Here is a 255,312-nt window from a genome sequence, read left to right as displayed (position 1 = left end):
CAGTTGGGCTCATTGAATCCACAGGAGTCTCAGCTTTCCAGTCAGACCCAATTAAGCAACTGCTAAATCAGTTTATTATCCCACGTATGCAGAAATATTCAAACACAACATTTTATAATAAGCAAAAATAATATATTTTTGCCCAAATGTGCATGAAATTATCCTAAAGTTGACGTGCCTGTAAAGAGGAGACCTGTGGTAACACACAGAACACACTTTCATTCAGATATCTTGAGGTCAGAGGTCAAAAGACCCCTGTAAAAAGGTTCTAGCAAGTCGTAAACAGTCTTGTTACATGTTAATTATGTATTATATAACTACAATTATATGATATTATGGGGAGGGGGGGGGTCTTGCCTAGACTGGCAGCAATTTTCAGTCTTTTTTCCAAAGTTGTGGCATCAGAGGAGTCGTATTAATAAAAGCAGCAGTAGTAGTAAATGCATTTGCAATAGTTAGACGGAGCTGCAACATAATACTTTTTATTCCTGTACCTGTTGGACCTGTATTACCAGTAAGTTGTAATAACTTTAGTGGTTACTCAGTAGAGCGTTTGAATGCAGATTTTGACCCAATAAACTATTTCAAAACAAAGTAGCAGAAGGAAAGGCAGACAGACGTGCACATGAACTCAGACTGACACTCACACGAGGTCACGGGCGGCGACGTCTCCACCTCCGTTCACACGTCACAGGTGAGCGGTGATGTGACACACACTTTGGAGTCGACGGCGGACAGCGGAGGACAAAGCAGGCAGCATTCCTCACATCAGCTAATGAACACAGGACTTTGACATCCAGCGTCTCTATATTACAGACTTTGTTCTCCAGTCAGTTAACGTCTGCGGGGTTTCCCCTGTAGTGCTGATGACGTATTGATGATTTGTTGTTGTGTGTTGCTGGAGGTGAATACTGAACCACTCACAAAGTTTAAGTGATAAAGAAGAAGAATTTCCTACTGTGTGGAATCAATAACATTTTAATTAACACTGCTATCACTGCTGTTCCATTTATTATCACCATTATTTTAACCAAAGCTACAACTACTGCAGCAACTATTACTGTTATTAAAGCTAGACCATCAGCACTACTGTCCCCTCTAATTTAATTAGAACTAATGCTGCTTCTGGTAGTGAAAAGTATACTAGCAGCGCACATTCAAACTAGGGCTGGATTAGCCGAGGGTTTCTAAGGGCGCACGCACACTGTCTTTCCGCACCGGGCCAAAACAGGATTTTCGGGTAAAGCCTAGTGCGTTTGACCAGTGTGAGTGCAACCGCTCCGCGTCTAGCTGCGGCCAGTTGGCCATCCACAGCCCGTTTGGGAGAGGTGGGGTTTTGTAGAGCGGTTTGCACATGTACGAGCATGAGCGTACGCACGAGTACGAACGCGGTGCGGAAGGACAGTGTGAGTGCACCCTTAGATGCCATTCGGATCCCAGCAAATGAGTTCGATCAGGCTAGTTCAACCTTGTGTTTAAGTGTAATTCCAGCACAAAATAATCTTTATTCAATCATTTTCGGCACTTACATACATCAAATGAGCCATCGAGACAGCACCAATGGGCTCCTTCCTTTGGGACTGACTTTGGTAATCGACTTGAATGGACTTTACTATGAGAGGAGCTGGTACAGGGGCCAGTAGGTAAGTCTTTAAAACACTCTTTTACTAAACTCTGGGTTCACTAACTACGTTGTTGGTGCTTTGTTTTCTGTGTTGGGACTCTTCTCATGCTGCTGCAGAGGTTTGCTGTTATTTTCAGCAGTATTAGTGGTTAAAAAAGACCTTTGAATGTCTTCACCGTACTGCCCCGAGCTAATCACTGTTAGCCACGTCCGGCTGTTAGCCACTCTCCATGATTTCTCCGTTAATAGTTCATACACCAAAAAAACTGTCTCGATGGCTTATTTGATTTTGCAAGTGCTGAAAAAGACCACGGGATGATTTTGCCCCAGAATTACACTTTAAACTGCAAACACAAAGACAATTTCCAAAGAAACTAAATAAAATAAGTGTATTTCCCCACAAAGAAAACAAATCTTTTACCATTTCTTCATTGCCTGAAGTGTGAAGTGTCTGCAGCGCTGAACACAAAATGCAAACTGCTTTTGAGAACATTATGAAGCGTTAGACCCTTGCCGTGTAAATTACATCTTACATGGGATGGACTCATATCAGCGTACAGTAGCATGTGTGTACGATATGCTGCACCCAGGCCAGTGCAGCAGCTCTGTATAGTGAAGCTAAAGGTGTAGCCTTATTGCTGTGCAGACCTTTCATTTCTCTATCTGTGCAGCTAATGCTCCGCGCTCTCCATCCTCTCTCTCTCTCTCTCTCTCTTATTTTCTCTCATTAACGCTGAGAGGAGAGTCTCTTATCTTTCCCCTCTTGCACCTCATGGTCCGGGGTAGAAAAAAAAAAGAAATCTCATTTTGCCACTCAAACCCCAAAACTACAAGTCCCAACAAAAATACAGATAGATAACACTGGGTGCCATGGAAACGCTGGGGCTAGCATGGCATGGCAGCGACGGCGTAACGAGTTTACTGACATAAGAGGATTCTTTTATCCTTTCCTAACCAGCTTTTTTTTTTTTTCAGCCCTTTTGGAGGAGAAAACCTCATTTCAGCCAGCTTTCATTTATTTAATGCCGGTCTGGCCGAGCTAAAAGTTCTTGAGACCTTGTTCTGTGCAGCTGTCGGGGTCTCAGGGAATTTACCACAGAGTAGAAGAGACAAGGGGGGCTGACACAGATACAGAAAATATGGGTGCAAACGGTTGAGTGTGTGTTGGACTGAGGCATGTGAGTCGATGCACCCTGAGGCCACATATGTATCAGGGCAGGCGACACACAGAGAGAGAGAGAGAAGGTGAGACATCAACAAAGGACAGAGAGACGGTTTGTTCAGGATGAGGTCAGTCCACCTACACATCAGCATGTTTGTCTAATGACTTCCCACTCCGGTCTCTTCGCACGCAAAGCTAAATATATCCCTCCAGTATTTGTATCAACTTCCCTGTTAATAAAGAATTAACCTCTTGGTTTGTCTCCCCAGTACATATCTTAAGCGTTCTGTCCGACTACAGTCCAATCCAGCCCCGTCGACAGAAAAGATGGAGGCACTGCACATTTCTGCAAACCACAGAAACGTTGTTTTGGGCACATTTTTACATCTGTATGCGACGTATGGGTCTTTCAAATGACTCCAATGTAAAATAACGTTAATATGACACGTTCAAAGCACCTGCTCCAGAAGTCACTTACAGAGGAGGGTGGCGTGGATGGTTGGGTCAAACACACACCGTACTTGTGTCCCGTTCATGTCCCATCCCATGTCTAGGGGAACCTTAATTACATAATAACAGATATTTTAACCCAAGCTACGATCTTTTCCTAAACTAAACTATGGACTTTTTATGCCTGAAGCCTAAAATTGATTTCACACCACCGTGCGGTAATTTCAATAAGAGGCAGGTGGTTTGGATCAAGGCAGCAGAGGTTATGAGACGGTTGCTGCCCAGAGTTCACCAGCAAACTGGGAGCAGTAGTCACTTTGTTTTTGTTTTTTTGTAATTACTGTTGAAGATAGGATGTTGACAGGGCGGTTGTCATAGGGTGGTGTGAAAACAGCCTAAGTAATGAGTAATAAGTAATAATTTGAATTGACATGATTAATTAGGTGTTTAAAACTGCGACCGCAGAGCATCAAAAGGTGTCAGTACGTGACGAGTGGGGAATGAAAAGGCGTTCAGAAACGTTGATGTACAACATTTTTGTCGGTTTTCAGAAACGTACACTGCCAACATTTTATTCTAGCGAGCGGGACGTCCAATCAGACCTCTCAGAATAACATGTGGGTGGTGTCTTCACTGCACCTAGATTGAAAGCCAGTTTGGGCGAGGCGGCTTTAGTTACTTTGGCGCCATTCTCCGAAACAAACTGGAGCCTGGTGCCTGGAAATCTGTCACAACCTTTTCTTAGGCTTATGATTGGTTACTGTTTGTGGTTTGAGGTTTGTGTGTGAGGTGGTGGAGAGTTCTTCAGTTGGCTTTTGTGAGCGGATGTTTTTTTGTTGTAGCATTTTTTTGGATTTCATTGCACAAATTGCATTTTTTCGTGTATGAATTTAATGTAAAGCACATCAAGTTAACTGGGCGATGAGTATCCTTTATAAATTAACCGACACATATAGACGGGTTACAAACCTATAAACAAACACATAACCATAACCTCAGTCTGATCCTCCTCCATCAAAACTTGCAAAACCAGAAGTAATACCCAGACCTGCGAGAGTCTCACCTCAACAATTTGCTTTTTAAAGAATGAAGACGAACCCATAACTTGCACTTCATGTTCATATGGAAGCGTGCACGTTTGCACACCGTCCAGACTAAGTTACCATAGAATAGTACTTACTAGAGTGAGCAGCAGGATGCAATACAGTAATATTCCTGTGAACAGGAAACACTGATTCTAAAATGTTGATGATTTTTTAAATGTGCATCACATTTATTTGAAAGCTACAACAGCGGTACAGTGACTGCACTCAAAGTTCCACATGCACACACACGCAGCATGCTGCACAGGTCCTGGACAGCTGCCACACTCATTCTGATTTCTGGCTGGGGCTGCTGCAGGTTACCTGTTCCCCTGCAGAGCTTTGTGGGGGTGTGCGGTCAGTGTACAGAGGGTTGTGTGAGGGGGTCTAGGTTATTGTACTGTCTTTACACTGGTAAAGAGGCTGCTTTAACATCAAAGGAGGGGAGGGAAAACATATGACTCCTCTTTCAAAGACAGTCCACGGGAACTACGACCTTGTCTGCTCTCTGCATCTCTTACTCTGCTCTTCTTTCACTGTGCCCTCTGGGTGGTTACGGAGTGTGTGTGTGTGTGTGTGTGTGTGTGTGTGTGTGTGTGTGTGTGTGTGTGTGTGTGTGTGTGTGTGTGTGCGTGCGTGCGTGCGTGCGTGCGTGCGTGCGTGCGTGCGTGCGTGCGTGTGTGTGTGTGCCAGAGATAGAAAGAGAAAGTCAGAGACAGAACTTTAAGTAAATATTGATTTGAGGCTGGTTCCTTCAGAGTGGAAGAGAGAAACAATGTAAGCCTTTCAGAGATATCTGGATTGCAGTCCGGTCCCATCTCTCACTCTTTCTTGCTCGCAACAGCCACAACTCAAACAGACTTTTATTTAAGCTAACACAATCTAAACACAGAGCGATTGTTCTGAGTGCATACACGGGGAGAGTGTGTCCGGCTACAGTGGGTGTCCAGGTGGAGAAACGAAACAAACATGCAAATGCACTGGGTTTGACTCTGACTGACTTTCCACATCCTGTCCCTGGTGGAGCAAAGACATGTCCTGACCTTTCTACCCTACTGTCTATGTCATAATAACACCATGTGACTCATTATACAAGAAAGCACCACATTTTGACTTCCTAAAATAAAAAAAAAGACAAACAAATGACACCAAAAACATAGAAGAAGAAGAAAACACCTAAACAGATCATAAAGGAATATGGACATTTTCAGGGAAATATTTTGAAGGGACCTTTAGGGCGCACTCACATTGTTCATCCATACCGTGTCCCGTGCTTTAGGGTCCTTGTCCCCCCTCCCTCTCCCCGGCATGTTGTACTCACACTACCTGGGCCCGTGCGAATGCTTCTTGCTGCCTATACGTCATCACGCCGTAACACGTCACACGCATTGATTGACGTCATGGCGATGCGTTGCTTTGTTTCCAAATCTTTCCATAGACCTCAGAGTTTTTGTGTGTCTTGTCGACTGTTTTTGAATCTTTTCATCGACCAAATCTGCAGTAAACACTCCACCTCCGCATGACACCAACGTGAACCTTTCACCGCCATTGTTTGAAATGTCCGCGCATGGTCCCTCCTTCTTTTTTCTATGTCCCAACAGGCGCACGTAAAGTGATGTCAGAACCGCAGTAGGCCTCGTGCTCGTACACGTGAGCACGCTCGTGCACGTACATGTGCAAACGTGCTTCACAAAAGCCCACCTCTCCCAAACGGGCCGTGGGGAGAGGTGGTCAAACGAACTAGACTTTAGCCGTGAAACGTCCTTGGGCACAGTACGGATGGACAGTGTGAGTGCGCCCTTTGAGTAAATCTATATACTGACTTGTACAGCCCTAAGGCTATCAAGAGGTTTTGGGATGGCAGGTTGGACGGGTGGTTTGAGAGGCAGCTGGAGCTGATGAGTGCATCCTAATACTGATAAATACATGAGAACTGAGGGCATCATAAGTGTGCTACCCGCCTTTTCTGTATATTTCATTGTGAATGAAAGGGTAATTACAGCAGTGTAGTTAACGTTGCAACAGATGTGAGGTCATAAACAAAAGAGTGGTCTAGTAGGGCCTTGGTTCAGATCTGGAGCTCCACTGCAACAAGAGAAAGAGAAGGAGAGAAAGAGAAAGGCCTGAAATGAAGGCAGGTTCACAGACATTTAGTTTGACATCTCAAGAATCCTTTCTTGCAGGTATGCACTCTCTCTCCCTCTCGTCCACATCTTTCTCTCTCTTTCTCACACACACATGCGCACACACACACACACACACACACACACACACACACGCCAGAGGCAGTGCTGTCAGCTGATGCAGTGGTCCCATCACTGTGAGAAGAGTGATGTGGTAAATTACAGGGTTAAAGAGCTGCCATAGGGTGAGTGACACAAGGACATTACAGCCTTGCCTCATCCCCCCCCGCCCCCAACACACACACCCACACGCACGCACGCACACACACACACACACGCGCGCGCACACGCACACACACGCACTCTCTCTCCTCACCTGTAAGTTTTTGTAAGTCAGTTTTTCCTTCCCTTTTCCTTCTCTTATTTTTCCTCGTGTACCTTCACTTATCATCCCTTTTCCTACTTGTCCCACGCCTTTTATCTTTCTCTCCCCTCTTTCTTGTCTCCCATGTTTTTCTGAGGCACCTTCTATTAGAAATGCATTAAGTTTTCTGACCCTGTCTGCGAGCGTTCACTCTCTCTTTCCCACTTATTCTCTTTGTCTCGTCTCTGTCAAAGGACCGTTTTTCAGTGCTTCTGATTTCCTCTTTTTCTCTTGCAGTTTTTTGCTCTACTCTTTATTGTCTCATCTTTTTTTTTTTTAAGAGGACAGTGTTTCAAATTTTCTGACTCCCCCCCTCAAACAACCTTTATCTCTTTCAGACACTCTCTCTGTTTCTCTTTCTCTCTCTCTGCCTGGTCTTATTTTGGCTCTGAGAGAAACTTGGCAGACATGAAGAACATACAAAGAGCGACCAGAGAGTATATCTACATAGAGAGAGATAGGTAGGTGAGTGCATATTTTCCAATCTGCGGAGTTGCTGCCAATTCTCAGTCACAGACTACATGAACACACACATACGTTCATGTATTCAGTAAACACATTCAGGTACTCAAGTCAGTCCTGCGTCCAATCTCCCAAACTTCTGATACGTGAACTCATACAGCAAACAGCCCCATACGTATGCATGGAAAGGCACATACAGTATGATGCGTACTCCCCCTATCTTTTAACTGTGTGATACCTGAGGAAATGTACACATGCACACATTTACATACATATGAACCCATGCACACGGACTCGCACAGGCTCTTATCTTCAGCGTGTCCTTGAGGGAGAAGTCCTCGAGCTTCCAGTGTCATATCAGAGCAAAGAAAGGCGGACAAACTCTGAGGACGACGTGCGTCTGAGGGAACGAGCGAGATAATGAGTGAAAACACGGGTAAAACAAAGAATACGATCCCTAAAAGGAGTCTAATGTATTTCACGGGAGAGCAGCGGCAGATACGATGTGTGTCTGTGTGCAGAGAAGAGACTTGTGCACACTCAGGGAAAGAAATGGGTATACTGCAAACATAATAATAAGTCACTCACTCATGCAAGTCGCCTAAATAATGTAAAAAAAATGTGTCACTCCTCATCATTACCCTTTGTCTTACTTCCAGACTTTCCCAGACTCTAATTTTCCAGACTTCTCTGAGGATTTTTTAGTCAGTTTTAAATTATTATTAGATGCTTATTGTGTAAATAAATGGTTTTAAAATCCAACTTTTATCACGTACGTATGTTAAATTCTGACATTATGTTGCCAAGACATTTTTACCTACGTATTGAAGCTCATATAAGTGAATGAACTCCAAACTGAGACATTTTTAACGCACAGCATTTTATTTTAAGAGTGAAATTAAAAACTGTGAACCTGTAACGCTACAGACGGTAACATCAAGGACGGACAATTAACCCGAGAACCACAAAAGGAAAAACGAGTCTGTGCTTCATTGGCTTTAAATGGAGTAAACACCACGTAAATAAATAAAAATAAATCTTAAATAAAGTGACACGTATGGAAGAAATTCAATAAATGAGAATCGCAGTCGCACGGCGAATGGTAACCATGGTAACTCAACACCATTCTACGGCCAGCTTAATTAGTTTGAGATCATCTACAGGTCGGCTATGGTGCGTTAGTAAACTTGTTTTGATTTGTATATATATTTATATATCTTATTTTAGAAGGTGAGATAATACTCTTGAAACGATACAAACTCTTTTCCCTTTTTTCCAAACTTATCCAGACCTGGAAATTACTCAAATTAAATTCCATACTGCGTAGGAACCCTGACTACAACTTGACTTTGCTTTTGTTTATTATTTTAGCTTATTTTTGTTTTGGCAAAGTGTCACTATTAACAACGTGCAGATTTAGCAGTTAGCGTCCTGTTTGCAGTGTATCCATGGATGCAGAAATAATCACGGTCTGCAACTAGCGATATTTTCATATCTGTCGGTTATTTTCTCGATTAATCAATTCGTTTTTTGTCCATTAAAAGAAAAAGAAACGGTGAAAGATGTGGGTCAGTGTTTCCCAAAGACCAAGATGACGTCCTCAAATGGTGAAATAAACAGTATTGCCTCTAGGGGTCACTAGTGAGGCTTAGTCATGTTCGTGTCAAGTTTTTCTTCTCCACTCTCTCTCACTCTCTCTCTGTCTGACTGCCTGTCAGTGATTCTGCGGAGGACCTGAGGCGTTTCTGAACTCGACCTGCTGAGAAGAGAAAAAGACGAAGTGAATTTTCTTCAGAGGTAAAGTGCTGTGAGGCCTGGCGGCACACACACACAAGTACGTTGTATCTTCTCAACTGTCCCATTACAAGACAGAGGACAGTGGAGGTGGGGCAAAGTGGCGCCAGGCAGCACGCACACACACACACACACACACACACACACACACACACACACACACACACACACACACACACACACACACACACACACACACACACACACACACACACACACACACACACACACACACACACACACACACACACACACACACACACACACACACACACACACACACACACACACACACACACACACACACACACACACACACACACACACCTAACAGAGTCCCACAGGAGCCCATTCAACTGTCTGCGGAAGAAGAATAGAGGTGATTGACAGGCAGAACAAAATGAGGTAAAGGTAATACCATTCAACAGAGGTGACAGGTACAGTCACTCTGTATGCATGTGTGTGTGTGTGTGTGTGTGTGTGTGTGTGTGTGAGTGTGTGTGCTTTACAGGACATGTCAGTCAGCATGAAAATGGAGCTCGAGTGACATGACCGTTGGGCAAGTCTCTTTATGGAGTGATGCTTGTGTGTGTGCGTCAGAATATGAGCGTTTGTTTGTGTGTGCTGCTACATGCAAATGTGTGTGTGTGTGTGTGTGTGTGTGTGTGTGCGTGTGTGTGTGCGTGTGTAGTGTGACACTTAAGGCACCGTTCCGGATTCGGAGGGCACGTGGAGGTGAAGAGTTGAAAAGTTCAAGTGTCCAGAGGAAGACAGAGAAAGAGACTTTTGTCCCGTAACGAAACAAAAAAGAAAGAACAGTAAACTAAATAAACTGCGTTGATTGAACAAGGTAACACGGTGTGTGAGGGTCGAGACTGTTACCAAACACGCAATATACTTTTCTAGAACAAACCCATGTGTAGCAACAAATCATTACTTTTGTTAATGATTCTCAACAAATCAACTAATCGCTGTGTTTACAAAATGTCCTAAACATAACTTCCTACAGCCTGAGGAGCGTCTACCTTGTTTTATCCACCTCACAGTTCAAAACCAACAAAATATTCACTTTACTTTCATTAATGGCAAAGAGAAGCATCAAATCTTCACATTTGAGAAGCTGAATTGCTCGATTGAATGAATGAATATTGGCAGATTAATTCCCTCTTTGTGATGGTCTTATTATTTATGATTTATTTCCCTCATAAAAGGTAAAATCATTACTGTGATTTCTCCGTAACAGCCACAATAAAGCCGTTATTATAAGTGGAAGTACTTGTTCTCCTTTACGTCCTTTCATTAATCTTCCTCTCGTAGTTGTTCGTCTCTGTGGATATCTTTGTTTTAAGTGAATTAAGTTCTGCTTTTTGTTAGATTATGTGCTTCTGACTTGTTCTACTTTGTTGAAATTAGGATATCTCTTCAGTAGCCAAATAACAGAGAATGTAATAATCTTGCAGCCTCGGTGTGCAACAAAGGGAGGGAGAGAAAGACGGACACAGAGTGACAGAGAGATGAGAGGAGGCTCTTCTAAGCAGATGTGTAAACGTCATTAGAGGAGGTAATGGAGGGAGGAAAGTGGGAAGTAGGGGTAAAGAAAAAACCCTACTCTAGCAGAGGTATTTACCCAGCGCCTGGAGCAGAAACACAAACACAGCACCAGTAATGACTGAGACAGAGGAGAGACGGGGGGGAGAAAGACGTTTAGTGGAGAATCGGGTCTAAAATGAGTTGAAAACGACGAGCAACAAGAGAGAGGCAGACTTAATCGGGTCTACCAAATGTTTTAACCGTCCAAAAATATCCACATTCACACCGGATTCCACTAAACCAGAGATTTCTTTCACCCCTGTTCAGCTAATAGGCCTAATCCTGGTAAGTGTTTCCCTAAAAGCCGAGTGCATCTGCCCTGCAGCAACGCCCAAGGGCAGGGAAGACAATGCGTCCAAACCAGCGGCACAATTGCTGGCTGACTTCAAAGAGATTCTCGGGGACTGTGCGCCTCTCCGGTGTCTGTCCCCCGTCACAGCGAAGGTGACGCGTGTCACACTGACCGCGGTTTTGTTTGTGTTGTTGGATTTTCTTCTTTTTAAAGCTGTTTGGTGCCCTGTTGTTCGCCCCTCACCTCCTGACCACAAACACACGCGGAAACGGTAAACACACACGCACAGGGACTCACAAACAAACACAACTGAAGGAATGTGTATTGGTGTTAGGGTTTGTTAGAAACTTTCCATCGGTATTAACGAGGATATATGGGAATAAACTGGACAGTTTGGGGTCATTTCTACTGACTGTATTTACCTAAAATATGTGTAATACAAATGTTCTAAATTACATTTTGACTCCATCTATCTGTGAGAAGAACTTTAATTGATTCTTTTATTGAACAACAACTATATAAACATATTTTGAATTGGAATATGCTATTTAAATATCCCTGATCGAATGTATTAAACCCATTGATATCATCAAAACATGTGTGTCCTCTAGGTCAAATACAATAATGTGGCCTGAAAAGCCCTGCTGTCCTGTGCAAGATGATAATTATCTGTGCAGTTAGAATAAATGACCCCAAAATGCCCAGTTCATTCATGTTAATTCCCATTAATTCCCATGAGAAGCTGGAAGTCCTAAACTTCTGTACAATACTAGCATAGAAAACAAAACTCAATATCTCTTTTGATACCACGACAAAAAGAAAAAAAGTCACATTTTTGAATTTTGAACACCTCTCACACAATGCTGGTACAGGAAAAGTCCCTTTTTTAAAATAACTCTTATACTTTTGATACTATTGACGTTAACACCGGCTCAAACAGACAAAAACAAACATACAGAATTGTATATTCATACAGTTTCTATACACGTGCGTACCGACCGGACACCTCAATCGGTACAATACCTCAAATTAACAAATCAACTGTACTAGTTTAGGATAAGTTGATAAAATTATCTCAGATACTACTTTTTTCCCTTCAAAATAAATGCATCTGGGGCGCATTACGTGTCTGCATCTCTGCAAAAAGTTTATTTTAGGACAAAAACATCCTCTCGATCCATTTTTGAGTGTTCACACACACACACACACACACACACACAGACACTCACACACACATACAGAAACATAAAGCTTAGTTAAAGCTTTCCACAACTGATGTACACAACCTCATGTACACACAAACACCTGTCAAGGGCTTTAGGAAGGAAGCCGGGGTCCTTTAAAGTTGTTGTCAGATGCACAGAGCGAGATGGACCCTGGCAAAACGAAAGGTCACGATGAACGTCCCCTAGACTTCTCAGCGGTCTTATTTCCCCGTCACACACTCACACACACGCTGTCCGTCACCTCTCAGACGAGGCCATGACACCTTGGACACCTCTCAGCAGGCAGTGCCTCCCTCTGCCTCTGACAGGTTGATGTGGCACAAAGTGGTCAGACGTCGATGGCACTCGGACCAAGAAGTTTGTCCCCTTTGCTGTGACCTCAGAGATGGATGCCGGTGTCATATCTCCCTTCTCCCCCTTGCTGCAGTACGCGCCTGTCTAGAAGTAGAAATAAAATCCTCTCTAGCGTCTACTCCCGGCTCTTCTTTCCTTTACCTGGCAGTTGTCTATCACACTTAATCATGATCTTGAGTCTGGGCGGTGGGGTTTTTCAAACTTCTATTTGGGGTTCAGTACGACCTTAAGAGAGATTTAAACTAATCCCATGACAGCAGCTCACACTTAATTTCATTATTGATTTACCATGATGCAATCCTCATCTGATATTTTCATTGTAATCTGCAAATATTTGTAATTTTTCTTGATAAATAACATCTTTGCAGTGATGGGTTACTCAAGACATTTGTACCCTCAGCATAGAGCTTCAATAATATTTCCTGTGTGTTTGTGATCAATAGTAGTTTCCGTGACGCCACCTAAAGGTTTTCTGAAGAGCGGCGGTGTGGGCAGCTCTGGTTGTCACCATCTTGGCAGCGCCTGACTTCAACTAACTCCCGCTAAAAATGGACGAGGTGGAGGTGGAGCGTTGATGGAGCTGAGGCGTGCTGAATGAAGCGTTACCATGTAGAACTATAAAGTGAAATTTGGGCGTAAAATCATCCCATGGTCTTTTTCGATATCAAATAAGCCGTTGTTTTTGTGGTGTAACAACTATTAACGGAGAAATCCGGTTGAGTCACTAACAGCCGATATGGCTAACACTGATTAGATCGGGCAGTATGGTGAAGGCATTAAAACGTCTTTTTTAACCACTAATGCTGCTCAAAATAACAGCAGTAGCATGATAAGCACTCTCAAAACACTCTTTTAATAAAGCCTGGTTCACTAACTACGTTGTTGGTGCTTTGTTTTCTGTGTAGGGACTCTTCTCATGCTACTTCGGAGGTTATTTTGAGCGGTATTAGTGGTTAAAAAAGCCCTTTAAATGTCTTTACCGTACCGCCCAAGCTAATCGGTGTTAGCAACTGTTAGCAACTATCTCAGTTAATAGTTTATACGCAAAAAAACGGTCTTGATGGCTTATTTGATGTGTGCAAGTGTTGACGATTTTACGCCAGAATATTACTTTACGCTTTAATATAATTTAAAACAGGTAAGTTGTATTAAAAAAAAAAAATCACCCCCCCACCCCCGTACAGTTTTCATGAACAGCAAAATCAGCTTTGTATCAGACAGTAAACATGTTTATTTCTGCATTTTAACATGGAGGTCTATGGGGATTGACTCGCTTTTGGAGCCAGTCTCAAGAAGACGTTCAAGGAGGTTTTGTCAGTTCCACGGTGGCTTATGTGATTATACAACAGCAGAATCACATGGTACTGTGTTTTATGGACAGTGCTCTTGCTGCTGTTAGCTAGCTGGTTAGTTTGAGCCTCACAAGAATTATTTCTACGATAAAAAAGGTAGTAGTTTAAATAAATACTGTTCACATGAAGATCTGAGGATTATCCAGAGTGTTTGGTGCATTGTTTCTGGAAGTACATGTCAGGGTTGAGTCTTTTTATGTAGTTTTTAAGTGCTGTGAGAACTTCTGTCTCATCTTCACGTCCATTTAAGGTTTTTATATTTGTAGTCCACAGTCAGTCACAATAAGAGACCAAGTAAAGAATGTGGATGGACATATTGGCTGTTGTGAGGACTAAACTGGAGACCTTTCTGCACAGTTTTCCTCATCATTCTCTTCTCTCTGAACCCAATGCTAAATGCAAAACAGCAACACTGTAAACAGAAAACAAGGATGATTGATTTAACAAAGTACAGACACGTTAGGAGAAAAGTCTGGTTATTTGTCGGGTGTGGTAAAGGGTCAGTCAAGCTGCTGCTGAGGTTTGAAATCAGCAGAATGGAAGCTGGAAATAAGACAAGTGTGCACACGCACATGGCTGTACACACACACACACACACACCTGGCTTTTCTCCATCTGTCAGAAAGCCCAAACACCCAGCCGTGCGTGAAAACAGCCCAGTCCTGCCCAATACTCCTCCTTAGAGAGTACAGTCATTGTGGACACACTGCTTCTGTCAGTGTTGTGCTCTGTTTGCCCTCAAGAAGTTCCTTGTTCCCTTCACTTTGTCAGACACACACGCACACACACACACACACACACACACACACACATACATACAAACACACACATACACACACACTGAAGGAGGAAAAAATTCTCCAACACTGATTTCTGCTGTTTATTCAGGACAAAAGCGAAGCTCTGCCTCTACCGCTGGGTCAAGTCATGTCTTGTCAGACCCTGTATCCTCTTTCCATTGAGCCTGACGGGTACAAGTACCACAGGGGCCTGCACCGGGCCCCCGTGTTAAACACATTCACCCTGCAGTTAGACCTGTCTGACGTAAAAAAGAACAGGCTCCGCTTTCACATCAAACGGCCGTACAACCTCACCCCAAGCATACGATTCAAACAGAGTTCACTGCGTTCAGGTAAATGTTACAGTTGATTGTAGGAAGTACAGAACATCGACTATACTGTAAATTACCATTAGAAATGCATTGTATCCAACTCCTCTCATGTGTTTAGACTCTCACCCATCATTGTACATCAGTATTAACATAATCACAATCTTTATATCCACTGTCCAGCTGCTGCGATCAGATTTCCTACCATTTCTTGTATAGCTGCCCAAAGTTAAATCAATACATTAAACAGAATCGCCCCCAAAGACGTAATTGACATAAATGTCCTGTGATTTTTCTGTCACCCATCTGCGCAGTAAGTAATCTTCATTAGGGGCTCTGTGTGACAAGCACTTGAGAGCTTAGCAGTTAAAATAACACATCCCATTAAAACATCATCTGGGGGGAGGAAGTGACTTTGACAGATGACGTACAACTGTTGGTTTAAAAGCCAACATGTTGCTTTTGTTAAATTCACACCTCACACAGACAGCACCGAAGCGGATCCGACCACAAGAGTATATGGAACCTGGACGAGGCTTATCGGAAAGAATAACCACCACGCATACGCACGCATATACTAAAGGGGTCTCACGCACTTCCTGTCCTGATGTCACATGTCAAACTCCCTCCACGTGTACCTGTGTGTGTGTGTGATGACGATCAGAGACAGTGTAGATGAATTAATGCGAGACCACTGTGACAAATTTCCCACCAAACGTGTGACGGTTCCCTTCGCCGGCCCACACATCCCCCTCTCTACTCTCCCATACATGTACATAGGCTTAACGCCGTCTGGGCGGGCCAATCCCGCCGGCTCACTGTCGGCACGGCAACGAGCACTATCCTGGCTAACATCTGCCGCACGACCCGGGGCCACTCAGAATGGGCCTTAATCCCCACACAGCCATGTTGTGGGGGAAAACATTCTTTCCTTTTAGTGAGTGCAGACAAACAGGCACAAGCGGTGTTGCTGGTAACTTGCAGGCAAACCGGCCTCTTGGAAGGACTGGGAATGTTGTTGGTTACGTGGCCCCCTCAATTGTGCCATGGCCCATTATGGCTGTGCAGAGGGGTGTGACCGCCAGCATCGGCAGCAAGTTGCCTACACTGGTCCAGTTGGATGGATTTGCATTTTGAGGTTAATGAAAGGTGGTGCGTGTGGGCTAGGTGGGGTGGGTCAGAGAGGGGTTGTCAGCCAGCCTTGTTATGCTAAAACAACAGTTGCATTGATTAAAAAAAAAAAAAAACGTGAACCACCTTTCACCCTCTCTGATGTGAGTTTGCTGCCACATCATCTGGCAACCGGTTGTGGATCCAGGACGCTGTTGCTGATGCATTGTTGGTCATCCTTCAGTGCGTTTTTAAAAAGTGTGTTTGTTGCTGTCAACAGCGGAGGGAATGGCGAACGAGCGTTCAGTTAGAACAGACGCAGGACATCAACATGTGGCGGTTTGGTGCCCCCTTGTGGCTACTATCAAGATAACAGGCGCTTTGGGAGCACACACGGCACTCCTATTGACACGTAAAGAGAATCATTCAAAGTCAAACACGACAGGTGAACAACTCCTCTCCTCCCTGAAACAAGTCGAGCCATGATCCTTCATATTACTGCGTCTGATAAAGATCTTCTTTAGAGGAGGAAATGAAGACACAGCCCCATCAATCAGTCCATCAACTGCTATGAAATATGTATTTGTCTTAATATGGAGTTTGATTCCATCAAACCCATTTCACAGACCATTTCCCTATGCAAACACTTCTGGAGGACAGGAGGAGAGAGAGAGAGTGGTTGAGGATCACTCAGAGGAGGAAACACAGCTCTGAAGACGGTTGGGTGTGTGTGTAGTGTGAGATTTAATTGAATAGTTCTGCATCAGTGGCAGGACGTTAAGTTGGTGTGTTTGCAGAGGTCTGTGTTCTTCCTGATTGAAGGCATGCTTCCCTCCCTAACAGCAAGCCAATACTTGGCTGAAAACAAAGTCCTTCTTAGGTTTCAATCACAGACAATCAGTGAGAGAGAGGTAGTAGGTGCATCAAGGCAGATTGGAAAGATTCGCACGCCTCCGGGCCTTGTCCTAAAAGTGCCAGAGCTGCACAAAAACAACAGCTCAAATGGATCTGCAGGCCGTTTCTGGAAGAAACCAATTCATAACACAGGGTTCCTACACTTTTTCATTTCAAAATCCCAGACTTTTTTCAGACTCACATGTGCAGACTTAGAGGTTTTTCAGGTCAATATTAAACATCTGAATACCAATTGTTAGATGTTTATTATGTAAATAAATGTTTTTAAAATCCAACTTTTCGGACATTTTTACATACATATAAGTGAATGAACTCCAAACCAAGACGAGATGTATATCATCTACTCCTATCATCTACAGGTCCGCTGTTTATCGTTAGTAAACTTGTTTTGATTTGTATATATTCATTCATTCATTTTCCACTGCTTGTCCAAGTCGGGGTCGCAGAGGGCTGGAGCCGATTCCAGCTGACAACGGGCGTGAGGCGGGGTACACCCTGGACAGGACGCCAGTCTATCACAGGACACATAGAGACGAACAGAGACAGACAACCATTCACACATACGGGCAATTTTAGAGTCATCAATGAACCTAACACCTGCACGCCGGAGAACCCGGAGAAAACCCACGCAGACACAATATATTTTATTATAGAAAGTGAGATAATAGTCTGGAAACAATACAATAACATTTTTGCACACCTGGAAATTACTCAAATTAAATCCCATACCCTGATAATATCTCAGCTCATCAAAGGGATATTTTGGGAGATGTGCTCTGTCCCAGATAAAATAAAAATGAGGCTCTGAATAATGCATCTCAATAGACAACGTGTAAAATCAAAAGGTCATATATGTTGAGTGATTAGATGGTGAAACGGGCATTAAAGCCCACGGTAAGTATTTGGTTGACACACACAGAAGGTCTGCTACGGATACACATTGTTGTTTCCACATGACATGACGGTTTCAGATAGATTAGGCTGTTTTTTGATCACAATAAGTGGTGCCACGCAAACTCTCACAAAAGCTGCGTTAATAATGGGCTCAAAGGTAGATGAACTCTTTGAAAGAGGAACATCTTCAAAAAGGGAGACACAAAAGGTTCACATGGCACAAATAAGCCTTTGATTTTCAAATCACAAACACGCTCCATTGTTACACTTGTTCTTTTTTTTAGATATCGTCTTCTTGTCTCCCGTGGAGCACTTAGTTACTTTTAAAAAGTGCTGTTTAAAACATACTTCTCTTTCGTGCTTAGATGCTTACACCACACAAATCTGAGGAAACGATGATTCAGGGTTTAAGACAGTTATCGCAGAGTAACTCACGATAGTATCACGATATGGTGACCGTGACAATATTACCATGATTCAGCAATTCTGCGATACACTGCAAGACAATCATCGACGATACATCAAAATATCTGTGTAATTGAAGAAGATAAATACCCCTAAAAAATGGGTAAAAAGCAGAAAAATTGTATTTAATCACTGAGATGAAACGACGTAAAACAAAGCACACATACAACTTGTCCATGTGTGACATCGTTCCAATGTAAAATTACTAAAATATATATATAATTTACAGAAAACTATTAAATGAATGCAGAAAATACATTGATACATGGCGCCAGTGCATCGATTATGTATTGCAAGAGTAAGTAATACCTGTCTATTTTAGTTTGCCCCTGTGAAAAGCTTATTAATATTTTTCTTAGAGATGTTTGGATAAAATGTTTTACTTCCTGATCGGATACCAGTGCATTAGAAGAATATACATTATTATTTTGTGTTCTTCTAACCCTGTATGGTTGTGACATGATTGTGTATGATCTGGCTCAGGTGTGTGAAATATGAATAAATAGATACAAAGAACAAACTTTCTTTTAATATCTAGTTTGAACGACAGTCATGACAGAAAGAGAACACAAGTAAACTACTTTAAAGGTACTACTTTGCAAACTATATATGTTTTGTTTGCAAAAATCTTAATTTCTAAAGTAACTAAAGCTGTCAGATAAATGTAGTGGTGCAGAAACAGAAAGTGGCAGGAAAAGAAAGGACACAAGTAAAGTTTAAACACCTCAAATACAGTAAATTTACTTAGTTTCATGTCACCGCTGAAGTCGATAAGTAGTTGATTTTTGTTTCTGGGCTAAATTACGCGGTACCTGATCTGTGCCTAGACTTGTTTACTCGCCGATACCAACATTTTAAGCAGTATTGGAAGCAGAACAACTCCTTTTACTGTCAAACACAGCAAAATCAATCCATTTCACATTACATTTAATTTTCTAATTTAGCTGATGCTTTAATCCAAAGTGACTTAAAATAAATGCATTCAACTGTGAAGATACTACCCAAAAAGTGCACGCAAGTACATAAAAAATGAATGTTTATATATCATCTGAACGGACAAGCCCAGTACTTCTGAAGCAACAAGTGTTTGTGACGACAAATCCAACCCGTTTCCAAGTGCTATGTGGAGTGACATCCAAGAATGACTGTGGTGAACTGCAGCCTTACACTGACATCTAGTGCATTATTACGGTTACTGCGTCATACGACAGCAAACAACAGGACAGGGCCAGATTATTTTAAACACAGCTACTGTCTGCATTACAGTGTAGGGAACAAAAATAATCTTCTACATCTGGACTAAGGGTTCAGCAACTTATCTAAGACAGGAACATGACACTGCTAAGACTAGGTGATGGAACAGGGATACAGATGCTGAATATAACCGGAGATAGTCGCGACGATGACGTAATTATCTGTTGTGTTTGTGTGTTTTTTTTAATGTATTTATGTGGTTGTGTGAATGCAGCCTGCTATCTCGCCGTGTCCGCCTGTACACTGTGAGGGCTATTTGGTCTAGCAAGGCAAGATAAGAGGGCGATATTGAGGCCGGTGGGTGTGCTGGCTATCTGCCTCCCAGCTTCCATCGTAACAGGGTCACTCAGGTGCACTCTGCGGGGACAAGTGGAGGAGCAGAATAGGGAGAAGATAAAGTAGGAGAGGACAGAAAAGGGTGGAGGTGAAGGAGGTGAAATGGCGAGGGGAACAAAAGAGGAGGGAGGAGATAGACAAGGGACAGAGAGAGGAGACAGACGCTGCACAAAGAGAGATGTGGTGCCGTTCATGCTGTCATGAATTTTCACAGCTCAGACTCTGTGTGTGTGTAAAAGCCAGGCGTTGCTGAGCTCTATGTGTATAAGTGCATGCATGTGTGTGTGCGGCGTAGGATTTGTGCATGTTTGAACTTTGCCCACACCACCTCGCTTCTGTGGGGCTCCAGGTTTCGCCCGGTGGGTGGGACAAAACACCCACAATGCCGATTGTTTTCACAGCAGACACAGAGGATCAGGCCGACATGGCAAACTGGCACCAGATATTATCGCGTGTGCCGCCGCTGCTTTTGGTTTCATTGCGATTTCCTTTTTTTAACAAAGACGAGGTATGCCTAATCCCCTCAAGTCAACCTGACCGCAGAGACCGCCAAAGAAACTAAACATCAAAGTCTGACTTGTCAAACAACTGTCACAACAACAACAGGCGCTTTCAGAAATGTGCGCTTATTAAAGTTGAGACTGTCACGGTGAATGAAAACTTTAGGGGATTTTAGGTGATGCAGAGCAGCTGACAGGCTAATACATATTTCCAAGGCAAACAATATACTGACAGAGGAAAGATTTGCCCTAAATTAGCAGATCTAATCCCAAATTTAAAGTCCAGTTTGGGCTCTCAAAGATAAGGAATAGCCCAAAATGAATGGAAGGTTAAACATACATCAACACGGCTATATGTTAATAAAATAAGACAAGATTTGGGGGATGAGTGTTGCAACTTTCATGAAATATATAGAAGGTTTTGAGAGAATCACAACATGCAACAACCACAACTCAAGCTAAAAAGGTCCGGGAACCCCTGATTTAGATTGCTTACGTTTTAAAACAACAACACAAAGATGGAGCTGTTTCTAAGTTGCCAGAAGCACAAACTCTGTAACAAGTTGGTCAACTGACAACTTAATTTGAACTCCAACATTTGAAGAATGACGCCACAAAAATAGAAGTACAATGGGTCCTGCATAAACATAAATATATAGGTTCAGAGCCCTGTAGTTGTCGGTCTTGTAAGGCTGTAGCAGCTGTAGAGAGAAGTACCAAGAGTGATCAATACTGGTTCCTGCACATCGAGAAGCAAGAAAGTAAAACTGAATAAGATGTAATCCAATTAAATAAAATGGCTTTGACAAAAGATTAACCTCACTGTCACTGTGTTCTTTAATCTCCCCTTCCATGTTTCTATTCCCCGTTATCTCACTTGTGACAGGTGGCGTCGGAAACTTTTACTCCTCTGGACCGACCTTTATGGGGCGTCCCTTGATTTAGTTTAGAACTTAATCATTTTTACACTTTTAACCATAACTTCAAACTTGAGATTAAAATGTAAGCATGGCATAATGCATCACATAAAAAAAAAAACCCACCCCAGTTAGAGCTGGTTAATGTGGCCCGGGAAAGGGAAGTATGGGGTCCCCTGCTAAAGCTGCTGCCCCCGTGACCCGACCCCTGTACGCATTGATTCTCTCCAACATGTTTGTGGTCACCGGACGAAGGTAAGACCAATATTCACTCATCTTTGGGTTCTGCATTGGTCTCCAGCAACTCCTGAGGGGAAAAACCTGGCTACTTAGATGCTTAATGCTCCACTATGTTCACCAGCTGGTAGTGCTGGGGACTGAACTTTGATACTTTTAGGCACCGACCTAATTGCCTCCTTATTAACGCAAAGTCTGCTCATTAGATCCCTCTATTTTACATGTACAACACGTAAATATACACGTTTAGCGTATCTCATACAGTGTGAGCTTGGGCTTTACATCACATACTTGTACAGCATGAGTAGGAATTAAATAAAAAGGAACTGGTATCTAAGTCAAGGTATCAAATACCGGTATTGATTTTTCCTTCTTCCATTCACATGATGGGTATCAAACACAGTAGGAAAAATAGATATCAAATGAAGTGCTGTATTGGCATCTGTATCACTTTAAAAGGGACTGGCATGGTCATTTTCAAACCATACCCAGAGTTAACGGCAACTTCGACTGTGTAACTTAGTTAAACACAGTAAAACACAGGTAACTTAACTGATATAAGTGAGATCACCACTTTACTGGCTATAACTGCCAGAACATATGGATACAACGTGGATAGAAAGTTACCAAATTACTAAAACATTGAAAGAAGTAGACCAAAGTATATTTCAAAGCCCTTCAATTCAATATAATATACCCAGAGTGTGATCACACAGCACTACGCCAGCCAACAGCACCTGTTTGTCCCACACTGACACCCATGACAACATGGCACACCGAGGGGTGAAAATGTAACTGGAGCTGAGAGGAACACTGCCAGGCTGAGGCAGCTGCTTCACACACACACACACACACACACACACACATGCGCACGCACGCACGCACGCACGCACGCACACACACATGCACGCGTCGGCCCCTGAAGACTAGAGATGCAACGATTACTAGCTTTGTTGTCAACTATTCAATTAATCGATTAACTGTTTCAAGTAATTTTTGTAAAAGAAACAAAAGTCTCTGTTTCCAGCTTCTCACATGTGAATATTTTCTGGTTTCTTCCCGTGTCATGACAGTAAATTGAAAATCTTTGAGTTGTGGACAAAACAAGACATTTTAGTACGTCATATTGGTCTTTGAGAAAAACTGATCCACATTTTTTGCCACATTTTCTGACACTTTAAGGACCAAACAACTAATCGATTAATCAACAATGAAAATAATCCTTAGTTGACCAAGCCAGTTTTGGATGCAGTCTCCAACCACAGCCCAAAAACAATGACATTTTTCTGTTTCAGCATTTGAAATGTTGCATTTGGTCTATTTTCAATTACGTACAGGGTTTCAATGACTTGCAAATCATTGTATTCAGTTTTTATTTATATTTTACACAGCGTCCCAACGTAAAATATATAATTAAAGTTAAGAAAATTACAGTAAAGTCAGTCAGGATGGCAAAATTAGAGATTGCAAATCTATATGAAGAATGATCAACCAGCAGAAAATGATAATCATGCAAGAAAACATCAGTACTTTAGAAGAATCTGTTTCCACCATAAAATGATTTGACAGTGTCTTAAATATGGCTGCAACTAAAGAGTATTTTCATTATTAATTAATCTGGTGATCATTTTCTCAATCAGTCGTTGTTTGGTTCATAAATGTCAGAAAATGTATCTTGTATGTAAAGAAACCAGAAAATATTCATATATGAGAAGATGAGATCACATTAGTTTAATAGTCTTATTGATTAATTGACTTATCGTTGCCACTTTTGCCGAGGTAGCCCACAGAGAGACCGCACTCTGGTGTAACCCACCTCCTCCTCTACTTTTTGTTCAAGACATGTAATGAGGCTGTAATGAGGTCATGAATCATTGATAACCACACTCACCTGACGCTGGGCCGCTAAAGGGGTCCACTCAACTGTAAACAAGACAAAAGAAAGAAGCACTTTACGCCAAGAGGCAAAAACATTAGATACATCATTTCAATGCACACATATTCAGTGCTAGAAATTCAATGGCTTTTTAATTTTAAAATCCGAGGACACAGATTTACCTCCATGAATACAGAATGTCTGTCTTGATTTCACTTTAATGCTTCTTGTTAGAACTTTTTTATGTTTCGGTTTAACATATCAAGGAATATCAATTCAGTTACACAGAAGCATAAAGGATGACTTAACAAAGCCATTTATAATACAGCCTAAAAATGTGAACGACTACAATATTAATCACTTTTTTCATCACTGTGAAGTTGTGCTTTTACCCAGAATATGTAGTTAACATTTTGAGATATGGCTTGACATCAGTCACCACAATATGTGACACACAGGTGCAAAGACTGGTTAGTATCATCAACTTACCTGGATTACTTTAACTGCAAAAGTCGCTTCCCTTGGTTGCTCAACGTGTTTCTAACTTAACGTTAACAACAAAACTTAAAACATACCTTTAACTGCAAACATAAACAACAACACTAACTATTTACGCCGGATGAAGACGACACGTGAACGCCACACGCCTGTTTGCTCTTTGGAGTTAGCGTAATCCAAACTTTAACGACCTACTTTTGCACTGAAAACGTTACATTTAACCGCTTTCATGTCATGTGGACACCGCATATGAACGCTCGTATGAGTCGCTGTTTGACCCATCTACCTGCACATGTTGGTCTGTCTTCCTAACAAGTGGCTAAGCTAACAAACAGACTGTCCTCTCGATGCTAGGCTGAGTCTCTGCTGCCGCTGCGCTGGATACAGGTTGCTAAGCAACAGCAGGCGTTACTCTAAGGGGCTATGCTAACCAGCTAGCTAATGCAACGGTGATAAACATGTACAAGCCTGTTTAAACAACCTAAGAATAGCACTTTGATGGATTAAGGCGTTTTATATTAACTATAAACGGGATGTATTGTTCTTTTTTTAAGACTTGGCTACACTAACTATCAAAAAGTACAAACAAGGCAAATTCAAGGAGGCTGGGACACTGTCTGAGCATCGGGGTGTGACACATGCGCAGAAACATCTGGGCTAAAAATATGGACATACAAAATTCATTCATTAGGGATTTATTTTTCTTTTTTAAATATATCAACTTGGTATTTAAATATATCAACTTGGTATTTATCATAAATATGAGGGAAAAAAACGATGGTTCATTTCAGACATTTGTTTTTACCATTTAGTTTTATTTATTTATTTAGTCAGTTTGATATTAAACATTCATTTGATATTCTGAATAAAAAAATATTACGCATTTAAACCATTTCACTGAATTGTTGTTAAAGCCCTTTTATAACGTAAAGACTAATATTCATCATGTATCGCAAGGTTTGTTCTTGAATACTGCTTTATTTTAATTGTGGGTGTGTCCCAGCCTCCTGACATTTGCCTTGACAACAACCCGGATATTCAACCTGCCGTCAGCCGGTTGCAAGTGTCGTGATCCTCTGAAGATAAATAGGTGTGACCTCCGGGTTTGGAGAGAAGTGGGAGAGAGAGCAGCTCCAGCTACCGTGTGAAACATGGTGAGTAAATCGCTTATACTTGTTTCAATGACTCATTTGTTGCACAGATTAAAATAAACGCAGTTGATCCAGTTGATTCAATGAGAAATCTGTGCAAAAACTTATGCAAAGTTTGGTCAAAATTGGTTTTAACGACACTTGTAGTGTGGCTCGCAACATGGCGTAATTAAAGTACTGATACGTTTATAATAATGTAGTAATAACTTCATCAAATAACATAAAAAAGCCAATAAAACTGTCATTGTGTTCCCTATTTAATGTTTTTTAATTATTTATTTATTTTCTATTCTTCAATGACCCCAGGCATGTGTTATGTTATTTATTTTATTTACTTTTTTATATATATAATTGTATATTCTACTTAAAGGTAATTGATGCATTATTTTCCTCATACTTGCAATGAATACCAAGTTTAAATAAAATGTTAAAAATCATAATAATAGTATAATAGACTAGAATAGAATAGAAATACTTTAACTTGTACTTATAATTGAGTCAGTCATGGTACCATAATCTTGTTACACAGCTTGTTTGGTGGATTGAATGAGCGAATGCCGCAGGGTGAATGGGAAAGATGGCGGTGAACTTGATAACCTAAGTATATCCTGGGTTTGTTATGTAACAGTGAGTCCTGTATGGAAAGCACAGGGTCTATTTTTGAAGTGACCCTCCTCTGCTTTAGTAAATCCTGTCGACAAGAATAGACACCCGAGCAGCCACGTGTGCCTGACCATTGAAACTGTCACTTTCATACCTGTCCTGTCACTGAACTCAACGCTAACAGCAGCTGTTCTTGTGTCTTGCAGTCTGAGCCTATTAGAGTTCTGGTGACCGGCGCTGCTGGGCAGATCGCCTATTCCCTGCTGTTCAGCATCGCCAAGGGAGATGTCTTTGGCAAAGATCAGGTAAAGAAGGGCTTTGTCTTGCACACGCACGCAACATTCAATTCCCTTATCTCATTAGGCGGGGTGAGGGTAGAATCAAAAGAGGAGCGACCGCCTCTAGGAAACAGCTGATTTCCAGATCGTATCCGGGGGCTGAACAGATGTTGCACCTGTCAGAAGTGATCAGATTGCGCCGGCTCGTCCCCGAGTCCTCGGACGAGCCACGGTTGTCCTTGAAGTCAGTGAAATGGATCCCGTAGCAAGACTCTAAGAGCCAACTTTAAAATCACTTGATCCATTAGCCACATGCCAGTGTCACTGAGCCACATGGCTTAGGCCTTCACAGAGACGACTAAGTCCCCCGCTGACACGTCATTATACATGAGAATAATGGGCGATGATTAGATAGGATCATTTATCATCTTTAAGTGGAATTGTATCATGATTTTCCCATCTAACTTGGTAATAACAAGCACATATAACTCTTTTTTGCACATTAAATCCACACGAGTGTACAAACAAAGGCGTTACCATGTGATTATTTCATATAGACTATTTATTTATTGAGATATAAAAGGACCTACAGTATATCAAGATGGAAAATTTTGGCCCTACATGAGAATTACGATTTTTAAGTACATCTTAAATGAACATTTAAAAAAAAAAATACATTTCATACCCTTCAACTCTCTGTCTGCTTCCCTCCCTCCTTCCTTCTGTCAGCCGGTCGTCTTGCTCCTTTTGGACATCACGCCCATGTTGCCAGTCCTGGAAGGTGTCGTCATGGAGCTGCAGGACTGCGCCCTCCCACTTCTGAAAGGTAACAAATTCAGGGTGGGACACTGTTAAAATAACATGTATTTAGGGCCCATCCACACGAGAACGCGTTTTCCTATCAACGCACATTTTTAATACCGGTTAGGCCGACCATCCACACGCAGCCGGCGTTATCGGAGCCTGAAAACGGTCTTTTCTGTAACCAGGTCCCACAGTGGGAATATTTGAGAACGCCCACCGTGGCGTTGTCGTCTGGACGGCTAAGACGCATACTTTTCCTTTCAAGAACGGAGGGAAAAAGGGTCATTTTTTATGTGTGGACGTACCCTAGTCTTACGGGCATCAAATATCCCAGTTTAACTTTAACATGTAGGCTATGGACTTTTCTTTACATAGGGCTGATTGTTGTAGATTCTCATTAGAAGAGAAATTTAATTATTATAGATTGAATATTTGTTTTTTTTATATATTTGAAAACAAGATATGATGCTCTACCACGCCTCTGCAGTAGTTTGTTTGTTTTATTGTGAAATGGGACCATATCTTCTCTTATTCTACAATAATGCTCCAGCACTAATGGTGGTCCACTCATGATCTCCAGGGGCAGCTGAGCATCCTATCACACCCAGGCTCTTAAGCATTAAAGAATAAACACGGAGAACATTCATTTAATGACTGAATATGAACAGTACTGGACGGACAAACACGTGCTAAGGTGTAGCTCTTCTGTATCTCCTTGTTTTCAATGTAAATTTGACTCCACTTTATATATTTCTACACCACCTCATGCTGTGACTGCTATACATTTTCCTGTAAATGAGATAAAGTGCTTTTTAGTCAGAAGCAAATGTGTGTCACTGTAAGAAGACAGTTAGGCCTATTGTCTGGTTTCCATCGGGACTTTCGGTGTCATCACTGTAACCTCTGTCATCACATCAGTCGTGAGGCGCCATTATGTGCCATCTCCATTGTGACCTGGAATTTTTCCTTTGAATTGGTGCCGTCCTTTGCTTTGTTTGGACAGGGGCTGCGAGAGGCCCCTGCATTAACCGGCTGTGCTGCAAAGACAACGCTCCGTGCACTGAGATGGACCCCGCCGTAGGCCGGTCACACAGGGATACGGACAGAATAAACTTCTCAAACTCGTATGCATGTGTGATTCAGAAAAGGATGGCAAACTTTTGAAAATGTTGGGTTTCAAACTATGTAAGAAGAGGATTGCCCTAGTGATGAATTGTCAGACTGAAGCTGTATAGTTTGTGTACTCTTGTATAAAGGTTTTAGGGAGTGTACGGTTTGTTGTTCTCTTTCATAAGAGAACCTGTTTCTACATAATGGTTGAGATCCAGCCAAAACTAAGCTACCTACTATAGCTTAAAAAAACTCCCCACTGGAAGGGTTCGGGACAAGTACGACGGATACAACACTTTACAAACTTTCATTGCGCTCACATAAGCATCCACACACTCAGTAGCTTGACTGCTACCGCTACACTGGCCTGTCAGCTTTGAAATGTGTGACGTTAAGGAGTTGGATTACTACGTTGGCTAGGTTGGAAACCTGCAGCAAACGCAAAACCCAGAATTAACCAATGAAATTATACAATCATGTGATATTATTTCTTGATTTGAATTACTAGTCATGCTAGTTTATAGTCACTCACCCGCAAGGCGTACCAGTCCTGATAATCAATTGACAATGAAACCTAAAGGCAAGACACATACTGTGACAAACTAAGCACACAGACACACAATCTGGAGACCAGGAATGATCATAAAACAACCCGTAACCTGGTATGATTATAACATGTATGAGATATAACAGAAAATATGCCTGCGTTCGGTATAAGGTGGTAAGATGTACACATTTGTTTCCTCAAATACCCCAGAACATAATCATAACATCCACCATATATATATATATAGATATAAACAACAGTCTTGCCTGCTGGAAAGTTCCACAAACGGCACCATACGAGTTAGGTTTGTTACAAACATGCAATGCAAACTTGGTTCTAGTCAAATGGGAGTCTGCCCAAAAATGTGTGTGATGGATTTGAGATGTTTGAGTCATTGTCAGTGTTATTGTATTCGTCATTTAACTTGTAGCGATAAATTAAACACACACAAAAGAACAAAAATCATCCGTTTTAGGGAAAGTCATTAAATCATTCACAGACAAAACTTGTCATCCTCTTTTCTTTCTTTTTTTTTGACTTGTTAATCTGTTGAGTCACGCAAAGCACTTTATTTTTAGATTTAAAATGTGCTGTAACCATATAAAGGGTATAAACATCCAACCAGAACCAGCAGTGATTTCACTTTCTCTTCTCCACAGACATTGTCCCCACTGACAAGGAGGACGTGGCCTTCAAGGACCTGGACGCAGCCATCTTGGTGGGCTCCATGCCCAGGAAGGAGGGCATGGAGAGAAAGGACCTGCTCAAAGCCAACGTGGCCATCTTCAAGAGCCAGGGCGCCGCCCTCGAGAAGTACGCCAAGAAGACTGTCAAGGTACACGCTCAGGACCTGGTTCATAGACACGCGCTGACATGTACTCAGTCAGCCACGCGCTTTTTTTTGCATTCTGTGGAAGTCAGCTGAGTGAAACTATTTTGCTTCTGGCTAAAGGTGCTAAGGTACTCTTTTTACATGGTTTTCAAGGGTGCAGAGTGGTTTGGTTACTTGTGTTGGCTTGATTCCCATTGAGCCCTCATTGCAAACACTGATTGCAACATACTGCAGAGGAACATGTTAATTTCTGATGCTTAAACATGTTATTTTGCCCAATTTTATTACATAGAAGTCTCACTCCAGACAAAGTATGTAAAAATACTTGGAATATTCTGTTTAACTCACCCACACAAAAGTGAAAATTATAAAAAAAAAAAAAAACTCAGAAGGGGATGGAAGTACATAAACTCTTTCTCCTTCACTGAGAATTTCTGGATCTGAGGAGGTGAGAAGTCTGGCACAGACGTCCCCTCCATCAGTAGAGGAATGTGAAAACACGTCAGTATAGTCAGCGTCGGACATTTGAGGAGACTTAAACATAAGAAAAACACATTTAAAAAGTTTTATTGTAAAGTAGCTAAACTCTAACCTGACTCTAGCCAGATTAAATTTTTTTTTGCCTTGCACCACTCTGGGACCGCTCCACAGGAGAGGGGTTTGAGGGGGCTGGGTCAAAAATCCTTGCACATGATTGGATAAACCACTTGTCCGCAGGGAAAAGCCAAACGGAAGATCCAACATCTCGGATATAGCAGCAGTGCAATCAGCGCAATGTCGGTAAAGGATCAATGTCGTCTGTGCACGAAAAAGTAAATAAATAACACAGCAAACATCCTCCATGCCAGCCGTGGTGGTGTCACTTCTCCGCTACGCCACATCCATAAAAATCCCGCCCAGAGCTCCTGATTGGCTCGACCATTTTTCACTGTTCCCCAAATCCCTCTCCTATGGAGCGACCCCAGATGGATGAGTGGAGCTAGGCAGGATGAAATTCATCTGTCGAGAGTCAGATTAGCCAAACTCTGGTGAGAATAAGATATAAACCATCAAGAAAATCTATTCCAAGAAAGAACGTAGGACTTATAGTGTGCGTTGCTTACGTTGAGTTGGATCAGATGAGTCACTGGACTTGTTTGACGTGTGTTTTCAGGTGCTGGTTGTAGGAAACCCTGCCAACACCAACTGTCTGATTGCAGCCAAGTCTGCGCCCTCCATCCCCAAAGAGAACTTCTCCTGCCTCACTCGTCTGGACCACAACAGGGCTCGCTCTCAGGTGCGCTCCTTCAGGCTCCTGTTTGTTCTATTCACTCTTTTCCTCACAAATTATACTTTGTCATTTCTTTCTCTGCATTGATCCTGAAACATGAATTTGCTCTCCGCTCCTGCAGGTGGCGATGCGCTGTGGCGTTCCTGCCACCCAAGTGAAGAATGTGATCATCTGGGGCAACCACTCGTCCACCCAGTACCCAGACGTGCACCACTGCTTGGTCAACATGTCTGGCAGCGAGCTCGCCTGCTTTGAGGCGGTTAAGGACGATGACTGGCTTAGAGGAGAGTTTATCGCTGTGAGTATTTACTGTCATCAGATACATTTTGGTTCCTGTCAGCCACTCAAAAATGCACGATAGGCAGAAATTATTCTTTCCAGTGTGGCTGTGAGAGCATTCAAACGTCTTTTTTAACCACTAATGCTGCTCAAAATAACACCAAACCTCTGCAGCAGCATGAGAAGAAGAAAAACCTTGACGAGTAAAACCATAACTATGCTCCGTTCTTCTGCTCACACATTCCCGTTGACGGACACTTTACATGTAACGCTCCGTGCTCTTGTTTCGCAGACAGTGCAGCAGAGAGGTGCCGCTGTCATTAAGGCCAGGAAGCTGTCCAGCGCCATGTCTGCGGCCAAGGCCATCTGTGACCACATGAGAGACATCTGGTCAGGCACCCCCGAGGTAAACACCATATTTATTTATACTGTAGTTGTGAAGTGGGAATGTGCGCCTGTTGCCACATTATGTCATGAACTGGCTGCTACTTTGTGAACAACAAAGTTGATTCGAGCACCTTCTGAAGTTTCTATCTCTTCACGGAGCTGAGATTAACTTAACGGTCAGTCAAACTCTTCAGAAACAACATAAAACTCACCAAACCGTCGTAGTAAGTCTTCCCACTGTTCCAGCAATCACCAACTCTGGTTTGTTCTTTTAAAAAAACAACTTAATTCACAGTTTTACACGTGAAAATATGCCGGCTTTAACCACTGTTTTTCTCAGGTTCTCCAGAAGCGAAATGAAATTACAAAGCTGCAACAATTAGTCAAGTAATTCATAATCACCAACTATTTAGATGATATATCAATCATTCAATAATTTAACATGCAAAAAATGCTGTTTTCAGCCTCTCAAATATGGAGATTCCCTGTTTTCTGCAGTTTTCTATCATATTAAACTGAATATCTTTTGGGATTTTCACTGAAAAAAAACAAGACGTTTAAAGACGTCACCTTGGACATTTTTCCCTATTTTCAGATTAATAGAGAAAACAAATCAGAAGATTAATCAATAATGAAAATAAAAGTTTGTTGCAGCCGCAGCGATGTATTCAAAAAATCACAAATAGCCAAAATATTCAGATTTAGTCATTCATTTCCTCAGGTCTGTGGCTAACAACGAGTGAGATACAGTTAACTTTTGTCTTACTTCTGATGTTATTAACAGTTATTTCTGACAAATTATATACGATTACGTGAAATTTAGTTTTAACTGCTGTATGAAATACACATTTTAACTTTGGTGATGATGAAATGCTACATCTGGAAACAACAACACTGTATTAGAAATGCATTTTTAACCATTTTTTAACCATTTGAAATGCGTTGTTTTGTTTGTTTTTGTCAGGGTGAGTTCATCTCCATGGGTGTTTACTCCTCTGGAAACGGCTACAAGGTCCCAGAAGACCTCATCTACTCATTCCCTGTCCAGATCAAGGTGAGACTGATACAAACGGCCTACAGTATGTTTTTAAATTCAGCTTGAAACGGTGAACATAACGCTGTGGATGCACACGTTCCAAAAAAATACAAAACTTCTGAAAGTATTGTGTTTCCTCAGGACAAGAGCTGGAAAATTGTGGGTGGCCTGTCCATCAATGACTTCTCCCAAACGAAGATGAACGCCACAGCGGCGGAGCTCTTGGAGGAGAGAGACACAGCTATGAGTTTTCTGGGGGTATGACTAGACCCCGCAGGGCTACCGAACCCACAGTTAGACAGCCCCAAAACTCCAGACGCACGCCTGTGATAAAGCACTCCAACAATACTGTCTGTGTGTGTGAGAGAAAGAACGAGTGAGTCAGTGTTTATGAGTGTAACGTTGGATTTATACTTGTGCGTCGGGAGGCTACGGTTTTGAACTAAACCCATGCACATAGCTGCTGTAGCTTTAGACGTATACCTTTTCAAAATGTACAGCATCTACGCTGATTGGCTAGCGTGGGTTGCTTATGGTTTCGTTCACATGTTTTCGATGCTGTTGCAGAGATGTTTGCCTCCTTTTTCAGGCGTACGCCAAAGCCGGGACACTGTGACGCAGAAGTATAACTCCACCTTAAGAATAGAGTTTATACTGAAAGTCCCCCACATTTGTTATAAGCTACTTTCCAATTCTTTTTTCTCTGGGTTTAAGTGAAACATGGATAGCTGTTACATCATAGTCAATGATAAAGTCCTCAAACACTGGAATGGATAACTTTTCAGCTAAACAATAAATAATTTCAACAGTGTAGTCGTGTTTTCTGACAGTTTTTCATTTGATAGTCACAGTGGAGTTTCTATGTCTTTAAGTTGCGATGCCGACTGTAGACTGATTGTTTAGCACTGTTACCTCATAGCAGGAAGGATATAATTAGCAGTCCTTCGCTGCCAGTACATTTTATACCACATTTTGTGCTGTGGTTATAGAAAATAATTTGTTTAAAGTTGTTTGGTTGATGCTTATAACACAAGACTGCATGGTAAGAAGATGTAACAGGGATTCTTGAGTATTTAAGACGGCATTTTGGGGAAATATTTTAAATTAAACCCTTGATTTGATAACATGGTATTATATCTGATGGAAAAAATATTACCTGTTTAATTGTCCAACCCTGATAAATCTATACAAACAAATAATATCTGCACATCAAAAGCTGAGTATCACAGTTTCACCAGGCAGGGGCAGTATTTCATAGTTTTTCCTCCCTCCCAGCAGCATGGGGAACGATTACGTAACATCTGTAATTAATTAATTAAATTCACAATGTGTCATTGTTGATGGAAAAAAAGGTCAATCATTAAAAGGGGCACATCTAACAAAAACATTCACTATTGTAGCATTATGTGCTGAATGTAGTAGCATGCTGAATGCTGCCCAGTCATTGTGTTATTACTTATTATAATATATTGATGTGCTTTAAAGCTACTATACAAATACAACTATCAGTACGAATATATGAGCTTTTGTTTTTTTTTACTGTATTTGTCATTTATCAATGAACAATACAATCTTATATTATGTCATAACAAGTCAATTTAAGAGGGGTGTACTTAAATGCACAATATGAATTAAAAACCTTAAAATAAGAAATACAATTTAAATAAATAAATATAAAAAATGAACTGAAAGGTAGGCTTTATAGTCACATTTCCATAAAAAAATAATAATTTAGATAGACTCAAATGGTTCCGAAATTATATTACTATTATTATTATTATTATTATTAACAGTTGGCCGAGATCTTGAAAGTTGAGCTTTATTTTTGGGGTATTTTATCAGAAACCTTGTCGCACGTTGCAGAACTCTATTGGTTGCCAGGATCTACGTCACGGGGGAAGCAGCTTTTTCATTGGCTGCCATCTTTCCTGCACCGCCCCTTCCTGGAACGTCACTGCTGTTTTGTGAAATACCTTCAAAAAACCGTCACCTTTTTAAGTTGGTGTTTAAAAGGTAAAAAAAACAAAAAAACCTAAATTAAAAACTAAAAAATATATATTTGTGTAGCACCGCTGCATTGCTGTGGTCCTTCAGACCCGCGGGACCAGGCCCAACCCCACCGACCGTTTCTTCCGGCAGCACCCGAAGGTCCAAACAGTAAGAAAACGGCTTTAAATATAATAACTGAAATGATCATAACCTCCTGACGTCATCAACGGTTTTCTCAAAGCGAGTTCTGTTGCTATTGGTAACGTTAGCTCAACGGTTGCTGTGTTCTAAACGGTCGTTTCTCCCTCCGTGTGGCGTTCACGGTACAGCCGTAGACCTGAGTTGCAACGCCGGACGCTCGTGTATGGGCGGACATTGAAGGCAGCAGCGTTAATATGAATTGTTTCATGAGTACACCCCGTCCCATCATCCATCATTCACGCGTGTCCTTCGGCCCTCTGAAGCCTCTGAAGTCCCCCCCACCCCCGGGCAGGCGGCAAGTGCGCATCTCACCGGTTAATTATTGACGTTTTGTCGGCTGTAAAATGGGAAAATCGCCTACTCTGTGGCAATAAGGTAATAAATGAAAGCAAAGGGGGGGCGAGGCTGGGAGTCACAGGCAGGACTTGTGACGTGGTCGACGGTATTTGAGGCTGGAAAATGAGGGGCAGGCACCGCAAACGGTAAAAGATCCTCCTTAGACCAGATCCAGCGTCATGTTCAGGGACATTTTGGCTGCAGTCCAGCTCCAGAGAGAGAGAGAGAGAGAGAGAGATAAGTGTGACTGCATGAATGTGTCCTTGTTGTCTTTTTATTAGACAGACTGGACACCTCATCCTCTCCAGAGCTCCGCTCGTGAATGGACTTATTGTTATTATTCTCATTATAAGGGTTATTCACATGTGAATGGCTTTTTAAAAAGGACACCTCCGGGAAACTTTTATTTATTTTTTTATTATTCATTTGCAATGACACTTTGGCTTTCACTGTGACTGCTCTCTGGACTACTGCGCGTCTTGGATTTATCTTTATTATCTTTGTTATTGAACTGTGTGTTTTGCTGAGCTGGGGTCTTTACTTGGCAGCTGAAAAATGGCACTTTATGTAGAAGGTAAGCAGCTTTGTTGTGAAGTATTCAAGTCTTAACCTTACATGTACAGGTGATTTACATACCTATGCAGCTTTACGTGTTTTTAAAGGACAATAACTGTTCTTCATTGACTGAATCATCATAGGAATGCTTCAGAAAGACGCCCTGCAGGAGGAGAGAAAGTCTTTTTGAACTGATTTTCCCAGTCAACCACATTTTCTGAACAGTTTTCCTTCCTTCTAGGCATCCAAACGCATTCTTCCTGCTTTCCAAACAGAGCACGGGGTTTTCATTTATGTCTGCACAGTGTTAAAGTCTTGAAGTATGCCGCACTGATCCATCACATGTGACCTGCACCACGCTCACAGTATCATCTCTGTCAAAGTTTACGCCGCTCGATTGATGCCTTGACGTAGAGGATGAAAAGCTCTGATACCTTGGCGGTGATTGAGCGCACATTTTCCTATATTCTGTCTATCCCAGGGGAGGACACACATTCAATTCAAATATTTGTATGAGACCTTTTAAAATAAAAATGCATGAAACGGCTTTCAGGAGGAGTTCTGGTCAAAGTGTATCAGTTTATCCACTGGTTTTATTTCACTACTTTCGGGCAATAATTCATCAGCTACTCTTCTGTTTTAATATGACCCGTCTTTACTGTTTAATAAGCAACCAAGCAGCCAGTAATTTACGCGTTTGCTGCCATAAATACGGCATTCAGCCCCTCCAGGCAAACATAATGTGCCCAATCGTGATTTTGGGTCACAGCTGCAGATTATTAAACTAAATTCAGAAACCACGATTGCGTTAGAAGAGACCCGGACCCCTAAATGTTTGTGACTAAACGCAGAAAGATGCGGTGAGCCGATTTCCCCCACTCAATCGACTGTGACTTTTGAAAATCAGTAAATAATTTAAATGGATTATGAGGCAAAAACAGCAGACGTGGAGCTTTTACGCTCTAGGAAACTGAGAGGGCATTAGTTGTTGTGGACGTGTTATAGACTAAACAATTTACTGACTACTTGAAGTAATGGATTAATGGATACAGCTTCTAAAATGCCATCTTTAATCTAAAAAGTGAAAGTGAACCCAGAACTTTACCAGATTGTGAAACACTGGTTAATCCCTCCTGTTACTCTTTTCTTATTTTAGCAGAACGGGTAGTTTAGTTTCCTGTCTGTGTGCCAGAAGTGGCGTTACTCCGGCTTATTAACTGTAATAGTCTGCTAGTATGAGGACCAGATAGACCACGCCATCCTGAGTCATGTGGGGACTCAAGGTTTCTCACTCTCCTATTCACACAATCTCTAAGATACTAATATTTAAAATACTGCCCGTAAATGTTCCTATAAAGCTACTTGAATGGTATGTAAGGTATGTTTTTGTTGATATCATCCAGCTCTGCCGCCACAAACCTGCATGCTGTAACTGTTTTATAAGCTTTTATTTGTTTTTGTTTTCAACTTTTAATTTGTATTTTTGAGAATATTCATATTAGAGATGTACTGACACCAGCACCAGAACATAATTAATTAAAAAATAAACCAAAAACTTTGCAGGTTGCATCAAAACAATAATCACACACTACCGAAAAACAAACAGGCTCAACAGGATAAGTATCATTCTATTATCTCATCCAACTCGACCTTCTTCTTATGTCATGTTGGCACAGCTGTGGTAACCACATAGCTGTTACGGGTTTGTCTTTAGCTCGCTTTAATCGTTACCATAGCCTGAATAATATCTATAATTTTAATATGTATAAACTATGCTCTGTGCCTGAGATGCACGTCCATAATCAGTGTCACAAAAAACAGCTATTTGGTGTCAGTATTCCCCGTTTGCTCCAGTTTTTTATCTTATCTGTGTGTAAAACTCGCAGACTAATGAGGTATTTCCGTGTCAAACAAAGTCATAATAATCTTGAGGCCGTTGTTTTTCTGATAACTGGGAAAATGATGAGTAAATGATGGTTAGATTTCATGCAAACTTAGACCGAGCAATGAAAGATGATGCCCAACTGCTCCGCCGTTGTCTTGTTTTGTTCAAAACCCCAAAAATATTAAATCTGAAATAATGTAAGACCGAGAAAAGCAGCAAATATTCCCATTTAAGAGTCCGGGACCATCAAATGTTTAGTATTTTTGCTGAAAAATGACTTAAAGGATTAATGGATTATCAAAAAAAGTTGCCAGTTTTTGATCCACTGATGAATCTTTAGGCTCTAGATTCAGTTTTCTGTTCTACTGAGGATTAGGACTTTAGTTTTCCAGCCTCTGTGACGTCAAATCAGTCTAATGTTACGTCCCAAGAGGTTAAAGAAAGCAAGTTGAGTTAATAAGAATGAGTAAAGCATGATTTTGAGCATCCAGAATATGTTAAAGTCAAGTATGCTGCAGCAGTGTAAAACCTTGTCCCCCCCATCCTCCATTATCTCCCCCAGGTCTGAGTAAAGGCGTGGCCAACGGAGGGATGGCTCAGTTCCAGGAAATGATGCGGCAGCAGCTGGAGAGCTCCATGCACACGGAGCTGGAGAAACTGCTGGACACCACCACAGGCGCAGAGAGAGAGGTACGGTTACACACACTCTCTGTCTCTCTCCGACCATCTGGTTGTGATTTAGAGGGCGGTTGGGTCACAAACACTGGAAAAACACAAAAGTGACACATACCGGAGCACCGTGCCAATGAGGGTCCCACCTACGCGCTTACATACGCGAAGCATATGTCAGAAAATTACAGTAAGTGAGGTTTTTAAGTAAACATTCATCGATTTTATCAGCCTAAATCATAATAGTATGTGTCATTAGAGACGTCCAGCCCAACTGAGACCCTCTTAATGTACAGTATCCTGTTAGCCCTAAATTAAGTTATAAATTAAGTTCTCCTCGGAGGTAAACATCAGCCAGAGGGACGTATCTCCCTCCCCCCCAACGTCACATACATGCCCTTTTTTGGTCAGAGAAAATCAGGCTGGCGACGGAGACGATACGTCCGTTTTTTATACAGTCTATGATTATGACTTTGAGACTAAAATCAAAACTGTCTCTCGAAATAGCATCAAGACTGAGCATCATTTTACCTGACTTTTATAAAACACTCTGACCTTTAGGCAAAGCTGTCACTGAAAAATGCGTGTCTCACACACACACACACACGCACACAGGGTTTGGCTCTTTCAGATATTAACCAGGCCTTCTCAAACTGCCAGCAATCACAAAAGTTGGACTGATACACAGAAGAAAGAAAGAGTCAGAGTCAGTCATTCACAGTACTTCACACACACTTCCTCTCAAGTGTGTAACAGTAAAAGCTTTTGTATTTGCAGTAAGTGCAAGCAGTTATGCAAGCCAATAAGTCATGGGTACATACACAGCTGTAGAGTACGTATACACACACACAGAAACACAGAGACACACACACACACACACGGTGGTTGAACAGGACAGGTCTCCTGTGTAAACAGTTACCAGTGACATAGTGCTTACATGATAATTATTTTTCTTACCCTCCAGGAACAAATTCATGCTTGTTCTCATGTCTCTGTGCCGGCGACAGCACAGAGAGGCATTGTCTTTCTGTTTGTCCGTCCCATTCTCGTGAACGCCTTCGAGGGAATTTCTTCAGATCTGGCACAAATATGGACATTATAACGTTCTGCAGGAATGCTTTTCTGGCCATTATTCAAACCATAAGTCAGGAACAGAAGGGGAGATTGTAACCGTATTTCACATTTGGTGAGTTTACCCCACAAAGGCTGTTGGGCCCCGTGGCAAGTGTGTTTCATGACAGCGGCCCAGAGACAGACGGATGCCAGCATTAATGTAGGGCCGCATAGTTTATGTGATAACAAAATCATGGACGAAATCTCAATATTGAGGATCTAAAGCTATAACGCAGGGCCCTCCGTTCAACATCGGCGCTAAAAGCTGAGTGGAGGTTTGAAAATACGACTACGTCTACGTTAACAAACATATTTGAAGCCGCCGGTCTTGCGGTGCACTGGGGGAAACCCTGCACGTCATAATGTTCTGCAAAACCTCATTTCTGGCCATTATTCAAAACCATAACTCAGGAACAGAAGGGGAGATCGTAGACTGAATTAATGACACTAATCTCGGGTGCCCACCCATGAAACTGTGGTGATTGTAAAGATCTTCTATGCTGCCGGGTTAAAGACATTTGTCATGATTTCAACCAAGAAATACTTAAGACCTTTGATAAAATCCCTTCAAAGTATTCACTACATGTATTGTATTTTAACATTCGCATGTTCCTACTGTACAACACCTCCTGATGATGGTTTATCCCTTATTTGTATTGTTCACTTGCGTTACAATCTTGTTAAAAACACAAGTTCCAGCGCTGGAAATCCTTTAAACACTTGTCTGGTGTTTTTAAGGTTTGCAAAGTGCTTGGACTTTGTATAAAGTGCTTGAAATTTATGTTAAATAGGACAACATATGATATAAACCAGAGAAAAGAAGAAACATAATTTTCTGACATTTTCTAAAAAATAAATGACTTTTGACAATTAACAGATGATCAAAGTTAGTGATTTTATTTCTGTCGATCTAATAGTCGACTCATTGTCGCAGCTCTGACGGCAAGTCTATTTACAAACGTTCGTTTCCTTTAATTTGTCGTCCTGCAGAAAGATAAACATCAATTTGGTTGTTTATAGCACAATAACATCTAATTTAATGTGATGAACAAGTGCAATGATAAGTTTACTGAATACTGAGTATTGTGCTGTATACAAATATGTATTTTTCAACAGCTGTAAGGTGCTGGAGAAGCGTGAAAATGTACCTTTAAATACTTAAAGTGCTTGAATTTGACTTTGGAAAAGCTGTAGGAACCCTGAATACATACACAAACAGAATAGGTATCAATATACCTCTGACACCGTAGAGATAAAATAAGGGTTGTGTCATAACGGGAAAAACAAGCTCCACGTGATCATTTGCAGAGATGAACAAAGGAAGCGCTCCTTTCATCATCCGGGACAGTCCTCAACATATTGATGACAAATATGCCAGATGACATATTAAAGAGCCGGTTCAGCAACTTCACACATTACTTAGTGCGTACATTTCTGAGCGCACATGTGTCACTGCTTCAGGTTAAACCTCATGTGTCACTGTGTAATTACAGATAATTGAACCCACATTTGACTTCTGTTGATTGTTTTATCCTTTACGACGTTTCATGAGTGCAGCAAAAACAAGTCCAGCTCCTTTTTAATAAACTTTGGGTGAGGAATAATTAAGTACGGTAAAAGGAACATAAAAGAAGAACCAAGGAGGAGTCAGACACAATAACAACAGGGTTTGTGCACCTTTCCCAAAGTCAAAATCAAGCACTTTCAAGGTCCATGTTCAAGCTTTTTGTGGTAAATTACATCTACATCAATTACATCAACACAATTACATCTCTACTACATATACATATGGATATTTAAAATCATTATTTCACTTTCTTCATCAAAATCACGTTAAAAGAATTATGCTTCAAACAACTAAAATCGTTGAAATTATATTTTTATTCTATAGCTATTTGTTATGAAAGAAAGGCGGATACAATTTCAAGCACTTTATCCTAAATTCAAGCACTTCTCAAACCTTGAAAACACAACATTAAAACAAGCACAACAAGCATTTTCAAGGATTTCAAGCACCTGTACGAACGCTGTACCAACTTTGCCTAAATATGAAAAAGATCCCCAGAGGACAAATGCTGTAAATTGTACAAATAACCCTCTAATAATTTAGAAGCGACCCCAAAGTAGTTACATTAATGTACTTTTATCTAACATGAACACACTAAGGCGGTCAACATGCGCTGTTTAATGCAGGCGGTAGGGTGTGGTGCAGAGACACCGCGTATACCTAAACCATACATCCAGTTTTCACCAACGGATTCCTTCGATTATCTAGTTTCACACGATATCTCGGTATCTCTGAAAAAACAACCACATTTTGTAGGCTGCGCTTTTTTTTCTAGCAGAGAAACCTGGTAGATAATTGGCGCTCTTTGACGAGCAATTTTTCATCTCTCCGCACAGATGAATAAGTCCATAATTGGGCTGAACTGACAGTCTTTTTTATGATGAATAAAGGTTCAAATGAAATCCTTGTGTTTTTTCAGGTGTCCAGGAAAGACTTTGAGGGCTTCAAGAATCTTTTCCACAGATTTCTGCAGGTGAAGGGGCCGTCAATAGAGTGGATCAAGATCCAAAGACCTCCAGAGGACTCGGTAAGTCCTGTTTTCTGTGTGTTTCTGTGTGTATGTACTTGTATCTGGGAGAATGAGAGCATTATGCGTTGATGGTGAAAGAGAATACGCATATATCATATAAGAATTAGTAACAGATGTTACATAAGTTTAAATCAAGTGTGTCACCAGAGCACACAATCACAAATTCAACCTTTTATTTAAAAATATTCACCATTATGAGTGACACCTCTGGTCTTGTCTGAGGTGCACCAAGCAGGTTAAAAATGTGAAAATGAAAGCAAAGGAACGCTGCTTCTCACCTTGCAGTCAGTCGTGTGTTTTTAGTCGCAGGCTCAGATGTTCAAACTCCCGTCCCCAGCACCTGTCACTCATCGTGATGAGAACTGCCATGAAACAAGATGACGCCAAACGCTCTGTTCAGTTAAAAAAAAAGAATAAGAAATGATGCTCACCCATTCTTTTACCTGCTCTTTAACTTGTCGTCTGCCACATTTTATATTTTATACCACTGTTCTTCATTTTCCATCCATTGCGGATGCCGCTCGACTTATTTAGCTGATTTTAATCCAGCTCTGTGTCGTGACCTCAGTGGAGGAAATCCCAAAGGAACTAAGGGTCGGAGGTCCTTTTGGGATGGTGTGACGTGTCAGAGGAGATCCAAACACCATCCATATCTCGATACACACATTTCCATGATACACACATACCCACATTTCCATGATACAGTATTTTAGAATAGAAATACATAGAAGTACATATTAAAATCCCTTTAATATGTAAAACTGGGCTTGCATCTGGCTTTACCCACGCGGTTTTTATATAGTTTGACTGAAAAATATCCTGGACGACACAGATTAAAAGCAAACATGGGATTTGAGTTTGGTCAAGATTTAAAACATATAAAACCTATTTATCTAACAATGTTTCAATCAGAAATAGATGTTTGTAACACTCCATCATCAGAAACGGTTTTATTGCAGAGTAGATTTCACCATACAAGGGATTTGCCTTAGTGTTTTGGTGCAATAGGTGCAGTGCAATGAAATATGAATGAAAATATATCTGGAAACATGCAGAAGTTCACATCGTACCAACTGTAAAAAACATTTAAAACAGGACTGGATATCACAGAAGCAAGTATGTGCCAACTATAAACTTTATGACGTATTTCCATGAATTGTGGCATGACCTTGCTGTTAGGAGCATCAGTATTCACAGTCCACGGTAACAGAGTCCTGAAGGTTCATGAATGGCGGTGACCCAGTTTGATCTCTGTGGATAATCAGAGTTTTAACAGCAGAAACTCCCGGCTGGAGTCCAGTTGGAGTTATTATTACAAGCAGTTATCTGGAATTGTAATTGTTTTATGAGTGTAAGGACTTAAAGTGTAGCCATAGAGAGGCTAACAGTGATTAGCTCGGGGCAGCACGGTGAAGGCATTCAAAGGTCTTTTTTAACCACTAATACTGCTGAAAATAACACCAAACCTCTGCAGCAGCATGAGAAGAGTCCCTACACACAAAACAAAGCACCAACAACGTAGTTAGTGAGCCCAGAGTTTATTAAAAAAGTGTTTTAAAGACTTACCTACTGGCCCCTGTACCAGCTCCTCTCATAGTAAAGTCCATTCAAGTGGATTACCAAAGTCAATCCCAAAGGAAGGAGCCCATTGGTGCTTTGTTTTCTGTGTAGGGACTCTTCTCATGCTGCTGCAGAGGTTTGCTGTTATTTTCAGCAGCATTAGTGGTTAAAAAAGACCTTTGAATGCCTTCAACGTACTGCCCCGAGCTCATCAGTGTTAGCCACGTCCGGCTGTTAGCATCCCTCCTGGATTTCTCTGTTAATAGTTCATACATGAAAAAAAACTATCTCGATGGCTTGTTTTATGAACGTAAGTGCAGAAAAATCCTATGGGGTGATGGGACACTTTAACTCACCTTCCTGCATTTTTTAAGTATTACATAAATTAGTGACGTGTTGTAGGAGTCAGTTTTTTTAAATGATGGCTGTTCACTTTCCACTTTAAGTCCTTTCTGTTCTCATCAGGTCAAATACATGACTCAAAAACAAAAGTGTTAATCATTCATGTGTTCTATTGAAGTCCTATAAATGAGTGTTAGTGGGGATAGTGTAAGCCAACGTCTGCGATAACATAGACGGAAGAGTTTGAAGGTTTTACTATCTTACATATTAAGGTGTAACAGTTTAATTTTAGCACAGTTAGGCAGATAAACAAGTGGTATCAATGTGACACTTGGAATTATTTGATGTGTCCTATTTTTAAACTTCTATAATCTCAGTTATGTGAAAGAACAACACATGAGAAAAAAGATATCAGACATGTATTAAACATTATTTGCAGATCTAGAGTTATAGATTTGTTATATTAGAACGTAATCTAAAAACTATTTATGATGAACTCTGAAGTCTTGTGTAAACAAACAAAATGAATGTTTATCTTGATAATTTAAATGAATCAGAAAGCGTTTCCCCGACCCTTCTGGGAACGTGTCCATCGTCCCCAGTGTCCTATTTGTTCCATCCCACTGCCGTGTGAATATTGCGGCAGCGGACAAAGTGTTAGCGAGTCATAAAGACATACTGTCTGATGGTGAGAACACAGCAGTAACACTGTCAAGAGGGGTTTGAGTCCCACCGGAGACGTCAATGATGAAATTAAATGCTCCGTGCATTTTAGGAGTCGCCAGCGGACTGTTAGTGACGCGAATGTGCACATTAAGAGCAAATTCAGGTTAATCAGGTTAAAAGGTAGATAATTAAGGCTGAAGACATTTGACGCATTAGATGTGTAACAGCTGCTGTGAGCTTCATGCAGACAGACTCATTTATTGTTTGTTTACCAAGTGTCTTCATGGTTTCACAGAGTTTTTAAGTTGAAGTGAGTCAGCCGTAAATAGACAACAAGAACTGTGATTGGTCGGCCTGGGCTGTTTTTCCTGATGCCTGTGAAGACATTCTTAAAGAAGCAGACTCTCTGCCCCACCATGACGCAGCTGGAATAACATTTATTCATTAAGGTGATTTTATTGTGATGGTGTGAACAGGGGGTCGTCTAAATTGAGAGATCAGATTGGGTCTTGCAGGACTGTAGTACTTGAGTCCTGTCACTGCCCACTTAAACTAAAGAGTCCAAGCATTTAGTTGACGCGTGTTTCAATAAAACTACATAATCCATGTTCTTTGTTTTTACCCTTTACTGACGGGTTTTTAACAAAGAAACAATACATCACCAAAGTGTTCACATGGTAAAATGTCTGAGCAGACAATGGTCAAACTAGTGTGCTTTTCAGGCTCCATAGCTTCTGCTAACAATCAAACATGCACATTTAGCCTGATCCACTTATCAACCAATCAGAAACCAGGGCTGATTAATGCCATTTTGAGATAATCAGCATTGGCAGACGCCTGCAATCACGATGCCGATTAATCCAACTTTATTTGTTACGTCCTTTTAAAAAAAACAATGTTGGCCAAAGTGCTGCACAGAAGAATAAATAAGACATGGTAAATAAAAGACGTAACAGCTCACACAAGGCCCAAAATTAAATATAAAATACAACAATAACTTTAAAGACATAAAACGTAAGTACAAAGTTACAGGTTACAGGGGTCGAAAATAAGTAAGTACTGAAGAAGTAATGAAAACGACCTTTGTTGCTTTTTCAAAACTATGCCACAAGTTAAAGCCTACAACAAAACACTGAAAATTTTTCATTCATCTTCAACCGCTTGTCCCTGTCGGGGTCGTGGGGGGATGGAGCCGATCCCAGCTGACAGCGGGCGTGAGGTGGTGATGAACCGAACACCTGCATGTTTTTGGACTGTGGGAGGAAACCGGAGAACCCGGAGAAAACCCACGCAGACACAGGGAGAACATACAAGCTCCACACAGAAGGGCCCCAGCCGGAATGGGAACCTGGAACCTTCTCGCTGTGAGGCGACAGTGCTAACCACTTTACCACCGTGTTGTCCTCACTGAAAATTTAAACATTTCAATTTTACCGTATATTTAAATTCAGGTATTTTGTTACCCATTTGCTATTATTATTATTATTAAAATAACAAACATGATATCGGCATTATAGGTGAGAAGTTCAGCCATCCGTTAGGAACTTGGAGTAGAGCCGCTGCTCCTTTGCGTTGAAAGGAGCCAGTTGAGGTGGTTCGGGCATCTAGTAAGGATGAACCCTGGGCGCCTCCCTAGGGAGGGGTTCCAGGCACGTCCAGCTGGGAGGAGGCCTCGGAGAAGACCCAGGACCAGGTGGAGAGATTAGATCTCCACACTGGCCTGGGAACGCCTCAGGATCCCCCAGTTAGAGCTGGTTAATGTGGCCCGGGAAAGGGAAGTTTAGGGTCCCCTGATAAAGCTGCTGCCCCCGCGACCCGACCCCGGATAAGAGGATGAAGATGAGATGAGATGAGATGAGATATCAGCATTATCGGTCGACCACTAGTCATGTATGTTTCCAACACTGAACAAAAAAAACTGACTGTAAAACACCCACTCACTTAAATGCTCCGGCCGTCTTTACTGTACACTCGACCTCTGTAGACTTTCCTCCTGGCGTTACACCAGACAAACCACAGGAGTCTCATTCTGAAAGTGCTGTGTGTCGGACACTTAAAAAATTCAGTCAAAGCGCCAAGTCCTGGGTGTTTCTTTGAGTCTGATTGTGCAGGATTTCCTTGTTCTCTTCCTCAGCTCTCAGTCACAGGGGACGCTTCAGTTTCCTGGACACTGAGTTTCCATGTTACGTGTGAACTTCAAAGTACAAGACTAAGAAAGTGTTAAAAACTTTTCTAATTCAGTTTGACCTAAAAGGAGGATCTGTGATGTCTGAACGCAGCGTTGTGCGTCAGTCAGATTGTTGAGCCATCGACAGGCAGCGGGAAATGGAGCAGAAGAAGTACACGAGTGATGGTTTCCAGGCTGCATTCCCTTTTTAGTCCTGAGGAAGTTCTTGCTAATGAGAAGTACTTGAGAAAGAGGAAGTGGTTATGATGAAAAGTCTTATACGCGTACCCAGATATGCTCCTTCATTTAAAATTCACTTTCAGCCCGTCCTGCTTGTTTACTGTCTCACCTACAATGTTCTGTTTTCAAAGTAAGAATGGCTTTATCCTGTCATTTTTCATTTGTACAAGTATGACTCACAACATGATTGCAAATAGCGCATCTGTACATTATTTAAAAACCTTTCATTTATTCAAGGATGTTTCACTTTTGCAGAGAACATCCCTGATCACGCTGAAAGGGAAAAGCATGAGCGTGATATTTTAAAGCATTAAAACAAACATTTGATGTGTTTCCACTTCCTGTTTACAGGAATCTCACAATCTGTGGTCAGAATATTCTTTTCCGATGAAATCTTCGGCCGGTTTCATGCCAGAGACGTTTGCCGCCTGGCATTTGTTGGCCATGTTTGGTTCTGTCTCACTGAACATTTACAAAACTTCCTCAGTTGCTCGTCTGGCACTGGACTCCGCAACCAAACACGCAAACACAAAGCCTGATCTGTCTTTTCCTGCTCAGTCTGTAAATGCATCACCCCCCAATTCTGAGCCGCCTTATTTATTTTTACAAACTCAGAAGCCTGGGAGAAAGAGAGAGAGAGATGGAGAAGATTAAAGATGGAGAGAGGAGCAGGAAAAGATGCGTGAAGTGGTAGAAGAGGAGGTTTTGTGAAAGTGAAATGGAGAGAGGCAGAGGGAAGATTAGAGGAAAGTGGCGAGACAAGTATCGAAACAGGGGACATTAAGTGAAATAGAAAATGACAGTGACACATGGTAATGAGACGGGGGAACAGGCTGAGAGGGAGTGTGTGAGATGAGGGGAAGAGGGCGACGCGGCATCATTTGCCAGCGTCCTGTTTCAGCGAGCGAGAGGAAAAGGAAATGGCAGAAAGAAAAGTAAAAACATTTTTAACAAGACAGCCGCAAGATACAAAATCCTCCCCCCAACCAAATTAATAATTCAGGAGTTTTTTAGTCTATAAAGCCAATTTTGACATAGATTGCCTGGCTCACTACTGCAGCGAGTGGAGATGACAGGTTGACCTGCCCTAGAAATAATTAATTGATTTATTTTTGGCATCTTAAGGCGTTTTTTAAAGTTTTGCACGTGAATGAAATGGAAGAAGAAGAGTGGTGAAGAAGGAGACGGAGCTCTCCCTATGGGCGCTTCTTCCACAGTCACAGGGTAATATCAAAATAATTGAGCAAAAATCAAGTTTTAAGGGAGGGAGTCACATGTTCGAACATGCTACGACAAAGACCGGCTCATGTTACGACACACACAGAGGGAGAGGGACTTCTTTCTCTGCTCAGGACGCCATTCCGTCAATATATCTTTACTAATCTCTAATATTTGTTTGCTTTCTGCTATTTAGATAGATAGATTACATGTCAAACTATAATAAATAAACATAACTTACTATTTACATTAGACAGGTAATGAGGTAGAGTGGTGGAAGTTTAAGTATGTACAACAATAAAGCAACATTAGACTCAAAATTACAATAAAGCACATTAATAACATGTGAAAAATCAATAAATAAAAAGTAAACAATAAAATAAATTGTCACCAGGGGTAAGAAATAATGTAGCAAACAATGCTATAACAAACAGGCTATAACATGACTCCCAAATAAAAGCCAGATTAAAGAGATGGGTCTTTAATTTTGGTTTAAGAGCATAAAAACAGCAGCTTCTCAATCAAAGTATAAGCAGTAGACGGCACTTTGCACCAAAGCTGATGTTCAAAATAAGTAGTTTTATCCGGCAGAATGGTGAATGAGGTGTGTTTGATTAAATGTTTCTTAAAAAATGTAGATTAGTGTTTCCCAAAGCCCAAAATGTCAACGATATTCAATTTACTGTTGCAGAGGATCAGCAAATATTCACATTTTAGAAGCTATAATGAGAATTTAGACCTTAGTTTTCTTTCTTTTTTTAAATGACTCAAACCAATTAATTAATCTTTGCAGCTGTGTTAAGTTGGTTGAAGTACAGGAGCTCACACACAGACACACACACGCACACGCACACACACACACACACACACACACACACCCCATCTGTATTGGGGTAGGAAATGAACATCTGGGAATGGTAGCAGTTTAACTCCGGGGGTACAGGGGTAGGATGGGGATCCCAGCTGAAAAGCATTTGCACTTTGAGTGGTGTTGCTCAATACAACACCACTCAAAGTGCCTCCCTCCTCCCTCACACTGAATCTTCCTGAATACCCGCAAGGATTCACATCAGCCGCTGCTGTAATGTACGATAACAGTGAGTGTTGATCATCCATCTGTGTTCACTTAACATATTTCACAACCGTCGACCGCGCAACACCTTTTGTCGACCGCGATGATCACCCCCTGCCTCTGTGAAGGACAGAGAAAGAGAGACAGAGGGAGAGCGTCTGTTGTATTTGTAGCCTTGGCAACCCATGTGGCGTGAGGTGGAGGGGGTGAGGAGTCGGCGTAGAGAAGAGGGGGAGGTAAACACCAGCGGAGAGACCGTCTGTTTGCATCAGCAGGTCTGCTGTGTCCGCTATCACTGATCGGTGACTCTGTGCTTTTAGCAGGAAAGGACTCAGGATGACCTCCTGGCCTTCAACAGACACACACACACACACACACACACACACACACACACACACACACACACGCACACACACACTCTCACAGGCAAATTTATTGTTCTTCTAAGAATGCGGGCACACAGAGCGACACTTAATCGCTGACACGCTCACTCACTTCCTAACAACAAAAAGCTGTGGAAAGAATTTGCCATCCCTGGATGCTTCTGCACGTCGCTCGCAGTTTTCAACCTTCTCTGTGAGATTATAAGAACTCTATACATAATGTGGGAATACGCTGATAGTGCTGTATTATTGATCCCATTAAGTGACTGCACACACACACACACACACACACACACACACACACACACACACACACACACACACACACACACACACACACACACACACACACACACACACACACACACACACACACACACACACACACACACACACACACACACACACACACACACACACACACACACACACACACCATACTCCAATGGCTTTTGCTGCCCTGCCAACAGAAGTGCTGAAGACTACTTTGAAACAGCTGTGTTGTGCATTAATACAGCGTAATTACTATTATCTGCACCATTCACACTACAGCGAGCCAGAAAATGTGTAATGCGCCTTCATGGTAGAAAGCTTTGTTTGCAATCAGCATTAAAAGGGTCGGTATTTTCAAGAAATATAGACACTAAATGACTGCAAACACTGTTGACTCAGTAATAAAACACTGTTTCTCACAAAGACAAATTAGAGTAGAACTGATAAGAACAGTTGAAGCTGTAAAAGCACTTTAAACACCTGCTGTATCCCTGACCCCTCTCTCTCTCTCTCCCTCTGCTCCAGATCCAGCCCTACGATAAGATCGCTGGCCGAGGCCTGCCGAACAATGTGGCCGACTGCCTCAACAAGCTGGTGGTGGTGAAGCTGAACGGAGGCCTGGGCACCAGCATGGGATGCAAAGGCCCCAAGAGCCTGATCAGTGTCCGCAACGAGAACACCTTCCTGGACCTCACTGTGCAGCAGATAGAGGTACAGAAACGTGTGCATACCTGTCTTTAAGGCCTCATAGAATTTAAAAGTTTTAAAAGATCATGTTACCATGAATTAAGGGCTGATATTGGTATGAAATTAAATCAAATCAACTTTATTTATATGGTGCTTTTCATACTTGTCGGTAGCACAAAGAGCCTCACAGAGAATAAAAACAAAACATGAACATCCCCATGAAAACCAAAATCTCCCACCCCCACAAATATACACACCCACACACACACAAACACACATACACAAGCTGTTGCTGAGTAGAAGTTATAATCTGTTACCTGCATGATCGGTGTGTGAAAGCTGCCTCGCTGCAGTGTCCACGCCAACGCTACCTGCCCGTCTGCGTGAAACTGTCCATAAATAATAGAATGTCTCATTTAATTTCATTTTAAATGCCATTTATATTTGTTTAAGACAGAATTATTACTATTTCAGGGTCAAAGCCACTGTCGCGGAGTGGGGAGGTGGAGTGATAACCCACGGAGCATGCACAAAACTGGATAGTAACCTGGGAAGGCTGTTTACGAATAATATGCAAGAAAAATCGGGGTACTGAAGGAGTTATCTAAGTCTGTTAACCAGGGTACTAGAACTCAGATTTTACTGGAGAGTTGTTTGCAGCTTGTTTCTCTCACAGACACAGCTGAGAAACTTCGTTTAAAGATCACATTCTCTCTGTGGCCCCAGGATCGACAGTTAGGTGTGGCGGTTAGTTGGTAGTGCTGAAGCAGGAAGTGAAGTACCGTCTGATGTAATACTCATTTGTTTCGGTACGTTTCTGGAGTACTGTTTGCTCTGCTGTAGAGATGTTTGAATAGGGTGCGTCTCTCATTCCGCTTTCAGATTCAGTTTCTGACAATCGCACGAGAGCTTAGGCTTTTTTTTTTAAGCTAGAAAAGTGCTCGGAAAATATGTTTAAGGAGAAAAACAACAGTCTGTTTTTCCGAAAGAGAAAATTACAAGCATATGTCCTCTGCCTTTCTCTCTCCATGATGCAGCTGCATGTGAATCATCCTCCAGACACACGTTGCTTTTGCTTTATGTATCTGAGGCGCCGGGGGGAGAGGCATGCGTTTAATGGAGTGAAAAAAAATAGCTGAAGGTCTTTTGAAAGGAGTTCAGTGTGATACCTGGGGTGAGCTGTAGTGAAAGAGGATCTGTTGTGCAGGGCGGCAGGTCTGTGGGATTGGCAGGGACATGGAGAAAGCTGTGAGCTGGAGGAAAGGAGTGTGTGTGTGTTTGTTTGTGTGTGTGTATGGAGAGAGTTTGTGGTTATTTGTGCCTGATTATACATCAAGCCATGACATAAATCAACGTTTCGCATTCATCTACGGTGGTTCAAAGTTAAGATAAACAACAATCGCAGCATCACATATTCATGTAGCTCCATATAGAGTAAAGTGACAAAGATGCCAGAGCTTTGCTGTGTACCGCATTGTGTAATTGGGTTTATATAGGGTGTGTGGCTGCGTGTTATTGGTGTGTGTTTCATAACGGCCTCCCGGGACGCCTCTCTCCCCCCGACACACTGTTCTCTGTGTCCAAGTCACCGCTCTCCATTTTCTGCTCAGGTCTGGTCAGATTACCTCCTGACTGAATCAGCCTATTTAGAAAAGAGAGGAAAATGGATCCCCCCCCCACACACACACACACACACACACACACACACACACACACACACACACACACACACACACACACACACACACACACACACACACACACACACACACACACACACACACACACACACACACACACACACACACACACACACACACACACACACACACCAGACCCTTACCGGGTCTCCTGTGTGAGAACGGCCCTCATGCATATTTATTTTGGACCTGTACACTCGCACTTAAAAAGATTGGACAAAGCTCAGGCTGTCTGGGGCGCGCGCAACCTGGCTGCTGAAGATTTACTGCTTTCACCTGAGTGACTGTCCCGTTCATACATCTGGTAAATGAAGCGAGTTGAGTTACGGGAGTTTAAAAGAGTGCAGCTCAAAGTTACAGAAGCAATTTAACTCAGAAACACTTTACACTGGGAAACAGGGCTGTAGCTTCCACTCAGGACACTAAAGGATAGGTTTTTTTTCAGGGAACGTGGGACCTGAGGGTCTTTGTAATTGACACATGATGGGTATTTTAAAGGCATTTCAAAAGCTGAAACAATTAGATGATTGATGGAGAATAAATCAGTTGGAATTTTGATAACTTATCAACTGTTTTAGTCATTTATTTAGGGTCCCATGTGTAGAAAGTGAGATTTCTACCTCTTTTTTTATTATAAAGCAGCCCGTATTCAGAAACTGTGCCTTTTAAACACACCTTCTGTATGTTTGTGATGTCACAACTTTATCATAAATAAGTAGAAAGTGCTGCTACAGCGCTGTTACAGTTGTTGCCCGGCTGCAATGAGTGTAAAGACCTGGAAACGCTGAGCAAATGGGGCAGACTTTTTCAGGAGGAGTTTTTAAAGAGACAGGCGCTAAAACGGAGCGTTACAGACAGAAGGTGAATAAAGGTTTATTCAGACAGAAAAATTAAGAAAAATCAACATAAAAACATGTAAACATGTTCTCTCAAATAACCAAAATACAAGTATGAACCTGAAATTAGCAAAATATCACTTTGCATTTCTTCACAAATGCAAATGTTTGCTCTGTTTTTGTCTTTTATATAAATAAACTATACTATACTTTACTGTAAGTCAGAAACAAAACAAGACAACCGATGAATTTCACTATTTAAAAGACCAAAAAATAAATGTATGAATCGAAATAATACTTCACAGGTTAATAGATAATGACAATAATGTTAGTTTCTGTCATATTTCAATGTTTAAGCCAACAGAACAAATCAAATTGTATTACTGGCAGTGTGGAAAAGGCTTTGAAATAGTTTTTAGACCTTTCATGTAGGGAGATAAAACGTTCAGATAATGTAGTCAAACTGTTACAGAAACGGTGACACTTCTACAAATATATCTTCACTACCACTGTCACACAAACCCCATAAAATAATGCTCTCATTTCTAACATTTTTCTACAAACAAAACTGTAAGAAAAGCTTAAAAAGATGCAATAATAACATCATTTCCACACATGTAGGGCTTCCATCCAGTAGATTCACGGTGCTTCCCAAAAGCACAATGTTAAAGGCGGTTTGCTCAAACTAAAGGTCTGTCATCCCTACTGCCTCACCTTTCCACCCACAGTCAACATACGAGAAGAGCAATTTCATTAAAGTGTGTTTGCATTGTGATGTGTTCACATTTACAGAGCTCTTTAAAGTATCATGGCGGGTCCACAGAAAGGTGTGGGGAAGGTTTATACTGTCGCGCACAGTTTGCACACTCGTTTAACTCTTTGAAAGTGAGAAATTAGTGTTGGTTTATAAAGCAGATGGCCGGGTGACACACACCCTTTATTAAAGGAAAAACGACGCTCTCACATGAGTTTACGAAAGTCGGATCAGTCCTTTCTCACGTTAGACCCCCACTGATTCATCCTCCCTTTCTCGTCATCCTCTTCTGTTCACTTTCTCTTATCATGCTTTTAATTTATATTCCATTTCCCTGTTTTTGTTTTCATTCTAATCACACCGTCAAGTTACAGAAACGTCGTCTCTTGTTCTTAATATTTATTACGTTATATTGATGCAGGAGTTCCTTTTACAAAGACCATCTGATAGATACCAACGTCACTTACATCTGAATTTAAAGACGACTCAAACGGAAAGTTATTTTTACATCATTATTTTATGTGCACCAAGGGATTCATACTAATTTGAATTTCATTTATCTCCATATAATCTATACAAAATCCTATTTGTCTCATGTTGCCATCATTAGCATTAGCATTAATGCACCACCCCATCTGGTCATATAAAATCTAAATCTGACAAATCAAAGAACCTTTTCCAACCATTATAAGGATTTTTTGTTTGTTTTGTTTGTCCCACAGCATCTGAACAAGACCTACAACACAGACGTGCCGCTGGTCCTCATGAACTCCTTCAACACGGACGAAGACACAAAGAAGATCCTGCAGAAGTACACACACCACCGCGTCAAGATACACACCTTCAACCAGAGCAGGTGAGAAAAGGTGAAAACGTAGCCGCTTGGAAACCATGACGGAGACACCCCCGTCTTATCTGTTAGGTGTGTCGGCGCTTCGTTCCCTTTTTCACGGCTTCGTCCAGAGATACAATGACTCCCAATCTGTGTTTTCCACCGCCGTTTCTGCCTTACACTCATACTACAGTCACGCGGTCCAAGCAAATAAATCTCTGTTGTTACGTTTAACTATTGTTGTTCTTCCTCTGACGCATTTCCAAAAAAGATATTACTTTATTAGATACAAAAAGGGGAAATTTCTTTTCACAGCAGCAAAGTAGTTGCGCGCACACAGAAGAAGCATCAATAGTAACAATAAATTGTAGAAATGTAGAAAAAATATGAACACACAGCGAAATAAACATGATTTTTTGGGGGGAGTTTTAAGAGGCGGCGAGTCGAGCTGGATGCCGTAGCTTTGAGCTCAACCTTATGCAAATGAGGAGCGGGCAACGCGACGCTCAATCACTTAAAAAACATACAGACTAGAATGGGTTTTTTTTTTGTACCAGACCTTAAACAGGTTTAATGATGCTGTGAAAACGGCCTGTTTAACATGGGGGTCAATGAGAAACTGCTCTGTAATGAAACCTGCCCCTAGTGGACACTCAGAGAACTGACGTTTTTGAATCGTATTGGATCAAACAGGAAGTCGCTGTGGTTGGGGCTTTGTTTTAACAGATAGCGGTTAGTTATTGAGCCCTAACGCACTGAATGAAGTGTAATAATTGAGTGTTTTTTATTCAGTAACTGAGTATGCAGTGGACTCTGCTGTGTGCTGCTGATCTATCCGGACAGGAAATGTCATGTATGTAGTGAGCCGTTAATATTTAATGCCTTGGTGTCTCCGCTTTGTCAATCAAGTGGAAGTTATTTTTTACCGTTTCCCTCTGAATTATTTAGAGCGCTTGTATGTTGCGTAGAAGAAGAGTGTAGTACAAAGCGGTTTTGGACAAAGTGGCAGTGGCGGAAAGTGGCAGAACAGATAAAATGTCAATCAATACGAGAACAAAGAGAAGTCCGTGGTCAAGTTTGTGAGAGTAATTCATCAAAGGCCGATTTAATCCACTGTTCATCATCTTTCAGTTGATGAGGGGGAAAACGATTTGCTTCATCCACCCGACAAATCCAAAAGTTGTGCAAACACTTTTATTACTTTTACACCAAATTAAACTCCCTGGTTTCCAAAGAAGTGATGAGAATGAATAAACAGACTTAACTGTTATTTTCAGCCCAATTCCCCAAACATCCTGTAAATCCAATTCATTTTATATGCAAATCCAACTTAATATAGCAACTAAAGCATGCTGTAATAGTTCAGATCTTTCTTATATATCTATTTATCTGTTTATGTAGCAGGAACAAAGGGCAGTCTCAGAGTTACGGTAGGCAATCTTTAAAGTTTTATTCATAACATACGAATGCTAGCTTTTTATTTTGCATGTCCGTTCCCTTTAAACCCGGTATTTCTGCATAGTTGCATATAAATATGCGGCTACACTAATTATTAGCATTTCATTTTTACTGCTTTTTACCATTTACTACTTTTTTTTCTCAGTGTTTTTGTATCTCTTATAATATCTTGCTTTTTCACTGATGCACATTCACCTTTTCTGACGTCAAATTTCAAGTTTTTCCAGCACCTTACATTTGTGGTAATTTAACATATTTCTACGAATAGATTATTATACATTACATTATTATTTCACCTTTATTTTTTCCATTTAAATCACATTAAAAGAGATGGTGTTACGCTATAAACAAAAATGTTTCATAATACCAGAAGGATAAGAAATTCAATAATATTTCTATTCTACAGGTATTTGTTGTGAAAGAAATGTTGATTCAATTTTAAGCATTTTCAAGCACTTTATCCACAATTCAAGCACTTTTCAAACCTTGGAAACAACATTAAAATTCAAGCACCTGTACAAACCTTACCTTAGGTACAGTAACACTTTAAATGTCCCTGCTGTGGGTCTAATAAAGGATTATCTTATCTTGTTATACTATTTGTAAATTAGATTGGAGCGGTGGCCGTAGGATTGTTTCCGACTTGTGTTGTTTCTGTTGTCGCATAATGTTGTAACGAGCCTGAGGGTGGGATTATCATTTCATCTTTATTTTATGCCTTTATTGGATTAGCCTGCTGCCTTCATGTTTTTATGTGAACAGAAATTAGCAGTTATATTCATTAAAGAATGTTGATTTAATCAAAAAAGACTAACTCGTTTAATCCGATAAATCACTTTAAACAAATTGAGGATTTTGTTTGATTCATTTTTTTAATAAAAAACCTCAACAGAAGCTCCAAATGTAAAGGAAAAAGACATTTGAAAAAGCCCGAGCATGAAGTAGTCAATGAAATAGCTAGAAAAGGTGTCTTTTTTAGGAAAGGTGTGATGAAATGAAAATGATTGACTAAAAAACACTCACTCTCGTACTGTGACTTTAAAAAAAACAGCTAATTCACTGCTGAGATCAGTTAACAACTCAACAAGGACGCATGTTCATTTCCCCGTGTACCCTGGAGAGAGTAACTGTTCCTTCTGAGGCCGTAATAACGGATCCAAGGCAGGAAAAAAACATTTGTGGATGTAACGAAACGTTCTTGAGAGGACATAAAAACCCTTTGAAGTCTCTGAGCTCGTATCAAAACCACTCATCTGAATCACCCCCCCAGAACGGTCAGCTGGACTTAAACCTCCATTAAACTCTGTGCCGCTACCTGACCAGCTCGTCTGAATTATCCCCAAAACACGGCCAGCAGCCTGCGCAGCGCTGTTCCTCGTGATGAGGTTTGTGAACTCAACCTGACGCGGATCCTTCTTAGAAACCCTTTGATCACTTTAATGCACACCGCGACGGTGGCGCGGACTCTTTGGCTTGTTGCCTCATCGGCCTTCTTTGAAAAAACTTTGCCCCATGACGGTGTTGTTTGAAGTCCCGCAGTCGGTAATATGAAAAGATGAAGCTCACATGACACTCGGCGTGCTACTTAGTCGCAAAGTTTCCATGGATTAACCTCAGAGGACGATTTCACACCGTCTGTTTTCTGTTTGTGCCGTTTATCTCCAAAGTGTGTGCGGACTTATTCACAGCTCTGCAGATAAATGATCTTTATTTACAACAACGTATTTATTGGTCAGATATTAGAGATCGTAAAATAGAAGAAAACTGTTCATAAAGGGACATAAAAAACAAAACAACACTTGAATGTTAAAGAATATAAGATTTAATGACACCTCATGGTCTTTGAGACATGTAGAGTGGGTTGTTACCAGGATTGACTTCAAATTGGGATTAAATTATATGTCATCTCACAATTATTTTGCAACAAACTTTGAAGTTTAATTCTTTATTATTTTTTTTAAAGTTAGCGAGTAGCTGGTGAACATTTTGCAGATATGGAAGATATTTTAGTGAAGACCAAAAACAGCTAAAAATAGAGTAAATATTGGATTTATCAGGAAACTTAACTATTATTCATAACTTCTTCTGTTAAACATTTTCCATTTAAAGTTTGTAGAAGACTTAGATGCACATATTTGGTGGAAGGTTAGGTAAAAAAAATTACATTTTTCAATAAAAAAATCTGAGATGAACTGGCACCTCTCCGGCCACCAGTCCACACTCCATTTATGGGCCACACAGGGACTCGAACCTAGGTTCCCAGCCGATTCACCTATGGACTATTTATACAATAAATCGACTATCAAAATAGTTGGCTTGTGTTTACTTATTAAATTTCCCCCAAATGGCCAAATAAAATGAATGCACGTTTAAGTTTGGGTTTAGTTTAGTGATGCCCCGATTGATCTGCCAAACTATTTGTCGATATCGCCTTGTTGACTCGTTATTGTTTCCATCCAGGTACCCTCGCGTCAACAAGGAGTCGCTCCTCCCAGTGTCCACAAACTTGAGCATGACCGGGCAGAGCGCCGAAGGCTGGTACCCTCCGGGCCACGGCGACATTTACGCCAGCTTCTACAACTCGGGCTTGCTGGACCAGTTGATTGCGCAGGGCAAGGAGTACATCTTTGTGTCCAACATCGATAACCTGGGCGCCACCGTCGACCTCCACATCCTGCACCACCTGGTCAGCCAGCCCAACGGCAAACGCTGCGAGTTCATCATGGAGGTGACGGATAAGACGCGCGCCGATGTCAAGGTATGGGGAGGAGGAGGTTTAGGTTAATATTTGTCCAGTGATAACATACGGCATTGTTTGTTTTATTGTACACATAAGACATAATTATCATCGATGTAACCGTAGACACACAGTGTAGCATCAGCAGCATATTTTTTTTATCTAGTAAACACAGAGATCTTAAGTTTGATCGCTGTTTGTTTGTTATTTTCAGATTTGCGTCACTCTCGTATTTTAATACCGAGCCATTCAGAGGATTTTGGTTTTGAGATATCTGTTTCTTGAGTTTTCTACCTTCACTCCAACACAATATAATCTATTTGTGGCGTCAAACCATTGAAAAAATGACATTTGGAAGATCCAACGGCAACTTTCCAGTCGCGTTTACCTCACGGCTAGCGGACGCCACTCGCCAAATGTGACTAAAATATTACCCTGGCAACTTAATGTTAAATGTTCTTCCCGATGGTCGTGCTCGAGTGCGGACTAGAGATGCAGACTAGATCGGATCGGTCCCATCTGTAGTTCTGATTTTGCAATGTTCGGAAAATTCAATAAATAATATTAGAATCTATTTCCAAATAATACTTTGGCCTCTTTTCTAAGCATGTATTGCTATATAATTATGTTATCTCAATGAAAAGTACTCAAACAGATGTACTAAATGCAGCAAAAAGAGGCATTTATTATTTGGCCGATAAAAAATGTACTTGGCCGGTAGATTCTTTCATCTACCGATCCCCTCGGCAGGTGAGCCAAAAAGTTAGTTTGTCCTCATTACTCAGGATAATCTACAGACTCAGCAGTGTTTTGGGCTACTATTACAGAAGAAATTGTGACAAACTGAAACTATCTGTGTGGCCGCTGCGATTGAAAACAGCCCTGTGTTAAGAAAAGTACGGTGATAATGAAATAAGGTAAAATTAGATCCAGGATGTCCGGTTTGAGCAACACATCCTTATATTTGAAGCCTTATTGCGTCCTAAAAAGCTGCACGGTGGTTTTAGAGCACGATGAGGAGGGATTTTACTGCTCTGGAACGTTATCAGTATTTATCTTTCGTCACAACGATTGTGAGTTAACCACAGAAATGCAGTCCCGTTGTTACAAAGTCCTTTCACAGGTTCAGGTTGGGATGTTGCGATCAGGACGTTTTAGTTGATGATTAAGTGTCATAAAAAGTAATCTCTCGCTCTGCTGCACGGATTTATGTTAAATAGCTCGTTCTTAAACTGTTGTCCAGGCCGAACCTCATGGAGCAAAAACTTTACTAGAATTTAGTTAAGATGCTTCATTTTTTCACTGAAAGCAAACCTGAGGTAAAATAGCAGAGGTGCAGTAATACCAGTCTCATAGTGATCAATTTACAGTGTGATGACTCGCTCTGGATGTATTTTATTGAATGGCACATTGTTTATTCCTAAATACTATTACCTGCTCTGCGTTTGGCTGAAGCAGGGGGGAAATTACTGTAAAGACTCTGTTTTGGCATTCATAAAATGCAGTGGCATTATAAAAAGCTAGATTTCTCAGGGTAAACAAGGAGAGTTTCTGTTGCACCTTGGAGTCCGTCCACCACATGTTGTAAAAAAGCTGACTCTGATTTTCAGGGTGGCACTCTGATCCAGTACGAAGGAAAACTACGTCTGCTGGAGATCGCCCAGGTGCCCAAGGCCCACGTGGACGAATTCAAATCTGTGTCCAAGTTCAAGATCTTCAACACCAACAACCTGTGGATCTCTTTGGCTGCCATCAAGAGGCTGCAGGAGCAGAAGGCAATGGACCTAGAGATTATAGTCAACCCAAAGGTGAGTGGAACACAACAACAAGGGGGGACTTCATAGACGGGCCACACCAGGAGGACTTGACCCTGCAGCAGTTCACTTTCAATAACCAGCCACCAGAACAATATAGCCCGTCCCGTTTAAAAACACAGCTGTGAATAGCACAGTCAGATCTGCACACTCTCCTCTACAGAGACCACCGCTCCTGAATAAATCATATCTTGCGAAAAGGAAATTCAAGCGTGCCGAGGAAACCCTTATTCTAAAGCCTCTCAGTGTTTCTGCCGTCCTGCGCGGATCGACTCTCTGAGCCGTTTGTTGTCGTCGTGAGAGGTTTTTGCATACGAAGGAGAGAAAAAGGAGCTTCAAACCAATCCGGTTTTCTGGTCTCCTCTCTGGTGGCTCATCTGCCCCACTTGGACTCCAGTTTAAGCTGTGTGTGTGTGTGTGTGTATATGTGTGTGTGTGTGTGTGTGTGTGTGTGTGTGTGTGTGTGATGGCATGGGAGAGACGAAGATGAATATTAGGGCATGATTTCCCTCACAAAAATGCTACTTCAAAAGGCCGCTTCTGCTAGTTTCAAATTTACATTTCTGACTGAGCTTGTTTATTCCAGCTCGAGTTAATTGTCACACTCGTCTTTTGTTGTCGAGTTGTTCAAATAAATTAAACGAAGAGTGAGGCAGCGACAACGTAGCCGCTTAAATTAACATGAAGGAATGATTTGGTTTGGCCTCCGTGTCTGTCCTTCATCGCCCTCCACAGCAAACAAATGTGACGTGATGTGACTTGATGTTATTTTGGTTGTGCTCACTCAGAGGCGACGCGCTGTGCCTCTGCTCAGTGGAGAAGCACCGCCTCAGGGTATGCAAATCTGCAACCAGCGCAATAAATTCACCGCTGAACCCCAGCCCCGTGCTGATTATTGCTTTCTCTGCATATAGCTGCAATTTTCTGCTGCAGGATCACACACACCGTGACATAGCAAGTGTTATGTAACTGCTCATAACCGTGTCGAGCTGTAGGGATTCACATGAGAGTGTGCGGTCCCATCTAGAGTGCAATGCTAAAGTGCGGAGTTAGAGGGGAGTGTTCCTGTTATACGGCACTGTGGCCCTGTACATGTTCTGTACCTGTGTTCTCTCGCCGTACCAAGAGGCACTTAAGATAAGTGTCCATGAAGTGGTGGATGTTACCTAAATCCTTCTGTTAGTTTATACCTATGATCCAGATCATCATTATATCATCTCACAGTAGTCCTGTGAAACCTTTCAGTCTAATTTCTGTTCATCATATTCAACTCTGTGGCTCCGGGAATCATTTCCACCTCTTTAACTTTAAACTCTGTGAGGCTGCACTTACACACAGCAGCGCTTTGAGCTAAATGCTAACAGGCAATAGTTAGACGCACTCCAACCGCTTCAGAAGATGTTCGTATCCCTGTCTGGTGCTCTCACGACAAAGCATTATAGTGACATGAGACACTCCTGAAAACCAAAGTAGAGGAGCGTGCTAGAATGCAGGTACAATGTTTACCATAGTAGTTTCGGGGTCATCCCGTGTTCCCGGGTCGCATAAGCCTATAGCCGTTTCTCAATACCAAGTACATCAAGTTCAGACTTGTGGACTTGGTTCGGACTTGGAAAGTTCGACTAGGGAGTCCAGACTCCGGAGTCCGGACGTTCTGCAATTGGAACGGCAGCGAAATTGATGACGTCTCCATCTCAGCTCGTCTTGGTTGTCAGGGTTACCCCAGGACCTCACATCTCCAAAAAACGCTAAAGCAAACTTTAGAAGAGGCTTTAACTTGATTTTGACAAAGGTGAACCAGAAAAAAAGCTGTATTCAGTCCAGATGTATGTTGGAGGAGCGCCACCTACTGTACCGGAGGAGGAGTTACCCCCTTTCACGTATAGAAGGGGAACGCCAATAAACCGATCATTGCCTTAACTGGGTAGAGGCCATTTATGGGTTCCTGATGTGACTGTAAACATCAGTGAATCACAGATGTTTTACATAAAGAAGCTTCAGTGACTCTGGAGTAAATCAAACTGCAGCCACACAAGGTTATTTACGCAAGAATGTCTAATAATTTAGATTTCTTTTTTCTTAAGGAATAGAACATGAGCTACAACAACATGATTGAGCTTTTGATGTGAAATTATTTCAATATTAAATTTTTGAATCGACCTAAATATTCTGTTGACGTTTTGTAGATTGGTGTTTTGAGTTGTTTCGGTTCCCTGAGGTTCATTTGAGTTACTTTTTCTACAACGACCTTTTCTTCTGTTTGTCATCAGACGCTTGACGGCGGGCAGAACGTCATCCAGCTGGAGACGGCAGTCGGCGCCGCCATTAAATGCTTCGACAACGCCCTGGGCATTAACGTGCCTCGCAGCCGCTTCCTGCCCGTCAAGACCACGTCGGACCTGCTGCTGGTCATGTCAAACCTGTACAGCCTGGACGCCGGCTCTCTCACCATGAGCCCCAAGAGAGAGTTCCCGACAACGCCACACGTCAAACTGGGCAGCTCCTTCACCAAGGTGATTATGATAAAACACACGTGACAAGAAAACCAGCGAGTTTTCACGTTTCACACACACAGACACACACCACACACACACAGAAAGTTGTTCACAAATGTCCTCGTTTGTGCGTCCGTGCTCAGGTTCAGGAGTACTTGACCCGCTTCGAGAGCATCCCCGACATGCTGGAGCTCGACCACCTGACAGTGTCTGGAGACGTCACCCTCGGGAAAAACGTTTCACTCAAGGTACGAACATCTTTAATGGAAATAAGAAGCACAGTAAGACTTGCCGTTTCTATCACTTGAATCTAATAAATTCAACAATATACAGGGTTCGTACAGGTGCTTCAAATCCTTGAAAATGCTTAAATTTTAATGTTATGTTTTCAAGGTTTGAAAAGTGTTTGAATTTTGGATAAAGCGCTTGGAAATGCTTGAGATTGTATCCACATTTCTTTCACAACAAATAGCTAAAGAATAGAAATATAATTTAATTTCTTATCCTTCTGGTGATACACCCTCACCTGTGGTCATGAAAGCTGGGTCAGGACCCAAAGAACGAGGTCGCGGGTACAAGCGGCCGAAATGTGTTTTCTCAGGAGGGGGGCTGGAGTCTCCCTTAGAGAGAGGGGGAGAAGTTCAGCATCCGTGAGGAACTCGGAGTAGAGCCGCTGCTCCTTTGCGTTGAAAGGAGCCAGTTGAGGTGGTTCAGGATCATCTAGTAAGGATGAACCCTGGGCGCCTCCCTAGGGAGGTGTTCCCGGCACCTCCAGCTGGGAGGAGGCCTCGGGGAAGACCCAGGACCAGGTGGAGAGATTAGATCTCCACACTGGCCTGGGAACGCCTCAGGATCCCCCAGTTAGAGCTGGTTAATGTGGCCCCGGAAAGGGAAGTTTAGGGTCCCCTGCTAAAGCTGCTGCCCCCGCGACCAGACCCCGGATAAGAGGCTGAAGATGAGATGAGATGAGATTAAAGCTCTGCCTCCAATAATGTCTGCTTCAAATTACGACCTGTTACCTTCTGTAGTTGGGGTAAATAAAGGCCCCTACCTCACTGTTGGAGGAAATACTGTAGGACAAAATTAAAGTTGTATTACAGAGAGGCGGTCACATTATATCTTCTGGTGCCCACGCTGAGATACACTGTGGTTATTAAAAAGGCCAGAAAACCAGCGGTGATGCTTTTGTTTCCATATTCATGTGGTATAGATGAAATGCAAAGAGACACTCGGGCACGCTCAAGGTGCCAAATTAGAGGATAAACCTATAAAAAATACTGACCTTTCTCTGTAATCCTGAGGGGTTATAATCTCAGGTCATGTACATTTTTAACAAAGATACAACAGAAGCTTGTGGTGTTGAAGTCTTTGAAAGTAACTCGCCCCGCTGGCAGGTTGCTGTCACTTGATTTATGGCTTTAATTAAATCCCGCCTCTCTTTTCTACCTCTGACAAACAACAACTAAACTCATCGCTCTTCCTCCTACGCAGGGCACCGTCATCATCATCGCCAACCACGGAGATCGGATTGATATTCCGGCTGGCTCCATGCTGGAAAACAAAATCGTGTCCGGCAACCTCCGCATCATGGACCACTGACGCCTTTTCCACACACACACACACACACACACACACATAAAAACGCACCCTCATCATGTGACCTATAGTTGTCCGTATCCCAGTCATGTGACCTGTTTGTCATTTTTCAACACATTGTGACAGGAAGTGTGTGTTCCTCTGAAGGGTGTGTGTGATTGTATGAGCAGTGCTACTCTGCAGTTTCAACATTAGGAAGTAGTTTATTGGCCGATGCTTGTAGCTGGGTTATACCGCCCCCTGCAGGCTGTTTATTATCAAATATAAACCTTAAATAGTGTTAATAATGCGCTAATTCTTGACTTATATCCACTTTAGAGAGAAAAAAAATGCCTTTGATTTTATGGGTTTTAAAATGTAGTGTCTTCCTGCAGAAACAGACTATAGTAATAATGATAATAATAATAATATTAATGGGACTACGCATCAAAGAAGAAACCTGATGATTATATCTTCATCTTGACAGCACTGCTAATACAATCAGCTACTGTATTTACACAGAGAGTTGAAGTCATGAAAGAGTTTAAACCGTTTATTTCAAGCACAAAGATTCACTTTGGGTAAAATAAAGGTATATTTTGTTTTATTCTGTTCATACAACACATACAAACAAGCAACCGTTTACACTCACAGGAAGTTTAGTTTCTAATTTATCGTCCTTGCGGAGGAAACCTTCACTGATCACAAAGTTTAAGTGGTAAAATTAGACATGTTATCTATTCTAACGAGTATATGAAGCGTGTAACTTCATTCAAGCTTTTACTGAAGAGGCGAAAACATCAGGGATGTGTTCACAAAACAACTTAAGGCTTAAAAGTAGCTTCAAACTCCCTGATTTAAGAGTAAGTGTTTTAAAAAATGGTCGTTTCTGTCCTAATTTTGGGAGTTTTAGCGATAAAAGCAGCTCCTAAATCTGTGAAAAGAGGAATCCACAGTCACTGAGAGAAAATCACAAACGATCCTAAAGTGTCAACATTTCAGAAACCTTTAGTGATGCTGAGAAAGCTGCATTTATTTCCACAAATAATCTTTCCAATGCTTCTTTATTTTTTTTGCAGTTATCCCGACTCTGAATTTTCTTTTAATGACGTCTTTGGTTTCATGCTCAAACTGGACAAGTAGAAAAACCTGTTGTTTTTTATATTAAGAGGTCTCTTACATGGATACCTGCTAATTGTTACAGTGCTGTTGCAGTATTTCTATCAAAAATCCACTGTCTGAGACCCAAGAAATACCCTTAAGACCCTTAAGTTACCAATTCCTCAGTTAAAGTTCATCCTGGCAGTTCAGTGAGGACGTTTTAATGCTATTTAGGAGTTTGTCGTAGTATTAAGATCAAATGTTTTGTGAAAACCAGCTCAAATCTACGTGTAGTGATGTAACGTTTCCTCAAATTAATCCATGGAGCAAACATAAAGGCCTCATTTCCATATTTGACAGGCACTGTTTTCATTATGTAATCTCGTTGTGGCCTCTTCTGTGAAGTTTAATGTAAACTCTAGTGAAGAATAAGTGCCAGAAGCTGATAGAAACAAGTATTCATTTGCATTTTGTTTGCAAAACTTGACTTCTGTCTGTGGTGAGACAGGTGGATCCAGTTAATGTTAGTATTTTAATTAAAGCAACTATAAATCTAGCTAGAGCGCAGTCACTCAGAAATCACTAATAACATGATTTCTGCACAATATTGGGCCTGAAAGTGTGGATGTTAGGATTGATTTGGTAAAAAAAATATTCAGTAGAAAATTACTAAACCATAATGTGTCATAGATGTGCCAACTATTCATTTATTGGCACAGTAAACAAACTTTAAAGTCTCTCATAGTTACTGCACTTACATATGTTATGAATTTGTGGAACCATCCGGAAATAAAGTCCGAAGTGAAGTTTGTGCTAAGAAATAAATCGTGAACTTTCTTCCTAGAGCGCAGAACAGACGTTCACTGGATGTGTCTACACCTGCAGCGTCGCCTTGACTGAAAAGTGTGTGCCGTGGAGGAGAAACTTCCTTATTCCAGACTCCAGGCACGATCGCAATGCCGTGAAATTATATGTAATATCTGATATATCATGTTAAAGTGAATGCCTTTATTTGTACAGTCCCTGTGTGACGTAGATGAGCGTTATATTTGTTTTTATGCAGTTACGTTTGCTCACGTTATGACCTTAATGTTGAATGAAACCTCATTCCTCCACCACGGTGTCAAATCTCTCCTGTCGCCTCCGTCCATCCCATCGTCGGCGTTGACTCTCCACATAAAAGCAAAGACAGGAGGTGCAATACTCTCCGCAGTGTTGGTTTACTCACACACACACACACACACACACACATTCAGTAGACATTTTTAAAACGCAAAGTTTCAGTGTGAGAATACGTGAGATGTATCTGAAATGTGCGGGCTGGAAGCCTGAAAGCAATAAGTGTTGATCTGTGACAGTGACGAGGTCTCGCCTCAGTTCTGCCTCCTCAGAGCTGAATAAAGTGCAATATGAAATAAACAGCGTGCGTCATCTGTTGTGTCTGCACACACACGATCACTACATTCATCAATAACCTCATCCACAACAGGAAGTGCACACATGACGCTCTACACTACATTCTTTTCTCCAACCACAAGACGAAAAGTACAATTACAAGTTTATTTGACATCATGTGTTTGGAAACACTTTTCATCTGTGATGAGAAATAACAAAATACCGTGAAACTTATAGAGTAATTATTATTCAGCATCATTTAAGGTGTAATATTGTATGAGTCAGTGCATCAATACTTCTTACTGGTACTTAAATGTAGAATCAGCGGAACAAGGGAGTAACAATTGTGAATTTTAGTGTAAATGAGAACTTACTTTTATTGAAAGTATCTTAGTATTTGTTAGATAAATACAGGGTATTTAGAAGACAATACATTTCTTTTGTTGCAAATATTTTAGTATTTACTAGATCATGGGTCTGCAACCTTTACTATCAAAAGTGCCATTTCCCCCCCTGTTCCACCAAATAAAATGTGTCCTGGACCGCACAGCCTATAAAGTTTTATATATAGTTACATGATATATATAAAAAAAACTATAGTTTTTATACTTTTTGCATTTTAATGAAATCATAGAACGACAATAAAGAAAAGATCAGCAACTCTAAATCTGAGGCCATGGCTCTCAGCAGGAAACCAGTGGATTGCTTACTCCAGGTAGGGAATGAGTCCTTACCCCAAGTGAAGGAGTTCAAGTACCTCGGGATCATGTTCACGAGTGTGGGGACGATGGAGCGTGAGTTTGGCCAGAGAACCGAAGCAGCGGGTGCGGTGTTGCAGTCGCTCTACCGCACCATTGTGACGAAAAGAGAGCTGAGGAAGGCAAAGCTCTCGATCTACCGGTCAATCTTCGCTCCTACCCTCACCTGTGGTCATGAAAGCTGGGTCAGGACCCAAAGAACGAGGTCGTGGGTACAAGCGGCCGAAATGTGTTTCCTCAGGAGGGGGGCTGGAGTGTCCCTTAGAGAGAGGGGGAGAAGTTCAGCCATCCGTGAGGAACTCGGAGTAGAGCCGCTGCTCCTTTGTGTTGAAAGGAGCCAGTTGAGGTGGTTCAGGATCATCTGGTAAGGATGAACCCTGGGCGCCTCCCTAGGGAGGTGTTCCAGGCACGTCCAGCTGGGAGGAGGCCTCGGGGAAGACCCAGGACTAGGTGGAGAGATTATATCTCCACACTGGCCTGGGAACGCCTCAGGATCCCCCAGTTAGAGCTGGTTAATGTGGCCCGGGAAAGGGAAGTTTGGGGTCCCCTGCTAAAGCTGCTGCCCCCGCAACCAAACCCCGGATAAGAGGCTGAAGATGAGATGAGATGAGATGAATAAAGAAAAGTGTTAACATTTTTCTTCCTATTATTTCCTATATGAAAATGTAGTTGTTAGATCATTTCTCACCACATATCAGGCATACAGGTAAGCCATCATCGTTGGCAACACTTTTTTGGTGGGATTTATGCACGGTTAGCATACTGACAGTGTGGAACCTCATCATTTACTTTGAAATGTGGAACAGGTGTTTTATGTTTTAGTCACGAAGGTGTGGTTCAGGTTAGGTAGATAGGCACAAAAGCACGGGGAAGAGGTAGGAAGAGGAGACACCTAACTTTGCAGTCGGAAAGGGGTTCATGTGAGGCGTGTGTGTGTTGTGGTTGTGTACTATCTGATGGATGAACAAAATCTAGGGTCACCCATTCATTTCCTAATGACCGGGAACAACACAAGTGTTACAAAGTTGACCAAACCACTCAAAATTCAATGAAAGTGGTGATCAGCTATATGTTCAAATGCCTAGTGTGGAGGATCTTATAAGGCCTTGAGCCAATCACATGTAAAAAAAAAAAAAACTATATTTGTGATTGATAAAAGTAGGAAATGGGTCAGATTTGATACATACACCACAGAAAGGTTAAACTTCAGCTAATATGTATAAGACAAATATATCAAAATTACATTTCATAGACTGCACTTCACTTCACTTCACTGTAGATTGACATTATTGACCGAGCTGTGTAAAATTAAAGGTAGAAATCTCCTTTTGTATTAAGTTATTGCCATATTGCGAGGGTTCATTAGCAACGGTCGTCACAGAAACGTCCAGCTCCGCACTTTCGCGTGCGCTAGCCGTTGTGGTTGTTTGGCGCTAGCTTGTTTTAACCCTAACCCAGCACGTGGTTTTAATGGCTAAAAGTTTCAAAAAAGTCAAAAATAAGACGTTAAATTAAAAAATAAAATAATATATTGACTTACCCTGCTGTTATAGGACATTGTTGTTCCTTCACGTGGACGTCAACACGTAGTGGGCGTCTGACGGTTGACTTGGGTCCTCAGTTTTAACGGTTTTAATGTCCTTTTCTTTCACAAATTAGCCGAAAAATTAATCTTATATTGTGAATTTAGTTCTAAAATGCATATTGTAGTAGTTTTGGTCAACCTCTCTTCGATATTTCACAACTATTAATCCAGAAAATAGCTGTTATTTCCTTTTGGACCGCGTCTCTGGTGTAATTGAAAGCGCCATCTTGACACGAGAACTTCACATGCCTAGCAACCGTAACCAAGGGAGGACGGACTTTGAAAAGATATCATATATATATTTTTGTCCGTTATTGTTTTAAATGAAAAGATTGAATAAATAATACTTTTCTTACATGTTCCAGAGTTATAAACAATACCGTAAATGTTTTTCGAAATGTAGAAATATTAATACCATTAATTAAAAACGTACAAAGACAGTAAAACATAAGTTTGAGTTTTAAGTTTTCCGTTGTGGTCAAATATGATTTAAAATCCAAATCTTTAAAACTGTAAAAAGGTAGTTTGATGAAAAAGAAAAGATATTATTGTCTTTTTAGATTAAAATCCTTATTTCCTAAAATAGACAATATTTGAAAAGTACCTTTCCTTTTTTTTTTTTAACATTAAAGCATAAAAGCTCTAGTAAAAAAAAAAAGCAAGTATGAGCCTGAAAAAAGCAAAATATGGGACCTTAAGGTTTTCGTATAGGGTTTCTGGGAGGAGGCCTCGGGAAAGACCCAGGACCAGGTGGAGATATTATATCTCCACGCTGGCCTGGGAACGCCTCAGGATCCCCCAGTTAGAGCTGGTTAATGTGGCCCGGGAAAGGGAAGTTTGGGGACCACTGCTAAAGCTGCTGCCCCCAAGACCCGACCCCCGATAAGCGGCTGAAAATGAGATGAGATGTTTCCCATGTGTCACCTTGTTGACTGCTTTTCTATCCTCATAAAACACAACAAAGCACTAAAACCTATTATTAACGTACATATCTATTCCTGCGCTGCAAAAAAAGAAGGTTTTGTTAGTTTTAATAATCAGCACACAGTGAAAAACGTCACTTTTACACTTTATTTGTTTAAAGTTGTTACAAAAAAAAGTGTTTGCTGGAAACATTCTTTGCTTTTTTGCCTTTACAAGCACAAGGAGCCTCCGGAGAGGAGAAGAGCGGAGTGGAGAGGGAGGTCTGACACGTGTTGGTGTAAAAACAGGGTTGAGTTAACAGAACAGAGACACGGTGAAGCAAGTACTCACACACTTTATCCACAGAGAGACACACGACGCAGAGAGTCAGTGAGATGAAAGAAAAACTGGGTAAAAGAGACAAAACTTTAAATCCAGGATAGACTTTTGTACTTATGAGGTATCCCCAGAAGACCTTAGAGGTGTGTGTGTGTGTGTGTGTGTGTGTGTGTGTGTGTGTGTGTGTGTGTGTGTGTGTGTGTGTGTGTGTGTGTGTGTGTGTGCAGTCACTTAATGGGATCAATAATACAGCACTATCAGCGTATTCCCACATTATGTATAGAGTTCTTATAATCTCACAGAGAAGGTTGAAAACTGCGAGCGACGTGCAGAAGCATCCAGAGATGGCAAATTCTTTCCACAGCTTTTTGTTGTTAGGAAGTGAGTGAGCGTGTCAGCGATTAAGTGTCGCTCTGTGTGCCCGCATTCTTAGAAGAACAATAAATTTGCCTGTGAGAGTGTGTGTGTGTGTGTGTGTGTGTGTGTGTGTGTGTGTGTGTGTGTGTGTGTGTGTGTGTGTGTGTGTGTGTGTGTGTGTGTGTGTGTGTGTGTGTGTGTGTGTGTGTGTGTGTGTGTGTGTGTGTGTGTGTGTGTGTGTGTGTGTGTGTGTGTGTGTGTGTGTGTGTGTCTGTTGAAGGCCAGGAGGTCATCCTGAGTCCGTGTGACACAGGTCATTGTTTTTTCTCCCTGAGGTGAGTTAGTGTGTTGCAGTCCGAGCCCTGGGGTGATGGAAATGTCAACTGTGTAGACAGGTGAACGCACACAAACACACACACACACACACACACACACACACACACACACACACACACACACACACACACACACAGACACACACAGACACACACACAGCGTGTATAGTGATGGAAGTGCTGTGGACAGTTTGGAAGCTGCTTCACCGTTGGGAAGTTTCTACAGTACTAGTGTGTGTCTCTTGTCTCGTATCGTTGTGTGTGTGTGTGTGTGTGTGTGTGTGTGTGTGTGTGTGTGTGTGTGTGTGTGCAGCAGCAGAGGATTTGTGTTTCCAATTAAAGTGTAATTGCGTCGCGATATCATTCCAGGGTCTTTTTCCGCACTAACATTCATCAAATAAGCCATCGTAACAGTTTTTTTTGTGTATGAACTATTAAATCCAGGAGAGTCGCTAACAGCCGGACGTGGCTAACAGTGATTAGCTTGGGGCAGCACGGTGAAGGCATTCAAAGGTCTTTTTTAACCACTAATTCTGCTCAAAATAACAACAAACCTCTGCAGTAGCATGAGAAGAGTCCCTACATACAAAACAAAGCACCAATGGGCTCCTTACTTTTGGATTGACTTTGCTAATCCACTTGAATGGACTTTACTATGAGAGGAGCTGGTACAGGGGCCAGTAGGTAAGTCTTTAAAACACTCTTTTAATAAACTTAATAAACTAATTAGTGGTTAAAAAAAGACCTTTGAATGCCTCACCGTACTGCCCCGAGCTAATCACTGTTAGCAACGTTAGCGACTCTACCGGATTTCTCTGTTAATAATTCATACACAAAAAAACTGTCTCGATGTTTATTTGATGTAAGTTACTGCAGAAAAAGACCCATGGGAGGATTTTGTGCTGGAATTACACTTTAACGTGCAAAATATCAGGACTGTCTCTTCTAGGGCTGACAATTATTTTCAGTGTCTAATAATCTGTGAATTATTTTCTCTAAAATGTCAGAAAATATTCACATTTAAGAAACTGGAATTAGAGAATTTGAACGGATTAGTCAATTAATCGCCAAGTTGAGAAGAAACATTTGATTCATATTTTTGATTCTTTTAACTTGTCAAATCAAATATTATTCGTGCGTGAAGTTACCTTTGAATTAAACTGATTAGACAATAATTTGTTGTACTATTTTTTAATATGCAAGTGTGATTATCTGAGAAGTGTATTGTACTTTAATTTGATTATTATTTTTTCTAAATTTTATTAATTTTTCCATTTGTATCTTGTATGTATTTAATTTCTCCTTTTAGTCCTTTGACCTTAGATGGTTTTGTGTCTCTGTGTTGTCTGAAACAGCCGATGTGCACTTCTGTGAGTTTGTAACAGCACACTGTGTTTGTGTCCTGTGTTTTGAGTAAAACGTCAATAAACATATTGTTCCTTAAAATATTATTTGTGCATTAAAGGCTGTATTATTTACACTATTATGATTTGAAGATCTTGAGGCGAACATTAGGAGCGTTTGGTCTTTTTGTAAATCAATACATTAATACAATTAATCACAAAACTATGTATATTTCATTGTTTGTTTGTTTGTTTATGTTTGTTTGTTTATGTTTGTTTAATCGACTGTTCTCCAAAGAGCTGAACGATTTGTGGAAAATAGCTAGTCAGACATTTTCTGATAAATACTGTGATTCAAATTGTTATCATTATTATTATTATTATTATTATTATTATTGAGACGTTAAAATCGAGGCTTTTATCTGTTGTATGTGTAGTTTTAAACCAGATATGTTGTACATCTTGTTTGTACGTAAGTGTAATAAGTTAAAGTAATGCAGCTTTTTGTTATTTAGGTCCTGAAACATTAATTAACCACAGCTGAGGAAACTCTGTGGGTGTCATTACAGCTGTTTAAATCTTTACAAAAAGAATAAAAAATAAATAATAGAATAATATATTAACTCTAAACAATAACTGTGAATAAAATACTGCGTTGTGATTTTGGTATAAAAATGTGATGAATGTGGTGTTAAGTGTTTAAAACTATTCAGACCACAAATATAAGTTTAATTAGACATGGATTATGTGAGTGTGGTCGAACAACAGGAGGAAACTCTTGTCAGTTCCTCGTTAAGCCCGAGTGACCGTTAATAAAAAGCTATCAGAATATAAAACAATATAAACTATAAAAGCTACAGAACAAATAAACAAAACAGTCAATAATAGTCTAAACAATATAAATAAAAGAACAGGCAGTCCTGATGTTTGTACTCACATTGTTAAGAGCTCGTCACCTCTACAACGCTGCGCGGGGAATCGCTTCAACACACTGTTTGGAAAGCACAGATTAATATAAAGCCCTGATGAGAGTACACACACACACACACACATACACATACACATACACACACACACACACACACACACACACACACACACACACACACACACACACACACACACACACACACACACACACACACACACACACACACACACACACACACACACACACACACACACACACACACACACACACACACACACACACACACACACACACACACACACACACACACACACACACACACACACATCCATAAAGAGAAGTGTGTCGCTCGTAGCCATGCATGCGTTTGCGGGTCAAACCTGAGTCAAACAGCTACAGTTAAACGTGTGCAGACGGATGGGACTTCCTGCTACTGGTCGAGAGAGACAGAAGCACGCTGAAATTACCTCGAGTCTCAAAAATCACGGCTAGTATTTCAATAAAATTACTTAAAATGGTGCTTTAAATCAGCATTTTTCAAAATAAAACACCTCATTATGAGCCTTTTAAAGACATCTAACAATACAATACGTTTTCATTTCTTTTAAATGTCACGTTAGAAACAGGAAGTTGTCAGATGCAGCTCAATAATAAAGCATAAAAAATGAATACTAATCAGAATACTGTAGAATAATCATTCATGCTGCAACTGTGCAGGTGAGCCCCAAACGTCCCAGCAGAATAAGGAATAAGCAGCACTTTTTATACCATCTGAATTCGTATTTGTGTGCAAGTTCCTTTCCACTTGTAATGTTATAAAAAGTATTTGACCAGGTCTGCTGTGTGAGTGTGTGTGTGTGTGTGTGTGTGTGTGTGTGTGTGTGTGTGTGTGTGTGTGTGTGTGAGTGCGTGTGTGCGTGTGTGTGCGTGCTACATAGCTGCGGTATCATGGCGAACACCTGTGATCAGAAAAGATTCACTCACCCACAGGAATGTGTCAGTCGGACGTTAAAGGGAGGGAGCAGTCCACTCCGGGCTGTCTGTGAGCGCTACACAGACGCCTCGAAGACTCAGTTTCCCATAATGCTTTAGGAGGTTTCTGTTCCAAATCTATTGCTTTGAACGTGAAAAGGCGAGACGTTTTTAACTGAGGAGTTAACACACAGAGTGAGAGCACGCCAGAGGACGGGGGGGTGTATAAATACGACAAACATCTGAGGGGCGAACATGGGGGGAAAGACACAGAACGAAACCCTCAGAACACACCTAGAACTTTGTATCTGATTAATAATATACTGTATTTTCAAATTAAAATGCTAAATAGTATTGAAGTTAGGCATATCTGACAGATAAAGGATGAAGCAATGGGCCATAAATAAACATCTTTGTTTAAATTAGCTCTAAGAGATGTACACGGATGTATATTGCAACAATAAACATGAATAAAAACCGTACGTTTGCTCTACGGTTTGTTAGTAATTTAGAAAAATACTGTTGTTGAAAGTTCTTTTTCCGAGAAACAAACAAAAAGGTTTACCCAGCAGTGTTCTCTGTTTGGTTTTTGTGTCTCTGGTTTCACGTGAAAATATAGAAATCTTTGTTGTCATTCATGAAAAAGCAATACAAAGGTCACTTAAAAATGAGAAAGAGACAAAAAGTCCAGAAAAAAGTTTATAACCGCAGAGGAAAGAAAAACAAATCTGTGTAGCTCCCCGCGTTCATCGCAGGGACAGCGTCTTAACAAAAAAAAAAAAAACTCCCCGCTCTGCTTCACCCAAAGGATGCTGGGAAGTGTCCCCTGCTAATCGAGCGGCCCCTGGAAGATGAGTCTGACGAAGCCCTGCTCACCCGTCAGCTGTTGGGCACAGAAGGGGCAGGCGGCGTGGAAGGTGTGTGTGCCGTGGGGCAGCGGGATCTGACTCCAGAAGGCTGCCGTCTTATCTGAGCAAACATGGCCGCAGGGGTTAAAGGCGTGAGTGGGCGGGGCGGCGTCCACGTAAAACCCCGCCTCGCAGCCCAGCCAGAGCGGCACGTAGGGCCCTTTAGCTCGGCACATGGGACACTCCCTCTGCCGGCCCTCCCGGCCCTCCCTCTCCTCGCGGTGGTTGCCCCAGTTGTGGTAGCCGTGCACGTGGCCACACTGGAGGTACACCCAGGGCTGCTTCTCATCCGGCGTGTCCTTGCGACGCATGGAGGGGAAGGCCAGCGTGTTGAAGCCCACGGGACACTGCGGGCGGGCCGCGTTGATCTCTTGCCTCAGCGCCTCCAGGTGTTTGAGGGTGGGAGTGCGCGACAGGCCTTCGGCAGTGCGCCACAGCAGGGTGGCGCCGCAAAGGTCGATGAGGGAGCCGTCGACCAGCTCCTGACTCTCAGTCTCCACCTGGAACAGAGACGTTATAGAGATGAGCTTCTACAGACGACACACAACAAAGCAGGTCAAACTCTCTGATCTATAAATACCAAAGAAGACTAAACGCTACGATCGGGGCCGTAACCATGGCGTTAGAAATACTGAGGTCAAACAGCACATCCACCTCAGATAGCAAGTAGTTCAACACATAAACAATATAAACATTCACTTCCCTTATGATTGCTGCCCAAACCAAACCTATTATTGACAGCTCAACTGGACAAACGCATGAAACAATTAACAATTCCCACTTTTATATAATAAATCGTGTTATGGTTGGGAACTGCTGGTTTAAAGGGTGGATGGACGGACCCATGACTGCTGACTGAGCTTTGTTGTATTCATCTGAGCCCACTAGGTGGCAGTGTAACACAGGCTTCTCTCCCTCACACAGCTGTTTGATTCAGGGAGGAGGCAGGGGGGCTGACAGCTGGAGGCAAGATGACATGAGGAAATTGACAGAACAACGCCGTTGGGCGGTGGGACGGGACAGAAAGCTGCTGGAAAATTAGTTTTGGTGAAGCGCAGATCAGACGCAGAACTGGGGAAAGAAATCCCTGTTTAGATATCCAGAGAGGGACAAAAATGAGAGGATGACGAGAGAAAGACTGAGCAGAGAAGGAGGGGAAGAGACGTTTAAAAAGAAAAAGAGGAGGGGAGGAGCAGCTCCCGGGGTTTTGGGTGAGATCACTCACTAACGCTGATGTCGAGGTCACCGCGTTGCTCGGGGCAGAGACGTTTGTGTGCCACAGGTTGATGCGCCCCTCCTGTTGACAGTTTTTCAACCTTCGCATGTGCTCTTTAAGTCACACACTGACGCAGTAGAACACATTCACATCCACCCAGTAAAACCACATTTTTTTCTACTGTTGTCCAACGAGTCGCTCGACTTGAACGGGTAAAGAGTTCAGTGTCTCGCTCAAGAGAAACAGTTGTTGTTTCTGCCCCCCCGGCTCAGATTTTCACAGCTGTTTTGTGGATTTCGTTGAAATTTCCTGATCGCATGACTGCTCCTCTAATCAATAACCTGCCGCCACGTCAACAACAAGATGACAGCAAGAAAAACAGTCCCGTGTGATCAATAAATAACACCTCCATATATAAGAAACACCGCACTAAAGTTTAATGAAGTGAGCGCGAGCGGATCCTTTCAATAACACGTCCACACACACTCTCACCCTCGACACACAGTTATAATTTAATTACACAGAAGCGAATCATTTATCAGCACACGCTTTATTAAACGCCGCAGGAGCTCAGACACTGTACTCATTTATTATACTTCAAAAACAGCCCCCACAGCAGGCTCACTGAAAACCACTGTGTGTGTGTGTGTGTGTGTGTGTGTGTGTGTGTGTGTGTGTGTGTGTGTGTGTGTGTGTGTGTGTGTGTGTGTGTGTGTGTGTGTGTGTGTGTGTGTGTGTGTGTGTGTGTGTGTGTGTGTGTGTGTGTGTGTGTGTGTGTACTGTAAGATATTCCTAATTAAACTGGCTTCAACCTTGTGTCCAACTGCAGAAGGGCAGGCAGCCGCCCTGTTGGAAAGGCTGAGTGAGTCTGTCCACAAACTGAAAACAAACCTGCTGCACACGATTCATTTTTACCTCACAGTCACTAAAATCAGTCGCTACAAAATTACCACCTGGTGTTTACGCCTTTAGAAAGGAGTAAAAACATCATTTTTGAAGCCTAAATCCTTTTTCTCTCAGTCGTTGTCATGTTTTTCTAATGTTTTGTTAAAGAATGTAAAAACAGGCGAGATTACAAACACCCTTAATTCACTCAACAGCACAACTCAGGAACCTATTAACGCACACACACATGTACACACACGAGTGAGCGCAGATAGCTTTTGGGCAAACTTGCTGAGACGACTTTTTTTCCCTCCATTCAATCAGAAAGTCCTTCAGCTATTCACCTTCACTAGCGCAAGGCAGTTATCCCAGTCAGAGAGCTGTGTGCAATGCACTACACTACACAGCAGACAGGGGTTTGTCTCAAAATATATTATTATAAGACCAACTGAAATCACATTTAATCATCGGCGTTTCAACGTCAATGTTGGTGTATTGGATTGTTAACAAACCGAATCACAGTGATGTCGCGCTAACAACAATGGGTACGTGAAAATTGCCATTTTGTTCATTTGTGTCGTCATTTTCAGCCGTAACTGTAACATTTATAGATTTAAGTTATACAGATAAACCAAATCTAGCTTTACTGTCATCTACTAGCTAACTAGTAGTCTTGGGAGGTAAATTAGGTGTCCAACGTTAGCAAAAGTTTTCTTATTAAGGTTCAGGTTAAGGTTATTTGATTGATACCCAAGGGTAAACTAGTTTCACAGTCGGGAATCGAAACATCCATCACAATATGAACAATAAAAACAAGTCACAAAACAGGTTTTCTATCTGGATGTTTTTGTAAACAAACATTGTGATTGGTTTTTATTATTAAAAAGAACAAATATAGGTGTTTGGAGAAATGCTGCTTTTCCTCTTAGCCGCCTGGAGGGATCTGCGCTTGATTGACAGAAGCTCTGGCGGGGAATGAGAGACGAATAAAACAAACCTGCGCTGTAGCTTACGATCCACAGGCAGAGGCAGGCACAGTGTGTTGTTAGTGGTATTGAAAAATAAGGACCACCAGCATCTAAACAAACCAAAGTGGTATGTTAACATGCTGTGGCTAATTAGCCTGCACGCTGACATTAGCAATGAGCTTTTCCCCGGTGAATGTTTGTTTGGTGGCCAAGATTAAGGAAAAGACACGTGTTCATGTTTGAATGTTAGATAAGAAGAAGCTAATGGTGGCTGCTGTTCAGAGTCTGTGGCTGCTGAGATCGTCTGCCTCTGATAGAAGACGGACATTTGATTGACAGAGCAGATATGTGTGCTGAAGCAGCTTCATTTCTGCATAACAGCATCTGCAATAAACTAACATAATCCCTTAAAATGTATTTAAAATGTAGCCCTGAAACAGAACAACCTCACACACGACTCTCCACTCCTCTGACGATTAAACCTCATCATGTTCTGTCACCGTACATAATGGAAAAATAGGTGCTCTCCCACAGCCGACTATCTAAATTGTCAATCCAGTGTGAAATAGTGAGTGGGTTATATAGTGGTGGATAATGCACACGCAGTTAACTCTCTGGATGGTAAAGGGCAGGTGGAGATAAGAGAGCTGTTCATTTGTGCTGCGCTGGAGACGCTTGGAAACAGGTGGGACGCCAGATAAAGAGACGGATTAACGTTGGAACTGCTGACTGTGTTCGTGGTCGATGGTGTGTACGTTGTGGGTGGCGAGATGGAGAGAAAAAAAACCCTAATCAAACACACCACCAGCAACCTCAGTGCAGTCAGACAAATGCCACAGGTGGCCCCGCTGAAGAGGCAGCGTGAGCGTCGTGATTGGCTGAGAGGCGCCCGACGTCAGCTGGAGGATCCCCTTACACGGTCCTGTTACACACAGCTTTGACAGCCCAACCTGTTGCCAAGGGGACGGCATCCTGATAACCTCCCAGTGGTGTTAAGCTTTGACTGACCTCCTGCTGCCTCGGGGACAGAGCCGGTACGAGAGTGTGAGAGAGTTTAAACGAGGGAATGAATGGAAGAAAGACAGACAGACAGACAGACAGAGAGAAATTAAAAAAGACAGACCGTCTGTCTTTTTTAATTTCTGCCAGTAAGAAAGACAGAGACAGACACACAGAAAGAAAAAATACAGACAGACAGAAAGAAATTAAGAAAGACAGACTGCCTTTCTTCATGTCTGACAGAAAGAAAGAAAGACAGAAAGAAAGACAGTCAGGCAGAAAGACAGACATGAAGAAAGAAAGAAAGACAGTCAGGTAGAAAGACAGACAGGAAGAAATACAGACAGAGAGAAAGAAATTAAGAAAGACAGACTGTCTTTCTTAATTTCTGACAGAAAGAATAAAAGAAAGTCAGACAAAAAGGTTTTTTGCAGACTGTTTTGTTCAGTTTAAAGCAGCTTTCATCAATATTTTCATAATAATGTGACACCGTGGGGCGGGGTCGCTCACTGTGATGTCACCTGAACCTGCAGCTTCCCTGGACTTCACACTCCGTCCGGCTGGTGATATTACACACGCAGTGCAGCATCTAGCAGCTAAAGACACCGGTATTATTAACATCTAAATTCACTATGATCAACCAGAGCGTGGAAGCTCGTCTGAGCACCGTGTTCGGGGAATGTGGCGCGACACGTTTTGCATCTTGCACGTTTTTCTCACCATCTTTCCCCGCTGTTGCGCCGAGCGGGTCTCCCGCAGGGTGAAGACGTTGCCGCAGACGGATATCTCCCTCCAGACACCTGGTTTGGAGTCCTGTATGAAGCCGCTTCGCGGGTGCATCACCAGCACGCCGTTGGTGGTCAGACCGTCCATTTGACCATCAGACGTCTTCCACTTAGCAGCCTTCTCCTGGGGAAAACGAAAGACATGGGAGGGTGTGATCAGGATGGGAACAATTCAAATGTTCATTATGCCGTCCCAGCACTCAGCACCACACAACTGAACTCAACAGGGGTGAACGGGGGAATTGTTGGGTCTATCTCATCTCATCTCATCTTCATCCGCTTATCTGGGGTCGGGTCGCGGGGGCAGCAGCTCTAGCAGGGGACCCCAAACTTCCCTTTCCCGGGCCACATTAACCAGCTCTAACTGGGGGATCCCGAGGCGTTCACAGGCCAGTGTGGAGATATAATCTCTCCACCTAGTCCTGGGTCTTCCTCGAGGCCTCCTCCCAGCTGGACGTGCCTGGAACACCTCCCTAGCACCTCCGCCCAGGGTTCATCCTTACTAGATGCCCAAACCACCTAAGTCATAGAGTGTGGTCTTTACCTAGTCTGTAAAGTCTCCTGAGATAACTTTTGTTACGATTTGGCACTGTAAATAAAATTGAATTGAATTGAATTGAATTGAATTGAAGAGGGGGCAAAGTCCTACATAGGAGGGAGAGGGAGTCGTGGGAAGTTCATTCTTGACGTGTCTGGCACATGCTGGATCTTGAAGAAAAAAAAAAAACCAGAAAGCAAAGTTGATCGGAAAATGAAAACAGGTTAAAGGTTTCCTCTTTTTTATATTACCACAAGCTCAATGACTCTCTGATTTTCCCCTGTTTTTCCGTCACATTTCACTGTGGTTTCTTTGGCGCTTCCTCCCTTCATCTTTCTGCCTTTAACTCTCTCACACTCGCACCGCACGTGTCCGAGGCACCAGACGAAAAACAGCTCACCCCGAGGAAGATGTTCTTGGAGGAGTCGAAGCCTGCGGCGTAGATGCGTGCGGTGTAAGGCGGCGTGCGCTGGCACATGATGCGGCAGGCGAAGCGGGAGATGGTGCTTTGGACCGACTGGGTGTCTGCGTTACTCTGGCTGCCCGCCACCGTGTCCGTCACTACGAAGTCTATGGGACTCTCCGTCGATCGACCGATCTGGTGAAAAGAGAGATGGAGATGTGTTCAGATGAGATGGCAAGAAAACGAAGCATTCAGCTATGAGATAATACAATAATCTTTATAATGCTTTAAACGAAATGCTTAAGAATTAAAAACGGACATTCCCATCTAACCAAAAAACACCCTCTTAATTTTGGGACCACAATTTGGGGGATGTTAACAGGAAGTACAGTGTTGCCATGGAGTCAATGGTTCATATTGATTACATTTTGACAAATTGACACCATTAAAACTTTGCCGAATTACCAATTGGGAGTTCCTGTTGGATATGTACCCCTGAATGTACTGACAACTATCACTGGATCACTTTGATACTGAGAAAAAACTTAACAACATGATGTTATAAAATCTTTTTCCTATGATTTCTACGTGGATTTTTGTTTATTTGCGATGGACGTTTGAGGGAAGGCAGTGTAGGTCAGGCTGAATCTAAAAAATATGAGTATCACGTCTGTGTGTTCGGATTTGACATAGTTATGACTCAGAGGGGTACACATTTTGACGTCAATGCATCCCTGCAACATTATTCCACTTCAGAAATCCAAGACGGGATTAAATTGTCGAGATTTCTAAGTCGAGTAAATCCTGTCAGAGGAAGTGAAGTAGGGGGGGAAAAAGGGTTGTAACTGGTTGTAAAAGCTGCGGCTTGTTACCTGGAACATGTCTGTATTGCTGTCATGGGTGTACTCCACCACCACCGTCTGGGCTCGAGACAGAGTGTAAGAGATGCTGTGCTGGTCTTTGTTGCTTATGGCCTGACGGGACAGAAGGGAGAACAGGACGGATGAATACAGAGAAGGTAAAGAGGTCAAAGCAAAGCACTCTAATCAAGCCCTTCAACCTGAGCATGCAAAAAAAAGAAAACGCCTGCACACTAATCCTCGCAGAGAACAATAGATACAAATAGGAAGGGTGGAGCGGGTGAAGAGTTCAGTTATGTGGTCATAAGCTGGACTTAACGCAGTCTCAACATCTTTTCAGTAAGCTAGGACCACCCAAACGACAAATGAGGACAATCACTCTTAAAAATCACTGCCGTTAAAAACCCAGGACTGCGTGTGAGAAAGAGAGTGCAAAAGTGTGCCCGGCCCCATTGTTCATTTAACAGATTTCTGGGCGGCTGTATAAATTGACGATGGAAACACACGGACATGTGTTTCCCAGGTTTTTTTGCGGGAAAACGGTCAGTTACCTTCCACTGGACCGCTCACATTTGTTTCCCTTATAAACCTTTAGCGTGTTCCAGTTAAACGCTGTGTAATAACCATTGTTCTGACACCTTTTAAACTCCGACAGAGCCGTGTACCTGCTCGTTTTCACTTCACGTCTCTGCTAAGTCAGGGAAACTTTGCAGAGCTCTTTTCCTGTCTTGTTGACAGGGTGTGTGTGCGTGCGTGTGCATGTAATACTTTAATGTCACAGAACAAAAAGAGAATTTAAATAAAGCCTTTGGCGGAGCAGCAGGTCAATTCAATGAACTGGGTGTGTTTTATTTGCTGATGACAGACAAACCCTTTTTTTTTTAAGAGCAAGATTAGATATGCAAATGTATATATAAATATATATATATATTTATATATATTATTTATCACTGTATATGTTTGTAAAATGTTTTGTGAACACTATAGCCATAAAACTCCCCCATGAAACTTAAATCATCACGTACACTTCAAGGAGAAAAGGACTGAAACTGCTGATGTGTCGGGTTTCTAAAGACTGCGGTTTTGTTGTCCCTGGGATGACTACTGTATTGTGTGTGTGTGTGTGTGTGTGTGTGTGTGTGTGTGTGTGTGTGTGTGTGTGTGTGTGTGTGTGTGTGTGTGTGTGTGTGTGTGTGTGTGTGTGTGTGTGTGTGTGTGTGTGTGTGTCTGTGTGTGTGTGTGTGTTTACCTTGGCTGCCTGTGGAGAGCAGGCGATGTGAACTGTGCTGGGTTTCACCCCGTTTGCCTTCGGTCGCTTACAAAGTGCAAAGCGGCTCTTACGTCGGCCTCGGTCCCCGTTGGGCAGAGAGCCATTGTACCTGCACACAAACACAAACATAAACATAAACATAAACACACACATACATACATACACAAAACAATAGGGCATTATTGTCTGAGCAGCCGTATAATACACTGGGAAAACAGTCATTGTAGAAAATGCTTTGAGGCATTCTGGTGCACTCCCTCCATGCCCCTAAGATGTTCACAGACACACACATACACAATTTATAGCCTATACTTTTCATACATACTTTTTTTTCTTACAAAGGAACATCATGTCCTCATAAACAACAAAGCCCTCCAAACATAACCCCAGAAAGGCTGAGAAAATAAACACACAAAGAGCCTCATTTAGCCTGATGCATGGCTGAGGAAAGGAGAATAAACAGAGGCGTTCCCTGCAACAGAATGGAGTCTCTGTGACTCCCGACAGCACCGTGACTGTGCTGTTTTGTCTCCGTGTGCGTGTGTGTGTGTGTGTGTGTGTGTCTCACTGAATATCCTAAAGTAAGAAAACATACAGAAAACATTCATCAGCTCCGGCTACCTTTCAGTGTACATCATCAGTGTGTGTTCCTGCCCTCGTCTGTAGCTGATGCAGTGTAGTAGACAAGGGGTTCATCCCTAAAAAAAGTAGCTTTCATTAAAACCTTTTCAGCGATGATCTAGCCGCCATGACAGGCGCTAACGTGTTCCTCTCTTAGTGTGTCTATGGCTTTAACTTATCGATGCAATAACCTCTTACATGCTTAGAAGTTATGACACATTTCACTTCAGTAATATAAGTATACAATGATTTTCCACTAAGCTTTCGTCTCTCTCTGTCTATTAAAAAAAAACCTGGCACCTGCTTTACTAACATGTTTGTTGTGCTGGATCGTTTGTGAGTCTCTGCACCGATGTCACGTCTTTAAGCCTGGAATAAAAATCCACTTTAAAGTAGTTTCACTCGGATAAAGTGACACGAAAATCAGTTCTTCTTCGCGGCTCTAAAACAACCGCTTACACAGCAAGTTTCTACAGAATAACAGCCGGTTCAAAATGCTCTGTACATAAATACATTTTCTATTTCAACCCTCAAAGCAATTTCAGTCAGAAGCAACTGGACTTGGTTATTTGTCTAGGAAGACGTTTCACTGCTCATCCAAGAGGCTTCATCAGTTCATGTATGCATCTGACCAGGCTGGGTCTGGACCAGGACCAGGACCAGGACCAGGACCAGGCTGGGACTGGACCAGGACCAGGACTAGGCTGGGACTGGTTCAACTAACTAGTGTGAGATCCAGGTATTTAACCTCTCACAAGGCCGATGATGTCACTTGCGTGATCACACTGTCCTCCCGGACCGAGACCCGGACTTTAGGGTACTTGTCCCCCCTCCCTCTCCCCCCCGCGCCCCAGCCCCGTTTGTACTCACACTACCTGGGCCTCGGCCAATGCTTCTTGCTGTCCATACGCCATCACGCCGTAACACGTCACACGCATTGATCGCGTGTGTGTGGCTTTGTTTACAAATCTTTCCACAGACCTCGGAGTTTTTGTGCGTCTTGTCGACTGTTTTTGAATATTTTCATCCGACCAAATCTGCAGTAAACACTCCACCTCCGCATCACACCAACGTGAACCTTTCACCACCATTGTTGTTGTTGTTAAATGTCCGCGCATGGTCCGTCCTTCTATTTACATGTCCGAACAGGCGGACATAACGCTACTGCCGTAGGGCTCGTGCGCGTGCACGTGCGCACGCTCGTGCTCGTACATGTGCAAACGGCTCCGCTAAAGCCCACCTATTTCAAGCGGGCCGTGGAGGGCCAGCTGGCCCCAGTTGTGCGCGGAGCGGGTGCGCTCACACTACTTATAAAGGTACTAGACTTTAGCTGAAAAACCGGTTTTGGCCGCGGCCAAAAGCACAGCGTGATCACGCTGTGCTTTTGGACATGTTCGGACATGTAAATAGGAGGACGGACCATGCGCGGACATTTAACAACAACAACAATGGTGGTTAAAGGTTCACGTTGGTGTGATGCGGAGGTGGAGTGTTTACTGCAGATTTGGTCGGATGAAAATATTCAAAAACAGTCGACAAGACGCACAAAAACTCCGAGGTCTGTGGAAAGATTTGTAAACAAAGCCACACACACGCGATCAATGCGTGTGACGTGTTACGGCGTGATGTCGTATGGACAGCAAGAAGCATTGGCCGAGGCCCAGGTAGTGTGAGTACAAACGGGGCTGGGACGCGGGGGGAGAGGGAGGGGGGACAAGTACCCTAAAGTCCGGGTCTCGGTCCGGGAGGACAGTGTGATCACGCCCTTAGTTGAACCAGTCCCAGTCTGGTCCTTGTCCTGGTCCTGGTCCAGTCCCAGCCTGGTCAGATGTGTACATGAACTGACGAAGCCTCTTGGATGAGAGGTGAAACGTCTTCCTAGACAAATAACCAAGTCCAGTTGCTTTTGACTGAAATTGCTTTGAGGGTAACGACGACCTGGACACATGAGAACATTCACAGGCTTTCTATTTCAACATTAACGTGATCCTGAACATGACTCTGATAGTCTAGTAGTTCATTCTCAGCTAAAGGAAAAGCTAAAGAAAGTTTAAATACATTTCCAGAATAAAATAAGATTTTCCAGAACAGGTTTCCCAGGAAGCATTAGAACCTAACTGATGCATGAAAGCAAAATTAGTGGATAGAAATACGCAATGAAATAAAAATGCTGGAGTGAGAAATAAAGCAGCCAATGATTTAAACACTGGAGTTGTACTTTGGGTTTCCAGGTATACATGTAAACACGTTGGTTGCTGTCAAACAGCGAGCACGCCCAGGTTACACGAGGTTTGACTCTTTATTGGGCACATGTGTTTGAGATAAGTGTGAAGTGATATTTGTAACAGAACCACGGTTTTATAAACATTACCACATGCATAAACACCGCTCAATACTTTAATACTGTTATGACATCTAGAAGCAGCAGAAGTTATGGACTCCTCTGGCTTCACTGATGTACTGTAACTATATCAGCTGCAGTTAATGTAATCTGATAACTCAGGAAAATCACAAAGATTACCGTATTTTCCGCACTATAACCGCACCTAAAAACCTTCAGATTTCTCAAAAGCCGGCAGTGCGCCTTATAATCCGGTGCTCCTTATATATGGACCAATATTGAGCTACAACAGGTCTCGCAACTACGGTAAGCAGCCGCCGACTCTATTTTCCCACATAGAAGAAGTAACGCGCGGTGCATGAGGGGAGATGTTAACATTCGATAATCTGTTCAATAGATAAATATTAGAGCCTAATAACAATGTAAACGCTTTATCTGGTTGTTACTTCCTGGTGGGAATAATTGCGTATATTCTTTGTGTGTGTATTTTTACATTGGTGAAGTTGCTTCTGGGAGAGACAGAAACAAACATGGGGCTAGCAAAACAAAACTGGTCTGTGGCTGATGAAACTTTTCTGCTGGAGAAAGATTGAACCACTTCTTCTTTACTCTGTGTACTGAATTCTTATAATTTTCTCAGCAAGTGGCACTGTTTTGCACGAGTCAACAAAGTTTTATTCTGACTAAATGCTTTGGGGCATGTAAACACACAGCTGATCGGATCACTGTGTAAACAGCTGAGTTGTAATCTCTTATCAGAATGATTTTAATCAGGTTGAAGAAATATTGTTCATTAAACAACGACTGCAGACACACAAACAATGTCAGAAAAGGTTCTGAATAAGGAAAAACAAGAGAAGCACACATATGACCTCAGCACAGCTGAAAGGTGTCTTTGACCAATCAGACTCTTGAAATACAACCACCCGTTGTCCTGAGGCCAGTGCAGACGACATAGAAAGGTTGTGAGGACGCCCAGCCTGCAGAGAAAATGTTTCTCTGAGGGAGCAGATCTGCTGGGATCAAACGCTGGGAGGGTTTATGAGTAACCATGGTGAGAGGGCAGAGTCACAGCAACGTTTGGGAAGAGTAACCATGGCAAGAGCGTAACCATGGTGAAGTTTAGGCCGTATCCGGAGAGAGGGCAGGGCAGTCTGCTGGAGAGAGCTCAAAGTGCTGCTGGCAGTTCAAACCCAGGCTCCCTTGGGCGGCAGTAAAGTGTGAGTGCATGTATCCAAATATTCTCAAAACAATGGCCAACGTTTGGTTAGTGTGTGTTAATGAGCGCATGCATACATAGGCTGTTCCTACAGTGAGGCAGGAAGGACCAGAGTTAGGAAAAAGTTAGTCTGTCTGTGTGTGTGTGTGTGTGTGTGTGTGTGTGTGTGTGTGTGTGTGTGTGTGTGTGTGTGTGTGTGTGTGTGTGTGTGTGTGTGTGTGTGTGTGTGTGTGTGTGTGTGTGTGTGTGTGTGTGTGTGTGTGTGTGTGTGTGTGTGTGTGTGTGTGTGTGTGTGTGTGTGTGTGTGTGTGTGTGTGTGTGTGTTTCCTCCAAACACTAGTAAACTATACCTCAGTGTGCAGCAGCAGCAAGCAACCACTTAAACCATAAACATATAAAAACAGGTTTTGAGTAATTACTGCTCATGGCTGAGTACATATACAATATGCTAACATTACAAAGGTCATATCAGACTAACGTTTAAGAGGCTGACTAACATCTAAAAGTTTATTTTTTTAAATCGTAGAGTACTTGAAGATGTTACAAAGCTACAATGCAGATATGAAATCACAAAATCCATGTTGAAATTTGTCTCATGGCGGTTTTCTATTAGCAAAAGTTGTGGGTAGTAACTGGTACCTGTTACTTTTTTAGTACTACGTCCGTCGAGGTTCCAAGCGAGCTGAGCCGTTACTAAAGTGGAGTTTAGCGTGTGAGATTTAACTCACGTCCGTGCAGGAGATGAAAAAGACGTTTTAAAACTGTCTGGTTACTGCTGATTAAACCAAACATTTTCATCTTCGTATTAAGAAGGATTCAAAAAGCAAAACAACGGGAGATTTTTATTAATTTGCTTTTTTGCAGTCGCTCCTGAGGCTTGATGGCTTCTTCCATCGCTACAGCAGACGGTGCAATGTCAAAACTTGAATGGCTGAATTAATATCTAACATATGCGTGAGTTCAGGTGCATTTTATGAAACTAAAAATAAGGTTATTTTCTAGACCACTACCTTTTTCCAGACAACAGCGGCACACAGCACTCCGGCGATAGAGCCGGCGATAAGAGCAAAAGCACCGGAACAAAAACACCACTGACAGAATGACATTCACAACATTCAAGATTCACTCTCTGTGGTTTCTCTGGCATCTGGCAAATACTTTTATGTATAAAACACAAAACGGCAAAGATACAGAGCTAGCGCAGAGCCGTGGCCCTGAAAAGCCACAAAGCAAGCAAAAGCAAATCCCTGCCTGAGTCGAGTTTAGTCACGTCAGGAACATGCAGTGGAAAAACAGCATTAGTACCAAATATCCCTTCCCAGGAGATTCAACAATCTAACCTCAAAGAACAACTGTTCACAAATGGCCTCCTGTGACTCCAACGACTGTCGTCAAGACTCAACAGAGCACTGACAAAGCCGAAACCAACTTCCCACCAACGACTGCCACTCTCACGACGGTCGTTGGCACTTGGAGCACAAAGGGTTCCAGTGACATCATCGGCCTTGTGAGAGGTTAAATACCTGGATCTCACACCAGTTAGTTGGACCAGTCCCAGCCTGGTCCTGGTCCTGGACCTGGTCCAGTCCCAGCCTGGTCCTGGTCCTGGTCCAGTCCCAGCCTGGTCAGATACGTACATGAACTGATGAAGCCTCTTGGATAAAAGGTGAAACGTCTTCCTAGACAAATAACCAAGTCCAGTTGCTTTTGACTTAAATTGCTTTGAGGATAACGACGACCTGGACAAATGACAACATTCACAGGCCTTACAGCATTAGTACCAAACTACATGTGCGCAGTGTGGAAGGGAGAGAACGTTTCTTTCAGTGCTCTTCAACTCCATGTATGGACATATAAAGACACGTCTTAAACGATGAACAATATTGTGCCAGTGCAACACAGCTGCACTGTTATAAAGCATTTACAGTGTACAAGAAAAAGGCATTTGCATAAACATGGACGCATATGTACGAATCACACGCGTATACAGAGGGACAGAGATGGATACTGAGGGACTAAAGTGTATCCTGTGACGTCACGGTTGTTTAAAAAGCCACATGGATGTCCCGTACGCCTCTCCTCTAAACACATCGTCCCCAGAGACACTGCAGCATTCCTCCAGATTAGGCCATTAGCATCACTGGGCTTCAAACAGGGTAATGTTGGACCTTGGGGGTTAGCGAGGAGGCCAGACGCAACACTGCGCTATGTGTTGATGGGGTTCTCCGTTAGCATTTGCGTGTGCATTCCTGTTCTTGGTCACACGGGGATTCTCAATTTAATCCGTGCACTTGTTTCAGCCTGACGGGGGAGACGGGTGGAGCTCACTACAGCTGAGTCGTATCACAGTTATGAAAACAAGTCATTTACCACAACTGTCTTTCATCTGGGAAACCAAAACCAACCAAGCAAGTAGGGCTGCCCCCTCTCAGTCTATGTGGTCTCAGTCGACTAAGATGTATTTAGTCATTTTTTTTTTTTTTTTCATGCTGAATGTCTTATTTTCAAGAAACATATGAGCATGTGACACCCACATTTGTGTTGTTTTGTTTTGGTCTAATGAATAATAAGCATGGACATTTTCGCCATTGTTTTAATGTTTAATTTATTTTAATTCTTTTTTGGTAATGAGATTATATATTATTATTTTTTATAGTGTGAAACGAGAGCAGTCCACTTGTATAAGGGACTGCAGGGACTGATAATAGAGCGTGACATATTAACATGACTGTTTTTATACGTTTAAAGAGGTTGAACATTGTGTAAAGACGGAGATTTAGACGGTCCGACATAGTAAAGTTTCCCCGCATGAAGTGCTGCTGGCGGCTCGTGCACATTAAATATTCCCATTGTTTGTTTGCGAAGGGTTTGATATGAAAATGCACTTTGTTAAAACCGAGTGACTGAAATTAGTTAATTGTATGTCAGTTTCAGTAACGCCTTAGTCTGTTTTATTGTTATATAGATGGTTAAATATTTAAAATATTTATCATTTTTAGCATTTATATCATTCCTTCCAGCGACCTGCAGTCATTGCAGGAGGTTGGTGTCAGCTTTGATGTATTAAAAGGGGCATTACAGCCTATTTTGGGACACTATGAAATATGAAATATGAGGTTTAACTTAAGTATTTAGATAAGAAATGTGAAATGTTTAGAATTGAACTGAAATATTCAGAAAGAAAAGGTGAAATGTCTGAGATTTAACTGAAATGCTTAAAAGAAATGTTTTGCATGGTTAAAGAAAAGAAACAAGTATGTTTATATGATTTTGAGATGTTTAATAAACATACAGAGTAGAAATCTGGAATAACACCAAAAGCCGCATCTTCGTTGCTTTTCCTTTTAAACAGGCAAATTCAGATCTGTTCACTGGGTGTTAGTCGGTGCCCGTAACAAGCACATCTCTGCTTTTCCATGAGACTAAGTTTATTTAACTTGTGTAATCTCATCGGGACTTGCCAGGTGTAATAAAGGTTTAATAATAAAATGTTTTTAAAAAGTCATGACTCTACAGGAAGGATGCTGGCAGCGCTTCAAGCCAAATCATATGTTCAGTACAGACAAGTGTAAATCTAGGATGTGACGGAGAAGAAAGTATTTCTGTCGGGAGATTGTCACTGTGAGGGATTCACCTCCCTGGATAGAGCATGGTAATAATATCAGGGAGTAAAGCGTTTTAAAGTGTTCACTACACATGGAGCAGCCTAACTTGAAGCACAATTCGTAACTTTCCATGTCATCCGGCAGTGAGTGCCTCTGTTGACCTTCTTAAAAGCGTGGCCTGACCTAGAATAATGAAAATAGGAGCGGAAAAAGCAGCAAGAAACGGAAAACTGGGGTTCTCCCTTGTAAAGGCATGGAGCTGCGTTTACGGCTCGGCGCTGCGTTTTTCCACTAGGGAAAATTTCCACAGTCATCTCCCTGACAGTACCGCTTCCAGCAACAACCCAGAACAACAAACTGTGAGTCAGCTGTGAAACCAACTGTGTGTGTGTCTATGTGAGACATGAAATATGTGTGTACATGTGTGTGTGTGTGTCTAAAGAGTCTTTCCGACATCTGCATTCCTCTGTGGAGTGGGCTGGGACGGGGAGTGGAGTGGAATAGCCCTTTGGGGAATAAACAGGAGACAGACAGATAAAGGAAGTCCTTCACTGTCAGATGTTATTGGAGAAAGTGAGAGAGTGTGTGTGTGTGTGTGTGTGTGTGTGTGTGTGTGTGTGTGTGTGTGTGTGTGTGTGTGTGTGTGTGTGTGTGTGTGTGTGTGTGTGTGTGTGTGTGTGTGTGTGTGTGTGTGTGCGTGCGTGCGTGTGTGTGTGTGCTGTTGCAGGGTTGGGTGGAAGGATTTTCCTACAGCTGAATATGTGGACTTGAGTCAAAACAAAAAAGAATCTCTGGAGGAAGAGATTTTAACTCGGTGTAAACGATGAGTATCCGGCGCTGCTCGTGGCCAAAATCTTACAATACGTGGTTAATCTCAAAAAAATTATAAATTCCAACTCTTTGACAATCCTATCCGTGTGTACTCTCAGTGCATGACCCTGTGCGGCTGGACAGAAATGTCACGATTGTTTATGTTGTTTCCTGGTAAAGCCTTTCTGGTTTATCTCCTGGATCACGGCGTTTGTTCACATCTTGAGTTGAAATTGTTAGACGACACGTTTATTATCCTTACTGTATGTTCCCTCAGGACACTTGGTCTTACGCCACTACAACACTTATTTCTCTTTGCCACCACTATTTCCGGAGCTGTGATTATCTCTTTAATTAGTGTTCAGACTGTAATTTACACTTTATATCACCTTAAAGGAGCTGTTTTCTTGTCAACACATATAAATTATGTTCTTGTATCTTGTGCATACTTGGGCTCTAACAAACCAAATCCATTTCCTTCCTCATAAACAATTTCAAAGGCATTTTTTTTTTAAATACATTGACTTATAAGCAGTCTTCCTTCCTGCTTTGTTGGCACATTACGACCCTTCTTTGTGTGTTATCTCCACTGTCAATCAGCCTAATATCGTGAGGAATTACATTGTGTCTTGAGTGTGTGATCCTTGATTTTTACGCGTAGATTAAGCGTGTTTTCACATTAGGTACCATTGATGCCTACTGTATTGCCCTGTTACTCACCTACCGCTCACCTCCATATTAATAATGTTGTTCCGTACTCATGTAAAATCATCTACGTGACATTTGTCCGTGCAAGAAGAGCGCTGCCAGCTGTGGAGCTCTCCACCTCCCGCCAGAACTCTGGCTGAAGGTCAAAGGCTGATCTGGGCCTGTCGGCGGCGGGCTGCAATTTCCATGTTTTAGGTTTTCACACATGAAGGGAACCCTACTCGAGCCATCTTTTTAAGTGGACTTGGGCACAGAATGACCAACCATGTGAGTACAGTTCACAGTGCTCACATTAATAAAACAAACTGGGCTCTTGGGTCAAGTGTACTCGGATATGCGCCTTGGTGCCTTATGTGAAAGCTCTCTAGGAGGTTGATAACGTATGGCTAGGAGGTGATTTTTATTTCTTTTTGAATGCATGTTTCAGTATTTGCACACCACAAGAACTTTAACCACAAAACACACATGGGCAGGTCACATTTTCTGGTCCATGTGCAGAGCGACACATCCAACCACCATCAGGCATGACTCATAGATCCAACAATGACCAACACAGACCATCACAGCCAACGCACACAGGTGAAGTTCAAGCTTCACAAAAGTTCTGACCCTTGCACTTCTTACCTTGAACCATTTTTCATCAAATACACACATTCAGGATGGAGCATTCGGATGCATTCATGGGCGTGTAGGATGCAAAGATGAATATCTGTATTGTAACTGATGCTTACCCCAGCACAATGAGCTCTCCGTACTTCACTGGCACTTTGGTGGAGGCGGTGGTGGAAATGTTTTCCTGCTCCGGGGAGTACATTGGGCACGGCTGATTGAGGCTCGGAGGAGGAGGGGAGGCAAGACGGGTGAGATCCAACAGGGTGAGGGACACAGGAACGGGAAGGGAGGGGAAGGGAGGGGGGGAGGGAGGTGCTGATCGAATGGAGCACTGGGGGAAAGGAGGAGAAGGAAGGGAAAGGGTCAGCTGAGCCTCAGCTCCGCCCTCTCATGCTTCATGTGTCCGTCTCTCACAGCACCACTCGTCCTGCCCTGCAGAGTGACAAAGAAAGAATTAACACAAAGATTAGAGTGTTTACTCAAGTTGGCAGTAAGTGTAAGAAGCAGGATTCAAATCTAGTTTTACAGATTAGTGATGTCACACTATGATACAGACACAGAAGCATAAACATGTCCGCTTGCTTTATATTGAAATAGATGGTTCAACACATACTCGTAGAACTGGAGTTACATCCAGGTAACTACTACATATCGATACAAGATCCATAAAGTAAACATAAACATGTTGTGAGCTCCTTCATCCCAGTTTAAATAGATTGTAGATGTTGGATCATATTCACAGTGTTGGAACCTTTGCAGTCACTTTTCAATATCCATCTTCTACAACAACTCCCTGCTCATTTTGTAGGTATCCAAAGTGCCCCCACGCTGAAGATTTAAGGCGATTTTTCTCATTTTTGCAGCTCTGCTTCAGGTGAGTGGCAGGACAACTCTCACACACACAAAACGAACCAGCGTTCACACACACACACACACCTGTTATGTGACTCATGAGAGGAGATTTCACAGGGCAACAAATCAGGAATCAGGACACCGTAGATATCGTAGCTTCGATCATTTCTACGGTCATGAACCCTGATGTTACGTAACCGCGGTTAGGGCAAAACCAGTTAATTCCAACATCCCTATTAAAGATTTTAGTTGATAATATCATGCATGTGGATAGCACTCACTATTCAAAGCAAAAAGAATCATCTCTTGCATTTTTTCAACTGACGGTTGTTTGGGTTAACCTGACCCCGCTAGACGGATTGATTCGCATGATTCTCATTTGCTCAGCATATCATCTGGGAACTCTCCTTTGGAGATCGGTTGCTGATTGGATAACCCATCTATGTTATGTCTATCACCACCTATGTTATTATGACGGGCCAAATCAACCAATCAGATCAACGTATGATGTATGAACAGAGCATCGAGGCAAAGCTCAGAAGGCAAACAACATGTCGGTAAAGGATAATTGCATCTTTTCCTGCGAGAAAAGCCTCCAGTTCTATTATTTGCTCTTCTTTCAGAGAAGGAATGCTCTCCGGTTCTGATTAAACTTGCTTCATAGCTGCGCTCATGTCATCCACGGAAGCCGCCATGTTGTTTACACTGAGCGGTCGCTTCTTGTTGCTTCCTACTTCCACCTCAAAACCAATGCTGACTGGACGGTCGCTTGGTTACCAGACTGATCTGTGAGTGAAATACAATGGAGCTTACGAGATCAGGATGGTCTCACAAGGCTGTGTTTGGGTGGGGAGTACTTGTTACAACTACTGGTTGCCCAGAGGACCTGGATGAGCGGGAGGATGGGACCACAATGACATCATGAACCCCCCCTGACACTCTGCACTGACAACTAAAAAGAAGCAGGACACTTAGGTCTTTAATACGTCTTCCCCAGGTCATCTGTGGAGCCTGCAGTTACAATGACCCCAGCACAGGGCGGAGACGGCGGCAGTAGCTCAGCCCATAGGTGACTGGGCTGGTCGCCTGTTCGAGTCCCTGTGTGGACCATGAATGTGTGGACTGGCGGCTGGAGAGGTGCCAGTTCATCTCCTGGGTACTGGTGAGGTGCTGTTTAGCAAGGCACTGAACCCCCAACTGCTCGGGGGGCCGATCCTTTGGCAGCCCCCTCGCTCTGACATCTCTCCATTAATTGCATGCATATAGGTCCTGTTTGTGCATGTGTGTGTATTTCGGGCCTGTGTGTGTATAACATGAATAATAATAATAACAGAGTGAAAATATTGAATTTCCCCTTGCGGTATTAATAAAGGAATTCTTCTTCTTCTTCTTGAAAAGGGTAAGGGGTGTTTCGAACAGTGAGAATAGAAACTAAGGAAAACAAACTGTCCCTTTAAGCCCTGTGCAGCCTAATTTTAGAACCACTATAAATGGCTGAAAATGCTCAGTAGGTAAAAATGCAAAATACAATCCCACACACACTTCACACCTCCAAAGATTTTATTGCAAAGTTTGAATAAAAAAGGCCTTGATCAGAGCGTCGGGGACATGACTACGGTTGGGAGAACATGTGGCTTATTCTTCTTCCTGAGCGAGGTGGGTGTCTGTAAATGCTGACTTCAGAGAGTGACTCAAAAACAAAATACACACACGGCTTTCTAAATACACAGGAAATCACAGCGAGGAGCAGAGGAAGAAAACAAGTGTGAGAAAAGAAGGCATGAGAAAAAAGGAGAGGATGGACTTCCTGTCACAACAAGCTAAGGACACCATGGGTTTAAGTTAAACTCGTGACCTCTTTTGTATGTCTTCCCGTCTCTTTCACTCACTTAATAAGAAAAAAAGAAGCTTAATATAAATATGCTGCACTTTCTTCCAAAACAAGAACAGAAACACTAACGTCATCTAGTCACTTCCAGGCAGTCCCTCTCATATGAGGCAGATTATTCCTCCTACAATTCCCAGAGTGCCTCGCTGCTAAGAGAATGCAAAGCCACACATGAATAAAGCATAGAGTAGGAAGTAAAGTGGTTTGATGATGAGTGGGGATGTGGGGCTTTAAACCACATTCACTGAAGAGCAGGAAGTTCTGATAGAGTCCCATTAGACCGAGCGGGAGAAGTTCATACAGAGGCTTTCCAAGGAAATATCTCAGACGCAATGTCAGACAAAAGCAACTTCCCTGACATGAATTCAGATGTTCATGTTCAGCGGCGCATTTCAAAACTTCCCAAGATATCTGACTGGCCTGTTTCAATGAATGATTGCTCTACCAGCTCATGATGGGACTGTATATCGACACTTGAAGGCACGATTTTTCTAGATTTTAAACAACTGTGTCCGACCTCTGCTTGGCCTTTTAAATGAACGACAGAATAGCTGAGAACGACAATAATTGCAGCCCTGACAATATGGAAATAGAAGGGATCGTCCGACCGTACTGCTCGTGCATCCTCCTCCAATCATACCAAGTGCTTCACTGCCTCCGACTTGAAGAACTAACACTTTGAATTATAACTCCCATATCTCGCTCCATAAGTGTTAACATTGTGTTAACAATACATCTATATTCAGTGTGTCACACCACCGCATCAGTATTGTTATAAACAGCTTCATCACACACACACAGTCAGAAGGAGAAAAGAGGGTGGAGGTGAAACAGCGGTGGAAAATACAGAAATCACACCAGGGTTCAACACATTTAAGTTAAGCACTTCTTGTAGTTCACAGAGCAACTTCTTAGTGGATTTTATTTTAGATAGTAACAGATAGTAAGGATGGTTGTGATTCTTTTTTATCTTAATTTGAGGTTGGGCTGGAGGAGGGATGTTTTATTCTGGATGTAGGCAATAAAAAGCAAAATGAAGGACGTGGAAGAGTGTGCAGGAAGAAGGGGGAGGTGGAGACGGGTGTGTTCGAACTGCAAAACTGGATGTAAGCCTCAGCCCCACCTGCTCCCCTGACAGAAGGGGTTAATCCCTCACACACACATGCGGCGTTGTCAGTGCATACTAAAACACTGAGCTCTCAACTGTGTGCACGTAAAATCCTCCGTGTGTGCACTCACATGTGCACAGAGCGTCGAGGGAGCTGTTAGCTGACATGCCAGGAATTGATTTTTTTTTTACCTATGGATCCAGACACTCGAGACCAAACGAAAAATAGGTGTGACTGCGGTGGGTTATTGAACACGTCAGAGTCCGGAGAACTGAATTATCTTTCCGTCTCAACTCTACCGTTATCTTGAACTCAACAAGAGCAGCAGCAACCTCTCCAGAAACCAAGTCCCCTTCATTCCTCGAGCACAAACAGTTGTACGGCTCAAGGACATCTACTCACCCAGCCCAGTCTCCCTGGAAATAACTTTCATACCGGGCCATTATTCTGTACAGCATCGTGTATGCAAAGCAGCCAAAAGTATGGAGAACATTAGACTTCAACATCAGAAACTGGGATTTCCACCGAACGCATAGTGAACAATGTCTGTTTTACATTTAAAGCTTCACGAACCGGCATTGTATATTGACAATAATGAGTGGTGGAGTGGGAGGAAGCAGCAACAATTTCGAGTGACGGATTTATTTTCTTTAATTTGACCTTTGCTTTCTCTACTTACTTCACATATGCTGAGAAACGATCCATGTCAAATGTTTTAATGAGGCTTTCGTTGAGGAAAAACATGCACTTTGTACTTCAAATTATTGATCATTAAAGCGGCTGAGGAATTTGCTTAAAATTGGTATTCCTAGTACACATGTTTTATGTACGGGCGTGTATATAATTCTTTAAGTGTGTGCGCGTCTGACTAAGCTCCCGGCCTCTGCAACTCTGCATGACACAGAGCTCGGTGTGGCTGCGTGCCAACTGCTGCTTAGCTACCGAGACACACAGTCCTACAACAATAGATCTAGAGCTCAGTGAGACTGACTTTGCAGGCCGAGGTCAGGGATTGTAACAGTGTGCTGCTGACAGCGGGAACAGCAACCTCACACTTACAAAAGCCCTCGTAAAACTTGACTGGAAGAAGGCAAGGATGACACCTGCCAATCCCACAGGCTGCCAACGAAGCACAACACATGACAAATGTGCACAGGCAGGAGCGAACGCATAAATATGTCTTCATGTTAACACGGTAGCGGGGCAACAGCTGCACTTTTCCTTTTGAATCCATTGTCAGCTGAGCGGCAGCGCAACATGTCAAACTGTCCTGTTTAGCATAAGGGCAACACATAGCCACGCCGAGGGAAGCAGCCCCTGTATCAATCAACCAGGTCACGCCTAAAGTTACCCGTCGCAGGATTTGAGTCCTGCACAAAGCACTCATGTTGAATGAAAAGGTGTCTAATGCTTGATGCCATGGTGAGTCCCACTGACTGACACAGTTTCAGCATCACACAGCACGGCGCTTTGGAAACAAACAGCTTAACCAGAGGCAGTGTTTCTCAACGTGCTCAGAAAATGGGTCAAAAGATACTCTAACAGAGTTGTGGACAAAGAGGAACTCAAGAAAAGAGGGAACCACGGTATGGTGTTAAGTAATCTGCTAAGTCTACATAACGGCCAAGGTAAAGGTCACCATTCATAACCAGCCAAGAACCACGGGTACTAAGGCCTTAAGGCTTAAGCTGTTCCCTCATGTGACCACACTCACCTTACCTGACACTAGGGCGGAAACACTTACTCGAGTTAATGGAGTTATTTGATTACAAAAGGCAAAATCTCTGCCTCGATGATTCGTTTAATTTCATTCTCACGCGTACTGCGGCCTGTTCAGCGCAGGGATCATTGTTCCACGCGGAGCGCTTTTGCGGATGCACACGACTACAGCCCGGAAAAGGCAGAGAAGAAGTTTGGGATCATTTCACACTTAAAAAATAAGTCAAAAAGGTGCAATGTGTCCACTGCAAACTAGAACTGGCGTACCACAACAGCACGGCATCGCTGTTAGCGGTTTAAGGAGGGCAGTTGCCGCAGTTACGGAGAAACAGGAATAGTTTTTCATGAATGTTAAACATAACGTCACCTCCCTGATTAGTCTTTATAGTTTTGTTTGAGTAAACAAAACTATAAAGAAACACACCCCTGTTAGGTTACTACACCAAATAGTCCTACCCCAGACATAATTGTTTTTTTATCAGATTACTCGATTAATCAATGGAATAATCGGTAAAATACTTGATTACTCGATATTTTCTGAGGCCAGTGTAGTTTTTAAGTCTTTACAATGGGAGCACCGAGTATTTACGCTCTGCTGCAAACACCAGCACCGTGATGAGGACCTCACGGAGAAGTGAATACTGCTGGTCTGCGATTATCCGTGTATGAATCCACATAGACCAGCGGGTCTGTCCTCTCGCCCCCCATGCTTCAGCATTCCCGTCATCCATGGCGAGGGCAGACATGTTTACTTCCGCAAATATTTCGTATCATAGCAACCTGACAAAACCAGCGTCTCAGCGGAAAAGACGCTGTCGAGCAATGCTTTGGTAGACAAACGACCTTGCTGCAATTAAAATCATCTATTTTCCAACACGGAAATGGTTTCATTCAACTTCATTAAATGATTCATAACGTAAAAATAAACATATAAAATTAAACTCGCTTATAAGTAATTAAGGGCAAAAAGAAGTATGTGTTATTTTATTGATTTAATCTTTTTGATGTCAAATATGTCCATTATACTTTCCCAGAAAAAAAGCCTAAAATGGCTTATTCCACTTGCATGCTAGGGTAATTTATGCCTGAGAATGTACTGAAAAAGTGAGCTTTTTTTATTAACGGATAAAAAAAATGCTGAGTCAAAAATTGTTGCAAAGAAGAAAGCCAGCACGAGGCGACGGAGTCAGAGAGGAAAAGAAAGCCGGGACCTCCAGCACAGAGTGACATCTTCATTACTGGAAAGTGGTAATGATATCCTCCTGGTAAAGTGGGTCAGCGGATCAATAAATAATAACAGACGCCTGGCACAGACTCAGGGAGAATGACATGTTTCTGGCCTTCTGGAAATGTGGAGCTACTCAACATGAAGCACAACTGCTGCTGCGTGAAAACTTCGTATTCCTGCAATACCCAATATATCGGCAGATTACAGACGGTATCGGCGTTACCGTTTTCCACTTTGTGCTGTGACATATAATGCAGAAAACGATTCTTGGGGTGATTTTAAAATGGTCATAAAGATTTTTTTATTTTATAACACGGCGGTGTGGGCGTCGCCTCACAGCGAGAGGGTTCCTGGTTTGAATCCCGGCTGGGGCCCTTCTGTGTGGAGTTTGCATGTTCTCCCCAGGTCTGCGTGGGTTTTCTCCGGGTTCTCCGGTTTCCTCCCACAGTCCAAAGACGTGCAGGTGTTAGGTTCATTGAAGACTCTAAAATTGCCCGTAGGTGTGAATGGTTGTCTGTCTCTGTTCGTCTCTATGTGTCCTGCGATAGACCTGTCCAGGGTGGACCCCGCCTCACGCCCAAAGTCAGCTGGGATCGGCTCTAGCCCCCCGCAACCCCGACAGGGACAAGCGGTTGAAGATGAATTAATAAATTAATTAATTAAAATGTTAAGTGATTGACTGATAGTGAACATACAGTACTACTGAGCTATTTGTTTAATTTTTTATTTATTCTTTATTTAAATGGTCAGTAGTTGACTGCTACTGAACACAATGTTTATTTTATTTTTTTATTAGTAGTATTTATTTTCTCAGTGTTCATTTAAAATTGGTTGACATATAATAATGAATACATATTCTTTAATCAAATTATTAAAAGAAAACATAAGTTTTTATAAAGTTATACAGAGAAAATGTCTATTTTCATACCAGCTGCCATATCGGTAAACGGTGAATCACTTCCCTCTAAAAGGGTTATCTGTCATAAAAATCCCGTAATGGTCGGGTACTAATTCATATTAATGTAAAATGGTATACAATAATGCTTAAACAGATTTGTTTTTTTATATTTAATTGAATAATATCTGTTCCTTCATATGTATTCTAGTGCCACAACTTGCCACAAACAAATAACTTGCTAAAAACAAATCCATCTTGCTTTGGTTTTCTATTAATTTTCCTGCAGATCGATAGAACGTGTCGGTTATATTCACTTTTTCTGTGTTTTGTTACGACTCTCCGTGAGCTGCTGATATTCTGCCCGTGGGCTCAAACCCCGGTATCCACGTAGGCTGAACGTGAACGACAGTTGCTGTGTTAGAGCGTGTACGGGTGTGTAAAAATGAGAAATCTACAAAGGGGAAACTTTGGGTTCATCTCCTTAATTGTGGCCGCTGTGATCTTTGTCACAGCCCTTCATCTAAAAAGGTCATCAGGGAGCCGACGGTCTTACCAGCTCTCACCACATCCTCCAACACTCTGAGGCTTTTCTGGCGTTTCTCACCTTTCATGTTCCCTGCGAGCGAGCGAGAGGCTTTGCGCTCCACAGCTGTTCCACACTGAGCAGCAGAATCACGTCTTATTCACACGCTCACAGAGGCGAATTTTCCAAAAACAAGAAGTCTCTCTTCGCCTTTCCCTCCTCTTCAGTCTTCTTTGCATCTCCCATGAATAGATCGGGGGCTTGCCTTAACTTCTTGGTGTTATCTGTGCACTAAACCAATACCTCTGTTTTTGCACAACGTCATTTTCTCGTCTCTTGACAACAGCTCACTTTACAGAGAGGTGCTCGGTTCTAGGTAACAGTCCCAGATACAGTTACTACAGGTGCCAAAGCCAAGTCTGCAACCAAAGAGACAACATTTTCAAAGAGCACCGAGTAAAGTCTGCTGTCAAATGGACGGAGCGGGACTTAAAATAGACGACTGACAGTCAACGGGCACAGCAGGATGCCACCTGTGAGATAAACGAGAACAGAAGTTGTCAAACTGTAAGGAGCTTCTCTGAACACTGGCACATTTCTAAATTCAGTGTGACTTACAAAAGATTAATAAGATGATGAATGGAAAATAATAATGTTGGATTTTACTATGGCTTTATTTTCTTTATGCGGTCGGGTTTAACTTAACTTAAAAACATGATGTTTCTCAGGCAGGTTCTGGAGTTATGAGTCATTTTTTTCTATCACGTCTCATCTTTTATTGTCTGCAGATGTGTCTTGTGTTTTTTTAAATCCCTCAAAATTAGTTTTTCATTTCACCTGCACAAGCAATCTTCGACTGAGATTTATGGCCAGGGCACTTATTTTAATATAACCTGCCTAGGAATAGTAAATTGACAATAATGAGAAAAGCAATGTTTCTGGACAGGAGCCTGAATCCCCGCTGAACCGTCTGAAGAAAAGCAAATGGTTGTGCCGATGATAAAGAGGTTAAATGTGAGCTCCAGAGTAAACAGGACTTGGGGGGAGCGAGCATGCTCAGCTGATCTACCTCACAAGCTTTCTTTGTCATATTCCCACTCCAGGAAGAACTCCAACCCACTTAACCCGTGTCCTGTTTGGAAAAGCGGTCTAAGTATTCAGGCTCAGTGGAAGAGAAAAGGGGCTTAAACTCGTGGCCCGGAGGAAAAGAGGCAATCGCTGCTACAGTCAAACGCCAATAGAGCGGCAGCGAAAACGTCTCTAGGGGGACATAATAACTGCAAACTTAGCCAAAGCACATTTCCATTCAAGCAACTTACAATCCACTGAAAAACAAACATTTATATTCAATTTAAACTCCAATCACACACCGTTATGTGCATCCCAGTAAGAAACATTCATTACTCAGTTAATCTAGAAAAACATACAGGTCAGACACACTTCTCTCCCATTTCAACATATCAGGTCTTCTCTTCGCCTTTGATTTTCAATTTAAAATGAAAAATGTTTTTAATAATAACATACCAGTGAGTTGTAACGATAATAGTGTCTTAAGTTTAAGGCTTAAGTTTCCAAATAATGAGAAAAATCGCAGTATAAAATAAATCTAACAGCCATGAACTCCACCTTTTAGGACCTTCTAATCAGTGAGGGATGAGGGTATAACAGCCCTCTACGAGCTGGTTGTTTAACCATCATAAAAAAGGCTCCAGACTACACAACAACCTCATTTTCAGGCTCCACCATTAACTTAAAGGGTAGACTTAAACATCTACAATTATCCTACTATTTCTCTAATCATTAGCACATAGGGCAGAAGTAAAGGGTTAGCATTTAGTCTCTGAGGTGGCTAAATGCTAACCCTTTACCTCAGAGAACTCTGAATAAATTGTTAATTCTGCAATAAAACATATTTTGTTAAAATCGACATGAATGGGTCCTGAAAATGTTCCAAATGAACTGGCCACAGGTTTAATCTCTGCAGCATCGACAGATAAGAATGTGATTTAAACCAAACGTAAGGTTAGGTTGATGCAGACGGCAGGGTATAAAAAAGGAAAAGAAACATTACAGAGTAAAAAAGCCTAATGTATCTGGACATCAGTCATTCGTTTATGGGCTTGAGATGAAAGGCTTCCTACAGTTTCTCGTAATGTCTTTCATTGCTTTTCCAAATGGTGACTAAACCGGAGCTTTATGCAGCACATCATGCAGGAAGTTCTGCAGTCGTAGGAAAAGGAAGGACTGCTCGGTCTGACCATAAACCTCATCCTCGTACTGTAAGTGGTGCTTGTCTAAAAAACCTGTTTAATCTTAACAACACCCAATAACAAGTCAAAAGCATGTTTTAAACCCTAATTAAGTATTTTTGAGATTTCCGTTTGAGTGTGGAAGGCTGTGTGTGTACATTTTATGTGTTGCTCGAGTGAAACGCATTTGTGCGCGCATATGTGAGCGCTTGTGTGGGCGCGAGCTCGTTTCCAGACGTCCTGGGTCTGGTCTCCAGTGTGTAGAGTTGCACGGTCGGGTCAGTGGAGAGGGATTGGGTTTGCACACTGTGAAGATTAGACGCTCGATGACTCGGAAACTGATCTGTGGGCTGGAGGGGGGAGCTGGCAAACCTGACGCCAGATTCTCTTCTAGCTTCTATTCTGTCTCTTATCCTTGGTCGAACTTGTGTGATCGATTAACGCGAACAGATGGCATCGGCTCTGCAGAACATGAAAAGAAAGCGGAGCCACGGGAAGCATTTTTTCCCAGTATTTTTGCCGAATGTATTGAAGTGTGTCAGCATATGTGCATTCGTCCTGAACAGAGGGGTTCCACTCAGCTCACGCCTTCTGTATTGACAAACGTCTTGATTATCACAGTGGCAATCGGGGCCTCCACATCCCTACTATAATCACACTATGTATTATTTATTCTGCATAATACATCAACACAGTGCACACAACTAGCTGCTAACAAACTATCCAATTAAAAAGGAAAAGGTTTGACACCTGCGCCGCATTAAGTAAATATAGTTCAATGCAGATTTCTGCAGAAGCTTGGTGCACCTGCAAAATGTTGCTGAAATATAGGGAAAGTGTTTTAAACCCATCAATTGCTGACCCACAGTGTTAAAGTGGATTCCAGTAATTCCAACAGCTGGACTTTATTGTATATTTATTTTGCCACTCTACAGATTAGATGCTTTCAACACTGTGCAAAGTTAATGTTTGAAGACGGGCTGAAACAATTCCTCTACTACTAAAGATCACTGAGAAGAAGAGAGAGAAAACTGTGAGGGGCTTAGAGAAAAGACAGAAAGTGTCCAAAGTTCGGGATCATTTCAAGCTGAAACTAAAAGAAAACTCTGTACAGTCTGTCTACTGTAAAACCCATCTAGACAATAACACACTGTCCGTGCTCCGGCGTCTCAGCAGAACGTATCCAGGCTCCACAGGGAGACCTGACACAAGGTAACATTAACCACATTTCGAGGAAACGACACTTTGCAGACTTTTTAAGCGGCTCCGCCTCACTGCAGCTTGGAAGCACATGCAGATGATTCAGCACATGTGGGGCTCTGTCCACTCAAAGTCTGACGCGGTGGACTTATATGACACTTATTGTATGCAATTTAAGCAAAAAAAATTATGATTTTTCCAGGAAAAAAAGGAAACCAATCAGTTTTAAGAGGTTCTATATTTACTATTGCTCTTTAATTAAGCACAAGTATTATCCGATTACTTGATTACTACTAATAATAACTAATAATACTAGTAACCAATGGCTGCAGCCCCAGTTTTGTTAAGCTAATGAAATCAATTCAAAAATTGACTTACTGGCTCCTATCCTGAACTTGCAGAAATATCTAGATAGCTATTGCTCATGGTAATATTAGTTTTATGATTAGTTAAATACACAACTGCAATAACTGAATGACTGACAAAAACGAGGAAACTGCACAACTCGGCCTCATGATGACTGGGAACAAATGTATTTCACCGCAGCAGCCAACAGATTTACAGAACAGAGAGATGTCCCAGAGCGCTGTTACCTGCCAAACTAAATGGCAACACGCTGAGACAAAATCTACAATTGATTTAATTTTCCAGCCTGCTCACACTCTTCTTTCAGTGGTGTGGATTGGGTTTCAGAGGGGGGGCTCTAAAACACTGTTTCCATTTTTTACTTAATCTAAAGATCGTGAGTTTGATTGGACGTGTTCTGCGGTGCAACTAGCTCATCATCTCCCCATCTCTCTGTGGCTGGCGACGGTTCTTCCTGACTCCAATGGGAAACGATCACATTTCCATTTCCATTCGCACAAAAACTCCAATGTACCGTCTCAAAATAAACCCTCAATGTGTACTGGCACTCGTGAAGCATTTCCATCCAGAGGAACTATAAAACCGACAGGGAAAATCAGTGCTGATGCGATGTTATAGAAAATTAATGTGGCGTGAATTAAATCTCCCGAAGCTCAGCTGGGCGTACGCAGACGATAAGACTGCATTATCAATACAAACCAGAGTGTGAACTCCTGACATGAGTTACTGAGCGGAAGCTTAGACAGTACATAAATAAGAATTCAGTGTTTCATGTGTGTGCAAGTGCATGGTTTGAATATATTCATTTGGATATTTGAGTGACTGCTCTGAAACTCATACCGGAGCAGAGACACAGGAACATTTCTAGCCATGGCCACGCCTGTAGCCGGTCTCCTCAAAGAGTGATTTAGAGTCAGCGTGTCGATGCACACAAGTCCCAATTCCCTGCCCACTCACAGGCAGTAGCACACTTCTCATGTTCAATGGTCCCTGGAGGTGTTCTCCAGAGTGTGTGTGTGTGTGTGTGTGGTCCAATATTTACACCAAGATAGATGGAAACATACTAGAATCACATGAGCCCCAGGTCACGGTTCTTGAGAGGAAGGTGGAAATAGAAAACAGTGGGCACACACAACAGATGGACAGCCAGGTTACGTCAGGGACACACCAAGCCGACAGTCGGCCGTCAGTCGAAGTCGGGACAATGGTGAGCGCCCGCCGCTCTAGTTTTTGCAGTGTATCCTGCACCGTTAGCACTAGTCAGCACTAGTCTGCCCTTGTCTAGTGTTCAACCGATTCAGCATGTTGAAGCTGAGCTGTCGGAGCCCATCAGCCCTACTCTGATTGGCTGTTACTCAGTGCATGAGCATGTATTAACTGTCTGTTGTCTAACTAATCGATGAATCAACTAATTGTTTCAGCTGTGATGCAAAATAACAAGCACCCCACAAAAGCTTCTAGTGAACTAATCCATTAAGAATGACTTAGATGGTAAATCTAGTCATCAGTAGTTACTTCCTGCTGCACCTTATGGCCACATAATCACTAGGATTATTTGACTGCCTCCAAATGTATATCCGTCTTCTTCACTTGGTCTGTGTTGTTTTGTTTGTCTGCATCGTGAAAGTTGAGAAGCAGCACTAGACTTCCTGTGTGATGAACCTGCTTATTCAGGATGGTGCACACATGCTTTCTAACGTGGCAAATAAAAATATTAATTAGCTTCAGACCATCTGTCCTTTTTTTAATTTAAAATCACCCTTTTGGACCTTTATTTAACATCTATATGCTCCCACTAGGACAAATCATGCAAAATAATAACATTGACCACCATTGCTATGCCGATGACACCCAAATCTATGTAGCGCTATCACCAAATGACTATCGCCCCATAGATCTACTGTGCCAGTGCATTGAGCAAGTCAAACACTGGATGTGCCAAAATTTCCTTCAACTAAATGAGGATAAAACTGAGATAATTGTTTTTGGTGCTAAGAAAGAAAGGTTTAAAGTCATCCAACACCTTCATTCACTGTCCCTGAAAACCTCAAATAAAGCCAGAAATCTTGGGGTTATTATGGATTCTGATTTACATTACGACAGTCACATCAAATCAGTAACAAAATCGGCCTACTATCACCTTAAAAATGTAACAAGACTTAGAGGGCTCATGTCAGCTCAAGACTTAGAAAAACTTGTCCATGCCTTTATAACCAGTAGGCTAGACTACTGTAACGGTCTCCTTGCAGGTCTTCCCAAAAAAACTGTCAGACAGCTACAGCTTGTTCAGAACGCTGCTGCTAGAGTTCTAACAAAGACCAAAAAATGTGAGCACATTACACCAATTCTTAAATCATTACACTGGCTTCCTGTACGTCAGAGAATTGATTTCAAAATCCTCCTGCTCACATATAAATCACTACATGGTCAAGGGCCGAGGTATATCACTGATATGCTCCCACTACATAAGCCTTCTAGATCACTAAGATCCTCTGAGACCAATCTGTTAGTGGTTCGCAGAGTAAACTCAAATCAAGGGAAAGCATCTTTCAGTCATTATGCAACAAACAGCTGGAATCAACTTCCTGAAGATTTGAGACTTTCACCCACTCTGACCACTTTTAAAACTAGACTGAAAACTTATATGTTCACCTTAGCTTTCTGCTAAATCTTCGCACTTTTAACGTCCGCACTGTTTTGATTATTGTCTATGTTTTTATTCTCTTTGTCTTTCTGTAATGCATTGGAATTCATGACATGTTGTGCTGTGAAGCACTTTGAGTCTGCCTTGTGTATGAAAAGTGCTATACAAATAAAGCTGCCTTGCCTTGCCTTGCCTTTTTACAGAAACGTACTGTAAGACATTGGAGTGGTCAATAGCCACGCTGAGTTACTTTTAGGAGGATCCTCCGTAGCTTTAACTATGACTGAAAAAAAAGGAGAAGTTGGTAACAAAGCAGATTAGAATAATCCATTTGGGCTCGCTGCCAAACACTTGACCTGAGGAAGCGTTGCCACAACAATACTCACACTCATCAGCTATAAACAGCGAGGCATGAAATATGTGCCGCGGGTCAGGAAAAGGACTTGAACATTAGAAACAAGGTGAGGAATGTAAACCTGAGCTGTGTTGAAAGCTGAAGCGAACATAGTGAAGATGGCACCGAAAGCCATTGGGCCCTCGTGCTCTACGAAACCAACACATGCTGAAATGTCCTGTAACTTGTGGACACTACTGTTAAAGTTGACACACATCGCACCTTCCTGGCCAATTTCAACCGGGAACATTACACGTCAACCAGGGCACCATCCCCTTAAGAAAAATACACACTTCTTCAACAGATGAGAGAGCGAGAGAGAGAGAGAGAGAGAGAGAGAGAGAGAGAGAGAGAGAGAGAGAGTGAATCAAGAATGGCACTACACCACTGGATAAAACGTGTCTACCCTCTGCTGCGTCTTGTTGCAGCGCCAAGTACTACCTACGTTACATCCAGTTTAGAGTCATATCCAATCAGCAACCAGGCTTTTTTCAGGGTTAAAAGGCCTTTAGGTGCGTTTCACATTCAAATTAAGGGCGTTTCGGCGCGGGAGAACCGCCTTCTACGAGGTATTTGACTGCAGTGGAAACGCCACTAATGACTGGAATAGAAAGATCCAAAGGTTAATAAATGTGTGGACATCATGGCATGGTGGGCAGCGAGTAATCGCTTCTTTCATTAAAGTTGGATGTGCTGTGTGTGCTAAAACACAACTATTTGTTTCTGTGGTGCTTTGTTCATTTTGTTGGTTCTTTTCTTTCCAGTTTCCAGGACAGAGCGGCTGCCTGTGCTTTGTCAGAGCAGCGTACTGTTTTTTCCTGTAAGCAGCTCCGAAAGGAAGCCAACTGATGACAGAAAAGCAGTGGAAGAAATAGGAGGGCTACAACTCGAATTACAGCCTCATCAATGATTCATTGGGAAGAACACAGATCGGCGTATGCCCACAGACAACAAACAGCCCTGTTGGTGGACGTGCAACAAGACACAAACCCTTGCAGTGTCTCGCACACACAAAGACGTACAAGTATGTGAAAGCCCGCAATCAAAAAAAGTGAAACACATGCAGTCATGCGCACAAGGATGTACTAAGCACACGTGGGTGTATGGTCATATATGGACAAGCAATTAAACACACACACGACATCTGCAGCCGCGCTCCGTCTCCTGATTGTACAAAACATACAATGTGACCTTCCCAGAAGCATGTTGGAGCGGAATAGAGTGTGTAGCGTAGTGTTTCAGTGTGTGAGTGTGTGTGAGTCACAATGATTCATACAGATTCAGTGAAGTAGGGAAAATTACACTCCCTATTTAAGTTGCTGTTGCTCACTTGAATACATATTTAGGAAACATGTTTGCAGCGCTGTATAATTTAAATGATCGACAGCGAAACTTCATTACAGAGAGTTGTAATTGAGGTCAGCATGTGTCATTCTTTCGGCACACAATACAGCCACGTCAGGGCTGTTCAATACACCACTACGGAGGGATGGGATACGCGTTTCTTGACAGCAGATATTCTCTCCGAGCTGCTCTGCTTTCTGTCACTTCAGGCTTTTGTCAGTTTATGTCTGTTTGACTAATGAATAAGGGCCCGTGTGTGCTCAAACAAAAGCTCGAGCACACGGTTTAATCTAAACTGTCTGTTAAACTATGTCAAAATAAAAGCGCTTTATAATGCTATGTTGGATTCCAGCTTTTTGATGAATTATTTTTGCCTTTCAGGGGGGCTTTTTTTTTTACTCTTCAGTGCGAGTGATCACGATGTTTGACAGTCAGTGTTCTTTGTAATTCATTTACATAGACAAAATGCTGTGATGCGTAATGTGAGGGAGTTTAATTCCACTGCTTGTTTATTGCTTTCAGTGCTGAGAAAGGAGATTGCACCAATTTAGCATTGGTTAACAGGTTTTATAGTGTTGATTGATTTAGCTCCCATAATTACTCATTTGTAGAATTTGGCAGGACTGAAATATTTAGGCTACATCATTTCACACAGAGGTTAGCTGTAGCTCGAAACAGTCAAGATGGAAGTATGCAATGCCAAGACTGGTATTTGATGATTTTGTTCCCTTAACTAAAAGATGTTATTTCAGTACCTAAAACATTAGGGGCAAAGGGTTTTCTACAGCAGCGTGTTTGAGACTATTTCAAGTTTGTTCATGTTTGGGTCTGAGCAGTGTTGGTGGAGGTTACATTTCCCTGGGGACTGAAAAGGGAGCGGTCTATGTAGGTCTGATTGTGCTGCACCTGGTCATAGTTTGCAATCATTAGCTTCTTGTCCAGCTGAATGAGACAAGCTAGTACTTAGTGCTGCTAGCACTGGAGGCGTCAGCGGCGTTAGTTTGGGTTTTGGCATTGCTTCCACCTCAGACTTCTGGCTCTATCTCCTGGACTTTTTAAAATAAAACAGACTGAACTTCCATCTCAAAATTTATGGGACTGTCTAAACAACAGTTTCACGTGTTACGTAATCAATTTTCCTTTCAGAATTACCGATTCTGCTTGTGTTTCACATCTCGGCAACTGTCTTCTGTTGCTGTGTTGAGCACAAGGACCCTCAGACTTTAATTATTTAATGGATTTTCAGCAACTACTGCCCAGTCTTTTACTGCATTCGCAGAAACAGCACTGTTCCCTGGAGAAGCCTCAACGGGTTTCAAACTCAAACGCTTGTGTGTGTGTGTGTGTGTGTGTGTGTGTGTGTGTGTGTGTGTGTGTGTGTGTGTGTGTGTGTGTGTGTGTGAGGATGAACACAAGAGCTGGAGCTTTGAGACAGGAAGGTTGGAAAGTATAGCAGGAAATGGCAATCATGCATGATCAGAGGGGAGTTGATAATTACAGGTCTGTGTGCACATATGAATATGTGTCTGCAAGCGTGTGCATGTGGAAAAGAGAACAATATCGGTACCTTCAGACGCAGTCGCATCACAACAAGGAAACCATAGAGATGGTATCTTGAGAATCATGAGAACGCACTCCCACAACACTTTCTTACTTTCACATTTCATGCATAACCTCAACAGGGCTTTCAGTTCCTGCTTGTAAAAGTGAAAAATTCTGCTGATATAAAGAGAAATAAAGGGGAAACAGGCTGTGGTTTCCATCTGGGCGGAGGTGTTGAACACACCCGAAGCGGAGAGGCTAAAAAAAAAATACGAAGAAAGCAGTTTCTCAGGTGACGAAAAGCCATCATTCATAAGTAGGAAATGAACAGCATCTACCCGTTGATAGCTTTTGTCTACGTCTGGGGCCTTTTGGCGCTCTACCTTAAGTAGTAAAGGAAGTAGGTTGAATTTCGGACTTTATTTGCCCTAAATTGTGTCTTGTTTTGGTTTTATGGCCAAAAAAAATCATAATCACAATTGTTCTCAGACCTGATTAATCTAGCATGCATAGAAAAATACATTTAAGAACACAGACATGCTTAACAAGAAGAACATTTGCATCAAACTAATAATCGTTTTAATTATCTAAATCTGTGGATTAGTTTTTCAATTTACAGTTAATCTAGTCCAGGGGTCTGCAACCCACGGCTCTTGGGCCGCATGCGCCTCTTCAGCCCCCTTTTCAGTGGCTCTCTGTAGCTTTGCCAGAAAATAACGTGGAAATAAATAACGTGTTTTTTGCACAGGGGAAAATCTTTTAACTTGGAGTTCAAAAAAATATTACGTGAAACCTAAATATGGGTTACATTCTACGTCTACGGCCCAGCGCCTTTCCCTGCAGGTGGCTAATCTTGTATTTCTGACCTGCTCTGTCAGTATGCTAACCATGGACAATTACGCCCAAAACACAGGTAATAATAGGAATACAGTGTTTTCTTTATTGTCGTTCTATAACTTAATAAATGCAACAAACTATAGTTTTTGTACATATTATATAACTATAGATAAAACTTTATAAGCTGCGACATCATATATGTTTTGTGGCTCCAGACAAATTATATTTGCTGGAATAAGGCGCAAAATGGCTCTTTAGGTAGTAAAGGTTGCAGACTCCTGATCTAGATCCACAAGTTTTCAAAGGTAAAGTCTCCCGGTCAACAGTCCAAAATCTAAATATATTCAGTTTACAATCTTATAAAAACAGAGAAGAGCAACAAATCATCAACCAAAGCATTGGAATTGTTGCTTATGGATTAATTTTCTGACTATCGACGAGTCATTTTAACTCTAAAGATGAAAACCGGGATCAAAAACAAGCTTTGTTATGAGAAAGGCTGATATCTGGAAGTGTTATTTTGGTTTCCTTGTCTTCCCAGAGGCGCTACAGAGGTTAAGAGCCGTACATATATGGGGAAATTATTCCATTTGTTTCATCTCAAAATGTTTAGTGTAAAAAGTTGATTGAAAAAATATTGCAATGGTATTAGTTTCCCCCGCCAACCGCTCCTCTCATCCCAAACAACTCTTATAACAGAACTGCACCAACATTTATAAATAAGGTTTCTATTAATGAATGCAGCTGCTTTACGGTTAAAGTCATAAAGTCAAAGGCAAATAGGACTGCGAACAGTCCCCAACAGCTTGTTTTTGAAGGAGCTGAACAGCCTCATTGTATATGTTTCAGCCCCCCCGACTCATCTAACTCAGGTTTTGGCAGCAGAAGAGAAGCGTTTGTGTTACTTTCAATGACTGAGACGCAAAAGGGAGGATAGACCTACACGCTTGACAAGTGTGTAGGATAAATACGAGGCAATGAGAGAAGTTAGAAATGTGTTCTTCATTTTTATGGAATAAAATGCATGACCACACTCACAACTATGCTTAAATATACTACAAAAATAGCTCCTTAAATAAAGAGTGAATTGCCCCCTCAGAGGAGCGAGATTAAGACAGATGGTGTGATGAAAAAGGTACAAACTCACAGAAAGAGAAAGAACAATACAACCTGCATTCAGCCGTGTGTGCAGGTGTACTTTCTCCGCCCGTGTGCTTTGTTCTCCATTATGCATGGCTTACATTACATGTTATTACTCAGAGGAGACCAGATTTAAATCATTTATAGGGTTTACAGTAAACTGTTTTCTCCACAATCTGAATTTACATAATTCATATGATAATGTGGATGTGAAGTGACCTGTAGGACCATTTTATTATTACCAGAAAACAACAACAGGAGGAAAACGGAAGAACTTCACGCAGCACTTTTACACTGCAGTGTTAGTTATGATATCTATTTCACTGTCAATCCAAAAAATGTTATTGTTAAAAAATACATGAATGAGTGTAAAAAGAGGCGGCCGATTCCTAAATAAATCATCAATGGGCTCGTTCCTTTTGGATTGCAACTTGAATGGACTTTACTATGAAAGGAGCTGGTACAGGGGCCTGTTAGTAAGTCTTTAAAAACACTCTTTTATTAAACTCTGGGTTCACTAACTACGTTGTTAGTGCTTCATTTTATGTGTAGGGATTCTTCTCATGATTTTGCGCCAGAATTGCACTTAAAGAACAACTTCCTGTCTCTTTGCCATTTATCAAATCTACGGATAATATAATCGGGGGGAAAAGAGCCTCTATGGAGCTGCCACCAAAAAGGATATGCTAAAAAGGTTCTACCTAGCTAGCCTTTTTAGCAAAACAGACATGTGTCACTGACAATGCACACAACACCGTTGCTGCACGACCTGTACAAGTCCGCAGTTTGAAAGTATGTACGAGCCTCCTGGATGGATGAACTAGGACTAGTTGTTAATGATCGGTTAACGGTCAAGAAGTCAGAATAATCCCTAATCTAGAGTTAATGAAGAGATGCAGTGGGAGGTGGGGACAAAGAAGTGTCAGAGCTAGTGGAAAGGAATAAGGAGTGAGAGACTGGAGGAGGATAACAGAAAGAAGTGAAGTTCCTGGTAAGATCAATCAGATTCTGAGTATACACACACACACACACACACACACACACACACACACACACACACACACACACACACACACACGCACACACACACAAACACACACTCGCTATCTAACCAGTGCTAACATCCGTACAGTTGGTACATCGGCTGTTTAGGCAAATAAATGCACTCCTGCAAAAAAACAGTCCTGTGGTCAAATTCATGCGGGTCATATTTACAGATCACTTCGTGCTCTACCTGAACGCACCTGAATTTATGCACTTCAGCACACCATCAACACATAATCACTAAAGCTGCTTGCAGTATGAATGCCTTGTTAGCACAGAACTGATTGATAATGATTCTGACAAGAGGGAGAGTAGAGAATTACCGAGCACGGGCGGCCTCAAGCAACACTATGGAAAAAGGCTGGTGGTTTAATGCCGCCCTCCTCTTTCCTTCCATACCTTGCAGAAAAAAGGCCATAAAAACGTGCCCACTGTCTGACCCACTTTCCATGACAGACGTAATCTCTCTCCACAAACTTTAGCCTGGTTACCAGCCCAGCACAGAGTAAGCCGGACCGGGAGGAAAATGCCAAGCCCTTCTCACACAACGGGGGGGGGGGGGGAGCTGCCGCTCATCTGTGCTGAAGATTACGGCCGCAGATCCCCGCTGAGCTGAGAAGTCCTCCCTGATGTAACAACACAATACAGGCACGCGAAAGGATACATGCAAACAATCACCAAAATAAAAGTCTCTTCTCACAGTGAGCATGCTCCTCATGTCAAGGTTTTAAAGGGTGCAAACACACACGGAGGCGTTTGGCATGTTGATAATTTGTTGGTTCGAATCTCAAACACACTCAAACAAGTTCACACGCTCAGTCTCAAGAGCACAGCAGGTACAATATCAAGGGTAAAATGTTTCTTTTGACTACAAATAAGTCATTTGTCCCCTCAAATTGCTTAAAGGCTTGTTTTGTATACAATTTTAGGGTTCGAGATGCACCGATCCCATACCCAGATTGGATATCGGCTCCGATATTGACTAATTAGCTCGAATCAGGCCTATCTAGAATGCCGATCCAGTCATTTCTTTTTTTATTAATATCATACACAGTAATACAGTTACACCTATCTAGTCACTTAACTTCTATGTTCCTAACACCGGTTATATCATCAAGCAGAACACGCACAGCAGCTAGTGATGAGCAAACACAGAGCAACATGGAGCTAGCACCGGACCGAGCCAAGTCTGCTATTTGGAAACACTTTAAACTTGATACGCCAACAAGTCTGACTGCATCATGCAATATCTGCAACATGGAAGAGAAAAATCCACTCAATTCATCAGTACAAACTTAAAAAAGCACTTCCAAAAGCACCGTGCTAAAGAGCACACGGAGCATGATGCCTTCACTCACATGGTAAGTAAGTGGTATACAGTTCATTCTTTCAACAGTAGTATTGGATCGGCATCGGGCCAGGTATTGTATCGGATTGGATCGGAAAAACTGGATTGTGCATCTCTAACTAGGTTGGGAATAGGTGGTGAGGGGGTTATGTGGTAAGCTGTCGGTGTCTTTTTATCTAACAACTGCAACTAACTGCAAGTTGCAACCACTGCACGTAGATTTAGCAGTTTTTCTATCCTGAAAATGCATATAAACTGTAATTATAATGCTGCTCAAATCTTTAAACAGTGATATTTATCCATATTTATATGACTGATAGGATGCATTTTGTAATCCTGTTTCACACTCCTACTGGATCTCAAAACTTGCTGAGACTTTTTACGTTTTTTTAACTGAAAAATAAAAAATAAATGGATGAAATTGGGGTTGTGAGGTTTTTTTGGTTCCCGGACAAAAGCGGTAGAGCATCCGGCCCCGGTCGAGACTGGGAGGCCTCTGTGTGTCCCCACAGACCGGGTTACTACGGATACAGGCAGCACTGAGCCTCCATTAAGACATCAGAGCTCTATCTGCGCTCCCGTCTGACACCAACGGCTCCGGTTTCCACCCTGAAATTGAGACTCTAAACCGTGTTGGAGGACGCATACACACAAACACACGCGCACACACACACACACACACACACAATCAGGCCTGCAGGCAACACACCCGATGCAAATGTGCACAAGCGTGTATGTGCAACACTGTGTCCCAGGCACTTCACACTGGAAGTTATCACCATTTATAGGACTGTGAGAATGCGGACTTGAAATAGTGTGCACAGAAATATAATAAAGATTCTTCAGCCTTCTTTACAGCAGGGCAGCGCTGTTTTAGTACGTATCTATGTTGCAACTTGACTCAGCTCACCATTTTAGATCTGATATGGACCCTAAATATTCAGCATAGCCTGCTACACTAGTTATGTTTGCAGGAAGTTGATGAATCTCAAACAGACCTGGGGTTGCAACAGAGCGGTTAACATATACACAAGGCGTCTACTGTGTGTTTGCTGCAATCTTTACACACAAATACTTACTAATAATGATAATAATTTCCTTTATCCACACTTTAAGGATCTATTTCTGCCTGTGTTTAACTTTGAGAATTTACACCAAAGAGGTAAAAAAAAGTTGTTGCACTTTCTTCATCTCACTCTCAACCAGCTGCTTTCTTAGTGGCGTGCATGTAGATTAGGGCTGCGCAATAAATCATTTTTATAGTCATTGCCATATCAACTTACGCAATAAACACATCGCGAAGGACATACAGATTTCTGTAGTTAGTTGAAAAGAATCAGTAGAAAACTGCGCTTTAAAATGTAACTATCATTATTCCTGCCTTTTGTGTTCTGGAGTTGCAAAAATGTATAATCCAAATGTGTTTCTTCCTCCTCTGTGGCAGTAAACTGAATGTGTTGTTGACGAAACAAGACATTTGAGGACGTAATCTTTGGCTTTGGGAAACACTGACCAGTGTTTTCTGTCATTTTATAAACCAAACATGGAATCTATTAATCAAGAAAACAGTTCAATGTTCAATTTGTTCCATAAAACATTCATTTTTGTAACTCAAGTACAGCAGAACTTTGTGCACTTTAATATCCTGTTTATTTAGCCTGTAACAGGTAATATCGCTGTATTCAACATTAACGCATATTTTCCTCATATTACATGTATTAAATGTAGCTCTCCTGCTTGCACTGATATATATTATTGATACTACTGTTAATCTATCAATTAAAAGTCATACAAGGCCTCTTGTTGGTTCCATGGGTACACTGACTGTACACTGGGTCACTGCAAGTTTTCTGATTAATCATCACACTGACAAGCAGACAATAGAAATAAGACCTGGGGCATCCTGGTGGAGCCGATGGAGTTAATGCACGTCTGTCTGTACTGTGACATTTCCAACACGGGGGAAGGGAAGTCAGCAACAACCCTTATCGCATCGTCTGTTCCCAGTACAGAGCAAAAAGACATAGAGAGAGAGAGAGAGAGAGAGAGAGGCTAGGGTGGGAGAAAGAAAGCAAGGAGGGGAGGGAAGTCATTAACTGGCAATCAAGCTTTTAGTAACGGCAAGAGTCTGTGCATTTGCTTGATTCCTTATCAGGCAATGTAACCTTTCTCCTCTCCTTGTGACAGGTCAGCATCAGGGGCGTGCACACTTTTTGAAGGGCAGAGGCGAAAAGGGCAAAAAAAGGGACATATAGTGTGTCCTCGCCACTGAAGAGAGCACTTTAGCACACGTTTTGGCTCCTAGAGGGAAATTAAGCATGCGTTTGGGCTACTGGAGTCAAATTTAGCACGCGTTTGGGCTACTGGAGGGCACTTAAGCACAAAATTTGGCTGCTAGAGGGCCATTTTCGCTCCTAGAAGACACTTTAGCACGCGTTTTCGCTCCTGTAGGGCACATTAGCAAGTGTTTTGGCTCCTAGAGGGCACTTTAGCACACGTTTTGGCTTCTAGAGGGCACATTAGCTAGTGATTTAGCTCCTAGGGGAACTTTAACATGCGTTTTGGCTCCTGGAGGGCATTTAAGCATACATTTTGGTTCCTAGGGGAACATTTGAAAACGTTTTCTCCTAGGGGAACTTTTGAACACGTCTTGGCTCCTGGAGGGCACTTTAGCACACAATTTGGCTCCCAAGAGGACACTATAGCATGCATTTTGGCTACTAGAGGGCACTTTAGCACACGTTTTGACTCCTAAAGGGCATTAAGCATGCATTTTTCAACAATTGGGCCACTAGGGGGGGCGACCGCACCCCCTGCCCCCCCATGCACGCCAGTGGTCAGCATGCAGACTGGAAGTGATGTGAATTATTGCCTGTGCGCGCACACACACCCGTACACGCGCACACACACACTTCTGATTTCCACTGAGATAAAGACAAAGCAGGTGCATGAGTGTGTCCGTGCACGACACTTCTGCAGCTGAATCGCTCACAATAAAAAAAAAAAGCCCCGGGATGACGTTACCTCGCCGAGTGCATGGACGTTTCTAAATGACGTAAAGTAACGGTAATACACGGGCGAGCTCGTGGTCACAGAGCCGTTGGCAGGACAACAAAAAAGCAGGTGACGGCTGGACACTGGCTCGCGCTGAATTAGCCTGCCATCGCTCGTTTTTAAATAACCGTTGTTGTATTTATCAAATGTAAGTCAGGTGTAAACATGAACTCACTGCGATATAAATGAATGAAGTCCTTTTGTTGTCTTCAGCGCTGCTAGCTTCCCCTCCAGCTGCTGTCTTGGCTGGTTTAGCAAAAAATATAAAAGTAAAACCGTTAAAAAATTGAAGCCGAGCAGGACCTGTGTTATTTATCCCTCTCCTCCTTGGGTTGTGAGTTGTAAAATGCTAAAAAATATAAATATAAATATATCCACGGTGTTTAATGTGAGATGACAGGCTCTGTCCGCGGTGCGCTGTCCTTTGTTGTGAGCATCTGAACGTAAACACGGAGCGCGAGCTCTCTCTGCCCGTTCTCCCGGCTGGGAGCGTACGCTGTAGGAGGGGAAAGCGTCACCGCAAAGGATTCTGGGAGGTGTAGTTTTACACGCTGCTAGCTTCATGACTCAAACACAGGTAGAGTTTTGGAACAATAACCTCTTTTTTTATGAAGCACCTACTTAATGGAAGCCCTTTTCCTCCAGTGTGATGAAAACAAATGATTCTGTAGGTTATTATAATGAGAAAGTATCTCAAAAATAATGACGTAGTATCTCAAATTAATACTTTCTCATTATTCTGCGATACTACGTCATTATTTTTAGATACCAATTCATTATTTTTGCAAAGCTTATTCATTATTTTTGCAAAGCTAAGTTATCATTTTGAGGTACTTTGCAATATTAAGTAATTATTTTTGAGATACTTTGTGATACTAAGTCATTATTTTGCAATACTAAGTCATTATTTTGAGATACTTTGCAACACTAAGTCATTATTTTGAGATACTAAGTCATTATTTTGAGATACTTTGCGATATTAAGTCATTATTTTGCAATACTAAGTCATTATTTTGAGATACTTTGCAACACTAAGTCATTATTTTGAGATTCTAAGTCATTATTTTGAGATACTTTGCGATACTAAGTCATTATTTTGAGGTACTTTGCGATACTAAGTCATTATTTTGAGATACTTTGCGATACTAAGTCATTATTTTGTGATACTAAGTCATTATTTTGAGATACTAAGTCATTATTTTGAGATACTTTGCGATACTAAGTCATTATTTTGTGATACTAAGTCATTATTTTGAGATACTAAGTCATTATTTTGAGATACTTTGCGATACTAAGTCATTATTTTGCAATACTAAGTCATTATTTTGAGATACTTTGCAATACTAAGTCATTATTTTGAGATACTTTGCAACACTAAGTCATTATTTTGAGATACTAAGTCTATATTTTGAGATTTGACACTATACATACATTTCTTAATGAACTAAGTTACAGTCCAACTAATAGTGCAACTAAATGAGTGTTATGATGTATGCCTGTGTCAGGAGTTACACTGCTGGCCTACATGAATCAGGTGGTTGTATATTGCCTTCACTGTGGATTAGTTTATAATCTATCAATTAGACTGGATGTAGATTAATATCGTTATCGTAATATTGGTTTGCAAAGTAACGATTCACTGCATCCGTCAGATAAATGCACGGATAGAAAAATATCGAGTAAAGGGATAAAGTTTCACAAAATGTTACTTATCTTAAAGGTCAAAGCCTCAAATCTCCCAAGGGCACTGAACTTGAGTAAATACTTTGTCGCGGTCCCACTCGGGGTGAAATCGATGATCACATCTGTCAAGCACAAAGTGTTTTGATTTGACACACAGCAGACGGCTTCATGAGCTCACCTTGAACACCAGTGAGACCTTCAGCAGCAGCAGCAGCACGTCTGCTTCATCGCCTCCACATTGAACTTTGATGTGAATCTGTGAAACTCAGTCTCCACAGACGTGCGTGACTCTCTCTCTCACACATGCACTTTCATGCTCGCTTTCATTCGAAACACCTGACATACCATGAGTGCTTACATTTTTTCAGCCTGGGAGGATCCAAGTGGAGTGAAACCGGGCTTTTAGAGTTGTTTCTGCCACCTCCATCTTGCTGCGTGACTTTGTTCAGCTGTGTATAAACAAATGTGTGGGTGCTGGTATTTTCTAGAAATGATAAGTTAAATTATTTAAGTTGATACAGTATCCACTTTATATTGCTTCATCAGCTATGTGATAAGTGTTAGGTTTGCACCTGGACTCTAGCATACGTAAGTAAAGACCTATACAGGATGTGGATCCGGACGAAACTGCAAAAAGTTTAATTAATTTGGAAAACGCAGGGGAGGAAATCGCAGTTTTGTGGTCTGGATGTATGACTGTGACTGTAAAATAGTCATCAGAGGCTGCCTATCAACTAAATGTATCCTCTAAATGTATTATTTTATCATATGCGTAATTCATTGCCCTATATATGCAACAAACAGCTGGAATAAACTTCCTGAAGATGTGAGACTTTCACCCACTCTGACCACTTTTAAAACTACACTGAAGACTTTTATGTTCACCTCAGCTTTCTGCTAATTCTTTGCACTTTTAACGTCCGCACTGTTTTTATTATTGTCTATGTTTTTATTCTCTTTCTCTTTCTGTAATGCATTTTAATTCATGACATGTTGTGCGGTGAAGCACTTTGAGTCTGCCTTGTGTATGAAAAGTGCTATACAAATAAAGCTGCCTTGCCGAGTTGCCTATTCAAACAGGATCAAAAAATAATTTAGGAGTGACTTTGCCTCTCTATAAGAATTATTAAACAATATTTGATCCAGTACTCATATCTCAGAAGCAAACAAGCGAGAAACAAACGTCATTAAGAAGTTTCACAGCTGTGTGCACAGAAGAAACGTATAAAATGACCTTTCTGCTCCAAGAACTTGAGGAAAGAATCCGTCCCAGATGTGGAGCAAACAACACCATTACAATACAGCTCCAGCTGTGTGTTTATAATCCCTGGAAAATCGGTTTAACCAGATGTGTGTGTGTGTGTGTGTGTGTGTGTGTGTGTGTGTGTGTGTGTGTGTGTGTGTGTGTGTGTGTGTGTGTGTGTGTGTGTGTGTGTGTGTGTGTGTGTGTGTGTGTGTGTGTGTGTGTGTGTGTGTGTGTGTGTGTGTGTGTGTGTGTGTGTGTGTGTGTGTGTGTGTGTGCATATATACAGTACGGTATAATTGTCGTTGAGCAGGAGACAACTCCTTCAACGTGACAACGAGTGGAAAATTCAGGTGAGGCCAAGAAAACAGATTAAATGGAACTTCCCTCATGCTAATCACACACACTCTCACACATGTGCACACAGAGACGGACTTATTTCTGCACTGCCGAGACGCCGTAAAACACACACTTAGCGTTTGCTAATAAAATACACGCCTGCTGCTGTGCTGAACGCCAGAAGTGAGTAGTGGGCGTTGCAAGTTGAAGCGTTCTCCCAACGGGCTGCAGACACTGAAAGAAGACTCTTAAGAAACATAAGAAACCATGTGTGCCTGTACACGCACACACACGCACACACACACACACATTACATAATTTTAATCTGTGTTTGAACCATCCTGTTTACGCTGCCATGGTTACAGCACCAACACCTCTCCTGGACGTCTCCAGGGCTGCAGACACACCTTCCTTTGACTCCGCGGTTCACTTCACTCCTGATGGATGTTTTGACAAGTGCTTCTCTTTCCAATGAGCCAATGAGCTGCACTTCTGTGTGAAGCGTCACACACACACACACACACACACACACACACACAAACTTCAGGTGTGTGTGGTCTGATTACAACACTCAGGTACACGGTGCATTGGCAGCACTTGTGCTTCACTTGCTTGACTGCAAACTGTGTGAAGTTAAGCGCATGTTGTCTTTTGCAGGCTGGTTCATTTTAACCTGCAACAAAAGTAATGCAACATTTAAAGTACTTCTATTAAGCACTTACCTGAAAGTAAGTAGCCATAAAAATACACAAAGTATACAGAAATAACATTCACAGGCTTATACAGAAATAATAAAAACACACAACAAAACAGTTGGAGATAACAAATACCAGGTTTTCGTTGCCACCGTACTCTACGGGGGAATTGTTGGGTCTATGTTTATCATAAATAAGTCATAGAGTGTGGTCTTTACCTACTCTGTCAGCCTGGTCTCACTAAAAGGCGTGTGAATGACACGCTATTTCTCTTAAGCCATCTCGCGTATAATTACAACGCATGTCATGATTTTTGCGTGTCATTTCACGCCATGTAGTCTCAATTGACTTGTATAGTGCAAAGATGGCGTTGTCATTTCACGCAGAAATGTCATTGAGGGAAAACCCACGTGTTCGTATTTCTCCGCTACTTTCCGGAGAAATACGAAGTGGTGGAGCTTTCTGTCAGAGGGTTGTTTTTAAATCAATATTTCATGTGAAGGACGGCTGAAATAACGGGCGTGAAATGCCCTAACCCTAACCCTAACCCTTACCCTAACCCTAACCCTAACCCAGACCCTAACCCTAACCCTAACCCTGGGGAACAACGGGCGTTAAATGACACGCGAAAAGCTTAATATGCGTAGACATGCACGCGAAAAGTCATGCAAGTCATGAAAAGTGGCGTGCTATTTATACGCCCTCCCATGAGACCACGTTGACTCTGTAAAGTGTCCTAAGATAACTTTTGTTATGATTTGCCACTATAAATAAAATTGAATTGAATTGAATTGAACAAATAGGAATTCGAAATAGGCTTAAATTATTTAACATTTCTTAGAAACACATAAAAAAAAATACATAAAACACAAGTTTAAAACAAAAGCTGAGGTAATTTTCCAACCTTGCTTTGCAGTAAAAGTATTAAGAACTTGTATTTGATATGCTTGCAACAAAATAAACATTTGTAATAAATGTAATAAGAACACTTTTTGATCGTCTTTCTCTAGATAAGTTAATATAAAATGTTTTTCAAGGTGCTGATCAGAAAATGATTAATGTTCTCAAATTGTGAAAAGTGAGATTTCTTAGTGTTGTTTTATTATAAAGCAGGTTGAGGTGCTATATAATTATATAAATACTGTGAATGTATCAAACGCTCAGTGACACACAGGCTTTATTCAGAAACTGTCTTTAAACGAAGCGTCAGGACGTCTGTACGGTTGTGATGTCACGACTTTACTATAAAGGTAGAAAGTGCTGCAACAGTGACGTTACAGTCACGCCCCGGCTGCAGTGTCGCTGCAGAGACAAAGAATGCAGAAGACGTGAAATGTTGACCAATCAGAGCAAACTGGGCTTTTTCAGGAGGGGGTCTTAAAGAGACAGGCGCTAAAACAGAGCATCCAGACAGGCAGAGAATACAGGTATATTCAGACGGACAGGATGAGAGAAGGGTTAGAAAAAAAAATGTGTTTTTTGAACATTTAAGCACGTAAACATGTTCTAGTAGAAACTCAAAATATAAATGTGAACCTGAAAATGAGCAAGTAGAGCTGCTGCCCCCGCGACCCGACCTCGGGTAAGCGGTTGAAGATGAGATGAATTAACAAGACTTGCTAAATAAATAAGATGCAAGTTTTAAAAGTTAATTGTAAACTATTTAGGAACTTTTCTTTTATAATCAGTTTTGATTCCTGATTGCAGGACGATCTTAAGGACCTTACTTGAGAGGAGTTTGCACAAAGCTCAATATGATCATTAAAATAATCTACATTATAATCAAAGACGTAGAAGTTAAGTTGTCCCAACTGTCGACAGTTGTTTAGTTCAATCTCTGCTGCTGCTTTCTGATTGAACTGCAGAAGAAAAGTTACTTCTGTCTGCAGAGGATTAAAAAAAGTTTTTGTTTTTGATGTGTTTTAGTTGAAGCACAGTTTTCATTCTTGCAGAGCTCAGTATATCCACATTTATAGTTTAAACTTTTGGGGGAAAATCTAGTGCTTACTTCACTTAGGGAGCAGGTTATTGCAGCTCCTGCAGGTTTGCTACTGAATGTTTTGACAGAGATTGAACTCTGACCTCAGGTTTATGAGACAGTCTGTTCAGTAACCAAGACACCTCCACCTGATTCAAGAAAGAGAGTTTTAGATGTAAAAAAAACGACTTCTTGAACAGTTGAAGCCTTATTTTGGCTCCTTACACAAACAGATGTGTTTTTGCTGTGACTTACTTCACTGGATACGTTTCCTTAGCATGATGTAAGTTCTCTAAATTTCAGCCAAAGCATCTGCTCTGCTCCCAATGCGCCGCTGACAGTGGACAAAGTGTGTGGGACTTCGCTAAGGGCAGACTGTTCTCAGTGAGCATTTTATCCTTTGTTGTTGTTGTGCGATAAGACCCAAACATAGCAACAGCTGGGCTGCGTTCAGCCACACAAGGGAGTCAGGAAAGGCTCGAGGAGAAGTCTTCGCTGGTGTGACAGGATTATGTGATAGAAACATGCTGTGCTCATGCGTAGCCAAATATTAAATAACACCACTGTCCCGTGTTTGAGGGGCTGAGCTGAGCGCTGTTGTCATGCTGCCATGGTGACAGTAACCATGCACAGGATAATGTTTACAGAATGTTTAGCATATCACAAAGCAGGCACATGGTGTGTGTGTGTGTGTGTGTGTGTGTGTGTGTGTGTGTGTGTGTCTGTCTGTATTTGATTAACAAGCTAAAGCCAATTGCTCATATTGTGAATGGATGTACTGTGCGCCTGGCACGGCTTAATATTACTTCATTTCCCCACTGAAATACCAAATATTATACCCGTGCAGCAGGGGTCAGACCTGTGCTCCGAGTCTTTTGGGTCAAGTCTCAAACAAGTCCTGAGGCATTTTTATGTCAGGTCAAGTTGAGTCACATACCTGCAGTATCTGGTCTTTACAAAGAGAGAAGAAAAGGTACCGGTCTAATAATATTACTGTCCAATTTATGTATCTATTTTTGATTTGACTAACTTAGCACTGTCGCCTCACAGCGAGAAGGTTCCAGGTTCGCATCCTGGCTGGGCCCTTCTGTGTGGAGTTTGCATGTTCTCCCCGTGTCTGCGTGGGTTTTCTCCGTGTTCTCCGGATTCCTCCCACAATCCAAAGACGTGCAGGTGTTTGGTTCATTGATGACTCTAAATCACCCGTAGGTGTGAATGGTTGTCTGTCTCTGTTCGTCTCTATGTGTCCTGTGATAGACTGGCGTCCTGTCCAGGGTGTACCCCGCCTCACGCCCAATGTCAGCTGGGATCGGCTCCAGCCCCCCCGCGACCCCGACCCCGGGATAAGCGGTTGAAGATGAATGAATGAATAACTTTCTTTTCACTATTGTTTGTGTACGTGAAACATACGTGACATATACTTTACCTTTGTTTACAACTGATAATAAAGTCAATCTTTGAGAAATCTTTCTTTTCTAAATCTTTTCTCATAAGATTTCAAGATTCCTGCACCTGTCTGCATGTCACGCCGCGGTGAGGTCTGTCCTGTCTTTGGGTTTTCTGTCTTGTGAATTTCCTGTTTTATTTTGAAAGATAACTCTCCTATCGTTCCAGGTCACGCGCCCTTCCTCTTGTGTTACCGGTCTGACGCCATTCCCTGATCCCCGATTGTTTCCACCTGTGGTTCCCTAACCTGTATGTGAATAAAGTCCGTGTCTTTCCCCCTGTTCTGTGCCAGATTATTTCGTACCCTGTGTCGAATGCATCCAGCATTTTCCCCACAGTCTTGTTCCACAGTCTTGTTCCACAGTCTTGTTGGTGCTTTTGAGTTCTTTGTTTCCACGTTCAGGTGTTTGTACTCCTTGTTTTTGTCCAAGTGAGTTTTCCTTTTTTGAATTCTCTTGTGACTTTGTTTTTTCCTCCTGGTTGGAGCGTCTTTATTTCATTAATTGTTTTGTTCACTTTGTAATTGTTTATTCCTCTCGTACGGAGCGTTCTTATTTCGAGATTGATTTGTTACCTTTGCCTTTTGTTTTTCCTCCTCTGTGCAATGATTTTTTGTTTGTGGCTTTTTCCCTGTGCCACGTCCCTGTCGTCAAGTTAATAAAGTCAGTGTTGATCCGCAAACCTCCGCATCTGAGACCTCTTTCCTGCCTGGGTCTGACACTGCACGCATCCAAGACGCACAAATACAGGCTACAACTGATATCTGGCAACCATGAATACATAAAACTGGTTATGAGAAAAATGCCAAGATAAGAGGCGGACAACTGGCAACAGGTTTTTACATCTCAGCTGTTGGTCGCCCAGCTGTCTGCGCAGCGAAGACGAGAACCTAAAGTGTCCCAGAGATGTGGAGCTAAACTGTGCAAAATAAGACAACGGCAAAGAAAGCTGCTCTTCTTCTCTCGCCTGATACCAAACAGATTCAAAGGTCTTCTGCTCTTCACTCTTAATGCTGGTATTTGCAAGTAGACGTCACTTGCATCCTCTAAAGTCTGCTAATTGCACGAACCAGCTTCTAAAGTTTGATGTAATCCATCAGAGTAAATGTAAAGCGTTCATTTGGTCATTTGGGTTTGTTCATCGCGCCCAGTTGAGGGGATGAAATCATCCCCCAAGTGCTGTTTATATCACAACCTTTATTACCACATATACAACTGTATAAACAGCTCGTTGTTAGCCGAGACAGCAGTTCATTCGAAGCCAGGCTCCATCTCAAGTTTTCCAGAACAATAAATTATGGAAATTGTTTGTATAATCACATGACGTGTTGCAAAATGATTAGAAGGAATGCAAACCAGATGTAGACAGCTGTAAATTGAGTTACTAACTATAAATGTTCTTTTCTCCGCTAATTAAAGTTGGAGAAACATCTGGATCAGCTTCATCAATTACCCACCGTTGCTCCTCTGCATGTTTAATCAATCAACTTTCCCTTTACGACTCATGATTCTGATTTAATGGAGCGTTTTGTACATTGTGTCCATATCAGGTTGCACATATTGTGACAGGAACACACAGTATAGTCCTACGAGACTCCGGGTGTCATTGTGTGTAATTACAGAGTGGCTGACTGTAATTAGATACGGTGTCGTCACCGAGCTCAGCAAACACTGTAATTGGCTGTGGAGAGACAACGAGACTCTCCTTTCCCACTGAGCTGCAGGAGCGCTTTAATAGCAGCCTGTCAGTTATCTGTTTTCCAGCGGTTGCATTATGAGGTGCACCGTGGCCTTATTTGAAATGTCAGACTCTGAGTACGGGAGAGGATCAACGGTTTACACACAAAAGAACATTGCTTGGGGGGGATTTTCACAACCGTAACTGTACTCTGAAGATATTCAAGGATTCACAAACAACTATCAGGGGAATATTGTGTCTTTACAGGTAAAGGCTGAAGAACTTTCTACAGCCTCAGTCCAGTTCAGTTAGGATTCATAGATCTGGACAGGCTTGAATCCCAGTTCTGTCCTGTTTGTCCCAATAAGTCGACTAAGACTGAGTTTTTACTAGTTATAGCCCAAAGAATAATACTATTATTATTATTATTTTGGTGTTGTGTCTATGTTCGTAGTCTTCATGAATTATGGCTGTTTTAGTGGCGATGCATAGCTCAGACGTTGTTGAACGTAAGGAAATTAAACCGTCCATTGTTGTCCTCGAACATCCAGCCAGAAAGCAAAAATGTTACCGTAGGCGCCAGGAGGAGTGGGTAAGGGAAATACCCGTGGATCATTTCTGCCTTACAACATCCAAACAAAGTGTTTTGCAAAGTCTGCAGGAAATAATTTCACACGTAGCGGAGACATTGATAACTGCTGGTAACAAGCCTATCAAGCGTGCAATACTGGGGAGTTGAGCACGTGCAAAAACGCCACTGTGGACACTCGCTGCTGACGACACGCTCGACTCCCTGATGGTTACCCTCTCATGGTTTATACAGAGTTTCTTAATACTGAATGCATTACAGCCAAATTATCACAATAACACGAGATCACAAGTCACAAAAATCCATCTCGTCAGGCTCCAAGTAATGTGTTTGGCTTTCAGCTAGAAGTCGTCCAGTCAATCACTGTCCTGTGAGGAGCTACTGGCAGCTGAGGGGGGAGGGAGAAGCTCATATAGAAGTTAGCTTAGATGCTGCAATAGCATCAGTTTCATCAGAACTGGAGATTTGTTCTTCATTTAGAGACGAGATCGTCACTGAAGGTTTTCTCCCTTCTCCTTTAGTGAGAGTTTGATGGATAGACGGTTCATCCAATCACCTGCCAAGTAGGTTTTATGTTTTTTTAAGTTTTCCTCCTCTTTCTCAGTCAATTTCCAATGGCGGCTTCTGATGACACGGCACATCCTTTGGTCCCCAGCAACACACCCGTAAAATGTGAAGTAGATCAGATGAACGGTTCTCGAGATATGCAAGGACACACAAACCAACAAACGCATAAACCGCCCTCCAATTATCCAATTACAGGAGGGACAGGAAACATGCTTAGCTTGCGCACACACACACACACACACACACACACACACACACACACACACACACACACACACACACACACACACACACACACACACACACACACACACACACACACACACACACACACACACACACACACACACACACACACACACACACACACACACACACACACACACACACACACACACACACACACACACACACACACACACACACACACACACACACACACACACACACACACACACTTTACAGGAAAGATGACTGCACAGACTCATTGACCACCGTAAACACATGAAAATAACCCACAAGGAACATACAGAACATAAAAAGACACACCCACCGTCCACACACACAGTTCAAACAGTCAACCAGTCAACTAGTGAGGATCTGGAGGCACCGGGGTCATCATCGTCACCACGGTAACGAGCAACACAGTGATGCAAGCGGGCATGATGTCATTGAATGAATCTGTCGTCCGCGGCCTGCGGGTGTTTTTGTAACTGCAGGAATCGTGGGGAGATTTTGTTAAAAATCTGGCAGCGCTCTGAACGACAAGACAAAAGGGAAGATTCCTCAACGAGGTTTATTCTTTCAAAAATACACAAACAGAACTTCATCGAAGCATGTTATCACAGTGCATACATGTTACAACACAGGAGTGGAAATGCTTTACATGCCCTTTGGAGAGACAGCGGAGGTAGTTGACTGGAGCCAAGTGGAATTCATAATATAATATGTTTACATGAACTGCAATACCAAAATATCATCTGAAAATTTTAAAGGAGCTGTACTTTTTGCATCCGAACGGTTCTCGTAGTCCGTCCCCCGATATGTGAACTACATAATATAACACAAAATAATTCCAACACACACAGATGGAGAGCAGATATCCGTTTGCTGCTAAATTAATGGTCCTAATGTTGCTAACAGCTCCATCAAAGATGTTCATATTAAAGGCACAATGAGTAGGATTTGTCAGCTGCGGTTTGTAAACACAACATTCAAAGTTGGCCTCTCCTCCTCCCCGACTCAACAAGGGCTACGGTGCTCGCCAGCAGGTGAAACAGGCCACCAGGAGCCAAGTTTAACATAGTGGCTAAACTCAGGGTAAGCATTGCAGACTTCCTTCTTCATCACAAGACGCTCTGATCTCTGATCTGTGCCAATTTGCTAAAGGACTCATGATTTGAGGGTGGTCACAGATGAATGTGGGGTTGATACAGATCGATAACATTTGAAAAGTCTAGATGAGTCGCGCGATTAAATAATTGAGCCCCCATTCAAATTAGCAGAGCGCTTCATTGGAAGTAGCAGGTTGGCCGCGTGTGGGACCCACATTGTGGAAGAGGTGCCGATCATCTGAGTATTTTTAGATGCGGAAGTTGAACTTTTATGGCTTCATTTTTGCAGCTTCGTCTTGGATGCATGTTTACAATCTTTTATAGAAGTTGACGTCCCGTCCCGAACGGAACAAAAAGAAAATACAAGCAGAAGGCTCTGCAGATACGGAAACAGTCCCACGCTGTTTTTTCATAGGGAAATCCTACTCAATGTGCTTTTCAGTTGCCTTATTAATTGTAATGTTAGACTTGTATTCACATTAAAGTGTAATTCCGGTGCAAAATCATCCCATGGTCTTTTACGGCACATCAAATAAGCAATTATGACAGCTTTTTTTGTGACAGATATGGCTAACAGTGATTAGCTCTGGGCAGTACGGTGAAGGCATTCAAAGGTCTTTTTTAACCACTAATTCTGCTGAAAATAACAGCAAACCTCTGCAGCAGCATGAGAAGAGTCCCTACACTCAAAACAAAGCAGCAATGGGCTCCTTCCTTTGGGATTGACTTTGGTAATCCACTGTAATGGACTTTACTATGAGAGGAGCTGGTACAGGGGCCAGTAGGTAAGTCTTTAAAACAGTCTTTTATTTAACTCTGGGTTCACTAACTACATTGTTGGTGCTTCGTTTTATGTGTAGTGAATCTTATCTTCCTACTGCAGACGTTTGGTGTTATTTTGAGCAGTATTAGTGGTTAAAAAAGACGTTTGAATGCCTTCACCGTACTGCTCTTTGCTAACCGTTAATAGTTGATACACGAAAGAAACTGTCTTGTGGCTTTTTGATGTATGTAAGTGCAGAAAAAGACCATGGGATGATATCGCACCAGAATTACACTTTAACGAACAAAATGTTTGGAGGAACAATAAACAACCGAACAACAACATCAGATTTCTTGAGTCTTGTGATATTTTCCAATGCACCTGTATATGAGATAGCAGGATGTTCAAATATTGATCAAAGTCTGTTTGATGCACAAAAGTATGACTTCAAACCACAGACAGGGGGCATCCTCTGGCATTCATGTTGCATTACAGGAGTGGAATAGTTTAATGAGAACTCATGTAATCAGCCTTTTAAATAGTCTTCTGTGGTTTAGTTGCAGTTCATGTAAGTCTTATAAAATGTTTTTACACAGGAGGAGTTTTGCTCCAAGGTGGTTGCTTCTTACATACAGTGATTCTTAGCATGAGTATTTTTTTTGTATGCTAGAGAGCACTTTGGAACGAAAATCACAACATGACAATCTTACACACGTTCAACACCCAGTTTGTCCCAAAACAAAACAAAAGTGTACTCACAATATGACCAGCTAAGCCAGACTTTCACGTAAGCGTTGCCCATTTTACCAGAGATTGTCCAAAACAAAGCAAAGTCAGTTGATTAAAATCAGTTTGGCTCTCCTGTGTCTACCAAACAAGAACACGGTGTCCCTTAAAATGTGCTACAGCGCACACAAATGAATGTACAGCAGAGCATCGGCAGATTTACAGTGCAGGGAAAGCTCTAGTAAAGATTCAACATCTAACTTCACGCACAACAACTTTATCATCAGACCACCACGTGATCACAAACCAATTAAGAGGGATTTACAGTCATTTAGATTCGTTATTTATCCTCTTAATGCACATAAAGTCTTCAGTATATTAATACATAACTGGGCATTAGCGGCCTGCAGCAGAGGCAGAGGTAACACATCTAAACACAACACATGCTGGTTTATATGTGTTTAATGCTACAGCTGAAATGGGAAAAAGGTTTGCGTCCAGATGAATGTAAACATGTTTTTAAATCTTTATGAGATTGGCACAATATGTGAGTCTTATCAGTGGTCTGCAGCCTTTTCAACACTGTCGGTCGGTCAAAGGTTTGGGGAATTTTTGCCTTTCCTGCTGAGGGTTAAGAGGAGAAGATTGATACCACTCTTAGCCTTTTAGCTTAGCTTAGCTTAGCATAAAGACTGGACCAGGGGGAAACAGGAAACAGGAAGGAAGGAAGCTGTTAGCGCTAAGCCGGACATACACTGTACAACTTTAGAAACTGCACAAGTAAATCAGCCGTGATGTAAAACCTAAAGCTCACGAGTTATGCGCTCAAACTGTACGTGTAAAATAGGAAATACAACGTCCTGTCGGCCCCTGTGGACAGTTCTGGCTATTTACAATTGTCAAGAAAGATTTGTTTGAAAGCACCAAGGCAGGTAAACATTTGTTTGCTAGCGGAGGTCCGTAACCTCCAACACCATGTATGCATGTGTGATACACTATGTGCAATAAAGATACACGAGACGGGAAACACCAGTGTCGCTTTTAGCAACTAGCATGTCACCATGGCCCTTTCAGGCGCTCTGTTTGCCACTTTGTGCAGGTGCAGTGATAAAAAAATGCACAGACACGACTCAACTTAGCCTAAATAGGTCATGCGGCTCAAAAATCGGGTCAGAAGCTAAAATGTGCTTAAATTACAGTGTATGCCCAGCTTTAGAGGTCATAAAGGCTGTAACCTTTGCTATAGAGCCAGGCTAGATGTTCCCCCTGTTTGCAGTCTTTATGCTAAGCTAAGCTAAGCTAACTGGCTGCTTTAGCGTACGTAGTGTTTAGCGGGGTGGGGTCGATCTTCTCTGGAGTGTATCTGTGTTCCCTCCTTATATCTCCTATATTAACACATATACATATTTTTCAAATGTTATTATACTATTCCTTTAAAAGGCATGGAGTAAAGTTAGCTTTCTCTAATAATTTGGTTACTTTTTCCAATATTTATTAGCTTTTTTCACCACTATCATCCATTACTTTATGTTTTTTCATGTCTGTTTAAAATATATATTTTTACAAACTCTATAACTGGAAAAATACCGCACAAAAGACTGACCTACTATTAAAAAAAACAAGTTATTCTTAAAGTTAGTTATTTTTAAATGTAGCCTTCTTCAGTACTGACTATTTGTTTTACATCAACAGTGACTCGAAACTACAATTCAGCTACACGTCAGCCCATTTAGATTTCATATTTATTCCTTATTTCTGGATTCGTCTCGCGTTTCCCCGCAGTGCAGACACCACGACATCTCTGTGACATGTAGAAACCAAAACACATTACACCTGTGTGCTTTAACTTTGTGTTATTGTCGCTGAAAGAGTCTTAGACTAAGTATAAAGTATGAGCAGTTTGAAACGCGTGCTTAAAAAAACAAAACAAAACATGCAAACGTCTTGAAGAACACGACACGCCTGTGAGAATAATCTGTCTGACAGCCTCCACTCCGTCCAGCAAAGTGGAGAAAGAAAGAGAAAAAAGTACCGATTCGTTCTCGTCACCCACATCAAACTACACTTGTTTTCTCCCCGAGTAGATGCAGGGACAAAACACAAGTTACGGAAAACACCATCGACCCTGAACTGAACGGACGAGGACGACGGTTGCAGCTGAGCACCTGGTAACGAACCAACATGAGTTACCACTTCCTGTCACACACACACCAGAAACTGACTGATGGAAATCTGAAACACTTAAAGAGAAACTAGAGAAGATAAAGTCGCTGTGTGAAGCCTGAATGGGTGAGAGTTTCCAGGACAATGTGAAGTAGACTCCAGAAGTTAGTTCAAAGAGCATATCAGCATTTTGTGTTTCAATTGTTTAGTAAAATAATTTCATTTTCTTTCCGAATAATGTGTCGTCTTTTATTCTGAAAGGAGCCGAAAGGCAGAACCGAGCACGCTCTAATATCAGTTTAAATACTATCGCGATGTTCAACGTTATCCCGTTTTTTTCCTCATATCGTGCAGCCCTAATATTAAATATGAAATGTTGACAAAAATCGAAAATTCAAATTAGGTGTGTTTCCATCAACTGGTTTGGATTAAATAAACTAGGCTGCGAAGTTGGCGCTATAGGCTGCACATGTTACCCGCCAGTAACCAGCAGCAGAAGTTGTGGTCACTAAACCAGATATTAAACAAAGTTCTGATTGCATCTATGAGAGAAAAATGGAGAGAGGTCTTCAGGAATTAGTTTCAGACACATTTTAATTGTTTTTTCATGTCAGCTAGTGTCGTTCAGGACAGGAAACAGCTGATTTGTCCTGTGTGTTTAATGCTTGCTACGTCAGAACTTATTCAGCGGAAATGTTTCCATCTCGCGTTTACCGCATCAACCCTGTTTTAAAACAGGCAAAAAGCACTTCAAGTGAGCGGGAAATCTCTTGCGCTCGTTTGAAGAAGTTTTAACGCATTTTGCAGTTTCCGTTCAATCTTCAAAATGTACATTAAAATACCTTCACGTAAACACGACCTACTCTGGGTTCAGATGACATGACGCAACAAGACTCCTTCACTGTTCTGTTTGTAAAGCAAAGTTTTCAAATTTTTCGTTTCTTGTTGTGTGCCGAGACTCCTTGTCACATTTACATACAATTGCTTTATATTGCAAATAAAAAGGTAGGCAACAGATACTGTGTGGACGACACCATCGTCCTGCAGTTATCGTCTGATTATTCACCAACAAATCTCGCTATTAGCGTTAAAAGCGAGGGCAAACAGAAATTAAAAAAGGCGACCCTGAGTTGGTATATGGCTCGTTCTGGGGGGTGAAAAGTTCCAACAAGCTGCACATAGAAGTGAAACAAACTATAAGACTCAACACTTTCCTCATTAAACATTAATTATTTCACATAATCCTCATATTGTGCATGTATGCTCTGTGTTGTGTACTTCTACGTGCAGCATTTTGACATTTCACCCACGCGGGCCAAAGCAACTGTTGCAGGATCAGGCAGCTGACTGGTGGGTAAAGTGTGTGTGTGTGTGTTACTGTATGAGAGGCAGATAATACGGAGGAGGGAGACTGATGCATCAACCCATCAGTGACCTCCTCCTCCTCCTCCTGCTGCTGCTCCCTGCTGCCTCTCACTCACATCCTCAGACAGGAGGCCCAGGTGAGTCGATCCCGGGGCTTCACCTGACGGCTCCACCCCCACACTGAGGGAGGTCGTCCACGGCGAGGCTGTCACGACCTCAGCTTTAAGATGACCGTGGCCAGGATGAGGAAGAAAGTGTTCCAGCCCAGGGTGACCGCGAAGCCTCGCCACACCATCATCCGAGACAGACCCCAACCTGTTGGAAAGATTTACGCCAATACTCATTTCCGTGTCCAAGCCGCTCCAAGCCTCGCTTTACTACAATTTCCCACTGCTGTGTTCTCCGTTGATTAAACTGATCATATCATATCAGACAATATATCTATATCTCTGCATGCATCAACAGAAATATGGGATGAGACGTTCAAGTTCAAGTGAATCCAATCAGTGAAAGTTGCAGGGTGTAGTTAGAAAGAAGAAGGAAGGAAAAAAGCTTTAGCTCATCCCCCTGACTTGAATCTGACACCATCGACTTCTGCCCGTGTCTCGTCTTCCACGCCCGCCTCTACGATAAGGTTGTCAAAGAGGAAATGGCTGCTCTGACTTCCTGTGCTCTGCGCGTATCGTGTAACGCGGAGGGAGCCCGAACTGTCTTCAGGCGTTATTGTTCGGAAGACGGCGAGGTCAAGAGAGAGAGAACGATCAGCAGACTCTGAGAAACCGCTATACCTCCCATCTCAGGCACTTGAGTTACGCAAGATCCAGAGCTGATTAATGATTTAGACGGCTGGCTGTATAACAACTGGATCCATGTGTGCATGCATCTGACCAGGCAATGGCGTTACGCAACGGATGAGTGTTGTGTAACGTCTGCGTTTACATTACCTCTGTACATGATACAGCGCAGGGCTTCAGAGGCGTAGGTCTGAGGAAGAGCCAGGCTGATGTAGCGGAGAGGATATGGGATACACTCCACGGGCCAGATGATACCTGGAGTACAGGACGGAGAGGATACGGTCATTTACACCTACGGTTAAAATACAGAGGATGTCCTAACAGTGAACAGGTCCAATATCATGCTCACTGTCTTTTTTTGGGGGGTACAACAGGATGAGGACATTTACAGCACACAGAAAGTATAATTGTGTCTCAAACTATCTGTTTTTTTAAACTTTGATGATGTTTTTTGCCATTTTTTTTACAATGTTGTGATTACGACAAAGCAGGAACCGAAGTGAGGAAGTGACAAAATCATGATATGAGATTCAAAATTCAGTCTTGCTCTCAACCAGGCAAGGCAGATGTGCGCCATTACAGAGCCACGTTTTGTTCAAAGTTTCTACTTTTTCCTCGCCACAGTTGTACCAAAGCAATTGCTCATGGGTGAATTGAAATTGAATTGGTCTCTAAATCGTAAAGTGATCTAAGACCTACGATACATGATTTGACACTACAAGTATAGTTGAATTGAATTAAGCCGAACGGGAAAAAACACTCACCACAAGGTTAAAATTTCCATTTTTTTATGGACTTTATGAACCCAAGCTGAAGATCGTGTGATGACGGAAAGTCCTACAACATCTACTCAATGGATCTTGTGCTATGAGTTTCTTTATTTCTGTTTCAAAAGGTCAAGAATAAACTTTGATCCTCAAACTAAATATTTCTTCAGAAAAGGCTGCATGAGCTGCAGGTTTCACTGAAGGATGGACAAGATAAAGGTCACACACACACACACAAGCACACACGCACACACGCACACAAGCACACACGCACGCACGCACGCAGACCTACCGCTAATGATGAGGTTCGGGTAAAAGACGCCCAGGGCGGCCTGGTTGGCGTTCTGCTCGTCGTCGATTGCGGCTGAGATGACGAGGCCAAACGAGATGCCTGTGATGCCCTGCAGCACGATCAGAATTATGACCAGCAACAAGGAGCCTTCATTAGGAATCTGCAGAGAAAAAGAAAGATGGAGGACGAAGAGTGAGAAAACGGGGAAGATAAGAAGCTTTTTTCACCCAAAAAAGATGCAGCGGACCTAAAAATAGAAGAAAAATAAATAACATGGGACAGGTCTGCTCTGTGTCCCCAGACTCAGGACTTAACATGGGACAGGTCTGCTCTGTGTCCCCAGAGTCAAGACTTAACATGGGACAGGTCTGCTCCGTGTCCCCAGAGTCAGGACTAAACATGGAGAGGCAGCATTCAGTTTTTATGCTCCACAAATCTGGAAAAACTCCCAGAAAACTACACGTCTGCTGCAACTTTTAGTTCTTTTAAATCAAGACTGAAGACTTTTCTGTTTGCCGCTGCTTTTCAGTAAACTGCACTGTAACTTCTGTAACTGCAACCATCTTTTATGTTTGAAATATTTTATATGTTTTATGTTTTTTCCCCCGAATGCTTTGAATACTCAGACTACGAGAGGAAACCAGGACGCTTCTGCTAAAAAAACCTTGTCCCGTTGCTACAGGTCCTACAGATTCATATGGTGCAGCGACCATTTCAAGCACACAGAACAATAATATAGATACATATATATAAAAAGAAAGACCAAACATGGATGCAACAACACGATGACAGTTATTGCACTTTGCATAAGTTATTTTAGGGGGAGTTGTTGTTGTGTATTCAGCAGCCCGTCCACGGCTCTGGGGAAAATGATTTAAAAAGAAAGAAAGGGTGAGTTATGTCTTGGAAGCTGAGTAAGTAAGTAAGTGTTGGAGGCGAGTTATTGTTTTGGATCTGGAAAGTAAAATTTAATGGCTAGATTCTTCATGTAGCTCTGAAAAAACCTCTGAGCGCTTTCCCTTCAAAGAAACACGAACAGATGAGAAGATAATATCAAGAAAAGATGGAGAAAGACATGAAGGGGACGACAGAGAGACGTACGGAGACAGAACCGCTCTGATGTTCTGCACTGATCTTCGGCCAAAAATACTACGAGAAGTGAACAGAAATGTCACAGCAGATTAAGTTTTGTTGTAAATCACACAGACAGAGTGTAGACGGAGCAGAGGCGCTGCACGAGTTGAAAAACTATTTAAAATCGAATAAAAACACAGAAAAGTCTCAGCTCAGAAGATTAAAGCTGATAACTCTCTTCAACTTGAGGAGAGTCTGCAGACTGAGTCTCCTGGTGCGTGTGTGTGTGTGTGTGTGTGTCTGTGCACTTGTCCTAGTGTGTTAAGACACTATCCGTCTCCCCTGACAACGTGCAAAAATAGACCTGCACCGACAGTCCACATGACTGCGCGGTTGCCACAGCAATCAAGGGCTGTTGTCGTGGTGATCCCACAGCGATCCTTGGATACGGCCCGCGAAGGAAGTGATTTATGCAGCGGTGGTCTCTTTGGACTTCAGCACCTTAATTAACACACACACACACATGCATAAACACACACGCGCACACACACACATAGACACACATGCATAAACACACACACACACACACACACACACACACACACACACACACACACACACACACACACACACACACACGATCCTCTTTTGTCTGAGTGGCTTCTTCCTGTATTGATTTCACGCACGTGTGTATTGAAAACCAATAATCAACAGAAGCCTCGTGTTTCCATAGCGACCCCGCTGACCCCCAGGGATTTACATCACATTTCTTCTCCTGTGCACCGTCACGTGCACTTTTTTACAAAAGAATAATTGAACGATCTTGGAGGAGGAAAGTGTGTTTGGTGGTTAGAGTGAATTATTATTATAATTATTATTATTAGTCGGTAAAGGTGATTTTTGATGGTGTAGAAAAAATGGAAACGAACCGGCCTTGTGTTACACTTTAGCCTTCAACATGTCAAACTCTCCGCAAACCAAATCATGTGTAACTCCCAAAACGACGCATTGGGCCTTGTAAATGGTAAGTGCATTTATAAAGTGCTTTTATCCAAAGCGCCTTACAATTTTAGCCTCTCGTTCACCCGTTCACACACAGATGGCAGCAAAGTACCGTGCAATGTGCTGGCCAGCTTGGGCTGAGCAATTTGAGGTTCAGTGTCTTGCCCAAAGACACTTCGACATGTGGACTGGAGGAACCAGGGATCGTGGTTGCCGGGACAGCCAGTGTCGCTGCATGTTTCCCCCTCTCTCTGTCTCTCACCCCATTTCCTGTCTGTCCTACTGAATAAAAACTGCCAAATAAATAATCTTAACAAAAGACACAAACATGATATCGGCTATCAGCGTCCCTGCTCTATAAATATGGTCACCTGCAACTGAAAAACCCTCCAACAACTACTGTTTAGAGTTTCTTTAAAATGAGTCACGTAACTACGTCATTGACAGACGTTGTTTGACTTTGGTTTCACACAGGACCCAAACTCTTCTCCTGTGCAAAAGTCCTGTTTGTTTGACCCTTCCACCACCCCGACCTTTGTCCTTTGAGTTCACTGCGTCACCTTACGTCCTTTCAGAGGCTTTGAATACGCCTTACATCTCTGAGAACTGGCTTTAACAGCACCTTTGGTAGTTGAAAAGTGCAGGAAATATGATCATGTGTCACTTTAACATTAATTGACGGTTTTCTGATCGTCTAATTATAACTTATTCTTCATTTTCTCCCCTCCGGATCTCATTGTTGCTTCTGCAAAGACCCATTTCCCGATCAATAAAGTTTCATCTTATCTGTGTGTGTGTCAGTTGTGCGCGGTTTATCGCCTGCGGCAGGTCAGGAGCACGGACCTTGAAGACGAGCAGAATGAAGAGGAGCAGCAGGATGATCTGAACGCTGATGACAAACAGCTGAGAGAAGAGGTGAGCAAGCATCGTCTCCAGAGAGCTCACACCTGGTGGGGGACACACAAAATGATAACATTAGTATTCAGTTATAAGCTTCGTCCACATGTAAATGATCACAAAACCACAATTCACAGCTTGCCAGTATGTTATTTATCCTTTTTAAAGCTATAAAATCAATAATTCAGAATGAATAAAAACAAAACTCCCTCAGTGTTTGCTGGAAAACATCATCTTCATCATTCTGCACTGATCATGTTGCTCCCTCTGGTGGTGACATTTCAAATTACACATTATCGCACACAATTGAAATGAATTTAGAGATTAAGAGCATGATCTCTGCAAAGAAGCTCCATAAAAACATCCCAAACGACCAGAGTAGTGTTAGGAAATATGTGCATCTTAGAGGAAGTCGGTCATTTATTCAGTAAAGATGAAGATAAAGAACTGCATGTTTTCTACGGTGCTTCTAACAAAACTCAACAGAACAGGAGTAAGTGACGTAAAGAATGAGGTCGTGGGTACAAGCGGCCGAAATGTGTTTCCTCAGGAGGGGGGCTGGAGTCTCCCTTAGAGAGAGGGGGAGAAGTTCAGCCATCCGTGAGGAACTCGGAGTAGAGCCGCTGCTCCTTTGCGTTGAAAGGAGCCAGTTGAGGTGGTTCAGGATCATCTGGTAAGGATGAACCCTGGGCGCCTCCCTAGGGAGGTGTTCCAGGCACATCCAGCTGGGAGGAGGCCTCGGGGAAGACCCAGGACCAGGTGGAGAGATTATATCTCCACACTGGCCTGGGAACGCCTCGGGATCCCCCAGTTAGAGCTGGTTAATGTGGCCCGGGAAAGGGAAGTTTGGGGTCCCCTGCTTAAGCTGCTGCCCCCGCGACCCGACCCCGGATAAGAGGCTGAAGATGAGATGAGTATTTATTTCTGGAAGCAGCGATGAAAACTACAATCATATAATCTGAGGACTAAAATATTTTCTCTCTTCCGGTTCGATGCTTAACGTTGAATCTATTCTGATCTAATCTGGAGTTAATGGACATGGGACAGTTTTTGTGTTGCACCGTAGGAGCAGTGTGAACTTTTTTAATTTTTTATTTAATCTTTATTAAACATTAAAAAATTAAAAAATAATCTGAACTAAAAGCGAATGAGCAGTAAAGAGGAAAGTGAAAAAAGAAAAACAAGCAAATGGGATCCTCAGAACCATTAATACATGACTCAAATAATATCATTCACGTTAAAAAGAAGAAGTTAAAAGCGTTTCTGGTGCTACCCCCCCCCCCCCCTCGTCTTATTTTAATTATAACTATTTATAATTATTAATCATACACAAATTAGAAATTCAGTTTGAATCAGTTGGTATCTGATGTTTGGCTCGTGGGTTAAAACAGAAACGAAGAGAAGAACAAGAGATAGAGAAGAAAAAACAAAACTAAACAACCCCACAAACAACAACAACAACAACAACAACAGACAACAGACAAACCCAAAAAAACAGAATTTCAGTGCTCCAGCTCACGATAATTCAATGTTTTGTCATTGAGTTTTTTTAGTTTTGATATATTGGCACATTCTTTCAACTTTGAATGAATTAAATTGAATTGAATTGTCTTTATCGTCGTTCGTACCAGTACAACAACATTTACAGTACAATCCCTTAAAGCATCAAAGAGAAAAGGCTAGACCTTTAAAAGACATTTAAAACGACAAGCTTACACACCAACACACACACACACACACACACACACACACACACACACACACACACACACACACACACACACACACACACACACACACACACACACACACACACACACACACACACACACACACACACACACACACACACACACACACACGTAAGGAGACAAAACAGAAAACAGTACATTGCAGAAACTCTGAGCATCATGTACCATCATAGGTAAAGGTATTTGCGGTAAAGGTATTTGCGGTAAAGGTATTTGCGGTGTTCAGCACTGTTTTAGCTTTTGGATAAAAAACTGTTCTTAAGTCTATCAGTCCGAGCATCTAGAGACCTGAAACGTCCGCCCGAGGGCCTCTCACCTGCGACCCAGCACCTGTCCAGAAGCCCCTCCTTCCTCTCCAGGACAAAAGAGAGCGCCGTCAGACCCACGGCCAGGTAGAAGGTGATACTGGAGGGGCCAGAGAGGAGGAGAAAGAAACTGAGCGATGTCACATTTATCCACCTACAACATCTATCTATGATTTAACACAATCTTAATCAAACCGCGCATGAATTAACAAAAGAGGAGTTAGAGTCATTAAGGAGTTACTACATCACACTGACCTGAGCACAGCTCCAGGAGTCACAAACGTGGTGAAGTCCGTGTTTTGGCTGCCGTAGATCGGCTCTTCAAACTGCAACACGACAGAAATAAAACGATACAATGTGAAGAGGAAATAAATACAGCATTCATGGGTTTTATTGCTGTTTTGTATTTATGTATTGTTGTTGTTTGCAAAGTAATGTTTCATGTGTAAGAAGAAACATGAACTCACATGTTGTCAAAGCTCTAATTGCGATTAAATACAGGTTTTACGCGTTTATATATTGTTATCCCACTCGTTTATTTATTCTTGTATTATTCCATAAGCACGTCTTTGGACTGTGGGAGGAAACCGGAGAACCCGGAGAAAACCCACGCAGACACGGGGAGAACATGCAAACTCCACACAGAAGGGCCACAGCAGGGATGCGAACCAGGAACCTTGTTCGGTTAATTAATGACTCTAAATCACCCGTAGGTGTGAATGTGAGTGTGAATGGTTGTCTGTCTCTGTTTGTCTCTATGTGTCCTGTGATAGACTGGCGTCCTGTCCAGGCTGTACTCCGCCTCACGCCTGTAGTAAGCTGGGATCGGCTCCAGCCCCCCACAACCCCGACAGGGACAAGCGGTTGAAGATGAATGAATATTCCATAAGCTGTCTTTTTTTTAATTTACCTTTATTGGCAGCGAGACCAGGTACGCCATACTGCCCAGCTTATTATCCACGAAGGCCTGTGAACAGAAGACAGTAACAAAGTTAAACAAGATAAATAAAACATATTTAGTATTATAATAATAATAAAACATATATAGAGAGATTTTTAAACTTTATTTGTAAAACACACTCAAAGTGTTTTACGTGGTTGCACCAGGATTTAAACACTTCAGGAGGAGTGCAATAAGGTAAATAAAATAAAATCATTAAATAAAAATAAATGGAATAAAAAACGCAACAATGATTTGACATAGAAATAATAATAATAATAATCATAATAATAAAAACAGGTAAGAGATATTGGAAATATAACTGTGCATTAATAAGCATAAATAAAAAGCTTTTAAATATGTTACATGATAAAATCCAGTATTATTGTTTAATAACTGTTGTTGACGTGATTATATGGCTGTTTTTAAAATAAAGCTAAACTACTTATTGAAGTTTTTCTTTTACACATACAAAGAGTTTAGTTTTGTATTAAAGTAGAAACAAACGCCTTGAACATTAAATTCAATACTGATATGGATAAAAACATAAAGCGAGGGCACTGAACCACGTGTGTGTTTATACAGTCACGTCTCGTATTTTCTGGGTGTGTTGAAGGATTTCTGATCTTATCTTCCTTGAAAATCAAAAACGTCTGAGTATTCGCACGAGGCCTCAGCTGACAACACGATAAACAGAAAACATATCTATTTATACCTGAAAGGCTTCGTGTAGTTCCTTCTGCAGCATGACGGCGATTTGTCGATCTAAACGAAACATAAACAGAAATATTTGAACAACTTCAACTTCTCAGGTAACGATAAACAGCTCTGTGATGTTCATGGATATAATATTATATATTTTGGTACATTTTAATCCTCACAATTTTTTTAAATATGCGGAAAATGTGAAGAATTAAATTCCAAAACAATACATTTGATAGTTCTAAATAAATATGCCCATAGTGCAGTTTGATTTCTGGGACGTAATCTCATTAATGCCATGCTACAATATCCCCTCAGTCATAAACTATGCGTTGTAATTGTGATGATTCCACCACGGCAGCCCTGCGTTTCCCTTGTGTGTGTGTTTTTGTGCCCCTGTCTGTGTTCTTCCTCCTGTGTCTCTCCCCCTGTCTGTGCCGTGTGTGCATGTGGGCGTGGCTTCTGCTCCACAGGTGAAGCAGGTGAACTCACTCTACAATCACGCCTCCCATAAAGCCACTGGTTCCTCTCCTGCTCATCGCCAGATCGGTCATCAGTCTGTGCCAGGGGTGGGTGATTCCGGTCCTGGAGGGCCACTGTAGGCCACTGTGTAGGCCACCTAACACACCTGAGTCTAACAATAATCAAACTGTGACGAGCTTCAGCTGTTTGATAACGAACAGAGCATTAGACTCAGGTGTGTTGGAGCAGAGAGAAACCTAAAACATGCAGGACATTAGCTCTCCAGGACAGGAATTGTCCACCCCTGGTCTACGCGCCGGTTTGGATCCTGGCTTCTTTGCATTTTTTGCCCTGAGCTCTGTGCTTAGCTTGTGAAGCTAATCTCCCTGTGTTTTTGCTACCTTGCTTCAGATTACTGTGCTTTGCTGTGCAGTCCTGAGCGTTGCTTCCTCCCTCCCTCCCTGCCTGCCTGTGGACCTGCCTGCGGACCTGCTGCCAGCTCCCCGCTCCCTGGAGCTCTCTCACTGCACCTCCATTCCCCTACAGCGGACCTCATATCACGCCACCTGCATCCACGCACTCCTCGGGGACTTCACCTACCACATCAGGATCCTGGGACCTCGTACTACCCCCTCCACTTCGCACCTATGCTTGCACCCTTTTTTGAACATTAAAGATTGTTTGTTGCACTTTGAACCAGAGTCGAGTCGTGCATTTGGGTCCTGATCAAACACGAACCTTAACAGTAATGGCAATAATTCAATGCAACTGTCATGGAATTGACCGGTTCCAGCAAAAACACTAGAAACTAAGAGAAATCTTACTTGTCAGGTCCAGCCAGACGTGCACTGATCCTCCATCAACCACCTCCCTGGAAACCTGCCGCTGAACCATCCTGTAAAAATCAGCAGAAAATCTCTTTAACGTTCAGCAACAATCAATGAAACTGGAAATTTACAATACAAGAAAAAAAGGTTTAGACCAGGGGTGTCAACCACGGGCCTTGTAATTATATTGTAATGTATTGTATTGTAATTATATTATATTATATATTGTGGGCCGGTGTAATTATATTTGGCCCGCAAGATCATATCAAGGTTCTCTGAGAGCTGGCCCGTGAGTATAAAGCACATACACGTCTACTTTTCTGTTGACAAACATGAGCATCCATGCTACCAGTCTCTGCAGACACACTTAATCCACCCCTCCCCAAAAACGACCAAAAGAAAGATGGAGGACAGGAGCTTTCAGCAGCGGTGGGAGGCAGATGATCTGTGTCTGAAGGTAAAGAGCTGTTTGTCACCGTGGCTGTGACCAAAGAATCAAACATGAGAAACACCACGACAAGAACAAGGAGCTGCACTGGAAAGGTTCAAGGTTACACATCTGGAGAGAAGGAACACATGCACATTTGCAGTCTTTTTATTTATTTTTTTAGTAAATATTGAGTTTGGCCTGCAACTTTGTCCCAGTTTTTAAATGTGGCCCACTGTGAATTTAAGTTTGACACCCCTGGTTTAGACGATCATGCAGTTACTTAATTGCTTTGACTATTTATTTACCATTGTTCATAAAGGTGTTCTTTATATTCCAGACACAGATCTTAAGTGATTTTCCCGTTAAACACTAATAATAGTTACATGTCAGTGCATCACAAGGTACGTAGGTTTGAACTCCTTCCTCCCATCATGCATTGTCCACACAATAACTATGAATAGATGCAAACTTTCCCCCTTATAAAATCACATCTGCTCTGTCAGAACAAGACTCTGAATGGATTATTTTCACACGAGCAGCACACTTGTTTTTCCTCCGGCAGGTCTGTCACATGAGCAGCACATGATCCAACAAAAATAAGCGTTTGATTGGTTGTTGTGAGCTGCCGGTGTGCGTTGGGGACAGGAAGGACCAGACTGTCTGCATACACACAAGGATACAAAAAACAATGTGTGCCCTTCACTCTCCGCGCCTGACTCATCCTCACATGATGACACTGCTGAGGTGCTGTGGTTTCATTGACATGCGTCAAAGACAAAGTCATTTGAAATATGCTCCTTATTTTTCTTCAGGCAGCTTTAAAAAAAACAAAAACATCGTCGAGTGATGAAATGTAGAGCTGCAGAGATGAATCCACTTGGCGACTATTTCATTAATCTGCAGCTATTTTGATAACTGATTAATCAGTTTAGTAATTTGATGCAAAATATAAGTGATTACTGTGAGGTTTAATAACCAGAGAATTTGTTATTTGACACTATGGAAGGAAAAAGGCACAGAAGCATTTCCTTTGGTCCTGCAAATAAAACATGTCAGACTACTTTATAATGAAAACAGAGGGTTCAGCACGTACTCATAGAACTGGAGTTGCATCCAGGTAACTACTGCATATCCCTGCAAGATTCAGGAAGTAAACAGTAACACCATGTGATCTACTATGGTGAAACATATTCAAAGTGCTGGATGGCACGCTGTTCATACTGGATATCTATCTTCTACAACATCTCCCTGCGCATAGATATCTAAAATGCTCCAGGCTGCTGATTTGGCGGATTTAAAGCTGGAATATCAGATCCCCCGGACATTTTTACAGCTCTTTTTTTCGACCCCTCAGGTTCAGGTTACTTTATATATTTTATATACATAAAACATAAAACAAGAAACAAATTACAATCGACAGAAAGTTCTGCAATCAATGAAATAAAAGCATGAAATATAAACAAATAATTAAAAACGCCAATAGCAAATTTCCTACAGACATAGATTTAAAACAATAAATAAAAACAGTTAAGTGAAATGAGAATAAAACAATGTGATAAAAGGTATAGGTAAGGTAAGAATTGCTTTAAGTATGTTTATGGAAACATGGCGTGTGTGTGTATATCAGGTTTCTCTGCAGCTTGATGCAGCTGCTTTACTGTGGAACTCCCTGTGGCGTGCACAAACAGCCCTTTGTTATCAGCGTTGCATTGCAGGTTGCAGGTTGCATCGGTTTGTGCTAAAACTAAACAAAGTGATATGAGGAATGAAAAGTCTCATCTCATCTTCATCCGCTTATCCGGGGTCGGGTCACGGGGGGCAGCAGCTTTAGCAGGGGACCCCAAACTTCCCTTTCCCGGGCCACATTAACCAGCTCTAACTGGGGGATCCTGAGGCGTTCCCAGGTCAGTGTTCCCCGAGGCCTCCTCCCAGCTGGACGTGCCTGGAACACCTCCCTAGGGAGGCGCCCAGGGTTCATCCTTACCAGATGATCCTGAACCACCTCAACTGGCTCCTTTCAACGCAAAGGAGCAGCGGCTCTACTCCGAGTTCCTCACGGATGGCTGAACTTCTCCCCCTCTCTCTAAGGGACACTCCAGCCATCCTCCTGAGAAAACACATTTCGGCCGCTTGCACCCACAACCTCGTTCTTTCTGTCATGATGAAAAGTATGTAGGCAAACAAAAACGCTGTTGAGAGCTGAGGAAGCAGAGACATCGGTCAAGTCATGTTAGACGTGGAGACAAACAGGTCAGAGCAGAGACGTGCAGACATTTTGAGGGGCTGTTGCTTAAGGGCCACCCCCATCTACGGTGAATCTACCGCCTATACTGATGCGGGACATGAAGGAGGGCAACCTTCTCTACGTGAAGAGTGAGAGAGGATTGGTGTACAGATGAGCTTAACGTGCTCATCAGCACCATGACATGACATGGTGTTCATGACTGATAATGAAATGATGACTGCGGTAGAAAATAACGGATGCTCTCACCTTTTTGTCAGGTAGCTGGTGAAGTTCGTGCCAAATTCGATGACCCCCCAGTACTCTCCGTTATAGATCCCATCGAAGGCATCCGTGTGGGATAAGGGCACCTACGGATATATAGAACAATTTATATCATACACCGATTTTTTTATTTTTTATATACTTTCAGTTACATTTCTATAGCTTCTAATGTTTAAGCAGCAGCTTCAAAAGAGCCACGTGTCTTAGAGCTACAAAGATTAATCTGTTAGTGTCACGCCACAGTGAGGTCTGTCATGTCTTTGGGTTTTTTGTCGTGTGAATTTCCTGTTTTATTTTGAAAAGTAACTCTCTTCTCGTTCCAGGTCACTTGCCCTTCCTCTTGTGTCACCGGTCTTTCCCTGATCCCCTATTTTTTCCACCTGTTGTTCCTTTCCCTGTGTGTGTATAAAGTCCGTGTCTTCTCCCCTGTCCTGTTGCCAGATTATTTCGTACCTTGTGTCGAATGTATCCACCGTTTTTTCCCCCAGTCTTGTTCATGCCTTCGAGATATTGTTTTCACGTTCAGGAGATAATATTCCTTGTTTTCTCAAAGTAAGTTTTTGAATTCTCATTTATCAATAGTTTTTTCCTCCTGGACAGAGCGACTTTATTTTGTACTATGTTTTATTACTGACAACTTTTGTTTTGTTCCCCCTGTGCGGAGTGATTTTTTGTTTGTGGCTTTTGTTCTGTGCCACGTTCTTGTCGTCAAGCAAATAAATTCAGTGTTGATCCGCGAACCTCCGCATCTGAGTCCTCTTTCCTGCCTGGGCCTGACAGTTAGTTAACTATTTAATGAATCACAGACTATTCTGATAATCCATTAAAATGGTTTGAGTCATTTTTTAAAGAAAACAAAGTCAAATTTATCTGGACAAAACAAGAATTTTGAGGACGCCATCCTGGACTTTGGGAAACATTGATTGACAATTTTCTGACGTTTTGTAGATCACGCTACAGATCTAAACCCCATAGAGAATCTCTGGAAAATCCTTGGGGTAAAGTAATGTATAAAAAACCCACTACAGTTACTGAACTGTGGAAGAGACTGAAGAACAACGGACCAGGATCAAACCAGAGCAGTGTGAGAAACTAGTGATGTCCTGTGGGAGCAGATGTGCTGAAGTCATTCAAAGCTGTGGCCTCTACACTTCCTGTTCATTTTTGGATCCTATAGCCCAAAGAGAACATGATGTTGTTTAAATCTTCTCTTCTGACACAGTGGTCACTTTTCTCTAATTTTGAAGAAAGAAAGGTTTTTGTTGAGGTGCCTTTGTTATTTTATTAAAAACATGCTACTACAGTAGATAGTCTATCAAATTATGAACAATAAAAAAATCAAGAATTTATACTTTGTTCTCTATTTTTGATCTCTAGTGAACAGAATCAAAGAGAAACAACCTTTCCCCTTCACTGACTTCCTAGAAAATGAAAGTTTGAGAAGTGAAGGAGAAGTGAAACCTACTTCAGATTAAATATAACAACCGGGAGAAGCGCCTGTTTCTTCTTTTATACACTGAACATTTTCAGACACCTACAGTCACTCTGAGCTCTGCGAGCCTCAGAAAACACACTTCAGTGCCGTCTGATTGGATACAGAATGAAAATAAATGTTAAATCTCTTGACAGTGAATGTATCTGCTACAGAGAACAGATACAGAAGTGATGGAGTATGGTCTGGATACACCGGCGTATCATTATGGGATTTCTTGTATTTCTTTAAACCGGCCACACTCGTCTTGGGCCGCGCTGAGCAAACTGCAGCCTTGTGAAATAAATAGCGTAAGGGTCCTCTCATGCACTGGACGCCAGGCTTTACCGCAGCGCTGTCCCTGATTTGTAGTAATATATACCTGGTGCACGCTGGAGTTGTCCAGGAAGGAGAGCAGCGATTGGCTGTAAGCGGACGGCGAGGTCTCGTTGTTCACCACGGCAACCTTGATCCCCTTCGGGTCAGCTCCGATGCACAGACAGATCAGAGAGACCTGGATGACGGGCAGCAGAAACTGGAAACACAACGAGCTGCGAACACACGGGGAGAGGATCAACATCAACATGTGGCCTACAGATATTTTAACCTCATCATCAGTGACTTTATATTACTGTTAAATACTGGTTTAGGTCTCACACCGAGGAATCTGGCAAAACCTCTGCAGGTTTGTCATGGATCATATCTTTAAAGACTTTTAAAGACGCCAAAATGTGGTGTTTGGTTTCTTTAAAAAACCCCAAAAAGACAAATGTTTCATTCTAAATTGTATAAGAGGCACATTTCTTAATTTTAAAATGTAAATGTAGCAATAGAAGAAGAAGAAGAATTACTTTATTTTTATCCCACACGGGGAAATTCAATTTTCACTCTTATTACACACACAGGCCCGAAATACACACATGCACAACCAGGACCTATACATGCAATTGAGGAGAGATGTTAGAGCGAGGGGGCTGCCAGTGACCAGCGCCCCGAGCAGTTGGGGGTTCGGTGCCTTGCTCAACAGCACCTCGGCAGTGCCCAGGAGATGAACTGGCACCTCTCCAGCCACCAGTCCACGCTCCATATATGGTCCACACAGGGACTTGAGCCAGCGACCCTACGGTTCCCAGCCAAGTCACCTATGGACTGAGCTACTGCCACCCCGACAAATATGCTACCAACACACTTAATATCTGTAAGTTTTATAACATGTTTGTCTCATATGATACACACCTGGCTCTTTTGTTATTGTTCCATTTGTATACTACCCCTGTTGCTTAATTAAAATATATATTTATATATGATTTCTTGTCGTTTTACCCCTCCAGCAACTAGTTAAGTTGCAGTTTACATCCAAACTGTCCAGACTTATTTAATATATGTAGTAAAGACTTTAAAGCAGTTAATAAAAAAGGGTGTTTTTGGTGTAACGTTGATGCTTCACACACATCTTCAACCCGGCAGCACAGATGTAAGATCTAAACCAGCTGTCTCAAACTGATCCAGCAAAGGGTCGCTGTGGCTGCAGGTTTTTATTCCAACCAAGCAAGAACACACCTGACTCGACTTATTCAACCCACTGAATCGCCTTCACACAGTTGGATTTGTTGGATCAGGTGTGTTCTTGCTTCTTTGCTGGATTAGTTTGAGACCCCTGCTCTAAACGATCAGTGTGTCATCATAATTAGCGCAGGAAGTCCTGACTTCCGGATTAAAGAACATCCATCCAAAACCTAAAAACTGTCACCGGCGCGGAGACATAAAATACTTTTAAATATGATTAACTGCAACGTACCCTGGCATCCTCTTCATCCGCACCAGTGTTTTGATCATCAGGGCAGCGATGTTTCTCCACTTGGGCAGAACGTGTCGGGCTCGCACCTTCCAGTCCGCTGAACACACCAACACACACTCAAAAAGGTCAATATTTACACATTTTTTATCATTAATACACTAAAATAGGTCCCTGTACTGCAAATTAGCACCTGAATATTTGGGAACTTCCTCTGCAGCTCCCGGTCCGACCGCGAGGATTGGCCGACTCTCATCCCGCCCGCTCTCGAACGACTGGCTGCTCTCCAGCTGCCCGCCCTGCGGACTGGACCCCCGTTTAGAGCCGTCCTGGTCAGACGTCACGCACAGCTGCAGGAAGGCGTGCTCCAGGGTCTGCAGAAGGTAAATGTGTGTTTACAGAGACGACACTACCAATATTAGTATATTTTTAATTATTGTTAGGGAGGAATTTGTTGTGATGCCAGAAAAGAAGACAAAGCACCAGATTTCTGTAAGTCTGTAAGAGTTTTTTTACACTTTATCAAGGTGAGCAGGAGAATCGTCCACACTAAGTAGCTTTGTCTGTACTGTAATACTGAATATAAAGTATCTTGAGATATGCTACTGCCCGACCAGCTCCCCTGCGTGGCGATAAACCTGATGAGGGTTTTAACAATACTCACTGTTGCACTGTGCTGCTTCATGACTGCGTCTGGGGGACCTTCAGCCAGCAAACAGCCATTCCTCATGAGACCCACCTGGAGAAACAACAGTTATATTTGTTCAATTAAGGCGAAGCAACATGTAGAGGAATAGCTGCATCTGTTAAATTGTGCACCTGATGATTTCGCCAGGGAACAAAAGCCTCTCACACCTGTTAAAGCAGGTTATTTCATCTTTTATAAAGTATTCTGAACCTCTGTTGAATTATATACCTACTGTTTGTGTTACGCTCTCTCCATGATGAGTCTCATTTAACACATCAAACTATAAACAAGAAGCCAGCTTCAGAGCAAATGTCTCCTGAGATTTACTTTATATTGTTCTGTGCTGTTTGTGTGGCTACACGGTGGTTTAGTGGTTAGCACTGTCGCCTCACAGGTTAGCATCCCAGCCTGGGCCCTTCTGTGTGGAGTTTGCATGTTCTCCCCGTGTCTGCGTGGGTTTTCTCCGGGTTCTCCGGTTTCCTCCCACAGACATGCAGGTGTTCCTCCGCAAAGACATGCAGGTGTTAGGTTAATTGATGGTGACTCTAAGATTGCCCGTAGGTGTGAATGGTCTGAATTGTCTGTCTCTGTTCGTCTCTATGTGCCCTGCAATAGACTGGCGTCCTGTCCAGGGTGTACCCCGCCTCACGCACGATGTCAGCTGGGATCGGCTCCAGCCCCCCCGCGACCCCAACCCCGGGATAAGCGTTTGAAGATGAATGAATGATGATGATGTCCTGTTTGTGTGGCAAACACATCGCATTGATCTCTTTAGTAGGTCAAACACATCAAAAACTACATTTGCACTTGCTGTGTGATCAAAGTCTGTTTATATATCTGGTCATATAACTTCACCTCCTTCTCCCTAGGCCGCGTGATCTTCACTCATTTAACCTTGCCTGGACGCATTATTGGGCGATCACACTGGTTTTAGGTGATCTGTGTTTGCAGGGAGCTGCATCAGTGAAAAAGCCAATATGACCTCGGACGTTGTGAGAAAAACGGTTAAAAAGCGCTGGAAAATTAAAACCACAGATTCCTTTTCACTTGAAGTCAACAAACAGCAAATATTTTGTCTTTAAATGATCATTTGTATATAAATTATGTAACCCGTGTTACCTTGAACCCTTGGATAAAGTTATCTTTTCTTGCATGCCTCCATGGTGAATGAAGAATCAAAAAACGGACAATGAATTGAAGTAGCAGGGCGACGTGGAGTCACGCAAGCAAAACAAACGTTCTGCACAGAATTCAAGGAAACACGGGGTGAGTAACTGATATAAATGATCATTTTCAGGGTGAAGCATTCCTTTAACTTTAGGCCATGAAATAAAAAGCCTCCTCGCAGGTTTGAAAAGCTTCTTAAACCATCGTGGGAAAATAAGTTCTCCACTGAAACTCAACCTGACGAAGGTCTTTCAGTTCTCTAAGGCAGAGGGAAAACGTCTAATGTGGTTTAAATGTTGCACAAAACTGTAAAACAATCCCTTTAAAATAGTCCAAAACTACTTTTAACAATCATAAGAATGTGCAGAGAAGAGAGTGTGTCACTATTAAACGCCTTACTCTTCTACAAAAACATTCAGATAGACCTACAGCTACACAACAAATACTGAAGAATGCCATTTAGTGTCAAGTGACATGTGGTGGGGATTATGATACGACAAACAGGAAGTGAAAGTATCAGCTTCTGGCTCAGAAAACGTATTTGTTACAGCTGTTGCACCTCTGTACGACGGCGTATTACGACCTAGAATAAAGGAAAAAATGACGGACCTGGGGGAGGGGGTAATATTTCGAGAATCTCGTAAATCTCATGAATCTGCAATATTTTTCTTTTAGATTTGCTACTTTTTAATATCGTAAATCTGCAACATTTTTCTCGTAGATTTGATACATTTTAATCTTGTAAATCTGCAACATTTTTCTCGTAGTTTGCTACTTTTTAATCTCATAAATCTGCAACTAATATTCTCATACTTGGCCCTAAAACACCATTGTACCTCTGCATGTTTCATTATGAATGCACAGAAAATAATATTAAAAGGAATAACTTGGCTTTTACTCTTATTTCCTTACTTGACAAGAGTTAGCGGAGAGGATCGATACCACCCTCATGTCTTTATGTTAGCTTAGCTTAGTATACAGTGGGAAACAGTTAGCTTGACTCTCAAAGACTTGTGGTTTCTTACATTTCTGTGTGTGTGTGAGTGTGTGTGTGTGAGTGTGTGTGTGTGAGTGTGTGTGTGTGTGTGTGTGTGTGTGTGTGTGTGTGTGTGTGTGTGTGTGTGTGTGTGTGTGTGTGTGTGTGTGTGTGTGTGTGTGTGTGTGTGTGTGTGTGTGTGTGTGTGTGTGTGAGAAGGGGAAAAGCTCATATCATCGCCTAATCTACAGAACAAACTTACACCTGTAAAGCACTGGGTTAATGGGCTTTACATACAAAGGAGATTAGTGGTGAAACAAAGACTGAACTCATTGAACGGCCGGATTGATGTTGAGCCAAGCTTCAGTTTGAGCGGCAGTGAAAGGGACGCAGGGTTAAATGAAGTGTAAAAATGTGGGGCTATAGGCCGACTGTATGTGTAGGGTCCTTTGTGCTGTGTGAGGCCCTGTTGTTCAATTGTGATATCTGACTGTTGGTGCGCAAATTAAAGCGGAGAAATGTCGTTTTTTTAAATGTGCGTCTGCATCACTTCCTCTTCTCGTTCTTAATTTGTGTGTTGGCTGGCGCTACTTCCTTCAAGTTATTACTTTCCAGAAATCCAGTTTGATCCTCATTTGAGTAAATTAAATTCATTGAATCATACCTTTTTACAGATTGTAAAAAGAAACTTAGTTTAGTTTCTTCCGATCATGTAAAAATAAAAAAACAGACGAATCAAATAGTACACATATAGAAAAGTCAACATAGAAATTCCCCTAAACAAATAAACCATGAAATAAATACTGCATTTCAAAGTTAATAGTTATTAAACTTCATCTGACATGTTGACACAGTGCAGATTATCAATGGACTCATTGTTTTGAGGCCCAGTGTTGATGGATGCGGTGCTTTTGGCAGCAGTGTTCCTGAGTCTTGTGTGTCAGTGTGTATTTAAGATTCCTCAGTACGTGTGTGCGTTTGTGTGTCTGTGCATGTACGAACTATCTCACCACGTTGGCTTGCCTGGCCTCCTCTATGTAGTGAGTGGTGATGATGACCGAGACTTTCCCCGTCTTCACAATCTCCACCAGATGCTGCCAGATCCTAGAAAGGAGATGGAAGGAAACCAAACAAATGACGTAACGTTCGACCCCGTTTGCTTATAGTTTTTACTAAAATCTCAGGCTTGGAAAAGCCCACAGCGTCGCCAGCAGCGGCTTCTCTGCCAACCGTCTGATCTGGTGAAGCTTTGTGATTGTGTTATACAACATGACTGGAGCAGTTTCTCTTTAGGTTGTTATGTTTTCATTAGGGTTTGTGTGATTATAACAACAGGGCTGTACCTTATCTGAGTGTGGCATAAGTCTGAGAACATCTTAACGTGTGTGTTACATACTTAGATCTGAGAACAGGGTCCACTCCGACCGTGGGTTCGTCCAGGATGAGCAGCTCTGGATTCTGAAGCAGAGCCGCTCCGAGAGACACCCTGCGCTTCTGACCACCACTGAAACACACACACACACACACACACACACACACACACACACACACACACACACACACACAGACACACACACACACACACACACACACACACACACACACACACACACACACACACACACACACACACACACACACACACACACACACACACACGAAAACAAGAAGTGAGGAAACAAAATAGAGTCAAAGGGTGACAAAGGTGAACCATTCTATGCATGCCATACGAAACCTGCAGGATGAACCGGCCTGACAACACGCGGGAAAAAACAACAAGACTTTAGAGACGGCGACGGGAGAAGTTAAAAAAACAATTACTTTTATTTCGTCACATATTAGCTGCTTAACGAGACAAAAGAAAGCATGATACGAAGCATAAACAGACACGTCGTTCATGCTATGCGGAGGTATCAACAGCCAGTGAGTCACAGAAGGCTGCAGCAGAGGAGCCTGTTGCAAGATCACAACAACACAAATCATTTTAACAGAGAATCCTCTTTGCCAGGAGGAGTTTACGCAGCTCAGTGACATGACATAAATATTACACGAGCTGCTAATGACAGCTGGTTAGGGCGACCTCGTTGGGAACAGAAGAGTCTTTGTGACGAATCAGGGGCGTGAATCAGGAGCTGTAACATGAGACGCTGATTATTCTTCTATATAAAAAAGGGGCCATAAAGAAATCTACCGCTTCAGGCTGTTCTTATTCACTCTTAGTGCTTATACCGAGACACCAATGCCGGTATCGATTCTCCTATTCGGTACTATTCTTTAGCGATTTCTGGTCATTTTTTTGTGTGGCCAAATGTAGGCAAACACAGGTTTTCAGCATAAACACAAGACAGACAGATGAACTGAGAGATGGTGGTTAGCACTGTCGCCTCACAGCGAGAGGGTTACTGGTTCGAATCCCGACTGGGCCCTTCTGTGTGGAGTTTGCATGTTCTCCCCGTGTCTGCGTGGGTTTTCTCCGGGTTCTCCTGTTTCCTCCCACAGTCCAAAGACGTGCTCATGTTAGGTTAATTGATGACTCTAAAATTGCCCATAGGTGTGAATGGTTATCCGTCTCTGTTTGTCTCTATGTGCCCTGCGTTAAACTGGCGTCCTGTCCAGGGTGGACCCCGCCTTACGCCCGATGTCAGCTGGGATCGGCTCCAATCCCCCCCCGACAGGGACAAGAGGTTGAAGATGAATCCTTTTTCATTTAGGTTTTCTTGGAGGAAAAAAACATCTGCTATTGTGTTATTATACCAGGACGGTAACGGTAACGGTCGTGCTGCTCGGTTGGGAAACAGTGTCACTTTGACATTACAAGCTGCACTGTAATCATCTTTAATCACGTAGAGAAACCACACTTTCCGCACCGTTTCTTCATCTCTGAGGTTGGGAGCAGCCTGGTTCCACATAAACTCACATTTTCAAAAATAACTTTAAAGCAGAAGTCCAACAGAAATATTTGGTGAAATGCCAAACACTCTATTTTTAATTTGTGCTGCTTGATCGTTTCCTTTTATGGCCTTTTTCTGGTCTGTGTACAGTATCCTCCTCCGTGCAAAGGACACGAATGTGAGCGGCTGATAGCGGGGGAGGTTCTGCTCGAAACCTCTGCAGAAGGAAGTTGGCAGATACGAACATGTGTTAATCTGTTGCAGGACAATAAACATATCCAAATAAATCAGAAGTGCTTTATGGTAAAAGAGTTACAAGAGAACAAGTTACAATCCTGTGTGCACAAGTCTTCAAGAGACTTCGCAGCACAAAGGGGGACATAAAAACTGCACGTTCTGGCGTTTCCTCATATGGAAGGACTGCGTGGACCTTTGCCCTGACGGCCCCACTAAAGCATGAAGACAGTGTTGCCAGATTGAGAAGATAGAAATAGTTTGGGCCGCTTTTTGCACCATTTGTGTGGTTTCCCCTGATGTGAACGTTAGCTAAACAGCAGTGAACAGGTCACTTCACTTCTGTTATCGAGGTAAAATGCTCTCTGTGTTATTTCACTCAGCTACAGACTTTTAAAGACAAAGAAGCATCATAGTAGTGTGTGTCATATATTAATGCTACATGGACATAAAATCCCTAAAAATCAAAATCATAATGTTATAAAGATTGAAACTGATTGAGCTACTTTGTGTGACAGGTCTCTTCATCTGACCTTTGCTTGGTTCCTCATCAGACAAAGTCATATTGTTTTATGGCCACTGGGTTTACAGCCTGTGGACGACAGAGGGATCATGTTCGTCTGTGTGTGTACTTTCATTTGGGTAATGTACTGCATGTGCCTTCAGTTCAACGCTGATAACCACACATATATGACAATAAAGGGACCTCACTGCATCAAAGGATGGTTATATTTCTATCACCCACCGTTGGCTATTGATTAACAATATTGTGTAAAGTTCACCTGCAGCAAATTGCAGAACTTTAGATGAGTTGTTCAAACAGCTTCAGGTGGTATGATGCAATAAAATGAAAGTACATTTACTGTAATCCTGCATGCAATATTATGCTACCAAATAGACTAACTTATCGATTAGTAGCTCGACAATAATCACCAACTATTCTAATAACCGATTATGAGTTTTTCATGCAAAAATGGCTCTTTTCAAGCATTCAAATATGGAAATGTCCTGCTGTTTGTGTTTTAAATCATATTAAACTGAATATCTTTTGGTTTTAGACTGAAAAAAACAACATTTAAATCACCTTTTACTTGAAACTAGACCAAATGATCAATCAAGAAGATAATCTGCAGATGAATCAATAATGAAAATAATCATTTCTTGAACCCATCTAAGTCTAACCTCTCTGGAGGAGCTCTGTTGAACGTTAAACTCCACTACACGTGGTTTTACCTGAGATTTCGGACCAGACTACGCTTCTGAGGTAGATCCAGGAAGTCTACGAGGAAATCCATGCGCGCCTCGGTCTCCTTCGCCTTCAGGCCGTGGATTCGACCGAAGAAGGTCAGGGTGTCGCTGATGGTGAACTCGTTGTACAACGCCAGGTCCTGTGCAACACAAAGACAGATGCTTGGGCTGTATTTGTACTTAACTAAGTACATTAACTAAGTTAATTTCTCCTGCAGAGCTGCATCTGCACTGCTGCCCTCTGAGCACGTACGCTTTGAGCTTCGGTCACTGAAAAGGATTATTGCTCAGATTTCTTGTAATAATCTTGAAGGATAAAGGTCTGAAATAATAATAATGGTCCATTTTTCTCTCACAACAAATAGAATATATTACTCTGAGTCAAAACAAGTCAATGAATTGCTCTGCATTGTAACACCAGACACCACTGGGACTCTTGGGAACGGGTGAGGTGTCGCATTTCTTCCACAGATCACTTCCCATCAGATGCTAAGAGTTACGGTACACACACAGCCAGGGGAGGACACATGCTGTAAGTGTTATCAGCCTCATCAGGTATCCTGTCTGACGGAAACGAGACACACTCAGGTGCAGGTCAGCGACTTAAAAAGGAAGCTAAATTAAAGAACAAAGCACTTAGACGTGGAGCTGAGAGGAATTGGAAGAATTTGAATCTGCAGGTTTTAAAAAAAGCCTTTTTCTGTCTCTGTCTTACCTGATTTAAACCTGATTTAAGATCACCGTAGCAACCAAAGACAGCTTTCTGACTGAGCATGCAGTTAAGTGTAAGAACAAGAAAAAGTCTATTTAAAAAAAGGTCTTTTAACCTGACGATTTATGGGCTTTCCAAATATTGTATGCAGGCCTAACAATGGTGTATACAATACCCATAAAGGTTGTCACAACACCAACATTTTATACATTGAGACAATACTAGTATTACAAAAATGATATTTGATACCTTTTAACATACCACAGTAAAAGAAAAACAATCCTACAAACGCAAAAAAGTTTATTTTTCCCTCTTTTTTTCGTTCATCTTCAGCTTGGGTTGAAAATCTAAATGTAGATCTGCTTTTTTTGTAAAGCTTCGATACTTTCGATCCAATCAAACCTGGATATTGTATCGTTTTGAGACATGTGGTATTGAAAAGTATTGAAGTACGAATACTTTTCACAACCATAGAGTCACAAACACACATTTACCCATAAACTTTTCAATGAAAGCTACGTTAAAGATGCGTCGCTTACCTGCGGCATGTAGCCGACCATCTTCCCTGGCACATCGTGACCGGGGAATGCAGGCGGCTTCCCCAACACGGTGATGTGACCCCGGGAGATTTTCAGAGTTCCCACGATGCATTTCAAAAGCGTGGTCTTCCCGCATCCACTGGGCCCCAAAAGACCATAACTGCAACACAGAATCCAAAGCACTTTAAATGAAACTGGACACTTCTCAGGGCAGTTTTCCAACTATTAAAGTGGTTTATGTTGTTTACCATGTGTTTTTAAAGTGTGGGTTTATTAGCAGATGTCGCACAAACACAATGTCACAGCTCTAACATGTTCAGACGCTGAAAGGAAAGTTGTGAGCCACGTTAGAGAAGTAGCTACTGCCTATGTAAACACCTACAGATGACTGTAGAAGATAAAAACCGAACAATAACGCCTCACAGGAGATCGTGTGATACCACTGTCAAACAATACAAAAGTAGTTTACAATAAACCATGACGTGCATGTGCCATGTTCATGAAAATCTGTTAGAACGTCTCACTCAAGACGCAGCAATAACTCTTAAAGTCTCTCATCAGGGAGTTTACCACAGTTCACTTGTTACATTTGGAGCTGAAAGAAGAAACTATCATTCACCATCAGTTTGTTGTTCAGCGTTCAAAGCATTAGAGGAGTGTGGATGTTTTCAGCTCGGTTTGTTTGTTTGTTTGTTTTTCCAGCAGGATTATGGAAAAACTACCGACCCGATCCTCATGAAACTTTGTGGAAGGCCAAAGAAGGACCCCGTTACATTTTGGAGCACACACTTTGCTCTCCACTTTGCTGGATCACGAGGCATTTGTGCTGCATTCACGAGGTGTCAGAATAATCGGAAAAATTAGCTCCCAACGGGGAAAATTCACACTGCATTAACATTGTTAGACGGGGGGAATACACTGAAATGTCACACAGAAAACAAAGCACCAATGGGCTCCTTCCTTTGGGATTGACTTTGGTAATCCACTTGAATGGACTTTACTATGAGAGGAGCTGGTACAGGGGCCAGTAGGTAAGTCTTTAAAAGACTCTTTAAATTAACTCTAGGTTCACTAACTACGTTGTTGGTGCTTTGTTTTCTGTGTAGGGACTCTTCTCATGCTGCTGCAGAGGTTTGCTGTTATTTTCAGCAGTATTAGTGGTTAAATAAGACGTTTGAATGCCTTCACTGTGCTGCCCCGAGCTAATCACTGTTAGCCACGACTGGCTGTTAGCGCCTCTCTGGGATTTCTCCTTTAATTTAAGTGCAGAAAAAGACCATGGGAGGATTTTGCGCTGATTCCCTGAAGATTGGTGTAGTTGTTGACAGTTGTTGATCAGATAAATGTCTGACAGCCCTGACGACAGGTAAGAGTCAGTACGCTCCACTCACATGTGTCCCTGTGGTACAGTCAGGTTGAGGCTGCTCAGGACCTTCAGTTTGCCGTACGACCGGCACACATCTCGGCACCGGATGGCGAGATCCTTCTGTCCAGCAGGCAGAGAAGCCTCCAAGTCAGCCTTCATATTCCCGTCCTTCTGCTGGAGGAGAGAACAACACTTTGTTAAACAGCAAGTAACAATCGTCACGACTGTCTGTCTGCAGCTTTCAGCAAATACATCTGAGCAAACGTGAGAAAAGACTGATGAGAGGATTCACTCTCTTTCATATCACAGCACAGGACTACAATAATAACTCCTGGGATGGTGCATTTGCCCTCTAAGATCTACCGTACGCAGAACACGCTTTTTACGCTTTACATATACGAGGAATTTGGAGGAAAGGGAAATGTCCTCCTCCTTTATCTTTAAATCCCACAAAGGAACAAGCCACCACACCTATTAAATTAGCTGAATATGCACAAATCCTCGATTACACCACCTCTTAAACAAGAATGTGCCTTTTTAGTTTGAAATAACTTTAAAATGTTGCTGTGATCATCCCTAAAACCTGTATGCACTACATCACATGGAGGGTGAGAACACATCAAAAACATTTAAAAAGGAAATTGCTGCTTGGTTTTCCTGCAAACTCTGGTGAAAATCTTTCTGAGAAACAAAATAAATGAAGCTATTTCAACAACATTTGCCTCCTGACTATGAAAGTCTACACATCGTCTGCAGCAGGCTAAAAACGCATCTCTTTCCACTGCATCTTGGCTAAGGAAATCATTTATTTGCAAAAATAAGTAGCACTGTATAGATCCGCTTATTCGAAGCTAAAGCACTTACTTATAACTAATAACTTGCTCTTCTTGTTTTTACCCTAATGGTTAAATGCACAATGACAAAAGCGTCAGATACATGAAACGTGATGTAATGTCAGTCCTGTGGAGACGTCTGTAGCTCCATCAGTCGGAGCGGTGGTGATTTAAAAAGGCTTTCCTGCATCAGCTGGAAGAAAATGTAAGTAAACCAGTCACCAAATCACAGAGGAAGGCGCCCAGATTAGTCTTTCCTCAAGAATGCAAGTTGGTGGAGGGAAACTACTTTCCCCTTTAACCCGAAATCCACAACAACAAAGTCAAACAGCTCGGTTTTCTTCTCATATTCCAGCTGGTTTTCTTTGCATCTTATGAAGCTTCGTCAGACAAAGTATTTGGGTCGTAAAACAATCCTTTTCCCAGTAATCTCTGATAACAGCCTTCTTTCACGGGTCCCCCCCGGTCTCCAACTAACACCCTCCTTTAATCCAGCATCTCCTCATTTTCCAGCGAGGAGATTAGGGAGTTTGACATTGCGTAATCTGAAGCATTTGGTCGACCTCACCTTTGGCACTATAGCCTACATCTGCATAATGAGACAGATCTCATGCTCGTTCTGCGTGAGTTCGCCTGTGAGTGACAAGCTGATTTCAAACCCAGGTAAAATCCATCATCTGACATCTAACTCCAATCAGATGATCTACGGGGAAACACACTGACAACGTGGTGGAGGATAAAGCAGCAAACACTCACCCTGACAGAAGATGAAGGCAAAAATGGGGAGAGCAGAGAAGGATGAAGAGCAGCTGAGTTCACAGATTGAAAACAACTGTAGAGCATGTGACACACACACATACACACACACACACATCTCAGGTAAGCAAACTGGAAGAACGGGTTCACCTTTCTGTCCTGCAGGTGTAGAACGGATGCTTTTCATATTAAGAATACCCTTAACCACACACACACACACACACACACACACACACACACACACACACACACACACACACACACACACACACACACACACACACACATACACACACACACACACACACGCACACACACACACGCACACACACACACACGTACACACACACACACACACACACACACACACACACACACACACACACACACACACACCCTTCTCCACAGCCTCTAACAGGTGGCGTTACTCGAAATGGCAAATTTTTTTTAGAATTTTTCTTCTCTAAAAAGAGTATTTTGGAATTTTGCCCAATAAACACACACACACACACATACACACAGAAGGGCACACACTCATAAAAAGCATGTGGCTCTGTGGACTCGACACACACACACACACACACACACACACACACACACACACACACACACACACACACACACACACACACACACACACACACACTCTTCTCCACAGCCTGTAACAGGTGGCTTTACTCGAAGTGGCAAATTGCCCAAAAACATCAAATATTTGACAGTTTCATAAATTGGCCTATCAACTTGTTTTTCACTGAACCCATCTTGTGAGTCTGACATGTTAAGTGCTTGGTAATCTAATCTAAATCTACATACATAAATAGTCTTAAACACTCACATCCTGTTGATGCCCATCTATAATTAGAGACACACCACGCTGTGCCTCTGCAGGCTCTCCTGATGGACACTTTCCTCTGATAATGGCCTCAATCTGCCCGACAATGCCTTTATTTTCATTCACTTTCTTCTGCCTTGTTGATCAGGAACAATTCCTACCTTGCTTGCCAAGTTGATGCCAACTTGCGTCACCACCAAGAGAGAGAAAACGGGCTTGACAGGCGCGCTCAAATCTCCCCGGAATCAGCCGCAAAGCGAGGCGAGCGAGACACAAACTGTTAAATAATGGCCACTGACCGGGTATTTACACGCTGAACCTCGGTAGCCTACATCCACCGACCGACCAGCTGCTGCACTTTCACTTCCAGCTTTCACATCCGCGCGTCACACAGGATGTGCGCGCTGCTGCCGCCGCTGCTGCCGCTGCTGCACGGCGCTCCCTCTCTCCCTAAACGATATCCTCCCATCCTGCAGATAACAGTGATTATCTCCCTGATAATTGTGCCCAAACCAGATAACAGACACGGTTGCGTTTGCTGCGGGTGCGCATCCTGCAGAGTTTCTCTCCATCTTGCTGCAGCAGCATATCAGGGAAGGCCTGCTGTCCTTGGACGGCCTGTAAATCCTGAACGTTTGTTTTTAATGTTGCACAGAGAAAAAAATCCTAAATGATGCAAAAAGCATCTCTTACCCGCTCCTCCATCTCGGTGCAGTGTGCAGGTCCGGCCGTCGCAGCATCCTCACACGCCTCCGCGGCCATGGCAGCAGAGAGGAGAGCGGACCAGAGAGCCGGCTGGGTCTCTGCGAGGAGAGGGAGGGAGAGGGGGGGGGCAAGAGAGAGGGGAGAGGGAGAGGGAGAGAGATAGGAGAGAGAGGTAGAGAGAGAGAGAGAGAGAGAAGAGGGAGAGAGAGATACAGAGAGGAGAGCACACCAGAGAGCCGGCTGGGTCTCTGCGAGGAGAGAGAGGGAGAGAGGGAGAGAGATACAGAGAGAGAGAGAGAGGGGGGGGGGGGGGGGCAAGAGGGAGAGGAGAGGGAGAGAGAGAGAGAGATACAGAGAGAGGGGGGGGGGAGCGAGAGAGAGAGAGAGGGAGAGAGGGAGAGAGATACAGAGAGAGAGAGGGGGGGGGAGCGAGAGAGAGAGGAGAGAGAGAGAGAGAGAGAGAGGGATGCACTGTGGGACTTTTCATCATGATGCTTTTGAAATGATTTGCAGTGGGGAGGTTCAGCATCCCCCTTTCTTTAATTTAAATAAATAAATAAATTGCCAGATTGGTTTTATTCAAATTCTGTTTTATCTACAGCGTCAAATCATAACAGAAGTGACCTCAGGACACACGCGTATCACCAGCAAAGTGATATTTACATGAATCTGCCATTAATTATAATCTAATAATCTAATATTCTGAAATCAGCCGTTCTGCATAATGAGTACTTACACTTTTTGCACTTAAAGTACTTTTTGATGCTAATACTTTGGTACTTTTACTAAAGTAACATTTTGAATGCAGTGTTTTTCTTGTATCAGAGTGTTTCTACACTGTGAGTACTTCCTCCTCCACTGTCATTAGATGTCCAACCCTAATCGACCAACTAAACCGTAACCACTCAAGGTTAATGCCGAACCTTGATCATCTTGCCAGACTTTCTAAAATCTTGGGTTACCATCCAGACGCGACCATTGGCCTCTGGCTGCAGTCTTTGTGGTGTGTTCGAGTCCACGCTGGTTCATGTGCCACTTTTTGGCCGAGACTGACACTGAAACAGGACACACCTTCAGTATTATGTGTCTGCTGCCAGAGGCCGTGTTGTTGGGTTGCATTTCTCCTTCACTTCCTCGAGGTGTGAAGATGTATCAGGCTTTTTTTTCATGTCGAACGAGGTCAGATGTTCCCATCCTCGCATCCAAAGCACGTTTGACATTTCTCCTTACATCAAAACTCTGCGAAGAACAATGTATGCACGAGTTATGTGGAAATTATTTCAAAACACTGCTTGGGATTGGGGTGTAGCTCCTAAAGAAACCACAAGATGGAAGCACACAACCAGAGATTCACCAGTGCACACAGACAAGGCTGGAATCACTGATGATCAATAATTCAAGAAGAAAAGCAACTCATTTAACCTGGATTCATCACATCACATATTGTGTAAACAGGCTTTATAAGCCTACGATCTCCAGCCAGCCCAAATGTGAAGAGAGTCATAGATACCACCATGAAACGCCCCCGTGTAATATTATGTTTAAATATGCAAATAAGGCGTCATGTAACTTTTACCAGATGAAAAGGGGACGATGGAGCGTGAGTTTGGCCGGAGAATCGGAGCAGCGGGGGCGGTGTTGCAGTCGCTCTACCGCACCGTTGTGAAGAAAAGAGAGCTGAGCCGAAAGGCAAAGCTCTCGATCTAGCGGTCAATCTTGTTCCTACCCTCACCTGTGGTCATGAAAGCTGGGTCAGGACCGGAAGAACGAGGTCGTGGGTACAACCGGCCGAAATGTGTTTCCTCAGGAGGGTGGCTGGAGTCTCCCTTAGAGAGAGGGGGAGAAGTTCAGCATCCGTGAGGAACTCGGGGTAGAGCCGCTGCTCCTTTGCGTTGAAAGGAGCCAGTTGAGGTGGTTCAGGATCATCTGGTAAGGATGAACCCTGGGCGCCTCCCTAGGGAGGTGTTCCAGGCACGTCCAGCTGGGAGGAGGCCTCGGGGAAGACCCAGGACCAGGTGGAGAGATTATATCTCCACACTGGCCTGGGAACGCCTCAGGATCCCCCAGTTAGAGCTGGTTAATGTGGCCCAGGAAAGGGAAGTTTGGGGTCCCCTGCTTAAGCTGCTGCCCCCGAGACCCGACCCCGGATAAGCGGCTGAAGATGAGATGAGATGAGATGAGTTAAACCAACACTTACATCTTGATTTTGGATGTTTTCTTTGAAGGTTTTTCATTAATACCCAAGAGTAAATGTGTTGTGCAGCAACATTACAGGGTTAAAACGAGACAACACAGCAATAAAAAGACATTAAAACAAACGTAGTCCTTATTTCAATAGTCAGCAATTGATTGATACCGAAGAGGATTTTTATTTACGCTTTATTTTCTCAGTTTTCATTTCTAGAATTGGCAATGTTATAATGTATACTAATGTTAGATATGCTTAAATAAAGTTATCTGTGTATGAATGCAGCCTTCTGAGTACCTTTGTTGAGTCATATTGGTGCAAAGTCGGTGCACAACCCACATAGAAAATATATTTTTTTTCATTCCAGCTCAAAAATTCTGAATGATTCCTCTCTAAAATCAGTCTTTCATACCATATCAGTCGAAAACCCTCACATGACAATGATGTTAATGAGTCTAGAAGTCAAAGGAGATGTAAGATCATAAATAGACTGAAATTAAATGTATTAAATCACTGATATAAGATGCTTTAAGGTGGCTGATGCATCAACCTAAATAGATGGAGACTTGGAGCTTGTAATGCCTTGAGATGTCCACAGAGGGGCGCAGTGGACCAGTTAAACCAAACAGACAGGGGGATGTTGTATTTTTAACTCCAACTTGACCTATTTTCATTTTTTTTATTGCAGTGTTGCCCAAATCTGTCTACACTTTATTCTAGTAGATCTTTACTTACTGTATGCACATTTTGTTTCCTTCTCACGTGCCTTGACACTGTAAATGTTCATGCTGGTAAAGCTCCTCTGAGGTAAATTAAATAGAGATTGGGACGTTTGCGTGCACAGTGATGGACAGATAGATGGAGACAGAAGAGGAGGGCGGTGTTTGTGTGTTTGGGTGCTGAAGTCAATAAGAGGGAGACACTGTGAATGTCCACTTCATTCAATGGACAACAATCAATATTCCAGGCTCACAACTGAGCAGGAACCCTCTATGCACTGCTGTTTGAACCCTCGGAGGTCTAATCATTGGAAAATATTGAGCGTGCACACATTTAACCTGAATAGGACACGCGACTGCAAAAACAACACAACCCCCAAAAGAGCCCAAAGAGCGCGTTATGCGTAATTGGGTGAAGGGTTGAGGGGAATCTGTGTGATTAGCCTTCTCCAACAGAAGGGGATTAAGCTTTTAGTCCTTCATTATTATAACGCATACGTCAGCACATATCCACCCATTTCAGAGACAGGGTGCAGCGGAGGGATGTCCTGCTGTATGCTGTATGCTGCTGCTGCTGCGCTCAGACGTGGAGGCCCAGGAATAGGAGCAGGAACAGGAATATCCTCCTGAGTCAGTGCCACGACGCTGACACACACCACACACACACCCCGGCAGCGCTGCCTCTGCTCCGATAATAAGCATCCTATGCTATTTTGCTCAAGATGGCGGTGCAGGCAGCGGAACAGGACGGAATAGTGAGTATTTGTGGAGCTGTAAGGGAGCGGGGTGTTGCATGTGTTGGCTTTTTGTGTTCGCAGCACAACGGTGTGTGGATTTGGAGTAAAGCGTGCAGTTGCGTCGATTATCCGGCGCTTATTGTAAACGCGGAGCGCAGCGCAACGCGACTCCTCTTTCATGTGTGGCCGGAGAGGAAATCCAATATGTTGGCGGTGAGATGTATCCGCGGTGTGTGTGTGTGTCGCTCACCTAGGCCCGAGCTCATTCATCGCAGTGTATAAATGAGTTTTATGAGGCTGGTTTCTAACCTCTCAGGAGAGGATCCCCGATCACAGCATGACAGGTCTGCTGCTGCCACCTCGGCATTGTTGGGAACGCAAAGGCCACACTGTGTGTATTTGTCAATAAACAGGCCCACAGCGGGCTCGTGCTGGGTGTTTAACCCGAGCCAGGCCGGTTTATATCCTACCCGACAGAGCGATAAATGACAGTTTGCGTCCTGTGTCTTTTGTCACTGGTGCTGAAAAACGTGGAGGATGACAGCCTCAACGACTCACCGGAGAACCCCGGCCTCATCTCACCTGACAAGGAGGATTTATCTCGTCTGCTGGTAGGCTATGAAAGATGCATTCTCCTTTTACTGTGTTTTGATGCTGTGCTCCAGGCTGTGCTAAACACATTCAAATTGCTTTGCATAGACGGTGCCGTTCAGCGGACGCATCCGGGGCGGCATGCGACCGGGGAAGAAGATTATAGTGATGGGCATTGTCGAACTGGAGCCAGACAGGTATGATAACACTCAACAATGCATGCACACCTTATCTGGAGCCAAGCTTTATCTCGCCATATTCAAAAGAGAGCCGTTTGATGTCACTTAGAGATAGACTTTTGTTCTTATAGGCCGGTCAGACTTGCACGGCCACTCTAGGACACAGTGGGTAATGCGTGGGCGGTCAGGGAGAAGGGTGGCTTCTTAAGTATGCAGAGACAGGGCGTTCCCCCAACCAGCAGGGAGAGAAAATAAGGGGGGAAATGGAAAAAAGAAGACCCAGTGAGGCAGACTTGTTTGGGTGTGTCCTCCTCACCCTACATGGAAACTTGTGTTAAACTTGGAAGAAGCCTCCCCAATGACCTCATCATGTTCAGAGGCTGCTGCTGCTGCTGCTGCTGCTGCTGCTGCTGCTGCTGCTGCTGTTGGCAATGTTTCCACAGCCAAAGTTCATGTGAATGTCCTGCCTGACAGAGCTGCTCCAAAAATAAAAGTTTTCCTTTGTTGCATCGCAGCAAGTTTGTTACTGCCATGTCACACAAAGAAGGTTGTGTGTGTGTGTAAACAGATACAGGGGGAGGGAGGAAGAGGGGGGTACACCAAAACTAGCAGCAGGGATTATGCATAATTAACACACAATAGGTTTGCTCTTACACAGCAGCAGCAGAATTATGCATTTGACTTATCCCAGATTAATTATCGGACTCATATGCTGCCTGTCTGACTCCTCTTCTTCCCCCTCCTCCTCCTCCTTCAGCTTTGACGTGAGCCTGACCTGCGGCCGTGACTCGGAGAAGGAGACTCTGCAGGATGTGGCCCTGAAGCTCACCGTCCGCTTCACCGACCGCCAGTTCCTGCGCAGCGCTCGTGTCTCTGGGAAGTGGACAGGGGAGGAGGTGTCCACTTCCTACTTTCCCTTCATCCCCGACCAGCCTTTTAGGGTAAAGATCCTCCTTGTATCCACGACAAATGTAAAAACGCCGGATGGTTGGTGGTTCTTGTTGATTACGTGTGCTTTTGAAGATTATGGGATACTTTCTTTGTGTGGTTGTTCATTATCATGGTTACAGTAAGGGTTATCTTTTATTTTACACCTTGGATATTACTTCTACGCAGTTAGCAGGTACCCAATGGGGGTAGTGCATTTATGTTGCAGTTTTGGAAGTTGCAGGAGGGGGTGCCAAAAAACCTGCAGGGGTCTAGGGTGACAAGACGGACTCAACTGCAACTGCAACCTGACGTCACGCCAGTTATTGGTCCATTTTGAGGCAGTGTGAGAGTCCCGTACAGTCAGCAATAAACATCCTGCCTCTATCATCTATATCTATAATACTTTGAGGGTGAAACATGAAACACAGGCACGGTTGTTTGTGTAAGAGCTGATTGTTTCCTGCAACAAGCTCCAGCACAGTTCCTCCGTCTTCTCTGTGAGATGAAGCTGCCTTCCAGTGCGGTCAGAAATGTCAAGATCATAACAAGGATCTGACTGAGAGCGTTAGCCTGAGGGAAATCTACTTGTACTACATTAGAGGGTTAAAGAACACAATAGGGCGTCACACAAACGGGCCGTAAGTGACGCTTCCACTGCCGGACAACCCTGCAGCCTTACAACTAGAGACCATAAAAGCATGCAACAGAAGGGGTCAGACAATCAGACAGGTTGTCAGTCAACCCCTGATGAAGACAAATGATCTAAACCAGATTGACATTGAACAGAACAAGTTGAAGACGGGAAATCAACTCTGAAATACTTGTTCATTTGATGTTTTCTCTCGTCTCTGTCTGTTGCTTCACACAGAGCAACATAAAACATCTTAATCCAACATGAGAGAGACTTGATACTAACAACAAACAGCTTTAGATAAAAAAGAACCCGCACGAATTAAAGTGCTTGTGTGTTTATTGTTGTAGAGTCCAGCAGCTTGACGGAGGCTTGATTTGCACTTCGGCACACACAGCCTTCTTCCCGTTAGCAGATGTTATACGTATCCAGAGAAGAGGGGATGCAACATTTAAGCAGTTCAAACAAGGCAGTCAACATATGATGCAAAAAACAAAAAAAAGGGCAAAAGACAGGACAGAAATAGTGTAAAGAGTTGGTGCAAGAACGTCGAATGTGAACGAAGCAGGAAGAGCCGTGTAATCGTCCAAATTGGGAAAGGGTGGCGTCTTTTTGGAAACCCTTCTTGAAAGCGATTCATAGAGGTGGACCTGTGTTGAATGCAAAAAGAGACAGAAGTGGTTGTGTGAAGAATAAAAAAAGAGCGCTTGAAGCTTAAACCCCGCTTGTTTTCACACTGCCTGACACCTGGCGCCCATCTGTGTGTGAAGTAGATTCTCAGCTATTTGGTTTTCAGATGCCAAAAGTCGCTTATGAAGCTAAAGAAGACGAGCAGCTTTAATTTGTGCTGAAACATTTAGTCAAGTAAAAAGCTCAGACATAAACTGATTCTCATTTTTGTTCTATAGCATTTATTTAGTGATAATTTTTTTAAGTTAGGGCGCACTCAAACTGTCCGTCCGTACCGTGCCCAGTGCTTTAGGGTACTTGTCCCCCCCCGCGGGCCAGGCCCGTTTGTATTCACACTACCTGGGCCTCGGCGAATGCTTCTTGCTGCCTATACGTCATCACGCCGTAACACGTCACACGCATTGATGACGTCATCGCGATGCGTGGCTTTGTTTACAAATCTTTCCATAGACCTCAGAGTTTTTGTGCGTCTTGTCGACTGTTTTTGAATCTTTTCATCGACCAAATCTGCAGTAAACACTCCACCTCCGCATCACACCAACGTGAACCTTTCGCTGCCATTGTTTTAAATGTCCGCGCATGGTCCCTCCTTCCTTTTTCTATGTCCCAACAGCCGCACGTAAAATTACCTCAGAACCGCCGTAGGCCTTGTGATCGTACACATGCGCACGCACGTGCTCGTACATGTGAAAACGTGCTTTACGAAAGCCCACCTCTCCCAAACGGTCCGTGGCCGGCAAGCGTGCCGCAACTAGGCACGGTACGGTTGCACTCACACTGGTAAAACAAACTAGACTTTAGCCGTGAAGCGTGCTTGGGCACGGTACAGATGGACAGTGTGAGTGCGCCCTTAATTTCCCAAGTAGTTACTTTGTTGGTGCTTCCTTCTAACCTTGTAAATATTTCTTTATTTAAAGTTCTGTTGTCAGCATCACAAGCAATCCACTTTAACAGAGAGAATCATCCATCAGTTGTTTTGCAGTAGAGACGTTAAAGACAAACAGGAAATGTTCTGCACATCATATCTCTCTTCTGTGAATACAGGCTGGGGATTACTGCATCAGGGGCGGCATCAGCTGTTCATGTGTTGGGGGGGCGGAAGCAGCAGATGCATGATGAGTAATTCTCATAAGACCCGAGGACTTGTCCGCTCTAATAATTCTTAATATGCATGCGTAACATATATTTACGTATGACGTGTTTCATTCCAAAGCGAGCTAATCGCTGTTACTTAAATCTAACATTAGTTCTACTAAAAGAAGAGACAGTCTGATCATCTTCGGCTTGTTTTTAAAGAGTGGATTCATGCTTATGTAATGTCAGCCCTCTGATAAAGTGTCAGTGTTTGTGGTCGGAGTTTGACGGAGCAGTCAGTCATGACTCTGTCAAGCTGAAGGCTGGAGATTAAAGCTGTCGTGCTGATTGTTTACAGCAAAGCGCTTCATATATTCAGACGCCTGCGGACAGACACATGATGTACTGTGTGATTTCAGAGCAGAGCGGCTGATTTCTGTTACGGAGTTCATCTGAACAGTCTGCCTCGGGAAGTGGGATCAGATCACACCTAAAAGTTAGTTTTCTTTGGTCCAAACTGTACAGAGAGAGGTGTTTATTCTGAAGTTCACAGTGTGACAGGCAGTAGTTAGTATTTAACAGGCAGTGTTTGGGTGGTTGGGAACAAATAAAACACATAAATAAACAGCTGATATTAAGGGATAGTTCAGATCTTTTGAAGCAGAGTTGTATGAGATACTTATCCATAGTCAGTGTGTTACTGAAGAAGTTCAGAGAAGCGGACAGGAGTAGCTGTCGAAGGTGGCAGCATCTGCAGCAAAACATCCTTTAGTTACCTAGAAAAAGTGTTCGCTATGTTTAGAATATTTTCAGCGCTTTACCTTGTCATTAGACAGCCCTTTGCTTTGGCACGACATATTCCTACACATTAATCTGCAGACCAGCTGTTGAGTCAGTCTTTCAGCGATTTACGGAACAAACAAATACAAGAAAACAAAAAAAATGCTGTTGACTTTGGAGAAAAGAGGATCCCTTTTATAGGCAAATATCGATTTCTGTCAGGCTCTATGTTTCCGGTCTTTGCGCTAAGCTAAGCTAAGCTAACTGTGTCCTGGCTGTAGCTTCATATTCACCGTATAGACTTCTCATCTGACGCTTCTCAAGAAAGCAAACAAGCCTATTTCCCATTCCTCTTCTGTATTCATCTGCCTTTGTTGCTGTTTAATGCTCCAGTGCTAATGTTTTTGCTTCTTAATGAATTAAAAACTGTAAATCACTTTGCTTTATCTCAACTGTTTCTCTACTTTTTCTTGTCTTTTCCTCCATCTTTTCTTTTTCTTCCCTCCCTGCAGATTGAGATCCACTGCGAGCACCAGAGGTTCCGGATATTCGTGGACGGACACCAGCTCTTTGACTTTTATCATAAAGTAAAATCTTTGTCCTCCATCGACACGATACGGATACAAGGAGACCTACACATCACCAAGCTCGGTTAACCTCCTCCTGCTCTGCTGCACGACGTGTGTGTGTGTGTGTGAAGCGAGGACATGACCACATATGACCACACACGCACACACACACACACACACACACACGTGCGCCTGCAACGCTGCAGAAGCTTAACAACAACAACAACTGGAAAAAAAAGGCTCTGGCGTTGACAAGTTAGAGTTCCTCTGCTACATTTTTCATTCACTTCTTTCCATTCCTTTCTATTGAACCAGGATCTGATGTGATTGTGCTTTTGAGGGTGAATGTTTCTTCTCTTTTGTAGCTCCAGTTGTGTCAGATCAGGGATCTCACGGCTTATTTATAGCACATTCCTTTTTCATGTTGAAATCTTTTGGGAGGTAGAGGCAGGTGCGAAGTGCGGAGTGCTTTCAGCGATGGAAAAAAACCCTCAGATGTTCTAGAAAACAGCTACTCAGGAACTTTATTATGTCTCAGAGCAGCTTACATGAAAGCAAACTGTTGCTCCTGAATGAAAATCCAGCGACTGATTTAAATGTTTTAACTCTGCAACTTGTAGCGTTATGAAAACTCTCTGGATAAACTGGAAAATGCATGCATGTGGAGATGCTGACGGCAAATATGTATTGAAATTCTCCAGTATTGGACCTGAACAGTGTTCAGATATGAAATCTGAGCTCTGACTGTTTCCCACAAGTGCTGAAACATGATTTTCATATCAGATAGAAACTGTTTGAACGCAAATATTGCAGGTAGTGTGAGGCTTTAGGACTGTTGCAGTTATCCTCTAAATCTCAATCTAGCACAGAATCACGCCCTGTTTTCTCTGTGCTGTTTCGGTATGCACCCCCCCCCCCCTCCGCCCTCCCATGGGCTTATCCCAGTTGTCACGGTAACATACTGCAGTCTCACCGACCTATATCCCCCAAAATGAGGATTATATCACAACAAGATGTAGCAGCAAGCATGCCGCACGGTTGCACTGCGCGTGTGGGTAGTTTCAGCGATCACTGTTGATGGAAAGTGCTCTGTGGTCCGAACAGGAAGTAGAATTATGACTCTGGAGGGCAGAAATGGCTTTGAAATGAGTTTGGATTCTGTTTTCTGCTGTCGCACTCAAAGAACACGCGTGTTTTATAGACCAGACCGGCATTGCGTCAGAGAAAACAAAAGATCAGTGCAACTTGATGCGTTTGGATCATAACTTTTGACAAGTTTATTTCTTGTAATGCGTTTATTTTATAGACGTGTCTCGTTAATTGTTTTTTGCGACCTTAACTGAACCCAAGTGTCCGCAAAACCTACGTTAATGTTGATGGTAGGGCTGGGGAATAATTCAATATGATCGTTGTCGTCTTTCAGTGGCATCGTATTGTGATGAACACACAATTACGTCGTCTAAATTAATAACAAAAACATAAAAGCTTAAAATGTGTGAATCAGATGTGGAATAGTTTGAGTTTATGTCGCTATTTTGAGGTTTTTTTTATTTGTTGAGTTTTAAATTCACACAGGAGTTTACAAAATTAGGCTTTACCATGTGGTTGTTTCATATATTTATTTATTTATTGAACGAACAGAGAACTTGCTATATCTTGATATATATTGTTATAGATATACGAAATAAATTATATCAGGATAGAAGATTTTGGCAACGTTTTTGATCGATTAAACGTTAAAGTAGTTTTTTTCATGCAAAAATGGCAGAAATTTCTGTTTTCTTCTTCTAAAATACGCCGATTTCCTGCTTGTTTTCTTTTTTATATCAAATTAAACTGAAATATCTTTTAGATTTTGGACAAAACAAGATATTTAAAGACCTCCTCCTGGACTCAGAGGAACTAGATTTTCAAAAATGTCTGACGGCTTATAGACAAAATGATTAATCTGGTTTAATAATCTACAGATTAATCGACAATGAAAATAAATAACCGTTAATTGCAGCTCTACTACACAACACTGCAGCCTGGGCGATGTCGGCCTGGTCTACGTTAGCCTCATATGAATCGAACACTAAATCAATGTGAAACTAATTCACATTAAAAAAAAAACACAGCACATATTTAAAAGAAATCTGCAGAGTGCAGATGTTAAACTCAAACATTCAGCAGTCGGCTGGTTTGTCTGAAGCAGCAGCATCAGATCCTGGTGGTATATTGAATGTATAGTATTCATGTTTCTATAGTAGCGTAGACGATATTAGTGATACACAGAATGATTACGTACTGTCACAGTCTTTTGGTGGTATGGCTGTTTATAGTGCATTTGCAGTCCTACAGTGTCACATGTGTTTTTCTGAAGTGTTTCCTGGATCGCTCCTCTTCGCCGTTTTGTCCACTCCGAGACAGACGTTAGAAAGCGGGTACGTCTGAGGCGGTAAGAAAGTTGTAATAACTACACAGTAATAGCAGAGGTTATCTGCAAAGCAAAAACTCACAGTATTAAAAGTATTATGTCTTAAGATGCTCTGTTTACACCTCCTACAGCAGGGGTGTCAAAGTGATCCAGTAAAGGGCCGTGTGGCTGCAGGTTTTCATTCCAACTAAGCAAGAACACACCTGACTCGACTTACTCAATCACCTGAACTGTCTTCACACAGGTGATTTGTTGGACCAGGTGTGTTTTTGATTGGTTGGCATGAAAACCTGCAGCCACACGGCCCTTTACTGGATCAGTTTGACACCCTTGTCCGACAGGAGCAGCATTCACTATGATCTGTAAAGTTTTACACACACAGAACTAGGTGTGAATTTCACCGTGTAGATCTTTTGGCTCCACTCTAATGAAAGTGTTCTGTAAAGCATGGCTTTATTAATAATAAATAATTTCCTCACGTTTATAAGCTACTGATAAGAGAAGCTTCTGGGTTGCCAGGTTATGAAAACCCATCAGTTCTGCAGTCATACCTGTTTATTATTATTAATTTATTGATTAAAAGGCCCTGACTTTCTCATTTTTATAATAATAAAGCAGAAAGTCTTAAAATGTCAACGTGGTCGGCATGAAAAAGCTAAAAAAGAATGAAAAAAGGGGGATTTTTCAACCTCTCAACCCTAAAGTTGTTCCTATTAAGGGCTTATAATTATGTGATCCTTAGTTAAATATTTATTCACCATGAATCAAGTCATTATTCTCACCTTATAAACCCCTAAAGGATGATTTATTAGATCGTTATAAATAGTTTGGACCAGGTTGGAGAAGCTTCGCTCGTCTTTGGAGTCAGACTTTACACTTAAACACTTCATATCACACAGATAATTGAATGCATGCTTGTGAAGCCACAGTTTTTATCCACTTTCTGAGCAGCTCGACACAGTAAAGCAGCAAAGAGGAGGCTGCACAGAAGTACTGTTAAGATTTTGACCTTTTCACGCGTCAGTTTTTAATCTTAACAAGCTCGTTTTGCTGCTGTGGATTTGGAGTAAGCCATGACATCTGTGCAGAACAGCTGCACTGACTTCACTGCAGGGCGCGCGGTAATTGATGCGTACCTTTGCTCACATTAACGAAGCTTCCTCTTTTAGATTTTCAAGCAAACTTTGAGGGAAAACTTTTGTTTTACACCTTGTTCCTTTCTGTGTACAGTGAGCTGCAGCTCTGTGCAGCATTCCTCAAAATACAGAGAGGCTTTCTATACATGCACTGAGTTTTTATGATCTCCTTTGCAATAAGGCCGCTGCTCGAAGACTGACCGCCCTGGAGCAGAACTTGTTTTCTCCTGGTTGGTCAGAACGGGTCTTCCTCGGCTCTGTGCCCTTTTTCTTGGCAAGCGTTGGTTTATTTTCGGATACAAACAGGAAATGAGCACAGTTTGGTTTGAGAGGGCAGCAGAAATGCCGTTTGAAAGGATGTGAGCCAGTGTTATGCATCAGTACTCCAGTATTACGGTATATAACAGAACAAAACGTGTACAGATAATGTGTAAATGTGTTGACTCTGTGTTTCTTCTTTTGATACTGTTTTTGTGTTCTTCTTTCTATTAACTGGTGACCATTTGTAACACTACAGGTACCTGTAATAATGCTAGCCATGTAAAGAATATGACCATTACTCAGCATTGAGTGTGTTTCATTGAGGTGGAAATGAGATGTGTTCAAAGTTTTTTGGTTCTTAAGTTAGAAACTCTGGGGCGGGAGATAAACAATTCACAACTTCCTGAATTAAAGGGCTCTAAGTGCGTTTGTGTGTGTGTATGTGTTTGTGTGTGTGCGCAGAGGGCTCAGTATGAAGTTGTTTTTCCCCCAACATAGCACTGTTAAACACGGGAGATGTTCCGATACCTTTTTTTCCAATTCGAATCCAATACCTGAACTTTCGTATCGGCTGAAGTACCGATCGGACACCACCGTGTTAAAGCTCGATTGTTCACGTCGCTGTTTCACTGGTTGGGTTTTCCAGTGTGAAATATCGTCAAACTGCTAAAAGTTGGTAGCTCCCACTGATGTGACAATTGTTTACAGTTAGAGGTGAACTCTAATTTTACAGACGTTTCTTTTACAATGGTGGCCTACGGAGAACATGTTTTTTTGGACCGCAGGGTGATTTTTAGCTGCACTACCGTGAGTCGCCACTGGAGAATGGCTGCATGGCTTTAACAGTTCTGATAATACAGCCATGGTGTAGCCTAAATGAGCTATCATCACGTGGTTAAACACCCAAAGTCAATTCTTCTTTGCTGCTCTTTAAGAAAAAGATGAATTAATTTCTGGAAAAAAAATACTAGAAACAACAAGTGAATATATTTGACAAAACAACACATTTGAGAACGTCATCTTGGGTTTTTGGAAACACTGATCCTCATTTTTCACCATTTTCTGACCTTTTATAAACCAAACAACTAATCAAAATAATCGTAAAAGTGATCGACTGATAAAATGAAAATGAAACTACTCGTTAGCTGCAGCCCTAATTGGATCGATGCATTTCCGATACTGGTATCGGAACTCTGCATTAGCTGTGTGTTTTTGTCTACACAGCTTGTTGTGGTGCAGGTACATGATAAGCTAACATGGTACTAAGAGAATACTTATGTGGTACTGTTGGACTCATAACTGCCTAAAGTGTAACTCAGGCGCAAAATCATCCCATGGTCTTTCTCGGCAATACATTCATCAAATAAGCCGTCGAGACAGTTTTCTTCGTGTAACAACTATTAACGGAGAAATCCAGGAGAGTCGCTAACAGCCGGACGTGGCTAACACTGATTAGCTCAGGGCAGCACGGTGAATTCAAACTTCTTTTTTAACCACTAATGCTGCTGAAAATAACAGCAAACCTCTGCAGCAGCATGAGAAGAGTCCCTACACACATAACAAAGCACCAATGGGCTCCTTCCTTTGGGATTGACTTTTGTAATCCACTTGAATGGACTTTACTATGAGAGGAGCTGGTACAGGGGCCAGTAGGTAAGTCTTTAAAACACTCTTTTAATAAACTCTGGCTTCACTAACTACGTTGTTGCTGCTTTGTTTTCTGTGTAGGGACTCTTCTCATGCTGCTGCAGAGGTTTGCTGTTATTTTCAGCAGCATTAGTGGTTAAAAAAGACCTTTGAATGCCTTCACCGTACTGCACCGAGCTAATCACTGTTCTTAATGGCTTATTTGATGAATGTAAGTGCTGAAAAAGACCAGGGATGATTTTGCGCCGGAATTACACTTTAATATTCCCGTAAAAAGAATCGGTACATCTGCTTTGAAAACTTCAACCTCCAGTATGTTGTGTTTGAAGTGTTCAGTTTGACAGATATCCTGATGATGCCATGTACTTTGAACATCCGGGAAAGTGATTCTCGCTCGAAACTATGATTTTATTGTTCATCAAACCCTTTAAAAATTAACTGAATGTCATTCTCTTCCTGATTGTAATCGGATGCTAAGTGGAAATGCTGTTTTTATAAAGACCGCCCTTCTAAACAGTTTATCTGACCCAGGTCTGTACGTCCCCCTGCCTTTGGACTTTGGATGTACATATTTATAAACGAGGAATACCAAACTGCAGCAGAAAGCATTTGGTTGTGCATGTGAGCGAGTACCTGGCATCTTGTATACATGAACGATTGAAGTATTGCCAGTTTTTTTTATTACAGTCAAGCATGCTCCTATCTTTTCCCCATCTGCGGTATCAGGTGTGTTTCAAGAGTTGTGAGAGCGGCGACGTCATGATGTCTATTTACAAAGTGAGTAGAAGTAGGCTGATCTGTTGCTGATGTGTTGTGTGGTTGTACAATCATGTCATCATTTCTATTTATCAGAACCAGCAGGGTCGTGTGTGTGTGTGGTAACTTCATACCTTCTGTATCGGTAACGTGCTCATTTTTGCTGTTTATATGAAGGCATCTTGAGAAGTTTTTTATAATGAAAGTGAGGTCAAATGTAATATATCGTACTGTCCTGTGTGAAATGAACTCAGAGACATAATTTTTTGAATCACCGCGGTGTTGGCTGTTGTGACTTTGTGTCTTCTGGAAGTCTCTCATGTTACAAAGCAGCATGTTGGCGGTTTGATCAGCTGTTTTTCTGCTGAGCAACTCTCCAAAGGCTGCACCATTAAAACAAAACAGACAGGAGCTCTTCCCCAAAATACCCTGAGATGACCCTGATTTTGTGGCTCACAGAGAACGAGCACTGGACCAGTGTTTAGACGAATACAGTTCATTCTGCCGTTGTGTTAGACCTCTTCAAATGCTTTTTTTTTCTCCAGATGCTTTTGTAAAAAATAAAAAATTAGCTACTTTGCAAACCAATAAACTTCTCATTTTGGAAAAGTTGTTGTGATCAGAGTCTCCTTCTGAATAATCACCAAGTAAACGAATATTATATGTTATATATATAATTATTACTATTATATCCTTATTTTATTTGAACTATTTCATGTCTAGTATGCTATTTTGTTCATATTTTACTTTATGAAGAAAGACAGAGAGAGAGACAAGAGAACCAAGTTAATTAGGTCACTGACCTTCATCAGGTGTCAAATTCACAATTTGCATTGGCGTGCAGAGACTTTTTGAAGGGCAGGGGCGAAAAGGAAAATAAACGGCACATATAGTGCGTCCTCGCCACTGACGGTAGCACTTTAGTACACATTTGGCCTCCATGAGAGCACCTTAGCACGCGTTTTGGCTCCTAGAGGGCAATTTAGTACACGTTTCAGCTTCCAAGAGCGTGTTTTCCCTCTCAGGGGCACTTGAGTGAGGATTTTTCAAATATTGGGCCATAAGACCCCCCTGTGCACACCATTGACAATATGAAACAAAAATATCTTTATAATATCACGCTGCAAGCCTCAATCAAAAGGGAAATGCCTGAGAATAACTATGTCAATAGAAAGTACTGATTATCCCAATAAGAAAACACAGAATGACTGACAGGAATGAGAGTGAGAGAAGAAACTCTTTATTACAGAATCTGAGTCAGTAAAATGTTGTTTCATGTTGAACAGATGGCACTGAAGTATCAGAAGAGTTGTTTCCCCCTCAGCAGGAGTGGATTCCCAACATGGAGCAGAGCCAAGGTCAGTTATTCCAGCAGATCAAAAAGGAGCAAATTGAGCCCAGAGCGATGCTGGAGGCCGCTCCCTCTTACTGTGAGAAACAGTTTGATGGAGAAACAGAAGGAACTGACAACTGATAGGCCTCTTCCTTGGACTGCTCTGCAGCTGTAGGTGTAAATAACGAAGTAGAAGACGGGTGGAAGCCGGACATGACTCCAGATCACAGTCATGAAGCCTCCTCTCAGGCTGCTGCTGATTCCCCAGAGCACCTCAAAGAAAGTTTATCTGATCATTTACAATCGCACGCTGAGGTCAAGTTCTATCACATTTGTTGTGCACGCTTTATAAAGGACGTCGACCTTATAAAACGTGTGTGTGTGAGAGCCACGCAGGAGAGAAGCCTTTTAAGTGCAACGAATGTGGAAAGGTGTTCCTGCGTAGGGACTACCTCGTGGTGCACCTGCGGACCCACACTGGAGAGAAACCTTACAAGTGTGCGTTCTGTGGCAAATCTTTCGTCCAGAGCGCCTACCTGTGTGTAAACAAGAGGATCCACACAGGAGAGAAACCGTACTGCTGCTACGTCTGCGGGAAGGGTTACAGCAGCAGCACAGCAGCTAGATACTGTCTGAAATAGCACAGAGCTAAGACTATAAATGGTGTTAAAGTAGGGATACTTCTCATGCTACTTCAGATGTTTGGTGTTATTTTGAGCAGTATTATTGGTTAAAAAAGACATTTTAAGCCTTCACCGTACTGCCCCGAGCTAATCAGTGGTAGCCACTTCCGGCTGTTAGCGACTCTCCTGGATTTCTCCGTTATTAGTTCCTACACGAAAAACTCTTGATGGCTTATTTGATATATGTTAATGCCGAAAAAGACCGTGGGATTATTTCTCACCAGAATTACACTTTAAAGCCAGAGGGACATTGGACTCTGCTGGTAGTAGGGGAGTAAAACCAGTAAGTGCAAAATGGAAGCTGCCTATAGAGAGGAGGTGAAGACATGACAAACTCGCTCTTTATCTCTCTGAACAGATTCTGCATATGAATGAATCTGTAGTAGTAGTTTGGACCAATCAAGATTGGGCAGACCTTGGTTGCATGCAGGTTAACGGCCTGTTAGATTGCCTTTCTCTCATTTTTAGGTTTGATGTACTCTGGTCCGGGTGGGACATCATGGTCCTCTGGGCTGAGCTTTAACCCTATAAAGCCTGACCCATGAAAAAATAGTCAGAAAATTCTAATTTTTTGGGACTGAAATGTTTATTATGCCCTTAAACAAAATCCCAATTTTTTTTTTTGCCACATCATTTTGTTTATGATATATTTTTTGTATCAAATTTGATACATGGGGTTGTTTTGGCAACTTTTTGTTCCCAACTTATGTTAATTTTAGATACAAAAACAGATCTTTCCCACACCATTTTGACAATATAGAACATGTCAGGTAGTTTTTCTCATTGTTTTGTTTACATGAAACTTTTTATAGCCTTTTTATTTCATGTTGTGGTAGGCACAAATACATTTACGGTCCTTGTTCTGGCAAAGATGCACCTTACACTTCTCACAGTAGACATGTGAGAAATGATTGCTGGTGCAGTGCTTGCATCTCTGACGGGTTTCTCATGTTGGAAAATGATCAATGCCATCCCTTCTCACATCAAGAGGCACACTGCAGCCTGGCCTTTTACGGGGTGGTGTTGGAGTCTCTTCTGGAGAAGATAGTGGTCTGAGTTTGGCCTTTCCTGCACTTGTGAGACTAAGTGCCAACCAAAGCCTGAAACTTTGACAGTGCCATTGGTTTCATCTGGGGCTTTACCACTTTCTGGTCACTTCTGTAGAGTTTCCATGCATTGATGACAGCCACTGTAACAGTGTGCCACCAGATGTACATGTACCATCTTCGTCATCTGTAGCTGAACGTGTAAAGTGCAGACAGCATATCAAGGAGATCAGCATCTCCTATGAACTTGTTGTATGTTTCAACAGTGGCTGGTCTGGGTACCATTATGTAGGTTTTGGAATTGCAATCCCAGCGTTTCACATTTCCCACAGGTTCAATGCCACCAAAAGAGGAATTGAGGTGCACTGCTTTCGTCAATTTTTTTCATCCTTCATGGTGCAGCCTTTCATCCTGTTCATTCAGATTGTGCCAACATGGTGGATTCCTCTCTCTTTTAGGTGTTGCACCAGGGGAACTGATTTTAAGTAGTTGTCTGCAAAGACCTTGTGATTCTTTTCCTGCTGGAAGTGTTGATGTCATATTGTCGCACAACTTGTCCTGTAACACCTTCTTCAGAGTTTTCTCTGGCTGGATTTTCTGCACCATGACAAACATCAAAGTCATAAAGAAAGTTTGTCCAGCATGTCCCCACATCTTAATACCCCATTTGTGAGGTTTTGCAGGCATGTAGACACATAGATGAGATTTCCCTTGATTGGTACCATAATTTCATCAACTGCATGGAATTCTTCTGGTGGTATGCAGAGAAACTGTTCTTGCATGGCCTGAGCTTCCACAAATTATCTTTCTTTGCATCATCAGACACACTGAGGTGGTCCAGAAAGTCAATCGGTGTAAGCAATTTCAAAAACCGATCTCCAGACATCCCATTACAAACTGTAGGGAGCTTTGTCTCCATCCCATATGCATGTACATGCCTAGAACCTGCTCTATCTCTTTGAAAGTTGTGTTTACTGACCTGCCCTCTCCTTGTAGTCTGTACAGGTTTGTTTATTCTGTAGTTTCATCAGTGACAAACTGTTTGAAACACATGTACGGTCTCCCGTCACACCTCTCATCTTTGCCTTACTCAACACATGCAATGAAATCGACTGATTGATATTTATTTTTCTCTAAATCAGATGTAATTTAAGGTGGCATTTCAGCCATTAATTAGAATAATAAAATCATCAAGATAGTCTGTGTATTGTAATACATGTGTTGATGTAGATTATATTACAAAATTGTGACATGAGTGTTCAGGGATAAATCACCTTATATACCTACAGTATCAAATTTGATACACTCATTTTTAACGCGATTTAACTCTAATAAAAATAATGAACTATTAAATAATTATGCATTATTTCAATACAGAAGATATTTATCATGAAAAATGAGTAACAAAAATGTTTTTATTCTTACTGTAAGTTCTTGAAAATGAGTAAATGTTTTCCTGAAAAAGGTGTGTGGCTGATCTGATGACGGCAGCCATTTTGAAAAGGTCAAAAAAAGCCCCTCCAATGACTGCATTGGAATGATAATCCAGTAGGGGGCAGAGTACAGGTATCAAGTCGTATACAACAGGTTTTTAAGGAAAGTTTTGATAATGGTGATAAAATAGAGCTCTCAGAAACTAGCGTAGCAAATATGATACAAATGGTTTTAAAGACAAATTTTGCTAATGTACGCCTTAACTCTTGTTTTAAAAGACATAGTGACATCCAAATTCAGAATACATACTAGTAGTAGTGGTAATAATCGGAGGTGGAGTAATGCACAGGCTGGCCTAGGCTGCAGCTACTACCCTTAGAAACATTTTAAAAATTCATCCGCTGATTGGATAGATATGTGACACATTTACCCATTCAGCCGCCATCATGTGGTCGGGTTTGTAAGAAGAAGAAGAAGAAGAATTACTTTATTTTTATCCCACACGGGGAAATTCAATTTTCACTCTTATTATCATACATGTTACACACACAGGCCCGAAATACACACATGCACAACCAGGACCTATACATGCAATTGAGGAGAGATGTTAGAGCGAGGGGGCTGCCAGTGACCAGCGCCCCGAGCAGTTGGGGGTTCGGTGCCTTGCTCAACAGCACCTCGGCAGTGCCCAGGAGATGAACTGGCACCTCTCCAGCCACCAGTCCACGCTCCATATATGGTCCACACAGGGACTTGAACCAGCGACCCTACGGTTCCCAGCCAAGGCACCTATGGACTGAGCTACTGCCGCCCCAGTCAGTTTTGTTGTAAAATGATACGTCACTCCCTGTTACAGTAGAGCGGCAAAATGTCAGAAAGGAAATATGATAGCGGAGCACGAAAAAGAAAAGCACAATGACTGAAAGAACAACAGGACCAAGATCTACTGAAGGAAATTCATAAATTGACAGGATTTTTCAAGGTTGTGGACTCTTTTTTTCTAATAACGCATGATTAATAATGTGGGGGGCCCAACCAAACAGTAGCCTAGGGGCCCTTGACCACCTTAATCCGCCACTGGTAACAACAATTTCCTGATGCTTGCCTTTTATTTCCTACGTTTCCATGACAATCGTTGCTAAGTAAACCTTGCAAACAACTGCATACAAAGGAAATTGTACCATCTATTGTTTCAGTACAGCTGGTTCAGTAACATTTATCAAAGGTAAGTTAATGTATAGCTTTTTTAAGTTATTGTGATGATTGTGTTTGTTTATTTTATGTTTATTTCTTATTTTCAGCCATCACGGTACAAACTCTCCATAGCAACGGTAGCTAGCGGGAAAACAGAACCTTCCAGGGCAGCAGGGGACGCTGTTGCGTCATGACGTAAACCGGAAGTATTCATGAGCGTTGTTGTCCGTTGGTAACCGTTAGTAAACTATTCCCCTGGTGTGTATTTCTTCATTTGATATTTAATTTAATATTTACCGTTAACGGGAGCCGGTTCTCCGTCATGTCGGACACGCAGCTGCTCAGACTGCGGGTCAACGAGCGACTGTCCGCGGCTGCAGAGGAGATCTTCGCGCTCGTTGAGAGGACGATAGCGGAGTATCACGAAGAAGCCGTCCGCTCCAGGACAGAAGTCCTCCAGCTGAAGCTGCAGATCCAGCAGCTGACCGTGTTAAAACCCGCCGTGAGGTTGTTCAGAGGTTTGTTTCATTATTAATATAACATAAGCTTATAATACATCATTATATGCACGTAGAAACCGCATTCGGGCTCATAATAAGATAATAATAATAAGATGCGGCTCTTTCACCGCCATCTTCCTCAGGGGACCCGTAGAAATCCCTACACTTGTTTATTATTATTATTATTATTATTATTTATCTTTATATATTTATATTTCTCCAAAACTTTATTTAGAACAATTCAGTACATTTATATGGATAATTAAACCTACAACTAACAAAGACAAACTAATAAATAAATGCATAAATATGTATATAAATAAATAAATGGGACCTTCTACCACATTAACAAATGGACACAGAAATAAATAAATCAAGCTGAACAAAAACGTAGAAAAAAATGTAAAGCAATTATATATTTATTTATTTATTGAGACTTAAGTCATTTTTAGTCCTTTATATATTACAACTTCTCGTAGGGATATTTGCATTTCTCAAAAAAATTATCAGAAGAAGAAGAATTACTTTATTAATCCCACAATGGGAAATTCGATTTTTTCACTCTATTATTCATGTTACACACACACAGGCCCGAAATACACACACACATGCACAAACAGGACCTATATACATGCAATTAATGGAGAGATGTCTGAGCGAGGGGGCCGCCAATGGACCGGCGCCCGAGCCCCGAGTTGGGGGTTCGGTGCCTTGCTCAACAGATGAACTGGCACCTCTACAGCCACCAGCCCACGCTCCATTCATGGTCCACACAGGGATTCGAACCACGACCCTCTGGTTCCCAGCCGAGTCACCAACACTAACATTAAAAATGACAAGGCGCAACTTACAATACATACATTTACATACATAATTAAATAAAAATAGAAAGTACATAGTATGTGCATAATAAAGTAAAAAATACTTAAGGCAAGGCAAAAAAATGTGCAATTTTGGGGGGGAATTGCTGGTTTGGATTGACTTTTTTGTTTATTTTGGATGTTCCAACGAAAACCAAAGCAATTAATCACATTTCATAAATTACACGTAATGTGACAAGCAGTGAAGTAGATTTTGATAAATAATTATTTTAAAGTAATATATCAGTAAGGTGCTGATAAATGTGTTAAATCTGCTTTTGTGAGGCAACAAATTGAATTGTGAGGTACTAGTAGATATATATGTGTAGTATCTTACTGCTTTGTTCAGGCCGTATTGTACTTCACCACCTTATGTGACAGAGATTTTAGCTCTGACGCTGCAAGAAATCATGCAACTTAGCAGATATTAAACTGTAACGGCTGAAAAATCATGTGTCTTCTCTGTTCTTTAGACATCCAGCCGGTCACCGAGAAACTGCTTCCTTCATTTCAGCAATGTGACTTTAAGATGGAAGAGGTTCCCGATGTGGAGGAAACAAAGATCCAAGAGCATCCACAGGTCAAAGAGGAGCAGGTGGATCAGTGCATCAGTCCAGACACGGAGGCTGATACTCCCAAAGATGCTGAAACCAGACTTCCTGAACCAGAACCTGCCACTAACTGGGATCTGCTCCCATCTTCGTCGTTTGAAACTGTGAGCGTAAACGGAAACAAAGATGACCAACGGAAAGAAAGAGACGGTTCATCGTCACCTCTTCAGAGGGACGTTCATCTAATGAGTCATGTAGCCAAGAGTCACACAGGCCAGAAAGCCTTTAAATGCCTGCAGTGCAACAAGGCGTTTGAAAGAAGACCCTACCTAGTTCAGCATACAAGAATCCACACAGGTGAAAAACCCTTTAGTTGTGATTTCTGTGGAAAAACACTCAACGCAAAGGCTAATCTTCTTGTTCACATGAGGTTGCATACTGGAGATTTTTGTAATAAATGCAGGAAACATTTTGCCACAAGCAATCATTTCAAATTTTGCAAACTCACACCAGAAGAAAGGAATATAGATGAAGATCAGAGAGAGGAGAAGAGCTTTAAATGTGCTGAAAGGAGTTTAATCAAATCACCATCTCCTTCAGCACAGAGTTCACACAGAGGGGGGAACCCTTCAGTTGTGATTTCTGTGAGCAAACATTCACTCAGAACTCATGTTGTATTATTCACATGGAGGGAAACCATATTCTTGTAAGAAACGTGAAAAGATGTTTGCCACTAATCATCATATTAAATCGTGCACAGGGACACAAGAGAAAAGCACAGACAAGTCCCTTCGCTGCACAACTTGTGGCAGAACCTTTCACTCAGAATCAGAACTGAAGGTGCATTTGGAAGTCCACGAGTCATGGAAACGACACATCAGTGGGGAAAATCTAAAACTGAGACATCATCAGAGTCGAGCAGACAACAAATCTGTATCATAAAATGAGAAATCCAGTATTTAGGAATGACTTCTTTCAGCTACAGTCTCACTCTAAAGCAATATGTGTGTAAATCTGTTTAAATGTAGCTCAACAGGAAACTGTTCACCAGTTTCTGTGAATGCAATTCAAATTTTGGGCTGCATGACAATCATGGTTTGGCTGCTTTGTTTGGAGCAAATGTCATTTAGGGCACACTCACACTGTCAGTCCGTACCGTGCTCCGTGCTTAAGGGTACTTGTCCCCCCCTCCAGGCCCGTTTGTACTCACACTACCTGGGCCTCGGCGAATGCTTCTTGCTGCCTATACATCATCACGCCGTAACACGTCACACGCATTGATGACGTCATCGCGATGCGTGGCTTTGTTTACAAATCTTTCCATAGACCTCAGAGTTTTTGTGAGTCTTGTCGACTGTTTTTGAATCTTTTCATCGACCAAATCTGCAGTAAACACTCCACCTCCGCATCACACCAACGTGAACCTTTCGCCGCCATTCTTTTAAATGTCCGCGCATGGTCTGTCCTTTTTTTTTCTATGTCCCAACAGACACGCATAAAATGATGTAAGACCTGCCGTAGGCCTCCTGCTCGTACAGTAGTAAACACATAAGCTAGTATATTGTTCGGCTGGTAGATATATATAGTTAGAATCTCACGACCTGAAAAATCATGTGTCTTCTCTGTTCTTTAGACATCCAGCCGGTCTCTGAGGAACTGCTTCCTTTATTTCAGCAATGTGACTTTAAGATGGAAGAGGTTCCCGATGTGGAGGAAACAAAGATCCAAGAGCATCCACAGGTCAAAGAGGAGCAGCTGGATCAGTGCATCAGTCCAGACACGGAGGCTGATACTCCCAAAGATTCTGTCATTAGACTTCCTGAACCAGAACCTGCCACTAACCGGGATCTGCTCCCATCTTCGTCGTTTGAAACTGTGAGCGTAAAAGAAAACAAAGATGACCAATGGAATGAAAGAGACGGTTCATCGTCACATCATCAGAGCGGTGGCATTGAGTTCTTTGTGGAACGGCGTGGAAAGGAAGAAAAGTCTTGCCGTTTTTGTGGCAAAAGCTTTCAGAGGGACGTTCATCTAATAAGTCATGTAGCCAAGAGTCACACAGGCCAGAAAGCCTTTAAATGCCTGCAGTGCAACAAGGCGTTTGAAAGAAGACCCTTCCTAGTTCAGCATACAAGAATCCACACAGGTGAAAAGCCTCACAGGTGTAATTTCTGCAGCAAATCGTTTGCTCAAAGGTCAAACCTCAACGTTCACTTGAGGAGGCACACGGGGGAAAAGCCCTATTTTTGCCGATGGTGCAGGAAAATGGTTGCCCATAGTTATCACCTTAAAATCTGTGGTGTGAAGGAGTTTAAAGAGAAGACGTCCTGGAAACCCTGAAGTGTTTCAAAGCCTTTCCCTGATCATCAACTGAGAAACCCTTTAGTTGTGATTTCTGCGGCGAAACACTCAACGCAAAGTCTAATGTCCTTGTTCACATGAGGTTGCATACTGAACATTCATTCATTCATCCATCTTCAACTGCTTGTCCCTGTCGGGGTCGCGGGGGGCTGGAGCTGACATCGGGCGTGAGGCGGGGTCCACCCTGGACAGGACGCCAGTCTATCACAGGACACATAGAGACGAACAGAGACAGACAACCATTCACACCTACGGGCGATTTAGAGTCATCAATGAACCGAACACCTGCATGTGTTTTGACTGTGGGAAGAAACCGGAGAACCCGGAGAAAACCCACGCAGACACACGCACCCCATACTGAACATGAGTCATATTTTTGTAATACATCTGTCGAACGTTTTGCCCCAAGAAATCATTTCAAATTCTGCAAAATCACACCAGAAAAAAAGAAATATAGACGAAGATCAGAGAGAGGAGAAGGCCTTTAAATGCGTTGTGTCATTGCAGAATGAATGATGAATGTATCACCCTGTTCTGTACAGAAATAAAAAAGTCCTTACCTGACTTTTAAAAGCTCCTCTCGTATTTAAACGCAGCGGTTCTCAAAATGCTAACTAATCAATTATCAGGAAGATAATAAACAATGAAAATTATCTATACTGGGTTATTTAACGTCTTATAACGTGTCCTCTTTGTCTTGTAGACATCCAGCCTGTCTCTGAGGAGATTTTGCCTTCACAGCAGCCGGACCAGCCTCCCACTGTGGGGGAAGACGAGAGCCATGAGCGGGTGGATTGGTGTATCAGACCACACATGGAGGCTGACGATACCCACGATGCTGTAGTCCAACATCCTACATCAGATCCTACTGCTTTCTTTGAGCTGCTCCCATCTCCAGTGCCTGAAACTGTGAGGGTGGATGAAAACATAGAGGACCAATGGGATGAAAGAGACGGCTCGTCGCCGCCTCATCAGAACCAGAGGATGCGTCAGTGCGTCGTCCCAAACCCGAGGGATGGTTCTTCTGCGGATGTAAGAGTCGGACTCACTGAATCAGAAACAACTGCTCAGGCAGACTGGGACAGAAACGTGGACTCTGGTCTGATGAGACACGGTAACAACAGTGACTTGAGGGCCAAGTCCTTTAAATGCATCGTATGCGACAAGGAGTTTTCTTTTCGCGGCCGCCTGGAAACACATGTGAGGATCCACACGGGTGAAAAGCCTCACAGGTGTTCTTTCTGCAGCAAATCGTTTGCTCAAAGGTCAAACCTCAACGTTCACTTGAGGAGGCACACGGGGGAAAAGCCCTATTTTTGCCGATGGTGCGGGAAAATGGTTGCCCATAGTTATCACCTTAAAATCTGTGGTGTGAAGGAGTTTAAAGAGAAGACGTCCTGGAAACCCTGAAGTGTTTCAAAGCCTTTTCCTGACCATCACACACAATCGGCATTTGGTGTCTGAGAAACCCTTTAGTTGGGATTTCTGTGGCGAAACACTCAACGCAAAGTCTAACGTTCTTGTTCACATGAGGTTGCATACTAAACATTCATTCATTCATTCATTCATTCATCTTCAGCCGCTTGTCCCTGTCGGGGTCGCGGGGGGCTGGAGCTGACATCGGGCGTGAGGCGGGGTCCACCCTGGACAGGACGCCAGTCTATCACAGGGCACATAGAGACGAACAGAGACAGACAACCATTCACACCTACGGGTGATTTAGAGTCATCAATGAACCGAACACCTGCACGTCTTTGGACTGTGGGAGGAAACCGGAGAACCCGGAGAAAACCCACGCAGACACACGCACCCCATACTGAACATGAGTCATATTTTTGTAATACATGTGTCGAACGTTTTGCCCCAAGAAATCCTTTCAAATTTTGCAAAATCACACCAGAAAAAGGAAATATAGACGAAGATCAGAGAGAGGAGAAGGCCTTTAAATGCGTTGTGTCATTGCAGAATGAATGATGAATGTATCACCCTGTTCTGTACAGAAATAAAAAAGTCCTTACCTGACTTTTAAAAGCTCCTCTCGTATTTAAACGCAGCGGTTATCGAAATGCGCGTGAACTCTGATTCCAGATTCTTAGATGTGAATATTTTCTGGTTTCTTTATTATAACCACTGATCAACATTTGTCTAAATGGTATTTCAAAGCCTTTTCCCGATCATCAGACTCAAGCGGCATTAGTTTCATTTCATTCCTTATTTTTTATTCATCATTTAAATCTCAAAAGAATGACAGGCCGATATTTATGTTTTTTTAGGTGCATCAGTATCGGCTGATGCTTGATGCTGTGTTCACCTGCAGTTTTTTCCCAGCATTATTTACAGACAGGCATCCACGGGCAGCTCCGTGTTGCTGGAGACGCCTTTTTTAAGTTCAATAAATGTTCCTTTTTTAAAAATTGAGACTCGTAACATTTGTTATCATCGTGTTATTGTTATGACGTAAATTGAGGTAACAAAAGTTGTATCGGCTCAATAAAAAGGCCAGTCCGTATTTGTCATCGGCTAAAGCTGATGAATAAAAAATCGGCGTCAGCCCTAAAGAAATCCATATCGGTCGATCCCTACACTTGAGTTAAACGCATCACAAAGACTGGAACACACTCTGGTTTGCCAAATGTCACATTACATTTCCATATTTGACTTAATGTAATGCGACTAAATATGGAAAAGCATAAGTATGAAAGCAATGGTGAAAGAATTATCCTCTGTTACAACTTTACCGAAAGGCTTAACATGCAAATTTTACTGTGTTGTTTTTATTGTATTTATTTATATGTAATGTGTCTTTAAGTGCCTTTAAAAGCCCTATATGAATAAAATGTATTATTTTTATTATCACAAGTAAAAGTCTGTGAAAAATTAAAATAGGCCTGTCAAAAACATTAATCCCAAACATTAGTGGTGGAGATTAATCAGCTTATTTGTGGGGGAAAAAGACACAATATTGATGATGGGCTTACAGGCCTGTAGAGGCTTACAGAGGTAAGCTTAAGGATTTAACATTAACATTAAAACATGATGTATAAACATGTGAATATGTGAGTAATTATTATTATTATGTTAATAGCCTGTATGCACACTGTGGCTTTAGATACATTATGAGCTTGTTGCACATGTAATATGTTGTTATCTCACTCTATAGTTTATATTTTTAGACAAAGTAAATAAAGTAGGTGCAGGACCAAGTCTCTCCAGCAGGAGGTGATATTGTCTTTGAATCGAAGATCCTCTATTTTAAAGAAGCGTCACTAAGGACTTAAAAAAAAGAACTGGAGCCGTGGTGCAATCCCAACATGGGCGGCGTGGAGCGTGGACTGGTGGCTGGAGAGGTGCCAGTTCATCTCCTGGACACTGCCGAGGTGCTGTTGAGCAAGGCACCAAACCCCCAACTGCTCGGGGCACCGATCCATTTGCAGCCTGCTCGCTCTGACACTTCTCCATTAATTGCATGTATCTTCTTCTTCTTCTTCTTCTTCTCCTTCTTCTTCTTCTTCTTCTTCACCTTCTTCATCATCTTCATCTTCTTCATCTTCTTCTTCATCATCTTCATCTTCTTCATCATCTTCTTCTTCGTCTTCTTCATCATCTTCATCTTGTTCTTCGTCTTCTTCATCTTCTTCTTCATCTTTTCATCTTCTTCTTCTTCTCCTTCATCTTCATCTTCTTCTTCTTCTTCTTCTTCTTCTTCTTCATCATCTTCTTCTTCTTCATCATCTTCTTCTTCCTCTTCTCCTTCATCATCTTCTTCATCATCTTCTTCTCTAATCAAAACACTGCATCCATTAAAATGATTTGGCTTAAACAAACGAGATTTTAAATTATATTTGACCACTATGGAAAACTTCAAACTCAAAAATAATGAATTGGCAAAAACTATAAGATTATTTAAATATTTCAAATGAAGTCCCTTAGTTTAGCAGACCCAATACTATTTTTATTTTTGTTATTTTTCATTCCTTTGTGTATGTTTTACTGACTTTATACGTTTTAAATGTATGTTATTGTTGTTTCTACATTTGCCTTTGTGTATAACTCTGGAACATGCAATAAAAGTTATGTTTAAAATGATTTTCCTTTTAATTAAATATAAAAGACACATTGAAAAGAGGACGCAGTGAGACGTCTTGACTGTTTTTAACATATCCCGGTTAATCCCTGTGTAGAGGATGATGCCAGGAGGGGATGGAGAGCCAAGCTGCGGCACAGCGGACACGAAGTGACGCGGAGGCAAAGTGAAGAGTGCCGGTAAATAACAACATGTTACCGTGTCTCCGTATGCAGCTGTTAGCCCCGCGTGTGTGTGTTCACCGTGTCACTGTTTAAATGACGGGTGTCTGCTGTGGTGTCAGTCACCGGCTGCGCTAGCTTAGCTGATGGTAATGTAATGTTAGAGCTAATCACGTTGCAACAATGTAACCGAGTGCGCTTTGATATGACGTAAGGTTTCTGCGCCTTATTTTAAACCTAACGTACCGTTTATTATCAATCCATGGCTGTTCTAGCTTTACATGACCCGTCACCTCTGAAGCGAGTGTTTGTGTTTATGTAAGAGCCGTTCATCGTGTTTCAATTACACCTGTCTGTTAGGACAAAGATCTTCAACAGGGGGTCCGGGGCCCACCAGGAGGTCCTCGGAGTTACTGCAGGGGGTCCGCCAGATTGTTTGATAATCTTTCCAACGTTTTTTAATTTTTTTATAACTAAATATGTATGAGAATAAATGTTTACCTGAATGCACCGTATTATTAGCAAAGATACATTTGTGAAAATAATAATAAATACATTTAGGCTTCGCAACCGTGTTAATAGGCTTACTGGCTTATAGGCAAGGTAGCCGCTAAGGTCATCACTGAGGTAGTCACTAAAGTAGCAGCTACAGTAAGGTAGCCACTGAGGTAGTTGCTAAGGTAGTAACTAAGGCATCAACTAAGGTAACCACAAATGTAGCCACTGAGGTAGTCACTAAGGGCGCACTCCCACTGTCCATTCGTACCGTGCCCCGTGCTTTAGGGTACTTGTCCCCCCTCCCTCTCCCCCCGTGGGCCAGGCCCGTTTGTACTCACACTACCTGGGCCTCGGCGAATGCTTCTTGCTGCCTATATGTCATCACGCCGTAACACGTCACACGCATTGATGACGTCATTGCGATGCGTCGCTTTGTTTACAAATCTTTCCATAGACCTCAGAGTTTTATTGCGTCTTGTCGACTGTTTTTGAATCTTTTCATCGACCAAATCTGCAGTAAACACTCCACCTCCGCATCACACCGACGTGAACCTTTCGCCACCATTGTTTTAAATGTCCGTGCATGGTCCCTCCTTCTTTTTTCTATGTCCCAACAGGTGCACATAAAATGACTTCAGAGCCGCCGTAGGCCTCGTGCTCGTGTTCGTACACGTGCGCACACTCGTGCTCATACATTTGCAACGGTGCTTTACAAAAGCCCACCTCTCCCAAACGTGCCGCGGCCGGTCACTCACACTGGTCAAACGGACTAGACTTTAGTCGTAAAACATGCTTGGGCACGGTACGGATGGACAGTGTGAGTGCGCCCTAAGACAGCAACTAAGGCAGTCACTAAGGCAGTCACTAAGGCAGTCACTAAGGCAGTCACTAAGGCAGTCACTAAGGTAGCCACTAAGGTAGTAACTAAGGTAGTCACTGAGGTAGTCACCGAGGTAGTCACCGAGGTAGCCGTACACAGATACAATTGAGCAGGATTCAATGTGCCTTCCAAATGTATGTTTAACATTAAGATATGATGTACACACAAGGAAACAGTTCCTGTGTGTTTATGTTAAAGGTTTTAATACAGGCATTACGTTAATCCAGCGTCCTGAAGTGGCTGCTGCACACTGCTGCAGGACTGTCTGAACTGTTCGAGATCCAAGCAGCACAAAGCTGCAGATAATGTTTCCTGTATCAGTTTACTGACTGACTGCAGCCACTTTTTCCACTGCAGGATCAGCACCTGAAGGGGAGTCAGAGAGCTGGGGGTGAACTCTCAAATCCATGTCAACATTTGACACATTTTTAAGAGACACATAAAGAGGATGTGTGAACCTTTTGATGTGGTGCAATAGATTTATAAAGAGTTTTTAAGCTTCTACTTTGCGGAATAAGCATGTTTGCAGGTTCCTATATTTTTGTAACAGTCTGCTGAATGTCTCAACTGAAAAAACCAGTAGGACATCATCTATAAATCAGGAAATTGTCAATTTGTACTTTTTCATGATTGTTCTTTGTCAGACATGAAAGTGATACCTCTCTGATGAATGGATGTAAACAGGTTGCATTGAGATAATAGTTAAGTTTGTATATCAACCATCAAAACCAGCATTACAAAGTGATTTAGATAACAAAGGTATATACCGGCAACACTGAATGACATTCAAACAAATCATGAAATTGACCATGCATAGTCTATAAAATGAAATAAGTAATAAGTACTTAAAGCACTACTGGTATTTTTGCAGGAGACGCTCAGAGAGGTGGGCCTTTTTTGTTTTCAGTGTAGTAGTTCTTGAAACAGCCAGATGGTTAATGTCATCATGAACTCAAGCTGCACTCAAAGTCATAGGGGAGAATAAATGTGGGCCCAGAACATTCATCAGTAAGATCCCAAAACAAAAGCAACTAATGATGTTGCTATGATCCTTAGACTCTGCATGCATGCCGAGGGTATGCCATTATACCAAACACAAGGCTGCACAGTGGATAACACCACCTTTGCTAACATTCATAGTTGGCTAAGCCCTTTGTGCTCAGCCATTGACATCATCAATACATTGAAACATTTTCTCTGACTCCCAGTAACCTGTTGTCCACACTTCTCCTCTTCCTGCTCTTTCCACATTCCTCTCCCAGGTGCATGAGGCCCTCAGGTGCTGCTAGGTGATCCCATGGAGCCAGACATCATGCCCTTACACTCCTCCTCCCCCCCTCCACTGGATGATGATGGTGATGGGGAGGCAGGATCAGAGGAGGACGAGTTTGGGGACTTTGGGGGGTTCTCTGTGGAGGTGTCCTGCTTGCCCTCTGGCTCTCCTGATTCAACATTCAGCCTCAGACAGCCTTCTACCACCACAAAGCCAGCCACAAATCAACCCAACAGCAGCTTTAAACATCCAGTTGAACAATCTCAACACACATTCACTGTGGACTCAGGGTCCGGCAGGGGCCAGATATATGTGGAAGGGCAGGATTGTAATGCTGAATCATGTGTGCAGCTCACAAATGGGTACCACAACTCTGGGACCCAAGTAGCTACTGCATTGGGTGCACGCTCTCCCAGGGAAGAAACGGGTTTTGCTGATTTCACTGTTTTTACCGAGCAGGCAGCACATCCTTGGTGCTGTGGCTTCTCTCCCATGTCCGACAGACAGCAATGGGATGGCAGAGGGGGAGGGAAAAACTCTTCCACCTGCTTGGGTGAACGAATCTGTGATCTAGGACAGGAGGTTGTTATGGACTTTGAGCCCAGATCTCTTTGTAAGGAAAAGGAAAATGTTTGCACTAAGGTCAAGCACTGTGAGAGAAGAGATGCAGCAGGCGTGCAACCATCTCAGGACCAGCATCAGCCTCAGGAAGCTGCAGCCGCTTTGGATTTTCCACCTGATGAGCCTCATTTCGGGCAGGAGGAGTTAGGCAAGCATGGGGACAGCCGGAGGGAAAGGAGGCACATCTGTAATTCTTTACAAACCACAGGAGTGGAGGTGGATGGAGAGTCAGGTGAAGAAAGAGAAGATCGAGAACAGAGTATTTCTACTGTCCCCCAAACATTCAGTGTGTATGAGTCGGCGTCAGAGGACCTGGCGTCCTTCTGTGAGGATTTCTCATTCGAGTGTCCTTCTGCGGACCTGGAACCAAATGTTTCATCTCTTGTTTCACAAGACGATCAGACTGACTGGGACCACACTGATGACGATGAAGAAGAGCTGGAAAACTACACCACTGACTGTTTTGTCAAAAACAACAACTTAGCAGATCTCAGACAGTCTACGACAGAGGGAGGTTTTCATTATTGCGGCCAATCTGCGACTCAGGAAACTTCTGCTACCTCCAGCCAGTCACAACCTGGAAAACATACAGAAGACAAATTTGCAGACTTCAAAGACTGTAGTTCTGAGCATCGCAGGGACCAAGGACACATCCAAACAGCTGATGCGGCGGTGCAGAGTCTAGGAAACCTTCCACCGAGTGACAGCTTCGCTGATTTCTGCTCAGCACCTACACAGGAGGATGGAGAGGGGTCGTGGGCGGAGTTCAGGGACCAGAAGACTCAGGAGGAGGGGAAAACATGGACGCAGTTCAGAGAGCCAGTCAGCAACCTGCAGACTGATGGCGACACCGAGGAGGAACCTGACAGGGCAGGGCAATATGAGGTTTCAAGGAGGAACAGCTGTCAGGTGGGAGACGTTTCACTAAAAACTGGCTTTACTGTTGTTGCTCTTTATGATGGTAATTAGCAGCCACAAAGAATACTTATTTATTATTAGCCAGATGCCATTTTTTCAAACAAAGATTTATTGTAAACTATTCCTTCTACTGTCATTATGTATGTTTGTAGAGTATTTGTAAAAAGCCAGGGGGACTTTAAGTCAATCTTTAAGATTTCATTGCAAAAAATAACCCTCTCCCTTTTCTGGCTAGACATCAATGTCCTGTCGCATCCAGCAGCTTCTCCTGGCCAGTTATCCAGAGGTAGATGTCCGAGATGTGGAAGGTGAGGAGGAGGAGGAGGAGGAGGTGCTCAGCCTCGGTGCTATGCTTCACGCCCTCCCTGAAAGTGAGGAAGAGGAGATGCCTGAACTGGGTCCCAGATCTCAGGGGTGAGGATGACTCCCTGACAACAGTGGTGATGATGATGATGATGATGAGGGATATGTTAAAGGGTACATTTCATGTGGAGTGCCTACCAACCCACAATCTCTGATATAGGACAACCCAGTCAGTTTTTGTGTGGGCTTATTAGATCAGAAAACATGGGATTCAATAAGCCATTAGGATTCGGCTTCCCTTCCTGTCGCATGCAGGCTCATTAGATCTATACCGCCCCCATCTACGTAGTGCAAAGGTGCACTAAGAGAGGGTGGCTTTAAGACATAGGCGCTAGAATGGAGCGTTCCATATTCATACTCAGAGAGCTTTTTGAACATTAAAGCATGTAAACATGTTCTGGAAGAATACCCATAAGTATGAACCTGAGAATGGGCATAAATATACCAAAATGCTTGTTTGTCATTTTCTTACCCCTTCTCAGGTTTCAGCGGGGGGTGTGGTGGCCACACCAGGACCTCCATGATGCACTTGGCCTCCAGTTTCAGTGGGGAGGTTCCCACACAAACAGGACTCTGCTCAGGTGCCTTGGTGTGGAGACAACAAACATTGTGAGTTATGCAAAACATGAAGCATTTCTGTTCATCTGTGATCCAAACAGCATCTTCGACAGAAACCGAAGCCTCTTTCACACATGCACTGCAAACCTTAAATTATCTAGACATCACTTTACGGAGCTGTATGTGAGAACGCTCGTTTCTGAATCAGTTGGACCATTTGATGTGTCTTTACATTTTGACAGGTGTTCATTGGCATGAAGAAGCAGCCGGTGGCAGTGCCTGCTTTTGCATCCAGCCTGGTGAGTTAACTGTAGGAAATGGACCAGGAAAAACTACTTTGCTTTATTGAAAAGCACTTAAATTGTTTAAACTGAGCTCTTTCAGTGGCTATTATCGTTGACACTCCATGTTTTTTTTATTTATGTTCATCATATTTTTACCATCAGGGAATGCTAGAGCCCACCAAAGACTCTGTGTCAGCTGTCTGTTCTCCAGGACACACAGCAGTCACAGCACACGCACCTCCAGGACCCCGGGACACACTGTACCCCACAACAGATTCAATGCAGGTACATCTGTCTTTTTGATTGGATTTGATTAACTACTAAAGAACAAGAGACTAGAGGGTAACGCATGCAGCTGCTATGTGGGATAAATGTAATAGTTGATACTAATTGATAAATTGACAAACCATTGCAGCTGATAAGTGACTGTTTTTAAATACTTCTCTCTGTGTAGGAGGCGCTCCCTTACAGCCAGCTGGACTGGAGCAGCCGTGGCCTTAGCAGCTCTCAGGACGGTACGTCCCCTCGCCGAGCTCCTCACTTCTGGGGCTGGAAGTAGACTACAGTATGAGCCAGCGCCTGCGTGGCCTCTTCTAATAAGTCTTAACCTCTGAGAGTTTACTCTGGGCTCCTCCTCACTTCCTCCAGGGCATGCTCTTCTTCTTTTAAACGACACTGTGTTTCCCCTCTGTTTACTCAGCAGTGGTGGGCGACCATAACTCACGAATAACACACATTGATCCAATGTGCAAAAATCCTGTTTTGGGCATTATAATCTTAAAGGGATATAACATCCAGCTGACCCCAAACTTGGACTCAAGTAAGACAAATGTGCAACTAAACACAAAATGAGCCATCAGGCACAACTACAGGGGAAACACTGTACTGACCTTTCTCCCTCCCTCAGCTGCTCTAGTGTCTCATCTTTACCTGCTGCCACCTTTTACAAAGGATGTATCTCAGTATTGATCACTCCCAGTTGTTTATGGGAAACTTTGTGGTGTCCATCCTCATGTGGTATCCCCCAGTGGTTAAGCAAACATATGACCCGAACTTGCCTTCTGGCTCCAGGTTCAGTATGGTGGATGTAGTAATTCACGCTCTGTATCGCAGTCCTAACAAAGATGATGGAGATCTGATATATATATATATATATATATATATATATATATATATATATATATATATATATATAATTGAATGCAAAATACGTCTGTGCACCAGCCATAATGGCTCGCTTTAATTGAAAACAAACAACAAAAAGGATTCTGTAAAATAAGCCCCCAGGCAAGGCTCCATGTTGGATTATCATTTATTATAATGATAATAATGAAAATGTTAAACCCTCATGTTTATATTTTCTAAACTCAAATCACAAAAATTCAACCTGAAAAACTAATGGGTACAACTTTCTATAATTATCTGATATGATATGATATACGTATATATACATATGTGTGTATATGGGTAAGTATTACCGAATACTTTTTAAACCACAACACAAAATAATATCTGAGGATAATTCTTAATTAATGTCACATTTGCAAAGAAACTTGACTCTCCAGTATTAATACTGTGGTCTACATTTTGACCAGTGCATGACTTTATTACATCCTTAAGATTTAGCAAATAAATAGACAGCATTATCCAATTATTCGACAGTAAAGTGTCTTTAGTTTTTGATGGAAACTGGATCGGTTTAAAAACATTTCATGGTCCCCTCAGTTTTGTTAGACACCTTTGTGGTAAAGAGAAATCTAAAAAGAAAACAACACACACACACACACACACACACACACACACACACACACAGGTATAAGAGTCATTCTTTGCTCTGGAAATATTTGATTTATTAAGTATTTAGGAAAATGACTGTTACAGTTATGAGTAAACTCACTGTGTATGCAGAGTGTTCTTTGGTAAATTAAATATAATTCACTGGAGCTGCGTACATGGATTTGCCAGTTAATGACAAATGTCAACAAATTAAAAATCGTACAATGTCACAAAACAAAAGAGGAGAGAAAGAAAGCATGATTTACCAATTTCACAATCTGTTTGGTGTCCTCATTATTTTTTATATAGGAAGTGACCCCGGGATAAGCGGTTGAAGATGAATGAATGAATGAATGAATGTGTTTAAAATTAGGAAACTACGGCTGCAGACAACATGCTGCGAGTAGAAGTTACATCCAAGTATTAATTGGTCGTTTTTTCTGCTGTGTGTTTTTGAAGCGGGTAACACAAAAGTGTGAAGAAATAAGAAGTGTAAAGAAAAGCTTTGTAGCATAATCGTTGCTAAGATTACTGACCAACCTAAAAACAAAGAAGAACAAGTGCTAACCTTTTATTTGTTTAATACTAAAGTCCACATTCGGTATTACACTGTGGATTCAGCAGCATGACACGTTGGAGTTTAGCTCACAGCTGATAAACACATTTAATTAACTTTACCAGTCTTTTCCTAGAAGACACAGAGATGAGTTCACAGACTTTTCAAGATTCAAGAAGCTTTGTTTATTTATCCCGAGGGAAATTATTGTGTAACAGTTTCAATACAAAGGTGGGAAAAGATCGGAGTGACAATAAGCATAAAAACATAAATCAAACAATAACTAAATGTGACTGAGTGCAACAGACATCGTGGTTAAACGCAGGTTTATACAATATACAACAATACACACCGTGCAGTTTAGCAGCATCTCATCTTCATCCTCTTATCCGGGTTCGGGTCGCGGGGGCAGCAGCTTTAGCAGGGGACCCCAAACTTCCCTTTCCCGGGCCACATTAACCAGCTCTAACTGGGGGATCCTGAGGCGTTCCCAGGCCAGTGTGGAGATCTAATCTCTCCACCTGGTCCTGGGTCTTCCCCGAGGCCTCCCCCCAGCTGGACGTGCCTGGAACATATTGAAATAAAATACAAACTAAATAAGTGATAACAGTGTTAAAAGTGTAGCAGCATTTCTGACTGAACTAAGTTACAGTACAACTAAATAAAGTTATGTTGAGACATTTTCTCAGTTTCATTAGAAGCGTCCTCCTGGGTTAATAAACAACAACAACTGTTCTATTTCCATGTTTATTTCCAGTTTTGTATTTAACTTTTGCTCCATTCACATCAACCACCCAAACAAGACAAAGGAAATACAAGTCACTGACATTGAAGCAGTGATAGTAATAGTACATTATGGTCAGCAGAGGGCAGTGTGACGTGCTCCGTGCTACAAACACCTGTGTTCACTGCAATTTAAAGTCCAACAATCAGCCGCTAATACAAAATGATGTGCACTTCATATATTTAAAAATACAAGTTTTTAGTTTTCTATTTATTTCTTATTCTTTCCATGGGTTTGGTTACGTGAAATCTGTCTTTGGGGTTTTGATTAATTCTGCGATGAGTTAACTCGTGGAAGATTATGGTCATAACAGAAAGAGTTGTTATTGCTGTCACTTTCTGCTGCTTTCATTGTTTCCTTTCTGTCTTTTTGAACTCCCTGTGCACTGACGCATAACACTGTACGAGCACGCTGATGTTTATTTCCAGAGCACTTCAGTTTGAAAAGAACAATCACTCGTCAGTATTTCATCACCAATCAAAAGTGTTTCTACAGCTGTATTTCAGGATGAGTTGTGCCTTTATGCCAGCAATTGTTTTCTAAAAGAAATGACTTTGGACCTATAGTTTGTTGACAAATCTTTTTTTTCCTTCAGGTTTACTGCTCTAGTTTAGATTTAATGCACTGAATAGGGACTTCTTTCCTTCCTTGTGAATATTGAAATAAATCAGTCGACCCTTCTTGTTTGGTTTCTCCTCTCTTCCCTCTCTTGTTGGGGGCTGCGTCACTTTTCTCTGCGGACAACGCAGAGTCGGAGCCTTCAGAAACAACTGCACAGCTTGTTGGGATTCAGTGGCAGTTGTTTTTTTTATAAGACAATGGATGTTAAACTTGAGAACACCGCCCTTTAAAAGTGCTGTCATTTTCAAGATTTCAGCTGTTTAGCAATAGTTTATGAAATATCTTCACAGATTTACAGTTTTTTCACTTGTCTGCAGCCCTTCTGTCCTGAGACGTTCTCGCTAAAGAAAATCAAACTGAAGTGTGAAGCTTTTCTATGTTTGCATACAATCATACTTTTCCTTTTCACTATGTTCTGCAGCTGCCCTTACAAAGTACTGTCGCATGCAGGCATGTGTGCATACAGTTGAGACATACTTTGACCCTCTGGCTTATATATGCTGCTAACGTCTCTCCGAAGTTCCTGTCTGTTATAGGGAAGGTTTTCGTCTCCACTGTACTCTACGGGGGAATTGTTGGGTCTATGTAAATCATAAATAAGTCATAGAGTGTGGTCTATACCTACTCTGTAAAGCATGGGTGGCTGCAGGTTTTCATTCCAACCAATCAAAAACACACCTGGTCCAACAAATCACCTGTGGGAAGACAGTTCAGGTGATTGAGTAAGTCGAAAACCTGCAGCCACACGGCCCTTTACTGGATCAGTTTGACACCCCTGCTCTAAAGGGTCCTGAGATAACTTTTGTTATGATTTGGCACTGTAAATAAAATTTAATTGAAAGGATTGTGGGTCACAATAGCCAGAAAAGCATGCTGGCTTGCAAACTGCAAACCGATGTATTAAGAAATCCTGGTATTTTTTGTCATACTGCATTTGGCACACTTGTGTATTGGGACAGCCTGAATCTTTTCCTGGCTCACTAATAGTATGGGAGTATGGGTAGAAACACAGGGTTCATAAGAACTGACTTCAGCAACATATTGAGGCTGTTAGGACCACCTGTCACCTGCGTTATGTTATTTCCATGTTTCAGTGACCTTGGAGCGACGTGGTGGCTTGGATGTTTTAATGGTTAAGGACACTCTGAATATGAATATCAAAGGATATTGGATTAAAACATCTTAGCATTGCTTTGTTTGCTGTGCCTGTCCCTCTCAGTTGTACCACTGTCTCAGTAAAAGGAGAAAACCTCATTCTCCTTTTATGAGTGAGAAATGAAGCTCCTCCATTGTTCCCTCGCCATGCAACAATCCTCACCCAATGTCTCCCCTTGTTAGCGCAGAATGCTCTGCTCTCAACTTGGATTATTTTGGTCCTGAGGAGGAGAGCAGATCCTACAGCAGCAGCAGCAGCAACAGCCCTCCTCCAGGTCAGCGTGTGAAACTGCAGAAATGTAGATGTTATTGTCATGAGTCTCATGAGTTTATCTTAAAAACAAACCACCAGAAATATCAAGAAATCCTGTTGCTAGATTGATTTGCGCTGTTGGTGTGTAAGTCCCTCTGACACTCATTGGGTTTTATGCGTGTTTGTTACACACACACTCGGATGTAAAGGTGTTGACCGAGAGCTGTATGAGTTGACCGTCAGCAAACTGGAAACCGTCACTGACAGTAGCCACGCGGTGGACACTTTGAATCAACTGATGTCCGCTGCAGAGAAAACCAGCACTTCAGTCAGGTGAAACTAAACTCTGTTAATAGTGCAACGTCCCATTGTCTTCTATGTGTGTCTTTGCATAATGCGTGTGTGTTTGTGTGTGTGTGTGTGTTCATCAGGAAACCTCTGCAGGATGAGGAGCTGAGTGTGGAGGCTGGCAGGGTGATCTCTGCACTGCCTCACCTGTCTTTCATGCAGGCCAAGGTCCTCATGTTCCCAAGCATCCTCCTACCCAAAGAGAGCTGCCCCCCAAAAGCACACTGATGTTTGACCTCATCACACATTTAACATAGTTTAGTTTGACTCAGTCAACACATATCTTTAGTCGTATGTTATTTATTACTGTATTTTTGTGTATGTCTCAGCTGCCTTGTTGGCTGTGTATTGTTTTAAGTTGAATGCAGCTGTGTGAAGCAACTAATGCCCAATAAAATGTCTCCTTTGGGACAATAAAGTATATATATTACCTCACCAAGACTCAGACTCATTCATTCATCTTCAACCGCTTGTCCCTGTCGAGGTCGCGGGGGGCTGGAGCCGATCCCAGCTGACATCGGGCGTGAGGCGGGGTCCACCCTGGACAGGACGCCAGTCAATCACAGGGCACATATAGAGACAAACAGAGACAGACAACCATTCACACCTACGGTTGATTTAGAGCCATCAATGAACCGAACACCTGCACGTCTTTGGACTGTGGGAGGAAACCGGAGAACCCGAAGAAAACCCACGCAGACACGGGGAGAACATGCAAACTCCACGGGGAAGGGCCCCAGCCGGGATTTGAACCAGGAACCCTCTCGCTTTTAGGTGACATTACAAACCAACATACCACCGTTTTGCCCTAGACTCAGACTCTGATTATGTTATTTAAAATTGTTGGATTAGAACTTGATCTCTTAACTATTTTGTATTCATTAAGTTATTAATTTTTATTGGTGCTTTATTGTTTAAGTTTGTATCGTGTTTGTCTGTTTTTTCCTGGGTTTTGAACTTGTGTATTTGTTCTAGGGGATCGACATTGTAAATGACCTTAGGCTATAAATGTTGCGTGTGCTATATGGTATTGGTTTATGCTACATACTTGTCCCTGTATATATAGACATTAAAATAAAAAATAAATATTTGTAAAAAGTTATTACCCAGTATATTTTCACATATAAGGAATTTGCCTTGATGTATAAACATACACAAAGTAAGAAGAAAAAAACAAGCAAAAGTCAAGAAACATTAATAGAAATATGAACATTTGTACAACATCTGTTGTGTAATAGTGTAATATATGTACAAATGTGCAGGAACGTACAGACATATCCATTAACTGCTTATAATTTGTGGATACATGCTCTGAACATCCAAACTGTTCTTGGAAATTAAATTGCGTTGCAACATTTAAGCCAGATGAGAGGCTTTACAAGCTGTTGCCTGTGAACTTTACACTTTTGTTATTTAATGTTGCATGTGGATATTGAATTGCTTCACTACAGGAGGACTATTATATTGACTGCTAGAAGGGGATAATGTCTTACCTTAAGTGTTTTTACTTTATTATGTATATACTACGTTCTTTATTTTATTGTTATATATACAATATGTACCTTATTGTAGCATCAATACAGCCTTGCCATTTTGAATATGATTATAAAGTTTTGAGAAAATGCAAATTCAAGATTCCTACGAGAAGTTGCAATGTACTGAATTGTTAAAAAAATAAAAAACAAAAAAAACCTTAAAAATAAAATATTCGTAAAACTTAAAAAATACTTGATAATGAAAACTTTAACTATACCCTAAAATGAAATAAAAAAAACTTTTAAAAAAACTTTTAAAAACTCCATTGAATAATAAAAAAAATAAAAAACTTTTAAAATAAAATAATTATTAAAAAACCCAACTCAAAATCAAATAATTAAAACGTTGACTTTAAAAAAACAACAACCTTTGAAATAAAAACCTCTAAAAACCTCAAAAAAACATAAGATAAAATAAAAAAAACTTTGAAAAAAACAAACCTTAAAAAAAATTAAGGATTAAAATGAAAATATAAAAAAACTAATGTTAATGTTAAAACCGTCTCTCAAATTAATAAAAATCTGATCACTTATGATGGAGGGAGTAACTGACATTTGAACATCATACACGCACGCACGCACGCACACCGGATGAGCACCCTTCCCTTCCTCCTCTCTCGGCCGGGTTGGTGTGTCTTCCTTCCGGCTTGCAGAAGAAAGTTGAGGGCAGGTTCAGCTGTAACTGGGCTTTGACACAATGGACAGCGAGGGAAGGAAAGTGGTGGTCTGCGATAATGGCACCGGGGTGAGTTTCGCTGCTTTTGGTCCCAAACGCGACACCAACGCGGGACTCGCTGCCGTTAATGTCCAACGGTTTTTAGCTGAAACAGGAAGTGGAGCTGCTAGCATCCGAGCTAACGTTAGCTTAGCGTCAACTGGGTGGGTTCATTCATCCAGACCCGACACCAGAAACAACACCTACAGTGTGTGTACATATCGGGATAACAGTTTAATACGCAGCTTTTGTTATCGCTGACATAAATAAAAAAAAATAACACGACTAGAACGAGTAAACTGCTCGTTAGCAACCAACGGTTACTAAGCTAACACAAGCTAACATGCTAATTAGAGCTAGCATTTAACAGCTGGTCTATATTCTGGCAGCTGAGTCGGTGTTTTTGCGCACGAATAGAGATGTTGTGATTACTGTTGCACATTTAGTGCCATTACAAAGTGCAGTAGGTTTATTTTTGTGCAGATATTGATCCCAAACGTGAGCGAGGCCGTGTCAGGTTAATGAGGAACCACCTTTTTATGTTTTCTTGTTCAGCAGCAACTTCCCGGATAGAAATGTCACCTAACTTGTGTGAGGGCTTAGGGCCTTGACACGATCACACCCCCCAAACGTGTTTCTCCTCCTCTGCATTCATCCTCAATTAACTTTGTTTAAAAAACAGATAATTCAATTTAGAAGTCGTTATTTCAGATTGGCAACAACCAGACAATCAGAAAAAATAGATACTTGTATAAAAAAAACTGTGCAAATAATGATAAAAATATATAGCTAAACCACTTAAAATAATATATTTAATAAATATACATAAAAATTATTTTTTAAATATGAATGAATAATGAAAACAATGATCTGGTGTCAAATGGGCCACAGAAAATCATCAAAATATGTCAATGTGCAAAGGCAAATTAATCCATGTACACATTAAATTCAACTATGAAAATGCCAATGTTTGAGCTTTTTGCTTTAATCCAAATGCAAGTATAACATTTGTCATGAAACTTAAAGATTTGTTATAATACGATGTCCTTTCCGCACAATTGCTACATCGTGACCAGTCCCGTTCTGAACAAACTTCTCTTCGTCTCTTGAAAACACACAAGAAAAGGGTTGTTTTAACATATCTTACCTTGGCAGATAAGGGCTTTAGACGGGTTGACATACGTTATGAAATCATAGGTATATGTAATATGAAACAATATGGAACGGCCCTCAATAAGAGTGGGGAATGACCACCGACCATGAGTCCAATGTTGGTCGTATCTGCATATATCTGTCTGGTTTAATCCATTAGGCTGTGGATTTAAGGGACTTTCAAGCAGCTGCGGTTTGTTAACATGAACAGTTTCTACCCCATCCAGCATATACAACACACACTTTGCTGATCTGTGTTTATGTTATGGAATTACTCATTGCACACAGGTAATGCTGCCTTTTTTGGATACTTGAGACTTCCTTTTTAAACGCTGTCAGCAGTCAAAGAGCATGTTGGCTCAGCATGTCACTGACAAATAAGGCTTTTTTGAGATGTCTTTTTCGAGAGCATTATGCAAAGCAGAAAAAAAGAAAAACTGCCCTGTGTCAGGGTTGAACTGAGAAGTCAAGAGGAAGTGAGCAGAGCGTAAACCACAGCCGTATACGTCACCAACACATTTTCAGAGCCCTGATAAATGCTCATTTAAATCATGCTCCGCTCCACTGTAAATCTGACAGTTGAACTGCGCGTCGTACGTCTGCCAAGCACGTGCAGCTGCAGAACACGGTGAAAGACAACCCCGAGTTGTTTGGTTTACTTTCTAAATTTCACAATCGCCCACTTAAACTCCCCATGGAAGTTGAACTGGTTCTGCAGCTTATTTGAATTGCATTACAGACAGAATGTGGTCACTTCGCCTGTTACACTGCTTTAACCAAAGTCCTTTGCTGCGGTAGGTCAGTAGTAAACTGTGCACTGGTTTTAAAAGTTTACTTAATTAGTTAAGCATGGTGGACCAATTTTGCATTTATATATCCATTGACTTTAGCAGTCTGGAAACAGTCTTTAGTCACGTTCTTTCATTTTTACGCTGTTTTAAGGTTACAAAAACGTACAAAAGCAGAGGAAGGACTGTGCAGAAATGTGTGGATCTTGCATGCACAGGAAAGAGGGTTAATTAGAGCTGGGGCAAAATGTTGACATGATATCAGTATGTAATCTGAGACAAGAAATTGGACAAGAAATACCTGCTCATGTGCTCTCTTCCTGGTCTTACAGTTCAATAATACGACTCTCTGAGCTCATGTAAGTGTTGTAGCTGAGTGACCTGCTTGGCTTTCATGCCCACACGGCACTAAAAGTCTATAAATATCACTTTATTTAGTACTAGCATGTTTCTACATCATCTGCACATGTATTTTGTATAGATTTTCTTTTTCTTCGTCAAAAATATAGATTTATTTGTGTTGTTAAAAGCTGTAGATCAACCTTTAAAAACATTAAATACTTTTATGGTTTTCTACCATTGTGTTGGAGACTAAAGCAGGTGCTTGCCGCAGATGTCATACTCCTTCTCACACACACACACTCAGATGTTTCAACACTGTAGCGTCGGCGGTTCCATATTTATCTCTGTCTAAATGCTAATTAAGCCTACTGTTACCAACAGGATGACAGTGACGTTGTCTCGCTGTATTGCATAGTTTTATCTCATCAGTACTTAAATGTGCTTCCTCACATCCTCTCTGCTCTGGTTTTCTTGTCTCTCTCTCTCTTTTTTTTTTAGTTTGTCAAGTGCGGCTATGCAGGCTCCAACTTCCCAGAGCACATCTTCCCTGCGCTTGTTGGGAGGCCCATCATCCGCTCGACAGCCAAAGTCGGAAACATTGAGATCAAGGTAGGAACGTGTCCACCTGATGTTTCATTTGTCCACAAAGTCTTGATTTAAGGGGGAGACCTGGTCAGGAAACCACAGATAAGACAAACATATTATCTGCGAACACAAGAGTGAAAAAGCAAGATATGAAATCACACAAAACAGAGCACAGACAGTTTCTGATATAAGCAGAAAATCAAAGCCACGACTGCCTTAGACGTCCTCCCAATACAAACAAGAATCTCCAGTACATTCCTGCACTTATGAAATATTTAAATAGATACTGTTATTTAGGTAAAGCTCAGTTCTTTAAGCAGCCGTGGTCTAAGTTTCTGACAGTTTCTGACAGTTTCACACTATTTTCACGAAGCCTATCTCTATCTTTCACCTGTTCTTTCTTATTTTGTTAATTCATCTTTCTTTAAAAGTATATATCTACCTTCCTCTTCCTCCATGTTCTGTCCCCTCACGATGAAGTAGAATCCCCAGAAGATGGTAAGTTCAGGTTGGTGTGTGCCTCCTGTTCCTGCCTGCTCCGGACAGTTATGTCATGTTTTGATCTCAACCAAAAATTAAACTCTTTATTTGTTTTTAGATGTTTGTTGTTTTCTTTTATGTTGTTTTCAACTCACACAATGACGCCGTCCTTCTAGATCCCACGAAGTAGCCGTTGAGTTTGAGTGTTTGCCAAATGAGTGGAGGAGAGTCCGAAAGATATAAACCCCGTACATTAATGCACTCCTCTCTCCAGTCTGAACGTGTTGCAGAAATGGCCGTGATGAATCAAAGGCCAGCTGTTATCGATGGAGTGCTAAAAGAGATTTTGGACCGATTCCATTTTCAGAGCCTCTGATCTGCTGACGCATCCTGACAGCTACACCCCCTCAATCCCGCTGCTATTTAAAGACTGAAATCATCACAACTGTTTTCAGCTTAAAAGAACTTAAAATGTCAGCTGCAGCTGGAACACTAAGTGCTAAATGATAAATGTTGTCTACCTATATGCACCCCTCACTGGGATAAAGCCACAAACATCACTTATTTAATGAATGTTTAGTTCAGTGCATTTGCCTGACTATCTGCGGGCGTTTCACCTTTACATATGCAGAGGAAGTGTCCACACTTAAAGGTGCATGGCAGACAGCTGAAAGTTGGAGACGGAAGCACATCTGTTTTTCTTTTTACTTTTTTTTATTTAATTGAAAACACATGGAGGCAATGCCTGTGACTGGTACTTTGGTAATGCCAAAGAACACAGGATGATACCCATAAAATGGCTGCCTTCAACTGGGCTTTTGATGTCTCCAAGTGGAACGTGAGATGCTTGACTGCGTGGCTAACACTGAGCTCTAACCCTGCAGTTGTTTACATTGCCAGGCTGCTTTGCATGCAGCTAGTTGAATGGTGCTAAGACAAGTGGTTTACTGTAGCTAGAGGGAAACGCAAGTGTTTCCAGGTGTGTAGATGCATGGGAAGTAATTGCTTGTTTTGCATGCTCGGTAAAAGAGTTTTAAAGCAAAACACTCCTTTGGGTGAGGACAGTAATGCAGCTCTCATTATCGGATTCATGACTCATCTTAATGAGCCAGTTTTGCTGATTTTATGAGACCAGCAGGCCAAGTGGACAAGTTGAAATGACTTAAACCAAAGCTCGGGGCTCATCCCACTGACTCTATAATCCAAACTAGCTTTCAGAAGTGGAGGGCTACACTGCAGAACAAAATATTATCTGTGCTGACCTTTGCCCTCTCCTGTCCTCCAGGACTTGATGGTGGGGGACGAGGCCAGCGAGCTGCGCTCCATGCTGGAGGTGAACTACCCCATGGAGAACGGCATCGTCAGGAACTGGGATGACATGAAGCACCTGTGGGATTACACCTTCGGCCCGGAGAAGCTCAACATTGAGCCCCGCAACTGCAAGATCTTGCTGACGGAGCCACCCATGAACCCCACCAAGAACCGCGAAAAAATCATTGAGGTAAGATGATTTTTTTTATTCTGTGTGTATGTGCGCACACCGCTTGAAGGTGTTTTTATAGTTGTGTGAAGGGAACAAGAAAAGGGGAAATTGCCAGTGTAACCTCGATGTCATGAGTTTATTAACAGGTGGGAAATGTCCTCACTGTGGCATCTCTAATCACTGATGGATGCTGCACTATACTCATTCATTATACTGTATTTCCAGTTAATGACATTTGCATCTGTTGCCAGCTGTACTGTATTTGTTTGTTTTCATCAACAAACAATTATACTCACTGTCTGATGTTTCGTGGCTTCTCCTACAGGTGATGTTCGAGACCTACCAGTTTTCAGGACTCTTCATTGCTATTCAAGCTGTGCTGACACTGTATGCCCAAGGTAGGAAGACACGCATGCATGCTAATCAGTTTGCATATCGCAGAGCTTTCCTAGCGAGCTATTCCAACGAACTATAAATAAAATCCCCTGACGGCAGAATCATGTCTGTATTCTAACTGGTTCAGCTGCTCAGAGACGGGAGGCTTTTCATTTTAATAGTGGAAATGTTCGTGTGTGGTATTTAACCACCCCGCCTTTGGTAAATAGTTTGTGCAAAGATTTGTTTTATGACACTACTTGGATTCCAGATCTCATAATCTTTGTGCCAGAAAGTCTAGACAGTCACATGAACATCACCTTACACCGTTCCAGTGACAGACACAACATCCTGACATTGTCTGAAGTGTTCAGATGTGTTAGACTCCACCTGTGTGGTGCTCAAAGGAGCATCAGATGAACTCTGAATCTATTTGCACCTAGAGTGAGACTGTGTCACCATTTTGTCTCCGGGGTTATTACTGACCGAGCTGTTATTAGTAGTTAATTGTTACATTTTAGATGTTTTTGCATGTTTACTCAGCCAACAAAGCTAACAATCAGTAGCCCCAAAGCACACACTGGATCAAACTCGGACACAAACACACCTAGCTCGGTAGAATTGTAAATTATTAACTGTAGGGTGTCTTTTGTGTGCGTGTGTGTTTTAGGCCTTCTCACCGGTGTGGTGGTGGACTCAGGTGATGGTGTGACACACATCTGTCCAGTTTACGAGGGCTTCAGTCTGCCCCATCTGACAAGACGCCTGGACATCGCCGGCAGGGACATCACCCGCTACCTCATCAAGGTATCCAGTCAGTCATGACATTGTGAGACAGAGTAACAAAGAAAACAACAAAAAACAAGCAGTGATTACAAGTTCGAGTATTAAACTTTATGAATGTGCAATACATCATGTGGAATGATCTTCAGTTGGTAGATTATAGATAATTAGTCATGGTGGAGCCGCAGCACCATTATTCAACGTGTGTTGAATTCATATTTTCATGTATTTTTGTCATATACGGAGTTGGGTCTGTTTTAAATGGGCTAGAATTGTGTTGTTTTTTAGGAAGGGGAAACTGGCATCATCTTCTTTGTAAAAGCAGAGGAGATCTTGCTGTATCGCTACTTCTTTAAATAAATATACAAAGTGCTTCACAATTTACCCTTGTGAAGCAGTTTGTTTTGTGTAAATGGTGTTATACTAATTAAACTTGTTTTTGTTAATAATGTGTTCTGACATTCTTCGCCTTCTTTCTGCTATTTCTCTATCATCCCCCAGTTGTTGTTGTTGAGGGGTTACGCCTTCAACCACTCTGCAGACTTCGAGACGGTGCGCATGATGAAGGAGAAGCTGTGCTACGTGGGCTACAACATCGAGCAGGAGCAGAAGCTGGCACTGGAGACCACCGTGCTGGTGGAATCGTACACGGTAAATACTCCCGTTTTCCACATTATAAAACACTGATAAATCTACTTAATACACTCATAACAACACATGTACGGCATCAGCGCATGCTTGTCGGTACAGTTACTCTATTAATATCTAAAGAGGAAGTCAATGATGTGGCTTTTTGTACATGTTTGCGAGGGTCGTTACACAGATCTGTTAAAGCGCGGCTGAGCTAATAATGTAGTGTGGTGTTTGTGGTTGTCATCAGGTGTGCAGGTACATTAGGCAGTGTAAGGTCAGACTTAAGCACGAGTTGCTGCCCTCACATGGACACCCTGTGCATTATTCACTGAGTTAAGATCAAATAAGGGAAGAAGGAATTGGATAAAAGGATAGAAGTCGTTTCTGCAGTCTTGGTAAACTCGAACATGTCTCATCTTGTACAATCCTGGTGGCATGTCATCTCAGTCACTATTCCTGTTACCTGCTGTCACTTATCTAATAAATACGCCACAAACAATAACAAAACAGAACACAGGTTGAAGAAATAGAAGAATGAAGCCATTGGTACACTGAGGCTGAGTATGAGGATAAAGAGGACAAGGAATGCCATTTTTTGGGATACAGATGTGCTTAATTTTTTTCATTGTTATTATTTTATTCGAAACATTAAGCATCTGTTTTTTCAGTTGGCCCTCCAGACCTCTGGGATTCTCGGTTTTTGTTTTGTTTACCTTTTTTGAATGGAAAATTGAGTTCTTTATATGCACGCAAAGTTTCACATTTCTGCTCAAAATAGCGTTGTCGAAACAATCCCTCCCAACAGATTTGTTATCCAAAAGTGGCAGTATTCTAAAGTAATCAAAACTAATGGGGTAACTAAATCTGTCTCTGCACTGAGCTAAGTAGACTACCACATGCCCGTTGTTGGTTCTGTTGGCTGTTTTAGGACAGGGCAGTGCTGCTGACTAACTGTTTTCTCTGGGACTCAAACATAGGGGGGGGGGGGGGGTGCAGTGCTCTTCCACCAGGCTTGCTTTTCTTTCCAAGGCCCTTTTCCCTGCAGAGGGAACCACAGAATCTAAACGCAGGTCCCGAAGTCTGTGTTACTGCACGCCTTACCGAGCACATGTTGTGTCTCCGAGCTCACTGACCGTGTGTGTTTGGGTTAGTGTAGGCGACCGTGTGTGTGTAGGTGTGTGAACATGTATGTGTAAGTATCGTTTTGTGTGCCGAAACAAGGAGGGCAATGTAACTGTGGCCGAAGGGCCCTGAACTGTGCGTTACATCATTTCCTGTGCAGCCACTTTGCGGCGGTGGCTGGGCTCTGCTTCCTCCCACTGCCCTCGGCTGAATGAAGCCTTTTTATAGTCACACACACACTCACCCTACTCAGTTTGGAGCCTACACTGTGTGCTTTAACTTGCTGTACAACATTATCAGAATATTGGAGGATTTGAAACTGCAGTAGAAACGTTTTATTTCAAAAAGTTTAGAGAAGTAATGACTCAAACAACCATTGAACAGCATCGCTCTTAATTCTTAACGTTCGAGATTTATGACTCTCTGTTGAGTCACACATTAAATCCTACCTCTTCAGTGGTGTCATATTTTCTTTTTTCCGTCTCTTTTCATCTCATCCCTCCCACACATCTCCAGCTGCCAGATGGCCGTGTGATCAAGGTGGGAGGAGAGCGGTTTGAGGCCCCCGAGGCTCTGTTCCAGCCCCACCTCATCAACGTGGAGGGTGTCGGAGTGGCCGAGCTCCTCTTCAACACCATCCAGGCGGCCGATATAGACACCAGGTGAGCCTAAACAAAGTGTACGGATGCACTCCAACGCTGATAAAGACACGTTAATATACACTGACAGTGAGTGAGTGATTTTGCTCTAACACACATACACACACACACACAGACACACACAGTATATATGCAAAATGGTGGTGTCAGCCCGGCAGAGCTCCCACTGAATCAATAGAGGGTTTTAGATATCAAACTAAATATTTCTTGTTCACCAGAGTTCTGTTTGGAAAGTATGAAAATTGATCTTTGGGTATGCAAAAGAGTGGAAATATCCAAGAAAATGTAAGCTTTGGAAACCTAATACATCATTATTTATTCCTTGCTGTTGGAGTGGAATGATTTATTTTGTAGAATTCACCTTCACTCACTAAGGCACTTAAATCAATGTCAATGCAATGTCTTGAAAGGGCATTTTAAACATTTGTGGGAAGGAAACTAGCAATTAGGTTTGGCTGATATGTATAAAAAAAATAAAGTTACATCCAGCCAGTATTATATGCGTGTGTGTGTGTGTGTGTACGTGGCGACCCCCCATGAAGTGGGAGAGGTTACTACGCTAATTAATAGGCTAAATAAACTGTCAAGAAAATACATATTCTTACACTCTTTCACTGAACTAAGGCCTTAGCTTAATTAACTTGTTAAGTCATTCAAATAAACTTCATTCAAACTGGACAGAAACAAAATAAAACTCACCAAATCTGTCTTAGTTAGTCTTTCCAGTGTTCGGACAATCACCAACTCTGGTTCGGTTGAAATAAATCTTTTATTTATTGCAGTTTGGTTCAATTTAGGCAACAAAACTGTGCTGATTTCAGTTTCTTGGGGCAATTTCACAATGTACTCCGCGTTTGCAGACAGTCGTATATTCGTTAAATTTGCCCAACCCTCCTAGCAGCACTACTTCTCTCTTGTCTGCGTGTCGTTGGGTCTCTTCCTGCTCTCACCTTCTTTCTGTCTCCCCGTCTTCAGGTCTGAGTTCTACAAACACATTGTGTTATCAGGAGGATCCACCATGTACCCGGGTCTGCCATCTCGGCTGGAGAGAGAACTCAAGCAGCTGTACCTGGAACGTGTGCTTAAAGGAGATGTGGACAAGCTTTCGGTGAGCCACAACCTTTAACGCCTCATTTATAATTATACAGTTGACTTGTGTGAAGAACATCACAGGAGGACTCGGAGCTAAAATTGCTCAGATGTGGTTTACAGTATGACTTTGAAAATGGGTCAAACTAAATTCATTTTTAGCTAAAATTAGAACGTGATCAGTGTCAATTGCACTGTGACTAATATAATAATAAAAAAGTGTGTCATTGAACATCCAGATGAGACTAGCTTCACTGTGCCAGGCCTCTGAGTTGGTGTGAATTAGTATTTCCAGCTGATTCCTTGGGTTTGTTTAAGTTGGCCTGGGCGGGGTTTCCCACATGTGAGAGCGCAGAAAAGTGCCAGAAAGCTGCGACCACCACAGGGAACATATTTGAGTCAGTCTTAGTGTGTAAACGGTGACTGACACCTGACAGTATCTCCTTTGTCCCGATGAGGTCAAATCCCACACACAGAGTTCACAGTAGAATGAATTAAACTGCTTGAATTATGTCCAGGTACGACTTTAACCGCGTCAGTCTCTGAACAAGTCTGCGAGGTTTAGGAGCAAACTTTACCTTTATGTTTTGTCTCAGGCGGGGCGCAGTGTATGTAGACCACCACCAGGGGGTGATAGAGGTTAACAGACACTAATTTAACTTACACAGCAATGTAATAACATATGTGGGGTTCACTTCCCAGTGATAAATATTTGTTTTGGAAAAATATCCCTACATTAGCTTTCCACTCCAGTATCCCAATGACACTGATGATTTTACTCTGAACTATATTGTAAACAAAGTTTCTACAGATGACTCACACATTTAAAAGCAAGTCATTATGTGCTTTACTTCTCTGCCCACAACTGCAGCCGGCTTTGGTTTTGCGTTTGACTGTGTATCTCTCTTTTTCTCTTTCTCTTTATCTCTTTATATGCAGCGATAGTATTTTTCACTTGTGTCTTTTAATGCAAAGTAACAGTAAGACAGAGGAAACCTTTTAGATAGATACCCAAATGTTATTTGTGCCAAATATTTGAAAGACGGCTGTTTTTAAAAAAGTAGTTTCGTATCAAAAAATCCATTAAAACCTTGTTAAACTATTCCTGTTGCATATTTCTACTTGATGTCCCCCGACTGATCATCCAAACACTCAAAATATGTCTAAATAAACCACCTCCATTTGTAGCTCGCACCTTTTCAGCTGTTTGTTTGTTGCTCGCAAGTCCGTTTAGAGAGAAGCCGCGTCTTTCGCCCTATTTGGTGAAGCTATGAGCGTTCGCCACATACTGAGCATACAGACGCAGAACAGAGAAGTGGGTTATGCGGCAGGAGTGATTTGAGAAGTTTGTGTTGATGTTCAGATGCTTCTAAAAACTTGTCAGTAAGTTGTTTCTGACATGAATCGAAACCAACTTTCAAGCTGAATTTGAGTATCACTTTAAAGCTGCACTAACTAATATTTTTAGATTAACTTATGTGAAAAGTTTCGCTCGTAGTGACAAACCCACCAACGATTACCATCCTAAGCTCAGTTCCCCCTCAGCTTTTCTAGCCTTTTAGCATCTTTTAACTTTGTTGTTTTTGGAATTACGACGTGAAACTAATACTGTTTTTGTTCCATCTCTTTGGTGGAGACCAAAACGGAGCTAAAAGAGAATAAATGTTGGACTTGCATTCATCAAGAGGCAAAAATAAGGAATAAAAACAAATGCTAATATTACTCTGTATCTGCCGGATGTTTAAATTGGCATGTTTGCCAAATTCTGCACTATATCAACTTCATAAGGGGTTCATTCTTTGCTTCGATATTGTAAAAAATAATCTACTGGTGTTAATGCAGGTGAATGGGCCGCATTCATATTTAATATTTCATGTCATGCTCATGAAAGAACAAGGTGGCGGGTACAAGCAGCTGAAATGGGTTTTCTCAGGAGGGGGTCTGGAGTCTCCCTTAGAGAGAGGGGGAGAAGTTCAGCCATCCGTGAGGAACTCGGAGTAGAGCCGCTGCTCCTTTGCGTTGAAAGGAGCCAGTTGAGGTGGTTCAGGATCATCTAATAAGGATGCCCCCTGGGCGCCTCCCTAGGGAGGTGTTCCAGGCACGTCCAGCTGGGAGGAGGCCTCGGGGAAGACCCAGGACTAGGTGGAGAGATTAGATCTCCACACTGGCCTGGCAACGCCTCAGGATCCCCCAGTTAGAGCTGGTTAATGTGGCCCGGGAAAGGGAAGTTTAGGGTCCCCTGCTAAAGCTGCTGCCCCCGAGACCCAACCCTGGATAAACGGATGGAGATGAGATGAGATGAGATGTCAAAATGCTACATATTCTATTCATATTCTCATACAAAGGATCCCGTATCCAGTACCAATATGACTCTGTTTGACTACTGAACACATCTAGGGTTTTTTCAGTTAATTTATGACTCCATCTTTCAAGTTTGCCGTGTTAGCCGTGATGGCTGTTCCACTCTTTGATTTGAATGTACAAACGCTAGCAGGGTATCTGCAGCAGGGGTGTCACGATTTCAACCGAAATTTGCTTTCAGTTTTAGCTACGGGAGTCAGAAGCAGTATCGACGATGCTCCCAGTATTTGTTTTTCTCTCCACCCTCGCACAACACACAGATGACACAGCATATCTTACCAGCTAACGACGCAGCATAACGTTAGCTTACCAGTAGCCTGCAGCTGCACTTTTCCGGACACCGCAGAACTGGAAAATCCTCATGCTTCCCTGAAAGTCGCTAGGGTGGCAACGCTATGCCTCCTCCTCTGTGGGCTGTGTAAACAAACAACAAAAGGTAAAGCGTGTGGGCTCCGACGGGATTTCATGGCGTATTCGGGTGCATCTCGTAAACTCTCTCTCAGCTCATATCGTAGCATGTAGCAGTGACCTTAAAACGGGGAGGAAGACTCGAGACTCCCCTGATCTGCAGGTCTTGAAAAGTCTTACGTTTAATTTTCAGAGCTTGGAAATTATATAATTCTTTTTGTTTGTCGAAGATATTTTTATGACTGCAGTTTTAAATAACTCAAGGCCATTTCTTCCAACTGGTTTCCTTTCATACTTTCATGTTTTAGTTTCAAAAGGTCTTGGATTCAACTTGATGAACCCAGACTAGGTTTTTAGGCCTCTGGATCACATCTCCATGTCGTCCCGACAGACACTGTGCAACATAAAAGTCCACGCTGGATGGAAAAATATAGAAATATAAGAATTTTATCCTCAGCCTTAGACCGCAGGACAGTTCTTTGTTATATAGGGCTGTCTTTTATGTCTCTGTGTCCCCTTGTCTTGTAGAAATTTAAGATCCGGATCGAGGATCCTCCCAGGCGAAAGCACATGGTGTTCCTGGGCGGAGCCGTGCTGGCCGACATCATGAAGGACAAGGACAGCTTCTGGATGACCCGGCAGGAGTACGAGGAGAAGGGAGTCCGTGTTCTGGAAAAACTCGGAGTCACCGTCAGATAAAGCACTGGACGGACAGACCGCACACACACACACACACACACGCACACACACACAAACATCTCCCCCTCGCCCACATCGCAGAGTATATATCTATTTATCCCTCTTCTTCTCTCTTTCGGCTCTTGATTCTCCCCAAACATCAGAGGAAATCGAGCTGTCACCTCCTCCTCTTCCTCTCTCTCTCCTCTGCCTCTCGTTCTCCTGGTTTGGGATTGGCTCACACTTTTCCTCGCAAGTCCACGAGATTTCCATCTGTGCAGATTTGCACTGAAACCACTCCTTTACTTACTAATTGAACGGCTAATGTTGCCCCGCTGGTGTAGTCTGGGGTTTCTCTGTAGGTTAAAAACCAGGAGGGGAAATGTCAACTCTGACTATTTATCTCCAAAATAACTTAGTTGTGAGGTAAATTGAAGGTAAACCCACCGGCCCACAGCAGTGAGTGTTTCAGGAAGTTTCCTCCCTCGTGATTAAACCTCCAGAGGGGATACGTCGATGCAAAGTCTCTGTAAAGCGTGTAATATCACACCACCGCAAAACCGCCACGGGCCGCTTTCAGCTTCTGTTCCAGGTGAGCGAGAACTGATCACATTTTTATGTCGGTTTTTTATAAATGATATCATGACTTTTTCTTTTTCTGGGAGAGGGATTGACCTTTTGTTCTGCTTTTTTTCTTTTTTTTTCTGTTGGAGTTCAATTTATATCTTGACTTTTTCATTGGCTTGCGTTGCTGTGCACTACTACCATTGTAAATGGAGTGTATTGTGGTAACAGAAGTTCCTCCGCGCTTTTTATGAAGAATTTACGGTTGATTTATATAAAGGGACAAATACACAAAGGCAAGCCCCTGAGTGTGACGGTACTTCGGGGGCAATTGTGGGGGGTGGAGTGACGCTATTTGTTCCTCATCGGACAGCCTCGCCTCTGCCTCCTCTCCAGGTGTAAATCTGAAGCTGGATGAACGGGCGCGAGCAGTTGTTGCAATATTACAAACTGCGGCGACGCCATAGAACCTCACCCGTCGCGGTCCTTCAGATCCGCCGCAGCACGGAGGCAGTCGTGAGGCTGACGATGAGATACTTCTTTTGAATCCGGGCGCAGCAGAGCACCGCAAAACCGGCGCAAACAAAATAAAACGGTATTTGAATAACGTTGAAATACTGTTGAGACCATATTTTAAGTTCTCCAGTCTTTTCGCGCCCAACGGTCAACTTAATGATTACTGGAGGCACTTCTTCTTTGAGTATAAAAAATGTGTATATTTTTTTTTTCTTCCTCTTTCCATGAACGTCTTATCCAGTGCCAAGTGCAGTTAATGTTAACTGGATCTCTCATGTTTTAATGTCTCTTCTTTTGGCGCTGTTTTTGTTTTTATTTTCCTGTGTTGTTCATAGCATAACTGCCTAACGCTGATTTAAATAAAGAAAAGTGATTTATAAGGATGCTCGTCTGGTAGCTTATTTATTATGTTTCAATTCCATGTTCACTGAGAGGAAAAGGGAGTTATATGTAATTTCACATTGTTGAGAACACGAGACATTAACGGATTTGTTGAGACATACTTAAAATGTTGCACTATTTAGAAGAATAGAAGAATTACTTTATTAAAACCGCAACGGAAAATTAGATTTTTTTCACTCTGTTATTATTCATGTTACACACACAGGCCCGAAATACACACATGCACAGACAGGACCTATACATGCAACTAATGGAGAGATGTTAGAGCGAGGGGGCTGCCCCGAGCAGTTGGGGGTTCGGTGCCTTGCTCACCTATGGACTGAGCTACTGCCGCCCCAGCATAGTCTTTCACAGCCTCTATTGGATGCTCTTTTTATACCTGATCTATTACTCACCTGTTGCCAGTTAACCTCGTTAATCATTATCATTAATTATCAATGTGAGATGTTCCACCAGCTACTTTTTGCTACTGTCACGTTTTGAAACATGTTGCTGGTAAAAAAGAAATGAATTACATTTTTCTGTTGATGCCTTTCTCTTAAACTTTTGTTGTCTTTGTCCAATTATCAATTTCACTTTTGTGAAATATCACATTCTGTTCCTTGGCAGACTTATTTTGAATAGCACCCCAACTCGGAGTAGAGCCGCTGCTCCTTTGCGTTGAAAGGAGCCAGTTGAGGTGGTTCAGGATCATCTAGTAAGGATGAACCCTGGGCGCCTCCCTAGGGAGGTGTTCCAGGCACGTCCAGCTGGGAGGAGGCCTCGGGAAAGACCCAGGACCAGGTGGAGAGATTATATCTCCACACTGGCCTGGGAACGCCTCAGGATCCCCCAGTTAGAGCTGGTTAATGTGGCCCGGGAAAGGGAAGTTTGGGGTCCCCTGCTAAAGCTGCTGCCCCTGAGACCCGACCCCGGATAAGAGGCTGAAGATGAGATGAGATGACCCCAACTGCCAAACCTTTGGAAATGGGGTTTATATCTAATGTCAGCTCCAACTTTAGAGGGACGTTACTGTTTAAGTGACATTACTGAGTGAATTTGTCGACTTTGACACCTCTCAAACTGTGCTATTGTTACGTTTCAGCTACTATCCCTTCAGTATCATTTGTGGCCGAAGTTGCTTCAGCGAAAGTTCCTTCTACCAGCTGCTTTAGTGGCACTTTAGCACAGCACCATGTGCAGCAGCATGTTTCCTTCACGGCTCTGCAGCGTGGAAACTACTTTGTCACTGTCGTCAGCAGAGAGGATAATGTTCCTGTTTACATCTTTTTAATGAAGCAGGTGTTTCATATCCATACAGGTTTGTACTCTGGACATCTGGACACTTGTATGCGTATATATATCTAGCTTCTTATTGCAGTTTGGAATGGACTGATTTGGCAAATGTTTGAGAATTTGGTTGATTTGAAGCCGTTTTTAATCTCTGTGACGTTAAACAGGTTTTAGGGAATTCCTTATCTCGTCTTGTAGCAATGCAACTAATAAAAACTCATGCAAAAAATCCAAAGCAATCCAGCCTATCACAATTTCACTGAGCTTAATTTGGCGTCCGACCAACAGTCCATAACCCAAACATATCCAACTTAAGATCACTATGGACACTACAAACTTTTCTTTATCTTTTCATGAACTGGTCAATCTTGAGATTTTGAGCTATTTTACTTCCTTAACACGTCTTTTTTCACTAGTGGAAAGAAAAAAAAGGAAAAACCGTCTGTTTTTTCCTGTAGATTTCTCTTATATTTACCAAAAGTCAGCATTAGATAACGCCTCATTTACATATTTAGACATACTATTTCAGAAAATTTGTTTTTTCTTACAATACAAAAAACTCCTAACATGAGCAATCAACTGGGGAAGTTTCATGTTCATCTGTTAGTTAACCTTTGTTGCAGTTTGTAGTTTTACATTACATATCTCTGAAGGCCAGAAATCTCCACTTCGGCAGAACTTACAGACACCAAACTTTTATTCCAGTTTCATTCCTATCTATATGCTAAAGGTTTTGACAGAGGGCTCTGCTAGGGACATGGCAAAAATAGTGTTTTTTTTAACGGTTGTGGCTCTATTTTCTGAGTTATGGTACAATAAATCAGAAAATAGAGCTGTCACATCTAGTTAAGTGTTTGATTTATTTTATGTTAGCTTATTGTTACTTTGATCCTTTCCCATCTTTGTATTGAAACTGTTGCACAATAATTTCTATCGGGATAAATTAAGCTTCTTGAATCTTGAAAAAGATTTCTCTTATATTTACCAAAAGTTCGTATTAGATAACGCCTCATTTACATATTTTTTTACATAATTGAATTTCCCCATTGCGGGACAAATAAAGGAATTATTCTTCTTCTTCTTCTTCTTTATACTATTTCAGAAAACTTGTTTTTTCTTAATACAAAAAATAATCCTAACGTGAGCAATCAACTAGTGAAGTTTCATGTTGATCTGTTAGTTCACGTTTGTTGCAGTTTAAAGTTTTACATATTTAATTTCTTACATATATTTTACTTTTTACATCTCTAAAGGCCAGAAATCTCCATTGTCAGCACTTACAGACACCAAACTTTCATTCCAGTTTCCAGTCTCATTCCTTTCTATATGCTAAAGGTTTTAACAGAGAAGAATTACTTTATTAATCCGGCAAGGGGGAATTCAAATGTTTACCATGTAACATGTTATTATACATGTTACACACACAGGCCCAAAATATACACACATGCACAAACAGGACCTATATACATGCAATTAATGGAGAGATGTCAGAGCGAGGGGGCTACCAATGGCTCAGCGCCATGAGCAGTTGGGGGTTCGGTGCCTAACTCAACAGCACCTCGGCAGTGCCCAGGAGATGAACTGGCACCTCTCCACCCACCAGTCCACGCTCCATTCATGGTCCACACAGGGACTCGAACCGGCGACCCCTCCGGGTCCCAGCCGAGTCACCTATGGACTGCATTGGACATGGCAAAAATAACGTTTTTTTAACGGTTGTGGCTGTATTTTCTGATTTATGGAACAATAAAAAGAGATATATGTAAAAACATTTCACTCAAAACAAAATGAAACAGGATTTTTTAACCCGTTTTAATTCCGCGTTCACATTCCTGTTCTGGAAATGTATGAAAATCTATTGTTGAAAACGTGACCCCATTCACCTGTAGTGTTCCCCCGCAAGACGATGAAAAGCAGAAGATTCTCACATCTTTCTTCCATCTGTTAATCGACTAATGATTGCAACCCAAGTCTTTTGCAGGGAGCTGGGTAAAAGGATGAAGTGCGTCACCAGAGGAGAGGATGGAGGTATGAAGGTGACTCTGCCACAGAGGAGCAGGAGCAGGAGAAGAGCCTTGCGCACACACAGGACCAGGAGGAGGAAGAGGAAATGGAACAGTGGCAGAGGACTGGCGCCACCAGAGGAAGAGGCTCTCTTTCCGTGCCTGAAATAAAGATCTCAACCAGACTCTTCCGGCCTTGTTCCATTTTTAATCCCCCGACTCTTGCCACTTCCCTCTAACCCTGAACTGTTACCTCTGAAGCACCGTTTGAAGTTTCCTCCCCATCAGAGCACAAACAGATGCATCACCGGGCCTCAACACAGGATATTTAATAAAACACTTTGTTACTTTGGTTTAGATTTTCAACAATACTTTAACATTATATTCACAGGACGAAATTACCTATTTTACTCGACTATATCTAATTAATCTGACGGCTGTAGTTACCTTTCCCATAAGAAAATGTAATATATGACATATAATTACATGTATAGATCCTCAGGATGTATGAAGATATACGTTTATAGCATAAATCAGGTACGCAAAGTAAAATTTGGAAATATGTATTAAAGATATCTATGATTGTTTTTTATGGCATTGTATGTTGCAACCATATGCGTGAAGATATCTTTGATATATATACAAGAAATACCATATATAAGCTTATCCTCACTTATCCTTACTTATACTTATCCTTAGGGCGAATGTGGCTCAGAGTCAGAGTGGGTCGTCCTCCATTCGAGGGATTGGCGGTTCGATCCCCACCTCCCCCAGCCCACACGTCAAAGTGTCCTTGGGCAAGACACTGAACCCTGAATTGCTCCCCGTGCTGCGCATGGGTGTGTAAATGTTGTGTGAATGGTTACATTAGAGGGTATGTAGATGTCCACTGCCATCAGTGTGAATGTCTGTGTGAATGGGGGAATGTGACAAACACTGTGAAAGCACCTTGAGTAGTCAGGAGACTAGAAAGGCGCTATATAAGTACAAGTCCATTTACTAGCTAGAACATTTTCCACATGGTGGGAGTAGAGAGATGTTTTCCTCAGCAGATCATCTCAGGTGCAGAGTTTAAGCTCAGTCAGGCAATGTTTTAACAATTATCTGGCTCCTCATAAGCTCTTTTCTTCTGCGACATCTCTGCTCAGCGTGTTCATCGGGCAATTTCATCCACACACAGAAACGGGCAGAAATGTTGCATGAGAAATGCTAGCTGGGTGCAAACACAGAAAATCTCCATCCTAAAGGAGGAAAACATCAAAATCCTGCGTCTCATTGGACATGAGACCACAGCACTGGCGCGGGACGAGCCACCCATTCCTGTAAACTTCACTGGGAAGTGAGCGCCGGTGCTCTGTGCACCCAGAGAGGGGCCACGCTGACCCCATTACATGAGCAGATATCTTAAATGTTTGCACATGTGGACTGTGATGCTGTTTGCAGCCGTTGAGCTGCTTAGCAGGCCCCCAAAAGCCCTCAGGGACCTTCTTTTTCTTCTCTTTTCTCTCTCTCTCTCTCTCTCCCCCTCCCCTCTCTCGCGCTCCATCATTATCGCCCACATGCTTTTCCAGAGACATCCTGAGTGAAACAGCTCGACGTCCTCGATGGCTATCACATGTTCCTGCTGAGGAGGGAGGCAGCCGGGGAAAGACATCTTGAAGGGAATGTAACACGGTGTACTAGCCTGAGGTTATTCCTTTCATTAAATACTTTAAAACTGTTTTGGGCATCGAACTATGGACGTTTTTTATAGAAACTTCAGGCCCTGACTGAAAAAAACTGTGCTTAGATGTGCTTTGTCACAGGAAGTTCAGAGGTTCATGCTCCCCTAGAGGATGAACTTTTTCTTCATCACCAGCAAAGGGTCAACTTTTGACTTTTCCAATACACACATCAGTCTGTACTTTGTGTACAGGCTAAACTAAGATGTTGAATATTAGCATGTTAGCATCGTTGTATCACTGATAGTTTGCTTAGGTTAGCATTGAGCCTAAAGCACTGGTGCTGCCAACACAGAGGGGCTAGCATGAGTGTGGACCATAGAACAGCTGGGCAACCCCCTGGTGGTTGGCTCGTCTTAAGTCCCACCCCCTCCGTGTTAGCAGATAGGCCCAAAAAATCAAAGCACACATCTCCTCAAGATGGTTTCTGTCACTTTAGGTTGTTCTCATCACGCTAAAGTTGGATTTTAATGTATCGGTGGACTTTAATGACTATAGCGCCTGATCCCTACTGCGTTGACTCAGGTTGTATTACAACATGGTGGCGCCCACATCTGGGATATTTTAGCTTCACTTTTGTACAGTGGGAGGAGCTGGAGCCACCATCTTTATATACAGTCTATGTACCAGACGCTAAAGACACACCAAGCAGCAACAAAGTGCTGCTCGGTGCGATAATAACATATTTTCTGCAACCGAGAGGCGCATTGATGGTTTCAAGCGTGAAGAAAGTCTTTGTAGGAGCCACAGTGTAACGCTGAAAACACACCAAACTGTGGCAAAGTGCGGACAGTTAACATCGGTGCAGCCGGTCAGTAACAGACTCCTGTGACATGATGAGCTGACACACGTATACACGCGTCCCGGCTGCAGAAACATTTCATTATTACAGCGAGCTGCACTTTACTGCTGCTTATTGTGTTTTCAGCGTCATTCTTGTTTTTAGTTTTGCCACAATTTATCTTGTAATTTTATTTTATGCGATTCCTTACGTTTTTATTTTGTTAGAGTCCATTTACAGGAAACCGTTGACACATTTTGTTCCTTTAATGAGCTGATTTGATGCACTGTTAGAAAATATTCCTAAAATAAGAGGAACATGGTCGTAGAGGATAATGCATGCAGCAGAAACGCTGCGGTCTGTTACAGTAGACATTTATGGGGAAGTACCTTCAATCCAAGAGCAAAATTAAGCAGCAGACTCGTGTGTGATTTCACTGTTTTCTCTCATTTTATTGGAGGCGGAAGGTAAGACACACATTTCACTTTAGTTTTCTCACAGACCTGGCCACCCTTCGGTATCTACAAAGTACTTCCTGTTCCTTCTCGAAAGCAAGAGCTACATCCATCGTACATGTTAGAAACAGTTATTTAAAAAAAACAAAATAGAAATAAAAATGTACAACATACACTTGATATATATAATATAATTTTTGCTCTTTTTTTTACAGAGGTAAAAATACTAAGCGTAAAAAAATGGGTCTAATTCATTACAGGGAGTTTTGTCTTTTAATGTTTCAATTTAAATACACGAGGAGATAAAGAGGATGCGTTCAGGCACTTGTAAATGGCTCTGACATGAGAGAACACACTCAAACACCGGACGAGACGGAGAGAAAAGATTAAAACACTCACACACACACACATACATACACAAACACACATGTATACACACCCTCTTTCCAATCTGATCGGTCCCGTCCCTGATTCATCACATCATCGAAAGGTGTTAGTATGTGATGGCATACTCAGCTGATCCCAGTAGCTTTGGATCAAGGAGCAGGAGAGGGGAAAGGGATGTTGGATAAACACGCACGCCCAAGGACATACGTACTGGTACACAGGACAGGATGTATGAAACAGACAACCAGGGAAGGGAAGAGGACATCCTCAGGCATTCTGTATTTCAACTACAGTAAGTGACATTTCCTTGGCAAAACAATCAGAGGTGGATGTTTGTTTCCAGCATTTCAGCTGTTTTGGGGATTCCTGTCCTTTTCCAAAGGGACCCTACTGTTTGTCCTGCTTCTTTTTTATTTGTTTATTTTTTTAATTCTTAAAAGCTTATTCTGTTCCCGGCCCGGTCACATCCTCGAGCAACCACCATCTAACCGGCCTAAGATGAAGCATTAAAGCACCCGAGCAGTTGTCAAGTTAAGTGTCGTGCTGCAGGTGACACGGGCACGTTTTCCCTGCACACACACACACACACACGCACTAAATAAACACTTCTTTAACTGTTTCTTTGAGCTGTTGTTAAGCATCTCACGTTACTCTTTCGGGCATGATGATGATGATGATGATGATGATGTGCCAAATCTGGCATGGAGGAGGATTGGAAATTGCTGTAGGACAGAAGGATAGCGCCCGCCAGTCACATGTAACCGTGGTTTCAGCAAGTTGTCTCTCAATATTTTGCCCTTAAAAGGATTTTTTTTAAAACATTTGCTCTTTGCTTCTTCTTTTTTTTTTTTTTTACTGAGGGTTTGATAAGACCCAAGCAGACAAGAGATAATTATATTAGCTTAGCATGAAGAACGGGTCACTTATAAGATGTCATGTCTCATTTGTATCTCTTTTTGAACCAGGGGAGTTACTGCGCCGAGCACAGAGTAACTGTAAATTACAGAACCCGTTTTTACACTTCATGCACAATTTAGATGTGCAGGTTGGTGGATTCTGTTACGTCTAAACAGATTTATTTAGTATGCCGGATTAAAATGATTATACCAATAGTAGTAGTAGTATGCTAAAAAATACCAGGATGTCCAATGATGCAATTTGATGAGTAGGACGTCCATATTGTGTGCGTACTGCTTGCACATACTTACTTCGTTAAGGGGAGCTGTAGTATGTACTAAAAGTGAAAGGTACGCGATTTGGAAATGCAGCATAGATTTACCTGTTTCCAGTGTTTGTGCTAAGCTAAGCTAAGCTAAGCTAAGCTAAGCTAACCACCTCCCGGCTCACAGACATGACAGTGGTATCGATCTTCTCATCCAACTCTTGATAAGAAAGCAAAGACACATACTTCCTAAAGTGTCCGACAGTAATTTTACAACTTAAGAAAGTGAAAATAAGAGATTGCTGTATTGGCACATTACATGTGAAAGCCCATTCATAAGTGTTTTGTATGTTTTATGTTTGCAGAAAGAGCACACAAGCTCACAAATGAATTTAAGTTTGCACAGATTTAAGTGTGCAGAGCTTCTCTTTTATCGTGATCTGTACGTTTTTCGCAACAAAAAATAAAAGTTTTTATACTTATTTTAACAAGTTAGGTAATTTTAATACCTATATAGATTTTTTTGAAACATACATTTTGTTAGTTCTTAACTTAAATTAGTTTGTTGAAGCATTCAGATCACAATGAGTCAGGACTTTGCTGTTGTCACATGTGACTGGAGGGCTCGGCTGGAGGACGGGGCTTAAAGAGGGGAGCTGATTGTACACCGCAAGCAAACTGGAGAGACCTCAGTTTAGACACTTGATGAGAACTTTTTTAAGAGTTCATTTTCATTACAAAAATAGTTAAAACAAAGTTAAAAAAAAAAAAAAAAAGGTACGTGGTGAGGCTGATTGCTTGGAGCCGTAACCGTGCTCACGCATTTCTTTATAGCAGACATCTTTAGAGGGTGACGTTTGGAGCCAGACGCCACATTTTAAGGCATAACTGGCACCGAGTTTAACTCTGATTTGATTTTTTAATCCTTGACGTACGAGGAAATCACAGCCTTTAAGATCTCACACCTCTATTGAGCGTACGATGAGTAAAATGAGCAGAGAAAAACTGGAGTTATGAGACTGGATGGGGTCCTGGTTCGGCGGATAGTTTAGGCACTGTTTGAAATAACGTGAAAGGATGCTAGAGTATCGTAGCATGACTTGTCTCGTTCAGTGAGTGAATCACAACCCAGCACCACTTTGCTGGCGGATCAATTCAGTGAGAAAATGAATTTAAAAAACACAAATCTTTGGGATATTAGAAGATTAAGGTGAGTACCACCTTTGTTTCAGTGAACGGAGAAGATGTCGATGGTGAAGAGCTATGTAAACTATATACATGAGCTTTTACTATAGGCTGCAGTACAGACAACGAAAGGCCTCGGCGCACATTGTAAGCATGCACATATACGACACACACATACACCCATACACACACACACACACACACTCACACACTCACGCATGCACGCAAAGAGGTGTAGTGTCTGATTTCTCTTGTAGTTGGAGTCGAGCTTAGCGAGCCTAATATTGGAATAGAATATAAACAAAATGGCCACGCGTACATCAAAAGGAGAGAAAAGAAATAGAACAAAGAAACAATTCAAGTTCTTTGACGCCGAGTCAGTGTACAAAGTATAAAGTACCTGCATATGTGATACATGACATATAGGTCAGCTATAAAAAAAGGCCCCCTGAAAAAAGAGTGCTCTCTCACCAGAAACAGAGCATGAAATGGCCACGTGGAGAGCTGAGAGAACTGTCTGCCGTAAGGGGGAGCTTATCTTCCCAGGCCGTTCAGAAAATGCACCAACTGTTTTTTTTTTTGGCTTATTTCAGTGTCTGGAATTTGTAGAGAATCCCAGAGAAACCAAGGCAAGAGAGTGAGTAAGCCCTGACCACTTGTCCCCTCTGTATTTCCCCGGCCTTCCCTTTCCCTGTGCTTGTGTTGGGTTTAGGTTTTTCGTTGTTTTCCTCGCCAAGTTCAGCTCAGGGCCTTGTGTCGGCCTCCGCAGCAGCCGCACCTGAGCCCTGTCCGGTGGCAAGCGTTCAGAGGCGGGTAGAGGCAGAGGCAGGGCGCCACCAGAGACAAGCCGAGCAGAGCTAACCAGCGTGAGCCGAGTCGACCTCCCCCGCCGCTTTCTCCCCTGTCACAGGAGCAGGGGTCCGAGTAGTCCCCCTCCGGGTCAGACATGCAGTGGTAGAGCATGGTGTCTGCCAGCCACATGCAGCTGACCCTCCGGATGCACGCCCGCACAGGGTCCGGCGCATCATGGCACCGGCCTCTCCGGTTGTGGGAGATGTAAAAGGCCTCGCCACAGTGCTCGCACTGAGCGCGCTCCAACCCTTCCTCCTTGCGCCCCTTCCCGCAATTACTGGAGGGCGAGGAGCTCGGGAGGAAGGAGGAACGTGGCTGGGCGGAGACCACAGAGAAGCCCTGGCGATACGAGCCGCCGGGGCCCTTATTGACCAAGGGTCCGAGAGCGGGGTCAGAGTCCGAGGGCGAGAGGGACGGTGCCAGAGGATAGGTGTAGTCGTGCTTCTGCGCCTCTGTCTTGGCAAAGTGGACGTAGGACTCAGAGTCTTCCATTTGGATGAACTTGTCACGCACTGTAGCGTGGCGGTAGTCCTCGTAGCCCGTGAGCCAGGGGCGATCCGATTGGCGCCCATAGTGACGCTCGGTGGTGCGCTCCAAGCTTCGCTCCCAGCTGCGCTCCCGAGGGTTGATGCGGACGATTTCCTCGTCCTCCTGGAAGGTGACGTGACGAGGAAGCCGCGACAACGGCTGAAAGGAAAGACAGAATCAAACTTAAACACTGCTGGCAGTAACCAACCTGCACAGGAGAGCAGTAAACAACAACAACATCTTAATCATGACTATTAAACATCTTTTTTTCTCTCTTGGCACCGCTGTTAGACATTCTTTGCCTCACCTGGTCCATGAAGTAGTGGTCTGAGAGCCTGTAGGGGTCGTGGAGGTCAAGGCGAAGTCCCAGCATGCACTTGTGTCTCTGAGGAAGGGGCGAGGACTCGAGCGGCTGCAGAGAGCTCTCCAGTTTCTGGGAGGAGTTGGATGAGCTGTCTGTGGCGTTCTGAGGGGACAAACAAACACAGGATGCCGTCTGAAAATCTGCACTCTGGTTGGATGCGCCAAACAAGTGAAGACAGTGCGAGGCGACGCCATGATTGGACAAACAAAAACAGGAAGCCTTAGTGCAGCTCTGATTGGGAAAACAGGAAGCGTGAGCCTTTTTTTTTAAGTGTGTGTGTGTATTAAAAGTTCATAAACAACATCTGCCATAAAACATCTGCAACAGTCGCTAAGAAAACATCATGGTAATCAAACCAAATTAAATTAGGGCACATGTCTACCCTCATTATATAAATGAGGTGGACATAACATTAGAAAATTTAACATAAATGTGACAGTATAACCTGCATTAAGGTCTATGATTCATTGCAGGACTGATGTTTTACACTGCATTAAGTTTAACTTACTGAAACCAAGACCAAGAATCTGAAACCCTAAAATATTTAATGCTAATCATTAATTTGCATGTTTGTTTGGACACAAAAACAACCTTTCAAGTAAATGGTAACCTCACCTTAAATTCATTTTAATACAGACAATATTGTTTGATAGGTTAGAGAAAGATCTTCCATGCTTGATATAAAGATAAGTTAATATTAGGAAGACAGCATTCTGCAAAACACCTCTTTTTGGCCTCTACCCCGAGTCTTCTCCACCTCGTCTTCACCCCCAACAACCTGTCCTCCTTTCCTCAATCTCACTTTCTACACATTCCACCTTCCCTTCTCTCTTTTCCATCAGTCTGTGCGCGTGTACGTGTGTGCGTGTGTGTATTTGTGTGAACAGTATCCTGTCCCCTTTCCGCTAAAGGCTGTCAGGGCTCCACTCCAACTCAAACCTTGGCCAGACACTCGCTGCCGTGTAGCGCTCAGACAGGCAGATTTCAGACGGGCAGACTGGGGGTCAGCCTCTGTGGGGCGTCTGATAAGTATGTTGTGAGGACTCCTGTCTCATCATGTCATCCTGGTTATGTGTGTGTGCGTCTATGGGCCAGATATTCAAGTTGTGCCTGATCCAATGCCAAGGGTGCAGGTGTTTTTTTTGTGTGAGAAGAAGAAATGACTCCATCTTTTGGAAGTTATTTGAGTCTTTATTAACTCATTAGCTGTGTTTACATGGACCTAAATATTCCACTAATAATCAGAATAAAACAGGCAAATGTAAACACATCAATCGGGAGAAATTGATGTCCAGTTGGGTTGGGAGAGGTGGAGAAAACCTTTGATAGTCGGTTTAATAGGAAAATATAGCAGCTTAGAATGATGTAAACGCCTAATCTGATCGTTACTCCCTGGTTGGAATAATTCTATTATGATATTTAATAATTATATTATATTTATGAGCATGTTTTGCCACATGTGGGGGGAACATTAGGTGTTGGATGTTAACTCAGGGAGGGACAGAAACCAACAGGAAGTGTGCTTGGCTTTGCAGCCAGTATAACATAAAATGGTCAAATGGTGGAATTGCAACTACTGGTTCTGTCACATGATATCACTGGGCCCAAAAATACTTTTTCCTCATCGACTTAAATGGCGCAAAAGACGTCTCTCCGCTTTCGTAGAACGCTGTATCCAGTTCTCTTAAGACATCCGTGGTCTATGGCGGATATACCTTAAAGGACTGAAGGCTTGTTGAACGGAAGAGTCATAACGCCAGCTATATCTCAATTCAGGGTTTGAAAATCTGAATGAAGCTGGAATTCACCGTACAACCCAATAAAGTTGGGAGATAATCAGAATGATCGAGTTGAAGAAATATTGTCCAAAGAAGAATAAACGTGTCTGATGTTGCTTTGAGCACCAGGTTTCTAATCACCAGGAGTCAACAGAGCCACGGAAACATGGACCAACGGTCAACAAGCTCCATCCACCAATGAAAGACTGGCTCAATTTTACATGGTCACCTGCTAGCTCTTCACTGCAGCTATGAGATTATTTTCCCTGATGTGATTTTATTCTACAAAGAAAAACAACCCCCACCTGACAAGCAACACAACTAATGAGAAGTTTGTTCCAGCTATTTAAATCTTCACAGTGCCACAGAGAGGGCTGGCTGCAGCTCAGCTGGTAAAAGCAGTCTGGTGTTTCAAACTCACGTCCTCCCGAACACATGTTGAAGTGTCCTTGAGCAAAACACTGACACTGCTCGCAATGTACAGTATGCGTATGATGAAACAAGAGTCCACGGCCATGCTAGCAGCTCAGTGAGGCTCAGTGATTTGAGCTAAAAGCTAACAGTAGCATGGCAACACGCTTACAGTGGCATTGCTAACGTGTTTAACATTTTCACCATCCTAGTTGAGCCTGTTAGCATGCTGACATAGCTGCTGAATAGCACTAAACAGCTGAAGCTGACGGGAACACCATTAGTTTTGCAGGTATTTGGACATAAACCAATGTATCGACATTTGGTGGTTGGTACTACATGAAAAGTTGGATTGCTGGGGATTGTTGGACATTAACGCGTGCAACCACAAATGTCAACCTCGCGGTGGCTCTACGGGAAAAGTCAGGGGATCATGAAAGTCATTAGGATTCATCACAGAGCTGCAAAGATGCATCGATTACTTGATAAGTGGCCGACTATTCAATCTGCAACTGTTTTAATGAACTTTTAATTGATTTGAGTAATGTATTAAGAAAAAAGGGTCAAAATTATCCAATTATAGGTTCTTAAATATGAATATTTTCTGGTTTCTTTCCTCCTCTTTGACAGACATATAAGAGGACATTATCTTGGACTTTGGGAAACACTGATAAACCAAACATCTAATCGATTAATCGAGAAAATAATCAACAGATTCATCAATGAAAATGGTCATCTGGGGACCATGACTGATTTTGGAGATTCTGAGATATTTTACTGGATAAGTGAAGATTTTGAGACCAACATTGCTATCTCTAAATATGCATAGTGAACGTGATGAATAGTGAAAGTAAACTAATGAAACAATGTCCTGAAAATGGTTGCATCCTTCAGCGATGAAGCTCTGAATTTTTACATTTTCAAATCATTTTTAAGTAATTTGAGTGTTTTTTCTCTTCACAAAACTTCTCCAACCTTCAACCAAACATGGTTCATCGCCCACATTACCAAACTTTTTCTTAACCCTTATGAAACTGACACCCATGTGTCAAAATCTGGCGCTACATGAAGCCTAAAACAAACGCTCCAAATTATATGACCCAGATCTGAGTTGTCTGTCCGTCTGTCTGCTGAAGCTATCACCTATTATATCCTGCTCCCCACATGGATACCGCCATGCTGAGAATTTCCCCCAGCTTTCTTACAAAGCCCTCAGAGCAGCCGGCCAAAAATAACATAACATGCTGCCTCCGCCCCCCCCGGAGAAGACATTACCGGAGAGGGGGGGTTAAAACCAGTCAGACTCTGGCCTCCACGGCTGCAGCTAATTCAAAACACAGACCAGACTTTCTGCTGCGAGCTCAAACTGCACACGAGGACAGAGAGACGGAGAGGAGTTGAGGGGGAGAGTTTATATTTCTGGACATCCTCTCTCTGTATATTCTGGCCCCAAGGCTGGACAGAGGACATTTCAAGTTATTTTCTGACACAAAACATGTCCCGACTCAAAGCTCGGGAGGATTCATCCTTCAACGGGCCCGTCTCGCTCTCCTGGGACGAGCCCAGAATGGCTTCAATAGCTCTCACTCCCCCTGTTGTGAATGAGCCAAAATAGAGACAGAGCGCGGAGACGGCAAGAGTGCTGAAGGGAGGCGACGGAGGAAGGGTTGGGTTAAGTTTAGGTTTGGTGAACGAGGAATAATTTAGGGAAGTATGTCCATCCTAGCTCCCCTCCCTCTAAAGGCTGTAAATCTGCTGCAGCATTTCCCCCTGTCCACGACTGCCCGCCTCGCTCACTCTGCCGCCACCGCTAACTTTAGGAAAGGTCATTAACACAGGCTGAGAGGAACACAAGCAGCACCGAACCCATCAGTGTATCCTATCATCTCGTTAGTGTTGAATCGAGACACTTTTTTCAAGTATTTCCAGGAGCATGTTCATGCTTTTCCAGCCCCTTGCGGTAGTACAAACCGTATATACAGTATACTCATTATTGCACTTCTTCACATTAAATCAGATGCAAATTTGTGCAAATGCAAATTGAGCTATAAACAACCAACACAGCTTCATGTTTCAAAATGTGTCACCTGTTTGTAAGTTGACATCCTACATAACCAAGCACTTTTGCAACCTTTAAAGTATTTCAAGGATCTCCAGCACCCGTAAGAACCCCAGACAAGAGGAAGGTTTGTTCAAGTTGAACATGCTCTATACACTTTTTAGCGTCCGCACAAAACGGAAGTGAAACTCTCAAAATGCTACTCAATGCTCTGTGCTTACGATCACATTATTTTCCGTCTCCTGAAGGCTGACTACACCAGTGCAAAGAAGAAATTAACAGTGCTCACTTTAGAGAAAACAAATGGTAAATGGACTTACTTATTTAGCGCCTTTCTAATGTTCACACCATTTGTCACATTCACCCATTCACTATGATGGCAGTGGACATCTACATACAATCTAATCTAACCATTAACACCACATCCACACACCCATGCGCAGCACGGGGAGCAATTCGGGGTTCAGTGTCTTGCCCAAGGACTCTTTGACATGCTGACCAGAGACCAGATCGAACTGCCGATCTCTCGATTGGAGGATGACCCACTCTACCTCTGATCCACAGCCGCCATAAATTATACTTTTGTTTTTGCTGTTCCACTGTTTTTTTTGTTTGGGATTACAAATACAGACTACAGGCTGGTCATTACTCTCATGCAGGCGAATTAGGATCTGATGGCAATTAGCTGCAATCTTTGTGATGTGTTCAAGTACCTTGGTGTTTGAGGTCCATCAGAGCTCAAACACCTAACAGCCATCCTTATGCTTGAAAACTTAGCTTTGCATTGAACTCGGTAGTTTGGACGAACTTTAACACTGAAATATGGAGACTGTCTCACTACTCGTTCAGTTATGAGCTTTAACTGGGACTAATTTGGGTGAATTCGGCTGCTTTGTTGCACTGAAAGCTTCGACTTTCCTGGAAACCCCAACGATCCATTTCAGGAATTGCTCCACCCTCTTGACAGCGCTGTACCCTCCCTCATCCACCGCCACCTCCACCTCCACCCCTCCTCGTGTGTTTGTATGCGTCTCTGTGGTGGCTGTACACTCCCAGCAGAGCACCTATTAGTCTTGGCCCTTACAGACAGCTCGAGTCAAAGATGAACCACGAGGCACTTCCTCTCGTAAATCACCAGCCCTGCACTAAGCTGGGAAACAGCTGCTAGCTGCTAGTTTTAGTGGCGGCTCTCTCTTTTTTTTCCAACTGAGAGAGGGTGGGTGAAGGGAGGAGGGGTCGTCAGGAGAGAGCGAGGTGGTGGGATACAGGAAGTGACCTTGTGACCCTTCCTGCTGCTCCTGGTGTCGGGTTACAGAGCGGGGGAGAGGGGGGTCCTTCATGCTAACTTAAGGTAGAGAGGCCCTGACACACAAACAGCACACACACTTCATGTGCTGTGGCAGGTATATGTGACGGGGAGGGGGCCCTGAGGGAGTTGAAATACTTTCTAAAACAAAGTCTTGATATGTTTTTGGATGCAGAAGACCCCTCTGGGGGTTCTGGCTGAGTAGTTGATATTGTTTACATGCACAAAATATCCCGGGTTTTGCCCTTATTCTGAAAAAGACAACATTCCTACTAAGCTGTATACACGGCTAATGAAAATCCCACTAATTCTCCCACTCCCTTTTACATGCAAATTTTTAAAAGTTTTCCACTGACAGAAGGACCTTTTTTGACCCTGCGAACACAGCCTCTTTCTCATCCTTCAACCACCTTCTTGTACCAGAAGTACCGCCTTACGGTTGTAGTTTACATCTAAACTGTCCAGACTCAAATGATGTATGAAGTGAAGATTCGAAGGAATTTAAGTGTATTTTTGGCAAAATGTGGACGCCACACACACACACACACACGCACGCACGCTTGCATGCACAGAAGATCTAAACATTCAGCACAGTTTCAGAATGAGTGTCATCAATTCAGTATCCGACCAAATGTCTCCACTTCTGTTCCTGAGTTATTACATAGAATCAGTTCATCCTTGAGCTCAAATGGAAATTGTGCCCAATGTGAAGACGCTCCTGAGATATCGCGCTCTCAAGAATGAGATGGACAACCCAAAAACATAATGCTTCTCTGGCCAAGACTGTCATTCAAAGTTGCTGTTGTAATATTTGGACTTATCCATTTACCAGTTGATATTCAAGTCTTAAAAGAAGGTGTGTTTTTTCCTTCCGACCACAAACGTGGGCTATTCTTTCAGACATGCATCTCTTCCGCAGCCCTGCAAACTGTTTGTTAGTGGGTTTTCTGTGCTACAACCATGGCAATGCACAGAGCTGACCGTTAGCCGTAGTCAGGCACGTAAAGTGTTGCAAAATGCGGTAAAACCCCCAATTGAGACGCATATTCTGAACGTGTTGTTTACATGTCCAAATAATGCTTCGAACACTTGAGTAATATTCGCATTTCCCACATTGGGAAATGCTCAGAAAAAAGGCCTTATTCAGGAGATCCAGATAGAATATACTGTTTATATGACCCCTGACAAATTGAATTTATAATGTAATTATAGCACTGTAATATTAGTGTGCATGTAAATGAAGCCAGTGTGTAATAGTGCAGCCCTTCCTCTTCAATGAAAGGGCGTTTGTTGTCAATAAACAGCTTCCCAGAACTCCACGATAAAAGTTTGTCAGTTTAATTTTGATGGTTTATATCAAAGTGCATTTTCTTCAGACTTAAAACAACCTTATTTAGTCACGTGATATCACATAGATGAGGATTTTCTGCAGCTATAGTAGATAGTAAAGAGAGCAAGCACCCTTTTTCGACCCATAATTCTAACTCGCAGGAAATACGCTTACCGTGAAGACGTCGTCGTCCCCCAGCTCGCCCTCATTCTGGAGTGCTGTAGAGGAGGTTGTGGAGCCTGCAGAGAAGCAAACATCCTTTACATCAACGGTCCAACAGTGAATGGATGATGTATTTGTAAGGGTAACCCTGAAGCTCATCCACTGACAGAGAACAGGAGGTGAAATAAACCTCAGTTGAGTTTCAAACTCATAAAGTCGGTCTCCGTACCCTCGGCCAAGTCCTCGATGGCTTTCCGTACCCCTCTGTCGAACGCTCTGGCGTCAGCTGGACTCTGGAAGGACAGGCCGCACTTCCTGTCCTCCACCTTCCAATGGTGAAACGTGGGTGTTGCTATGGTGTACACAAGGTCCTTCCTCAGCGGACAGTCCATGATCACCTGTTTTAAAGAACATTTCCGTATAAATTCTCCCTATTTTACGTATTTAAATGAACTTTGATGTGCTTTTGTTGATGCCTGTGTGTGTGCGTATTTACCCGTTTGTCCCGCAGCCGCTCACCACGGATGAGGTACTGGGAGCTGCTGGAGGCCGGCACGGGCGCCAGCTCTGGCGGCAGAAGGCGGCAGACCCCGACCTTGCTCAGAGCTCCCCCGTCCTGGGCCAGCCAGCCGCCGCTCGAGTCGTCCCGCGTCATCACCACCGCTTTCACACGCACGATGTAGCTGTCACTGCAGAGAGAGGAAGGCATAGGTTGGGGGTTATTGTAGAAGGTAAACAAAACTCAAAACTCTTTTTATATGCTCATTATATAGAGAACAAAACAGTTGTGGGGATGAGGAACAGCAATAGTCTCTCTCCATTTAGTAAATGGAGTACTTTTGGAAAGACCTTCATATCTTTGGGGTCAGAAAATACCTCTAAAGCGGTAAAGTGGGACGCTACAACACTGAATAGAAATGCAAGCTAATAAAACATTTCAGCTCTTTCAGGTATTTTATTTTAGAAGAAAAAACCTTTAAATAAAGACAGGAAAAAAACAGCTCTGTCATCACGACGTCAGGTTAGATTTCATATGCATGATATCTAAAAGGCCCCCGCTGAATTTCCAGAACATTTGTTTTTACCACGTTAGATGCTGTGACTCATTTACAGGAAGTGAAAATATTTGCGTCAACTTCCTATTATCTGCTATGATCTTCAAGAGGATTGTGAGCGGTGCATGAGTAAACATCAGCTTTAAGCATTAAGAAGATGAACTCATAAATCAAGATATTGTAATACACGGTTACGTCATCTACATTTGTAATAACAACCGCGTACTAACTTGAATTTCTCATAAATGATGATGTTAAATATTTGGAGTTTACCCGTTCACTTGTCTGCTTACATCTGATACACGCATGTCTTTCTACATCTCACGCCGACGATGTTCTCCGTATCTAACTGTGACTGTGTGTGTTTAACTTGTACTAACATCTAGACACTTTCCTCTCTGCTGTTCTTCGTATCTAACTCTGTGACTGGATTCTAACCTGTACTAACACACTAACACACTTATTCTACCTGTACTAACACACTAACATCCTGACACTTATTCTTCTTTTTCACTTTATTCTTGTTGTTAGGTTAAAATGTTTTGTATAGTTGCACAGTCGTTGAATTGAATATCCTTCACTAAAGTTCTTAATAAAAGGAGTTTGTTACGTATTAAATTCACCCAGGAGCGAAGAAAACATGCACAGAAGATTTGAACCATATCGTCCAGCTCTTATAACAACCTCAGCACAAAAAGGAAAATCCAAGTGTTGCATAATGAGCAGCTAAGTTACTATAAATAAAACAAAGTCATCGTCAGATTCTTTTGTTGATTTTGTTTGAACTGTATGAGATAATGTGCAGATAAACAACCATTTCCTTCCACAGCAAAGTCCAAGAAAACAACTATAGATTTATATAATAATGAATATTTTGCATGTAACTGGTATTAATCTAACAGAACCTTCAGCTGCACCTTTGGGTGAACTCTACTGAATAGGCAAATGCAGCTTTGACTTCAAACACTCAGTGAAGCTACCAGTTGGGAAGGTAATAAAAAAATGTGTATTTAAGCCTCGGAACAAATATTTAAGGTGCATTGTAAGAACTCTTTAGGCGACTAAGATTCTTCCGCAGGCAACGAACATTTCATCCTGGCCTCCACGCCACCAAATACCGTCCTGTGAACTCAAACTTGTCTCCGCTTCTCTGGCACGGGTCTGAGAAGCGTGTTGATTATAGAGCTGGATTCACACAGTGGCAGAATGTTTGAGGGCGTCTCTCGAGTCACGACTTTGCCCGGTGCTCGCTGTGCTGAGGTGGGAAGTGTCGCGCCGGAAAAAGGCCGCACAAACACACAAACACACACACGGAAACACACGTCCATGTATTTCCTTGGGTGGTTCTCAAAACTTCACAGAGAAGAGAACTTTAAAAAATGGTGATCAATCAATAAATTAAATACTTGACCACCAGAAAATCAATTTATGACCAGTTCTTTTGTGAAATAAAACATTGACAGCCACAAGGGGGCAGGATTTTTATTTCACACAGCAAAGGTATATGACCTTTGAAAGCTGAAACCTAATTTATTATTTATTTAATAAATTAGGTGTTTGTTTCCACCTCGGCTCAACATTTGCCTGTGATCATCAAACGCGCATCTTTCATGGTTCGGGTGCTAAGGCGGTGACTAAATCTGTCCACAGACGAAATACTCAAATCCGCTTCTGTGTTTCCCGCTACAGTAGGTGTCTCTCCAGTTGTTTTCAAGTCTGGCAATAAACACTTTAAGTTGCTATAGGGTGCTGCAGCGAGGACGTCCGACCCTACTTCCACTGGGTTTGGGATTATTGCAGAAAATAAGCTCTGTGGCAAACAAAAGTTTAGGATACTTACATGTTGTTCACCAAGACAATCCTCACAAATGGACACCACCTTTATGCTTTTTGCAGAGTAAATGCAATCGGCAGAAGTAAAAAATGTGCTACGCTAATTTTAAAGCTACAAACAGACTACACTGCAGACTAGCGTCTGGCTGATTTTTCACGCAACCGCCCTTTTGAAATGTGCAGGTTCAGCTAAAGGTTGTAGCGCCATAACATAGAAAATATATGACCTATACAAGCTTCACAATTCACGAGTGGTATTTACCCATGTCGTACAACAAAGCGTGAAAGTCTCCGGCGTTTACCACAGACCTTATTTCAGGCATCTCCTCAAAAACCTACGGACTTCGAGATGGGAACCAGAAATGTCGGGTTGTGGGGCGCATTCCTGCCGCACTATTATATTTGTCGTTAATTTGAGAGATTTTGCAAATGAACAGACTTCTTCAAAGACAATGACAAATGTGAGGATCTCTTTTCTCTGTTTAATATCGTTTTAAATGTCTTCGGGCTGTCGGTCAGACAGAGTGATCAGCTACACACCAGTTAGTTTGTGTACACACGCCAGAAACCAGTGGATAGATCAGACAAACGCCATACTAACTAACAGCTACAGTTTATAGTCTTTACAGCGGTACAAAACAATACATGACAAAAACTCCAGTCAATAGAGTCGGCAGTGACGACAACGTGTCACGATACAATGGAGGTTCAATGATAAAATACAAGACATTCTCAAGCATTAGCATGACAGCCACCACCCTCACAGGGACACAATGAGCACGGCCGGAATCCACATGAATGATCTGACAATAACAGGATGTACCTCTGTGTATTCCATTGATGCTGCACCGTGCGTGTGTGTGTGTGTGTGTGTGTGTGTGTGTGTGTGTGTGTGTGTGTGTGTGTGTGTGTGTGTGTTCGTTGTGAGGGATGAAGAGAGAAAGAGAAACATAGAAAGAGAGAGGGACGGAGAAAGAGAGGCAGAGTGGGAGTGAATGAGAGAGGTGTTGTTATATAATTAGCCTACAGACAGTCCCAGGGATTTCACACAAACACACACACACACACACAAACACACACACACACACACACGCACGGCAAAACTGGTTCACCAGCTCCCGCCCACACACATTCATAAAACCGACTGAATGACAGACTTGACTGGTTGACAGCACACAAACACACCTTCAGATTCTCCCACAAGGTTTGTACTTTTATGTAAACACACACACACACACACAAGTGCACACACACTGTACACACACACACACTTCTTGTGAATCATCAAATGAGACTTTAAATTCCATTCAGACATTAAAAGGGTTGTTGTGTTAGAGCACTGAAGACATAACCATCTCCCTGTTTGTAAGCAGGTGTCACCTGACGTGCCAAAACCACAATGGGCGGAGGAAAACAGTCGCTTCTCTTTCGCCACGTGGGAAACTTTAATGGCAACAAAAGGAAATAATGGAAATTCATAATAGAGACGTCACTGATCTATTTATAATTCCATTATTTAAAGATCTTAAAAGGTAACGATCTAAGCAGACATCAGCTATAGTAAATATGAAAGGCCAGCGATGCTTCGGTTATTACTTATAATAACTAATAAGAGCAGAGCGGTGCATCAGGTAGCCGATACTATCAGACAACACTGGCCTGTCACAAACATATCTTCTTCAGCATTAATGTTTTACGATATTACAAAACATTTAATGCAGAAAATTATTTAAAAAGGTTGGCATATAGCTATTTATTTATTCTTTATTTAAATCAGCATTGGACTGATACTGAACATTATGTGTATTTAGCTTTATTTTTATTTATTCTTTATTTTCTCGGTTCATTTCTAAAAGTGGTTGGCAGTGTAATACCTTGTACGCATAATGTAGGTTAACAAATATTCTTTAAAGCCTTGCGTGGATAGGGCTGATTTAAACAGTAGGTCGTGTGTTGAACCATTTTCAACCCGTGGAATGGAAATTTTTTATACATTTGGTAAGAAATTCCCATATTAATCACTGGCATTTATGCGTTTTTAATCATGGTGCAGTCATTAAAATTAATGTGTGCCATCAGCTTTGTCATGTCATCATCTCTATATATAATCTGCTGTGTATATATATTGTGTTTGGATGATGTTGGTGTTAGCTAACAACGATTATTGTAAAGAGAAACCACTTAACGGACGTCGTATTCCTGTAGGAAGTCAGAGCTTGCAGGTTTTCTGCCTCCAGAGCCCCGACACTGAAAACGGTTTAGTGTGAAAATCCACACTGCTGCATTTATATCAAAGCACCACAGCGGCTTTAACGTGACTCATGTACGACACCATTCACATCCCGTCCACCCACATACAGAAATAACACCAAATTCTGTGCTATATAAGCACATGTGCTTTAAGACACACGACACCGGCTATCAGCTCTCTGAGATGAACTTGTCACATTTTGGGCTGTCTTGTGACCCGCGTTTAGAGCCCCGTCTGCAGACAGGCCTGTAATCTGTGGTTGGAACACACAGACAGCCGCAACCAGCAGCAACACGCTACTTTAATACACTTGGGAGTGACCACACATTCTGGCACAAATACACTCACACAAACACATTTGGGAACTGTGAATCTAATTCTGTCCGCACGAATGAGGCACGAGGTGCAAACGCTGAAAAAAGGACTGACGTTCACCTTAAGAAAAGGTGGTTGAAGCACTATTTATAATCATCTGTCTGAAACTTTATGCACTCTTTTCCCCAGACATTACAGGCACCGAGCATTTGACCATGTGTACTCCAGGTGATTGACAGTCATCGCGTGTTTAAAAAGGTGCAAGCCCTTTCGAAAGGCTCTTTGAGGTGGGATGAGGATGTTAAGTGTTGCGTCAGAAGCTGAGCGATGACTCAGTTGGGAAGGAAGATAGAGGGGGAACTCAAAGCCTCACTGATAAGGAAAGAGCAGGCAATTCATGCATCACATCCTCTTCTAATTTAATACAAGCTGTTGCCATCAGGTCAAAGGTGCAGGGCGCGCCTGGTTTCTTCAGACAAAATCAGGCACTACACTAGCTGTTACACTGTTGCCTGGCTGTGCTCACTGTGCATGTTTCTGATTTACTGCTGGCTGACTTCCTCCCAACCTGACTCACGCTCCTCCAGCTAGCGTAGGCGCCATTCAATAAAGTTTGCGTTACAGTGAAGTGATCATTTGGACGATCACTCACAGCACCAAATACAATAACCTGATATGCAAACACACTGCAGCCACAGAAGTTAAATAGGTAGGTGTTACCTATGAGGCTGCATGTGACGAATCATTTCATTAACAACTGTTTTTCTCGATTTCAAAATGTCGGAAAAAAATCAAAAATGTCAACCCCAGATTCTCAAAGTCTTGTCTTGTGTTGTCCAAAACCCAAAAAGTTTATTCTTAATATGATATAAAAAAGGGAAAAGCAGCTAATCTCAACATAGGAGATCATTTTCTAGCATTTCTGCATGAAAAACTACTTATGAACTATTGTACTACTACTAAAACTAATTGATTCTAACAATAGTTTAATAGTTTTCTGATGGCGGACTAATCATTTCAGCTCTTGTTCCCTTCTTCCATGTTCACAGCCACTTGTTTTCAGGGGGTAATGGATGATGCTTGTTAACCTGCGGTACAACTCAAAGCTAATACTTATGCATCATGCATGCAACTGATGTTTTTGGCCACTTGGGGGCAGCGTAAACAAGGCGCAAAAACAAAACTGATATATTACCATCTCATAAAGACGATACGGTGAATGTTTTGGCTATTTACGAGTCCAGCAGACACAGAGGAACATAAGCTTGCATTTGGACTCCTTTCGAAGGCTACTTGGCTCTGCTTTTACTATTTTCACCAGCTCATCACAAACGGAAAAACACTGCCATCTGCGGATGAATACAGGTGATAATCCACTTGTGGGTTCATCGCTCAAAGTCTTGTTAATCTGAAAATGAACGCAAAAGCTAGCCAGAATTTAAGAGAGTGGATGCTAGCTTCTATGCTTCAGTGGAGTTATACTTCCATCTGCTGCATTAGCATAAATTAGCCAATGGCTCGTGTCTCTGTGCTCTGTAAATGAGGTGCAAACGTTTCTATAAGTTGTAACAGAGGTTTCCTTGGTGACTGCGTTTGTTTCACATAGTTATTGCAGCACATCCACTCTATACACAGTTCTATGCCTTAGTCCACACCTTGCAAACAAGTCTGTATCATAATGGAGGAAATGAGCTGTGGCTGGAGTGCACACCTGTTGATTTCCTGCCAAGCCACATTAGAGCATCGTCAATGAACTCTAAGGTTGCATTTGTCGAATTTTTTTGCCAGCCACATTCAAAACACCACGAAATTAGAGCTGGAACAAATACATTTTTTTAGAGCGTATGTGTGATTAGAGGAGTGCTACTTAGCGAGGTGGAGCCTGCAAATACCTGACGTGGTCTGTGTGTGACAATATTGCAATAAAACAGTAAAGAGGGCCTGGGGGGAGGGGGGCCTGGTTATCACGACCGGAATCCAGCTCATGTGTGACAGATAAAAGGGCCAGTGAGGGCAGCCCAGCCATGTGTGATAAGGGCGGCTACACTTCCTCTGATAAGGAATGACTGGCCGCACCTCAGCCACACACACACACATGCACACACACACACGGAAGTGGCTGAAAGGAGCTCCATAATCAGGATTATTGCATTATTGGTTTGTTCTTTTGATGCACTCGACAGTGTTTCACAGCATGGACTGACACTCACGCACTGGAGAGAGAGAGAGAGAGAGAGAGAGAGAGAGAGAGAGAGAGAGAGAGAGAGAGAGAGAGAGAGAGAGAGAGAGAGAGAGAGAGAGAGAGAGAGAGAGAGAGAGAGAGAGAGAGAGAGAGAGAGGTGGGGTGAAGAGAGTTCATTCACAGCTATTGACCCTGGAGGCTCCTGAGGGGAAGTTTGATCAGCTTCCAGTCAATCCGCAGCAGTTATATGGAACGCTCCCGTGTCGGTCTGCAGCACAACACTGGTGTGTGTGTGGTGTGTGTGTGTGTGTGTGTGTGTGTGTGTGTGTGTGTGTGTGTGTGTGTGTGTGTGTGTGTGTGTGTAAGTGTGTGTGTGTTTGTGATAACCTCCACACCTAAATCATAAACGCAAGTTCAGACTTAAACATTGTTATAAATCTCTTTGGGAGCAAAAAACAAAGTCAATTCATGTCATCATTTGTAAAATGGATTAAAAATGGCGTCACAGTTCGTTTGTTTCCAGGTCGACTTCATGAACTTGATATTTGCTTTGAAAAAGTCAAAATGGAAGAAAAGGCAAAGCATCAAAATCGCACTGAATCGAGTCATTGTGAAACTTCAAAGCATTATCTGAGCGGCTTCAATGGCCTATGGCAGAGACATTTGGATATTGCGATATGTTTGGTCTGAAAAACATCAATGTTGTAATTCAGGGGCAAAATTCTGTTGCAGCATTAACATATTCCAAGATCATCCTGGAGGCGCTGCTGAAGGCTATGGAGGTGGAACCGGTCCTGAAAATAAGCTTAACCTCTTACAAGTTACTGAAAAGCCAAACAAACCCTCCATAATGACTCATATCCTCTTATACTGTGTTAGGCTTACAGCTTTGGGTCAAATGTAAGTGACGAAGGGCTTTCTAATGCTCCTTTGATCTGTGATCGACATCCGTCAAAGTCGACCTCTGTGTGTTTGATCAGGTAGTTTTCATTTACATAAACTGTCAGACGTCAGTGGTTTATCTTGTAATTGGACGGCCCGTGGTCCAGCTCCAGGGCACCAAACCAACTGAAAACGATTTGCATAATGAACACTAGGAAGTCTGTTCTCTTAGGGCTTCCCTAGACTAAATATGTTGGTATATTTACCACTACACACGATAGGCTGCAGCGTTTCCTGTGATGCTATTTGTGGTTCGTTTTTAAATAGCCTGCCGTCTTTCTCTATTATGTGTCGTAGGAACAGTTACCATGAAAAACATCCAGTTTCCGAGCAACACAGCGGTGAATCTCTGCATTAAAACTAAAAATGAGAGTGCTGTCTGAAAGTGGGTCACACGGCGTTTAGCATAGGTTAAATCACCGAAGATCTGACGCTGCGTATGTGGTGACTGAACATAAACTCAGAAGTGAGACGTGTGTAGCGGGGATACATTCTTTAGCTCGACACGGCAGCAAACAGCCAAGTCATCAGACACAAAACACAAGCAGATGAACTTCAAAATGTGACAAAATAAAAGATGAAAGCTATTTTCCTGAGAGGTTCGTCTATTTTAAGACGGATCCAAAATGAAACAGAACAGAGCACAGCACATACAGTGCAGTATTTGTTCAGACATTAAGCACATACGGTGTGTGCACGCAACTGTACTGTCTGTACTGATTTTAGTCAATCCTCCAGGACCAAGATGTCAAATTAAACCTGAACTGGTTACCAAAGAAGTGACAGAAGTGAAGAGTTCGTTTACTGGGGAGCTGAAAAGGCTTCAATAAGCTTGGGTGGTTGTTGTTACTTGGTGTGACAAGGGGGAAAACACACAGAAGTCAAGTGAATGAAAACTCAAGCTATTGCAATCTTGGCCATCCAGTCAGCTGATGAGCTGAGATTAGTAAAAAAAAATACAAAAAATAAAAAAAAAACAGGCAAACAATCCGGGTCCATTGTTTGGTCCCCAGATATAAACAGCCCGAGCCATTATATAAAGGCTCCGGATAGCAACCAGTGATGAGCTGCTCTGTAAAACACAGGAAACACTGTGAACAAGGATCTGTTCCACATGATGGTGTGTGTGTGTGTGTGTGTGTGTGTGTGTGTGTGTGTGTGTGTGTGTGTGTGTGTGTGTGTGTGGAGGGGGAGTACAGAGAGAGAGAGAGAGGAAAAAATGCAACAGAAGTTAATTTGTGGACAGAGAGTATGTATACACATTTCAGAATCAGAAATACTTTAATAATCCCAGGGGGGGAATTGTTTTTGTTTCAAACTCCCGCTGAACAAACAACATACTTAACAACAATATTATACATCTCACATATTTGTAAGAACTTTGCTTTGTGTGTGGGGTTTATCTTGCTTACATCATGACAGGCTTATCATCTGTGGATGTTTATATCAGCATATGGACGTGTATATGTAAGCAATAGCTCACAACAGGCCGTGGTATGTCGTGATTATATCACAGCTGAGGTACGACGTTCGGCTCGAAGCAAAATAGGCCCCCTGCACATTCTGAGGCGGCTGCTATCGTAGCCTACAGTAGAAGCTAGCAATCTCCAAAGTCACATAACAAAACCTACAAACTAACTAACTGAACGAGGCAGCGGTACACCAGCGACTCATGTGTTTTGCGAGGTCATATGACTTAGGTCTGGTTGCTTTGACGTGGTTATAGATGATGGCTTGAGTTCCCCATCTGGCGGCATTGGTACTTTTTGTTAACCGCGGAGTGATACTGCATTGTGCAAAAGAATTAGACGTCGTAGTTGCATGTGGTTATTCAACTGTGGCTATGAACCAATCAGAATGCTTGATTTGAGCTACTGTTTTTACTGTAGCGGTTTCATTATCTGAGTCTGAAAACAGTGTGGATGAAATTAGATATTATTTGAACAGGTTTGTTAAGGAAAAATATTTGCGTAGCCGGCCTGTGTGGCGCTCATGTGATCACAACGTCGCGTTTCGGACCATTTCATCTTCTCCGCCATGACTCCTTGTTGCAGTTTGCTAACTTGCAAGTTCCGTGCAGTGTAGAGAGATACGTTTGACGGCATTGTTTTTGCAATGCACAGCTGCCAGTAAAACATGCCAGCATCGATAAAAGTTATTGATAAGCTCAGAGGCGTAAGGTTCAGTTTCATGTTCCAGTATGTTACCTGTTCTCAACTGGAACCGGTTCTTGATTACCATCCCTGACTCTTATAGACTGTCTCTGTTATTAAGATAATAAGGGCTGTAGCTTGCACGTCATGTATTCCTTATTCATGCAGATTGTCATTATGTGATCTGGGATTACGTGATTTGGCCTAAAATATAACATAAAAGAGAGTGTGACTGCTAAAGTCTCATTACCCAACTTTCTAATGAATAGTTACATCTATGAACTATTTTTACAGTATATACACAAATACTGTAAACATAAAATACACAAATGGAGACAATAGAAAGTATAAAGCAGTCTAACACGTCAAACTGAGTCCCTGAGGATCACTGCAGAAGAGGCAGTCCGACTATTTTTTACACTACTAGCAGCCTCAATAGACCAGAATGCAATGCAGCTCCAACACATGTTGTATAAAGTATAAAACACTCTTTTGCCCAGATTGCTATCCATTCAACATATATGGTCAACTAAGAAATGAATGCAACACATCCAGGACCTCGGACTTGCTGTTGTATTGTGGGAAATGTAGGAAACCACCAATTGAGGAGACACAGGAGGTACAACAGGAAAAGCATATATCTAGAACAAAATGTGCATCTGTTACATAATTGGTGTTAGAAAATGTTCTATCTGCTTCTACAGTATCGATAATGTATTACAAGTTATTCTGCTAATTATGCATTGTCCCAGAATTTTGCCATCAAGTTTTTTAACAGTCTGAATAACAAATGCTGCTAACGTAGAAGAAAAAAAGACGTGAGGAACAGAACGGTCCTGCAGCAGGAACACGCAGACCTGCTAACTCCGCGTTGCCGGCTGTGTTTGCCAGAGTGCTTTTTGTTCAGGGATGGATTATATTTCGTCGCTACGTTGACCTTAGCTGAATGTCAGCGGACCTCTCCTGTCCAATACTGACTGTGCACATGCTGACCCTGCAGCAGTACACACCAGATCAATACATCCTCTGCTGGTGTTGTGACTCTACAGGGTGCGTGTGTGCGAGAGAGAGAGAGAGAGTGTGTGTGTGTGCAACAGAGATCTTGTACTCTATAAAAGGTAATAAATGTCCTCAAAAGGACGGGACAAACAGGCACATCCTCCAAATTGAGGACATGAGGGCTGAGGTTATAGTTTAGTTCAGGGCATTTAGTCATTGAAAGGCTCTCACAAACAATATATATATATATACTGTGTGTGTGTGTGTGTGTGTGTGTGTGTGTGTGTGTGTGTGTGTGTGTGCGCCTGTAATCACATTGCCTGCTGATACCAAAACTGACACATCAAATCTGATTTGTTTATTGAGCAGGTGTGGCCTTCAAATGTGCATTAGGTCCACTGCAGACACACAACTCAACAACGTTGTGAAATATCTGACCTGTGAAACAGACTTTAATATCAGAGGAAAGACTACTTTAGTGCACCTTTTGTTATGACGCAAAAGGCCATAAAAGGTGTGTCTTATTTCCTGACCGGACCTTATTTGTAAAAAAAACAAAAAAACTTGCAAAGATGATGAAACAGTTTGGCTCTGAGGGTCCCCTGTTGCAGACCCCTGCAGCTCACGTTAGTGTCGGTTTGTGCCTACACATACTGTCTGAGGCTCGGTTTCGGCCCTTTTATCTCGTCCCTGTCGGTCCAGGGGGACAGAGAGACAGAGCTCTGCCATCAGGCATGAATGGGGACGCGCTGAAGGTTAGAGGGCTTTTATGAATGAGACCGGCGTCACGCTACAGCAGCGCAAACATCCCCTACGGTGCCCTTCGCCCTTCTCTCCCCGCCGACAGAGATCTGCAAGGCAGGCATTCCTACCGAGCACAGCCCCGTGTCGTCTGACAGAGACAGAGGGCTGTCGATACAGGATAATGGAGGTGTGGAGAAAAAAATAGCCAATAGCCCAAAAGGTTGGCTCTGCTGCACATTTTCATTTGAGCCTTACAGAGACTTTGGCTCGTCTGCACACTGGAACTGCAAACACCACTGTAACCTACCGGGGTTTAAACAGGCTGGTCTATTCGTGTTTGCTTTAACAATAACATCAAAGCCACCTATCAGCATTAAATGGTGTTTAATTCAGATTAAGATGCAATTACTGTCTCGGTAGAGCTCATTTTAAGCTTGAAGCGCTTGCACACGGGCCTGTACGTGCGCCGTTCAGACGGCTCCGTGGCTGTGGGCCTGCTGCACGGTGCACGGCTCTATATTAGCCTCGTTTCGCAAGAAGCACCAGCGCGATCCCCGGGTCCGTCCGCCGCACAGACGCCAGCCTTTCCAAAGAGGACACACACGTATTTTTTCGGTGCAAGTCGTCGCTTACAATCGGTGTTTTTTTTTATTTTTATGAATGGAGCGCGGCAGGCTATGCAAATGAGGGCGATTGAGAAAGAGATGGCGGATGAGGCATATCGGATATCTCATATCCTGTGAGACTTCCCCCTTCGGTTGGAAGCAAACACACAGATGTGGGCAAATAACGACGGGGCCAAATCGCCTCTGCAAACGCCATCGGGCTTTTCCTTTCTCTCGGGTTTTCTCACTGAACAACACACAAACGGGAGGTGCGTGAGCTCGCCGCTGTTTGTGTGTTTATAAAAGGTGTAACTTCGGGGCGTGTTTGAGTTTCTAAGTTACGCTGCAACAGGGCCTGCTCTCTCGTCTCGGCTCCTTTCAGAAAATGTTTCCGATCCACCCACGCTTATTCCCCTCCTCCTCCCTCCTACTCCTCTTTCTCTCTCTCGCCTTCTCGAGACTAGTCTACATCGAGGTGGGGGCCCTTAAAAACCCCTCTTCTACACCACTGTCAATGCGTTATTTCGCAGCAGCATCGAGCACCAAATCCCGTCGAGTGAACAGAATACAATAAGCGCAAAACGCGCGTTAAAAGGCAGCTCCGTAAGTGGAGTTTTAGGGGCTGCACATTCCGCCAAGTTGCCTCTAATCATCTCCAACTTGGAGAAGCCAGAAAAGAGAGAGGGATAGAGAAATGTGTGAGTCGAAGTACTTACTCGTTTGGGTGTGTTTCTTCTATCATTTTCTCGTTTCACCTCAGGTAATGTACCGCGGCGGTTGCATACTTTTCGCTCGTCATTCTTTCACCGCGGCTCCTCCGATCCTGTCTCCAATTCCGCATAAATCCCCCCTGCGCCTTTGTGCGAGTGTCGGCTCTCCGGCTGTGCCTCCCGTCTCCTTTTTTCCTCTCTTTCCTCCCCCTGGAGCGACACCGTTTCTTCTGGATCGCGAATGCCCCCTTTTCCTATAACTTTAACACCCCATCGCCCTCGGTAGGTAACGCAGAGCCTACACAGACAATTTAGTAGCCGAATCCAGCTCTTCTCTTCTCTTCGTTCCCCGTCCCCCCTTCCCCAAACACACGGACACGCAGGGCACACACTCCGTTTTTTAAGTCCTAAAGCGCATGTTTTCACCGACGACTCCGGTTCCAGTTGTGCGTAAAAAGCGCGTCGTCGCTGTTGTTACCGAGGGGTGGCCCCGCTAGAGCCCCATCTCTCTCTACTCCATGTTGGATTGCAGGCGGCCCGAGTAGCTCCAACGACGCCGGGGGAGGGAGGAGGGAGAGGAGGAGGAGGAGGTTGGGGAGGGAGGGGGGTTGCAGGGCGGAAGCGGTGACGTCGGTCTACATTTTGGTGGAGGGCCCACGATGGCTGCAAGCCGTAGGGGCCCTTGATAAATTACCAACCCCCTCCCCCTTCTCCGGATCCTTCATTTCAAATCCGGACATGTCACCTTTGTTCCCAAATGGAAATCTTATTCTCAGGTTCCTATTGTGATATTAAAGATATTCCATAGGGAATAAAAAAATAGGTGTAACTACACAGTCATATAATGCTTGTCAGTTGGGTTATTTGGACCATTTTGCTGGTAAAATAGTATCACCTGATCATTTTTGGTTGAATAACCCCCCCAAAAAGTGTGATGAAACAAAAAAAAGATTAAAGGGATCTTATAGTTGATCTTGTTAACTTTTTGCCACCATATCAGCGAGAGCCTCTCAGGTAATCCACAGCAGCTGTGCGTAATCTCGCATCGCCTTTGTGGAGTGACCCGGGCTGCAGATTGAGCTTTTAAACACCTATTGATCTCCCTAAAGTACGGGGAAGTTGGATGATTAGCCACTTTTGTTTTTCGTTGAGTGCTGCCGGATTTGTGTTCCTGCCCTTAACAGTTGCCAGCATTGTTTTCAGGTTCATGCCCGGGCAAAAGGAAAAAGAGAAAATCAACACATGTTACTTTAATACTGTGGTTGAGTAGCGCCCTCAGCTGGTGTTCCCTACATCCTACATGTTTGGAGCAAGTGATTGGATCAAATAGCAATAAAAGGCCTCTATAGCAAAATGTTTTTATGATCATTATACTGCAGTTGTTTTTTTTTCAGTGGCACCAGAACTTTTTTATTTTATGATTAGCAAATTAAACCATTTTTTCTTGAATATAATCATTATAACAAGTAGATAGATAGATAGATAGATAGATAGATAGATAGATAGATAACTTTATTTATCCCAGAGGGGAAATTAGGTCACCGTAGCAGCGGTACAAAGCAATCAGAGGTACAAAAAATAAGATAAAATACAAAATATGAACTCCAATAAAAGTACAGTATCGCAGATAAACACTATATTACAATGTGCTATGTGGATTTTAATTTGCAAGAGAGAGAAAGGTGCATTTCAGTGATAAGTCACTTTGAGTAGTGTGAGTTTATTCCCTGAGCGTTGTTGTGCGGCGTCTGACGGCAGCAGGTAGGAAAGATTTCCTGTGCCGTTCCTTAAGGCAGCGAGGTTGAAGGAGTCTGCTGCTGAAGCTGCTCTGAAGCTTGTCCAGGGTTTCGTGGAGGGGATGGGAGACATCGTCCATGATCACCAGCAGTTTTGCATCCTGTGCTCCACCACCTCCTCCAGGGTGACGAGCTTAGAGCCAACAACAGACCCTGCCTTCTTTATGAGTTTGTTCAGTGTGTCGTTGTATTGTTGTCCCATGTCACTCATGTCGTTGTGTATTCCATCTCTTTTAACCATTAGCTCTTTGTCATCGTGTGTGTAATTATTATTGTGCATTTTACTGTTGTCTTTGCTGCTGACTGTGCTGCAAATTGCCCTCCGGGGACAATAAAGATCTCTGGACTTGACTTGACTGTATAGTATTATATGAAGTAGCTTTCAACTCATAAGAGATATTTGATAATAATATACAGTAGTCATTTGGAGCTGACCGTGCTTATATGTTACACACTGTTACGACAACATTAGGCATTAAACTAAAGGAACATATTTGGTAGAAGATCAGCACATTGTGATTGGGGGCTCTTAATAGCAAATGGCAAATCTTTCCATACAATTTTTAAGTTTTAATTGGCTCCTTTCGTCTGTCAGAATACTTCAAATCTACCACCAGACCCAAAGCTGCTAAAGATTATTAGCATTAAAGCAGTTGTAGGGAACATTTTTTCTTTTACATCAACCTTGTCAACGTAAAGCGCACAGACAGCGTTAACAGCACTAACCACT

General features: G+C 42.4%; 8 protein-coding genes across 12 annotated transcripts; 5 read left to right on the top strand and 3 right to left on the bottom strand.

The window, feature by feature from the left end:
- Positions 1 to 25,134: 25,134 nt before the first annotated feature.
- mdh1ab (malate dehydrogenase 1Ab, NAD (soluble)) lies at positions 25,135 to 33,153 on the top strand. The gene is made up of 9 exons (XM_083922944.1): positions 25,135 to 25,199; positions 26,006 to 26,104; positions 26,807 to 26,903; positions 29,198 to 29,373; positions 30,524 to 30,646; positions 30,762 to 30,938; positions 31,212 to 31,325; positions 32,271 to 32,360; positions 32,484 to 33,153. Exons 1-9 carry the CDS (start codon positions 25,197 to 25,199, stop codon positions 32,604 to 32,606), a joined length of 1,002 nt encoding a protein of 333 aa, XP_083779070.1. The 5' UTR covers positions 25,135 to 25,196; the 3' UTR covers positions 32,607 to 33,153.
- Positions 33,154 to 34,316: 1,163 nt separating this feature from the next.
- Positions 34,317 to 66,998, top strand: ugp2b (UDP-glucose pyrophosphorylase 2b). Of its 2 annotated transcripts, none has more exons than XM_083922942.1 (10): positions 34,317 to 34,499; positions 37,871 to 37,998; positions 41,577 to 41,684; positions 50,134 to 50,319; positions 54,308 to 54,441; positions 58,336 to 58,633; positions 60,223 to 60,420; positions 62,697 to 62,939; positions 63,065 to 63,169; positions 64,413 to 66,998. In XM_083922942.1, the coding sequence occupies exons 2-10, from the start codon at positions 37,900 to 37,902 to the stop codon at positions 64,518 to 64,520; spliced, it is 1,479 nt and encodes a 492-aa protein (XP_083779068.1). In that variant the 5' UTR covers positions 34,317 to 34,499; positions 37,871 to 37,899; the 3' UTR covers positions 64,521 to 66,998. The 2 variants fall into 2 exon arrangements, with proteins under 2 accessions (XP_083779068.1, XP_083779067.1); XM_083922941.1 differs by lacking the exon at positions 34,317 to 34,499 and adding an exon at positions 35,097 to 35,442.
- A 6,894-nt stretch (positions 66,999 to 73,892) lies between these two features.
- Positions 73,893 to 119,037, bottom strand: peli1b (pellino E3 ubiquitin protein ligase 1b). Its single transcript, XM_083922943.1, has 7 exons — positions 118,818 to 119,037; positions 93,383 to 93,695; positions 83,327 to 83,456; positions 82,090 to 82,191; positions 81,215 to 81,412; positions 80,212 to 80,400; positions 73,893 to 75,923 (listed from the first exon to the last, which is right to left on the bottom strand). Exons 2-7 carry the CDS (start codon positions 93,463 to 93,465, stop codon positions 75,345 to 75,347), a joined length of 1,281 nt encoding a protein of 426 aa, XP_083779069.1. The 5' UTR covers positions 93,466 to 93,695; positions 118,818 to 119,037; the 3' UTR covers positions 73,893 to 75,344.
- Positions 119,038 to 129,643: 10,606 nt separating this feature from the next.
- abch1 (ATP-binding cassette, sub-family H, member 1) lies at positions 129,644 to 164,229 on the bottom strand (the record flags this gene model as incomplete). 3 transcript variants are annotated; one of them, XM_083922879.1, is made up of 20 exons in its annotated part: positions 129,644 to 135,525; positions 136,155 to 136,259; positions 137,064 to 137,223; positions 139,983 to 140,086; positions 142,104 to 142,192; positions 142,348 to 142,418; positions 143,003 to 143,059; positions 143,748 to 143,797; positions 145,021 to 145,091; positions 147,945 to 148,045; positions 149,813 to 149,981; positions 151,229 to 151,325; positions 151,419 to 151,599; positions 151,890 to 151,964; positions 155,067 to 155,160; positions 155,453 to 155,560; positions 158,415 to 158,569; positions 159,681 to 159,840; positions 161,072 to 161,217; positions 164,161 to 164,229. In XM_083922879.1, the coding sequence occupies 20 exons, from the start codon at positions 164,227 to 164,229 to the stop codon at positions 135,419 to 135,421; spliced, it is 2,169 nt and encodes a 722-aa protein (XP_083779005.1). In that variant the 3' UTR covers positions 129,644 to 135,418. The 3 variants fall into 3 exon arrangements, with proteins under 3 accessions (XP_083779005.1, XP_083779007.1, XP_083779006.1); XM_083922881.1 differs by lacking the exon at positions 164,161 to 164,229 and adding an exon at positions 163,767 to 163,836; XM_083922880.1 differs by lacking the exon at positions 164,161 to 164,229 and adding an exon at positions 163,767 to 163,791 and having other exon boundaries at positions 161,072 to 161,220.
- Positions 164,230 to 168,301: 4,072 nt separating this feature from the next.
- LOC310953438 (galectin-related protein B-like) lies at positions 168,302 to 175,796 on the top strand (the record flags this gene model as incomplete). The annotated part of the gene is made up of 4 exons (XM_083922476.1): positions 168,302 to 168,427; positions 168,516 to 168,604; positions 169,344 to 169,527; positions 173,204 to 175,796. The coding sequence occupies 4 exons, from the start codon at positions 168,302 to 168,304 to the stop codon at positions 173,345 to 173,347; spliced, it is 543 nt and encodes a 180-aa protein (XP_083778602.1). The 3' UTR covers positions 173,348 to 175,796.
- A 9,640-nt stretch (positions 175,797 to 185,436) lies between these two features.
- On the top strand, positions 185,437 to 196,354 carry LOC310953437 (uncharacterized protein; the record flags this gene model as incomplete). Its single annotated transcript, XM_083922475.1, has 6 exons — positions 185,437 to 185,684; positions 187,000 to 187,434; positions 188,711 to 189,223; positions 190,142 to 190,654; positions 193,620 to 193,701; positions 196,324 to 196,354. The coding sequence occupies exons 1-6, from the start codon at positions 185,489 to 185,491 to the stop codon at positions 196,352 to 196,354; spliced, it is 1,770 nt and encodes a 589-aa protein (XP_083778601.1). The 5' UTR covers positions 185,437 to 185,488.
- Positions 196,355 to 206,730: 10,376 nt separating this feature from the next.
- On the top strand, positions 206,731 to 221,223 carry LOC310953525 (actin-related protein 2). 2 transcript variants are annotated; one of them, XM_083922587.1, is made up of 10 exons: positions 206,731 to 206,851; positions 209,602 to 209,712; positions 210,172 to 210,186; positions 211,454 to 211,669; positions 211,977 to 212,049; positions 212,697 to 212,833; positions 213,311 to 213,460; positions 215,081 to 215,226; positions 216,199 to 216,331; positions 219,610 to 221,223. In XM_083922587.1, the coding sequence occupies exons 1-10, from the start codon at positions 206,804 to 206,806 to the stop codon at positions 219,778 to 219,780; spliced, it is 1,200 nt and encodes a 399-aa protein (XP_083778713.1). In that variant the 5' UTR covers positions 206,731 to 206,803; the 3' UTR covers positions 219,781 to 221,223. The 2 variants fall into 2 exon arrangements, with proteins under 2 accessions (XP_083778713.1, XP_083778712.1); XM_083922586.1 differs by lacking the exon at positions 210,172 to 210,186 and having other exon boundaries at positions 206,789 to 206,851.
- Positions 221,224 to 227,506: 6,283 nt separating this feature from the next.
- Positions 227,507 to 253,291, bottom strand: LOC310953656 (sprouty-related, EVH1 domain-containing protein 2-like). Its single transcript, XM_083922755.1, has 6 exons — positions 252,793 to 253,291; positions 239,494 to 239,686; positions 239,227 to 239,395; positions 239,010 to 239,074; positions 231,895 to 232,053; positions 227,507 to 231,746 (listed from the first exon to the last, which is right to left on the bottom strand). Exons 1-6 carry the CDS (start codon positions 252,816 to 252,818, stop codon positions 230,946 to 230,948), a joined length of 1,413 nt encoding a protein of 470 aa, XP_083778881.1. The 5' UTR covers positions 252,819 to 253,291; the 3' UTR covers positions 227,507 to 230,945.
- Positions 253,292 to 255,312: the final 2,021 nt, after the last annotated feature.

Source organism: Echiichthys vipera, assembly GCF_963691815.1.
Source record: "Echiichthys vipera genome assembly, chromosome: 11".
Taxonomy (NCBI): Eukaryota; Metazoa; Chordata; class Actinopteri; order Perciformes; family Trachinidae; genus Echiichthys; species Echiichthys vipera.
The sequence above is the reverse complement of the archived record's forward strand: the minus strand, read 5'-3'. Positions and strand labels throughout refer to the sequence as shown.

Coding starts and splice junctions, on each gene's coding strand:
- mdh1ab (XM_083922944.1), top strand. Junction 29,374..30,523: donor ACGCCAAGAAGACTGTCAAG/GTACACGCTCAG, acceptor GTGTGTTTTCAG/GTGCTGGTTGTAGGAAACCC. Junction 32,361..32,483: donor CATTCCCTGTCCAGATCAAG/GTGAGACTGATA, acceptor GTGTTTCCTCAG/GACAAGAGCTGGAAAATTGT.
- ugp2b (XM_083922941.1), top strand. Junction 41,685..50,133: donor AAAGACCTCCAGAGGACTCG/GTAAGTCCTGTT, acceptor CCTCTGCTCCAG/ATCCAGCCCTACGATAAGAT. Junction 54,442..58,335: donor CACACCTTCAACCAGAGCAG/GTGAGAAAAGGT, acceptor GTTTCCATCCAG/GTACCCTCGCGTCAACAAGG.
- peli1b (XM_083922943.1), bottom strand. CDS start 93,465: ATGTACTCCCCGGAGCAGGAAAACATTTCCACCACCGCCTCCACCAAA. Junction 82,192..83,326: donor GCTCTCCACAGGCAGCCAAG/GTAAACACACAC, acceptor CTGTCCCGTCAG/GCCATAAGCAACAAAGACCA. Junction 80,401..81,214: donor CCAAGAACATCTTCCTCGGG/GTGAGCTGTTTT, acceptor CGTTTTCCCCAG/GAGAAGGCTGCTAAGTGGAA.
- LOC310953525 (XM_083922587.1), top strand. CDS start 206,804: ATGGACAGCGAGGGAAGGAAAGTGGTGGTCTGCGATAATGGCACCGGG. Junction 206,852..209,601: donor TCTGCGATAATGGCACCGGG/GTGAGTTTCGCT, acceptor TTTTTTTTTTAG/TTTGTCAAGTGCGGCTATGC. Junction 213,461..215,080: donor TGCTGGTGGAATCGTACACG/GTAAATACTCCC, acceptor ACACATCTCCAG/CTGCCAGATGGCCGTGTGAT.
- LOC310953656 (XM_083922755.1), bottom strand. CDS start 252,818: ATGATAGAAGAAACACACCCAAACGA. Junction 239,396..239,493: donor AGCGGCTGCGGGACAAACGG/GTAAATACGCAC, acceptor TCTTTAAAACAG/GTGATCATGGACTGTCCGCT. Junction 231,747..231,894: donor ACCACTACTTCATGGACCAG/GTGAGGCAAAGA, acceptor CTTTCCTTTCAG/CCGTTGTCGCGGCTTCCTCG.